The sequence below is a fragment of the Lagenorhynchus albirostris genome, chromosome 1 (genome assembly GCF_949774975.1).
Source record: "Lagenorhynchus albirostris chromosome 1, mLagAlb1.1, whole genome shotgun sequence".
NCBI lineage: Eukaryota > Metazoa > Chordata > Mammalia > Artiodactyla > Delphinidae > Lagenorhynchus > Lagenorhynchus albirostris.
This window is the reverse complement of record NC_083095.1, coordinates 42,608,017-42,896,374: the sequence shown is the minus strand read 5'-3', so window position 1 is coordinate 42,896,374 and position 288,358 is coordinate 42,608,017. Positions and strand designations below refer to the sequence as shown.

The 288,358-nt window shown below is 37.3% G+C and overlaps 5 protein-coding genes, 1 long non-coding RNA gene and 1 other non-coding gene across 10 annotated transcripts; 4 read left to right on the top strand and 3 right to left on the bottom strand.

The window, feature by feature from the left end:
• Positions 1–3,328: 3,328 nt before the first annotated feature.
• TRNAK-CUU (transfer RNA lysine (anticodon CUU)) lies at positions 3,329–3,401 on the bottom strand. Its single transcript has one exon. It is a non-coding gene; the product is annotated as a tRNA-Lys (tRNA).
• A 3,725-nt stretch (positions 3,402–7,126) lies between these two features.
• Positions 7,127–29,666, top strand: PSMA3 (proteasome 20S subunit alpha 3). The gene is made up of 11 exons (XM_060142041.1): positions 7,127–7,280; positions 9,839–9,921; positions 15,895–16,018; positions 18,695–18,796; positions 18,875–18,948; positions 20,965–21,037; positions 22,556–22,621; positions 25,582–25,628; positions 27,673–27,740; positions 29,060–29,124; positions 29,532–29,666. Exons 1-11 carry the CDS (start codon positions 7,260–7,262, stop codon positions 29,574–29,576), a joined length of 768 nt encoding a protein of 255 aa, XP_059998024.1. The 5' UTR covers positions 7,127–7,259; the 3' UTR covers positions 29,577–29,666.
• LOC132515692 (uncharacterized) lies at positions 13,431–46,159 on the bottom strand. Of its 4 annotated transcripts, XR_009539170.1 has the most exons (5): positions 45,995–46,159; positions 44,889–44,941; positions 35,324–35,386; positions 34,234–35,018; positions 30,835–31,727 (listed from the first exon to the last, which is right to left on the bottom strand). It is a non-coding gene; the product is annotated as an uncharacterized LOC132515692 (long non-coding RNA). The 4 variants fall into 4 exon arrangements; XR_009539171.1 differs by lacking the exons at positions 30,835–31,727; positions 34,234–35,018 and adding an exon at positions 13,431–13,761; XR_009539169.1 differs by lacking the exon at positions 34,234–35,018 and having other exon boundaries at positions 45,896–46,159.
• A 538-nt stretch (positions 46,160–46,697) lies between these two features.
• Positions 46,698–104,429, top strand: ARID4A (AT-rich interaction domain 4A). Its single transcript, XM_060142035.1, has 24 exons — positions 46,698–46,736; positions 47,822–47,878; positions 49,886–49,996; positions 52,055–52,120; positions 53,139–53,229; positions 61,352–61,431; positions 61,521–61,615; positions 62,864–62,996; positions 66,203–66,282; positions 67,911–67,987; positions 68,374–68,540; positions 78,888–78,960; positions 80,024–80,118; positions 80,272–80,369; positions 80,915–81,146; positions 84,053–84,303; positions 86,790–86,987; positions 89,642–89,726; positions 90,540–90,681; positions 92,677–93,813; positions 94,080–94,184; positions 97,682–97,888; positions 98,518–98,664; positions 102,671–104,429. The coding sequence occupies exons 2-24, from the start codon at positions 47,873–47,875 to the stop codon at positions 102,772–102,774; spliced, it is 3,780 nt and encodes a 1,259-aa protein (XP_059998018.1). The 5' UTR covers positions 46,698–46,736; positions 47,822–47,872; the 3' UTR covers positions 102,775–104,429.
• A 12,400-nt stretch (positions 104,430–116,829) lies between these two features.
• Positions 116,830–127,314, top strand: TOMM20L (translocase of outer mitochondrial membrane 20 like). Its single transcript, XM_060163878.1, is given in 5 exon segments — positions 116,830–116,951; positions 116,995–117,220; positions 122,960–123,038; positions 126,146–126,288; positions 127,261–127,314. Coding segments are annotated over 5 exon segments (624 nt in total).
• Positions 127,230–140,925, bottom strand: TIMM9 (translocase of inner mitochondrial membrane 9). The gene is made up of 5 exons (XM_060142027.1): positions 140,771–140,925; positions 138,377–138,465; positions 129,341–129,405; positions 128,895–128,990; positions 127,230–127,896 (listed from the first exon to the last, which is right to left on the bottom strand). The coding sequence occupies exons 3-5, from the start codon at positions 129,377–129,379 to the stop codon at positions 127,762–127,764; spliced, it is 270 nt and encodes an 89-aa protein (XP_059998010.1). The 5' UTR covers positions 129,380–129,405; positions 138,377–138,465; positions 140,771–140,925; the 3' UTR covers positions 127,230–127,761.
• A 1,009-nt stretch (positions 140,926–141,934) lies between these two features.
• KIAA0586 (KIAA0586 ortholog) lies at positions 141,935–247,907 on the top strand. The gene is made up of 31 exons (XM_060142018.1): positions 141,935–142,285; positions 143,187–143,257; positions 144,962–145,031; positions 145,965–146,034; positions 151,428–151,602; positions 152,334–152,555; positions 155,146–155,299; positions 156,548–156,715; positions 157,940–158,063; positions 161,988–162,120; positions 162,725–162,942; positions 163,347–163,419; positions 164,864–165,091; positions 166,065–166,239; positions 169,766–169,960; positions 171,427–171,614; positions 173,441–173,554; positions 175,096–175,176; positions 182,489–182,682; positions 184,237–184,355; positions 189,233–189,432; positions 193,252–193,411; positions 193,826–194,045; positions 194,630–194,883; positions 196,212–196,288; positions 200,981–201,115; positions 205,932–206,109; positions 214,720–214,874; positions 218,443–218,551; positions 239,789–239,854; positions 246,841–247,907. The coding sequence occupies exons 1-31, from the start codon at positions 142,030–142,032 to the stop codon at positions 246,990–246,992; spliced, it is 4,734 nt and encodes a 1,577-aa protein (XP_059998001.1). The 5' UTR covers positions 141,935–142,029; the 3' UTR covers positions 246,993–247,907.
• Positions 247,908–288,358: the final 40,451 nt, after the last annotated feature.

Genomic DNA, 288,358 nt, shown 5'->3' with positions numbered 1-288,358 from the left:
AACTTGAAAGCCATATTAAACCAGTGAATAAAACTATGAAAATTCAGTTTTACCATCCAGTTTCCCAATATATTCATTCCTAAAGTGAGACCCCTCTGCCCTCTGGGACTTACTGCCTTCCACAGCACCCTTTCCCCCAAGGTAGTGATCTCTCTCATAAGCACATTATCTGTAACCGAGGCACTTACAATTTCACCTTGTATTTGTTTCTATACAGGTTTTATCTTCCGTTCTGGAATACAAGTTCCATAAGAACAAAGCTCCATTTCTTAACTTTGAAACCCACCAGTGGGATGGCCAGGAATAGGTGTACTCATTGTCAGTCTTAAGGATTCAGTATTTTATTAACATTATCTCTTGTAGTAAACATAAAATTGTCTTTTGTAGAATTCGAATTATTTATTAGAAGATTTTCATTATTGAATAATACAAAATATAAGCTGAAATATAGCTTTATAGAAAGCTATAAAGCGGCAGACACCCAGTGGCTGAGGTTAAGGAATGGAGCCCTCTTTTAAGGGTTGAGTTGTATGCCCCAGAGAGAGATGTTGAAGTCCGAACTCCTAACACCTATGAATGTGGCCTTACTTGGAAGTAAAGTCTTTGCAGATGTAATCAAATTAAGATGGGGTTATTAGGGTGAGCCCTAATCAGGCACTATGACTGGTGTCCTCATACAAAAAGGAAAATGCCATGTGAGACAAACACAAGGAGAAAGGATGTAACAACAGAGGCAGAGATTGGAGTTAGGCACCTGCAAACAAAGGAACACCAAGGGTAGCTGATGACAGCAGAAAGCTAACAGAAAGAAGCAAAGAACAGATTCTTCAAGACAGCCTTTGAGAGCATGACTCTGCCTACACCTTGATTTCAAGCTTCTAGCCTCCAGAATTGTGAGACAATACATTTCTTTTAAGTAACTCAGTTTGGGGTACTTTGTTTATGGCAGCCCTAGGAAACTAATACACCCTTCTTAATTCACTAATTCAACGCATACTTACTGAACATCTGCCAGATACTAATTTAGGTGCTTGAGATACATTCGTGAGCGAAGACAAAGATCATGCCTTTGTGGACCAACATTCCAAGGGTGTGGGTGAAAGTGAAGAGAGGTAATAATAAAAGAAGATGATACCTTCTGTAGAAAAAATAGTGTAGGATAAAGTGGATGGTGGGGTAGTTGCCAATTAGGGTGATTGTGGTTGGGCTTATAGCAACTCAAAGACAAATTAGGCAAGTGTGACATAATAAGAAATATATATTTGGTGTCTGCCCCTAGTTTCTGACACAGAGCTCCTAAAATCCTTGTCAATTCCTGCGTGATGGGGGTGTTAGGAGCATCTTACACAGAGCTTCTAAATCCCTTGGAATTTCCTGGGTAATAGGAGTGTCTTGTTCTAATGAGGCAACTCTTGGAGGGCTCCTGGATGATTTCTGGATGAGGTCTGGTCGCCAGAAAGTCTAGGTCATGATTAGAAACAGAACTTGGAAATTGATCAATAACTGATCATGCCTGTGTGGTGAAGCCTCCATAAAAATCCTTAAAGTACAGGGTTCACAGAGCTTCCAGGATGGCGAACATATTCAGGGGCTGGGAGAGTGCCATGCCAAGGAGAGGACGTGGGAGTTCCATGCTCCTTCCCCATACCTTGCCCTCTGCATCTCTCCCATTGGCTGCTCCTGAGTTGTATCCTTTATAATAAACCAGGAATAAGTAAACTGTTTTCCGGAGTTCTGTGAGCCATTCTAGGAAATTAACAAACCTCAGGAGAGATTGTGAGAACCCCTGATTTATAGTGGGTTTGTCACAAGTGGGGAGGCCTGGACTTGGAATTGGCATCTCACAGAACCATTCACTTTAGACAAGTTGGTCCCTGTCCAACTCAAAACACCAAACATCATCCTCTCCTGCTAAATGAGTGACTTTACCAGTTCCAGCTTTATCCCTCCTTTAGTCTGCTTTCCCTATAGGTAAGATTTATTTAGATGATAGAATTGCCCTTGCTTTCTGAGAACACCCAATCCAAAAGGAACCCTCACTTCCTTAGACCCTCCGCTAAATTCCACAACTATAGCCCCAATCCTATAATAGGTTCTTTCTAACTCCCTCTTATTGAGACACCCCACAGGTCTCCCTCGTTGCAAGGGATTTTTTTTTTTTTTTTTTTTTTTTTTTTTTTTTTTTTTGGCTGAAGGGCATTGTCAGGTTTAAGAGATGGGAGGAGAGGAATGTGACCTTAGGCGACCGTGGGGTAACTTACCCCAAAGAGGAACAGAGAAATACTGTAGAACGGTAGCCTGCAGGGAAACTAGGTCAAAGTTTTCGTTTTCTTTTAAGATAGAGAATTAACAGCATGTTTGTACGTTGAAGGGAAAAACCGAGAGAGACAAATGGGTCGTTTAGCAGGAGAAAAGCTAGTGGGTAACACGCCGAGTACAGGAACTAGTGCTTCAGGTAGGAGCATGCGTCGTTCACCTGCTGGGTCGGGTGAGTGAGATCCTGGAACGTGCCTGGCCGTGGTGTGGACATTCTCTTCCTGATTACTTCAAAGTTCTCAGTGAAGAGGCGAAAAAGGCGGAAGTCCTGCCTCCCACAATATCTAATTGCCTATTCGAAATTTCACGTCTCAGTTCTTTTGTGCTTCTGTTTCAAAGAGCCTCCCCTCTACCGGAATATTAATTTCCCTAATACCTATCCAATTGTATGGTTAGATTCCAAATACAGTCCCACGAACAATGGGAGAAAACCTGATTGTGCCCTAGTTGTCTAGATCTCACAACAGAAGGAAACATTTCTCACTGTGTATTTCTCCACAAGACATTCCCCCACCTCCACCCCAGGACAAGCCCTATACTGAGAAGAAAAAAAGTAAAATAAACAAGAAAGGACTTTCTTCGAAGTCCTCCGACTCTCTAACTGCTTTTACATAGGATCGCTTGTTTTAGAAAAGCTGCCAATATTGAGGCTCATAATTTTGGTCCGATAGAATAAAACACTGCCCTCTATCAGCAATAATGCAGGTATGCACAGTAACACAGAAAATCAATTTCAACTTTAAACAGTGGCCTTTTCAGTTTCTTCTGTGCTTTACGGAGGAAGTAGGCGAGGGATCCGGGAGAAGAAGAAAAACTTGCGCTTTTAAGTGCGCAAGCAGTTTGAGAACTGTTTCGTTTGCAAACTGGTCTTTTTTCCGAAGATCTGGTTAATATTGACAGTACGTAAATTAATCCGGTTTAAAAAACAAACAAAACCGTTCTTAATTACAGTGCTGTGGAGAGACCTCAAAATATTCAAGGGAAATTAAGTGCTATAACAAAAGGTGTCTTGCGCCCAACGTGGGGCTCGAACCCACGACCCTGGGATTAAGAGTCCCATGCTCTACCGACTGAGCTAGCCGGGCACTTAGGGGCCAGGTTTCTTTTTTCTTCTCTTGAAGAATTCAATTACATTTGATTTTTTGTTTTCTTATAATTCTTTATTTACATTAAAAAATTTGTCATACTATAACCTCCAAATTCGTTTCTTAAATTCTTTGAAACAGTTCTTTAATTGTATTTAGATTTAATATTTTTTAGTGCGTGTGTATCCCAAAGGCACTGAAAACACGCGTTTCTCATTACAGAATCACTGAATCTCTTTTTCTGAAGTGTTTTAAAATATTTACTGCCCAATACGTTATCTTCTTTACATAAACACGTATCAAGACTGTTCACTTTCTATCAAATGGCATAATGGATTCCTACAATTTTGGGCGCGGCATTAGAAAACAAAGTTTTTAATGAAGTTAGTTACACACACGGAAGAAAAATGGAGCTTAGCTATTTTCCTTTAATAGGATCTAGTCAAGGAAAGTTAAATTGAGGAAGGGGATACTGGTTCAGTTAAAATAAGCCCTCTTTCCGGTAACTGCCTGACAATTGAAAGATAGGACCCTGACAGGTTGTCATTACCATCCATCTCAAGAGACAAGCTGAGAGGAAAGGATTGTAGAGACTGTGGGTCTTCTGGCAAAGAAAGTTACTTCTAGAAGAAAAGGAGAAGAACTGATTCTGACCAAATTATGACAAGCTGAGACAATGGAATAATCTTCTATGGAAATATATATATTCTGAGATACTAGTGAAGTTCTCTAGATAAGGAACTCTGCAGATTTCTGTGATGGGAGTGGTGTCTATCCTACTGCTCAGAACAGCAAGCTAAAGCCTAATTGTAAACCCGGGAGTAACAGAATCCTTAGGTTACTATTCCTGAAACCCTAAAGCACAGTATTTAGAAGTTAAACACATTGCGCATCACATTTCCGAGCTGCTTAATTAACACATAATAATAAGGTATGGCATAAAATATGTTTAGATTCCTCAAAGTGCACCTAGGATTTAAGTAGAATATTTAAAATTTCCAAGCTTGAAATATTAATGCAATTATTCACCAACAATTTTTTCCTGCAGTTGCAAATTCTGGCTTATTTTGACAATTTTATAACTTGGCAGAATGTAACTGGGAAGTGAATTTGTATTTATTTGCATTTTCAACACATTTATTAAGTACCTATCACGTGCAAAGCACTGTGTTATGTATTCTAATAGATGGAAGTATAAACCAGACTCTGATAACCAAAAATACCTTATCACCCTCTAAGAAAGACATGTAGATTACATACCGATTTTATATGCACTACTTCTAAAGTAATTTAAAGTAATTAAAACAAACACATCTATACTCACACCTTTTAAGTCTTCTAATGAATCAGGCAAACAATCACGAACCTTAGACCACAATTCAGTGTATTCTTCCAAGATACGAGATATATCAACAATCCAGTCCCCAAATAGGCAGTTCATCGAGTTCAGAAAGAGTTCCAAATTCATAATTATTAATCAATACACAGTAGGCATTAGACACTCAAATTGTGTTTATCACACACAAGCAGGAAAGTTAATTAAGAGTTTAACTGGATCCCTAAACAAGTTTGGAGTACTTGTAGTTTACCTTCAAGGTGAACCCTCCTAGGACTATACTCTTCAGCTTTCTTCAGCACTTTCTTGGCCTACCCTGGACTAACTCAGGACCCTTCATGAAAAAATTGCAACTAGAATATTTCAGTGAGGGTTAGGCAAATTAAATGGCTAGTCTTCCAAGTATATCCAAATCCTTTCTTTATCCATTTGTTCAAGAATAAAAACTAACCTTTAATTATAATGCTTCATTAGCAGAAATTAGCAATTGAATTTCCTCTTTCTCTCTCACTTTCTACATCTAATTTTTTAGTAAGCCCTACACTTCTAAAATCCATCCACGTATTTCCACCTCCACTGCCACCACTCTGCTCATTCTCCATTACTGCTTGCCCACCGGACTGCAATAGCTTTCCAACTAGTCTCTGTGCTTCTGTTCTTCCCTGTATTTATCATTCTTCACACAGAAGCAAGAGAGATCATTTCATAAATAAATTAGATCATATCATTCTGCTTAAAAAACTGCTGATGATCTCATGGTAGGAAGCCAATCATTAACTGTGGAAGGAATGACGGAATTAGAAAATCACCATTTGGCAACCATCATCATAATAATTGATTCAAATATGAATCATGGGATACTATAATTAGCGGGTGAAAGGTGAAGGAGTTGCAGGATATTTACATAGTTTCAAGGTGTTTCTTCACAAGATATTTATTAATTACAAAGGGCAAAATTGAAACTATAGTGGAGAAATCTTAAGTGATCAAAGTTAACATCATCTGTAGTGGAACAAACTGACATCATGTGCCTCCTAATATAAGATTCTAATATGAATACAAGGTTACTTTTGTGGCATTCCTGACAAAGAATGCATCACCCAAATCTAATCATGAAAAAAGTCATACAAACCTAAACTGCAGAATATTCTACAAAGTAAATGTTTTGTATTCTTCAAGTGTTAATGCCATGAAACCTAAAGAAATATTAAGAAACAATTTTCCAGATTAAAGACTAGAGACATGACAACTGAATGCAATGTGTGATCTTGGATTTTCTTTTGCTATGAAGGGCATTACTGAGAGATTTGCCAAAATCTAAATGAAGTCTGCAGATCAGAAAAAAGTATTGTTAATTTTCTAATTTTCATAGTTTTACTGTGGATATGTAAAATGATGTTCTTGATTTTGGGGAAATACACACTGAAGTGTTTAGCAGTTAAAAATGGCTTTCCAGGGGAAAGGTGGGGGGGAAATGGCTTTCCATTTAAAATCAGATTAAAATCCAAACCACTACAAGGTCTGATCCCACTTCCACCTCTCTGATTTCACTTCCTGTCACTCTCCCCCACTTAATCTCTATGACAGGCCACACTGATCTGACAGTTCCCATAACAAGCCAAGTTTATATTTCGATAACAACCCCAAGCTTCAGTTTAAATATCACCCATTCAGAAAGTCATTCCTTAAGTATCAATAATAGGTCTAAAGTTCAAACTTCCATTGTCTCTTTTTTTTTTTTAACCACAAGATGCAACTATTTGCCTATTTACTCTTTGTTGCCTATTTCTTGCCACTGAATATAAATGCCTTCTTCACCGTTTTATCAGCCAGCAGTATTTAACTGAGTACTTGGGACATAAAGAGCTCAACAAATAATAGTTAATCAGTCTTATCCTTAATTCTACTAAATAGAGTCACACTCAAAGAGTCCTAATGCTTCTGTAAAATTCCGACCTGAGCTTAAAGGTGATACCCTTAGACCGCACGTTCCTTCTTTTTTGTTAGAATAGGTGGATGAAGGGGATGCCATCAATATACTGGTTTAGAACAAGGCCGCCAAGGGTGGAGGGAAACCCTCTCCCCTACCGTTTTCTCTGGTCTTTGTAAGAGTATAAGAACATCTCTCTGCTTTGCTCTAAGAAAGAATTAGGCAGAGAAAGAGAGGGATAAAAGATAAATAATGATTCCTAGGAAAAGGAATGGCGCAGCTCCTCAAGCCACTCGAAAACTTAAAGTTTCTCAACGACCCTCAAGACCGAAACCTGACTGTCAGAAGTAAGCAGAATCCTACGTAACCCCACTTCTATTGCTTCTGCACATGCGCGTTGCACCCCACGCACATCCCCTTCCTTTTCCCACAATCCTCTGTTCCTGGGCTAAGGCCCCAGGAACGAGCCACAGAGAAGGCTATTGGTGGAAGGAACAGCCAATGAGAGAGCCTGTTACTCGTCTGCGTGCTGCAGCGTAGGGGGATCGCTTTAGATCCTGAAGACCTAGGCGTCCCCGTGGGTTTTAGCGCGATGAGCTCAATCGGCACCGGGGTGAGTTCGTTGTCTCTCGGCGTGATAGTCTACATAAGGATTAGCGTGGGAAGGGAACGCGGACGGACCGCGAGGGGTGCGCCGGCCCGGGGTGCGCTGGTACTTCCTGGAGGCAGGTGGGCCGCTTCCAGTTGCGCGGTGGACCGGGGGTCTTTCCGACGCTGATTGCTAGGCCCGCGTCTGCAGTGACCGTGGCTTGAAGCTTCTCAGCTCAGGTGTGGCGGGCTTGCCGCGCAGCAGTTAGATTTGGAGCCGCTTTGGGTTGCTGAGTCACTTTCTTTAGTCGCTTAGGGAAACCGAAAGTGAAAACTCGTGGGGCCTGAAATTGTGTGTGAGTGAAGGGTTTGGGCGACAGTTAGCCTCTTGAGAACCACTGAGGCAAGGCGGCTTGAGAGTCCAAGGGCAGAGACGCCGCTTTCCAAGGAACCCCTTTGCAGTACCTGGGGTGCTGCTGCCTCACGGGGATTCTCTGTCTTTCCTTCGAGTGTAGTGATGGACTGCTCTGTATGAGTCCCTGGAGCCTTCTCAGAACTGATAAGAAAAATAGTCTAAAAAGCGGAATCGGAAGAATTCTTTCCATTTTTCCTGTGTCTCAGCTTTTCCTGTACAAATTACTTAACAGCACTATGAGGTGTCAGTACCGTTAAGCGTTTAAATGGTTAGCTACAGACTTAACCGCTTCTGACTTTGAAGAGACAGTTCAGGATTTTGGAGTTGGATTTGTTAACTTTTTCGGCCTACTACTTTCCTTTGTCAAACGAACTGCATATATGCAATCTTCTGCTTACTCCTTTTATGTATTTCTCCATGTAGAAAATACAGTTTTTGTTTAGAAATATTTATTGGTGGTTTTCACTAGAGGCATTGAATGATGGGTTTCTCAGTTCATTTTATACTCCTACTGTGCACAAGACTTTTATACTCACCATTAGGCCCAAATACTGGTTTTCCGAGTTTGATAATACGCAACTTATACTTGGAATGGTTTAATCCATTCGGTTATGAGATGCTAAGATTGTCATATAGTTTTTGGATTAGTTGATGCTCAGTAATGCCTGTTGTAGCAAATTGACTTTGCAACTACATTAATATTACCCTAGATTAATAGTGTTCTAAAGGGTTCTACAAACCCTTTAAAAATATTTGATAGTATAACCAGGTGAGATATTTCGGTATTACAGTGGTAGAGTTAAGGATCTTCATTTAACAAATCAACAAACTGAGACCAGGAAGCACCACTGTTGAAGACTTATCTCCTGTCTTTACTTGTCCCAAGAACTCTGGATATGAAGACCTGTCTTCTTGACATTTCTCTCCACTTGATTAATAGCCATTTCAAATGGCATGTCCAAAGTAGATCTCTGGGTTTTCTTTTTCCCTTGCCATTTTGCATCTCCTACAATTTTCATTTCAGTGAATGGGCGAGTTCTAGTTGCGCAAATGAAAAATAATCTATGATGCACTTTTAATTTCTTTTTTACTCTACTCCTAGGGCCAATCCATTAGCAAGGTTTTTCTGATTGTACCCTCCAACGATAACACCTTCCATCTCTTTTTCTATAGTCTAAGACACTACCTTTGGAATACTTAACCTCTGCTTCCACTCTTGTTCCCTCTCTAATTAATTTTCCAGATGAACAAAGTTTTAAAAAAATTAGACATAACCTCTCCCCCTTTCCCCCTCAAACTCCAATGACTTTCTGTTGGATTTAGAATAGAAATGTAAACTTCCTACTCCAGCCTAAAAGACTTAACATAGTTTGGCCCTTATATGCCTCTGATATAGTTTACTCTTCTGTTTACCACTTATGGTGCTCAAGATACAGTGGCCTTATTTCTTTTTCTTATTGTGCTCAGCTTATTTCTACCCTAAGGTCTTTTATGCCAAATACCAGGACGCTCCTCCTCCATATCCTAAATGACTAATTACTTGTTATTAATTCTAGCTTAGCCTAAATAACTAAATATAATTGCCCCAACAATGCCTTACTTGATCAGGTAGTCTGTGGTAGTCCCTGAGACTATCACTTCACCCTGTCTTATTTTCATCATAGTACCTTTTCTGATTTACTGCTGTATCTTCAGCTCCTAGATTTGTTCATGGTCTGATTTTTGAAGATGAAGGACTTCTAGAATGAGTAGTCTTTGTATTTCCTTATAGTGACTAACATATAATAGATGCTTATTAAATGTCTGAATGCTAAATGATGTGTCCAAGGTCCCTCAGTTTCTTAGTGCCACAGCTATGAATTAAAATGCTCCAATGCTGTTTTTACTGTAGCAGTTTTTTCAGAAATGAGCCATGTCCTGTGTGGGAAAAGTTCTGACTTGATGCAGGACTTGTATCCATTGCTTTTCTAGCAGAAGTCTAAAGTGTATAACTTTGTCTTAGCTTCTGTTGCTGCTCTGACATGCTTCCCCTTTCTCTTTAAAGCAAAATCTGTGTTGAGATTTAACACACATTTCTGATGTGTAAGCCATTTAGGGGGGAAAAAAGTGTAAGGTTATTACTGCCAAAGATACATCATTATAAGCTTATTATTGCCTTTTCCTCCTAGTATGACCTGTCAGCCTCTACATTCTCTCCTGATGGAAGAGTTTTTCAAGTTGAGTATGCTATGAAGGCTGTGGAAAATAGTAGGTAAGAAACATTGTTTTACTTGAAATTACCATGTTTTAATCAGGTATTAAATGTCTTCTTTTCTATATTTTTGGTAATTAGGGTTTGTTATGTTACTTTGGCACAGAATAATATATGCCCTAAAATAATCTCAATTTATTAGTCATTTCCAGATCTCTCTTTAGGCCAGATCTTTCCATGTGCCTATATTTTCAGTTGACTCCAGAATTATCCACTTAGACATTCTGCCAAGTCTCAAATGAAGTGTATAAAACCAAATTCATCAACATCTTTGCTAGACCTTTATTCCTTTTTCAAATTCCTGATACATATCATTGTTTTCCTTGGACATTAGGATTGTGACTTTATCGTCTGATCTTTTATTTCCTTGTGTTTTAAATGTCCTGTGCAGCTGGTCACATGATCATCTCAGCAGGGATGTTTTTTATTTTTCTCTTCTGCTGCCATACTCCAAAATGTGTAGGATCACTAAGATATTTTCCCGTTGGACTTACTTCCTTCACTCTGTCTTTTTTTGTTTAGAGTAATTCACTAAAATGATTCCTTGCCACCACTGTAACATCTTAGTTGAATTACTGGCTTATTGACAAATTCTCTGAGTCTTATATTGAAGAATTTTTGCAATCAGTTATATGATCTTTTTTTTTAATTTTTTTTTTTTATACAGCAGTTTCTTATTAGTCATCCATTTTATATACATCAGTGTATACATGTCAATCCCAATCTCCCAATTCATCCCACCACCAACACCACCCCCCGCCGCTTTCCCCCCTTGGTGTCCATACGTTTGTTCTCTACATCTGTGTCTCATATATGATCATTTAAAAAAAAAATCATTTCTAATTGAACATAGTCTGCACAAACTGGTTTCATTTTTAATTTTTTTTAATAGAGTTTGTTTGTTTATTTATTTATGGCTGTGTTGGGTCTTTGTTGCTGCGCACAGGCTTTCTCTAGTTGTGGCGAGCGGGAGCAACTCTTCATTGCGGTGCCTGGGCTTCTCATTGCGGTGGCTTCTCTTGTTGCGGAGCACAGGCTCAGTAGTTGTGGTGCATGGGCTGAGTTGCTTAGTTGCTCTGCGGCATGTGGGATCTTCCTGTGCCAGGGCTCGAACCCGTGTCCCCTGCATTGGCAGGCAGATTCTTAACCACTGAGCCACCAAGGAAGCCCCTTTAATTTTTTTTTTATTGAGGTATAGTTAATTTACAATGTTGTGTTAGTTTCAAGTGTACAGCTCAGTGATTCAGTTTTTTATATATATATATATATATATATATATAAAAATAATTGTATTTTTGAATCTAAAGCAGCTTCGGGATGAAAAAAATTTTGTTCATGACATCTCATTCAGATCTCAAAAATTTTTTTTTAGGCCTACTAAACAAATGGTGTTGATGTTTGAGCTTGGTGTTTTCATTATAATGAAAACCTGTGTAGTAGGGAAATTTTTCCAGAATTTTAGAGAAGTCCACGTGTAGATGTAGTTTTTTCACTTTCTACTAGTATCTTCGATATTTGATTATGGAAGTTTCATGAGGGTAGAGACTGTAACTGGTCTTTGCATGGGCTAGCACATAGCCCTCAGTAGTTACTGAATAAATAAATGTTCATTTTTTGTTCCATTTTCTGGGTGGTAGAAAGAAGATATGTGGATTTCTAATGGTTTATGAAATAGTATTATAAAGTTTTTGAGCAAAAATATTTTTTAAGTCTTCTTACAGGATTTGTTAATGAAGCTAGTAGATTCTGTGTTTAAATGTATTATTATAGATATTGTTACTTACAAACTGTCAGTATCTGATAATATAATAGAAGTAAGGCTGTTAAGAATTTTAGGCTGCACTGTATTTGTCGTTGTGTACAAGGCCTGAAAGAGTTCAGAAGAGAGTCAAATTCAAGAAAAAAGTTGACAATAAAAAAATTTAAAAATTAAAAAAAAATGAAAGCAAATAAGTGTACTGGGGAAACTGGACAGCTACATGTAAAAGAGTGAAATTAAAACATTTTTTTCACACCAGACACAAAAATAAACTCAAAATGGATTAAAGACCTAAAAAAAAAAAAGAAAAAAATAAGTTGACACATTTTTTTTCCTGTTGGTTAAAGAAGATAGGCTCATAGGCCAAGGAGCTGGAGAAAGACTTGAGGAAGTCATTGTTTTTCTCTTCCTCCTTTGCATTCTTGCATTTTCATTGGTGTAAAAAACTGGTGGGAGATGTCTTGACTAAGAGAAAAACTGGAGATGCATTTTGAAGTCATCTGTAACCCAGAAAATTGAGACTAGCCTGTGAGGGTCTGGGTATCTTAGCAATTTGTTTTCTATAAAGTATTTCTAAATATGGTTTAAAACAGTTACATTTAAGCAAACTTGAAGAAATATAATTTTTTAAAATGGAAACATTAAAAATTAATGTATTTTTTTCTGCATAAAGAAAAATTACTAGGAAAGTTCCTCTTTTAAAGGGATCTGTGTAACTTGGTATGATGGAATACTGGATGAGGATCAGAAGATGTGAATTTTTCTCCTAGCTGCTGCCTAATGGTAATATTATATAGGTTTCCACTATTCAGTCCTCTGAATGTTACTTTTCTGTCTGTAAAATTGGGATGTGGACATCTAACCTAACTACTTCATATACCTTACCATAAGAATGAAATTTGAAAATGTTTGTTTTGTGGGCACAGAAAGTAGAAAATAGAAAAATTACATATGAATTTTCTCACGAGTCTGGCATATAAACTGATAGTTAGAAAACATTTAACCAAATAATTTGATATGATTATATTCTGCATTAAAAAGAGATAAATTCTTTTTTTTAAATTTTTTATTTATATTATTATTTTTTGGCTGTGCCTGTACAGCATGTCAGATTTTAGTTCTCCAGCCAGGGATCAAACCCATGCCCCCTACAATGGAAGCGTGGAGTCTTAACCACTGGACTGCCAAGGGAAGTCCTGGAGATAGAAATTCAATCTCGGGAATTTAGAAGGCAAATACTTTTGAGTACCTGTTACGTTAAGCATAGGAACTACCAAAACAAATAATTGACATATAAGTGAATACTTAAAAACATTTTATTAAAAAAAAAAAAAATATATATATATATATCATGATCAAAACTATTTTATAAAAGTATCCTTCTAGCAGGTAATATGCAAAAGGAAAAACGGGGTAAAATTATAATCGTTCCCTTTAGCCTCATTGAGGAGACAGGATATGAAAGGAAGATTGAGCAACATAACTGAAAGGCTAGATTGTTTGGAACAAAAATGTACACAAAATTTTGGCCTTAGGACCCCTTTATACCTGGAAAAAAAAATCACTGAGGACCTTGAAGAACATTTAATTATGTAGGTTGTAGGTTCTATCAATATTTAACATCACCCTGAAGAGCATTTATTTATGCAGGTTATTGGTTCATCAATATTTACCATATTAGAAATTGAAACTGAAAAATTAAAAATACTTATAAATTCATTTAAGTAACAGTAATAAACACAACTGCATGTTAACAAATAATTTAAATTAACATTTATTAAAATATTTGAGTAACATTAATAACATTTTTTTTTGCAGATGTTGGGGGTAGGAGTTTATTAATTTATTTATTTTTGCTGTGTTGGGTCTTCGTTTCTGTGCAAGGACTTAGTTGTGCCAAGGACTTAGTTGTGCCAAGCGGGGGCCACTCTTCATCACGGTGCGTGGGCCTCTCACTATCGCGGCCTCTCTTGTTGCGGAGCACAGGCTCCAGATGCGCAGGCTCAGTAGTTGTGGCTCACGGGCCTAGTTGCTCCGCGGCATGTGGGATCCTCCCAGACCAGGGCTCGAACCTGTGTCCCCTGCATTAGCAGGCAGATTCTCAACCACTGCGCCACCAGGGAAGCCCATTAATAACATTTTTAATGCAAATTACTTTTCCAAAACATAGAAAAAAATGTTGTGAGAAGAGTGGCATTGTTTTACATTTTTGTAAATCTCAATAATTAATTGAATCTTAATTAAAGAGAGTCTCATATCTCCTTCTGCTTCAGTATGTTGTTACTTTTGTTGGAGCTTGTGAAACAAATCAGGCTTCATGTTGTTTTATGATACTGTACCAAAACTGGACAAATGTTAGTTTCTTAAAGATTAGTTGCAGTGTGGAGTCAGAAAACATAACAATGAACTTTTTCTACTTTTACATTAAAATCTGTTGGGCTGTCTTACACTTTGCATGTTTTACCCGTCAACATTGTGAGTTGGTCATTTGGAAAATATTGGTTCACTGAGTTATAACAGAGCTTCCAAATTAGACATATTTCATTATAAACTATCAGAAACATCACACTTTTTTTTTTTTTTTTTTTTTTTTGCGGTACGAGGGCCTCTCACCGTTGTGGCCTCTCCTGCTGCGGAGCACAGGCTCCGGACGCGCAGGCTCAGCAGCCAGGGCCCACGGGCCCAGCCGCTCCAAGGCACGTGGGATCCACCCGGACCAGGGCACGAACCCGTGTCCCCTGCATCGGCAGGCGGACTCTCAACCACTGCGCCACCAGGGAAGCCCCTGTCTTTGTATTTTTATGAAAATAATTTTGACCTCACAAACCACACTTTTAGAACTTTTAGTTTAGAAAAAAGAATGTTTTAGGTTCTGAAAGGTGAGGAAGATGATGAGTTGGGATAATTGGGAATGGCTACCTGAGGCTATTCAAGTGACTTTGCAAAAGTTTGTGGAAATTTATTTAAATGGGCAGTGGTGAGGAGGAAGTGTATTCTAGTACCCAGGATAACCGCAATAAAGACAGAAAAGCAAAAATGAACATTAAGGTGTTTGAGGGGTGACAGTGAGGTTGAATTTGGTAGAGCACAAGACCTCTATAACAGGAAACTGAATTCGCTAGATGGGCTTTGCAGATTCTTGGGTAGTGCTGAAAGCTGGGCCAAGGAGTTTAAACTTGAAAAGATACCTGAAGTGTGGGGGAAGGAGTGTCTGCAATTCTTTACATATTTGTGCCTGTGGCTCAGCTCATTTTTCTGGTTGTTTCTCTTTGTTAAAAGAATTAGAAGATTAAAGTAATTCATGTATTTTCATCTTGAAATGGCAATGTGTAATTTCTCCACATTTTACTTCAGATTATTTTTTGATCTACTTTGTTTTAAACAGTTGTACAAAATGTTTATTCTTTTACACTTAAATAGTAAGCAACACATGATTATTGCAGAAAAAGCAAAAGAAAGAAAAAGAATTATAATCTTTCCACCGAGAATAGTCACTGGTAACTTTTTAGTTTGTATGTAGCCTGTCTTTTGTATGCATATTATGTACCATTTTTTTAAAATAATAAATTTTTTGGCTGCGTTGGGTTTTCGTTGCTGCATGCCGGCTTTCTCTAGTGTGGTCAGCGGGGGCTACTCTTTGTTGCGGTGCGCGGGCTTCTCATTGCCGTGGCTTCTATTTGTTGTGGAGCACGGGCTCTAGGCGCATGGGCTTCAGTAGTTGTGGCACACGGGCTCAGTAGTTGTGGCACACGGGCTTAGTTGCTCCGCGGCATGCAGGATCTTCCCTGCCCAGGACTCGAACCCATGTCCCCTCCATTGGCAGGCAGATTCTTAGCCACTGCTCCCCCAGGGAAGCCCTTACATACCAGTTTTAATTGCACATGACTTTAGTCGGCATTTGTTGTAAGATGGCTAATATATGCTAGACACTGTGCCATTTGGTACATATTTTGTTGGCATCTTTTTTCACTTATGTATTAATATCTTTCCATGTCATGATATGAGATTTTTTTGGTCACATGATTATTTATATGGATCTAATTCATCACATTTTAGACTGTCCTTTCTAGTTTTCAGATGTATTTATTTTAAAGACTTGATATGCTTTAAGAAACAAATTTGCCTGTTTTTGTGGTTTTTGTTTTTTAAACTTGGGTTTACAAAGTTTCTTTTATTTTCAGTTAAAAAAATTGATTTTCTTCTACTTGTTTCAGTACAGCTATTGGAATCAGATGTAAAGATGGCGTTGTCTTTGGGGTAGAAAAATTAGTCCTTTCTAAACTTTATGAAGAAGGTTCTAACAAACGACTTTTTAATGTTGATCGGCATGTCGGAATGGTAAGGTTACATTTAAAAATGTTCCTTTTTGCCTTGTCCAGTTTCTTGTGAAATAACTAACTGGAATATGTGAAAATGTGATTGTTAAGAACCCATTTAATACTTTAGCATTGAGGCAGAAACAGCAGAGAGCAGCTATAGAAGTAATCAGAAAGTTACTGGTTTGTGAACAGCTCACTGTCGAAAAGGAAGGTAGCATTCTTATTGTATAACCTGATTGGAGATAGATATGAAAAACCAAGTTGCCTTAAGAAAAGGGGGGGGGGAGGGGGTGAGAAGTATGGGTTAAAAAGAAATCTTGGCAGTATAGATCAATGAAGGTACATGCTTGAGAGGCAATGAATCTTTGGCTTTTTGTATCCTTTCTGGGGATCACTGTTACACTGAAGATGTTATCAGAAAGAGAAGACCTTTATAGTAAGGTGGAGCATCAGGAAAGGATGTCCGATGAAGGGAAAAGTGAACACATGCTTTCTAGTAGCTTCATAAGCATCACTGTATTTATTTCATGCAGCTGGTATCTTGAGTGACTGCTTTGCACAGTTGCAGGCCAAGACATAGATACATTACTCGTATATACTGAAGTCATCCTATATAGATGTCAGACTTTCTTCAGTAAGAGCAACAATCCAAAAAAAAAGAAAAGAAATGATTTTTAGCTTTGCTTACTGAAAAGTCAAGGAAGAAAAGAGAACACTGTGTGCTAGGTACTATGCTAGTTCTTTACATAAATTATCTCATTTAATCCTGACAACCCAGTACAAGTAATATTAATCCCATTTTTACAGATGAGAAAAAGACGCACAGGTGGTAAAGAAATATGCTGGGATTCATACTTGGGTCTGCATGGTCTGTGTGTTACTCTAGAGACCATTCTGCAGGGTGAGATCCTATAGGATCCACTCATTCTGCTGAAATACGAGTAGCTTTGTTATTTCTAAATGAGATGTGTTACAAACACAAAAAGGACTAGCAAAATATAGCCAGTAAACTATAAAGCTACAGATAAAATTTTTTTTTTTTTTTGCTTCAGATTTTTCTTTTTTTTGAACTTGTTTTCTCTCCTGAACAAATTTATTATTGCCAGTGAAACTGGTATGTTTTCTTGAAACTTGCCAGATTGTAACCTAGCTGGTATGAGGTAAGGAATCCCGCTTTCTTTCACTTAAAAAAACTTTAGATAGGTATATTTTGGAAAAAAATCATATATGCTTATAAGCACTTTAGTGATGGAAAGAATTTTATCATCCTAGAATTTTCACATTTGTCCCATTTGTTATTTAAAGCCAGGAAACTGATAGCATTCCTTATAGCTGGAAATTGGCAAAACATTAGACATTGAACAGGGTTGGAGAAAATGAAGGATTAATGTTCTGTCTCCAAGTGATTTGATAAATTTTTAGACTTCACAGTGGGTTTTATCCAAAGCAATGGAAGATTGTTTAAATGGTGAAAATTACTACCTGGGTATCCTTGTGGAAGTTATTCTAAACAGCAGTTTTCTAACCTGCAAAACTATGGTGGTAATAGTACCTACCTACCTTCATGTATAATTACGTAAAATGCTTATTAGCATGTAATGAATGATCAATAATATGTTAAGGATTTTCATCATTATTACTACTACTAGGTAGCAGTAGAAAAAAAGGCTATTAAAAATTTTGATAGTACTTAGTTTTAAATTCTGCAAATCTTCTGTGCCACTGGTTCCCAGTACCCATAAGTGTTTCAGTAGTTTTTTCTGTTTTCATGGCTTCCCTAGACCAAAAGAAATACCCAGTGGTTCTGTTTATTATATATGTAGGTCTAAACAACTAAGTGGTTGTGTCCTAAAAACTTAGTAGCTGTAAAAACAAAACAAAAACAAACTCACCACATACAGCAAAAGAAAAATATTTTTAAACAGTCACAGTTAATTAATGTGTACTGCACAACTTCTTAAACTTTGGAATTGGATTAGATGCCGCCCCCCACCTCCACCCCGTTTCCTGTTCTGCATTGTTTTTTGCACAGTACTTATTTTATATCATGGCAACCCAGCTTTTCAACGAGTGGATGGCAGTAAAAAGAATGTTGAATGATCTAATGTTGAAACCGTTAAGTACTTCAACATATGTTTCCCCCAAACTTAAAATGCCCCACAACTCTGAGTTCACTATAGTGCCCTGGGATGTCTCAGCACGTGGTTTAGTAATTTCAATTCTAAGCCACCAGATTTGTGGTTTGTCATGTTTTGGTTTGTCATTACAATTTATTAGTTAAGCTGAAAAAGGTATTTGAGGTTGTGCCTTTTAGGTGAAAACTTTTAATAGCTTTTTGAACACAGAATGGCTTTAAATAAAGGATCAGTTCTAACCAAAACAAATGGTTATATTCTTCTTTGTTGTTGTTTTGTTCTTTATAATGAAGTGGAGAATGGGGAGACATGGAGGTTTTTCTGAATGTGATCAATGGACAAAACAATGTAGTCACACTTGGGAAATTTCCAAATTGTAATCCCGTACTCAGGCATCAAAATGCCAGAATGCCTTGTAAAGAAAGACCTTTAAGCCAAACAGATTTATTCTAATAGTGATACTTGTTAAAAATATCAAATAAGCCTGTAATAATTACATACTTTCCTTGATTTGTGATAGGAATGTTATCTACTGAATTGGTACTTTTTTTTTCTTTCAGGCCGTAGCGGGTTTGTTGGCAGATGCTCGTTCTTTAGCAGACATTGCGAGAGAAGAGGCTTCCAACTTTAGATCTAACTTTGGATATAACATTCCACTAAAAGTAAGCTGATAACATGTTGAAGAGCCTTTGGAACAGAAAGAGAAGAGTATTAATAAGCTCTTCTGTTTTTCCCCACAGCATCTTGCAGACAGAGTGGCCATGTATGTACATGCCTATACACTCTACAGTGCTGTTAGACCTTTTGGCTGCAGGTATGAAATTTACTGAGATATTCAGTGATATCTGTACTGTAGGTATTTGTTTTCTCAGAATCTAATTAGCCTTTTATACCCTTAAAAAATGAAGTATCATCAAGAAGTATTAGGGCAGTGATTAAATAAAATGATGTACTTAAAAATAAAAACTGAAAAATGAAAGACTATGCAGATTTGGACAGGATAAAACACAGAATTCATAGTAATATTTTAATCTAATTATAATAAATTCTCTGGAGGAAGGTGGTCAAAAGGTATATAAACTTTTTTTAAAATTATTTTTGGCTGCGTTGGGTCTTCGTTGCTGTGCACGGGCTTTCTCTAGTTGCAGCGAGAGGGGGCTACTCTTCGTTGCAGTACACGGGCTTGTCATTGCGGTGGCTTGTCTTTGTCGTGGAGCACGGGCTCTAGGCATGTGGGCTTCAGTAGTTGCAGCGCATGGGCTCAGTAGTTGTGGCTCGCAGGCTCTAGAGCGCAGGCTCAGTAGTTGTGGTGCACGGGCTTAGTTGCTGCTCCGTGGCATGTGGGATCTTCCAGGACCAGCGCTCAAACCCATGTCCCCTGCACTGGCAGGCAGATTCCCAACCACTGCCCCACAAGGTAAGTCCCAAAAGGTATATAAACTTTTAAAGTACTAGGGATATAATGTACAACACGATGACTATAGTTAACACTGATGTGTGATACAAAGGAAAATTTTTAATATAGTAGATCCCTTAGAGTTCGTCACAAAAGGAGGAAGTTTTTTTTCTTTTAATTGTATCTATATGAGATGATGCATGTTAACCTATTGTGCTTATCATTTCACAGTGTATGTAAATCAGACCATCATGCTGTGCACCTTACATTTATATAACAACGTATGTCAATTATTTCCCAATAAAACTGGGGGAAAAAAGTATCTGGAACTAAACCCAAACATTTTCAGGAAATGGCGAACTGATTTTAAATATATTCCATGTTGTTACTATTTAGTAGCCAATTATACTGACACTTCAGTTTTCTCATTAGTTTCCATCTGATATACTTCAAGCAATAGGTCAGATGTTCTTAAATGGGATGTAGCTGTTACAGTATTCTGCACATGAAATGATAAGGCTGGTTTCTTTTCTACTTGTAATTTCAAAATATCAGTAATTCATATGATTTTTAATACCCTAATTTTAATTTGTTGAGCATAAAAAAAATGCATTGAACCAATTTTCCTGCAATTTTTATTGCAGGAAAATAAATGGAGGAATACCGGGGAATAGCCAGAAAAGAATGAAGGGTGGAACAAGAGTTTTAGGTAGTTTCAGCGTATTCACATCAGGAATTTTGTCCCCTTGGCTTTTTCATGTTTATTCCTTTAGCTGTTGGGCCCCCTTATTACTTGTCCATCTATCAGTACTCCTTTCTCTCCACTGCTGTCCTCTCAGGCAAGTTTCATCAGAAAGTTTAATACTAAACAAAGGCACATGAATTGTGAAAAGTTTTCAAGTATGTACTAGTTTTTATCCAAACTACATTATCAAAGTGTTTACTGTGAGTTATATGGGTATTAGTAAATGTTTGTCTTAGAAAGTACAATTGCATTTTTATCACAGTACTTTTTATTTTTTAAATTTTATTTATTATAAATTTATTTATTTTTGGCTGCATTGGGTCTTTGTTGCTGCGCACGGGCATTCTGTAGTTGCGGCGAGTGGGGGCTGCTCTGCGTTGCGGTTCGCGGGCTTCTTATTGTGATGGCTTCTCTTGTTGCAGAGCACGGGCTCTAGGCGCTTGGGCTTAAGTAGTTGTAGCTTGCGGGCTCTAGAGCGCAGGCTCAGTAGTTGTGGCACATGGGCTTAGTTGCTTAGTTGCTCCGCAGCATGTGGGATCTTCCTGGACCAGGGCTCGAACCTGGGTCCCCTGCATTGGCAGGCGGATTCTTAACCACTGTGCCACCAGAGAAGCCCTATCACTGTACTTTTTAATACTTTTCTGGTATTAAGAATCATGGTTTAAAATTACTAATTTACTTTTATGTAGTTTCATGTTAGGGTCTTACAGTGTGAATGATGGTGCACAACTCTACATGATTGATCCATCGGGTGTTTCATATGTGAGTAGTTTTGAATCATCTGAAATTCTATTTCTAGTTTAATGGTCTCTCATTAGCACTTAAATCATGTATTTGGATTATATGAGGTTTCTTTAATATTCTTTCAAGGAAGGTAACATTTTTTTCTTGTTTTAACATTAATGACAATAACCTATGGATGTGAGGCAGAGGAAGATCTGTGGCTTTTTTTTTTTGGTTTTCTGGCCGAGCCATGCCACATGCAGGATCTTAGTTCGCCCAGCAGGGATCGCCCCCTGCATTGGGAGTGTGGAGTCTTAACCACTGGACCATCAGGGAAGTCCCAGATTTGTGGCTTTAAATATGCTATTATAGAAACTGCATAGTGAAGATAAAATCTTGAATATGTGCTATTTCCTTTATTACTACAAATATTAGCAGTATCTTAAAAATGAATGTAAAAGTGAATGTAATGCCGTCCTTTTTTTTTTTTTTGCGGTACGCGGGCCTCTCACTGTTGTGGCCTCTCCCGCTGCGGAGCACAGGCTCCGGACGTGCAGGCCCAGCGGCCATGACTCACGGGCCCAGCCGCTCTGCGGCATGTGGGATCTTCCCGGACCGGGGCACGAACCCGTGTCCCCTGCATCGGCAGGCGGACTCTTCAACCACTGCGCCACCAGGGAAGCCCAATGCCATCCCTTTTAAAGTTTTGTTTTTGTTGTGTTTTTTTGGCTGTGCCACACGGCTTGTGGGATCTTAGTTTCCCACCCAAGGATCTAACCCAGGTCCATGGCAGTGAAAGCCTGTGTCCTAACCACTGCACCACCAGGGAGTTCCCCAATTCCCTTTTTAAAAAGGATTTCAAGTGGGATTTCTTGGACGTTTCTCTAATTACCTTTTCTTAAGTGTCTTCTGAGATTTTTATGGTTTTTTTAATACTCATTAAAAAAATGTTCTTTATGTTTTGTCATTATACACTGGTTACACAAGTAAAAAAACCTTTACAGTATAAATTAGGGGATTCCCTGGCTGTCCAGTGGTTAGGACTCCGTGCTCTCACTGCTGAGGCCCCAGGTTCAATCCCTGGTTGGGAAACTAAAATCCCACAAGTTGTGCTGGTGTGGCAAAAAAAAAAAAAAGTATATATTCACACACACATAATTCATATGTATATATTAAAAAAAGGCTTATTTAACTCTTAGGAATTATTTCTTTCTCTAAAATAACTTCCATTGTCAGAATGCTAAAATTTTTTCTATTCCTGTCCTCAGAAATGCTTCTAGTTCATGAAGTGTATATACATAATGAAATAATTTGTTTTTCTTTGGATATACTTCTTGAAAATAATACAGATTACTCTAGATTTAAGTTATTTTAATTTTTTTGAGTCCCTTGGTGGTCATTAAAATGTCTTTTGACTATATTTCTCCAGATGTGCTTTTGAATGTCATTTAACAACGTTTCATTAACCTTTAAATAAACAGTAGTCATTAATGACTTATGATAGTATATTAATTTAATAATACATATGTATTTTTCGTGTATGTTCTTTTTAAATAGGGTTATTGGGGCTGTGCCATTGGCAAAGCCAGACAAGCTGCAAAGACAGAAATCGAAAAGCTTCAGGTAATACATACATATTTACTGCTTGAAATTTTGCTATAGCATTATCCTCATGTGGTGAAATTTTATCACCACAAACTAAACCTTTTACTCCAAGTGTGGTTTGCCGTTTTGAGTAGAGCTTTCTGAAGCTGCTAGCTAGGTGGCTGAGTAGGAAAGCTGGTAGCATATTATCTGTAGAGTTGGGTCATGGATCCCTTTATGATTTTGGTGGCTGCTTAATCCAAAAAAAATACGAACAAATCTTCATATAATGTCACAAAATCCTTGAAGCCCATTCATGGAGCCCTGTGACCCTTAGGCTGAGAACTTTGCTCTTTTATTGTATCATTTCTTCCATCTGGAGAACAGCTTTTGTCTGTGGAAGTCTTACACATTAAGAGTCTGTGCTCCTTTGCTTCTCTTTCCTTTTTGTTCCTAGCTAAATAGGGCATGGGAACCCATCATCTATCTATTAGTGTGAAAAAGGTTTCTTAAAAATTTGCTGGCTTTCCTTTTAGCCATAAATTGATCAACTTTATATTGAAACAGTACCCACCAACTCTTCATTCCTTATCAGAAACTTCCCTAAAGACAGGTGTATGATTCATCAACATTTTGGTAAATTACAGTCAGAAAAAATTTTATATACATTTAAATATTAATGCTGTACTGGAGCCTTGCTCAACTAATTAACTTATTCAGCTTATTTAAGGCTAGGTCCTAGAAAACATTTTTTTAGTGCTTGGAATTTAATGGCAAGTTCTAGACGTATAAAAGCCTAATTTATGTTTGGTATTTTAGTATTGATAAAATTGACAAAAGGACTTTAGAGATCACTTAGTCCAAGTCCAGCCCTGGGTTAAACACACTGGCTAGAGTCATAGAATATTGCTTATGAACAATTCACAGACCTAATAACTCTTAGACCAGTGTTCTTTTCCATCATATACTCCCTGGTTTGTGCTAAGTTCCTGTCTTCTACTATCTTCTCTTTTGCTTTGATCTCTCCGTAGTATTATGTGGAAATTAGAAAATAGATTGTTTAGTACAATTGTTCTTTTGTCCTCTGTGGTTAAATCCTAGCAAGGAATGGGAATACTAACAAATCGTACTTAAGAATTGAGAACGATTACTTCTATTGAGGAACACGTACACTTAATGATGAAAACATATGCTCTAAATCAGAGGTTAGCAAACTGGCCTGCATTTTTTTTTTTTTAAAGTGAAGTATAGTTGATTTACAATGTTGTGCTGATTTCTGCTGTACAGCAAAGTGATTCAGTTATACAAATACATACATTCTTTTTTTATATTCTTTTCTATTATGGTTTATCATAGGATATTGAATATAGTTCCTTGTGCTGTACAGCAGAACCTTGTTTATCCATTCTGTATATAATAGTTACATCTGCCAACCCCAACCTCCCACTCCATCTCTCCCCCAGTCCCCTCCCCCTTGGCAACCACAGCTCTGTTCTCTGTGCCTGAGTCTGTTTTTGTTACATAGATAAGTTCATTTGTGTCATATTTTAGATTGCACATATAAGTGATGTCATATGGTTGTCTTTCTCTGACTTCACTTCGTATGATAATCTCTAGTTGCAATGCTTTTTAAAGTTTTATTGAAACCCAGCCATATTCAGTCTCTGGCTTTTGCCCTAGTACAACAGTGGAGTTTAGTTGGTGACGGGGACCAAACACCATATCCCAATAAGTCTAATTAAATATTTACTACTTGGCTCTTTACAAAAAGAGTTTGCCAACCCCTGCATTACTCTGGTCTGCTTTTCTGCTTGTGTTCTGTTTTACCAAGAATATAACTTTATGAAATAAACTTTACCAACATATATAAAAATATTTTTGACATTTTAGATGTATCTTTTCAAGTTTAAGTTTGTCTTTGTATGTTACAATTAATATACTAAATATAGAACTTAACATGTAAGGGCAAAAGTATGAATATTGGTATTTTCCTTTTCTTCACTCCCAGTTTCAACATGAAAAAAATTAATCATCAGAAAAGATACTGTACAACAAAATATCTCCATCTAGATTGAGTGAACAGTTGTTATTTTCCAATATTTTACCTATTTGTATAAGCTGGGTCATCAAGATTTCTAAATATAAAAAAATACCAAAAGTAAATAATAAGCCTAGATATACACCTCAAGTCTGGACTGCTGTATGACTATATTCATTATTTTTTGCCATTTTCCATCCTCCTCCACATATCCAGAATATGAACACTAGTTTGCTCTTTTTTTCTTTGTTTGTCAGTTGTGTTCAGAAACACATATACCTAAAAAAATTTTTGCATTGGTTACTTCCAGTACCTACAGTACAGCAGACTTTTCTGCTGGGCATTTAAGGGCTGTTTTTCTACCCTGATTTCCAAATGTTCACTTTTGCTTTGTGCTGTTCATTTATCTTCCTCAAAATCAAATCAGATCCAGCTAAGACCCCACTCAGATCTTGGTTCTTCAAAGCTTTCCCTGACATTTTGCATTTTTGTCTCAAACAGTTTCATGAGGGACAATTTATTTCACTCCTTCATCCCCCTCTAGAATATAGAAGGTATTCGTGGTTTGTTTACATTTTATTATCCTGAATTGGCTATAAAGAAGAAACGAAAAAACATTTCTTTGCTAATGTTTTAAATGTCAGGGTCTGCCTGTGAATAAATTCATAAAGGAATCTAGATTTTTATAAACTTTAATATTTTTCACAAAATTAGTGGTGCCCAAGGGTTGTCCAGAATATGTTTTGGCATAATCATTAAAAAACATTACACTGTAAATAAAAAACTTTGGTTTTGGTCTTTTTGTATTTCAGGTTATTTTCTTTGGTTTTATATCTGAGAATCTATCTCAAGAGCATGGGGTTACTGATAAAAGTTGTGGAAAGAACCTGGAAAGTTACACAAGTGGAAAGCGTTCTTCTTTGAATCATAACATAATGAATATATATTTTATTTTCTGTAGATGAAAGAAATGACCTGCTGTGATGTTGTTAAAGAAGTTGCAAAAATGTAAGTTGAAATTTTCCTTAGCATTGACAAAAATATTTCACTTGACCTTACCTTATACATTAACCCTGAGGCCGTTTTGTTTGGAAATAACTTGTTGCATAAGTTTTAGAAGGTGAATCCAACATTCTCAGAAGGCTCATTAAGGAGAATATCCAAGTGACAATGAATAGGATGGGGAAAAATAGCTTTTGACAAAATATACTCCTGTTCAGGTGACAGAATTCAAGAATAGGAGGATATAGTGAACCTCTAGGGACTTCATATGATAGCTCCCGACTTCTTAAATCTCAGAAGTCCCGATAATATTAACCTTAGCTTACAACTTTAAGGTCTACAGCTAAAGTTGTAACAAGATGAGAAGAGCAGTGTTTCAAAACATCTAGCAATAGCTGAAGAAAGCCCGAAGTAGTTCATATTACAGTAATAGTAAGCAACAACAAAGCCAGTAAAAGCTCAGTGAACATGCCTCGAAGCCCATGATTTTTTTTACATCAAAGAAGGCAGGCATTTGGTATTTCAAAAAATCTAATAAAATGCTGGTGTTGCAGCCAGCTTTTCAGAGTTAAAAGTAGTAAATGTAATATTCCAGAGAATTCACAGAGACTTCTAACTATTCCACATTAGAACTACATGAACATGGTCTAGTCAGCATTTTGTGCACGTGTCTCAGGTTTTACATCTAATAACACATGCAAGGGAAAAGTCTTGGAGGGCTCTATTATATAATAATAAATATACTATTTGAATGGTACCCTTAATCTCTATACTGATGGTTGTAGCAAAGTATTAAAATCACAAGTGTTTTATAGTTTTGTACTAATCGTCCACCACTCCTGCTACCCTCACTTCCCACCCCCCTTTACCATGAGACCCTTCCCCCCTTTCCAGTTGTGAAGAAGCAGAATCCATTCCATTCTATGACTGTCAGTTAATAACAACCTAGGGGACACTGGCAACTAACATATAATAGAACTAGTTAAAAAGTAATCCTTATTGAATTGCACAGCAGTTTAACATGATAACTCAATTTCCTTCACTGAGAAGTCTTCTGGAAATCAGTTCTTCCTGCACCTTTTATGTTTAAATATAACACTAGACTCTACTTTGTTCCGTGTAGGAAAGCCATCCCTTTATCATTTAATAAAATGGAGCACTATGCTTCTTTTACTTAGTTCTAGCAATTTTAAGGTGCTTTCTTAAAGCAAGGCTTTAGGAATACTCTCCAAATTACTTTTGTTACTTTGTTGTATAAGATGGTGGAAAGTATAAAATAAGAAAGTTTTGCTGATACTTTGTTTTTACTTCTACTTTAATATGTTGTGTGACAGTGCCTTCTTGCTGGCAGCAATTTGTCATGTACTGTTTGAAGGCCAGGTTAAGGGACATACCTTAAGGGGTTTAAAAATATTCCTGCCAAGAAGGTGCAGAACGAAGAGACCACTAATTGTAAACTAATGAATTAGTTTGTTTTTTAAAAAAATCAGTTAATGAATGGAAAAAAATATACTGAAAAGGCACACAGGGAATGATGGCCTTTTCCCATTTGAATATATGTTCCTTAGGAGGTATCTTTCAGGTATGTCTCTAAAAGAATGTATCAAGGGCTTCCCTGGTGGCTCAGTGGTTGAGAGTCCGCCTGCTGATGCAGGGGACATGGGTTCGAGCCCCGATCCGGGAATACCCCACATGCCGCGGAGCAGCTGGGCCCGTGAGCCATGGCCGCTGAGCCTGTGCGTCCGGAGCCTGTGCTCCACAACGGGAGAGGCCACAACAGTGAGAGGCCTGCATACAGCACAAAAAAAAAAAAAAGAATATAAAAATAAACAACTTGGGTTGTAAAGGTGTAAGGTATATTGAATCCTTTGTAGTGAGTGTTTAATTTTTTAATCAGTCCTAGTGTAATTTTCATAATAGACTGTATATAATGTGTGTATCATTTTATAGATACTTACATTAGGAATGGCTGTTCTAATTTGCTGAGCTGGGTGCATGAACTATGTATGTAGATGACCAAATGAATGTTAACGTCTTCTTTCTGTTCTAGAATTTACATAGTACATGATGAAGTTAAGGATAAAGCTTTTGAACTAGAGCTCAGCTGGGTTGGTGAAAGTAAGTTATTTTTCTACATTTATTTGCTCTCAGAGTCATCTGTACCAAACCTAATGTACTACTGGGTGCCTTATTTTTTCTTAAAAACAACAAAAAATTAGTAATGGTGTATACACATATAAGAGTACACAAATAACAAATGAATTGATAACTGTCACAACATGGATACATTCATGTAAATACTGCTTTGGTCAACAAGTAGACCAGCCCCCCAGATCACCCCTTAGGCTTCTCCCCAGAGGTAACCACTATCCTGAATCCTAACACCATAGTTCTTGGCCTGTTGTTGAATTTTATATAAATGGAATTAGACATTATGGATTCTTTTGTTCCTCATTTCTTTTCACAAAATTATATTTGTGTAAATCAGTTTTGTTACATACAGTAGTATTTTTGTTCATTTGGCTTGCTGTACAGTGTTCTGTTGTCTGAAAATAACACTTTATTCATCTCCTCTTCTGCTGTTACACCGTTAGGCACTTTCCAGTGTTTGTTTACTGTAAAATGAACAATGCAGCTGTGGACATCTTGTACATCTATTGTGGTACACATATGTAGTAGCATTTTAGAAATATATGTTAAGAGTGGAATTGCTGGGTCATGAAATAGGCACACATTCAACTGCAATATTGGCCACAATGTGTTCTGACCACTGGGTGCCCTTCTAATACAAACAGAGCCAGAACAAATTTAGGAGGTACTCTATTTTTGAAGGAAAAGCTCTGCTTAATAATTGACTAAAGCTGTGACTAGTTTATTTACTTTTTTTGAAACATTCATTGCATTTTTTTTTTTTTTTTGTGGTACGCGGGCCTCTCACTGTTGTGGCCTCTCCCGTTGTGGGGCACAGGCTCCGAACGCGCAGCCTCAGCAGCTATGGCTCACGGGCCCAGCCGCTCTGCGGCATGCGGGATCCTCCCGGACCTGGGCACAAACCCGTGTCCCCTGCATCGGCAGGTGGACTCTCAACCACTGCGCCACCAGGGAAGCCCCATTGCATATTTTCAAAAAGAATTACTGGGAAATCACCATTTTTCTTTCTAGCATGGCAACTGTAGGGCTTCAAGGACAGCTTTTAAAATCTAACCATGCTGTGAATGAATGCTCAGGACTTAATAGCATCAGGATAAATCTTAGCATAATGTATTCTTTATTATAAGAGCTAAATTTGGGCAGATTTAATATGTAGGGAAAACACACAAAGATGAGTTCAGAGAATCTGGTATTACACTTGTAGATTGGCTAGATTATATGGTATTTGCAAATCACAATTACAGTCCTTGTTTTTAATTCATTTAAATATATGGCTTAATTTACAGTAACTAACGGAAGACATGAAATTGTTCCAAAAGATATAAGGGAAGAGGCAGAGAAATATGCCAAGGTAAGCCACAGCATGAAAACGATTCTAGCTGAAGATATGGAGATACGTTGAATTTTATTAAATAACCCTTAAGAGTTGAGCTGAACTGAAGGATGAAAACTTTCTAGGTTATCCTCAATGGGGATAAAGTTGCCCTGGTTCCAAAAAAAATTTTTTTTGTGCTTGTGAAAATGGCAAAGTTTTTTCAGGACATTTAATGCTTTCATACTGTGTGTATCCTATCAAGAGTATAGTCATTGATTGTTACAGCAAGATGTACTTTAGTTACCCGTTTCTTTACCTGAATGTCTTATTCTAAACCAGTGTTCATTTTCACTTACAAAGAATTTTAATGACAAGTGCTTAATTAGATTCAGGCTGTTATAGCAATGCTAAAAATTGATTTTAAACACTTTTCTCTTTAACAGGAATCTTTGAAGGAAGAAGATGAATCAGATGATGATAACATGTAACATTTACTTCGTTTACTTCTATTTAACTATTTAGCCCTTTGGATTAATACATACCCACTGACAAACTTTCATTAAATCTTTGTCTTGTAACGACTGAAGTTTGGTTAATATCTGCTTGACAAAATTGGTGGGGGTAGCTGAGCACATATTTATTCAGCATTAGGATGCTGCTTTATGCCTGTTGTAAAATTCCTTGCTCTGGAATCAGATTAATTCAAAACTCCATTTCTTCACTCATCTATAACCTAAAGATCATATCCTGCTGGGCTGTTGTGTAAAAAGTACCTACCAACTTTGTAGGCAATTGATGCCACTGCCCAATTTTGTATTTAGTGAGATGATTGTCGGTCATCAGACACTGTTAATCTTTATTTTTTTTTACTTTGAGGAGTGGATTTAAAGATTCAGAAAGCCCCTATCCTGTCACTTAAAGAATTTCTTGATCTGTAAAGTTGAAATAAAAATACCCACATTTTATGCTTAAAAATAAATTAGAATGCATGTGGAAACAGAACTGATACTGAGTGGAAAAATGAGTACTGGAAGAAACAGTCTGAACTCAGGCCAAGCATGCCAGGCGTACACACACCCTTTATTGGCCTCATGCCAGTATCACTCCATTCAACTGTCATGCTTTCCTGAGGTCACTGAGTTTATTAGCAGCAGGGTGTTGCCGGACTTTGAGCATCTGTATAGTTTAAACAGCAAATCATTATACCAGAATACTTAACTACTATACAAACAACTCAAGAGCAGTATCTCATTACCATGGCTGCTTTTATGTAAAATTACCTGCTACATCTTACAACCCGTATATTTAACTCAGAATGACACCAGTGGCCTTGGGCAGACACCTAAACAACTTAAGCTGGATGGATAATAAGTTGAGTATCCCTAAGCCAGTCTGACCATTCTATACTTTTCCAACTTCCAAAGTATGAATGGCACATGAATCTTCTATTTTCATTGTACTGTGAGTACCTCTGTTCTTAAATTCACATTGGAATAGCTAATAATCCTCTTTAAAAAAACAGACAATGGTTCTCAAGAAACTTAAATCTGAGCAGCTAAGCCACCTCAAAAACATATATCAGATAGATCTAAAACTAAGCTTCTCAGCTATTAGAAAAGAAAAGCAATTGATTTTCATAAAACTATATAAAGGATTAATAAATAATCTAGGTTCAGCTGTAGGGGCACTTCATAACTGCACCACTGAGGCATGATTAGCCTCTGGGGGGAAAAAATGCCTGGCACATTTTACTTTGACAAGATAACAAATTTATTTTCAGCAAAGACTGAATACCTTATTACTGTAAACCTCGATACTGGTACCTAGGAAAGAAAATTACAAACGTTTTAAAGAATAAAGTTTTGGTTTAGAGATTACAAATAATATTGGGTTGGCCAAAGAAGTTTGTTCGGATTCTTCCATAACATCTCTTCTATTCCACATTATTGTACAGTATCCAATTTTCATTGCCCATCACAATTTGTTTTTAAAAACGGAATGTTTTCGTTACGTAAGTAGAGAATCGCAGTGCAGAAATATGGTCAAGGTTTCTTTCGCTTAACGTGGAACCCAAACATCAAAGCGATTAACATAACCAAGCTGGTGCGAATGATTTTCAACACCTGATTTGGAGATTTTGAGTGTGTCGGCTTATCTCCTGCGTGGTATAACGTTGATTGTTTTGAAATTTACGTCTCGATCTGACTGCTATCAACTTGAACTGGTCTCCCCGACTATGGAGCATCGTCCAGTCAGAAATCTCTACCACAAAACTTTGCAAACCACTTTTGACACGTTCAGTCACGGCACCTTTTCCATACGCTGCACGAATGTTTTGCCTTTTCAGTTGTGTTTTAACCTTTCTTGAATAAAGCATAATATGCTGCTGTTTTTTTCCTTCCATCTTCAATATTAAAATGGCTACACAAAAATTCACCAATTTTGATGCTTTTTTTAAAAAAGTACGCTGATATGACAGCTATCACAATACAATCTAACAAAATTGTTTCAAATGAAGTTAAAGACAACTAAGCACTACTAAAGCCATCTTATGGAAGAAACCGAATACATTCAGATAAAAAAGCACTTATCTGATAAGACTATCCCTTTGCTTTCATTTCTATCATTCTCAAAGGAACCTGAAAAATAAATGAGAAAAATAAAGTTGTAGGTCCTCAATGTTTAACTGATTGAAACATTAAAATACTCTTCAAATTAAGATTTGAAAAGCAAATTAAGGTTACAAATTAATATCTCGTTAAAAAAATCTATCAAAATGCTACTAAGAAATCAGAAGAAATCCACAAATGAAAAAAATGAAGTCTTAATGTAAAACAATTCTAATGCTGTTCCTCACCTTGGAAATGAAACCCAGGCGGAACCTTTTACTTTCTTGCGCTCTACCACATCCATATTGTATTTACTGTGCCTAGGCTATCTCTTAACTGGTCTTTCTGAAGGACTCCCACCACCTACAAAAGCAAGCCTTCTGAAATGATTGACAGATTTCTCCCTCTCAAAGCCCTTTACACGTTTCCCTCTTAATAGTTTTCAAACTATTTTTTTTTTAAAGGAACTCCGAAATATGAAATGAGTGCAGCCTACTCTTAACCCCAACCAGTAGAAGCTTTTGTTCCACCATTGACCATGTGTACATATCTATTACAGTGTTTACTATAGTAAAATTTACTATAATTATATAAATGTATTCCTCCTTCCCCACCCTCCCTTGGGAGTTGTTCAAGAAATCATTTTTGTATCTCTACTGGTGAGCACACAGTATGTAATCAAATGCTAAAGGTATGTATTTTTAAAACTAAAATAACTCATACTAGTTAACTACAGGGTGAGATATTCAATATATTTAAAAACACTGGTTCACTACTGTATTGATCAGAGGCTTCTAAATTAAGACAAACGTGGTTTAAAACGATTTGAACAGATCTGGAAAACCTAAGCTCAGGAAACATAAACTTTGGGGGAATCAATTCTTTTATACCATCATGATAATGGGATTTTTCTTGTTAAAAAAAGTTGGGGCTGCTTCTCTGTCACCAGTGTAACCACAATTTCAGAATAAGAAAACCAGCATCATAATTAAAACCAGGATAGTGGTTTATAAGCTAACGTAGGTTTCATACTGGCTTTGTCACTTAATAATTGTGTCACCTTGGGCAAGTTACTTATTCCCTCGTCTATAAAATGAGGATTATGTACCACTTTTAAAATGACATCAAAAACAGGAATACTTAGATATAAATTTAAATTTGTACAAGATTTTGTGTTGAAAATTATAAAATGTTGGTGAGAAAGTGAACTATATAAACAAACTGATCAGAAGACTCAGTATTGTCAGATCTCCTTAAACTGATTTATAGATTCAATGTAAAACCCAATCAAATTTGCAAGAGGGTTTTTTTTGGGGGGGGAGGGGTGTGTTTGTGGAAAGAAATCAACAAGCTATTTCTAAAATTTATTTGGGAAAAGAAATTAGAATAGCCAAAACAATTTCAAAAGAGAAAAAGTTACAAGGCCTATGCCATCTGATTTCAAGACTTACTATAAAATTAATGTAATATTATTAATGGAAAAGAATAGAGTCTAGAAATAGAAATATATGGTTAATTGACAAACGTGCAAAGGCAAATCAATGCACAAAGATAGTGTTTTTCCACAAATGGTGCTTGAACAACTGGACACCAAACACCAAACCATACCTTGTACCATATACAAAAATTAACTCAAAGTGATAAGTCAAAATGTACCTCAGGGCTTCCCTGGTGGCGCAGTGGTTGAGAGTCTGCCTGCCGATGCAGGGGACACGGGTTCGTGCCCTGGTCCAGAAAGATCCTACATGCCGCAGAGCGGCTGGGCCCGTGAGCCATGGCCGCTGAGCCTGCGCAGAGCCTGTGCTCCGCAACGGGAGAGGCCACAACAGTGAGAGGCCCGTGTACCGCCAAAAAAAACCCAAAAAAATAATGTACCTCAAAGTCTAAAACTTCTGGATGAAAACAGAAAACCTTTGTGACCCTGGTTTAAAAAAGAGCTCTCAGATACTACACCAAAAGCATGATACATAAATGAAAAAAACTGACAGTGAATTTCACCAAAATTAAAAGCTTCTGCTCTCCTTTAAGAGAATGAAAAAAACCTCTAGACAAAATATTTGCAAATCACATATTTGACAAAGGATATTTGTCCAGAATGTATAAAGAACTCTCAAAATTCAACAACCCAATATTTAAAAATGGGCAAAAGACTCAGATAATTCATATTACAAACAAAACTAATGTTCCTTCTTTAACCATCCTAACCCTGCAAGAGGTAATCACCATATTATGTATATCCTTCCAGCCAATAAATATTAATTCTTTCAAAGAGTAAATGCTAGTGTAATTATAAAGATGTTGAAGAGCAAGGGTACTCACACACCTTGAGTCTGTGTTTGAAGTGTATGATTTGGAATTTAATTTTGATTTTTACTATGTGGAACCATGAAGTGGAATTTTAGGAAAAAGTCATTTAAATAAGTTGAACTATATGATCCATATGGGATTTATTAAAACTTTTTAATTTTTTTAGGAAAAGCCAATAGGCTTCAAGATATAATATGGTAGAATCTGACATATAAAGATGATAACCTACCTTTAGTAGACCGATTGGTTTAAGAGTCAGCAGCAACCAAGTGATAGTAAAGATTCAATGCAAAAATTTAGATGTCTAAAATGGATCATACTGCCAGGAAAGATTAAAAAAAAATAATATGCAATTCTTTCCCCAGTGGGAAAAACAGACACATTTAAAAATCACTAGGAAAGTATATTAGAAATACATGGGGACTTCCCTGGTGGCACAGTGGTTAAGAATCTGCCTTTCAATGCAGGGGACGTGGGTTTGATCCCTGGTCAAGGAACTAGATCCCACATGCATGCTGCAACTAAGAGTTCACATGCCACAACTAAGGGGCCTGCTGGCCGCAACTAAGACCCGGCACAACCGAAATAATAAAATTTAAAAAAAAATACTATATTTCATATCCATTAAAAAAAAAGAAATACATGTTCATGTATTATTAAGTATACATAGCCTGTATGTATATACTGACCATAAATGTGTACTCTGAGAAGGGGGGAGCAGGGGAGGAGATAAATCCTGACAAGGAATTTTGGACAGTTCCCTGGATATCTGGTGCATTAGCGCTCCAATTCAGTGAACTGGATGAAAAACTAAGGATGACAATAATAGGAAAAAATCTGAGATGTCAATAATTGAAACAAAGTAAAAAAACATCCATATAAGAATATGAAGAACAGAATTTAGATGGGCGTGCACGTAAGTTGATAACTGTTTCTCCATCTTGTTCAGAGACCACCCGCATAAGAATTCTCCATGGATTTGAATTCACCAGATCTGAAGCGAGGCCCAGGAATCTGTATTTTGAACAAACAACTGATGTAATGCTTATGAATACACTAAAATTTGAGAATCACTGATTTGGACACAGCTTATTAAAATGAGAATACAGCAACAGAATGGTTATTAAAGGGTTTCAAGAAAAGAGATTTCTGATATATAGCAAAACGGAGGATGAAGCTGTAGGGCATGATGGGTACTTGGGAAAACTTTTTTCCATTGGATTTTTAAAGAAATACATGTCTCAGAAATAGGAGCACATAACTAGATGATAAAAAGAGAAGTATCTGATAGAAACTTTATAATAGATGGTTTCTAATACCTTATGATTCAGCATCAGTTCTCTCACCATTTCCAACATGAGGGTGGACAAAGAGCCAGGGAGCTGATAAAGAAGAAAATGCATATGAATTCAGAGATTAAAAAGCATCTTTTATATTTTACTGACAGGTCAAGAGAAAAAAAAATAGCTCCGACTTAAGACAGGCCAGGTCAATATGGCCAAAGAAAATTTTATATTAAGGGCTCAGTTCTGCCACTGCAAAAGAACCTTAACACAAGATTCCCTTACCAGCAATATCAAGGGATTCAGGTTTACACCGGAAGTATCTTCTACTGACACGTTCTACTAACACCTAATTCGAAGTTCATTTCATAGGATAAAAATAAGTGACAGATAATTCATTGTTTAGATAAATGTTGTATTTACTCACTATTTTACTAACAAAAGAGTAACATCATTTTACTGCAAACTTTCCCCCAAAGATATTCAATATTCACAAGGCAGCCCATTTCTATTCTAATCACCATTTGACCTTTCACCTGTCCCTACTGAAAATGGAGTAAATGTGGCTGAATGCAGTTCTTACATATTTCTAGAGGAAAGGTCTACCAGAAGTGAACACAGATAACAACACTTCCTTCAGAGGCAATACAATGATTCATTCACAAACTGAAACACGTCTGACAGGGAAAGTCTAAACGGCAAGCCACCAATGTTGGCAAGTCATACATTAGTAATTATTTCTGACAACTAAGTTTTTCCTTCCTTGTCGGCAACCCTGGCTTTCATGATATGAAGCCAAATGAAACTTTCTGACAGATGACTTCATGTGAAGACATGACGTGCCACCCCCATCCCTCAATCTAGATATTTGGACAGCTTCCAAAAAGAATTTCAGAAGAGATGCTTTAAACATGAAACTCAAGCTTGTCTACTCTAAATCCATTCTTTTCCCTACATGGAAATCTGACAAAACAGGAAGTACTTGGCAGGATGGAGAAGCAAGTCTTGCGGCTTAAGTATTTACTGGTAACAGACTAAGTTCTTCGTGACTGTGTAATAAAATGCAGAACTACAAATTTGAGAAGAAAACAGCAAAAACTTGCCTTGGTTACCAAGCTTCCCTTGGCAATTTAAAGGCCTTAAAAAGACAGTATATCACATGATACATAGAGGAATAAGAAACAGGAAGATGGCTTTTTTTTTTGTTATGGTACTTCATGTGAGAATCCCTCTCCCTACCCTGTCAGACCAAGATCTAAGCCACCAAAATTATACAAACACTGAAAGGAGTTTTGTGACTATATAAAAACTAAGAAACACAAAGATTCAAAACAAAACAAAACAAAGATTTCTGGTTTCTTTTGAGAGAACATACTTGGGGAAAATCTTTGGTCTACGTTTGCCGAAGGATCTGAGTATAAATACAGTATCCTAACTACAAATAAATACAAATATAAATATACACCCTTAAATGGGCTGTTAGGATTAGCAGAGTCAATAACACACTAGCAAACATACTAAGGAAAAAAGAATCCCTCCCCCATGACTCCTTCCAGCTGCCACCCCCAGCCCCAATTGAACTGTTGTTGAAACAACTAGAAGCATTTTCAGTTAAGAGTTAGTTTGTATCTTCACTTTTAAGCTATCACACTTAAGGGTACAGCAGTATATCAAAGTGCCCAGTGAATGTTAAAAACTACCAAACAAATGTAAAGCACTGTTATCTAGTCCATTTGCCTACCCCTCAAAAGCAGGTTCAGACCCACAGTAAGTCATAAAATCAATTCGTGGGTCACAACAGATTTTATAAAAAAGTGAACTACAGGACAAAATACTGGAGGGCACTGTACTTTCATCTGTGGTGTGTATGAGCAATACACACACATACACAGAATAGAAACTTCACTATAAAGAAATTAATCCACGACCTTCCTTAGCTATTATTTCAAATATCTGTTTTACTAGAACACTTGTTATATAAAACAGTGAGGTAGGTAAGGACATTAAAGCTTCTGTCAATTTGATAATAGCAGCAACTTCCTTAAGTGCTAAAATTATCAAGTCAGTGTCTGATACTTCTGATTTTCAGAAGTATCATTTAACCTTTCAGGGATACATAAATATTAGAAATATGCTTAGGAATTCTTATTAGAAAAATATGGTGCTGGATTAGAACCGTTAAGTATTAAGAGCTGTAAATACCTAGCCCCATGTCCCTTACACTTTAAAAGCAAACACTCATGTAGAGTAATGTATCCCAACCAATGAGAACAGGCTTATGCTCAGAACACAGAACACCTGGTCTTCAAATCCAGTGTTTCTACAGTAGGATCCTTACTGAAATCAACATCCCATTGAACTATTGTAAAAATTCTGAGCATTTTCGAGCTAAGAGTACATAACTGCTGCTTTAGCTCTAAAAATGCCTACTATGAGCCTGATTTTTTAACTTATCTCCCCATTTCCCAACATTTCCATTTCTTCTAAATCTAGAGGCATAGACCCCGTCAATCTTACAGTAACTAAAGATCAAGTAAGTGTCCTCATGAAATGTCTCACCCAGTTCCTATTTTCAGCCTACTCCTATTTTCATGCCTAGAGGCATTACGGTATTGTGAAAAGAAAAATGTATGTACAGAGTGAGATTATGGGTTCAATAACCAATCGAGCCACGTGGTTTGTAGATTCTGTTATTGGCAGATGTACCCTTAGTACTGGCCCAACTTTTCACAAATTTGGACCACTGAGGATGAGAAGATTGGTGGGCTGGCAGATCCGTGAAAAATCAGCTGTCAGAAGAAAAATCCCTCTGGTGGTTAATTAGACATACTAGACTTTATAAAACAATAGGAAATCATTCTAATGAAAATTCCTGACCCGTGGATAGTCCCCAGAGTGATCTACCCCCACTACACATTCTGGAATCTGACCCAATTCCTAAACCTCAAGCGATCTCTCATTTTAAGCAACTCATCAGGCAAGATGTTCCTCTTGTACAAAAACTGACAAAGCACATTTTCACTGGCATGCATTTGTCCATTAAATGTCACCTTTTAGCTTGCTATACCTTTTATAAACTGTCACTCCACAAATGAGTGCGTACTAAGTGCCAAGGCCTGTGACAGGTTCTAAACCTACAAAAGTGAATAAGGTGCAGTTCTCTGTCTGTAAGATGTCATAACTTAGTGAAGGACATATTAGTGGACAAAAAGCTAAAATGCAATACAGAAAGTGGTAGAAATCACATAAAAGGAAATATATGAAATTCATACGGACAGATTACCTATAGTTGCAGAGGTATCAAGGAAAGCATCACTTAAAAAGCAGCTTTTGAATATGTGGCAATAGGGCAACGATCCAGATGGTGGGAAAAATATGAATAAAAGCAAAGAACTGGGAAAATACAGAGCTTGTGCGGTGGAGCCATGATAGTTTTAGTGTGACTGCAGCAAATAATACCTGAAGAGAAGAAGTATGAAATAAGTTTGGAGAGAGGTCAATATGACCTTCAGGAAGGGAGAGGCAAAGAGTCTAGGTGCTTTATTTCTGTATATAAATATAACATTTCTTTAAAACTCTTGAATGACAGACATTATGAAACAGCACGATACATACTAACAACACTACATAATATCTGGAATCATTCTAAGCACTTTACGGATATTAATTCATTTAATACTAATCCTAACCAGGTCAGTTCTATTACTATCCCTTTTTTACAGATGAGGCAGAGATTAAATCTGCCCTAAACCACCCATCCCCACAAAAAGCCTGGCCACACCCACACATTCTAAAGCTGAAGTATCTTCTTTGCTATCCCTGAATAATTCCCTGGATATTCACTAAACTGTAGTCATCATTTCATGATGTTAAGTCAAATCACTACACGGTACACAAACTTATACACTACTATATGTTAATACCTCAATAAAACTGGAAGAAAAAAAGAATGAAAAACTAACCTTTCTTTAACTTAGTTCAGGAATCATCTGGTTTTCCTGCGTTTATTTTACTTAATAATCCACTTTAACTTTTCAAGTTAAAACCAGAAATAAGAAAACCCTAATAAAAGCCCCAAAAAGTCTAATGGAAGAATAGAATTAAAAGTCAGAATACAAGGAATTCCCTGGCAGTCCAGTGGTTAGTACTCCACGCTTTCACTGCCAAGGGCCTGGGTTCGAACCCTGGTCGGGGAACTAAGATCCCACGTGCCACGCCACGCAGCCACAAAAGTTGGAATACAGAAAACAGTATACAGTCCAGCATATGCCTTAATCCAATTAGGGACCTTATAGGCATTTTCACAAAAGTAAGAACAGATGCTTACTAGACATTTCAAGCTCTAACTAACATGTTTAAAACTGATTTCACTTTCCTTACCAACCAGCAGCCTTTCCTGACTTTCCAAACTGATTAATGGCACAATCTATTTCCCATTTTTTAAAATCTTGAGTTTTCTTTCTTTTTACCTCTATAATCAATTAGAAATCAAATGCTATCAACTCTTTTTTTCTCACAGTCTCTTGCTCACCTATCCTTCCTTACCCTCCCTCCAGGCCCTACTCACTCTAGTTTCACCTCATGCTGACATCACTGCAAGAGTATCTTAATTGTCTCCCCACCTCCAATTCCTGTGTCACTTCTTCAGTCATACTGGACACTATTTCCAAGTAATCGTTCAGGAATACATTTTGTCTATTCAAAAACCCTCAACACAAATAATGAAAATCAAAAGGGAAGTCTTTATGGAAAAATATCTGTAGCAAATTACTACTAAATATTATATAATAAGCTCAAAAAATTAAGGAATATCAAAACTCTAATATATAAATGGACAAAAGTCTTGAATAGACAACTTGTCTACTACTAAGAATCAGTAACTGAAATTATGGAAAGAGGTCCCACTTCACAAAAATATTACAGAGAAAAAGAGAGCTCAACATATTTTGTACCTAGTAACTTAGCAAAAGTTATAATTACAGGCTACCCAATGTTGGTAACTAAACTCACAGGGAAGGTAGTGTAAATTATAACTCTTTTGGAAAACAACATGGCAACATTTCAAAGAGTCATAAAAATGTTCATACAATGACCTTTTAAATCAATCCTAAAAGAACAGTGCAAAAAAACAGAAAATACTGTATGTACATAGATGATAATTACAGCACAATATTTAAGAACTAGAAAGAAACCTAAATGGTCCAGCAATAGGAAAATAAAGTCAGAGATAACAGAGTTTGATGGAATATTTTCAGACATTAAAATTACTGTGGAGGACTTCCCTGGTGGCGCAGTGGTTAAGAATCCGCCTGCCAATGCAGGGAACATGGGTTCAAGCTCTGGGCTGGGAAGATCCCACATGCCGTGGAGCAACTAAGCCCGTGCGCCACAACTGCGGAGCCTGCGCTCTAGAGCCCGCGAGCCACAACTACTGAAGCCCACGTGCCTAGAGCCCATGCTCCGCAACAAGAAAAGCCACTGCAATGAGAAGCCCGTGCACCACAACACTGAGTAGCCCCCGCTCGCCGCAACTAGAGAGCCCACGTACAGCAATGAAGACCGAATGCAGCCAAAAATAAATAAATAAATTGAAAAAAAAATTACTGTGGAGACCATGCAGTCACATTGAATGCCTATTACAACGTTAAGTAACAAAGAAAAATAAAAATTTCTCTGAGTCTAAAGAAAGAATATGCATACAGACAAGGAAAAAGAAAATTTTAAAAATCCAATGGTAGGGTGGGATTAGAAGTAAGTTTTTGTTTGTTTGTTTAATTCCATTTTGATTTGTAAAATTTGAAAACAAAACAAAAAATAACCTTCATTTTCTGCTCATATCCCACCTTTCAAGGCCCTCTGGAAGTTCCCAAACCTGTAAAAGACAAGCACTCTACATAATTCTGATGTGCAGCTAATTCTAGAAACCTCGACAAGCTGGCTTCACACAACTTTCCCAATGTAATCTTTAATCAGTCATCCTCTCCAAACTGGTTCACTTACTGTCCCAAACATAGCTTTTCTTATATATTGGGTTGGCCAAGAAGTTCCTTCAGTTTTAAGTAACTATAAAAGACACATTTTTCATTTTCACCAAGAATTTTATTGAATAATGTATTCACTAACCGAACAAACTTTTTGGCCAACCCAAATAACTGCATCCTTGCTCACAAGCTACATCCACTTAGAATGACTTCCTTTCTTCTAATTTTACATATTACATATCATTAACCTTGAAAAGCCTTCAATGATGGCTAAATAAATTTCTTTCTGTTCTGTATTATAAAACAATTTGTTTTTTAAAACAATTAGATCCAATTGTACACTGAACTTTGACAAATCTATTTTTCTCGTGTGCCATGATTTAAATCTTTAAAAAGTTAAACCAATCTAAATTGATGGAATCTTTTGAAATAACTATATTAACACCCACATGTTTAATTATGGTTTTCTTTTTATTGACAGTAAGCTTCTGAGGACAGATCCTAGTAGGAATGCCACTAGGTAATCTACCAAATCCTAAAATAATGCTCTTGTTTGCATTATATATGAAGGAAAACCAGTTATCTATGACTCCATGTGGCCATAAAATAAGCAGTGACATCTACTAGGGCAAAAGACCATACAGAGATTACAAAGGTTGCTTTGGTTGCAAATAAGCAAATTTAGTAACTTTCCAAAAAATAACAAAACCATTAGGAAAGCAGCTACATTCAACACAACAATCTGTTCTGCTTTTCAACATACACAGACAGTTACAGGAATAACTGTACAGTGGAACAAATTCTATCATTTTTAAAAAGAGATATACATGTAAAGGCAACATGGCCTATCTTGATTACTAAAGAATAGTTAAGTAAAACTGCATACCAGAATTACAATTTCAACAGAGAGCAGATCCAAGTCATTTAAAAACTGGAACACTTTCCCTCATTATTCCACAAAGCGAGGCGTCCTCTAGAAGACAAAGACTTTTTAAAGTTTTGAGTATGTTATATAGCCCACACACTCAGAACAGACTGTTTTGCTTCACTTCTAAACACTTTTCCTGATGAGATCTTTATATGTCAAGTATTTTACCATGGGTTAAAGAAAAAAAAAATCATGAAAATGTTCACAGTGTTCTGTGATTAAAAATCCAGAAATGGGAACCATATGAATGGGTAAAAAAAAAATTCATAGGGATGTTCTAATTTTGAGATTTCAGTCTAAGATACCATGATGGGAAGCTAATTTCATGCCCTCATTTGAATTCTTGACCAATAAATAAAACATTCTGCTTTCAAAATAGCTTTTTTTCATAAAAACATTATTAAAAATTTGACCATTTTGATTTTGTAGAAACATTATTCTACTAGTTTGGGCTCATTAAAATAGGTTACAAAAATCAATTTTATCAAAATTAATTTTCATTCATTTATTCCTAAGAGATGATTTGAGTGTTCAATTAATATTCATCTATAGTTGCCTTCCGCTAAGGTATCATAAAAGCTTTAAAAAAAAATTGAGGAAAAAAGTCAAGAATAACTATTCTCAATGAGTTCTCTAAACCTACATTATTATTAGCAATTAGAAATCAAGTCAGTTCTGGGACTTCCCTGGTGGAGCAGTTGTTTAAGAGTCTGCCTGCCAAGGCAGGGGACACGGGTTCAATCCCTGGTCTGAGGGGATCCCACATGCTGTGAAGCAACTGAGCCCGTGTTCCACAACTACTGAGCCTGTGCTCTGGAGCCCTCGTGCTACCACTACTGAAGCCCTTGAGCCTAGAGCCCACGCTCCGCAACAAGAGAAGCCACCGCAATGAGAAGCCCGCGCACTGCAATGAAGAGTGGCCCCTGCTCGCCGCAACTAGAAAGCCTGCGTGCAGCAACGAAGACCCAATGCAGCCAAAATTAAAAAAAAAAAAGTTTGCTCCCTTCAAAAAAAAAAAGAAAGAAATCAACTCAGTATTAAATCAAGTATTTGGAACATTAAAAAAAATTTCAAAGTTAAGACAGCATTTGTGGAATATCATGAATTTTCAGAAGAGAACTGCTGTTAAAGAAAACATGTTAGCTTACTTCACATATTTTGTATATGAAAGTACATAACGATTCATAAGAAACAGTGACAGAGCACATACCATGTATCAGGTAAGGAAACATAAGAGTGATTAAAACAGCAATTGCTACCCTCTGGGAATAAAGTCTCAAACTGGGGAAGAGCCAAACAAATGCAAAGTAAATGTGATGAGAGAGGCATGTAAAGGGTCCTATGACAGTACAAAAGCACCTTGAGAATGCACAGAAAGATGGAAAACTTTAAGCCAGGCTACAAGGAAACAATAGTTAAACTCAACTAACTCTACCATAAAAAACAATGTTTTTAGTTTCCTCTAAGTGTCACTTCTGCATAGCAAAATGTTTCACTGTACAAACGCCTAACTATTCTAGAGCAAAAAATAAATTAATTTTAAGAAATTACTCTTAAGGTCCAAAAAATTCTCAAGTTTATTTTACTATATGTGTGACTTGAAAGACTGATAATTTTACCTGAATAAACAGAGACCCAGGAGAAAAAGCTCAAAAATAAAGCTAAATTAAATTTTTAAAATGGGGGTTGGGGGGGAGGAGAGTAATAAAAGGAAAAAGGATAACAAAAAAAGAGCAAAAGCTTTCTGATGAAGCATGGTATAATCTCTTTGGCCTTGTATTTCCACTTATAGATATTTATTCTAGAGAAATAATCAGGCATGTGAGGGAATATCAAGATGCCTAGAAATTTTAGGCATAGATGTCAGTTCTCAGAGAAAATCTTTTGTAAAACATGCACAAGGATATTCAGACATATTACTGCCATTATAAAAATTAAGAGATCTGGTTACATAAAATACAGTACATCTATCCTACAGGACACTATGCAGCCATGAAAAACGTGCAGCATGTTCCCAATATTTTCCAAAAAGGAAAAAAACCTGAGTGACAAAATGAGCATGACTAGAATGATCTCTATTTTGTAAAACAGAACCAGCGAAAGAGAAACCCCTCTGAATAGCACATAGGTACAGTACAAACTGCAATCACCTTTTGGTGGTGGTGATACAAGAGATTTTGTTTTCTTCTTTTGGCTTTTTGGTAATTTCCAAATGCCCACTGACATACATTATTTGGATCAGATAATAACCGTTTTAAGTCAGGTAGTGGAATTATAGGTGATTACCCACCCGCTCCGACCCGGGAAGTTAAGTAGTATTTACATGTCCTATAATTTCCTTAAGAAAAAAAATTGCTTAACTTCTAAACTCTTACTGAAATATCTTTTCTACATGCCAAATTTTTAAATATTGAGTAAAAAATCATGAAAATGTCCACATTATTCCTTGATAAAAATATTAAGTACTTAAAAATCTAGAAATGGGACTAGCATGAATGGGTAAACAAATTCTTAAGTATGTCCTAATTTTGAGACTTCATTCTAAATTATCATATCAGGAAGCTAATCACAGACTCATTTGAACCCTTGACCAAACAAAGACTTTTCAACTACCATTCTTCCATCTTGCTATTTATGGCTCTACTTACTGGTCTCCCTAATTCTAAAGATTTTTACAGACATTAGAACTCACCTCAGTAATACTTCCGGATGTTTGTCACTTAACTGTCCTTTTCTTCAGACCAACTGCCAAAAAAACCCCAACAAATCATTAAATCACTCGATCATTTTCTAGTCTGGAGCCCCACCAATACAGCAATAGGGTTCAAAACAGAAGTATTATGAGGATAATTTTAAGCAGCTATTCAGATCAGTGTGACTAGGTCACTCAGCAGAAATACTAACATGCATTTCATTTTCTTAACAATTCTGAAAAAATCAGTTACGAATGAAAAATCGATGCAGCCTTAGTTAACATGTCCTCTTAACGAGTAAGTTTAGTCAACGTGGATTACCGTCGATATTTTACATTTTTTTAATTATTTCATTCTTTAAAACAACTTGCCAATCAATACTCTATTTCCACCATTTCAAATGTGGTTTTAACAGAACACAAGATCGTGCTAATGGAACGAGATCAATGGCTACCCTGAACAAAATCCTATCGGGGAGGCCCTTGTATTTTTATCTAAGGTGTGTCCCGTCCCTGCAAAACCACTGCTCGCTCCTTTCAAAAAGCAGCCTAAGCCTCGTGCAGCGTGGCACAGCTACTTGTCTAAGGCCAGAGCGGCAGCGTCTGTGCTAGCTAGGGAATTCCTCAGCACCCCAAGCCCAGCGTTTCCTTCATTTTCCTCACTGCTTAAACGCGCGACCAGCACGCGGAAACCCCTCCCCACGCAGGACCGGTTTGCCTCAGAACCCTGCCCTCTCTGTCTTAACTAAGGAGGAGCACACAGCCGGTGGCCTTGGTCGCAGAACGTGACAAGCTGCCGAAATCCACTTCCAAAGGGAGGAAGCACTGCTCTGAGAGGAGCGGCATCCCGAACATCTCTCACACTCCCGAGACGAGTCCAAAGGATCACCCCGGAGAAAAGAGACGTGCACGTCCCCTCCGCCTCTTTCTCTAGGGCCGCGAGAGAAGAAGCCTCGCCCCCTCTCAGCCCGCCCCCAGCTCCCCACCCAGCCGCAGGGAGAACTTACTCTGCTATGGCTGCCGAGTGGCCCCCTCACTTCCGGTGCCGGTGCCGCTAGAGCTGCGCCATCCCCCAGTCCACCGGACAACTACCGCTTCCAACTGACCTTTCTGACAGATCGCTACTCTTCCGATCTTCACTAGGTGCTGTCCTGAGGGAACGGTGGATGGTTGCCGCAGTTAAATGAATCCACGGGATAAAGATTCCGCTTTCGTCTCGCCAGAAACATAAAATACGGTAGACCTGCAGCCACCGCTGCCCACACAAAATGGCGCCGAGAAACTGGTTCAGCGCAGGCGCTTTGGAAAGACCCTGCCCCGCCCCCGTGCAAGTCCTGGCCACAGCTCCGGGTTCGGTTTCCATGGGACACCCCACCGCCAATCCTCGTGCCGAACTGCTCTTCCTGACCCCTCAATTGACCAATCAGTGCTCAGTTAAGTACATCCGGAGTCGTCTTTACCAATCATTTTTCAGGACTTGCTTACTCAATACCTGATTCTCCAGTAACGTTAGTCTTCGGAGGCAGCCAATCATAAGTGGCAGATGTCCTACCTGCTGTTTTTCGCACCAATCCGTGAAGTTTCAGAGCTACATCCAATGAGGACGGCAGGTAGCGAGCTCCAATCCGAAACTCTTCGGCGTCATGAGCAGCCAATAGGAGTTCGTGTAGAAGCGAGTCTGCTCAACAGCTTGTTATTTGGTGGATTGTGGCAGTAAATCGGGCGAGTGGGGAACGGGGCGCAGGAACTGCTGCCGCGGCCGGGAGTGGTGCTGCCCGGACTGGGGCCCACGGGGGTCAGTGGGGCGGAGGACTCGGGGGCTGACAGCGCGCACTTCACCGGCAGTTGGTAGGTGGGGAGAAGAGAAGCGAGGGATACTGAATGGAAGAAGCGGCACTAGCAGCTGGTGCTGCTGCCCGGGGTCCCGGTGCAGTTGGAAGCTTTGGAGGTGGGGAGGGGGATGCTTGGCAAGCGGGGCGGCGAGCGCAGGGGAAGGGGCAAGTCGTGGAGCAGCGGCAGCAACTGCGGGAACAGCCGCCGCAGCTGCCTCGTCGGCCGCTTCCCCGGGTTCCCCGGGAAAATGGCTGTGGGCTGGCCGCGCCGCTAAGTTTGCTTCCGCGAGGCGAGGAGCGGGCTGCTTGGGGCAGCCGGCCCCCAACTCCCCAGTGCGTCCTCCCCCGTGGAGTCCGTGGTTGGACCCGAGGGACTGGGGGCTGGTACTGCTCTGGGTTGTACAAAAAGTTGAGGCGGGCGCGGGGAGGAGGCGGCGGCTGCCGCTGTGCGGCTCCCCTCCCCTCCCACACCCTGTCCGGGCCACCTCCCCTCCTTCTCTCCGCCCCCCCCAGCCTTCTTCCCCTCGCGGGTCTTCCCTCCCTCGCGCGCCTCGGGGCTGAAGGCCACGGCCCCTGCCCCTTCGGGTGAAGAAGTGCTTCTCCTTTCTGATATGGTGCAGAGGAAAGGAAGGAGAGCAATGGCGCCGTGACACTCCGCTGCCGCCACCGCGGGCCCGGGGCGGGCGGAGGGGGCCGATCGGCGGAGGCGGGGCGCGGGCCGAAGTCGGGGTATCCGGGGGGCGGCTGAGCTCGGCGACCGCGCCTGTGGGGGGCCCGGGGAAGCCCAAACGGCGCCCTGCCCTTCTCCAGAGCGACCCGTCCTGGGGCTCTGAGTTGAGCATTCCGGGTCAAAGTGGCGAGCGAGGCGGGGGCGCGGTGGGCCGCTGGCGAACTCCGCGGCGGAACCCACTGCCCTTTGGCGCCCGTGGGGTTCTTGCCACCCCCTCGGCTCCTGCGTCCTGGCTGCCCTCGGAGGGGATCTTATCCCTTCCCTGGTGAGGGTTCTGCCCCTCCCCGCTGGCATTTGTTTACTTTCTTTCCCCGGGTCGCTCCCCTCGTTGACTGATTCTGTGCCTGTCTTTCCCCTCCCCTTGGTTCTAGCGACGGAGAAGATAGCTCGTTGAGCTGGAACCCCACAGATCACCAGTGAAAATGAAGGTAAGTAGAGTCGACGCTGCTCGGAACCTCGTGCCCTGGACACTGACTGTCGTGAGGCCAGTGCTATGGAATGTCATTTTTTTGCTACTCAAAATTGATTCGTCTGCTGAGCAGCGCTTTCTGAAAATGAGGACGTGTTGAATGGGTGAGAGATGATCATTGTGTCTAAATGCGGTCAGTTGGGCCCCTCTCCGAAGCAGTTAGCACTTTGGAAAGGCTGCTGCAGCCTTTCCATTGTTGTCCATTGGGCTAGTATTTTTAAACACTTCCTGTGTTGGCAGCGACCTTTGCAGAAGTAAAGCTTTTGTCCTGCTTTGGTTCTTTGGGGGATTTTTTGATTTTTTTTTTTTCTTCTCCAGTGCCAATGCGATTTTCTAAGGAAGGAATGTGTGGATTGTGTAAGGGAGATACCATTTTTTCTGGGGATAAAGTGAAATTTTGTGGGTAAAATATTTGAAGGTGAACTAAAACTAAGTATTATTATATATTATTATAACGAATAATACTTAATTTTAGTTCAGTAAATATTTTAAATGTATATCCAACCTAAAAAAAATTCTTCTGAAGACAACAAATATTGCAAACATCGTATGTGATGTTTAAAGGGAAAGGAAGGTATAACATCCTGCAGTTCCGTGGCATTGAATGTTTCAGGTCAGATATTTATTTGCAAAAAGTATTTCTTTTCAATTTGCGTTATTCGTAAATGCACTAACTTTAAACTTGATTCCTTACTCATTTACTCTTTCAGTGTATTAAGCTCTGAAATACAGGATTTTCCCAAACTTCCTCTTGCTTTCTTATCTCCTTGAAATGACAGTGTACCTTCTTTAATGTTAGTTGGGAAAACTTCATGAAAAATCATTTTCTACTTGAAAGTATTTCTCTAAAGTGTACACTGTAACCTTTGCACTTAGCATTGTTGAGTTGAGCTTTTATGAATACACTTAACTTTTGGAAAATATTCTTAAAATGACAGATTGAGATAGCAGTCATTCTGTTACTGTCAAGATTAAAATGAATGGTGGAGTGAAATTTCTCACATCTTTCCATGTATCATTCTGATCACGGACATTTGCTAAAAGTAGGTATTTCTTTGTGAAACTTTTTTTTTTTTAAATATACCAAGAAGATTAATATTGATAAACTAGGTACAGCTACTCTCAGTTCACATCTCTGCATTCATCAGTTAATTTAGATTTAAAGCTTTAAAATGCAGCTTTTAGCCAATGATTTTTCTAAATAATGCTCTCCTTATCAAAAGGGTTGGCTTCATTTATTATTTGTACAGTTATTATGTATCCAAAAACAGTTGCCTTTATGTAGCTATATTAATAAACATTTGGGCTTCCCTGGTGGTGCAGTGGTTGAGAGTCCGCCTGCCAATGCAGGGGACGCGGGTTCGTGCCCTGGTCTGGGAGAAGATCCCACATGCCGCGGAGCGGCTGGGCCTGTGAGCCATGGCCGCTGGGCCTGCGTGTCCAGAGCCTGTGCTCCGCAACGGGAGAGGCCAGAACAGTGAGAGGCCCGCGTACCGCAAACAAAACAAAACAAAACACATTTAATTATGTATTTGTTAGTGTTAATTTTAATAGCAATATTTCTTTTAATTTGAAAACAAAATTTCAGGAGGCCATAACTGACTAACTTAAAGTTTTATGAGACACTTAAAATAAATATACCTTTTTTGGATTTTTAAATTTTTTCATTTCTTAAATATATTATAAAATTGTTGAATCATTTTGTATCTGAATGAAAAAACATATTTCCTACTGATACTTTCTAGTTACAATTTAAATTGTTTTATGTTTTCGCGATATAGTTTATAAAGTAAAGGATTGCTAATAAAGTGTTTGCTTTAGGGATATTTTTCAAATTATCAATGGTACTAATAAGCAAATAATGTTAATGTTCTTATTACTTGAAATACAGAACCTTTTGATGGGACTTGGGGTTGGAGTAGGGGAAAATAGTAGTGACATTCATATTGTATGTTCCTTTCATCAGGCGGCGGATGAGCCTGCCTACCTGACAGTGGGAACTGATGTCAGTGCCAAGTACCGAGGTGCCTTCTGTGAGGCAAAGATTAAGACTGTGAAAAGGCTGGTAAAAGTTAAGGTAATTTTTTTTTTAATGGAACAGCTTTATTAACTCGATTGAAGAGAGTTAGGGATGGAATTCGGAGACTACAAATCAACATTTTATTTACTGAACTATTACTTCACTTCGTGAATCATTACTATGTGAAAGCACTGTTATATACAAAACTATAGGAAAAGCACATTAAGAATTGGGAAATAAAGAACTCAAGATGAGAAATTATTCCAAGTGCTTCCACGAAATACCATACTCATGATACTTCCCATCATTTGGATCTTTCCTGTTTGCGGTAGCATGCTTATTTAGGCTATAATCTATTTTCTCTCCTTTCATATTATTCAGGTAGTGATGATTTCAAGTGATTAGAAAAAACAATAGATTACTAAAAACAAAACAGTGGGAATTATCATTTCAAGACAGCGATAAAAATGACTTAAGAATTTTATCCTAAGATAATTTTAAGATGCTTTTGTGACCAGAAAAAAAGTTATTGATTGCTGTACAATATTTGGAAGTACAGAAAAGTACTGAAGGATTAAAAGCCATAGTTGACCTCAGAAATCCTACTATTATCATTTTGTGTTTACTCCTAGTAATTTTTCTATATAAATGCTTTTAATAATCTTAGTTACTTAGACTACAAAGGTAATCCATGCTTATTATAAACTTTTTAACATTGTGGAACTGTATAATGAAGTTCATGGAGGTCCTCTGTGATATTACTCTGAAGAGCCTTTATGTGTTCTACCAAATTTTGTGCTGTGCCTTTCAGTAACAGTGTTGATGTTATTATTATCATTGGATCATTCTGTACTTTCAGTTTTGCAATTTGCTTTTCACTTACATATGTGATCCTTTCCTACAAAAATTAAGCACCCTGGAAGGAGGAAATGTTTGCCTTGTTCTGTTCACAATACCTAGAGCAGTGCCTTATAAACAGGGGGCGCTCAGAATGTGTTGAATGAATAAGTGAACAGTGGACCCAGGACCAGCAGCATCAGTCTCACCTGAGAACTGGTTTAAAATGCAAATTCTCAGGCCCCCACCCCAGACAAACTGAGTCAGAAACACTGAGGATGGGGTCCTATGATTGTGTTATAACAAGCCCTTCAAGTGTTTCTGATGCATGTTGAAGTTTGAGAACCATTAAACTAGAGGAGTGTGATTTGTGTGGTAGACAAATAGATTTATCTATGATTATTATAAACTTTCTGTTTAAATTCCCATCTGCTGGTGAAACTTTTCTTCGAGTATTCTTAGGATATCATTTGACATTCATTTCTTCCTTGTTTCATATAGCCTTTTTACTATGTCAGCTATACAGGATTTCCTTACTAAATATTTACTTGGAATTCTTTGAGAATTTTAACTTTTTGTTAGTATTGTGGCTCTTTGTAGATTAATTTATTTAATTTAAAATCAATACAGTGATTGTCTGGGGAGGTCTTATACATAAATTACCTAGAATTTGAAGTTTCCCCTTATTTGGGTACATGCTTCCTTTCCGTCTCCCTCTCCCATTCTCCCTCTCTCTTAATAGAGCAGGTTACCTTATATATGTGGGAGGATCTGTAGTAGAAGGGAGCACTTATTTGTGACTGAATTGCATATCAGATTATTATTTAGGTTTACTTTATAGAGGACCAGAAGACTTCTGGTTTTAATTTGTTTACCTTGCATGTAGGCAATAAAGTTTGATGCTGTTTTTTTTTAAATATACTTGGCGACGGAACCTTTATGACTAGTTGATAAAAAGCAATGAAGGCAATTTTAAGGTTTTACAATAATCACTACAGATTATAAACCTTCTATAGTCAATTCAGCAAACATTTATTAAGTGCCTGTAGTATGTATTGACACTTGCTAACTGCTGGAGATATAGTGAGGAGGACTCCAGCCCTCAAGGAGCTCACAGTTAGTGAGAGAGACAATAAACGTAAATACAATGGAATAAGTATTATACCAGAGGTAACCCCAGGATGCTAAGAAAGTATAAAGACATTTTTGTTACAGTATTACCATAAATGTACTGTTTTAAAAGTAACATGCAAACTATTGTGCAAAAATGTTTTTTAGGTACTCCTGAAACAGGATAATACTACACAATTGGTGCAAGATGACCAAGTAAAGGGTCCTTTAAGAGTACGTATTTTGTACAGTTTATAATCTGAAATGATGAATCGTAAATTCATACAGTGATTTATTGGATTTTATATTTGTAGATACACTTTTAAAATGTTAAAAAATGTTAATCAGAAAACAAAATTACAAATAAGGTGTTGTAGAGTTAGTATAAATTACAATATTACAATGGCTGTATCCTTAGTTAAAGAATGTTAAACATCTTACAGAAGGATAATTTAATATATGTGGACATGAGTTTCAGCTACCTTTTGTTTTGAATTCTTGGACTGAATACTACATTTTGTTTTTCATATTGTTGCCACAGGTGTTTAGCTTGATAAGTGTAATATACCAGTATCATAAGTCTGAATCTTCTGTTTTTCTAACTTACCAAGTAAACTATGTTGACTTAATAGTTCAATTTAATGAATACCTACATTATGTTTTCCATCCATTTCTGGCCATTTATGTTATAAATCTTCATTATGTCAGAGTACCACTTCGGTTAATATCTGATATACAAAGGTCTGGAAGCTGAAAGAAGGTCAACTGGTCCATCCCTCTCTCTCCAGGTGAACCTTTATCTAAAAGGTCCCTTAAGTACAAATGCTGAATCCAATATTCAATATTTACATGAAAGAAAATTGAAGCTGTTTTTGCTGTCCTATGGTGTTTTGGTTCTTACATTCCACAATTTTCTTGAAGGCAGTATCATGTAGTAAAAAAAAGCTCTGAAATGAGACTTAAAAGACTGGGTTCTCATCCTGGACTCTTTGCAAATTATTCTCTCTTCCTAAACCACAATTTCCAACACGTAAAATAGGGGTAATAATAGCTATCTTACTTAAGCCTAAGCATTTTGAGACTTGAATTGCATGGTAAATGTATGAACACTATAAATGATAAAGATCTAAGCCAATGTAAGGTATAATTACCATAAATAGATACATTTTTTTAACCCAGGTCATATAGTTGGTACGAGTGATTTGGTTTGTTTGTTTAAATTTGGTGATGAAATTTCGATTTTTTGTTTTAGGTTGGAGCCATTGTTGAAACAAGGACATCTGATGGATCCTTTCAGGAAGCTGTTATCAGCAAGTTGACAGATGCTAGTTGGTATACTGTGGGTAGGTAGTTAGGTAATTTAATATAGAGGATTTAATTTGCGGGTTTCATATCTATCTCTCTGTTTTGTAAATTCATTGAATCATTACCTTGGCAGAGAAATATGTATTCTTTCCTGTCAATTTACTTGATATAGACAGCTAAAATTTTAATGACACCCTGATGGTAAAAAAAAAACCCAATTATCTCTTTATAGTAACTTGGCCACTTATGGCTATGTCATCCAAGAATGTACTTCTTTTTTAGGTTATCTTGATATTTCCCTTCAAGAAAGTTAAATTATATGGTTATTTTTCTTCCGTTAGAAAAGTCAATACAACTTAGTATTGTAAGTCATCAGACTTTTAAACTTTTTCTGGAATTACAATTAAAATTGCATAGTTGCAGTCTTTTATTGTATTGCTGCCTATTCTATATAAGGGTGCTATAGATATTGCCACAGAATTTACAGACTAAAAAAATTTGGGCCAGAGTAGATTCAAGCCTAGGTGATCATAGCTTAATTTTTGATTTTCAGTGCAGTCAGGACTCTCTTAGTAACATCTTTCACGAAAGATATATATGCTGCTAATGTGAATTCATTCTTAACATTTCATGCATAAGCTTATACTGGCTTTAAAAAACTTTACTGTAGTGAGTAGCAACAAGTGTCACAGTGCATGTAAATGAAAACCTAAATGTAGTACCTATATTGTTGCTGTCATTATGTTGATGAGAATAGCAATAATTAAGATTTCCAAGTCTCCTCTCATTACTTTCAGACTACACAGTCCTGTGGATAACATCCAATCGTTGGCTTTACACTGAACATCTATAGCATTATTTGGTTTTTACATTTATGTCTTGGTATAAAAGATATAATTATAGTGTTGTGGTTTCCTTGCAGAAGGTAAAGAAATGACCCTTTAGGTTTATTTTTAGTTTAGTTGATTTGTTGCTTTGGGTAAACATCATTCATCTGTAGTTGATGCTCAAAGCTGTGAAGAACACGCTTTGGTTGAAAATTGTACTTCCTGTGTCTTACTCTGTGGCTTCTATTAGTAGTAGCAATGTGCTGTATGTACCTAATATTTTCTAACCATTTTTATTCTTAGACCTCCTACAAGTTGGTGTTGGTTCACAATAGTGCTATTATTCTGAACTATACATATATACATATATATATATATATATATATATATTTTTTTTTTTTTTTTTTTTTTTTGCGGTACACGGGCCTCTCACTGTTGTGGTCTCTCCCGTTGCGGAGCACAGGCTCCGGACGCGCAGGCTCAGCTGCCATGGCTCACGGGCCCAGCCACTCCGCGGCATGTGGGATCTTCCCAGACCGGGGCACGAACCCCTGTCCCCTGCATCGGCAGGTGGACTCTCAACCACTGCGCCACCAGGGAAGCCCTGAACTATATATTTTTAGGAGGCTTAATTGTGACTGTTGATAGTTGTTAGAGATTTAAAAACTAAGCTTAAAATTAACTGTTAGATTTTAAGTGGATACAATTTTGCTATATTAAACAAAGCAGTGGTAAAAATTACAGGAGTTGATGTGTGCAGAGTCATGGGAAATAATATGATGCATGTTTGAATACTAACATGCATCCTGTTTGGTGCCCAATATCAAGGTTACATTCACAATACTTGTGAAGTTTTCCTGATGTAATGCTTACACTTCTGCAGCAGCAATACTTTTCAGGTTTTCACATTTTGGATTTTCTGCACCCCAGAATAATCCTTCATTTATGAATAGCAATCTCTGTCCTTTACCTGAATGGCACTTTAGTATTGATGAAAACTAGTTGCTACTTAGCATTCTCTGTGGTGATTTTCTTTGATAGACAATAACAGAAGAAATTGTATAATTCTTGTTCTCAAAGAGCTTAGAATCTTAATTGCATATGGTTCATATATTAAGCATTAGTGTACATAAGAATCACTTGGTGCTCATTTGAAAAAAAAAGGATTTGAGGACCCCAAATCTCTCTAATTTAGTAGGTCTGGGATGGCAACCCAAGAATCTTTTTTATAAGCACATTGGCTGAATCTAATGCAGTTAGTACACACTTAGAAAAACAGACCACATTTGTAGAAACAGAGACCAATTAGGGGAGAAGAATCCAAAATACTTAAAATTTTTGCATCTGTTTAATGAGAGACAGTGACCAAAAAATTTTAAGATGTTAAGAGGCACTATTCTCTTAAGTATTAAGAGTATTAACTATTAAGAGGCACTATTCTCTTAAGTATTAAGAGAATTAAGTATATTCTCTTATTCTCTTTATAGTACTCTGCTATAAAGAATGGTTACGTATTGAAGGATGTAGGCCACATAAAGAATGATCCTTATTAAAAGATGGCAAAATAAAATGTGTGATCTCTCACAGGACACGAACTTTCTATAATTTTCTTTAATTGAGTGACTACTTAATTGCTCTTTTCTGGATTTTTTCTTGATTTCTAATTCCTAGCAAAGTGTTATATAGGTAGAATCAGAAAGTATTCAAAGTATTGTTAATGGTCTTGATGTTTTTTGATTTTAAAAGAACTTGAAATTATGTCAGGCTCTTAAAAATGAAACAAAAGGGGATACCATACTGCTGATTTGGATTAAATAGGAGTTATAATTATCAGTGATCAAAAGTTATCTGAGAAACTGTTATTAACTCCTTATATAATATAGGTATTAATTTTTCATATTATAGCTGAATGATCAATTTTGAAAAAGATTATGGATCTAATATAACTCAATTAAAAAAAATCTAATAATACCTTGCCCTCCAGTGTTGAACAACAAATAGCACCAGTTCATGGATTTTTATGTTTTTTGAGACTTTGAAATATTTCCCCTTCCTATCATAAAACAATGCTTCCTAGTAGCTTATTCATTTGGCAGTTCTTTTCCTTGCATTAAAGATAAGGAATCTGTAATGTATGGAAGTATATTGTTATCTGTCCAGCCATTCAGAAGATACCAAAATTGGGATTAGAATTCATATCTCCACTTGAATGTTGCCTTTAATTCCTGACAAATATAACTGTCAGTAAGACATTCTAAAACTGTTCTTCTTTTGCTTTGTTAGAATATAAAAATAACACATGGTATTTGAAAAATAAGAAAAATGTAAAGGAGAAAGTTGCTTTTAATTTAAATAATTTATATATAAATGTACATAAACACATACATCATATATCAAGTTTAACACTAAAATATTTTCGATCATTGATATATTGTGACAAATGCTTTTTAAGTTTCTGGATTTTTTTCATACCTTCTTATTATTTTGCACATCAGTTTGATCAGATCTCATGGAAATTCTAAGTTAAAGGAGTAGAGGAGGGTTACATTAACCTGGTGAATGGACTGACTTTTGTAGAATGTACTGTAGGCTTATAAGGCTTTTAATTTGATTAGAACTGCTTATGACAAATGTTGTTATACCCAGAATCAACCACAAAATGTTTTCAAAGCCAAATGGTTATTCCCCTGACTAGAAAATCATTCATTAAGAAAAAAAGTACTAAGTAACAAATCTATTTAGTCCTGTGATAGGCTTTAACCCATTGTTTAAATAGCCTTCTGTAAGACTTAACATCTCATGATATTTTGTTAACATAATTATACATTTGAATGTTAATTTCTTAAATTTCCAGATTCCTGAAGTTTTTGATCTTAGCTGCTGAGGGGCTTCTATAGTTATCACAGATGATTTTATGAGCAACAGAACTATTGGTTTTACCTAGGGTATGCATATATTTTTAATTTTAAAGTTTTTACTGTATCACGTGAAATGTTTTGTTAATTGTTACCGATATAAGCAGATATAACAATAATACTTATTTTCACCAAGTCAGAATTCTTTTTTTTGTCTGTTTTTTGTTTATTAAGATAAAGTTTGAGGGTTTTAAAAAAATTAATTTTTATTATTGAAATATAGTTGATTTACAGTATTGTGTTAATTTCTGCTGTATAGCAAAGTGATTCAGTTAGACACATGTATACATTCTTTTTAATATTCTTTTCTATTATGGTTTATCGCAGGATATTGAATATAGTTCCCTGTTCTATACAGTAGGACCTTGTTGTTTATCAAGTTAGAATTCTTAAACTCTCTTCCCAGTGTTCATTTTATGCCTCTGTTTCTTACCTGTTTGTTAATTCATTTTGATCCCCCCTTAACTAAATTGTAGCTCATAGATGAACCTTCTAATTCTCAATTTCTTTATCCATAAAAGGAAGATAGTGATTCCGACCCTGTAGAGGCTGCTGTGAGGATTAGGGCATAGTAGAAGCTTAATAAGTAATAGCCAATTATATCTTCGGATAGATAAAGTTAATTTACTGTTGTTATTATCTTATTATTCTCCAGCATCTAACAGTGCTATGATAACAGGTAAATCTTTTGTATTTAGTAGTTAGATTAGATCCCTTTTACTTTTGCTTCTTTGAATTCTAACAGTTTAGGGTCAGGCTTTGTTTCCATTAGCATTATTTTGTCTAGTATGATTAATGTTATAGAGAGAATCTTAGCTTTGTCATTGTCCTCAAATTAGGTTTTAGAATTTATATGTAATATACTAACAGATACAACTTTTGTAGTATCTGCTCTCTTGCACTCAGTGAATGATCTATTCAAATGCCATTTTTGGCAAGTATAAGACATTTCATATCTTATAATTACTAAATCCTTATACTCTGACTTTTTTTCTCTTGGCGTGCTGTAGTATACACCTTGAACCAAAAATAAGCTTAATATACTATACACACACCAGTTAATTATTTCACTCTTATCAAAATGCTGGAGTCAGTGTTCAATGCCTTCAAATTATGTGTTCTTTAAGATGATATTTCTAACATGGAAGTTATAGAGGAAACTTCTTGTTTTTGGCCGCACCGCGTGGCGTGTGAGATCTTAGTTCCCTAACCTGGGATTGAGCCTAGGCTCTTGACAGTTAGAGTGCAGAGTCCTAACCACTGGACTGCCAGGGAATTCCCTAGAGGAAACTTTTTTTTTTCTTGCATTATGCGGGCCTCTCACTGTTGTGGCCTCTCCCATTGCGGAGCACAGGCTCCGGACGCGCAGGCTCAGCGGCCATGGCTCACGGGCCTAGCCGCTCCGCGGCATGTGGGATCTTCCCGAACTGGGGCACGAACCCGTGTCCCCTGCACCGGCAGGCGGACTCACACTGCGCCACCAGGGAAGCCTGAGGAAACTTTTTTTTAATAAATTTATTTAATTTATTTATTTTTGGCTGCGTTGGGTCTTCCTTGCAGTGTGCGGGCTTCTCATTGTGGTGGCTTCTCTTGTTGCGGAGCACGGGCTCTAGGTGCGCGGGTTTCAGTAGTTGTGGCTTGTGGGCTCTAGAGCACAGGCTCAGTAGTTGTGGTGCGTGGGCTTAGTTGCTGCGCGGCATGCGGGATCTTCCCAGCCCAGGGCTCAATTCAGTGTCCCCTGCACTGGCAGGCGGATTCTTAACCACTGTGCCACCAGGGAAGCCCTAGATGGAACTTCTTAATGATTTTGATAATCAGGGATGTCATGATTAAATAGGTCCACTATGTTGTCAAGTTTTCTGTTTGTCTTTCAGAAAATCTTGAGAAGTTATATGGCTCAACAAACTTGTATAAAGTACTCAAATACATACCTTTGTATAGTTTTATGAATTAAAAAAATTCTTAAAAATATTTTTTAAGAGAAACAGAGAAAATTCTGTTTCTCTTTGTTCACTTGAAGTTGGAAGGGGTTTGGTTCCTGTGAAAAAATGTAAAAGGCTTATTTGTACCACAATTGACTTTGGTCCTTACCTTATTTCTAACCATGGTAAAATTGTGTTGAAGTGAGATTAATTTTTTCCTTCAAAAATCTGATATATTTTCAAGGTGAATATTTTAAAAAAACAAGAACTCAGAATGTTAAATTGTTGAAATTTCTCATCAGAGCATTTTGATTTGGGGCTGCCATTGATTAATAATAAAACCTTGTGGAAAAGATTTTGTTGCGTAAATTTGATATTAGTGATGTGTCTTATAGTCTCATTTTCCTTTCTCACATCTCCACCACTTAAATGTGGTGTAGTGTATATGTGCGTGTCCAGTGTCACCGTCTTTGCTATTGTAGGCATTAAGGGAAATTGGAACTTTTAAGTTTTATTCTTTAGCATACTTATGGACATTAATAATAACATGAAAAATTATTTTAAGTTTGGTATGATAATTTCATGATTTTGAATTTTTCAAAGAGCAGTGGTTTATCAGACTCGATGACACCATATAAATCATAATTGTGATACAAATGTTTAAAGCAGTGTTAATCAAGTGTAGATTGGTGATGTAATTGTTGGAGGATGTTGTGTTTTATCCTGTCATTGTGTCTGCAGGTGGTCATTAATTTCTGCATCATTGACAGTGTATAACACAGATGATTTTGCGGAATTATTATGGTTCTTTAAATATGTGCACCAGGAGCTTTTAATATTCTCTGCATTGTCTCCTGCATGTAAGAGAATCTAAACTAGGTGTCTTTAGTCTAAGAGAAGGAACTGACTGAGGTGGATAAATATTGAAGAAGTTGAGTACTCTTACATAGTTAAGTTTCTACCGTGAAAAAAGTTTATGATTCAAAGGCAAAGTTTTTGCTAATAAAGCAGCCCTTTTAAAAAAAATTCAGGATTGTAATTATATAGGTAACAAGGTAAAGATTTTAAGATATTAAATCAAGATAATGTAGAATTTTCCTTTCTTAACATTAATATATTCTGTTAAATTGGAAAAATATTAAAAAATTGAAAAACATGTAGAATTATAAAAATTAGGATTAAATCTTAAAATAATAATCACTTTTGTTTATGTATGCTTTCCTGTGTATGTGCTTTTTCCATAATATATATAAACATTTGTTGATGTGTATATGCATTTTAAGTATCAGAGGTAAGGATTCTGTCTTCTTGTATTTTATTTTTTCAAAATGCTGGGCATCAGGTATCTTCTGAGAAAATTTTCTTTGTGAATATTAGATGGTAAAATCAGAGTACCTTTCTAGAAAATTAAACCTTAAGGAGGGTGGGAGGGAGGGAGACGCAAGAGGGAAGAGATATGGGAACATATGTATATGTATAACTGATTCACTTTGTTATAAAGCAGAAACTAACACACCATTGTAAAGCAATTATACCCCAATAAAGATGTTAAAAAAAACCCTATAAAATTATCAAAATAATATATATAGCTAGATATATGAAGAGCATTGGTGGTAAATTGTTAAATTCCTTGCCCCCATTTTCTTGAAATATTTACACAGTTTCCAAGTAGTATTTCTTTTAAATGTAGTAGAAATAAAAACTTGAGAAAGCTTCTGTGCAATTATGACTTATTTTTTAGAATTAAAAAAATTCTCTTTCTGGTGTTTAAACTTTTATTTCTAAACTTCTTGCATCCTCCTCTAGCAAAAGAAACAAGTTGAATCTTATGACTTTAGAATTTGGCAGCCAGTACTTCTGTTGTATTAGGTTATCATGCAAATAAGTAGAAGCAGTAGAATGAACCAACAGCATTACAAGCAGTCAGGCAGTTTCTGGACATTAGAGATACTCCATTGATAACTGTTGCGAAAAAACCCATAATACTTCTTTTTTTTTTTTTTCTGTACGCGGGCCTCTTAGCGCTGTGGCCTCCCCCGTTGCGGAGCACAGGCTCCGGACGCGCAGGCTCAGCAGCCATGGCTCACGGGCCCAGCCGCTCCGCGGCATGTGGGATCTTCCTGGACCAGGGCACGAACCCGCGCCCCCTGCATCAGCAGGCGGACTCCCAACCACTGCGCACCAGGGAAACCCCTACTTCTTTTTTTTAAACCAGGTTTTTGCTCGTTCTTCTAAAATTAAAGGTAATTTAATATCTGTGCTTTGACTAGGTTGCTCATGGTTTAAGAAGGTCATTCTGTAGTGATAGAGATTGAAAAAGTGAATGGAGACACTTAAGCAGTTTGGGGCAGCCATTAACCTGTGTTTGGTATCTATAGAATGAAAAATGTGTGTAAATTTTAAAAGGTTTTGAAGCGTAACTAACAATGGTTCTTAAGCCCCAGGTAAATAGCAATAAGTGTGCATAAATTCTCTGATATTTTCTGCCTATTGCAGTGTTTGATGATGGTGATGAGAGAACATTGAGACGTACCTCACTATGCTTAAAAGGAGAGAGACATTTTGCTGAGAGTGAGGTAGGGTAACATGGATGGACTTTTTAAATTGAACAACAGCTACTAATGTAGAAGCAAAAAGTGATTTAATTTGTCTGTTTCTTATCCAGACTCTTGACCAGCTTCCATTAACAAATCCAGAGCATTTTGGAACTCCAGTAATTGCAAAGAAGACGAACAGAGGAAGGAGGTCCTCTCTGCCTGTGTGAGTGTTTTCATGTACAGTAACATTACAATTATCACGACATTAAATAAGTGGTTTTTCTACGGTGGTGAAATTTGTTTGGGTGGCCTTTCCACAGCATCTTGTATCCTTGTTTTAGACATTTTACCCTGAGTAGACTTTGTTCTTAATTCTTGGACAAAGTAATAGGAATAATGATCTCAACCCCTTTTTAAAAAAGGCTATTTTTGTTTTGAGTTACTTTGCCAAATTCCTTAATTGATAGGATTATTTTGCTATGTTATGTGCGTATATGTGTTTTCTTAGCCTTCTTATTTCAAAAACATTTCAAGTTTAAAAATTGTAAGAATAATACAATAAACTTTCATATACTCATCATCCAGATTCACTAAATTATTAAAACTTTTTGACACATTTGCTTTATCATTTCCTGTCTTTATATACATATATTATAATTATTTTTTATTTAATAATAATTTTAACTGGCTGAACCATTTAAGAGGAAGTTGCAAGCATCATGACTTCTTACCCCTAAATAGTTTATGTAAGAACAGGGACATTCTCTTACATAATCGAAGTATGGTTATCAAATTCAGAATAGATAACATTGATAGAATGCTATTATCTGACAATATATAATACATATTTCAGATTTTGCCAGTTGTCCCAATAATAGCCTTTATACCATCGCCTGATTCCAGGATTCAATCCAAGATCATGCATTGCATTTAGTTTACGTGGTTCTTAAGTCTCCTTTAATCTAGAAAAGTTCCTCAGCCTTTTTTTGTCTTTTCATGACAGTGACATTTTTGAAGAGTACAGGCCAATTGTTTTGTAGATTTTTCCTCATTGTGGCCTTGTCTGATTGTTTAGTTATCCAGATAGGTTATCTAAAATAAACCTCCTGATGTGTTTGGTGAGATCTTTTCCTAACATGTTGGAGAATTAGAGTTATATTATCTGGAACCTGGCATACATAAAAAGTGGAAGGGCAATCTCTTAAACTGTATTTGGCACAGTGAATGCTTCCTGGTGATATAGGTTTTCTGTCCCAGCCAGTGGTTGGCATGAGAGTCTAAGTCCAGGTCCTCACTGATCTAGTGAAATGGACTCAGAGTTACCATGGACAGCGCAGGACTACCTCTTTAGGGCTAGGGAAGTATCCATTTCTTCAATTCCGACTTGAATGAAGAGGCTACTACCCTGGCGTAATGACTGTATCAAAAATGGTTGATGTTAAGATCATGATAAAGTTATTCTAACTTTTAGTAACGAAGATGAAAAAGAAGACGAAAGTAGTGAAGAGGAAGATGAAGATAAGCGACGTCTCAATGATGAATTATTAGGAAAAGTTGTAAGTGTGGTATCTACATCTGAGAAGAGTGAATGGTATCCTGCTTTGGTAAGTATGGTTTCTTTGCAGAGTTAATTAACCATTTAAAGTATTTGTTTAACATGGATTTTAGGAAAGCATTTAAAATATTTTGAGAGTGTTACACAAATTTAGTTTGGACTTTATTGGAAAATTGAGTAGTCCTACTCAGGTCCCACGTTCTTTACTGTCTTCTTTTGTTATTTCCTTTCTTTAATTCTCTGTAACCAAGTATTTATTGAGATCTTTCAGTTTTTCCTTCAAAATGTGTCCAGTGGTCTGTGTTTACTCTGTTCCCATCACCTTTTTCACCTGATGTATAGTACCTACCACCAGCTTCTGTTAACTTGATGCCTGAATGCTTTCTTTACTAAATTCAGACTTATTTTCTAGAAGTAACTTTTATAGAGAAATTTTAAAACATTGATTTAATCATGATAGTCCCATTCTCAAAAAAAAAAAAAACAAAACCGGCACTGACTCTGCCTAGTGAATCAATTCTGCATTTTTAGATGGGTATCTGTGGTCATCCTTAGCTCTTAGTTTCTCATTTTCAGTGTAAGCTGTCTACTTAGGCTGTTTCTTAACTGCTCCCTATGTAAGACACTTCACTCCTCCAGTCCTTTACCCCTTAAATCAATTAGTATTTACTAAGGATTTGCAGTGACTTCAGCTTTGCTCTAAGCTCCTTAAGAAAAGAAAGAGGTATGAGACATAACACATTGCCCTCAAGGAGTTTACTATACACATCTCAAAGACTGTGTAGTAGTTAAATATTATACAGTAATTTAAAAAACTTTTGGTGCAGACACTGGAATAGGACAAAGAGTTTTAGGGAAAGGAAGGGTATACCTAAGCTTTAGAAATGGCAAATCTTGGGTAGGTTGGTAGAGAAAACTAACCTTTGCTTACTTGGGAAAGGAATGAGAAGGTATGGGCAAGAGAATTACTTCACAAGAGGAATCAATAGTACTTGGTAATACCTATCTCCCCTTTCTCTTCTTCCTACTCCTCTCTTAAATATGTCTTAAGGCTCAGCTCAGGTCCTACCTTTCCTGCAGATTCTCCGCTAACCACTTTAACATAAGTATGCCCCTTCTTCTCTGAGTTTTGATATCACTTATATCTCTAATAATAATTTTGGCACAAAATACCTCCCAAATTAGGTTAGCCTCCTTTAAAGAACTGAGGCCTTTTTTTTTTTTTAGGTTTCTATGTGCATGTAAATACATTACTCAATTCCTATGTAGTAGATTTACTTCACATAGGAAAAGTCTGAAAATCCTTTGAACCTTTCAGTTGTGTAGGCCAACAAGTAAATGGGTTTGGATTCAGAATACTCAGGTCATAATTTGTCAAGAGATTAAAAAAAAAAAAACTTTTATTTACTCAACAGGTTTATCATTTCCCAGGTAATAAAATAAAAGATGAGTAAGAGTCAATGTAAGAATCAATCTTACATTTGATGATTTTAGTGTACTGCAGAGATTAATCCAAGTAACTGTAATATAAAATAGTATACATTCAATATTAGGACTTCTTGTCCTGAGACCTTGCATTTATTTGAAGGAAATCCAAAAAGAAAAAAAATAAAAAGCCTTCATGAAGCTTTTGAGCTGAGCCTTGAAGGATTTAAAGTTAGTTAGCAGAGCTTCACTAGAGAACTTTCTTAGAAGAAACAGAATAAGTAATAGGAAAGAAGGGGGTTTGTTCATGAAACTGTTTGCTCTGGGAACTCATTTTGGCTAAATATTAGATGTGAATGGGGCATAATAGGAAAGAAGACTGGGAAATAATTTGGATTGAGGGCAGAAGGGTCTTTAAAATTTCATCTAAAGAATCTGGACATAGTTCTGCATAGAATTTTGCAGAAGAGTGACATTATTTGAGCTGCATATTTAGGAATGTTAATGACTCAGTGGTATGGTGGATGGATTGTTGTTGAAAGGAGTGGAGGTGATAGGAATCAATTTGGAGGCCATTAGAATGGTTCACAGGTGAGGTAATTAAGCCTTGGGTTCTGTCTACTCATCCTTTAAGACTTACCTTTAGCCTTTGCTGCCACACATTTTCCCTTCCCAGGTCTGGTTAAATCTTCCTCCTAGGTGTTTTTATTGATATTTTATCTTATGCCTAGTTGGTATCACTGTACTTAGCCTTCGTTATGTTTTTTTTGTATATCTTTTTGTATTTACCCTTCCATTTCAGTGTTAGCTCCTTGAGGGCAGACACAACTATATTATTAGTCTAGTAATTATCAGCACCTAACAAACAAAAAAACATTTAATACCATCTGATGTTAAAACAGCTGATACAACTGCCAAGAATTTTTGATTGTCTGGACATAACACTGTTTAATATGATAGTCATGAGCCATGTGTGGCTATTTAAGTTTAAATTGTAACTTAATTAATATTAAATAGAATTAAAAATTCAGTCTCTCAGTTGAACTGGCCACATTTCAGGTGCTCAGCCCCATGTGATTCATTGCTGCTATATTGGTCAGTGCCGACAGAGAACATTTCCATCATTGCCTAAAGTTCTGTGGTTGGTGCTCGATTACCACAGAGGGGCTAATGTTGAGCAGGTACAGTTCAGCAATTTATTAGTAGTCTTTAATGTTTTTTAAATATTAAATTCTATAAAGAATATACAGAGATTGGTTAGTTACAAATGTTAAGACATTTGTTATTTTTAAAAGTTAAGAAATTTAAAAGTTCTTCATTCAGATTTTCTCTGACTTGTTTAAATACTAAAAATTGTACATGCCTTGGTAAGAATGGGAACTTAGGTGCTTATTTTAACCAAATACCCAGATTTCAAAATTGATCCTGATTTAAGTGCATTTAAAAAAAATAATAATATGGCATGTCTTCATCATAGATCATACATTTTGTTTTTTGGACAGTAAATGAGTTGTTATTATTTGGCTTAGAATAAATCCTAATATTTTTAAAGTGGTCACATTATGGTTTATATTTCATTAATTATTCATTTTATTATCTAATGACTGTGTATATTAAATATCTAGAAAGCCAATATGCTAAAGAAAAATTATAAGGCAATCTTTTGTAAGTAAATTTATTATGGTATGGAAGCTGTTGACAATGAACGTATTTCTTGTCAAATATAATCATTTCAAGAAGTTAGGGGATCCAGAATTGTTATTTTAAAAAATATATTCTTTCTTTGAGTAGGGAACGTAGTAATCAATCTGCTTTTATTTTATATTTCAGGTAGTATCTCCCAGTTGTAATGATGATATCACAGTGAAAAAAGACCAATGTTTAATTCGGTCATTTATCGATTCTAAATTGTGAGTAATGAATCACTTAATAGTGTTACATTGGGAGAAAAAAATGGAAATCAAGACTTTATTTTTTAAAATTTAATCATTTCATGAACTGAGAAGTTGTTACCTAATATGTTTTGACTTCTTTGTAATGTAGGTTATTTAAAAAAAAGTTTTTTTTAATAAATTTATTTTATTTTTGGCTGCCTTGGGTCTTCAGTTGCTGTGCGTGGGCTTTCTCCAGTTGCGGCGAGTGGGGGCTACTCATCATTGTGGTGCGCGGGCTTCTCACTGCGGTGGCTTCTCTCGTTGCGGAGCACAGTCTTTAGGCACACAGGCTTCAGTAGTTGCAGCACGCGAGCTCAGTAGCTGTGGCTCGCGGGCTCTAGAGTGCAGGCTCAGTTGCTGTGGCGCATGGGCTTAGTTGCTCCGTGGCATGTGGGATCTTCCCCGACCAGGGCTCGAACCCGTGTCCCCTGCATTGGCAGGCAGATTCTTAACCACTGCACCACCAGGGAAATCCCTAAAATTTTTATATAAAAACTGAACAACAGTATTTGAGAATAATATTTAAAAAGTTTTAAAATAAAGCATAGTATTGATTTTCTTTTTAATTGTAAGAATTCTTTTTTTAATTTATTTTATTTATTTATTTTTGGCTGCGTTGGGTCTTCATTGCTGCGTGCGGGCTTTCTCTAGTTGTGGCGAGCAGGGGCTACTCTTCTTTGCGGTGCTCGGGCTTCTCATTGCGGTTGCTTCTTTTGTTGTGGAGCAAGAGCTCTAGGCGTGCAGACTTCCAGCAGTTGTGGTTTACGGGCTGTAGAGACCAGCCTCAGTTGTTGTGGCGCATGGGCTTAATTGCTCCACGGCATGTGGGATCTTCCCGGACCAGGGCTGGAACCTGTGTCCCCTGCATTGGCAGGCAGATTTTTGACCACTGAGCCATCAGGGAAGCCCTAATTGTAAGAATTCTTTATTTTTATTATGTGTACTATTTCATATTATAAAACATGAAATTTACTTTTAATAGAATTTATATTACTAGAATAATTATTTTGACTTTTTTCTGATTAAATGTCAGATTTTGAACTCCAGTAAAAATTAATTTAAAAAAAGGTCAGAGTTTTAGAAACCTTCCTTCACTTCAACTTTGCTTTGTTTCCAAAAAATGTAAAATTATGTATTCATTGAGTTGTGATTCTCCGTGAAAAATTTGATACCATAATATATCTTACAATGATAAAAGTATTTTAATGTTACCATCTATTAAATTTTTCATACTGAACTGAATAGTAAATTTGAGAAATATGAAAGATCAAAATAGACACTATAAGGAAAATACCATGCTGATATAAATAAACTACCCCATATTGTAGGTAAGACGGTTGCATAAATTGAAATATTACAAATGTGAGGCTCTCAAATTAGTGTGCTTTGAGTATGTGAATCTTTAGAATTAAGATATTAACTTTGCCTATATTACCTCTTGCCCTTTATTAAGGATTAGGATATACATGGTCTTTTTAAAACAATTTATAAGTAAAATAATTTTGATTTTGAGATTTATATTTTCTGTGTGTTAACATGACTCTTTAAGTGATAATTCTTATTTAGTAATGGTTTCCCTCCTATTTATTTTTCTCTATAATTAGTTATTCTATAGCAAGAAAGGATATCAAGGAAGTAGACATTCTCAGTCTACCTGAATCTGAGCTCTCTGCTAAACCAGGTAAAATAAGGATGAATCAATTCATTATTTCATGATGTGACTCTAAATGGCAAATTTAGTGGCAAAAGCAAGACTGAATATTTTCTGGTGCCATTTTAACTGTTTAGAGTTGGTATCCACTCTTCTTTAATGCCTTTTTTTAATATCTAGATAAAGTATTTGACCTTAATTCTTTGTATGTTTTATCACTAACATTTCTGACAGTATTCCCTAGAGAAAAATAAACATTAATATAATATTATAACTTATATGTTCAAATTTACTGTATCATTTTAGAAATGACAGCTGAATTTGAATCCAGATCTTCTGACTCTGAATGTCATGGCTTTGTATTATTCTGTGGTGCTAATTCCATAACAACTGCTGAAGTACATTTTTACTTTTAGGGCTGCAGAAAGCAAGCATCTTCTTAAAAACTAGAGTTGTTCCTGATAATTGGAAAATGGATATAAGTGAAATCCTTGAGTCATCCAGTAGTGATGATGAAGTTGCCCCAGCTGAAGAAAATGATGAGGAGAAGGAAAAGGAGGCCAAAAAGGAAGAAGAAGAAATGGTAGGTGAAATTTCATGTTTGTAACATATGAAAACATTTCAATACTCTAAAAATAATACCTTCATATATTTTCCCTGTGTTTAGATTCTTTATATTATTTGTTGCTGTCTTTTTCTAGCTCAGCTTTATTTGGGGAAGGGGGAGCTTTCTGGCTTTTAGCTTAGTGGGCAAATCAGAACTAATTTTTAGTGGGTAAGAGATTACAAAGAAGAACTTTTCAGGTTAAATGAGCAGCAAGTGCAGACTTTTTTTTTTAATAACATCTTTTCCAAATAACCAAGGAGGAAGGAAATGTAACTTTTAGGTATATTACATGTGTTAACTCATTTAAATTATTTCCAGATGGAGTAACTGTTATTATTCTACTTTAGAGAGAAAAGAGAGGGTCAGAAAGATTAAATAACTTTCCAAAGACGACACAGCTCAAATGTGGAGAGCAGGGATTTGAACATGGGTCTGGTCTGTCTTAACTTTGAAATTTCACCTCTTTCAGACATTTCACAGTATCTCAAGGATAATGAGGATTTAAAAAATCCTATCTAAATGGAAGAATATTTCATTTGGCAGGTGGATAAATCATAGAAAAGATTTAGATTGTATTTTATAGGTGCTAATGGTTTTCTTTGTAATATCACTGTGTTGTTAAGAATGTATATGTAATTGTAGGAAATCATTCATGAAGTACCACATAATTGCTTTCATGAATATTGCTGTCTATTTTTTCAGCAGTGTTTTGTCAAGTGGGATAAACTGTCCAGTATAGTTTTGGTTGTTATGAGGTAAAGGGGCTTCGGGGCAGACAAAGAGAATGAGTTTACTGAAAAAGACCTATTTGAGCATGAAAAATATTTGCTTGGAAAATGTGGAATGTTTGTTTCTGTTTTACATACACAAATAAGAATTTTTGAAACAAAATGAGTGTACTTGTATGTGATATAGGGCATAGGGTGTTTCTTCCCTTTTACTTCCCCTGCAGTATTTGGCTTTTTGCACTCTGAAATCAGAATGGCGGTTCATACTTACAGGCTGCCTACAGAGTTGCCATAGTAACGGGCTGTTGGTTTTAAGTGAGCATGCTCGGAAAGACAGGAAGGTTTTGCAGAGGCTTGGCGGGTTGCCAATGGAGGTTTGCCAGATGCTTTGAAATGGGCTGTCTTTCTTTTCCTTTCATGTAATGTCTGATTTTTATGTGGAAGAGAATGTAAGTAGTGCTGTATAACCCTGCGGATGCTATGCCCTAAGAGGAAAAGCAAATATTGCAAGTCAGACTGAAAAATGTTCAGATACTGTACTGATTAAGTAGAAGGGGAATCTAACCATTTTACATGTGAAAGAAAATGCAGCATATAGGTAAGATTTTTTTTATATATTACCATTTTGATTGCCAGAAATGAGGTTAAATAAGAATTTTAGCTATTGATGATTTGGCTGATATGGTAGGACTCGTAACCAAGCGTAATTGTTTCATGTAAAAGAGACAGTAGGAGTCTATTTTTAGAATATCAGAGGATGAAGGCTATTTTTCTGAAACATAAGATAGAGTTTGAAATGAAAATGACAGTTTGGAAAAATTTTGGGATTTAAAGTCTAAATATTAAATGTGATTTTTGTATTTTATCTGTATTTATTTATAGATTATATGTTTTCAGGGTAAATAGGCCACATTTTCAGGGTGTGAACTGTTGGAGTCTGGTTTTGCTTTTTTTTTTTTTTTTTTTGAATTAACATTGAAACATTGAAGTTAGGATCTTATATTGCCAAATACTGAAATACATAGTCTCTTTATTTTTGCTAATACTTTTGATTTGTATCCCTTTCAAAATGCATTTTCCCTGATCCCCACCCCCCCAAAAAACCTGAAATTTTAAACAAAGAGGGTTAAAAAGGCTGAGTAGTAAGGGTGGAGAGTATGGCTGTAAAATAGTAAGTAGTAAATAGTGGTCTTATTATAGCTATTAATTTTGTAAAAGTCATAATGTTTTGTTTAAGCTGTGAGTAAATGTTAGTAAAAAAGAATGAAGAGCAGAGGCAAGCTCTGTTACCTATTGTTTGCAGGTAGTAAGTAAAAAAATTTAAAAAGGTAAGGACCTTTGTAAGGATAGTATCTTCTTAAAATGTATTACTTAAATTATGAACTGTTAAAATGAAGTGAACCAAGATGCCTTTCATCTACTAAAGAAAGAAAAGCACAATCGCAAAATGTAGTCATTGATTATATGATTATTTAAAACTATTTTTCAGATATTCATTTTCATGCATCTACTTCATTGAATTACCTAATAGAAACTAATTTCCTCTTTTTCTCTGGCTGTACAAGTAGATTTTCTTTAGTGAGATTGGGTTGCTTTAGAAAAAAAAAAATCAGCTGCATTTCTTGCTCTTGGATTTAAGATTTAGATGCTGAATCATTCTAACCTGTCTTGGACAGTAATTTTTTAAAATTTGATATATTGTAAAACTGAAAAGCAGTTTAATCTATATTTAGCAAAGGAAAAAAATGGATATGGTATAAAATGAATTAAAATCTGATAAGCCAGGGCCTACCTGGCTTAGTCATTACAGGCCTTTACTATATAAGTGAGGCTAAGCTGTTATATTTACATTACAGATCATATTCTTCCCAAAATGTAATTATGCTATGCTTTCCATGAGGATTTAATGTTGCTTGACAATGATCAAAAAGATCTTTTATAATATTCTGTAAACCACTGTAACAGTACTTCAGCCAGCCATTTGGTGTTTGTAAATTTTATGCAGTAGAATCATACAAGTGTTAGATACTTCTGCAGTACTAATGGGCAGTGCACATTGTTTTTATATTTGATACTTTGAGTACCCTAACATAGCCTTAATCAGGAGATTTGAGACTTACTGTGGAGGAGCATCTTTTATACTTAATATTATTTTGAATTCCTAAGCATTGGTAGTTCAGGATTTGAGTACAAGAAATATATTTCATACTATTACTGGGTAGGAAGAGACTTGAGAGTCTGACAGGAAGTAGGTCCTACCTATATTGATGACTCTACATTTTAAGTCATTGATAATTATATTGAAAAAGGTTCTGGAGAATATTTTTGTGGGTATTACTTAAATGTCTTTTGTTAGGACATTTTTATATTAGAAAAGATATTACTGAATTTCCTTTTGAGCTTTGAAATTGATTGAAAAGTTCATGTAAACATAAACAATGATGTCAGGTATTCATTTACTCCTGACTTATATTCACTTTGGATGAATGTAGGAGAGTTGTCTAAGGGTAAAATAAATAGGTGAATGTTTAGAAGACTGAATATCAGGTGGGAATTTGACTAGTCTTAGTTCTTTTATCCTTTTGGTTTGCTATAGGTAGGCTTATATGTTGGGCCCTTTCAAAAATCTCTAATTTCATATTTAGTAATGAAAATTAGAATTTAGTGAATTTTTATAAGAAATGCTCTTTTTTTAAAAAATTTTTTGGCCTCTCCTGTTGTGGAGCACAGGCTCCGGACGCGCAGGCTCAGCGGCCATGGCTCATGGGCCCAGCCGCTCCGCGGCATGCGGGATCTTCCCGAACTGGAGCACGAGCCCGTGTCCCCTGCATCGGCAGGCAGACTCTCAACCACTGCACCACCAGGGAAGCCCAAGAAATGCTCTTTTTTGTTTAGAAGTATTGACACCCATTTCTCCAGTCGTTGAACTTCTAGGGATCACTGTTAAATTTAATTCTAGGATTACATTCTCCTATTATAAAAATCATAAGTGCTTGAACTTTTTTTTTTTTTTTTTTTTTTTTTTTTGCGGTATGCGGGCCTCTCACTGTTGTGGCCTCTCCCGCCGCGGAGCACAGGCTCCGGACGCGCAGGCCCAGCGGCCATGGCTCACGGGCCCAGCCGCTGCGCGGCACGCGGGATCCTCCCGGACCAGGGCACGAACCTGCGTCCTCTGCAAAGGCAGGCGGACTCCCAACCACCGCGCCACCAGGGAAGCCCAGTGCTTGAACTTTTTAATTCATCGAAATGTGAGGTTTTTTTTTTAATGTTTAAATCAAGTGTTTTTTGTGTATTTATGCCTTTTTGTAGATCAACCATAAAGGCATTTGTTAGTAATCTTTCAAGATCACTTTGGGTATAAACCTATAGTAAATGCTTGATAACTCAGGAAAATCCTGTTAAGTCAATAAAATTTACAGAAAAATTTAAAGGCAATATTAATATTTTAGGTATATCTAATAACTCCAGCTGCCAATCAGGTGTTTCTAAGCAGACCCTATAAAGCCAACCTTCAATGAATAATTGAGACTTTAGCTTGCATTCAAATGTAATAACTTACCTGCTAAGGTCTTAAAATGTAGCCTGTTAAATAAGCAAGAAATAATGTCCTAATGTCTTTAGCAAAGCCTTTCTTCACAGTGTTAGCATAAGACTCTAACCAAATTAGGATCACCTCATCAGATTAATGAGGATTGCACATTTGTACACACAAATACACCTACATTTTAATGTACTTATAGAAAAAGGTATTTTATAGTTGTGTTAGTAAGACTGATTTTAAAACCTTAGATTTGATAGCATGTGAACCACAGCTTGATGACTGGAAATAAGATATATGTACCTTTTAAAATGGGGGGGGAATTACTAATTTGTTACAGGCAGGTTGTTTGTAAACTGTTCTGTGAAATTATAAAACAGTGTCTTACCACATAATGAATATATTAGGCATGACATGTGGTTTCTGAAATTTTCTGTTTAAGTGTACACAACAGAGAAGAATGGTACCACTCTAAATTTTATGATGAACAAATTTCATTGGGCCTTCGATACTATTGGTCGGTTCTCAGTTTCTATAATCTAATCATTATCTCCTCCATTAAGCCAGCAACGCTAACCCCACTCCACTCACTTTGGAAAGAAACTAGGAGCTTCAAATTGGGAGCCAGCTCTAAACCCCACCTGCCTGCTCTCCTTCCCTTAATGTACAATTGATAGTATGTTGTCCTCTTCTGTAAGATGAGTCCATCTTTTTAGGCTCTGGATCTCATTCCCTTCTTTCTTGTCTTAGACTGTGAAGTATCTCTTTTCTTTCCAGCATCTTTAATCTATTCCTTTGTGTTGTAACCTTCTTACCAGCTTTTAAAAACATGCTTACATCTCTTCCAACCTTCTAGCAACCTGTCCAGATTCCTTCCACCAACCCCTCCACCTTATGGCCAGATTGCTCAGAGGTATATACACCGTTCTATTTCCTGACACTACCACCCTGCCCCCCGTTCACTCTTAATTCACTGTAGTGCATCTTGTACTTCCACCACACCTAAAACAACTGAACTAAGGTCACCAGTGACCTCCAACAAAGTTTTGTGTTAAGTCCAACAAATTTTTGTCATGATTTCATTTGACTCCTTAGTAGGCATTCAGCATCTTTGACATGCCTACCTTCTTAAATCACCTGACATACATGACATTGCATTTTTTTCTGGTTTACTTCGTAACTAAATGATGTAATGACTCCAAATTTATATGTGCATCAAAGATGTCTCTTTCTTAACTCCAGACATTTATATTAAAATTCCAATGAGGATTTCTTCATATTTTGTAAGTCCTCAAACTCTGTATGTGCAAGACTGCACTCATCTTTTCCCCCAAACCTGTCCTTAACCTGTTTGTTCCTAATTCACTTGAATAGAAGCACCATCCACCCAATTACTCAAGCTAGATAAATGGAAGTCGCCTTAATCCTCTCACTCTTGCCTCCCTATCCAATGAGACATCAGATCCTGTCTCTTCTACTTACTTTATAGCTCTCAAATTTGCCCACTTCCTTCAGTTCCTACTCTCTGTCACCTTAGTTCAAGCCACTCTTCTCTTTCACCTAGCTAGACTGGTGCAGTAGCAACTTGTTCTTTCCATGTCCATGCTTTCCCTACTCCAGTCTGTTCCTCTGTACTGCATCGAAGTAGGTTTTTTAAAACTAGAAATATAAAAATGAGATTCCTCTTGGAATAAATTAATTTTGGGGCACAAAAATAAAAATAAATACCAGTCATTGACAATAAAACTGACTAAAATCAGCATGTCTTTAACTTCATGGAATTTATTGAGCACTTATAACATGTTGAAACTTTGAGGACAACAAACATGAATAACCTAAACTAAAAAAAAATCTCAGCATTAACACCTCTCTCTCACTCTCCCATGCTCTCTTTTCTCTCTGCTTCAGGGGGAGGGGTCATCTTTCCATCATCAGGTGGCAAGACTAATTCAGGCATTGATCCTCTCTTTGTGGACTGTGACAGTAGCTCCCCTTTCCCTTCCAATCCATCAAACTCAGAGAACTTTTAAAAATACAAATCTGACCTAATTCCTCTCTAGCTCTCTCAAACCTCACATCTACCCAGAGTGTCCAGTTCTGATTCTCTAACATATCATTACAAAGTCCTTTCCTAATCACAGCCTGCCTTTGCAAGCCTCATGTTTATGCTGTTTGCTCTTGTTCCCGGGCTGTATGCTCTTCACATTCGGAGGCTTTCCCTACTATTACCACCATCACCGCAGCCCCAGCAGAACCATTCATCCCCTCACCTTGCTCCTGTATTCTTTTATGTATTTTACAACACTTAACCACATTTTGTCGAATTGGCTGGTTTTACATTTCCACACCTCCTGCCAGACTTGAGGGCCAAAAGTTTTCTGATTTGAATTGCAATACTTTTGCAAAAGTCTGTGATTCATGGTAACTATCAAAAATGCTTGAGCTGTATTTGAAGACATAGTGTCCAAAGTCAGAAAATACATAATCTAGTAGTAGATAGATATACAACTACTATAATACTAGGAAGTTATACTCCTGCTAACTAAAATTGTAAGTTTCTTAAAATTATGATCATATTCATGCCTCTTCTATATTCTTAGCCCCCTTCCCTGCCCTGGCATTTTACTGGGTGCATAGTTACTCTTCACATCCTTGACTAAACGAAGGGAAGAAGGCTCATCAGCAGTCTAGTGGGCTCCACCTCCCATTATTATAGCCCTATCCCACTTCAGAACCCTTGAGGGATGGAAAACCCTCTTGGCTCCCAACCGGGAGAGAGACCCTGCAGGTATTGTGATAGCAAGCGCCGCCCCCATACAAAAGTCATAAAGGCAGAGTCTTTGGAGTAGTTGGAGGCATTTTCTACCATGTGCAATTTTACTCTAAGGTGACTAACAAGACAGCTGTTTTTTTTAAAAAAATGATTGTGAAGAATTACTTATTGTAAGAGATTAAGCAGTTTTGAGTTTTGCAAAGACCATCAGGTAAATTTAAAACTTTGTTTATAGCATCATCTTTTTTTTTTTACTCGAAATACATTTCCTTTCAAGCAGGCAGTTGTTTTTAAGTAGAATTCTTTATTCATTTATATCTTGTTTTTACACATGATAACTGCATTCTGAACTTAAAGTTTTATGGCCATAGTTTATCATGGTACTTAAAACACTCTTGACATCCACTAACTTTTAATTCCAATGAATTTAAACTAATTTTTATCTATAAAACTATATTCTTAATCATTAAGAATTTATCAAATGTTTGGTAAAACCTTAATAAATACCTTATTTGCAATTGATGGGTTCATTTTGTTTACTTGCTTTTGGAAGAAACTTTGATTTCAAACCAGTGCTTTTTAAAAACAATTGCTTTTACATATACTGGATACAACAGTCTTCTTTGAATTCTGTAAGATCATAAATACTAAAAATGAGGTGTTAGTCTGAGGAGAGGCTGTTGTGATTACGAGGGACAGGCAAAGCATAGACCCAGTGTGGTATAAGTTGTTTTTGTTTTTTTCCCCATACCAGAAGTCCTTAAAATTAGTATCTGAAATGATTCTTAGGCTACCAGATTACTCTTTTCTTGAGTTAACTCATTGGCAGTTGTTTTCACAACCTTGTAAAAGCAAAATTTTTTAATGCAGTTGGGAAAAAATTGCCATGTCTTGATCTGAGTATTTAGTAAAGACCTCTATTAACTCTGTAGTGATTATTAAGTCTGTATGTATATTGCTGACTATTAAGTCTGTATATTGCTTTTTTTTTTTTTTTTTTTTTTTTTGCGGTACGCGGGCCTCTCACTGTTGTGGCCTCTCCCATTGCGGAGCACAGGCTCCGGACACGCAGGCTCAGCGGCCATGGCTCACGGGCCCAGCCGATCCACGGCATGTGGGATCTTCTGGAACTGGGGCACGAACCCGTGTCCCCTGCATCGGCAGGCGGACTCTCAACCACTGCGCCACCAGGGAAGCCCGTATATTGCTAATTTTTGAGGCTTACTAGAACTTCGACTTAAGTTTCTTAAATTTTGTTAAACTGAAAGTACTCCGAGGCTGTAAGTCATTTTTTTTTAAGAAGATATTGGGGGTAGGAGTTTATTAATTAATTAATTAATTTTTGCCATGTTGGGTCTTCATTTCTGTGCGAGGGCTTTCTCTAGTTGTGGCAAGCGGTGGCCACTCTTTATCGCGGCGCGCGGGCCTCTCACTATCATGGCCTCTCTTGTTGCGGAGCACAGGCTCCAGACACGCAGGCTCAGTAGTTGTGGCTCATGGGCCTAGTTGCTCTGCGGCATGTGGGATCCTCCCAGACCAGGGCTTAAACCCGTGTCACCTGCATTAGCAGGCAGATTCTCAACCACTGAGCCACCAGGGAAGCCCTGTAAGTCATTCTTAATGAATGTACTGAAAGAAAAAAAAGACTGTACTGAGGGAAGGACTTTTCTGTTGATTGCCTCATGCTTTTTATGTTATATATTTTAATCGACCTTGATTGCCTCATGTTTTTTTAATGTATTTTAATTAACTACATGTTTATTGATCTTGGCTATATTATTAGCTGTTAAAAACTTAAAAAAATTTTTTTGCTCTCTGGATTTGTGAGCACTCAATATTTATTGCTTGACAGTTGCCTTTGCTTTGAATATGGCTTTGAAAGACAAAAGTCTGAATTCTTGTTTTGGATCATGGAAAAATAGTACTCTGGGGCTTTCCTGGTGGCACAGTGGTTAAGAATCCGCCTGCCAATGCAGGGGACATGGGTTCGAGCCCTGGTCCGGGAAGATCCCACATGCCGCGGAGCAGCTAAGCCTGTGTGCCACAACTACTTAGCCTGCACTCTAGAGCCCACGAGCCACAACTACTGAGCCCATGGGCCACAGCTATTGAAGTCCGCGCACCTAGAGCCCATGCTCCGCAACGAGAGGCCACCGCAGTGAGAAGCCCGCGCCCCGTAATGAAGAGCAGCCCCTGCTCGCTGCAACTAGAGAAAGCCCACGGGCAGCAACGAAGACCCAATGCAGCCAAAAATAAATAAATAAATAAATCTATTAAAAAAAAAAAAGTAGTGCTCTGAAATTAAATTATGATAATTTATATGAAAGAAATATATCAGTGTTTTCTTTGTTTCTCCATAGTATTGTTAAACTTCAAGAATTTTCCCAAATATTAATTTATAAGTAGTCTATCAGAAAAGGAAATATTAAAACCCCAAATCCATTTGTTTGCATAAGAAGAAATCATTAGGTTTATATAATTAGTAAAATGTAACACACACATAGGTATTTGTAGGAATAGTTGTTTCTGTATGAATGTTTCCATTAATTTTTTTTTCCATAGAACTAGATTGTAGTTATGTATATAGTTTCCTTCCTTAAGAAATAATTTTCATTGTTCTATTTTAAGGGGTTGCAAAGTCAACTACAGAGGCCCTGCAAGAAAGGCAAATGAGAAAAGCAGGCTACTGTGATACAAGAGGGGCTGGTAGAGTCTGGGACAAAATAAAATTTATATGGCTCATTTACATGCATTTAAATTTCTTTAAAACATTGTGCTATCCAAACAAAAAACCTTTGCCATGCGACTTCGCAGCCTCTGGTTTATATTCATTCAACAGTAACAAAATTTTAATATTAATATGTGGATTATTTTAAAATAATAAATACATTTGTGATTATTATGCTTATCTATCAGTATATTCCTATGGGCCACATGATATTTTGAGGATTTTTAAAAAAACACTAGATGAGGTGAAAACATTCTCACCCCATTCCTAAACCTTTTCCTCATGGTTAATCTTAGTCCCCACAGTGATAATTAACAGGAAGCTTCAAGTGATAAATGGGGCGAAGAGTAGAGATTGTATATCTTGACAGTCGCATCAAACCAGCTCTATCAAAATATGAATTAAAGTATGGCGTTGTAGGATTTTGAGAAAAATTCATATTTTCTGGCTTCATTAAAATTTTATCCCCTTACCTTGGGTTCCCAAAACAAAAAACAAAGAAGACAGTGTATCTCCTATTCATTGTTCTGTATATTTATATAGTTTATCTTTACAGCCTGAGGAAGAACCTGATCCTGAAGAGAGGGACAGCTTCCTTCAACAGCTTTATAAGTTTATGGAAGACAGAGGTATTTTCATGCTTATTATTTAAAAGCAGACATTTCTGGGAATTCCCTGGCAGTCCAGTGATTAGGACTCAGCGTTTTCACTGCTGAGGGCCCAGGTTCAGCCCCTGGTCTGGGAACTAGTGCGGCATGGCCAAAAAAAAAAAAAAGTAGACATTTCTTTTACTGTTTTATATTCTAGGTTTATGTATTATTTTTGTTCAAATCCTGGTACAGGGATTTGGATTTCAAGCCTAAGAATCAGTTATAGCTGATAATAATAAGTATTGGGAATACAGACAACTGCTAATATCTAGTTTGAGTACAAATGTAGAGGAAAAGTAGTTTTGGTGTAGTTAAATTTTATCTTCTTGAGACTTATGAAACCAGAAAATATTATAATAATATTTGAGTAATAGAAAGTGAACAATCATAATGTAAATCTACATACCCATTAGTTACTAATGGCGTTTTTGTGGCAAGTAAACTAGTCTGATCCTTGGTCTCAACAAATTAAACATAATAGCCCCTATCTAAACGGAGTAGGATTTCTAATAAAGTTAAAAGAAATAGAAGCTTTATAAATCATCATACTTACTGGCATTATATAAGTCCTGGAAATCCTCAGATAAAGGATTCTACTGGCCTTCAACAGTGGCCTTCTACTGGCCTTCAACAGTGATCCTTCAGATGACTGCCACCCGTCTTAACGTTTGTGTTGAAGCATTCAAAATGGAACCATGGCCTAAAATGTGCCCTTTCCATTGTATGTTTTCTTGCCCAGGCTTCTTGAACCAGCAACATCATTGGCTACACCTTGCAGGCCCAAGGTTTGATTTAGTTTTATCCAATTCAGTGGCAGTTAGAGAGGTTATTTTATTAGTTGTGGCAGTAAAACTAAAGATCACCACAATACTGTGTAAAGAAGATAGAGAATATTTTGTGTTGTCTTATATAATTTGAGGTTCTTTAAATATATGCCTCTGATTAGTGATATTTGGGAAATTAGAAATTGATAAGCTTTGTTTTCAACTTAGTATTTTCCGTTGGAATTAACATGGTATTTCTGCTCTCTGATATTTAAAAGGTACTCCAATCAACAAACCACCTGTATTGGGCTATAAAGATCTCAATCTCTTCAAACTTTTCAGACTGGTTTATCATCAAGGTGGATGTGACAAGGTAAGTAAGACTGTAATGCAAAGTTAAATTGTCTAATGTTGCACTATAATATGTACTTTAGGTAATAAGCACATTTTCTTAATGAACATACAGTATTAGTGTAAAGATTATTTCCCTTTGCAAACATTAACAAATAAAAACTTAATTTTCCAGATTGATAGTGGTGCTGTATGGAAGCAAATTTATATGGACCTTGGCATTCCTATTTTGAATTCAGCTGCTTCCTACAATGTAAAAACTGCTTATAGAAAGTAAGTAGTATAGTTTATTCATCAAAGAATACATATTTACAAGGAGTATTTTCCACTTAATTTGTTAACAGTTAAATAAGAACACATCAGTCGAAGAACATTAAAGTCAGAGAAAGTATATAAAAAGGTTTCAGTTAATAAATACTGTGATTGAAAGTTATTTCAGTGTACCAAGTCAGCTTTACTCCATTTTTCATGTTCTGATATTCTTTTCAAAATCACAGATACAGGCAGTGTTTATAGTCTGAAATTACGATACATGTTATAGAGTTGTACCTTTTGTGGTGAACAGCCTTCACATCAAAACTATGATAGCTGTGTTCACTTATCACAAGCTCAGATTTTTCAGGAAAGAAATTTTATTTTCTGATCAATATTTTTGTCTGTTTGCCTATATAAAACACCAATAAATCAGTAACAGAAAAAATACTTTGTAAAAAAAAAGGCTTGAGTTTTACTTTTCAAAAAACATGTGTGTGTTTAATATAGTATTCAAGTTAAATGTAAAGACTAAGATTTCTTAAAATGAAATATTGTTTGTTTAGGTATCTCTATGGTTTTGAGGAGTACTGCCGTTCTGCAAATATTCAGTTCAGAACTATTCACCACCATGAACCAAAAGTAAAAGAGGAAAAAAAAGACTTAGAAGAATCCATGGAAGAGGCTCCAAAAGTAGATCAAGAAATGCCTTTAGCAGAAGTGAAGAGTGAACCTGAGGAAAATATTGATTCAAACAGTGAAAGTGAAAGAGAAGAAACAGAATTAAAATCTCCAAGGGTAGGTAGTTAAGACTAGTTTTATCTAGTTCGTTTTTAGCATTATTTTAACCTTTTTATTATGGGCATTTTCAGATATACACAAAAAGACTCCTATGAACCTAGTTTATTTTCCAGTATTTGGTTGTGCTTCAGCCAGGCTAGCCTAGCTCCCTTTCTCTAAATATACCACATATTATTTCTTCTACCTGAAAAAACATTCCTCCTCTTGTTCTGTTTATGTTTGTTCAAGTCATTCTCATCTGGGGTCAGTCTCAAATATTCACTTCCGTCAAGTCTTTTGCTAAAGTGTCACCTCACTGAAGCCTATCCTGGTCACCTTACCTAAAATTGTAACCTACCTCCTCTCTTTGGCACTGGCAATCCCTCTAACGTTGCTGTTTCTATCTGTAATTTACTTACTTGTTCAGTTTACTATTTATTGTTTCTTTTACCCCACTCTGGACTAGTATCACACTCCACAAGGGCAGGGATTAGTGTTTATTCCATTAATTGAGAGATCCCAGGCATCTAGAATAGTGCCTGGCACATAGTAAGGACTTATTAAATAGTTGTTGAGTGAATGAATCTCCTCTTTATAATACCTGTGCCCTCAGCCAGGTGGGATCTTTTCTTTCTCTTGACTTCACAACACACTGTACAGCTCTTGTGGCAGTTTTTCATGCTCTGCCTTGTTTCCTAGTCATGTGCACACTGGTTTTATGTTCTAACTCTACTCTTCCTCTCCATTAGTATATAACTCAAATCAGGAATTGTCCCTCACTATTTTGATCTTTGTCTGATGATGTCTACACAGTAGGATTTATCAAATTTTAGAAGTAGAAAGAAAATATAATCACACTGTCAAAGAAGTTCACTTATTGTAATGCATCTTATTTTTCAGTGAAATTGTATTTAAAAGAAAAGGTGAAATCATCTTCTCTTTTATTTGCTCAGAAACCATTTTTTAAAACTGTCCATTTTATCATCTAGTAAATGGAATCTTCTAGTGAATTTCATGAAACATCCAAAGTGGTTTGTTTCTTTTCTTTCTTTAATTTTTAAAAATTGTGGTAAATACACATAACATAAAATTTATCATCTTCACCGTTTTTACATGTGCAGTTCAGTGGCATTAACTACATTCACATTGTTGTACAACCATCACCACCATCCATCCCCAGAACTTTTTTCATCTTGCAAAACTGAAACTGTACCTGTTAAACAGTAACTCCTCATTCCTCTCTTCCCCAACCTCTGGCAACCACCCTTCTACTTTCTATGAATTTGACTACTCTAGGTACTTCATATAAGTGGAATTATGTAGTATTTGTCCTTTTGTGACTGGTTTATTTCACTCTGTCCTTTTGTGACTGGTTTACTTCACTCTGCATAAGGTCTTCAAGGTTCATCCATGTATGCATTAGAATTTCCTTCCTTTTTTTTTTTTTTTTTTTTGCGGTACGCGGGCCTCTCACTGTTGTGGCCTCTCCCGTTGCGGAGCACAGGCTCCGGATGCACAGGCTCAGCGGCCATGGCTCACGGGCCTAGCCGCTCCGCGTCATGTGGGATTCTCTGGACCGGGGCACAAACCCATGTCCCCTGCATCGGCAGGCGGACTCTCAACCACTGCACCACCAGGGAAGCCCTTCCTTCCTTTTTAAGACTGAATAATATCCCTTGTATGTATTGTGGACATACGTCCTTGTCATTACATAAAGACCCTCCTCATCTTTATGTAAAGCATCTGCAGAGTACTGCGTAGTATGGATGTTTCATAAATTTACCTTCCTCAAGATTTTGTCCAATTTTTTATGATTATAAAAAGTGATGCAATAAATATGCTTGTAAAAATGTCCTCCCCATTTATCTAAATGTAGAGGTTTGTAAAAATGTCCTCCTCATTTATCTGAATACAGAGGCCAGACTTCTAAAAATGGGATTTCTGGAATAAAGGTATAAGTTACACAAACCTAAATTTTGATGGATAACAGATGCTTTCATTCATTTACCTACAAATATTTAAAGAGCACCTACCATGTGCCAGGCACTGTCTAGATCTGAGGTTACAGAAGTGAATAAGACAGAGACCCTGCCCTCATGGAACTTACATTTAAGTTCTTTTTTTTTTTTTCCCGACCTTTGATGTTTAAATAGCACATAGTCGGCAACTAGGTAAAACATTTGTTATACTGAGATATTGTTAAGTATTCTGGTGCTCCCAAAGTTCTTGGCTCTTTTTTTATCCTCACTTTATTCCAAGTAGAGGGGAATTCTGCCAGTGTATAGAGGTTGACTGGAAGGAGATAATGAAATGGCTCAACAGTTTCTTGGTCATTTGAGCATGCAGCAAGAGACTGGATAAAAGCTGCTGGGCGTATAACAAGTTACTGCTGGCCTAGTGAGCTCTCCAGATACTCATTCAAAGAAATGAGCTCACTTTTTGGCCATTGATACAGTTCAGTCCTTTTAAAATGTAATCACACTGAAACACAGTGATATGTTAATTTTATCGTAGTAAACAGTAGAATTAGAGATGACAGAACTTCTGAAAACTTAAGGGACTGATTTATTATTATTAACTTACATCATTGACACTTAGATAATTCTTTAAAAAATTTTATTATAGTCAGGAAATATTAAAAGTGAGATAATAGAGTGAACACAGGAGAAAATTTTTATTTTTTATGTAGTATGTAGCCAGGGATCATAGTACACTTGGACATAATTAAGTAATTTACATGGGTTATTCTTTTCCTTTTGAGAGGAAGAGAAAAGTGTTCAGGAGTTGATGGGTTATCAGTGTCATGCCTCAAGCTAGAGAGAAGATGAGTCATTGCTGTGAAGGTTTAAGGAAAAGATGCATTTTTCTATGTTTTTTTGCCCTTTGTAGTGATAGTTACTTTAAAGCTTTTATCCCCCTATTAGGGACGAAGGCGAATTGCTCGAGATGCAAATTCTATTAAAAAGGAAATTGAAGAAGAGAAAACAGAAGACAAATTAAAAGATAATGATACAGAAAATAAGGATGAAGATGATGACTATGAAACTGCAGAGAAAAAAGAAAATGAGTTACTACTGGGGAGAAAAAATACACCAAAGCAAAAGGAGAAGAAAATTAAAAAGCAGGAGGATTCTGACAAAGACTCAGAGGAAGAGGAAGAGAAGAGCCAAGAGAGGTACATTATCTTATATTTGTTCTCCAGAAGCACCTGTCTGGGGTACAGCAGCGCTCTGTTCCTGCTTAGAGATTCAGGTTTGAGGGAATGTTTTCTTATTGGGACTTCCATTCCTCTTGTCTAATGAAGGTGAGACACATTGTGAAGATGATGTGTATCGCCTTTCGGAATTGGAGAATATACTGGTCGCACCATTTTAATAGCACTTGTGCCCTAAACAGTGGCCTCAAAGAAGGCTGCGCCACCCAGTCAAAAGAAAGGTCCTGCAGTTGACAGCAGGGAAGGGAGCTGGAGAAAAATGGAGGAAGTGGACAAGAGGAAACAGCGACAGCAAAAATTCCATTTTAAAAAAGGTACAATTTGGGAAAGCTAACAAACACATGGGTGCACAGTACTAGCAGATGTTTCTGTGTGTTAGCTTTATCTAAGAACATTTTTCTTTTTCAAGTTATTGTATTAGAGTAAGTGGCATGCACCCCTGATTCTAGTTTGGAAAGTACATTCTTGCCCCACATCACAACAATTAAATTTCGGCCTTTTAATGTTCATCCTGTTTGCTGTTGAATGAAAACTGTTTTTTGTTTTTTCTCATGTATCACACACGTATGGACTGAATTGACTTAAAAATAACCAATGATTAGGCAGTCTAGCTAGATCACGGTAATGTCCAACTATGTTCAGTTGGCCATTTCTTTGTTGTCAAATGGATTTACTAATTTTTAGACACTACTAAAAAATGAATTTTAATTCAGCAACAGCAGCATAACACACTTACTTGTATAGAAGCTCTCCTCCATAGTTATTTTTTGATTATCATCTGATGCTAAATTTTCTAGAAATGTGAGTTACTAAGCAAAATTGGGAACAGTGGCCTGCTGCCTCCGACTAGTGGCTGACACCCATCTGAAAATTAACCGTTGAGAAAATTAGTGGAAAAATAGTAATGATTGGTGAGCGGGAGGTAATTTTATGATTCAGTACAAATAGGTGCAGGAGCTTTCACAATTACACGTGAATTAGGTTAGTGAATAAAGCAGGTTCTGTCGTGAAATAGGATTAGGATTAGGGAAAGTGGGAGGAAGTAATTGGAGTTAAGTATAATGATGTGAGTATAGTATTTGAAGTATTTGGACAATAAATTTAAGCAAAGATAAACCACCTAAAACGTAAGGCCTAATTACAGTTTGAAGATGTGTTAAAAATAAGCATCAAAATGTGTATATTTTATAGTAATGCATCAAACTTGTAATACACATATATACACATACACACTATGTGGTGGTTTGAAAAGCCTTTATAATTAATTGATATGTAAATGGAATATTTATTTTAGAGACAGAAAATTTCAGACTTGAATATGAAGAATGGTATTTCCTTTTACTAAATAAAAATTGAATATACAAACATAGTCTGTATTCTCATTCAGTAGCAGGAATTATGGAAATAGGAAACTTTTTTATTTATAGAGACTTCTGTCTTAAGTAGTTTCTCATGGTGTTTTGAAATTACCTTATCAGGATATAATTGGAAGATGCCCTTGGAAAGAAAACATTCCCACTGCTAATGGGTTATCAAAGCTTCTTCATGTCGGGTCCCCCAGTGGTCCCTAAAATAATGCCCTATGTTTATGACAGAACACAGTACCTCCTTTTAAGCTTTTTAAAACTCTTGTGACACTAGTGTGATCTTTGATGCAAATCTTTTCTGAATCCTTGCCAGGCTAATAAAGAATGTTTTATTTATAAAAATATGAAAAATATTGTTGGACCTCCCTATGTGAATCTCCTTTATATCTGATTATCAAAACAAAGAAGAACTGATGGGAGATGCGTAAAAACAAATAGGAATCAACATTAGATATGCAAAGTTTTGTTCTCCTGGTGCTATGCCACAGTTATAACAAGTGGCCTAATACTCAAGTATCGTTTCTTTGTTAGGGTGGGGAAACCTTTAAAATAGAAACTATCAATAATTTAAAAGATAGAGTTACTAAGGTAGTTAGCCCTTGTTCATTATTTTGCCCACCAAAAAACTAGTCTTGGTTAAGAACCGTTCTGAATTGAGCAGAAAGTAGTAGTAAAGTAGACTTAAAAGGCATTTTAGTTGCAGGAAGTTAAAAACTATCTTTAGGTCATTTTCACCTGGAAGGTGGCACTTGAGTATGAATCCTAAAGACTTTTTCAAAGCATGTTGTCCTTATTTTGCTTTATCAAAAGTGACTTATTTGACTCCACATCATCATTAACTGTGATTATTGATTGGCCTTTAAGAAGTATGGATTTCCTTTTGGTACAGTGCACCTTTACATAGTAAATAAAGTCCTTAGTAAGTAGTCTGTAAAAATCTTCTCCTTCTCCTCCTTCTTCTCCTCCTCCACTGACATGAATTAGGTTATGACTCTTCTACATGTTGGATTCTTTTAGCGTATATTATTTTGTTTTCCATTAAGTTATTAGTAGCATTATCAATGTTATAACTTACTGCAGGGAAGAAACCGAAAGCAAATGTGACTCTGAAGGGGAGGAAGATGAGGAAGACACAGAACCTTGCCTAACAGGAACCAAAGTGAAAGTAAAATATGGACGAGGGAAAACGCAGAAAATCTATGAAGCCAGTATTAAAGGCACTGAAATTGATGATGGAGAAGTTTTATACTTGGTACATTACTATGGATGGAATGTCAGGTAAGCAAGAAATTATTTTCTTTTTTTGAAATTTCTTTCATTGGGTCAGAAAGATCAATTTAATGTTTTAAAGAAGTAAAGCAAATAGTATATATGTATTTACAAAGCACACCTTGTATCTGAATTTTCCAAGACTCCTGTCATTCCCACTGTTTTACTAGCTATGTCAATACTTCCAGCCAAAGGTCACCAGGATCACATCTGTAGTTGAACAAGTTGGATTTATTACTCATTTTCAGTGAGGGAGAACACACAGCTTGGAGAACCACGTGGCACTTCAGTTAGAGGGTGGATCTGTGAAAGCTTACAGTACCACCTTGGGGAAAAGCAATACCCCAGGATTCTGTGGAAACATCCTGTAGGGAGCCAGGCCCATGGCGCCCAACAGTGCAAGTGGTTTTGTTTGTTTGTTTATTAAATTTATCAGAAATCAAACCTGTATCAAGCACTGTAACAATTCTGAATTGGTTAATTAATAAAAAAAGAATATTAGATAGGACTTAGATCTGAGCTTCTGTTAGGTGATTTTGGGGTGGGTTTAAGGAAATGCGGCTTTGCTCTAGACTGGATGCTGTCAAGAAGTGGGGGGTAATTCTGTAATTGGTTATCTTAATCTTATCTATAAGGAGAGAAGACTAGAGCAAGGTTAATGCTATAATTGGTAAAGCAGCAGCAGTCAGGAAAAAAAAGGATGCTCGGTCATTTTTGTGGCTTGGAAAATGTTCCTGCTTTTTTCTGGGTTGAGACACAACTAGGGAGTGGTCTTGTTTTTGTCTTGATCCATTATGGTCACGGAACAGACCTGTCTGATGTTGATGTTCTGTGAAATTGTTCACATTCAACATGAGAACAACACGCCCAAGCTGTGAGGGCCAGAACAGCTCCGTAGCAACAGCAAGGCCCAGCTAATAGTACCAGGCTAGTTCCTGAATGGCAGGGACTACTTTTCTCTTTCTCCTTTAGAAAGTCTTGTGTGTTCAGTATCTCTGCTTGCCCTGTAGTTGCTTTGAGCCAGAGTGCTCCAAAATTTCCCTACATACTCAGTGTGTGCCCTGTTATGCCTCAATTCCCTCATCTGAATTGGGGAAGACAGAGTACCTACTTTACAGGGATTCTGTGAGAAGCAGTGCTAATATCTACATTAACATGCAAAGTTAATATAATTAGTGCCTAATATAGTTAGTAAGTGCTCAATAAACATTAACTTTGCTTTAGTGAGGGGGAGTTTGGTTTCTGTCCTCTCACGTCATTTTAAGAGTATGGTTTTAACGAATAGCGTATAAAACTTGAAAATTTCTTTTCTCTTTTCTCAAACCAGCCCTTGTGCCCTTCACATTTCTGCCAACACTAAAAACAAACATTTTCGTCCATCTCCCAGTTGTTTTGTATGTATGTACTGAATTTGGGAAGAAAGACCGCACTTACCAACCTCGAGTCCCTGCTTTGCAGTTGCAGACCATTGTAGCCTTTTTTCCTCAGATTCTATTTAGTTCACATCCATCTACTTTTATTTACCATCAGTGTGTCTTTTCTGCTTTCCAGAATTTCCCCCTTCTGTCATCCTTCTGTCTCATTTTTTTAATGTTTTACTGTATGACTCTGCTTCACAGTCATTTTATTACATGCTCATGTTCTTCCTAACTGGTTACCTAACTGGAATTCACATGGTTATGGGTTTTCATTGACCTTCCATACTGCTAGATATTGGGTTAATGCAGGAGAAGATCATTTTTAAACCATAGTATAGGTAGTCATGGTACTGTGTCAGCTGAACTTGCGCATATTGGAACAGTGTCCTTCTTTTGCGTGACTTCACGGTAATTCGGTAACAAAGTGAGGGTATGGTTGCCATCATCATGGTGCAGTTCAAAGCAAGGACTGCCTGTAGTTTTTTTGCTTAAATGTTCAGATTTTAGATTCTGGTTGAGCTCTATAAATACCTATATATTCATATAATATGAAAGTTGTTATTTAGTTCCAGGAAGTTTAATTCCTTATTTGCCCCTGATTAGTAACTTGGACTGCCTATGTTAAAATTTAGAAGTGATGTCAATATTTTGGGAAAGGGGAAATGAGTTGTTCTCAACTTGAGCTAAACAGAATAAATGTAGGTAAAGGAAATATCTATAAAAAATTTCAGTCTTAGAGGTGATACAATTCAGAATAAAATTTTATTAGAAATACTGGAGGCTAGAGAGAGTTCTGAGAGGAAAAGAGTTGAAAAGGCCTTCATAAAATAATCTGGAACTGAGCATATTACAAACTTGAATTTACCTGACTTGTTTTGCATTATTCGATCAATAGAATGAATTCCAGTGCAGAATCACTTATTTCATTAAGCTCAGATGTGTGGGAGTTGTGGAAAAGAAGGCAGTTCAAACAATCTTGAATCTAGTTAGAGTTTGCCTACCCTGCTATCCCTGTAAGCCTGTTTTCCCTGAGAAATTCTCTTGCCTTGCCCTGTTGGGGGCAGGTACATAAAACACCTAGTAGAGTACTTGGCACACGTTACCAGCAAACTAGCATCCGTGCCCTTCGCATTTCTGCCAACGCTAGAACCAAATTCTTTAGCCTACCTCACTGTTGTTTTTATTTGGTGAGTACCTTTCAAATAAGGTATTCTTGTGAATTTTTAATATATTCTTTATTTTAAGGTATGATGAATGGGTGAAGGCTGACAGGATAATCTGGCCGTTGGACAAAGGTGGACCAAAGAAAAAACAGAAGAAAAAAGCTAAAGTATGTACATAGGTGCCATATCCTTTATGATAGGTACAGGAATTATTCATATTATATTTTCTGTAAACGTTGTTTTCTCATTGTATAATCATCTTGAGTCTTTCAAAGTAATTGTGATTTTCTCTTCTACAACACAGAAGCTTAAAAAGTAAAAAATGTAAACACATTACCACGCTGTTTCAGGAAAGGTGAAAACCAGCGACCCCTAGGGCACAGACTTCAAACACAAAGGCCTATGAGGTTCTCTAGAAAAGGGGTGTAAAGTAGGACTGAGAGTGACAAAGGAGAGGTCAAGTTCCTCATCTAGAGAGAATGGAACTAACTACTCTGCTGTGGGATGCAGACCCAGGGTTGCCAGATTTTAGGATTTTTCAAGACAACTGTATTTTTTAAAATGTGAAATCTAATTTTTAAATGCTGGAAGCTGATACTAAATTTTAAGACATACGTTGGCCAGTTGTACCCTCATGCACGCCCACAATTTTCAGCCTTTGCTGTAGAGATGATGACGTATCTTTCTTTTCCTCAGGGAATAGTAAGAAACAAGGGGGAGAGCTGAGTAGTGTATAGCTCTCTAATGTACTGACTCTGACCTTCACAATATAATTGCAGTGTTACAAGTTGAAGTTGTAGAACATCGTATTCACATAAGTACAAAAATATTTTAGAAAACGATTTAATTTTAATTTTTCCATAACTACAGATGAGGAGTTGACATAACAAACCTTTTTGAGTTATAGTTTTCCTTGGAGAAGTAGACTGTTCATTTTTCATAGGCTGGTGCTTCTCATACATTTTGTTGTTGTTACCCAGAACAAAGAAGACAGTGAAAAGGATGAAAAGAGGGATGAGGAGAGGCAGAAGTCAAAACGGGGACGACCTCCTTTAAAATCTACTCTTTCATCAAACATGCCATATGGTTTGTCTAAGACTCCAAACAGCGACGGAAAATCAGGTACCAGAAGTGCTCACATCAATATGCCAGACAGCTCACCTCTGTCAAATGGAATGGAAGGTGCTGAATTCTGAGAATCACTGGTTTTTTAAAAATCAGTAATAAAAATAATAAAACTTCAGTTTTGCGAGAGATTCATAGAAAGTCATCTAGGTTTTTTTTTTTTTTTAAGGAATCAATTTTATTTATTTATTTTTGGTTGTGTTGGATCTTTGTTGCTGTGCGCGGGCTTTCTCTCGTTGCGGCAAGCGGAGGCTACTCTTCGTTGCGGTGCGCGGGTTCTCATTGCCGTGGCTTCTCTTGTTGCGGAGCACGGGCTCTAGGCATCTGGGCTTCAGTAGTTGTGGCTCGCGGGCTCTAGAGCGCAGGCTCAATAGTTGTGGTGCACGGGCTTAGTTGCTTCCCTGCATGTGGGATCTTCCCGGACCAGGGATCGAACCTGTGTCCCCTGCCTCGGCAGGCGGATTCTTAACCACTGCACCACCAGAAAAGTCCCTAGGCTTTTACTATATGATTTAAACTACAAAATTTGATTTGAAGAAAATGTTTATTTTTCTGTATCATGTTTATTTAAAATTTAGTGTTCTACTTAATTAGGAATAACTTTTCTTATTAATACCGTATAGGAATATTCTTTTTAAAAATTGTTTATTTATTTTTGGCTGCATTGGGACTTCGTTGCTGTGCGCAGGCTTTCTCTAGTTGTGGCGAGCGGGGTCTACTCTTGGTTGCGGTCTACTCTTCGTTACAGTGCGCGGGCTTCTCATTGCGGTGGCGGTGGCTTCTCTTGTTGTGGAGCACGGGCTCTAGGTGCGCGGGCTTCAGTAGTTGTGGCACGTGGGCTTAGTTGCTCCGTGGCATGTGGGATCTTCCCGGACCAGGGCTCGAACCCGTGTCCCCTGCATTGGCAGGCGGATTCTTAACCACTGCACCACCAGGGAATCCCCCCTAGGAATATTCTATTTTAACAGAGGGTGCGTTGACAAGCCATGCGTCCTCCTGTGTGCTGCACTGTCCTACAAAGCATGTGCCAGTGTCTCCTGTAATCTATTGCTGTTCACCTAGGATCTTTCAATAAAGTTGTGACTGTGTTGTTCAAAGACAGGACAAACTAATGTGGTAGAGGCATGTTTTGTGATGAATATAGGTGAACATATTTTATTCTGATTTTACCGTTTTTCCCACTTTTCTACCTTTGTATATTTTTCCATGTAATTTAAGAAATGTTAAATTTAGAAAAACGTTCATATAAAAATTTCCCTCCCTTGAAGAAAAAAGCTTTTCTGAACCACAGGATTGCCGAGTCCACCATGTGGAGAAAACGGCATCTTTCCTCCTCTTTACTGCCATCTGCTGGAAGGTTGTCAAAATACACAAATGCAAGACGTCCACAAAGTGGAAGATGCCCTCTTAGAGATGCATGCCCATGTGCAATGTATAGTCTACAGAACTGTACATGGTCTTGCTAAACTACTTCATAAAAGTAAAAAACTACTTTTAAAAAAAATTTATTTTGTTTATATTTATTTTTGGCTGCGTTGGGTCTTCGTTGCTGCGCGCGGGCTGTCTCTAGTTGTGGTGAGCGGGGGCTACTCTTCATTTTGCTGCGTGGGCTTCTCATTGTGGTGGCTTCTCTTGTTGCGGAGCACAGGCTCTAGGTGCGCGGGCTTCAGTAGTTGCGGCGTGCGGGCTCAGTAGTTGTGGCGTGTGGGCTCTAGAGCACAGGCTCAGTAGTTGTGGTGCACAGGCTTAGTTGCTCTGCGGCATGTGGGATCTTTCCGGACCAGGGCTTGAACCCGTGTCCTCTGCATTGGCAGGCGGATTCTTAACCATTGTGTCACCAGGGAAGTCCTGATTTATTTTACATAAGAAATTTCTACAAGGAGGTATTCAGAGGTACTTGATAAAGAGTTTTGTCTTTGGCAGAATTTTTATTATAAAATTGCATTGGTAATTAAGATAGAAACCTTTGTAATACAGTATTTCCTCTTGCAGACTCCTGTTCATCTGATAGTGAAACAGAAGACCTTTTAGAAAAGAATTTGATGAATGAAGAACTTTCTCCTGATATTAAAGAAGAATTAGAAAAAAATGAAAGTTTAAGTGATGATAAACTAGATGAAGAAAATCCAAAGATTGCTGCACATATATTAAGAGAAAATGATAGGACTCAAATGCAGCCTTTAGAAACCTTGAAGTTAGAAGTTGGAGAGAATGAACAAATAGTACAGATTTTTGGAAATAAAGTGGAACAAGTAGAAGAAGTTAAGAAAGAGGCAGAAAAATCTCCTAAAGGAAAGGGAAGACGAAGCAAGACAAAAGATCTTTCTTTAGAAATTATAAAGATTTCATCATTTAGCCAGGATGAAGCAGGAACTGAACCTCATATAGAAGCTCAGAGTATAGAATTTTCTTCATTAGACAATAAAAACTTTTCTTCTGCTACAGAAGATGAAATTGACCAGTGTGCAAAAGAAAAAAAGTTGAAACGGAAAATACTGGGACAGTCATCACCAGAGAAAAAAGTAAGAATGGAGAATGGAATGGAAATGACAAATAGTATTTCTCAAGAAAGGACCAGTGATTGTGTTGCATCTGACGGAATGAAAAACTTAAATTTTGAACAACACTTTGAAATAGAAAATGAAGGAATGCCATCATTAATAGCAGAGCCAAACCAGTGCATTCAAGAATTGACTAAAGAAAAATTTGATAGTCCAGCTGAAGAAACTGTAAATACTCCGCTAAAAGAAGAAGAGGATGCAATGCCTCTGATTGGGCCGGAAACCTTGGTTTGCCATGAAGTAGATTTGGACGATTTGGATGAAAAGGATAAGACCAGTACTGAGGATGTAGTAGTTGAAAGCTCTGAATCTAACTCTCTTGTTTCTATTCCACCTGCCCTACCTCCTGCAGTACAGCATAACTTTTCAGTGGCTTCACCACTTACTCTCAGCCAAGATGAGTCTCGAAGTATAAAAAGTGAGAGTGACGTAACCATTGAGGTCGATAGTATTGCTGAAGAATCTCAAGAAGGTCTCTGTGAGAGGGAATCAGCAAATGGATTTGAAGCCAGCGTTGCCTCTGGTACCTGTAGTATAATTGTTCAAGAAAGAGAGAGCAGAGAGAAGGGTAAGGACTTCCTAGGGAGAAAATCAACCGTTATATTAAAACCAAAAACTAGTGAGCCAAGAGTTTTAGGAACTAATGATCTGTTAAGTACCCTCCCTCCCTCCTTCCCTCCTTCCTTGCTTCCTTCCTTCTTTCCTCTCTCCCTCCCTCCCCTCCTTTTTTTTCTTTTTAACATACACGTGGAAATTTGTGTAGAGTAAATAGGTGAATGAATGTTCTTGCTCTTGATTTTTTTTTTTCTAAATCTCTCTTTTCACTTATTTCAGGTCAGAAAAGGCCAAGTGATGGAACTAGTGGATTATTGGCCAAAAAGCAGAAGCGAACCCCAAAGCGAACAAGTGCTGTAGCCAAAAATGAAAAGAATGGAGCAGGTTGGTACTTTTCAATGCTGGCTTTAGTATGGTGTTAGTACTTTCAGCAGTTTGTTGGCTTGATCATTTGTGTCAGCTTAAAACTCAGTTTGGTTTATTATGTTCTGAAAAGCAGCAATTTTTCCATTAGTTTTTAATCTGAAGGTGCTTGTCAATTTTATTTAGAGCTGGGATAGCTGTGGTTATTTTTTATGCTTATTTCATTTGTATTTCTTATGTAAAGCAGTTTAATATTAGAGGAATACATTTGGGAATCTTGAACAAAAGAAAAATAACATTTGCTCTGGTAATAAAAGCAGATTAAGTTTACATTTCTGAATGGAATGGTCTCCTTTCATCTAGAAAAACTGACTTTTAAATAGTAACACAGTAAGTTTGAAATACGGGGAAATAAAATTCTTACTAAAACAAACAGGAAAATTAGTAAACCAGTAAGAATAGATTACATGAAAAACAGATTTCTGTACAATAAGGAGTAAAATTAAGTTGTAGAATATAGTAAATAGAAATAAACATGGTTGATTTTAAATTAAAATTTTACCTCCAAAGCATGCCTTCATACAAGTCTGAAAGGGAAATTCTAGATTACAGTAGATACATATTTCAAGGAAGGTGCATATAAGTTATTTAAGATAAAAGGCATTTCAAAGAAAAACCTTTGAGCCATATTTCAAGTCCTCAATAACCAGGTATGGCTAGTGGCTGGACAAGACAGGTCTAGAGTATAGAGAAAGAGTGATGGGAGATGAGACTAGAAAGACAGCAGGAATTACAAAGGGAAAATGAGAACTTTACAGTGGCTGAGCTGGGCAGACATCACCTTAGTCAAATGAAGTGAACACCACCAGTAATGGGACAAAGTGAAATGTACCACCTGACAGGACGCAATAAGAAGAACATAGCTGCACATCTGTAATATTCCTGTCAAAGGTATATAACCTGACTCTAATCATGAGGACCCATCAACAAATTCAAACTGAAGGATGTTCTATAAAATGACTGGCCTGTGATTTTAAAAATTGTCAAGGTTATGAAAGTCAAAGAAAGAGGAACCATTCCAGATTAAAGGAGACTTATGAGGTGTGATAATGAAATGCAGTATATAATTCTCACCTGGATCCTATTGCTGTAAAGAACATTATCGGGTCAAGTAGAGATACTTGTGTGGGATCTGAGGATTAGATGATAGTAATATATCTGTGTTAATTTCCTGATTCTGATGGTTGTATTATGGTTCTTTAGGAGTGTGGTGGTTTTTAAAACATATCCACAAATGTGTTGATATGTTTCCCTTCAAGAGGCAAAGCCTAATCCCTTCCTCTTGAGTGTGGGCTGAATTTAGTGACTCACTTCTAACAAAGTGGACGTGATGGAGTATGTCTTCAGAGAATAGGTCATAAAAGGCACCGCAAATTCCTTCCTGCTCTCCCTTGGATCACTTGCTCTGGGGGAAGTTAGCTGCCATGGTGTGAGGTCACTCAAGCAGTGTATGGAGAGGCCCACGTGGTGAGGAACTGAGCATATCCTGCCAACAGCCAGCAAGGAACTGAGGCCTCCCAAAACTCACTAACAGCCATGTGAGTGAGCCATCTTGGAGCATATCCTCCAGCTCCAGTCAAGTCTTCAGAGACCAGAATCTTGGCTAAAAGCTTGACTGCAACCTCACAAGATTCCCTGAGCTGGACCACACAGCCAAGCTGTTCCCAGATTCCAACCCTCTGAAACCGTGTGAGATACTAAACATTTGTAGTTTTAAACTGCTAAGTTTTGGGCTAATTTGAAGATAACTAATACAGGGAGAATATTCTTATTTGTAAGAAGAGAACACTAAAGTATTCAAATATGGCAGGGCAACTTATCCTCAAATGGCAGAAAAACATTCTTTGGTAATTGTTCTTCTCTTTTTTGTAAGTTTGAAGATTGTTTCAAAATAAAAAGTTGAAAAGATTAAAAAGGAAAAAAAAAGGAGATGATCAGTTTTTCTTTTTGGAAAGAATCTTTGGCTTAACTAAGGCAGTGAAAGAAGGAATGAATTAAGAGAATCGGGACATAAAATCACTAGTACTCAATTATTATTAGTTAGATATGAGGAACTGGTTAACTGACATATAGCATATAGGAGTAGCAGCAGGCTGTTGGAAGAGTAATTTAGGGAATGTTGCTTTTAGAGATACCACGTATTAGGAAAATAAGGCTCTGGAGCTTCGAAGAAAGTCTGTTTTTAGAAGATAGTTGTTGAAGGATTACAAGATGATAAAGCTGCTATGGGAGAGTTGTAAAATGAGAAGAAAAAGAACCAGAAGTGGAATTATGTGGCATATCCCTTTAAATGGGCCAGGAATAGCAGAGTAGAAGCAGATTAGAGATAAATGAAAATCAGTAAACACTAGTTGGTTTGAATAAGAAAGACGTTTCAAATGCAATAGAATATTCAAGTAGGATTAAAATATATTCATTGAATTTGGTGAATAGTAAGTGTTTGGGACCCTAACAAGAGCATGGGAAGGAGACATGATTAGAAAGTATGGAAATAAGAAAGACAAAGAATTTCTCTTTCATGAAATTTGACCCTAAAGAGAAGGAAAGAGGTGCCAGCTAAAGGGGGAGGCTTTCCTCTCCTTCCCTCCCTCTCTCTCTAAGGGTAGGAAAGCTTTAGGCATGGAAAAAGATGCTTAAAGAAGCATCTGGAAAAAGAAGAAAGATAAAATGACATTGGGATATTTCAGAGGAGCTGGGAATAAATGGTTTCAAGAGTATAGCTGAAGAGATTAGTTTGCCCAGAATTAACAGTCTCCTCTTTTTGAGGCCCAAAAAGGGAGATAAGGACAGATACAGTAGGGGAGGGGCTGGGAAAGTGAGTGTGTAACCCTCAACTTTGCCTTTTCAGTAGAAGGGAAGGTTGGCTGTTGAGAGTGAATAGGATGGAAGTAGGGTGTAGACTTTGGAAAAAAGCAGAAAAAGTTGAGAGAAAATTCTAATTTGTTATTAAGTGAAAACCAAAAGCATCTTTAAATACACATTTGGTGAGGAGGGATGTAGACTTGCAAACAAATATCTGACACATTTTATATATTATACATATGTTAAAAGTTGGATGTGTATTTTATGCTTGTTCATGTGTAGTTTGGGTTGGTCCCCTTTTGGGTTGTTTTTATGTTTTGTTTTAAACATAAGTGGGGCAATACTGTGCTTATTGTTTTTTAACTTTATCATTTCACAATGTATTTTGGATATTTTGCCATTTTTGTTCTTAGGAACTCTAGCTTATTCTTTTTAACAACTTTAGCACAGTATTCAATAATACTGATATATAATTCTTAGCCATTTCCCTTTTGGTGGGTATTTAGGTTACTTCCATCTTTTTATTGTTATAAAAGTTGGCACATTTGTGCATTTATTTCTTTAGGATACCGAAAAGTGTAATTACTGGGTCCGTTGCATTCTAATATTTGAGATTTTTATCATTTATAACCTGAGTCAACTTTTTCTTATTATAGGACAAAGCAGTGATAGTGAAGATCTTCCTGTCCTAGACAATTCAAGTAAATGTACCCCAGTAAAGCATCTTAGTGTATCTAAGCCACAGAAGCTTGCACGATCTCCTGCAAGAATATCCCCTCACATCAAAGATGGTGAAAAAGATAAACAGAAAGAAAAACATCCGAATTCATCTCCTCGGACATATAAGTGGAGTTTTCAACTCAGTAAGAAACTTACAGAAAACTTGAATGTATATTACAAAGTGGTATATATTTTGAAATGTCAAAATAAGGAATAATGATTAGCAAATTCATTTATTTACGTATCCTAAATGTTGTCTTATTAATAATCACTACTTATTATCTTAAATACAAATCTGTGTCTTTTTATAATACTAACTTGATAAATATTGATTGGAGAAAGCTCTCCAGTTATGGAATGAGACATGTATGATTTATATAAATTGATGAAACTTAAACACCCTTTCTTGTACTGACAATTGGAAATAACTAATAAATGAGGAAAACATCAATACAAAGACACTATTTGGATAAATAACTACAATTATAGATCAGAGTTGCTGAATGTTGATGTTTCCTTGTGCTTTTCTGATTATTTCAGTAATACATCATTAAGTAATACATGTTTAGTGGAATATTTGGGATATATATAGAAATCTTATTCATGAATTTAATTAAGGCCTTCCATTTTTATAGAGCCTTATTTAGTGTACTGTTAGGTTTTAATAAACTAAAGCGTTTGTTGATTTATGAATTGGACTTTTGATAGAACTGCCATCATTTTTTCTCATAGAATTATTTTTAAATCCAGATTAACTTTTTTTCCCTTTTAGATGAATTAGATAACATGAACAGTACGGAGAGAATCTCTTTTCTCCAAGAAAAACTACAGGAAATCAGAAAGTATTACATGTCTTTGAAGTCTGAAGTTGCAACCATAGATAGGAGGAGAAAAAGATTAAAAAAGAAAGACAGAGAAGGTAATTTGATTATAATTTTTCTTCCCCCTGTTTTTCAAATATATGTCCTATCGTTTTAGAAGATTTAGGTTTGCCACTTTTTAATATAGTATATACTTATTGTTATCTTTAGATTCCTAGTGTTTTCTTCTTTGTTGCTATTGTTGAAGTGAATCAACAACTGAATCCGAATGAGACTCTTGAAAGAGACTATGAACTGTTTTACAAAATATGTGATTTTACTAAATGTGGTGGGTTCTTAAGAAGAGCTTACTCCCTCTGAATTTCTCTCACTGCTCAACAAACATTTATTGGCTGCCTATTAACAGGCACTATATTTTTCATTATGGGTTCATCAAAATGAAGAGGGATATGGCTTATCCTCTAGGAGGATATGCTCTTGTTGGGATCATAAGTCATTTCCTAAGCAACTACTATATAAGATAGTTCAGCTTTACAACATTAATGCACACATACCATATGCCAGGCCCTCTTTCAGGTGGGGGAAGTACAGAGATGAATGAGATACAGACCTCGATCTCAAAGTCTTAACATCTAGTGGAACTGTATGTTGAGGGCCCTGAGAGTGATATTAACAAGAACAGGAGTTGGTGGAAGAAGAGATGACTTCGGAATAATCACGAGGAGAGAAAAGCATCTGAACTAAACCTTAAAAATGTATAGCATTGACTTCTAGTTAAACATTGACATCTCATATCTACCCCAAGCCCAGGCCTCACTAAAATAATAGTAAAGAAAATTAAAAGCCCTATACCCACAAGGACGAGAGAATGGGACAGCAGACTGACTACGGTAGACAAGAAATGTCAGCAGCATATCTTTAGGAAGCTGAGAAGCAGATGGACTGTAACTGTCCTAGCAGATGACAGAATGCTAAACACCTAAGCTTGTTTATCCTTCTAGTGGGACAAAACAATGAGAAGCAAGCTACTTCACACTACATCACCCCAGAAGAGCTCTGAGGACAGTGTGAGGTGTGAGGATGAAAATTGGAGATGGTTTGAAAAAGGAAGGAGAAATTGGATCCTTTCATCCCACCCTCTGAAGCAAACTACCTTTTCCCCTAACTCCAGCAGAAAATAGGAGATTAAGTTATTGGAGGCTGAGAGGGAGCAACAGGCTTATAGAAAGACCCAGGGACACCAGCCATAGCTGAAGGTGAGGGTTAGGTGCTAAACCAAAAATAAGGAGCTTGAGTGAAAGTTTCCAGTACTAAATGATGAGACTTCTGTCCCTTTTCCAACCAACGATCTCATCTTCTTGTCTCTCTGAAAGCTGGTAACCAAGCTTATGCTCATTCCTGGAAGGAGATTGAAAGATTCCTCTGGAGAAACTGCCCAAGGGAAGTGATCTAACATAGATACCAGCATTTGGAGGTTCCTGAACCAAAAAGCAAAATCCTTACAAATCACTATGTGTGCACTGCCCAACATTTAAAAGCCCGGCGGCCTCATGTATAGCCTCCAGTTAGCTTTTTAATGCTCCCCCTTAAATATGGAAGCCACAAGACCAGATGTTTGAGGAAAGCCTTTACATAAAGACAGAAACCAAAATATTCAATAGAAAAAAGTAACTTGGACAATGTGCCATATAAAAACAACAAACTAATATCCAGAGTTACAGGAAAGATATTGCCATCTTGAAACAAGAATATGATACTATCAATGAATTCATCTCTTAAAAATTAAAAATATATTTGGAATAAAAAATAAATAAATAGAAGGGTAAGATAGCAAGGCTAAAGAAATCCCAGTAAAATATCAAAAAGATAATAGGAGAGAATAACTAAGAGAAATATAGGATCTGGCTGGGACATCCAACTTCTGAATCATAGGATTTCTAGAAAGAGAACACTGAATAAACATAGGAGGAAGTTGTGATCAAAGAAATAAGAAAAACTTCCAGAACTGAAGGAGTTGGGTTAGAAAATTGAAAGGACTCCCTGCGACCTCTATAAAGAATGGAGGAAAAAAATCACACCAAAGCACATTATGAAATTTCAGAACCCTGTGGATAGAGGTAAGGTTCCAAAAGCTTACCATATAAAGGTATATACAAAAAACTGGGTCTCAGAACAGCATCAGATTTCTCACGTCAGATTTCTCAATGGTGACATTAAAAACTAGAAGCCAAGCTATTAAGATAACGTGACATCCAGCAAACAAGGAATCCCAGGTAGGAAAACAGTAAGGAAAATCTCAAGGTGATGGCACATGGAAGCCCTAGAATGATCACTACATAACAGGCCTACAAAGCAACTATTTCAGGAATAGGATGGAACAGGAGGGGAGGGCTCTAAGAGGGATGTCCCTTTAAGAAAAAAACCAGTAAATTATCTGATAGGCTTGCCCATCTTGAGAGAAGTTTTCTATCTATGGCAGAGAGTTAGGGGATGAATTATTAATAAAATGGCCTGTGTCATATGTGGTCTTGAATCTACTCCAAGTCCAGCAGTTTTCAATTCCTGGAAATGTGATGGAGCAAAAGGAAAGAGATCGACCTTCCATGTTTGTCCTTTTCTTCTTTTTCTTTTCTTTTTTTTTTTTTGCAGTACGCAGGCCTCTCACTGTTGTGGCCTCTCCCGTTGCGGAGCACAGGCTCCGGATGCGCAGGCTCAGTGGCCATGGCTCACGGGCCTAGCCGCTACGCGGCATGTGGGATCTTCCCAGACTGGGGCACGAACCCGTGTCCCTTGCATCGGCAGGCGGACTCTCAACCACTGCGCCACCAGGGAAGCCCCTGTCCTTTTCTTTAAAAACTGTAAATAGCAAGAAGTCTTTACAGCATTTTTAAACACAGAAACAAGAACAAATTAACAAATTGAGCTTTTCTTCAGAGAACCTTCAATGGCTTTGAGTTTCCTAAAGGTCATATAAGTTCAGACAACTAAAAAGATGATTTTCTTATAGTCTTCTTCCCTTTTTTGTTTTCTTAATTTTTTATGTGTGAAGTGAGTTATTAAAGTGAAACATTGAGTGACTTCTAGCACACATATTAGAATTTGTAGTAATGAGTTACATGTCATTTTGGCAGTACACACATTGAGGAATGTATACTTAAACAAAAATTAAGACTTTAAGTAAAATAGGAATAATTGGGCAAACATGAGCAGGAGATAGGAGGGCCCTGCAAAGAAAAAAGTAAAAACTAAAAAATGACAGAGCACCTGATGTATAGAGTAATGATCTTTAATCCAAGCTCCATGCTCCTGGAGAGTTTTGTTAAAGTCATTTGAAGACTTTTTGTAATCACTCACCCACATTTCCATCCTGATCCCATGATTCTGATACCTGACTTAGATTACTGCTTCTTGCTTATGAGAGTTTTGTGTCCATCGGGTATATTGGGACAGGATAAAGATAGGAAGCCAATGGTTAGCTGGTTAAAAGAAATTCTCTAGGATAAGTGAATTCTTTTATGGTCCTATAACCCAGAGATAAAGCAGGAATTTGCTATAGTGAAAATTTATCTCAGGTTGATCTCGTTTCTGATTTGGGACAAGGTGAGTTTCTTTCAGGGATGTTTCAAGTAGGGATTTAAGATTTTTTTTGATTTTTTTTTTTGCGGTACGCGGGCCTCTCACTGTTGTGGCCTCTCCCGTTGCGGAGCACAGGCTCCGGACACGCAGGCTCACGGACCCAGCCGCTCCGCGGCATGTGGGATCTTCCCGGACCGGGGCACGAACCCGTGTCCCCTGCATCGGCAGGCGGACTCTCAACCACTGCGCCACCAGGGAAGCCTGGGATTTAAGATTTTATATCTCTTTAGTCTTTACATTTTCTGGTTCCTTTTTTTGAACTGAGTTACTTAAGTGATGAGAGACTGATTCCACTCAATTGAACCAAACAAAATTTTTGCTGACAAAATGTTGTTATTCCTTCATGCACCATTTAAGAGGACTATAATTGAAGTGAATAATGTTAAGAAATTTATTTTTGATTTGCCGGTGGCTGGGTATCTTTGTGTGATAGTTGTCAGGTCTAATGTAGCTTCTTTGATCCTACAGTGTCTCATGCAGGAGCCTCCATGTCATCTGCTTCATCAGACACTGGAATGAGTCCCTCCTCATCATCTCCCCCACAGAACGTACTTGCTGTAGAATGCAGGTGATAAATGTTTTCTCTGCCATCCCAGCAGTTTGCTGCCAAGGACATAAATCCCAAATCCCTGAAATACAACCACAGAAAGCACTCAACTGGTTTGACATTGCTAAGTATATCCTGTACACTTTTCCAGGCTGGATTGTATCTATTCCCTTCTCTTTTCTTTTTTTTTCTGTTGCAAGAAAAATAAGCTGATTAATAACTGAAGTTTAGGCAGCCTGCCATATTTGTCATAATTTTTAATTTTTTTTTTCGTTTTTTTGTGAAGATAGAAAAAGGGCACTTAGCAAATTTGAATTTGTATAATAAAGCTTTCAGGTGTTATAGAAATCATAGACAAGCAAGTGCACATGATAAACATCAAAATATCCAGCTAAATAGTTACTGCTGCACTTTCACTGAGATGTATTTGAACACTTGGTGAGTAGGGGGTTTATGTTGTGATTTTTTATTGTTGTTGTTTTCTTTTCTTTTTTTTTTTTTTTTTTGTGGAAGCACTTGCTATTTAGAACTGCCAAAGTATATGTTCAGCAGTGTGCCCAGGTTTAAGGTGTAAATGGGACAAAATAAATTGTGAAAGGAAGTGTAGTTGACTGAAAACTACAGTTGTAATAAGTCTTCCACTTTTTATAGGATTTTTGAGCACACAATTATGCAAATATTTTAATGTTTATTAATGTTTACAGTGGAATTGTGAATAAGTTTTCAGTGGACTATCTTATCCCTTGACAAAAATATTTTGTCTTTTTTCTATGTAATTTCAGAGTTTTTATTTTGTTACAAAAAGACAAAAATGAAATATATAACAACAATGAAGTTATTTAACAAGATTTCTAAAGCTGAAAATTTTGTGTAAAATAAGGTATTATCTTGCAACTTGTTAAATATATTTATTCAGACATTGGATGTTGTATTTTTATGTATTTTTTAAAATATTAATAAAATTGAAAAAAAGAAAATTCTAGGTTAATTCACTCTTCGAATGACAATAGCTCTCAGCTGTCCCTTTTACAGGAGGTTGCATCCAGCGGCTTTGCCTGTACTGAAGGGAGTCTGTCTCAGTCCTTCAAACAGTGTAGAACTATAAATGGGCATCTGGATCATTAAAGTATGTCCTTGTTTAGAAACTTTGGCAGTCCTAGTACTTAAACTGTTTTGAGGATCAAATTTTTGGTTGCCCTTAAGATATTTTGTCACAGTTTTTATGTTTGCTATACTGCCGAATAAATTTATATCTCCCAAAGTTGAGATGCAACAACTAAGTAAAGCAATTATGTATGCTTTGTTTGTGAATTGTTTCACAGACTGATACATTTTGTAAATAATTCTTCCAAAACCATGTATTTAAAGCAGTTTTGCCATATACATTATGTAAAAAGGTGATTTTTTAAAATCAGTTTTTAAATTCATGTTTGTACATTGAAAGGGTTTTTTTTTAAACCTTCTTTCCTGTGTTTAATATGCGTAGAGTAATAACCTAGATGCTCTAGACTGTATATCAGGATCTGATTTACAAGAACAGAGTCAGAGCCAAACACTAGTGATGGCATAGCATTAATGAAATCATTGTTTCTTAATTTCATTTTACCACATTGTGAACTTGTGATTCAGATTCCTTCCATTTTCGCAGAGAATTAAAAACAAAAAAGTACTCTTGTAAAATGCACTTTTCTGTCTTTTCTTTGCAAAGCAGAAGTATTTCAATGTAAAATAAAAATGGAGCTCAGTGGGCAGTATTAATAAAGGCCATGTTTTAAACATAGGCTTTATATTTTTAGTTTTCATTTAAGTGATTGTTTTTTTCCCCTAAGTGCCAATAACTCACAGTTGGAAAACCAGACTTCATAAAACAAAGCATATTCAATATATTCTTCAGTCTCTACAATTAAATATTTCTAGTACTTAATTATAAAAATTTTAAAAGTGTGTCATTCAAATACAGTTGGAACTAGGAGGCAACTTTAGATTCATACATTAGATATTTTAATGATGTATCAGCTTGAATATTGTCCTTTCTAATCAATATAAATCTGGTGATGATGTACTGGGATCTTGCTACAGAGAGTAAAATTATAAATTCATTGAATGGGTATATGGACACTTAAAATCCTTTTATTTTGGGGGGCTGGAAAAGATTATGAAAGTTACTGAAATTTGTAAGAGTATTGACTAGGTATTAAATTCAAATATTGACCATATTTTGAGATTAGCTAAATTTTGAGTAGATAGCTCTTGCATATGACTAAAAAAATAAAAATATACTCTTTAGTATCTAAAATGGAAGGTGTTATCTATAAAGTCAAGTTATTTGAATATTATGGAGATTTCTGTTTTAATATTCCATGTGTGCTTTTATTATTGTTTATGTTAAATTTCTAGTTTTCCTGCCTTTCACTAAGAAGGATGTTCGTATCTAGCACATATATGCTATGTCTTCTACGAAATTGCTTTTAATTGGAAATCTTTATGCATCATGCTGTTACTTTGCTTCTATACCTTTCTTATACGCCCTGTAGTATAACATAGCTATCAACATTGTGAAAGCATTTGAAGCTATATTCAACCACACGTTTTAGAATTCAGTCATCAAAAATTTATGAATTTTTGATCATAAAAATTTATTGGGTATCTTTGATGTGCCAGGCATTGTGCTAAGGCTCAGGAGACCTAACAGTGAACATGACAGAAAAAAGTCCCTGTATTTGTGGACTGCATAACCTAAAGAGTTATATGTTAAACAATTATCCTATGTAATTCTTTTTTTAATTAATTAATTAATTTTTGGCTGCATTGGGTCTCCATTGCTGCGTGTGGGCTTTCTCTAGTTGCGGTAAGCAGGGGCTACTCTTTGTTGCCATGCATAGGCTTCTCGTGGTGGCTTCTCTTGTTGTGAAGCATGGGCTCTAGGGGCACGGGCTTCAGTAGTTGTGGCGTGCAGGCTCAGTAGTTGTGGCTCACGGGCTCTAGAGCGCAGGCTCAGTAGTTGTGGCACACGGGCTTAGTTGTTCTGCGGCACATGGGATCTTCCTGGACCAGGGCTCGAACCCGTGCCCCCTGTATTGGCAGGCGGTTTCTTAACCACTGCGCCACCAGGGAATCCCCCATGTAATTCTGAACTGCAGGTGTGATTAGCATATGAAGTTATGGTGTGCCACGAGAAAACGATACAGAGCCCAACTAGTTTGAAGGCAAAGATGGTCGGCGAAGACTTTGCAGAGAAAGCAACAGTAAAACTGGGCCCCAGTGGGGATTATAAATTGGTTAGACAAATGGGAGGAGCGATATGGTGAGTAAAATGCTCAGGCACATTGAGGAGGAGAAATTGGTGGTAAGAGAACAGACCTGAGGCAGAAGAAGCAGGAGCCAGGTAAAGCAGAGTTATTCAGGCATTGCCTAAATCTTATACCTGCCGACCTCGGCCTCTTGCTCCTTCTGTCCCCCCCACCCCATCCCTACTTATCCAGAGCCATTTCAAGAGCCACTTTTCCGGGAAGCTTTTGCTGACTTCTTACCACCCCCCCAGAACATCACACTCTTTTATGCTCTGATAGCATTTTCAATCTGTATTATTTTACTTGACAACTCACCTTGTATTGAATATATTGCATTTACTTATGCCTGTGTCTTTCTACCCGACTAGATGTTTAGTTCCCTAAGTACTACTCAGTCACAGGGGTATCCCACAAAGTGCCTGGTCCGGCATCTAACGTATAGTAAGATGGTCAAAAGCTATGTTTACTTAAATTGAGAAAAATTACTTTTGAATTGCCATTGTATTTTTACCAGTGATCCTTATGCACAAAGTCAGACATTTAAAAGTTGTCTTTGGTGTTCTTTTCATAAAGTAATTTAAAAGTATCATTTGAAAAATGTAAAACTTGTTTAACAGTCTAATCCCCAACTTAAAATATTCTTAAGCTGATGAGTTCTTTTCCCTCCTCTCCTTGTTTCTTCTTCCCTTCCCTCTTCCATTACTGTCATGCAGATAAAGACAGACTTTTGTTCCATTACAGGAAGACTACAGTATGTGATAGCATTCATCATTAGTGAGGGTTGAATGACTCTTAAAATGGAGTTTGCACTAATAGGGAATTTCTAACAAATACATACCTGGTGTTTTCAGCATATAAATATTTTTTTAGTCCTTCACATTTACTAACAAAATCAAATGTTGTTTTCCATGTTGAGAAGGACAACAAAACCTTTTTATTCATAGAGACCCATTATATCTTTTTAAACAGAATAAGAAGGGCAGTGTTTATAATTTTGGAATTTGTAGTTAACATAATTATGAAGCCATCTTCATTTTGTAATCTATACCATGCAAAATTCATTTTTAAAAGTTCTACTTTTGAAAAACTTAAGGAACTTCCATGTAAATACAATAAATGATTACTCTTCACAGGTAATTGGATTTCTTCTCAAGGCTAAATTACATTAAACAAGACAATCTGATTCAAGAGTCTCACCAGTTTAGGGTTGCCAGATTTAGCAAATAAAAATACAGGATACCCAGTTAAATTTGAATTTTAGTCAAACAACAAATAATTTTTTAGTATAAGTATGTCTCATGTAAAAATTGTTATTTATCTGAAATTCAAATTTAACTGGGCATCCTATATTTTATCTGCAAATCCCACAACTAGTTCCTTTACTGTTATATTCCAGTACATGTTATCCTCTAGAGAACCTTGGTCTCTGATGGAGGATAATAAACTGCTGAAGTTTCCCTTGGTTTCCAACGATGAATGGTCCTGGGAAGTCCGTAAGTGATTTCTAGAATTAACCATTTCTGTGATGCAGTCATTATCTCCGCAGTTGGCCCTATAATAGCTAAGCTTTAACAAGATAGTTGTGAACACAGATTTTACTGGTAGTGTTCCTTTGATGGGGCACCTTTCCCACCAGTTGCTAACTGCTCTCAGAAATTCTCTTTGATCCTTATCCAAACCTACTCTTAAATAAAAACCTAAACTAAATCTGACTGCATTAAAATTAAAAACTTCTCTATGACAAGACATTTAATAATTATGAATAGAGCCACTGTAAATATTCATTTCTCCGGTAAACACCTAGGAGTAACTTTTGTATGACCGTACCATTTTGCATCCCCACCAGCAACACACACGAGTTCCAGCTGCACTATGTCCTTGTCAGCACTGGATATTGTCAGATGTTTTTGTTTTTTAGCAGTTCTAATAGTTGTGATATTTAGAAGGGTCAAGTGATTTGCCCATGTTCAAACAGTTAGCTAAGTTATAAATGACTGCTTATAAATCCTACTGAGCAGAATCCCAGACCCTGTAAGTTCTCCTTAACCATACCAAGTGTTGGGGAGGATGCAGAAGAAGTAGAACTCTCTTACGCAGCTGGTGAGAATACAAAATGGTACAAATACTTTGGAAAATTTTTGGCAATTTGTTAAAAATTTAAACAATATGACCTAGCCATTCCACTCCTAGATATTTAGCCAAGAGAAATGAAAGCATGTCCACATAAAGCAACTTTATTAATAACAAATGCTTAAAACAATCCAAATGCCCATCCACTGGTGAATAGATTAATAAATTATTGCATATCCATACAGTGGAATACAACTCAGCAGTAAAAAGGAACAGATGATCCAGGCAACAAATTCGATGAATCTCAAAATAATTATGCTGAGTGAAGCCAGTCAAAACAGAGTACACACTTCGACTGCATTTATATAAAATTATAGAAAATACACATTAGAGTGACAGCAAGTCATTGGGTTCTTGGAAAGTTGGTGGGGGTCGTGGCGTGGGTGGCCTGGGAGGGAGAGATTACACAGGGGCCAAGGAAACATCTGGGGGTCACAGTTGTGTTCATTATTTTGGTTGTTGTGATAATGGTTTCATGGGTGTACACATATGTGAAAATTAATGAAAGTGTATACTTTAAATGTGTGCAGATTGAATGTAAAGGAAAACAATCTTCTAAATCAAAAAAGCATAGGGAACATGCAAACCCAAAGTCACTGTGGTTGGCTAGTACAAAACTCAAGTTTAATCAAGTCAGTGATTTTTTTTTAGCCTGGGGAAAGCAAGGAGAAATTTGTGCTTTTTCCCCACCTACATATGTTATGACCCTTTTGAGGCTCCTTCATCTGACCAGAAATCTTAAGATCTTCCTGCTAACGTAGGTAAAATAGACCCAGTATATTATTTTTCAGTGTTGAGTATAAATAGAAATCCTATTTTTCATAATTTACTGAAGCTAATTTATGTAACCTTTTCCTCTGATTTGTGAACATTTCTCAAATATCTTTTTGAAACACTGATGCTATTAAATTGAATATTTTACTGTAACTTTGAGTAGTCACTCTTGAATTAGATTTTATGTGACCTTCATTTCTTTTTTTTTCTTTTTTTTTTTTTTTGCGGTACGCGGGCCTCTCACTGTTGTGGCCTCTCCCGCTGCGGAGCACAGGCTCCGGACGCGCAGGCTCAGCGGCCACGGCTCACGGGCCCAGCCGCTCCGCGGCACGTGGGATCTTCCCGGACCGGGGCACGAACCCGCGTCCCCTGCATCGGCAGGCAGACTCTCAACCACTGCGCCACCAGAGAAGCCCGACCTTCATTTCTTGTTACTAGAGTTTATACTGTTTCATCCTGTTTAAGTGGCTAGTTTAATATCCCAAGATTCCTGCCTTATAGTTTTATTATACTTTCTCTGATTCACTGTGTCCTCAGCCTCCATCTGTTTTCTTCATTGTTTCAAGGTTCCTTCTCTCCTCAGTGCCAGTCACCTGCCTCACCTCCCTTTAGCCTTCTCTTGGAACACATCCTCAAGCATTTAACCTGGCCTCTGGCAATTTTGCTGATTTGTATCTTACTAGCCCTAAATAATTGACCTAAGAGATAAGGAAATGGTTAATGTCTAAAAGAGAGTAATAATATTAAAAGGACTTTACATGCAGAAATCAATGGGTTTTTTTTTCATTCATTGGATCAGTAGAGTGCTTTCATACCATGTACTGCTCTGGTAGAGTAGGATTTTAGCAAAATGGACTCAATTTGCCAATAATAGACTTCAAAAATAAAGAACTATCTTTAAAATTGATAAGCCTCTAGCCAGGCTGATTAGGAAAGGAAATAGAGAAGACACAAATTACCAATGTCAGGAATGAGAAAGGTGGCATCACTGCAGATTGTATCTATAGCTATTATAGGGATAATAAAGGAATAATATGAACATCTCTATGCTAATAAATTCAACAACTCAGATGAAATAGAAAAATTCATTGAAAGACACAAATTTCCTAAATTTACTCAAGAATATATAACCTGATTAACCCTATATCTGTTATCAAATGGAATTAATATTAAAAAACCTTCCCACAAAGTAAAGGTCCAGCTTCACCATGAATTCTACTAAACATTTAAGGAATACATAATACTAATACTAATTTAAGGAAGACATAATACTAATTCATCAAACTCTTCCAAAAAATTGAAGATGAAGGAATTCACTCTATGAGGCCAGCTTTACTCTGACACCAAAACCAGATATTGCTAGGAAGGAAAACTAAAGACCAATATCCTTAATGAATATGTATGCAAAAACTCTAAACAAAATTTTAGCAAATAAAATCCAACAACATATTAAATGGATAATACAACATGGGCCAAGTAGGGTTTATCTCAGGAATGTAGGGTTGGTTTGATATTCAAAAATCAATATAATTCAGCTTATTAACAAATTAAAAAAGAAAAACCATCAGATGCAGAAAAGGCATTTGACAAAACCCAACATCCGTTCCTGAAAAAAAAGCTCAACAAACTGGGAATAGAAGGCAACTTCCTCAACCCGATAAAGGACATCTATGAAAAACCTACAGTTAACATCATACTTGATCATGAAAGACTGCATTATTTTCTCCGAGATTAGGACTACGACAGGGAGAGCTACTCTCACTACTGCTATTTAACACTGTATTGGAGGTTCTAAAGCATTCAAGAAAAAAGAAATCAGAGGCATTCAAACTTGTGAGTTTAGCAAGAATGTAGGATGCAAGATTATAAAAATCAATTGTATTTCTATGTACTAGCACTAAATAATCAGAAATTGAAATTTTAAAAATATCATTTACAATAGCATAAAAACATGTTACAATGAATCTGACAAAGGATGGAAAGACCTAAACTGAAAACTACAAAGAATTGCTGAGATAAAATAGAGACAATCTGGGCTTCCCTGGTGGCGCAGTGGTTGAGAGTCCACCTGCCGATGCAGGGGACACGGGTTCGTGCCCTGGTCCGGAAAGATCCCACATGCTGCAGAGCGGCTAGGCCCGTGAGCCATGGCTGCTGAGCCTGCGCGTCCGGAGCCTGTGCTCCGCAACGGGAGAGGCCACAACAGTGAGAGGCCCACGTACCGCAAAAAATAATAATAATAAAATTTTTTAAAAATAGAGACAATCTATGAGGACATGTACCTTGTTCATGGGTCATAAAACCTAATATTGTTAGGAATTTTTTTGCTTCTCAAATTTAATGTAATCCCAATCAAAACACCAGGAGGCTTTTTTGTAGAAATTGATAAGCTAATTACTAAATTCATGTGGAAATGAAAAAGACCTAGAATAGCCAAATCATCTCGAATAAGAGCTAAGTTGGAGATCTAATGCTACCTGATTTCAAAAATTATTATAAAGCTATAGTAATCAAAATGTTGTTTTGGAACAAAACAGGGAGTCCAGACCCATAGAACAGAATAGAGAGTCTGGACTCATGGAACAGAAAAGAGAGTCCAGAAATAAGCCTCCCATGTATGGACAATTGATTTTTCATAAAGGTGCAAAGACAATATAATGAAGAAAGGACGGTGTTTTTAAAGAAATGGTGCTGGAACAATTGGACATCCATATGCAGAAAAAATGAACTTGGAGCCATACCTCACACCATATACAAAAACTCAGAATGGATTACAAAACCTAAAACCATAACACTTTAAAAAAGAAATCAGGAGAAAATCTTTGCGACCTTGTGCGTAACTGGGTTAGGTAAAGAATTCTCAGATACAACACCAAAAGCACAATCCATAAAGGAATAATTTGATAAATTTGACTTCATTAAATTTTAAAACTTTGGCTCTTGTAAAGACATTGTTAAAAGAATAAAAAGACAAGAAACAAATTGGGAGAAAATATTTGCAAAGCATTTATCAGATAAGGGACTTGTATCCAGACTATGTAAAGAACTCTAAAAACTCAACAGTAGAGAGCAAACAATGCAATTAAAAAAAAAAAAGACTAAATATTTGAACACACACTCCTCCAAGGAAGATACATGAATGTCAAAGAAGTACATACAAATGGTGTTCATCAAGAGAATGAGAAGGCAAGCTATAGACTGGAGAAAATATTTGCAAAAGACATACTTGATAAAGGACTATGTCTTAGTCTGTTTGGACTACTATAACAAAAATATCATAAACTGGGTGGCTTAAAAACAAATAACTTATTTCCTATAGTTCCAGAGGCTAGGGATTCTAAGGTCAAGGTGCCAGCATGGTCCAGTGAGGGCCTTTTGGAGTAGAAAGGGATGGGTTGTTCTGTGGGGCCTCTTTTATAACGGCACTAATCCCAATCTTTAGAGCTCCATCCTCATGACCTAATCACCTCCCAAAAGCCCCACCTCCTAATATCATCATTAGGAATTAGGATTTTAACATAAGAATTTTGGGTGGACACAAACGTTCAAGTCATAGCAGACTTATCCAAAATAAACAAAGAACTCTTAAAACTGAACAAGAAGAAAATGAACAACCAGATTTGAAAACGTGCCGAGGCCCTTAACAGACACAATCATCGAAGAAAATAAACAGATGGCAAATAAGCACATGAAAAGATGCTCCACATTATATGTCATCATGGAAATGCAAATTAAAATAATGAGATATATGACTACACATCTAATTAGAATGCAAAAATTCAAAACACTGACAATGCCAAGTGTTGACAAGAATGTGGAACAAGAACTCTCATTCATTGCTGGTGGGAATGCAAAATGGTACAGCCACTTTGGAAGACAGTTTGGCAGTTTCTTACAAAGCTAAACATACTCCTACATATGATCCAGCAATCCTGCTCCTTAGTATATACTGAAATGGGTTGAAAACATGTGCACACAAAAACCTGCCCAGATGTTAATAGCAGCTTTATTTATAATTGCCGAAACTTGGAGGCTTCCAAGTCCTTTAGTAGGTGAATGAATGAACTGTGGTACATCCAGACAATGGAGTATCATTAAGCACTAACAGAAATGTGCTATCAAGCCATGAAAAGACTTGGAAAAGGCTAAGTACTATATGGTTCTAAGTATATGACATTCTGTAAAAGGCAAAACTATGGAGACAGTAAAAAAAATTAATGCTTGCCAGGGGTTAGGGAGAGAGAGGGATGAACAGGTGGAGTGAAGAGGGTTTTAGGGCAGTGAAACTATTCTGCATAATACTATAAGGATGGATACATGTTATTATACCTTTGTCAAATCATTATACATTTGTACAACACCAAGGGTGAACTGTAATGTAAACTGTAGACTTTGGGTGATAATGATGTGCACGTAGGTTCATTGATTATAACTAATGTGCCACTCTAATGTGGGAGGGAGGAGTTTGTGCTTGTGTGGGTTCAGGGGGTATATGGGAACCCTCTGTACTTTTCAATCAATTTTCCTGTGAGTCTAAAACTTCTCTAAAAAAATAGTCTATTTTTAAAAAGTGTTCAATATCATTAGGCATTAGGGAAATACAAGATAAAACCACAGTGAGAATCCACTACCTGCCTATTATGTTAAAATTTAAAAAGGTCGACCATACCAACTGTTGGCAACAATACGGAGGAACTGGAACTCTTCATACACTGGTGTAGCCATTTTGGAAAAATGTTTGGCAGTTTCTTAAAAAATTAAACAGACTCCTACCATATGATCCAGCCATTTCACCTTTAGGTATTCTTAAGAGAACAGGAAAGATATGTCATATAAAGACTTGTATACAATTGCTTGTAGCAGCTTTGTTTTGTTTTCTTAATCCTTTTAATTTTATTTTTGTAAACGCTAGTCTTTTTTTTTTTTTCTCTCTTTTTAAATTTTGGCCATACCGCACAGCTTGCAGGATCTCAGTTCCCTGACCAGAGATTAAACCTGGGCCACGACAGTGAAAGCCCGGAATCCTAACCACTAGACAACCAGGGAACTCCCTCAGCTTTATCTGTAATAGCCCAAAACTGGAAATAATCCAAATGTCCATCAACAGATGAATGGTTAAACAAATTGTAGTATATCCATAAAATCAAAACTATTTACCAATAAAAATGAACTACTGATAAAACAACATGGATAATCATTATGCTGATTGAAAGAAGCCAGACAATAAAACAGTACACATTGTATGATTCCATTTAGAGTCGATTCTGGAGAAACATGGGTTTAAACTGCGTGGGTCCACTTACACATATTTTTCTCAATAGTAAATGCTATAGTACTACACAATCTGAGGTTGGTTGAATCTGAGGATGTGAAACTACGCATACAGAGGGCAGACTGTAAGTTATACAATTTTTGACTGCGCAGAGAATTGGCACTCCTAACCCCCACACTTTGTTCAAGGGTCAACTGTATATAATAATCTAGAAAATGCAAACTATAGTGACAAAGCAGAGGATGGTGGGGGAGGCAGGGAAGGATAAGCGGAAGAACAGATTAAAAAAAGGGGCCAAGGAGACTTTTGGGGATGATGGATATGATTATTATTTCGATTTTGGTGATGGTTCAATGGATGTATACATATGTCGAAATGCATCAAATTGTACATTTTATTTTTTTAATATTTATTTGGCTGCGCTGGGTCTTAGTTGCAGCACGTGGGATCTTCAGTTGCGGCATGTGGGATCTTTAGTTGTGGCTTGTGAACTCTTAGTTGTAGCATGTGGGATCTAGTTACTGGACCAGGGATCGAACCCAGGCCCCCTGCATTGGGAGTGCAGAGTCTTAGCCACTGGACCACCAGGGAAGTCCCAAATTGTGCACTTTAAATATAGGGAATTTACTGTATACCAATTATAACCTCAATAACGCTGTTGAAAAGAAAGAGAGCGATCATCCATCATAGAACAATTATTAATGCTATCTCAATTTTGAAAAAGCTTTACTGGAATTCTTTTTTTTTTTTGACTGCATTGGGTCTTCATTGCTGCGTGCAGGCTTTCTCCCTAGTTGTGGTGAGCAGGGGCTACTCTTCCTTGCCGTGCACAGGTTTCTCATTGTGGTGGCTTTTCTTGTTGCGGAGCACAGGCTCTAGGCGCGCACAGGCTTCAGTAGTTGCAGCACGAGGGCTCAGTAGTTGTGGCTCATGGCTCTAGAGTGCAGGCTCAGTAGTTGTGGTGCATGGGCTTAGTTGCTCCATGGCATGTGGGAATCTTCCCAGACCAGGGCTTGAACCCGTGTCCCCTGCATTGGCAGGTGGATTCTTAACCACTGTGCCACCAGGGAAGTCCCTACTGGAATTCTCATCACCAAATTAGCAAGAGTGGTATCTATATTTGAGAAGAAAAATCTACCCTTACCTTAGAAACTTGCTTGAAAATTTTTCAATTACTTTATGGCATGGTCTCCGTGGCAATTTCAACTTCAGTGAGCTGTTTATTTCTATTTGCCTTAATAGTTCTCCTACCTTTACATGTCACTGTTTACTTTGTCCCTGAACACCCTGCTAGTCTCCACAGTTTCCCTGGCGCCACCCCTCTCCATGTACCACAAGGATTAACTATGAGCTCAGTGGAAGTGAAGGATGGGAAGTGGGGGACAGGTAGAGTAGTTTTATTAGAAGACAAGAGCAGTCAGCCTAGAAAAAGATCGTTTGGAGCTGGACTAAACCCATCACCAGGATTCTGAGCTAAAAACCACTCCCAGATCACCAGTAACACTGGAGGCTGATTCTACCCTATGTTCTGTTTGTGTTTATAATCAGGTTTTGACAATAGCCCAAACTCCCAAATAGAAGATTGAGTTATAGGAAGAAACACACAGTATTCAAGAAAACAATTACATGCATGTAACTTACACCGGCTAACTTTTGAATAGTGAGGCCATGGGCTGCTTCTCAGCCCCAGTGGAAGTCACAGCAGAGATGATCATTTTGCTATGCACATGGTAGTAATATCAGGAAATCATAAGTAGCAATTGGATAACCAATCAAACAAAAAAGAAGGTCCTTACCTAGCTTATGCCTTCTCTTTGGCTTTGTATAAAGTCAAAACTCTGATATTTGGAATAAAGTCTTACTTCCTTTCTGCTATGTCTGCTGAATAAGGCAAGTATTAGAAAAGCATCTAGGCTAGTAAATGTCATGGGTTTCTTGGAGTTGCTTTTCGTCTGGGACCTTTGGCTGTCAGGCCCGGCCCAGACCAGCAGATTAACGTTTTTTTCTAGGCTAAATTATTATTGTTGTTACTATTATTATTACTTCAACATGCCTCCTACCTCCTGCTATCGAGCTAAGGTGGTTGGGGACTTTGGACTGCTGGGTTCTTGCAGGTGACAAAGCATACCAGGTTGGGGAATACGGACTAGTGTCCAGGTGCTCGGTGGGCAGTACTGTGAACTAGGAGATGACCAGAGTTACGACTCAAAGTTGCAGTTGAGGGAACACAGGCCTAAGAAGGATCACTACCTCAGCTAACCAGATTCCCAACATACTGTGATTTGCCGTAATGGGCGTCTTAGGCAGAGGGACTGGGGCGCGTTTGGGTAAGGGGTTCGGAATTTGGAGTACTACCGACCTGGGTTCGAACAGAGCTCTCCTACTCGGTGGTTGTGAGACTCCCACACGCCTCCTCTAGGACCCTGGGTTTCCTACTCTATCCGCCGGCCGAGGTGCGAGGCGTCGACGCTCAGCTCTTCACGCCCGCGGCCCGGCGCACAGGAAGCCCCGAGGCTGGGAGGGGCGCCGCGCCGACGCCCCCTGCCGGCCGGCCGGGTTCCCCGCGCTGGCGGGCCCGCGCCCAACGCTCGACTCGTGGGACGCCTGCGGCCGGATGCTCTACGTCCGCACAGTTCTCTGCCTCCTGGCGGCCCTGGCGGCCTGTGGCGCCGTCGCCTTCCTCGGCTACTGCGTCTACTTCGACCGGAAGCGGCGTGGCGACCCCAAGGCGGGAAAGTGAGTGCGACGGCGGCGGACGTGCGGCGGGCCGGGCTGGGAGGGCGGCGGACGCGCTGACCGGGCCGGTGGCGGAGGGGCTGACTGGGCCCACGGAGCGAGGCTGGGCCGCGGGCGCCGCCGCCGCCGCCGAAAGGCCCGCGGGACGGAAGGCGGGGTGGGGACGGCCCCCTACAAGCACGTGCCACGTTTTGTTTGCAGAAAGAAGAGCCCAGCAGCAAAAGGCTGAGGGACGGGGCGCCCAGGGGAAGTACTTTAGCGACGCCGAGGTGGCGTTACAGTGAGGAACCTCCCGCCGATGCAGATCGCGGCTCGGCCTCAGGGTCCCAGGCCGCTTCCTGAGCAGCCGTTTCCCAGCACCGCTCTCTGCCTGCCCTCACCCCGTTTCCGCTCAACTTAGGTTTAGTTTTTATTGTCCGCTACGAAAGGAAAGGAACGAAGGAAGAACCATTTGGGGTCGTGAAAAGGCAGCTATACAGTAAACGTGGTAGGAAAAGGCGCTACGTTTAGTTTATAAAAAAGAAAGAGAAGCCTTTGCCCTTGCTGAGCAGCACCAGACACTTAGAAACCCACGCCGGGCCTTGGCCGGGTGACAGTGATGCACCGCCCACTCCTGTCCTACTGGGCCTTTCTTCTTGCTCAAAAGCAGAACATATCTTCTTTTTCTCCAAAATGGAATTTGATTAGTTATTTTTAAAGATAATCACAATCATCTTAGCGATCGGTCCAACTTAACTCACATCATCTCTCAAACAGAGGGTTCTTAGGTCCTTCTATGAATTTTCATTCATTCAGTCGGTTGAGCACCTCCTACGTGTGAGGCGTTGTTCTAGTGTGGCAGAGGTTAGCAATGTGGGTGGGGAGGGAAGACTATCCCCCACGTAACAGGAGCACAGAGGAGGTAGAGGATCACTTTCAGGGCAGGGTTATCATGGAGGTGTTCTACTGATCTACTGCTCCTTTAACCTTAGTGGCTTAAAACATCTTATTTTGCTCCTGAATCTGCAATCTGAGTAGGGCTGGGTGGGAATCACACCTTTCTGCTCCGCTCAGCTTCAGCCAGGTTGACCCCAGGGCTAGGTGCTGGGTCATCTGAAGGCTCGCTCCCTCACACGTTGGGCAGTTAATGCTGCTGGCCACTTAGCTGGGTCTATTGCACAGAACACCTGCACATATCCTCTCCATGTGGCATGGTCTTCCTCGCAGTATGGTTGATGGGTCCCACCGGGCAAGCAAGTGTGTGGTATATTTGTGTGTGCGTGTGTGTGTGTTGATACACACAGTTGACCCTTGAACAACACAGTGGTTGGGGCAACGACCCTTCCCTCAGTCAAAAATCTGAAAATAACTTTACAGTTGGCCCTGCATATCGGTGGTTCCAAATCTGAGAATTCAACCAACAGCAATTCAACTGTAGTGCCTATTTATTGGAAAAAATCCGTGTATATGTGGATCTGGACAGTTAAAATCCATATTGTTCAAGGTCAACTGTATTTATACATATATTTGTGAGAGAGAACATGTGGGCGCGTGCCAGGTTGCCACTTCTACCGCATTGAGGCCCACTCAGTTTCAAGGGGAGAGGCAATAGCCTCTAGCTCTGGGAATATTGCTGTGGCTGTTTTTGGAACATGCAGTTCTTCACAGAAGACTTTGGAAAAGAGGTGGCATCAAATGAGTGTGGAAGGATGTGTTAAATTTGGGTCCTGGTTTCAGGGGAGACAGCATTCAGGATGAAGGGAACTGAATGTACATAAAGGTGCAAAATGGGGGATCTGCCAGGCCTATTCAGTAAATCAGTTTGACAGAGGAGTCCCAGTGGGGGATAGTGGGAGGTGAGGTTGGAGAGCTAAGTAGGGGCCACATCGGAGAAGGCTTTGAAGGCCAGGTTAAGGAATTCACATTCAATGGGGGAATTACTGAAGATTTCTGAGCAGGAATTTTTTTAAAAAGGAGGAAAGCAAAAAACTTTTTAGGTTACATCAGGCAGGAGTATGCTAGATAGAGTGGAGGAAAAGAAAGTTATTGCAGTAGTACAGGTGAGAGGTAATCAAAATCCTGAACTGCGGTGGTATCAGTGGCAACCGGTGATGAGAGATGTGAGATAAATTTTCCAGAAAGAACAGATAATTCTTGCTGTCTGATGAAAGGGTCATGGAGAGCAGAAGTCAGAGATTTCTGAGGTTTGAAGATGGAGTCTCTTAGAGAAAAAGGTGCAATTGACAGAGTTAAGAAAGCAGGACAGGGAGTATCCATGGCTGGGCATGAGAGAGATGCTTTCCCTGGGGCAGAGCCTGGGTCAGCTCCATGTCCCTCTCCTTCATTGCCCTTATCCATGGTTGAAGTTACACCATTTGTTTGTGTGATTATTTGATTAATGCTTTCTATTTATTAGAATCAGCTCCATAAGGGCAGACCTTGTCTGTGTTTTTACTCTCCATTGGCTCTCCAGTGCCTAGAACAGTGTCCAGTACATTGTAGGTGCCCAGCAAATATTTGTTGAATATTGTTTATTGTAGGCAGAGAGAAACAGCTTGTGCAGAGGCACAGACTACGAAATTGCAATATTTAAAGTGTTGTGGCCAGAGAGATAGCTGAGTGGTAGTTTGGTGTCTTATTGTGGAGGGCTTTGAATGCCAAACCAGAAAGTTTTGATATTTTTCTGTCATGGCAGATAACCAGTGACGGTGATTTTATTTCAGAGAATGGATGCAATTTTTTTTTTTGGAGTATGGGATGGAGGAGGGAAGTCAAAGGCAGAAACATCAGTGGCAGTCTAGGTGGGAAATGATGAAGATATGGATTATTTCAAATGAAGAAGAGGCAGAAGCAGGATTTTTCAAATGTTCTTTTATATAATCCTCATAACCACTCTGTTCTTCTAGGTTTTTTTTTTTTTTTTTTTTTTTTTGCGTTACGCGGTCCTCTCACTGTTGTGGCCTCTTCTGTTGCGGAGCACAGGCTCTGGACGCGCAGGCCCAGCGGCCATGGCTCACGGGCCCAGCAGCTCCGCGGCATGTGGGATCTTTCCGGACCGGGGCACGAACCCGTGTCCCCTGCATTGGCAGGCAGACTCTCAACCACTGCGCCACCAGGGAAGCCCTGTTCTTCTAGTTTTATAGATGAATAAACTAAGGCACAGAGAGATGTCTCTTCCTACTTCCAGGATCTCGCTTCCTCCTCACCCCAGGCCCTTTTTGTTTCCCAAAGTATGGTCTGTGGTCAGTCTGCATTAGATTTACCTGGGGCATTTGTCAAAATGTAGATTATTTGACTCAAGCACCAGCCATTCTGATTTAGGAGGTCAGGGGTAGCCCAATGGTTATGGGGGCAGTGATGCTCAGACTTCAGAATTTATAAGAATCTTCTGAGGAGCTCATTAAAAATGCACATTCCTGGACTCTACTTAGACTGATTTGCTAGGTCTGGGTGGAGCCCAAGAAAACTGCAGTTTTAATAGCTCGTTCAGCCCATCCTTTGTGAAACAGTGCTCTCAGATTCTGCATAATCCCTTATCTCCCTGGAAGCTCCTTCCCTTCTCCATAAGTGACCTCAGATGTACTGCTCTAGACCTGGGGCCCCAAATTTTGCCTGCCTGCCAGACTCTGTAGCCTAGATGATCTGTTGGCACCTCAGCTTTGTGTGTTCAGAAGTATATTCATCATCTCATCCCTTGCCACTGTTCCTCCTCCTCTGTTTCCTTGTGATGCTTCTGATAGCCCTCGGCTCCCTGCTGTGACCCAACTCATCTTGCTTAAAATATCAACCTCATCTTCCACAATCAATCCCCTTATTTTTCTGTTCTCTATCTCATACCCTATTCCCTTTCTATTTCCATTGCTCCTGTACTACCTCAGGCTTTTATCACCTTTTACCCAGGATACTGTAATAATTTCTTAACTGTCTCACTGCCTCTTTTCTTATGCTCTCAGAGTAAATTCCTTCTAAACCGCAGCTGTGCATATGTAACACTTTGCAGTAGCTCCCTACTCTGCAGATGAAAGACGAACGCTCTCAGCTTGGCACCAAGGACTTGGCACCATGGGTGCCTTCTGTATTGACAGCCTTATTTTCCTAAGGATTAGAAATAATACATGGAAAGTTTTCAGTCCCTAGCTGGCCTTCAGTAATTGGTAATTATTATTGTTGTTGCTCCATTCACCCTATCATAATCCAGCTACATAAGCTCACTTGATATTTTTCCCTGCAGTTTGGCATCACTTGTACTTTCTTCATCAGACTTTCACTGAGCTTCTCCACATCTCAAATGCTATCTTTTCTGAGAAACTTACCCTGATCTTCCAACCAGATGGAATGTACTATGAGCCCCAGAGACATTGGACTTTGTTGTTAATGTGTTATTGATATCAAGCATACTTGTCTTTTCTCTTGGTTAGACTCTGGACTCCATGGGGATGGGCACAGGAGTCTTGATCTCCTTCCCCTTCCAGCTCTCCTTAGAGGGTCCTGCTCTTGGCTCACTAAGTATCTGATGAATGAAACCTGTGGTTGTTACTGATCATCAGCATGTTTGCTGATAAAAGCTTAGAATATGATCTCATCTGCAGGTTTATACCATTTAAAAAAGAGAATTCTTGGGGAAAATAAACAGAAAAACTCTCTGAATATAAAAGACTGAAGCTGAAGTGACTGGCAGTGGAGTTGATACTTTGGGCTAGGGATTGCCCACTTTAGCTTTAAAGACTAGTCCTTGGCATGGTACCAGTGATGATGCCATCCTGTGAACCTCGTCACCTTCATGAACCAGCCTGCAGCAAACCACAGCATCCTTCTGAATATCACCAGCTGCCCGGCCAGCCCCCGCCATGCCCTTTGCTAAATCAACAAGCACGGTTAATACCCTAGGCAAGAAAATAGGTTTGCAACATACAAAGAAAACTACCTTTGTTATAGTTGATTACAGTGTGATTTCTCCTTTGTGTACTTAGCAAGCTGGGTAAAATATGAAGTTATTACAAACACCTCAACCAAACTTGAATATGCCATTTTTTTCATTTGTTTGTTTTAGGAGGGAGCTTCAACTTTTTTTTTTTGAATTATAACATGAGCTAAATTTAAGAAATTACCCTAGTCTTCTGACTTTATTTCTCAGAGTTGTTAGATCTAAATGACAATATAACTCATGAAAGTATATTGAAAAGTACAAGAGCTGATATAAAATGGTAATCAGGGTTCCAGGTGTCAAGGGATTAGAGAAGCTGAAGAATAAAACTGGCCAGGCTGCAGCCTGGCAGACGCTGGATGTGCTGGTTTAACAAGGTACCATCTAGGAAGGCCATCAAATGTGCATGGTGACAATTCACAGCCATCGCCTGCCGTATATATATATATATATATATATATATATATATATATATATATATATATATTTTTTTTTTTTATTTTTTGGCGCCTGAAATTATAACTCCATTTTAAGAAATTGTCTTAAATATAAAGAACAACTGCATTTGTCATGCTTGGATTTAGAGACTAGATTCAAGATGTGCTTTTTTTTGAGTTTTTTTTGTGGCACGCAGGCCTCTCACTGTTGTGGCCTCTCCCGTTGTGGAGCACAGGCTCCGGACGCGCAGGCTCAGCGGCCACGTCCACGGGCCCAGCCGCCCCGCGGCATGTGGGATCTTCCCGGACCGGGGCACGAACCCGCGTCCCCTGCATCGGCAGGCAGACTTCCAACCACTGCGCCACCAGAGAAGCCCAAAATGTGCTTTTAAAATAAAAGTTAAGGGACTTCCCTGTGGTCCCTGGTGGGGTAAGACTCTGTGTTCCCAATGCAGGGGGCCCGGGTTCGATCCCTGATCGGGGAACTAGATCCCACATGCATGCTGCAACTAAGAGTTTGCAGGCCACAACTAAGGAGCCCGCCTGCCACAAGTAACACCCAGTGCAACAAAATAAATAAATAAATAAATAAAAGTTAAATAATTTTGATGAGTAACCATATACCTTACATTCGTTACTTATTGTTAAATATTCTGTGACTCTTTTAGTTGTGGGATCCAGCAAAGAATGAAAAATTACAACTTTTTCTGCAAGAAGTACGAATGGGAGAACTTTGGTTATCCAGAGGTAAGAATGTAAACATTCTTTTGTAAGCAGTTATTTATGATAATTTATATTTGAGAAATATTTATGGATTGGTATTTGTATGTCAGATAACTTAACTAACTAGACGTGTTAACCAACTTGCTTCAGTTTAAGAGAAACTGTCCCAGCATTTTCACTTTATTACAGTTACAGCTCCACGATGTTACAGTTAGTGTTAGTTTTGGTTGCAGTCTTGGAAGTGGGCAGATGGAGAAGCAAAGCCAAATACAAGAACACCTTATTTACTGTCAGATAAAATTCTAAGTAAATGGGTTTTCCAAATGACTAAATGTTGTATGAATCAAAACTTAAAAAATTTTTAACTGCTTAAGGATACTCCCTGGATATAGGGGCAATTAAAATACAAAGAACCTTTCAGCTTTAACATTTTTTGAGCTGGGATAGTATAAATATGGAGAGGAAAATTATGAGTTATAAGTTAAAAGAAAAATAACAATTATTTTATTACATTTTATTTTTACTTACTTTATGTTTAAGAGCTATCATGTAATAGTTTAGATTTAGAGGTGAATGTTACAAATATTGAGATGATGAAAACAAAAATTGCAAACTTGAGTTTTTAAATTTTTCTCTCTCAAAGGTGATTAACATTATTTCTATGAACCCCTAAATTAATTAGCACTTTTAGGGTTATATACTTCTACTATATTTTACTTCTGAAATTCTCATCTTGGTTGCTTATTCTTTAAATCCCCCACCAAACCCAAAACCAATTACATAAGAATCTCTGGGGTGGGACCCAGGCATCAGAATTTTCTTTTCTTTTTTTTAATTGAAGTATAGTTGGTTTACAGTGTTGTGTTACTTTCAGGTGTACAGCAAAGTGATTCAGTTTTACATATATTTATCTATGTCTGTTCTTTTTCAGATTCTTTTCCCTTATAGATTATACAAGATATTGATTATAGTTCCCTGTGCTATACAGTAGGTCCTTGTTGGTTATCTATTTTGTATTTAGTAGTGTGTATATGTTAATCCCAAACTCCTAATTTATCCATCCCCTTCTCCCCTTTGGTTACCATAAGTTTGTCTTCTCTGAGTCTATTTCTGTTTTGTAAATAAGTTCATTTCTGTCATTTTTTTAGATTCCATATATTAGTGATATCATATGATATTTGTCTTTCTCTGACTTAACTTCACTTAGTATGATAATTTCTAGGTCCATCCATGTTGCTGCAAATGGCATTATTTCATTTTTTTTTTTTTTTTTTTTTTTTTTTGCTGTACGCGGGCCTCTCACTGTTGTGGCCTCTCCCGTTGTGGAGCACAGGCTCCGGACGTGCAGGCTCAGCAGCCATGGCTCACGGGCCCAGCCACTCCGCAGCATGTGGTATCTTCCCGGTCTGGGGCACGCACCCTGCATTGGCAGGCGGACTCTCAACCACTGCGCCATTCTTTTTTATGGCTGATAATATTCCAATGCATGTATGTACCACATCTTTTTTATCCATTCCTCTGTCGACGGACATTTAGGTTGCTTCCATGTCTTGGCTATTGTAAACATTGCTTCAGTGAACATTGGGGTGCATGTATCTTTTAGAATTATAGTTTTCTCCAGATACATAGGTGTCAGTATTCTTTAAACCTCCCTAGGTTATTACAGTACACTGGTTGAGAACCAGTGTTCTAATGCAATAATTTTTCACCCAGTTTTCTGTAATCTCAGTTTTCTCTACTCCCTCCTGCCACCACCCCATTTTTACTACTTTGCTGCCAGGTAGTTCTGTAGCCGTCTCAGTTGTGTTTATGTCTATATAACCAGAGGGACCATAGAGCCAAAAGTTTTAAGAGAAATTTCTGATTAGCTGATTTGATTGGATTTATTGGTTGGTTGATCTAATTAACCAAACTGATTATTGTTTTTAGGTTACATTAGCTCCATCAACTTGAGAGGCACTATTATATCTTTTTCTTTCTTTAAAAGGTTTGATACAAAGTGTTTATTTCCTACTTAGTTATATTAAATATGCCAAAATGTCAACTTCTGTTATTACATAACACCTGAAGAGAGGCAGCACACTATAGTCTCAAGGTTCAGAAAATTAGGTTCTGTTACTAATTCTGGCATTAATTAGCTTTGAAACCTTAAATTATTTCACTGATCTTTGCCTGTTTCCTAAAACGAGGTAGTGAGACTAAGTGATTACATGTTTTAACTTAAAGAGAGACTCTATCATTAATTTCCACTATTCACAAATTTTCATTCTTAGTTACTTTACAGCCAATCATCCTAAAACTCATTTTAAAACCACCTAGAAATCAAAGTTCATAAATCTCTTCTCCTCCCCTGGATATGTAATTCATGTTACACTAAATCTTGTTTCAGCTCGTTGATAATACAATCTATGTTTTAAAAGTCTTATTTAGCTAGAACATCAAGATGTTTCACCTGTAATACTTCATCAATCACATATGTAGAGTTAAAGATAACTCGTATCAGTAATGGCAAACCCCAGCCTTTTAAAAGAACTCAGTACCTCCCTCTTGCATACCCAAATAGCAGAACGTGAACATTTCCAATTCAAGAGTGCACTTTTAAATAGTAATTTGGGTCAGAAAGTTATTTAATTGGCAGCTCAACATTTTCCCCTTTATACTTTTTACTCTTTTTGTGGCTTGTTCAAATAGTCTTTATTTATTTTTTAACATTTATTTGTTTGGTTGCATCGGGTCTTAGTTGCGGCATGTGGGATCTTTTGTTGCGGCATGCGGGATCTTTCGTTGTGGCATGGGGGCTCTTCGTCGCGGCGGGTGGGCTTCTCTCTAGTTCTGTTGCACGGGCTCCAGAGCACGCGGGCTCAGTAGTTGCAGTGCGTGGGCTCCAGAGCACGTGGGTTTAGTTGCCCCACAGCATGTGAGATCTTAGTTTCCTGACCAGGGACTGAACCCGCGTCCCCTGCATTGGAAGGCGGATTCTTAACCATTGGACCACGAGGGAAGTCCCCTAAATAGTCTTTAGTTTGATGTGTTTTTTTTAGTTTCAATGCATGGTGCTTTCTTGGTAATTTGTAGAATGTATATTTTGAAGAACTTTAAAATTCTGCTCTAATCTTATAAATCTGTTTCAGGGGAGCATTGAATGGGGCTTGAACATCTCAGCAATGCCCTTTTGGTGTGTGGGCAACCACAGGAACTTCTGAAAGTTTTCAAACACACACTTCCTCCCAAGGTATTTGAGATGCTATTGTGCAAAATTCCCCTCATTTGCCAGGTAAGCACATACTTAATTATCTTTGTGAAATGAACACTGTAAATAACCATGTTAGGCTTAATTACGTAGAAACAGTGAAGTACTGATATGTGTGTGAATGGCCCAAAGTTTTAAATGAGTAAGATCTCTGAATTTTTGTTTGCTTTTCTTGTCTTCAGATGAAACAAGCTTATTCTTTCATGTTCCTTTGACCATAATGAATTGTATATTTTGTTGAGTATTATACGTTTCAACATTTCAACTTTAAAGTTAACATTGTTAACACTGTTTATCTTTGTACTTTCAAAGACATCACAATTATTGACTGACTGCAATGTCAACAGAGGTCTATAAGTTAAATGGTATTGTTAATTAAATCACCTAATGGCTTAAAAATTAGATATAATACAGAAAACTGTAAATTATCAAAGCAGAATAATACTTCTACTTTCCAATAATATGACAAAACATAGAAATCACTTTGGTAAATTTAAACATATAGGCTAGTTAGTGTTCTCTTGAGTACAAGTTTATATTGGTAAATGTAAGCAGACTAATACCTATTAATAAATTGGCTCATGAATGGATATCATTTGATACCAAACTGCTGGGTGTACTTATGCATCAACTAGAGTTTCCTGCAGTGTTTGGATTTGTTTTAGGATTCATTTAGCTCTAAGACACTACTTTAACTTTGGTTTACTTTTTATTACATTGATCACATGCAGTAGCTGAGAGTACACTGTATATTGTTGGTCTGACTTGGAATCATTCATGTTGGCTTCTCAGCTTTTGAATAAAACACAAAGCAACATAGTCTCCACTAAAGCACAATAATCAGTTCTTAAACATTTTGCAAGCTAGTCTCAGATGGGATGTTTCCTGAAGGTACATGAAAATGTCGCTAGGATAAGAATGTGTAGTGCCCACCCTGACACAAGAAGGGAGGCAAGAAAAGGATCGTGCATTAAATTGATTTTATGTATTTACCAGCAATTTGAGGCAGACATGAATGAACAGGAATACTTGGAGGATGATCTTGATTGAAAAACATTTCAGTGTATCCACAATCCAGTCAGAATGCTATGGTGCTATATAGTATAAACTGCTCAGTGATATTTCCATTTATTTTCCTTTTAGTAATAAAATTTTTTTTCTATCTCATACATGATTGAACACGTATTTTGCTTTAAAATTAACAGTCATAATTGAAGAAACCATGGTTTATTTCTCTAATCAAGTGACCAAGCTGCTGAATCTTAAGGCCTCAACAAGTGTTGCATCTTATTATTTTCATTGAGCAATAAGACCTATTTTGATTATTCTGGTAAACAGCAATTTTGTTTCCCCAGTGGTTTCCGTTTGCCAAACAGTCATGACAGATGGTTTAACATGGTGGCTACTGCTTTCATGGGATTCTGTCAGGTGAATCCTCATTTCCAGTGCAACAGTTGTTGGCAATCTTTCATCAAAAGTCCATGCATTAGGACTTCTCTATCGTGGTTGGCCAAGGAGTCCTGCTTTGGCAGCCAGGGCTTCATTCTGCTGAATATGATATTCCTGAAATCTCATAGATATTCGTTGAGTCATTTTTAAATATTTCTGTAAGCAATGCTCTGAACAGGTGGTCTAGAAATAAAAAGATCCAAGAGTCAATACAAAAATATTAATTAAAAGAAATTGCATCTATTCTAAAAAAATAACCAGTGGGTACTTTTCTTTTCTTTGAATATATCTGAGAATTAAATGGTATTAATGAGTAGCAAGTGATCATAGCTTTCAATTGTTAATACTTTCATCCATTTACAAAAATTAATATATACTGAATGCTTACCAGTTTGGAGGTACTAAAAACAATGGTAAGTCAGTCCCTGCCTTCTGGACTAGATTTTCTGCAGGTGTGTTTCAATATTAACTGAAATCCCACATTCCCATCTCTTATTCTGATTGTTAAAATGTAGGCCCAGTATCAGGTTTGTTCTTTTTAATGAGAAACTCCATTCACAACATTTGTAATTTTCAACTTTTTACTTTTTAATAAGACTATTGTACTTAGCATCTCTCAAACTTCGTCTTTATTTAACAAACACTTATTGATTGCTGGTTATATGTTAAGTTCTTGGCATGAATATTTATCAACATATTCCTCTGGAGGAATTTTATGTCTCTTTTAGCCAATATATAAATGTTTTGAAGAGGATATTAAAAGTTAAGACTTCTAATAGGGTTAGGCAATATGAGCCACCAAATTCAAACTCTACTTTTTCCAAAATTAACCTGAGTTTTCAAGGTCAGATAGGAAAGCCATGTCAAGCTTCTCTAGCCTGGCCATCTTGACTGAAAGCTAACTATTAAGAATCTTTGCTTTGGAACAATGTATTCAGCAAGTCCCAGGCATCTTCTCTAAAAAAGTCTGCCGTAGTTCAGTGTGGCTGTGATATTAAATTTGGCATCGTTAAACCCAGTGCCACGAGTCTGGCTGCTTCAAGTTCCTCTGAACAATGGAACATATAAAAGGTAGCCTAAATTCCTGTAATAACTAGGAACAAGCAAAATGCTTAGGGGGATCCCATTTATATTGTTTATGATGAACTTAGAGAATTTTTAGTGGGCAACACTTTTCATACCTCTTCAGGTTTTACTTCTCTTGTTGTGAAGTCTTTAACACAGTCCAAAAAGCAGGTTTCTGTAAGTTTATTGTAGGTTCCAAGAAATTCCTTAAACTACAAACAAATCAGAAGGTTCTTTAATATTTGGTTTTTAAAACAAAGATGTTTTAAATACTGATGTATTTAGGCAAAATACCCTGTAATACTTGAAATCAAAGGTTCTTTTGCTACCTTAAATGGGTATAATATGATCTACAAAATATAGTCAGATTTTCTAGTTGAATATTTATTATTTCCTGGATTATCTTTCAAATTATCTGAAAAATGAATATGCTTCATATCATTTAACATCCATCTGTGGAAATGAAATATAAATATTTTGTGAGATCACTGACTGACATGGTTATATCCAGTAGTGCCTTAATTTTTTGCAAAATCCTTTTTCCTTAATTATAATACCTTACCTGTTTTATCTGATCAGATTCTGGTATTTGTGCAGCCATATTCTTTTGGTATGTTTATTAGTCACCTGATTTAAAAGTAAAAAGTTTGTCAGTTTGTATACAAATTTCTGTAGGCTAGTTGAAGGTAATCAAAACAAGCACAGATTTTGAAATAGCACTGAAACGAGTCTACCTGAAATTACTGTTCATATTTTATAAATTTCTGATTATGTAATTATATGCCCCCCCCCACAATCTCCCAGGTCATTAATAAGAACCTTACAGTTTAGAACTCGATTTTCTTAATGCTAGCTATGAGAACCAAAGGCCCTATCTACATCTCCATTTTTTAGACAGTTTGCTCTGTTACCTTGCAAAGCTACGTATTAAAGTCCCATGCGTAGTACGGTTTTATGGGAAAGAGCTCTCTGGTGTCTTCCTATAAGTACTTAAGTTAACTATCCCCCTGGTTCCTAATACAACTTAGATCTGTGCTACTAAAGATCCTTTTACTATCTCTATGTAAATGCAAAGGTTCTATTAATTAACAAACACCATCCACTTATTAATCAACAACACTCATGAAAGAGAGTTCTAAAAGACTCTAAGAGAAAGTTACAGGAGTTGTACATTCTACAGTTCAAAAAGGGTAATCACAGAGACTTACCAGAAACTTCTGAACATATGACACTTTTGATCTAACTTGGGGGCAACAGAGAAGTGAAGATAAGGAAGTCAAAGAGTGTTTCTGAATTACTGGGATTTTCACATATCCTAAATGGAGGACCCAGGATCAGTTAATTATGATGTAAGAGTGTATCACGTTATTTACTTATTCTATCCTGGCTAGTTCTAAAACAGATGAAATCTCATAAACTGGATGTGTATGTCATTCTTACTAGCTCATCAATTGTTATTTAAAGTGGCTGTGAAAAGCACGAAATTTTCATGAAGCTCACATGGAGATTAAGTAGGAAATTCAAGCTTAGGGCAGAGTGTATGCTACTATCGTGAAAGAAAATTCTCATTTTGATTAACAAATACAATCAATGGTAATTCCACTCCAGCATTCCCAACCATGTATAAAACTTTACCCCTTTTGCATTTATTCTTCCCTCCTCTTTTGTCCTTATCCTGTGTGTTCATAAGTATTACTGCCATTTTTAAAAAGTTATTTTTTCCACATGCAAGGGAAAGCACCAGTTCTTTTCTATTTGCTATCCTAGTCTCATTCCAAAATTCTGACTGTCTATACTTCAGGGAATCTCTGGTTTAGTAGTAACAGTTATAAACTATCTTTTCTATTAAAATTCTTCGATATCTGCTACAAACAATGCAGTAGAGGTTTCAGATTAGCCCAACATGCAGGCAACTAGTGTTCCATAAACACCTAAAAAGTTACCAAGAACGCTCTTTATTCCTATTTTACTTCACAGCTTTATAAATAATATATATATTTTAACCACATAAACTACCTGAAAAATACCAGGAATTAACTGAAGGTCACAATTTTTCAGGTATTGCTGTGACTATTATCATTGATATGTCCCAGGTAAGATACTTCCATTATATTTACTCTTTGCTCACTTAAGTCATGAAACACTGATTCCACACCCTCCAACTACGGAACTGCATAGAAATACAAACCTAATTATTCCATTATTTTCTAATATCAACTTCAAACTTATTTACAGTTTGAGATCTCAGCAGTTACTATTTTGCTAGATAGATATGGGTAGATATTCATTCAGTAAACATTTATTTAATGTACCAAGTACTGTGCTAGTTATGAAACCAGCCATGCTTCTGAGGTAAGATGCATCTTTATAGCTGCTATAAAATTTTATCACTAACCAGCCAAGAAACAGAGAATCCTGTAAGTATATCATACAGTGAGGTTTAGGATTTGTGCTTCTGGGAAGGTGGGGTAGATGTGCTTTTCCCTATTCTTCTCACTAAGTACAACTAAAACCCCTGGACATTACACATAAAACAAACATAAGACTAAAAAGTAGAGAGGAGAAAGTATATTAGCTAGGGCCCTTGGGACCCGAGAAACATCACAGTAGTGAATTCTCTCCCTTGTCTGGGGTCTCATATATCACAAACTTGGAGCTGAAAAAGCTGGCCATCTGCAAATAGCCAGTTGGAGTAGTCAAAAAGCCCCTCTGTACCCCCAGCCAAAAGTCTGCCTTCTCTAGCCAAAAGGCTAGGAAAGGGGAAGCCTGCCTATAAAACAGAAATCTTTTAAACAATAACTGCTGTACTCCAGGCCAACACAGAAAAAACTTTGGTTCTCATCCCCACCCACATCAGCATAAGCCAGATAGACTTCCACCCTCACTAGGTTGTAACGAGACACTCCAACTCCCACACCAGAATAGTGTCAGAGAAGGGTGATTAGGGAGCAGGGACTTTAATTCTTGCTGGACATTAATAAGGACCCCTCCCCCAAGTGTCAGTGGAAACTGCATGGGGAGCCTAGACTTCCACCTCTGTTGTCAGTGATGAAGTACCTTTCTCCCTTCCCTCTCGGGTGGTATCAAAGGAGGCCTAGTTGAGATTCAGGACCTACATACTGCCCCATGGTAATCAGGCCACATGCCCTCCTGTGGTGTCAGTGGAGGCCACGTGGGGAGTAGTAATGAGGCACTCCAGTCCTCAGCCAGGGAGACACCAATGAAGGCCTAGTAGAGATCCGTAACTCCTACGCTCACCCAGCAGAAATGAGGAACATCACCCCCACCCCCTGGCGCGCGCACGCGCGCGTGCGCACACACACACACACCACCCACCCTCTCTAGTGACAGAGTGAGGAACTTGGACTTCTACTCTCACCTGGCAGTAATAAGGTGCCCCCACCCCATGAAGCAGTGTCAAAAGCAGTCAGCTAGAGAAGGTTTAAACAAGATCTAGAGTCTCATAACACAAGATGCAAAATGTCTAGGTTACAAAAAAACAGAAACAAACAAAACTCATTCCAAGAACTAAGATCTTAAGGAAAAAAAGATGTCAAACACTGAGATGAGAGATGTTAGAACTATCTGACAAAGATCTTAAAATAGCTATTACAAAAAATGTTTCAATGAATAATTAAGAATGTCTGAAACAAATTAAAAAAATATAAAACTCAGCAAAGAAATATAAGATATCAAGAACCAAATGGAAATTTTAAGAAGTGAAAAATAGAAAAAAACAAAAGAAGCTCAACAGACAGAATCAACAGCAGATCGGAGGGGATAGAAAAAGGAACCTGTGAAGGAAGGAGGAAGATACAAAATAGAATTATCCAATATGAATAACAGAAAAATAGAATAAAAAAAATGACAGGGTACCAGGAATCTGTGTGACTGTGACAAAAGAACTGACATTTGTTTTATTAGAGTCCTGGAAGAAGAGAAAGAGGGCAGGGCTGTTAAAGTACTAAAATAATGGCTGAAAACTTCCCAAATGTGGCAAAAGAAGAGAAGCTTACACATTCAAGAACTGAATTGCATTCCAAAAAGCGTAAACACAAAGAAATCCACATCAAGATACATCACAGTCAAACATTTAAAAACTAAAGACAAAAAATTTAGTCTTGCAAGATGTCGCTTGCAAGAGAAAAGCGACATCTTCTATGGGGAAAAACAATTAGGATAATAGCAGATTTCTCATCAGTCAACCCAGAAACCTGTATCTAGCAAAAATATCCTTCAGGAATGAAGGTGAAATTAAGACATTCTCAAATGAAGGAAAACTAATCCTTTTCAGGCAGGTCTGCTGGCACCAAATTCTTAAAGTTCTGAGCAGAAAAAAACTGATAAAAGGAGACTTGGAACATCAAGGAGGAACAACACAGTAATAAAAATAGGAACAGGTACAGTACCCTTTCCTTTTCTTCTCGAGTTTCCTAAATTATATTTGACAGTTGAAGCAAAAATTATAAAACTGTCTAACATGGTTCTAAATGTATATTTTAAATGGGGAGGGTAAAGGGAGGTAAGGTTTTCTCACTTCACTGAAACTGGTAATATGCTGACACCATTAGACTGTGATAAGCTAGAGCAACCACTAAAAAAGAACATAAGGAGATACACTCAAAAACATTATAGATTAATCAAAATAAATTACAAAAATAATCCACAGGAAGGCAAGAAAAGAGAAACAAAACCAGAACAAACAGAAAATAAAAAATAAAATAGCACATTTAAGCCTTAATAAACAATTACATTAAATATAAGTAGTCTAAAGAATCAAAAGACAGATTGGGGGCTTCCCTGGTGGCGCAGTGGTTGAGAGTCCGCCTGCTGATGCAGGGGATGCGGGTTCGTGGCCCGGTCCGGGAAGATCCCACATGCCGTGGAAGATCCCACATCCCACATGGCCATGAGCCATGGCCGCTGAGCCTGCGCGTCTGGAGCCTGTGCTCCACAACGGGAGAGGCCACAACAGTGACAGGCCCGCGTACCGGAAAAAAAAAAAAAAAAGACAGATTGGCAGAGTGCATTAAAGAAATGACCAAGTATATGTTGTCTATAAGAAACTAACTTCAAATACAGTGATACAGACAGAGTGAATACAAAAGGATGGAAAATGATTTATCATGCAAGCATTAATACAAAGAAAATAGTGGACATATTAACATCAGATTAAGTAGACTTCACAGCAAAGGAATTTAACAGAGACACAAAAGGACATTAAGGGTCAATCCACCAAGAAGACATAGTACTCCTAAATGTGTGTGCCCCAAGCAACAGAACTACAAAATATGTAGAGAGAACTGAAAGGAGAAAAAGACAAGTATAGTTTCAGACTTAAACATCCCTCTCCCAATTGATAGAACAATTGATAGAACAACTCAACAGAAAATCCACGAGGATACAGAAAAACTCAACAACATTAACCAAAAGGATACAATCTACATTTATAGAACATTTCACCCAATACACAGAATACACATTTTTTTATTAAGTGCCCATGGAACACATACCAAGATAAACCATATCCGGGGCCACAAAGTAGCCTTAATAAATTTAAAAGAATTGAAATCATACAGAGTCTGTTTTTAGACCACAATGGAATCAAACTAGAAACCAGTAACAGATAACAGGAAAATCTCTTAACATCTGGAAAATAAATAACACTTCTAAATAATCCATGAATCAAAGAGGAAGTCTCAAGGAACTTTTTAAAAAAGTCACTGGACTGAATGAAACTGAAAATACAGCATATTAAAATTTGTGTGACACAGCTAGATCAAGTGCCAAGAGGAAAATTTTATAGTACTACATGCATACATTAAAGAGGAAATGCCTCAAGTCAACTTTTTTTTTCTTTTTACCTCAAGAACCTAGAAAAAGAGAAAAATAAACCCACAAAGCATGTAGAAGGAAGAAAATAATAACAGAAATCAACCAAAATGAAAACAGAAAAGCAACAGACAAAAATCAGTGAAATAAAGAGCTGGTTCTTTGAAAAGACTATAACAGACAAACCTCTAGCAAGACTAACAAAGAAAAAAAGTCACATATTATCATTATCAGGAATAAAACAAGGTATAGTACCATAGACCCTGCAGATATCAAAAGGATAACAGAACTATGAACAACTCTATATACATAAATCTAACAACTTACTCATGAATTTACTATTATCCTGATATCAAAACCAGATAAAGAAGATACATACAAGAAAACTACAGAAAACTACCTTCATAAAATAGACATAAAAATCCTTAACAAAATAATAGCAAACATAGTTCAGTAATATATATTAAAAAAATACACACCTCTAATAAGTAGGGTTTATTCTAGAGATGTAAGGCTAATTCAATATTTATAAATCAATAAATGTGATCCACCATATTAATAGATGAAAAAATAAGTCATGATCATATCAATTGATGCAGAAAAAGCATTTGACAAAGTCAGTACCCATTCATGTTAAAAACTGAAAATTAGGAAGACAGGGGAACTTCTTCAACTTGGTAATGTACACCTACAAAAAAATCCTACACCCTGTACTACATAGTTAATGGTGAAAGACTGAACACTTTCCCCTAAGATAGTGAGCAAAGCCAGATGTCTGCCCTTACTACTCTTAATATATTGCTGGAAGTTCTACCCAGTGCAGTAACTCAAGAAAAAGAAATAAGACATATAAATTGTAAAGGAAGAAAATAAAACTGTCCCTCTTTGAAGATGACATGATTGTGAACATAGAAAATCCCAAAGAATCTACAAAGAAACCCTAGAACAAGATAGTTCAGCAAGTCAGCAAGATCACAGTATACAAGATAAACATGGCAAAAATCAGTTGTAAAAACTGTAATTTTCCGTGTTACTGAAATTAAAAATACAATACCATTTATAATCACTCAAAAAAAAAAGATTTATGGGTAAATCTAACAAGGCATGTACAGGTAAATCTAACAAGGCATGCTGAAAACTACAAAATGCTGATGAAAGAAATTAAAGACTTAAATAAATGGAAAGACACATTGTGTTCGTGGATTGTAAAACTCAGCATAGTAATGATGTAAATTTCCCCAAAACTGATATACAGGCTTAATGCAATTCCTATCAAGGTCGAGTAACATTTATTATAAATATAGACAAGATTACTTTTAAATTTATATGGAAAGCAAATGGACTTGAACAAATTCAAAAAAAGACTAATAAAGTGGGAGGAATCAGTCTACCTGATTTCAAGACTTATTACATAGCTACAGTAATCAATATTGTGTGATTTTGGTGGAAAAGCCGACACATAGATCCATGAAACAGGATAGAGAACCCAGAAATAATAACACAAATATGCCCAATTGATTTTTGGTAAAGATGCAAAACCAGTTAAGTGAAGATAGCCTTTACAACAAGTGGTGCTGGTACAACTGTACATCCATAGGCAAAAAATTTAACCTCAAAGTAAGTCTTTCACTTTATACAAAAATTATCTCAAAATGGATCTGGGACTTAAATATAGAATATAAAACCCATTAAAACTTTTAGAAAAATAGGAGAAAATCTTCGGGCTTTAGGGCAAAGAATTCTTAGACTTCACATGAAAAGCAAACTACATATATGATAAAGAACGAATAACTAGACAATATAAAGAAGTCTGCAAACTCTATAGTAAAAACACAAATAATCCAATTAGAAAATGGGCAAAAGACACCTCACCAAAAAGATATAGATGGCGAACAGGCACATGAAAAGATACTCAACATTGTTAGCCGTTAGGGAAACAAATTAAAACCACGATATATAGCATTACACACCTGTCAGAATGGCTGAATTAAAAAAATATAGTGGCACCACCAAATGCTGGTGAAAATGAGGAAAAACTGGATCACTCAGATATTCCCTAGTGGTAATGTGAAATCATATAGCTACTGTGGTAAACGGTTTGGCACTATGTTAAAAACCTACATGTACAACTATCATATCACGCAGCAATTGCATTCCTGGGCATTTTTCACAGAAAAATGAAAACTTATGTTCCCACAAAAACCTGTACATGAATGTTTATATACACTTTATTCATAACAGTCAAAAACTGGAAGCAATCCAGATGTTCTTCAACAGGTGAATGATTAAACAAACCGGTACACCCACACCATAGAATACTACTCAGCAATAAGGAATGAGGTACTGATACACACAACAGCCTGGATGAAACTCTAGAGGATTATGCTGAGTGAAAAGCCAATCCCACAAGGTTATATACTATATGATTCCATTTATATAACATTCTTGTAATGACAAAGTTACAGAAATGGGGAACTTAGTAGTGGTTGCCAGGGGTCGAGGAGGGGGTAGGGGAGGAGGAAAGTAGGTGTTACTATAAAAAGGCAACATGAGACTTTTGAAATGGAAATGTCCTGTACTTTGACTGTAACAACATCAATATCCTGGCTGTGATATTGTACTACAGTTTTGTAAGATGTTACCATTGTGGAAAGCTAGGTAAATGACACAAGGGAGCTCTATTTTTTCTTACAACTGCATGTGAATCTACAATAATCTCAAAAAGTTTGAGGTTGCCCAGCTTTCTAATCCCTGCCAAAGAACAAGGTACAGTGTGCATTGTGGTAAATGTTAGCAAATGTTCAGAACTAGAGTTCTTTTGGCTTCCTACTCAGAAAACAGCCTGAAAAGATCCAAGAACTGGTAAGATAACTTTTGTGGTTAGGTGTTAAAAGAAAACTTTGTGGGAACTTAAAAAAAAAACAACAAAACAAGAGCAATAAAACAGGAATTAAAGGAACCTGGTTCACCAGCAGGCCTCTAGCTGAAAGCACAAAAGGTTATCCAAAGACCTGTTCATGTTTGCTAATTATAATGCCAAAATCAGCTTCTTTTTCCTGTTCCTATCCTAGTATTTCTTCAGGTTAAAATTCACATATAATATGACTTTTTCAAGCAGAGGTCAGAGAGGCAGAAAGTATGAAATCTTTAAATGTTGTGTAACACTGCTGACTCTACCTCACTTCCCTCTTGGTATACAACTCATAGTGACAAATGATGATTGTTATTGGGAAGTCTTTGAAGAGATATAGATGAGGAGCACCCCCAAATGTTGTTTGTATGAATTTTCTTGATATTGTCTTTTTTTTTAAACCTAAGTGAAGGCAGTTGTTCCTAGAAAATACTGGAGACGGTTGAGTGAATAGATGATTTTCAAATTTACTTGCTAGTTTGTGTCTTCTGAGTCTTCCAGCATTCTATCTTGCAGTTATTTAATCATTAGTTATGTTGACTGACAAAGTCCAACAGCCATACAAACCACCTGATAGTGAGAAGCGGTAGAAGCAATGTGGCTGCCCTTTTATTAGGTCCTAATTACCAGATATTACAAGCAAATGTTTCTTACTGTAGAGGCAAATATCCAATCAGGGGATACCTTCTGGTTATATCCCTGAAACCTGAAGAGGGAGGGAAGGGATAGAGAGTTCTAGCATTTCTGGTTTGGGCCTTAGGAATGATTACAGCAATGCTAAGTAATTTTTGTGTCAAACAAAATGTATCATAAAACCAGGGAACTTAAGAGAATCGTTAGTCATCAAGCTCAAACCTTTTCTGATGCATGAGTTTCCTTTCTGTTCTGGAAAAGTCGTTGTCCAACCTTTGCTTGAATGTCTCCAGTGAGGCCTGATTTCTCACCTGAAAAATGAGGGGATTACAGTATGACTGCTGAGGCCCCTTCAAACTCTAAGTCTGTTTGATGAAATCTAAACTTCTGCTGGCTAAGTCATTTTTTGAAAAGCCTTTTCCTTTTCAATAAGTGAAATTAGTTTCCTCAATCTGTTCTGAGGTTACAGTTATTTAGCATATGTGTTATTATGTATTAAAAAATACTTAATATCCTGTTTTGCCATGTAATATGTATGTTCAGGTGAACACACAAGGACAAACAATTCCCAGAAATTTCTGAGTATTAAAAAAAAATAAACTAATCAGGATGTGGTGGGAAGATACCCTCTATTTAGTCTTTAGAATCATATGCAGATTTCTACCAGGTCTGGAGCCAAATTTCTAATTCTGTTCAAACTTAGTTTACAATAACTGATTCTTCTGATGTCCTTGGCCACTATCACTATAACTGATCCTGGCCGCAGCATGGCTGGTACTGGTAATTGGTAATCTTGTGATTCAGGCAAGGATCATGAATGGATGATAAAACTACTGGGTGATAGGTTGGGGAACAGGATATATGCATTGCATCAAAGCATCTCCACAGGTTACTTATCACAAAAAGAAAACTGTCCCTTTACATTGGGAAGATCTGCCAGTCACTACCTTAACCGGTGTGGTACCACCTATGTGCTATTCTTGCCAAAAATGTTTTATGTGATTGATTATGAGGGAATAATTAGGAACAGCCACAATTTGGGACTATGTGTAAGATGACTAGACTGGTCTTTTCTAAAAAAGTCATAAAGAAAAGGAGTAGAAAGGGCTGTTCTAGAATATGACTAAAGAATTAAGATAACTGAACAGTTGTGAACTTTGGAACTCAAAACCATTTTTGAGTTTTAAAAATAAAGACTTTTTGGGATAATTGGAGAAATCTGAATATGTTATCTTAGGTGTGATAGTCATATTGTGGCTATGTAACAGTATGTTCTTAAGGAGATACATGCTGAAGAAATAAGGGTTAAAGGTCATGATGTCTGCAACTTGTAAGTGGTTCAGCAAAAAAAACCTGTATATCTCTCTGTATATGTATATATAGAGATATGAGAGTGGGAAAGAGAAAGCAAATAAGTAAAAGTGTTAACAACAAACAAATGAAAGAACAATCCTGTGAGCCATGCTTTTTGTTCCCGGGCTATCTGTTCTTTATTTGATAGGTCAGATGTCTAAACTGATCTGAACTAACTTGCTAGATTGACATAAAATAGGACTCTACCACATGTCCCTTTACTTTAGATCATTTGCAGCAGCTTTACGAAATTGTGCCTGATTAACTGGCAACCCTAACTTAATCAGAGCAAAACATTCTTTTGAAAGATCACTGCATACTCCTTTTGGGTTTAAAGGATGGCTTCAAGGCCTTAAAGGATGAGCCTATGAGCACTGGACTAGATGGGGGCAAGATTACTTGGGTTTTAATCCCAGCTCTGATTGAAGAGTTGTAAGATCCAAAACAAGTCACATTTTTAATGAGTTTCTACACCTACGAGCACACCTTAGAGGGGAAAGGTCACTTTTTCTTTTACATCTAAGTTTCACCTAGAAAATAAGGGAGATAAATCATCTCAAAAGTCTCTTACAGCTCTGACACTGTCATTATATCTTTTAATTTACATAAATTATAAAACAAATTGTGAACAGATACTACCTAAAAGCCTGGTAATGAAGGAAATGTAACTGAAATACAGAAACTCATCAAGATTTAAAAGGTTCTCTAAAGCTGAGCCCTTAAGGTCTCTTTTAATTCTAGGATTTCTTCTATCAAAGTAGACAGCTGAGATGTAAAGATAAATAAAAATTTGTTATTTAACCTTTACATCAGATTACATTTTTTGCTTTGATTAATCTTTTAGTAATGCGTAAAGGGAAACGTTTAAGTAATGCATCCTCGAAAATCAGCAAATCAGATAAGGTGTGTTGGCCCTGGTCTTCTGTCTAGAGAGAATTTTTCAGTTAAAGGAGGGTTCAGCTCAAGGTCACAGGGTGGATGCCTTACAGTCTAACTCACTGTCCCAAAACAAGACCCCGACTCTCCAAACTTGGGTTGAAGGTGGCTCAGAGCCTCGTATTCGACCCTCGCCACAGTGATGACACTGTTCCGAGGCAGGTCCCAAACCCGCTCTGGGGACGCGCTGCCCGGCTCCGCAGCCCCCGCATAGCACCAGGTAACCGCGGCGGCCTCCTTCAGAGACCCTGCCACCTTTCCCGAGCGTAGCTTGCAGCCCCCCGCCTGGAAACCCGGGATTCTGTGGACAGAGAAAAGAGACCATACTTAAGGACAGACTCTCGCATCCGACACCAGTAGGAGGCTGCGGGGCTCCGCTGCCAGTCGAGTCTGGGGGCGGAGGATCTGGGTCAGGGCCGGCGCCGCAGCCGCTGGATGAAGGAGAACACGTGGGAATGGCGATGTCAAATAGCTCTTATACCCTACTTCACCGATTCGTTATAACGCCGGAAACTCTAGAGGAAAAAGCCGATATCATAAACGAATTTTAAAATGCCTTGAAAATTGATTTTTTGATTGTCTGCTTAGATAAAGCTATTTCTGACTTTCTCTTCAATATCAACACGAATCTGTCGAAACTTTTTGTAAAACTAATTTACTTAATCTCGCGTCCCTAACGGTCTGCGGGAGCTACCCTGTAAACAGTCCCTAATAAACAAGATTGGTATTGTCATCTACGTTGGGAGCTCTTCAGGTCTTGGATGAAACTCCCGAGTGTTATTCAATGTTTTAAGCCTTGTGGGGCAATGTACTGCTTTTAATAAAACAAAAAATTCACACCCGTTTTAAGCCTTTTATGTTGGGAGTTTGTTTCCACACGGAGAGGGATGGAAGAGCACCGGAGAGCGTTTAGCTTTTTGGTTGGACGATTTCATGGCGCGCATGCGTGTTGTGTCTGAAGGGCGGGTTTAAAGGGAAGTAGGTGTTGACCCGCGGCTAACTGAAGCTGTTGTCAGCTTAGACCCGTGACTCCGCTGTTGCCGAGGGTTCGGAAGACGCAGAGGGGTGAATTTAGGTGTCTGATGGTTGCTTCTGGAGGGGTGTGTAAGACTCTTTGGCTGAAGAAAGCTATTAAGCTTCTTATGTGGGTGATTTTGAAAAAAATAGCATTTCGGTTTTACCTGCTTGACTCCCTCGTCTCAAATTTTAACTCCGCCTCCACATCTGGTTGGTTTTGCACTGCCATCTCTCCGGTTGGGGAGTGCTCTGTTATTGTTATTATTGCTTATGCGGTCATTCTCTTGTCATCCTCACTTTCAGATTCATTGGCATGGTGCATTAATAGACTGAGTGGGATTAATGGGTAAATATGTTCTAGTCGTCTCTAATCCTGGATTAAATACCATATTGAAATTTCTAGCTTTGTGCATAGTCTCTGTAGACGTTTTATTTAAAAGTTGATGACTGCATGTTTCAAAATCACTTGAAATTCACGTTTTCTTTATCATACTCCCACTTTATTTCTTCTCCCCTACCCCTGCCCCCCTGAAATCCTCAAAGCGGTGAAAATTTTGTTCTGAAGTTTTATGGACCCAGAAGAAAATTCTGTTCATAATTGTGGGACTACTTTTGTTACCAGTAATATGAAAGGCTCTGAGTTTAGCCCGGAAAAGAAAAAAAAGGTTAAAATACCAGCGAGGAGACTTCGTGAGGTAATTTCTCCAAATCAGGGAGATAATTCGCCTTTGCTGAAAGATGAGTTGTGCCGTGTTCCTCCAGCGTTGTCTGCAAATAGACGTCTTCCTGTTAGAACTGGGAAGAGCTTGAATGGAACGTTATGTGGTATGTGATTCCGAATAGTTTCAACCAGTTTTCACTTCTGTAAATCTTTAGTCTTTATTTTCATTTCGTTTTTTGTGTTTCAAAATTTAGAGGACTTTTGATGATTAAATTCCTAAATATATGTCTAGTTTGTACAGGCGTTTGAAAAATGACCCCTTTTCCTGGGAAAATGGCCAGGTACCCACAGTCTACATCGAATAATACTGAATAGATAGAATGAATAAAACATTTTGTATTTTGTTTTTTCTTTGCGTGTTTTTGGCACACTGTTCTTGTCCACAACTGTGATGGACACACTCAACTAGTGTGATGTGCTTACTTTTCACCAGTAGTGCTGGCTTTTTACCTTCTGTTTGGATAGTAGAAAAGCACAATTTCTGCATTTTGATGGCTTCCATGTCCCAATTCACTTGTCTGGAGCTCCCTGAAAGTGAAGATAGCATACGTTTTACCCACTTCACTGGTAATCAAATTAATGAATATAAGCGCAAAAAACAAAAGAATAAATAAAGCAGCTTTTATAGTGCTGCTTTTGAGGGGTACAGCATAACATAGGCCTGCTGTTAAATCAGGCTTTTATATCATGTGCATGTTTTATTCCTGACAAATGATTGTACCCATTGTTTGTCCAAATCCAATAGTGTAATGATATATTTTATAACATTTTATACTTATCTCATTTGATTGTCAGTTCTGAGCCCTTATTTTCCAAAATATCAGATGTAAAAACCTTCATCAGGATATATTTAAGTACATTTTAAGATTTTTGCATGAAGAGTGGCTTCCAATTTAATTAATTGCATTAATATGGAGTTTATAGTTCTTGAATTATATTTGTACAGTTTCAAAAGGTAACATCCTGATTTAAAAATCACTAAAATTGATTCCTTTATTTTGTTAGGTTCATCAGACTTAACTTCTGCCAGAAATTATCAGCAGCCTCCATTAGAAAATCCCACTGTGTCAGAAAGTGTAAGCAAAAGAATTCTTAATTATGCTCATGTTAAAATTTTAAGTATTGGCAAATAATGCTTTTTAAAATTTTGTTTGATTAGCAACAGACCTTGTTTTTATTTAAATTGCATTTACCAAAGAAATGTTTTTACAAACTGTAAGGTAAAGGTAAAGCAGCTGTAACAACATAATAAAAATAAAGTGAGGTGTAAATTATATATCATTCAAACTATTCTGAAGCCTTTTGTGTACTTTATTTTTCTTTTTTTTTGCGGTACGCGGGCCTGTCACCGCTGCGGTCTCTCCCGCCGCGGAGCACAGGCTCCGGACGCGCAGGCTCAGCGGCCATGGCTCATGGGCCCAGCCGCTTCGCGGCATGTGGGATCTTCCCGGACCGGGGCACAAACCCGTGTCCCCTGCATCGGCAGGCGGACTCTCAACCACTGCGCCACGAGGCGCCTTTCCTAGGGACTTTTAATGGGTTCACAGAATTTCAGTGTATGTATGTACCAAAGTTTATTTGTTCATATTCCTGTCATTTGACATTAAGGTTTTTTCCCCCGTTTTTTATAATATAAACAAGCAGGTGATGAACATTCTGGTATATATCCTAGCTCATTTCCTTGTATTAATTTCTAGGTGTAAAATTATTAGATAAAAGATTATGCACGTTTTTTTGCAATGTTTCTAAATTGCCTCCAGAAAAACTGTATCAATATATATTCTCCAGCAAGGTCATGAGTAAGAATTAGTGGGGTTAGTTCTCCCCGTCTTTATTTATACGAAGCATTAAAATTAAACCAAAAAAACCCGTGCCATTTTGATAGGTGAAAAAGGCATCTCATTGCTTTATTTTCTATTTCTTTTATTATTAGTGGAGGGGAAATTTTTTTCATTTATATTGCCACCTGTATTTACTCTTTTGTGAATTACATATTTATGTGCTGTGCTTTTTCTAACGGATTTGTGGGAGTTCTTTACATTAATTTCCCAGATACATTCTACTGTATTGTTAGCCTCATTGGCTATTTTTAGGAAGTTAACACCTGTTATCAGCAGATAGCTTGGATCAGTTTTCTTTTATGATTTTCTCTTTTCCCTTTAATGATTTAGCAGGGAAAAAAAATGTGTGTGTAAGGAAGATGAAGCAATGTTGACTGAACCTAGTACTTAAAAAGTCATGGTGTCTTGGCACTGAATAGAATCTTAGAAACGAAGTCTAGGGTTACACATGTGAGCAGAAAGCTATTTGCCAGTAGATGTCACTTATATAGTGAAGTCTTCTGAGACCACATTATAACTTAGTGACAAAGAATACTGTGATTAATTTGTGATATTGTGCCATGCGTTGACCATCCTTACGAACTTCATTTGATTCACAGTGAATCACATTTTCACATTTAACTATAGCCACTGAGATGTTACATAAGTTGCTCTGCTGAGAGTACCAAATCAGGATTTGAATCTGAATTTCAAGGTCACAGTTGCTTGCTTGTTCACTTACCCATTCGTTCACTTGATGACAGCTCATTACTCATTCAACAAATCTTTGAGTAGCTTCAAGGGACCTCAGCATTATGGTGGTGCTGGGAATTAAGCATATAAAACACACAGTCCTGTCCTCCCAGGGCACAGTAGTCACATGGCTAGTAAATGGTAATTGATAAATAATAAATCATAAAGTTTATTTAGCCTTTCATTTCTTCCTTTCATATCTTAAAGGATTTTTCTAAAGATGTTGCAGTGCAAGTGTTGCCTTTGGATAAAACAGAAGAGAACAACAGACAAAAAGGTAAAAGGATAGATTTGATTTTTTTTGGTAAAACATACATAACATAAAATTTACCATCTTTACCATTTTTAAGTGTACAGTTCTGTAGCATTAGGTATATTCATATTGTGCAGCCATCACCACCGTCCATCTCCAGAACTTTTCATCTTCCCCAACTGAAACTCTGTACTCATCAAATACTAACTGTATTCCCCCTCCCACCATTCTACTTTCTGTCTCTATAAATTCCACTATACCTCATATATATGGAATCATACAGTTTTTGTCCTTTGGTGACTGACTTATTTCACTTAGCATGTCTTCATGGTTCATTTATGTTGTAACGTGTAAGAATTTCCTTGGTAAGGATAGAATTTTATATTTTTAGACATTGATTTTTCTTTTCAGATATTCATTAAACAGCCTTACAGTTTTTTCTTATTATTTTCATTTTTAATTAGTTTTTCCTTCCAAATTAAGCTACTAATGGAATCTCTAAAGTCCAGAAAATGGTTTATAACAGTAAGGATACTTTTATTATTGCCAACAAATTGCATAGGTTTGGTATTTGATACCTGTTTATACATGCTGAATTCAAGTTTTATATAGTCTTTGGTAAGATAATAGATTAAAATATGCATTGAAAAAATTTATTTAATGACAGTTAAAAAGTAGTTGGTTTTATTTTCATCTAAGCAGTTTTATTGTTAGAGTTTGAACAAATGTCTCTAATTTGGCCCCAGGAGTTTTTACACAATTTTTTTCCTACAGTCTAGGGTTATAACTATTATTACTCAGTCATTTAATGTGTTCCTTACCTTTTTAAATTGAAAGGTCATATTGCTGAATCCCCAAACATTTTTTTTAGTTAAAAAAGTTTTTCTTTGAGTAGCTTATCAAAATTTAATAAATTTTCAGGAATCTAAAGTATATTTTTGTGTTTTGATTTTGCAGCAAATGACATCTTTATTTCTCAGTACACTATGGGACAGAAAGATGCTCTAAGAGCAGTTTTAAAACAAAAGTAAGTTTCATTTACAGAAAATAGGTGGGCCATTTCTTGTGTTTCTATATGGTTCTCTAAAATCAGCTTTATTTATACTTTGCACCTAGGAAAAAGTTTTTTTTTTTCCAATGTGTGAAATATATATATGTGATAATATGTATAAAGCATTTTTCATGGTGCTGGGCATGTGTAAAATACTCAGTGGCTGTTAATTATTATTATTATTATTGAAGATGTATTGTTCTAAGCACTTTATGTGCATTAACTCATTGAATTCTCTCAAAATCCAATGAAATAGATTCCATTACTATCCCAATTTTACAGGATCCCCATTTTATAGGTAAGGAAACTGAGGTAGAGAGGGATTGATTTTCCCAAAGTCATTTAGCAAGTATTCACTGGGCTGGGATTCAAACCCAGGTAGTCTGTCTTTAGAGTCCTCTCTTAGTCACCTCACTATACTGCTTATAGCAGTAGTCAAGTAGTTCCAAATATATAATACTTACTACTTACTATCAAAGGACATTTAGACTTTTTCTGGTTAAGATTTGAGAAAGGGACAAGCTTAGCATCTGGATGGAGTGAAGGGGAATGTGGCTACTACTCTATTCAAATGCTTCCTCCCAACTTTATCTTTAATGCCAGTGAAATACAGAACCAACCCTGACAACAGCACCATGCTAAACATGAAAGAATATATCACTGGAGGAATTTTTTTTTTTTTATCATTAGTGACGGTGGAATGAGATACATATTCTTAGGCTAAATGTATTCTACTCCTAAACCAGAGCAGCCTGGGACGCCCCTTAGAAAATAGGAAAAATGTTTACTTACTTTTGAACTCTTATTCAAAAAGGAAATTTTAGATTACTTCTATAAGTGGAAAGTTGGTATTTCTAATAATACAATGAAAATAAGTATATAACTATTAAGATAAAGTTTATTCTTTTTCACCTATAGTTATCCATGGTATACATATTATACTCTGGGAAACACTAACGAAATAAATATTACCTCCAAACTACAAGGGTGTGATCTGAGCCAGCCAGAGTTTCACAACTGGTTGTTTTGCTTAATGGTGCTTTTCCCTTTTACATTTGATCAGCCTCCAGTTCCCAATATGTGATATGGTGGTTAGGAGGAGAATTTGGATGGTAAATTGCATTCTGGGATTTGTAAATATATAAGAAAAGGCAAAAGTAAGGGCATGAGGGAGTAGTGCAGTCTCCCAAATTCTATACTTGAACTAAAAATTGCAGACTACATCTGACTCATTTGGAGAGAAAGTGATTACCATTTCCATCCAGCTGACCCCAGGTGGAAGTGGCTGCTTGCAACCGTAATGGGGACTTTATCAACTTGCCTTCAAGTCAGAACTCTCCGATCTGAGAGGGAGAAGTTGTTTATATACAAGTGGACAGTGAGAGGTAACTGTGAACACTATGCCTCTTATCTGTTCACAGTAGATCTCTCCCCATTTCAGGATGGATGCACAGAATTTTTTTAAAAAAGCAAAAAACAAAAAAACTAGGAAGGGCCTCTGAGAAGGTCATTGCAATGTAGAGAATAATAATTGAGTCAGAAATATAAAATGACTCTCATACTGGGTTAAGAGAGATTTTGCTGTAGTTAGTGTCACTTGAATTTTTTTTTTTTTTTTGAGAATGGTGGATGGAATTTGGCAAAGTGATTCTAAAATTTACTTGGAAGACACACAAATTGAGAATATATACACATACTGTTAAGAATACATACATCTAGAATGCACACAGTTGAGAATAGCTAATTTTGGAGAAACAGAAATGGAATGATGGAAAATCTGCCCTATTTGCTACTATAATATGCTGTAAAGCTGTGATAAAAGGTAATCAGCTGGAGCCTTTGAGGAATGAAGAGTCTGTCCAGAGTGTCTAGAACAAGGGTAGAATGTCCTTACATGTGGCTGGAGAGGTAAGCAAGGGGTGAGGTTATAAACTACTTAAAAGAAGTTTGGACTTAAAGAGAAACAGCAAATCATTTAAAAGTTTTAAAGTGTGATATATTTTTCTTAAAAGGCTCACTCAGGTAGTTATGAAAAAATGGATTGGAAGAGGACTGGACTGGAGTCCAGGAAACCAGTTGACTATGAATTTTTCAGGAATCTTTTAAAGAGATGAATTAGATTGGTCCTGAGTACATTGGGGAATGGTGGAATGTGAGGGTGGGAATCATGCTGGGCTGTAGAGGAGTACACAGGTTTGGAAGATGATCTGGAGATAGAATTGACAGGAATTGCTGCTTAGATGTGAGAGTGAGGAAGGAGCTAAGGATGGATCCTAGATTTTTAGCTTGTATAAATGCATAGTCAGTAGTAGTATTCATTAAGAAATGGAAGCCTTGGGGGAATAAATTTCATTTTAGACGTAAGCAGGGGTTTGAGGTACCTATGAGACATCCAGGTGAAAAATGTCTGATAGGAAATTGAATATAAAGGTCAAATTTACAAAAGGGGTCTAAGCTAGAAATCCATAAGTCATCTGTATGTAGATAGTAGTCTAAGCTCTGGAAGTGACTGAAGTGACTCGGTGGGAGTGTGAGAGTGAAAAGAGATGGCATAGGGTAGGGCTCTGAGAAAACCAAACCTTTAAGAGATGTGCAAAGAAAGCAATGTGGCTTCTAAATGTTACTCAGAAAGTTTATCCAGAGGTGTAAGAGAGTATGGTCTTAACAAAACCAAGGGAAATGAGGTTCTAAGTTTGATAGCTGCTCAGAGGTAAAGAAAGATAAGGACTGAAAAGTGTCCATTGAATTGAGCAAGACGAGGTATTAATGGCCTTGGTAAGAGCAGTTTCAGTGTAGCATTGGGATAGATGCCAGATTCAGAGGATTTAGGAATAAAGAGATTTAGGAATAAAGAAGTCTTCTAGAAAAAGACTAGAAGGAAACAGTTTCTTCTGAATGGGAGAGTTATGTGCATTTTTTCTAGTTCTTTACACTTAGAAGCTCATTGGCTACATTGAGCATTTATTAATTTGATAATTGGAAAAAATAAAATTTTAAAGCCTATAAAGAAGTTGATGTCTAGCCTTATAATGTTATTTTTCTTGTTGGTCAATTTAATGTATTAAAGTAGAATGAAAGATCTTTTTTTTTTTTTTTTTTTGCAGTACGCGGGCCTCTCACTGTTGTGGCCTCTCCCGTTGCGGAGCACAGGCTCCGGACGTGCAGCCTCAGCAGCCATGACTCACGGGCCCAGCCGCTCCGCGGCATGCGGGATCTTCCCGGACCGGGGCACGAGCCCACGTCCCCTGCATCGTCAGGCGGACTCTCAACCACTGTGCCACCACGGAAGCCCTGAATGAAAGATCTTAAAGGGTAAATCACATTCAGACTTCAGACAGAAATTCTAAAAGATACAGATTATCTGAATTACATTTTCTTAGTACACCACTCAGTCAGCTAAATATATATTGAGCACCTACTATGTGCTCTTTCTTAGTTGCTGTTTGGTATAAAAGAAGTCCCCGGCCCCCCACCCCAGGTTGCTTAGGGCTTGGCTGGGGAGAGAATAGGTAGATATGTGGAGGAATGCATGATTAGAGCTGTGAGAGGAAACATTCAATACATTGTTAAACTGTTCTGTACAGACATTTAAACCATAGGATGGCTGACTGTCAAGCCTCAGTTGTGTGGTATAGGAAGTAAATACAAAAGTAATTAATGAATGGAAAGATCAAGAGGAAATGTTATGAGAGCAGGCTTATTGAAAAAGGTAAGGCTTTTGTTGTATCTTTAGAAGGATAGAGTAAGTTAGGTGAAGAAGGTTGAGAGAGTGAGAAAAAGCATGGAGTCAGCTGTGGGAGTGGCATGCCGTAGTCAGTGAGAGCAGTGTGACTCAGGAAGAGGTGGTTTTGGGAGGAAAAGTGCAGTATGTATAGGGCAGGGCCAGAGGATGGAGTGTGTGGAAGGCCAAACAGGAAAGTAGCCTAATCAGTTGTCTATAAGGAATGATTTTAGATTTTTTGAATGGTGGGAAAATGTGTGTGGAGAGTTTTTAAGCAATTAGAAACGGGAAGAATGAAATAGTTGGCCAGAGATGATGGTTTGTACTAGAGCAGAAGTCTGAAGGGAGAAGTGCTGTTTGAGAGAGAAAGCTTGGTGTTATGGGACGATCTCTGGGAACTGGTCCTAACTCAGCTACTTACTAGTTCTGTGACGTGATCAAGTAAATCCCGTTACCTCTATGGACCTCAGTTTCTTGATGTGAAAATTAGGAAAGATGGGCTACTGGGTTCCCCCTACCTCCATAATTCCATGACACTAGTCCTGCAATTGTGATGAAATAATTGACAAAACCTGATGACTCAGTTGGGCATGAGAAGGTAAACGAGGATAGAGAAGTTAACTTCAAAATTTTGAGAATGAGAGAAAAATGATGCTCTTAATAGAGATGAGGCAACATCAATGAGGAGTAAGTTTAAGAGCTCTGTGGCCTTCTTCAAAAATCAAAGGATGGGGGTCTTCCCTGGTGGCTCAGTGGTTGAGAGTCTGCCTGCCGATGCAGGGGACACGGGTTCGTGCCCCAGTCCGCGAAGATCCCACATGCCGCGGAGCGACTGGGCCCGTGAGCCATGGCCGCTGAGCCTGCGCGTCCGGAGCCTGTGCTCCGCAACGGGAGAGGCCGCAACAGTGAGAGGCCCGCGTACCGCAAAAAAAATAAAAGGAAAAATCAAAGGGTGGAAATTCAGCAGCTGGAGATGGAGCTCATTCCTGTTGATTTTACTTAGACTTACCTTAGGGAGTCTTCAGTTTTGTCAGTGTTTTCTTTCATTGATTTCTTTTAGGCCAAATACAGCACAAAATTGACCAGTCTTTTTTTTTTTTTTTTAGGTGTTTAGTTAAATGCCTTACTGTGAATATGTATCTATTTTCTGGACTCATTTTTAATCCAGACTGCTTAGTAGTGTATTTTGTGCCCATTTTAATAAACTAGGTGACATTTATTAAATCTAAATGAGTTAGAATTTAAAAAATTCTTTTCAGCGGTTTTAACGATCCCTCTTGGGTTGTCTTACTTTGGGAGTAAAACTTGATACCTAAATTCTTAGAGCCTTTTCTGCATGTTATAAATTTGTACTTCTTGACTATAAATCATTGTAATTGTGCCCATGTCTTTTCCACATGCATAAGTCGTATTTTCTGAAATATCAGTGCCTTCAAGGAATTACCTTTTTATTTCCTTAGTGTGTAGTGACCTGAGCCTTAATAGATTTCATTAACCAAATGACTAATAAGATGCTGATAGTGAAAAATAGGGATTTAAATTAAAAAAATCAAGAAAACTCACCTGCAGCAGATTACCACTTGTAGGTATTTCTTCTAATGGTTCAGTAGAGGTTACTGAATAGATTTTATTCCTTTTTTATTTACAGAGCTCAAAGCATGCCTGTCTTTAAGGAGGTAAAGGTACAGCTTTTAGAAGATGCCAGCGCAGAAAAGGACCCTATTATTCAGGAGAGTAGAACTTCACCCAGTGGAATTGATTCAGCTGCAACTGTGGCTGCAGCAACTGCTGCCGCCATTGCAACAGCAGCTCCACTGATAAAAGTATATCTGTTTCTTCCCAGATAGTCATTACTACTTTGTAAAATGTAAAAATGTTTATTAGAAACTGATTCTGTAATTGTTGTGTCCAGCCATTGGCTAGGGATATTGCTGTCTGTAGTTGTGAATTATTTCTCAGAAGTTGTGAGATTTATCTCTCATCCCTGTGTTAGTTCTAGAAAATCCTGGACTTTCTTAGTTTTAGCACTGCAAAATATCATCTTGGGAACCCCTCAGTCCTGGGTACCTGGGATGTTTGGTCATCCTTATTTTAGAGCTAGAAGGGACCATACAGACCATCTATGCCAAACCCCTCAGTTTGTAAATGGGAAAAATGAGAAACAGGTCAGAGTCAGCAATAAGGTCTTAGAGCCAATAGGGGGAGAGCCAAGACTGCTGACCTAACTCAGCCTCAGATTAGTGAAGTATCGAAAGCTACTTTGTTTTGCTATTTCCTTCTTTTTAATTTCCATTTAAGTATTTTTAATTTCCATTAAGTATTTAATTTCCACTTAAGAAATAAAAATTGTATGTGACAAATTTGTTATTTTTTATGAGAGAAAAGATCTACTTAAGGATAACTATCTTCTGCCTTTTATTTCTGTGATTCTAAAAATAAAGGCATAAAATCATCAGAAATTTGGTTTGATAATTTCTCAATACCAATCACTTTATATAATCTTTCTAGTAATTGAGCATATTTTTGATATCTTTGGATATTTTTACTGTTTTAGGTGCAGAGTGAGTTGGAATCAAAGGTCAATACTGTTACAGAATTACTCAATAAGTTACAGGAGACTGATAAACAGCTACAACGCGTTACAGAGCAGCAGACAACCATTCAGAATAACCATGAGAAACTACACTGCCGTGATCATGGAAAGCAAATGAATGTGTTTATGGAGCAGTACATTAGGCATCTTGAAAAACTGCAGCAACAACAAATAGATATTCAGGTAATAAAGGGATTACACATTCCATGACCTTTTATCATGTGGATCTCTAAGCTAATATTCATTGATTATTGTAATAGCTCAGGAGATTGTAACAGTTTTAGTTCTTAAATAATGATTTGCTTTTGTTCAGAATTCTTTTCCTCTATGGGGTAACTCTGCATGTTCTAGTTCAGACGTCTAGCTCTGTGAGACCTCTCCTTATAGTTGGCTTTTCCTTCTTTTGTGGTATTTCTGTTGACGGTGTTTTTAAAGGGCATTTATTGCATTGCAGTTTTTTGTTTACATCAGTGGCTCTTAGCCTGGGAATGTGCATCAGACTCACTTGGAGAGCTTTATAAATATACACGTGCTTGTACCTCTCAGAAAGTCTGAGACAGCAGGTCTCAGATGGGGTCTGGGAATCCTTGAAAGCTCTCTAATGATTCCGTTGCGCACCCTTGGATGAGAACCACCTAGTATACTTATTTGCTTCTACATTTACTTAATTAAAAAGAATGAATATTCTTATGCCTTTTGAATATGAGGCACTGGGCTATTATAAAAAGGAGAATTATCCTCACAGAGAGCTGATAGTATAGTTTCTTATTTATTTTGGAATTTCTTAAGTCCTGGGATATTACCCAGCACTCAGGTACTCAGTATACTTTCTTTTTGAATGAGTGAATGACCAGCATCGTAAATGCATTGGGTTTTTAAAAATAAATTTATTTATTTTATTTATTTATTTTTGGCTGTGTTGGGTCTTCGTTGCTGGGCGCGGGCTTTCTCTAGTTGCGGCGAGCTGGGGCTACTCTCCGTTGCGGTGCACGGGCTTCTCATTGCAGTGGCTTCTCTTGTTGCGGAGCACAGCCTCTAGGCACGTGGGCTTCAGTAGTTGTGGCACGTGGGCTCAGTAGTTGTGGCACGCGGGCTCTAGATCTCAGACTCAGTAGTTGTGGCGCATGGGCTTAGTTGCTCCATGGCATGTGGGATCTTCCTGGACCAGGGCTCAAACCCGTGTCCCCTGCATTTGCACATTTGCAGGCAGATTCTTTTTTTTTTTTTTTTTTTTTTTTTTCGGTACACGGGCCTCTCACTGTTGTGGCCTCTCCCATTGCAGAGCACAGGCTCCGGACGCGCAGGCCCAGCGGCCATGGCTCACGGGCCCAGCCGCTCCACGGCTTGCGGGATCCTCCCGCACCGGGGCACGAACCCGTGTCCCCTGCATCGGCAGGTGGACTCTCAACCACTGCACCACCAGGGAAGCCCCTGCAGGCAGATTCGTAACCACTGCGCCACCAAGGAAGCCCTGCATTGGTTTTAATTTACTTTTTTTCCCTACTTAGTATGCAGTTTACAAACTTTTAAAAATAAAATTAAAATATAACATTCAGAAGAATATATAAAAATAAGCTTATCATAGCTCAATATAAGATCACAGAGTGAACGCTAATGTCCTATTACTTTCAAGACTTCCTAATAGAGCTTGTCTTGAAATTTTCATGGGATTAAGATATTATTTTTATTGGAATGATTATGGGCATATAAAATAAAGTTTTACTAAGTACTCCATACATTGCTAAAATTGAGTATGCAGCATGTCATCTGGAGAGGCTAGGAGTGGGCCTATCAGAGTGCTGGTCCCCAGTCTACAGGTAACTTTGCTTCTCTGAGCCTTGATTTCTTTACCTAGAAAATATTTTTGGTTCAGGATAGAATGAGATGACACATTTGAAAAGCACATTGAGTTTTTTTAAGGTAGTTCTAGGTGCCTGCCATTCATTTATCCTTCCATAAATAAACGCATAATTTATTAACTTTCTGATTTTGGAAGAATGGAATCTTTGCTAATTCAGACATCTTATTTATAAAGCCTATAACTACAGAGAAAATTGAACTTTCAGTGAGTATTTTAGTAGTTCAGTTAAGGCTTAATGAAATGAAATTCTTTTTGAAGAGTGATCTCAACACACTTTTAAGAATTCTGTAAAACTATAAATCTTTTCGGTTTTTCTTTGTCTAGCATAAAACTCTTTTAAAATCCGTTTTATTAGTTAAGATACTTACACATTTCAGATGTTTTAATAGTGTTAAAACTGTGTTGTCACTATAGTTTCCATTTATACGTAAATGCATAAATTACTGCTGCTACTATGCGCGGCTACTATTTTATTTGAGTGCTTTCTGTCAATGGTTTTTAAACCTTTAATTAAAATAAAATCTTACCATCCAGGATATAAAAGATGAGATGTTTTGGTTTTAAATTCTCTGGTTTAAGTAGAGGTCTAGGGCTAGGGTCCCTTCTTCCTGGTCCTCTCCTACCCTGCTTCAGTGTCTCTTGAGCCATCTCTGAGGTGAAAAGGAAGAAACGGAGGTTTAGAATAAATTAAATGATCAGGGCCACACTGCAGAGCCAGACTTAACCCAAGTGCTATTATATGCTTCCAGTGGCATTGCTGCTGCAGTAGATAGTTGCATGTAATGTATGTATTTTCATTGTTTATTAAATCTAATAGATTGTTTTCAAGTCTTCTAATAAATTCAAAGTATTTTGTCATCTAACTCTTTCAAATGATACTTGAAATTAACAAAGTAATTTTATGTTTTCTAGACTCACTTCATTAGTGCTGCACTCAAGACTAGTAGTTTTCAGCCCGTTACTGTGCCCCCTTCTAGAGCAGTGGAAAAGTATTCTGTAAAACCAGACCATTTGAATTTTGGTAGCAGTAATCTATCTTCAAATAACACCTTTGCTTCCAAACAAGGTAAAAATATGTAGTTTTCTATGAATAAAAAATGCCAGCTATGAATGTTCTTTGCAGTATATAAGCTGAAAACTTACTTACAAGGTTGTGAGAGACTCTTTGTTTTATAAAATTAGGTTTTGTTTTTTTTTAGGTCAGGTAAGTTTTAGATTATTTTGAAACTTGTTCAGTCAAGTTATGGATCATGTTCTACTTGATGGTCTTAATTAATAACTTTCATAAATTGTCAGAAGCACTTCTATATAAATTTAGAAAAATTTTACTTATCTAGCATCAAAAATGCTTGTCATCAATTCACCAATTTTCTGACAAACTGGATATTTGCTGTTTTCTTGATTCTGTCAGGGGAGAAACCATCTGAGTACAATTAGAAACTATTTCTAAATATTTTCAAAGAGTTAGTAATGCAAGTCTATTTTAATGGAATTTTAAAAATCTCTTTATAAAAACAAAGGAATACATAGCTTATTTGTGTTAATCCTTTGGAATTTAAACTATATCAATAAATGTATCTCCAAATTATTGATATTTGAATAATGAACTAATGAAAATCAAGGGCCTATCCCTTTAATGATATACAGATCCATGGAGTACAATATTCCCGACATTTGATTTGTTAGAACATTGTTGGATTACAGACATGTTAAAGGTTCCTTATACTTGCAAGGTGCTTTACGTTTCCCCCAAATGAGTGGGTCTTACAAAACTTTTGTGAAGTGATGTGAATCAGTTTTTAAGTTGTAAAGGGAGGAAGATGAAGCCCAGAAAGGTTATGACTGCCTGCTCAAGGTCACCTGGCTTGAGAGTGAAAGTGTCAGAGCTACAGCTGGAACTCAGGTTTCCACGCTCACCGTTCATAGTTGTCTAATGTATTTTGTACTCTAAAGTGGGATCTCTCTAGATCAAAGTATATAAAAATTTTAAGACTTGCTATACTTAGCACCAGATGGTCTTACCAGTTTTCATTGCCACGAGCAGTGTCTGGCTATGCCATTTTTCACCACAACTTGAATAGCACTGAATATTGTCATATTTTTTTCTTATTTATTAGGTATAAGTATAAAGTGTTTATAGTTTGTATTCTTCTGATTCTAGTGAGGATGAACTTATTTCTATATATTTGTTAATAATTTGAGTATCCTATATAATTTTTGTTTTATTTTTAAAATATGGGGAAGAGTAATATTACAATTTAAACGTTTTTAAAAAGTAAGTTAAATTTATTATTTTCTTTATTTTCTATTGAAGCACCTTCAATAGAGGTTGAAGATACCAATTTTGATAAACAGAAATCTCCTTTGGAGACACCAGCACCCCGCAGATTTGCTCCTGTACCTGTTTCAAAGGATGATAAAATATCAAAGAGGGAAAATCCTACGGATAAAAAAGAAAATATGGAGATATCACATCATACAGGTAATAAAGCAATTATAATTAGCACCCACTACTTTTATTAGACCCATCTCAAATTAGGAACAGATTTCCACACTCATGATTTATAATTCTCTAATGTGCCTTGTAGTAACTGAAGTAGGATCTCTATTTTTAATATTTGTATTTAAATGATACTTTCTGGGCAAATCAAGCTTCTTTAGGTTCTTTGTAGAAGGAGTTGGAGATATACCTTTATAATTATTCTGACTATCTTCAACATGTTATTACTTAAACCTTTAATGAAAAAAATTTGTTATTAATAAATAAAAAATAATGCTTTATAGAAGGTAAGGTTGATTATCATGTTTACTTATATTGTTTTTAAGTGTGACTTTAAATACTAAAACTCAGAGAATTTTAACATTTATTATTGTGTTCAATTGGAAAAAGTGCTAATAACCTTTATAAGTGACAGGAAATAATAATTTGTTATAGACACTTAAAATATAGCCTTTCTAGTAAAAGTAAGTAAAAATGTTAAATATAAGCTTTCATTTTTGGAGTCATTTAAATGCATTCCAGTCTTGTCTTGGACACATTTAAAGAATCTTAAGGAATTTAAAAGATAATAAAATCTTTAATTAATAAACTAACCTCACCAAAAAAAAAAAAAGTTTGTTATGTAGTCTCATTAAAGATGAGGCTAAAAGGAGGATTCAACCAATAGTTGTTGTGAAGAAATAGTTAAATCTCCCTTTCACTGTTTATAAAAATAGTTACAGGGCTTCCCTGGTGGCGCAGCGGTTGAGAGTCCACCTGCCGATGCAGGGGACACGGGTTCGTGCCCCGGTCCGGGAGGATCCCACATGCCGCGGAGCGGCTGGGCCCATAGGCCATGGCCGCTGAGCCTGTGCGTCTGGAGCCTGTGCTCCGCAGCGGGAGGGGCCACAGCAGTGAGAGGCCTGCGTACCGCAAAAAAAAAAAAAAAAAAATAGTTACAGTTTACTGGGCTTTGTGATGATGTTACTTCTCGTTCAAATTCCTTTTTTCTGTGATGGAAATAAATTCAGGCCTAAAATTGTACCAGTATAGTTTCCTTGAGTTATAAATATTTAGTTTTATTGATGAATGTATGTGTAGTCTACATTGTAAATTGAGTAGGTCATCACCACATGAAACTAATTTAGTACAAATATATGTGAGATAGTATATAAAAGAGAAATGAATTAGTACTTGAAAAATGATATTGTATTTCTTCTATTGTAGAAAATGTAGGACTATTGGAACAAATTTTGAATAGCTATGATTCTTTGACAAGAATAAGTGAATCTTCAGACAAAAACTTACTAACTAGATCAAAAATAGGATGGAATCCTGAGAGGAGAAACAGGTAAAAACAAGAGATTGGAATAAAAGCTACATTGAAAAGAGCTTTGTTTATATTTTTAAAATTTCTTTAGAAATTTTAGTGAATTTAAAACATTGCTTTTAAAAATTGTCTTAGATTTAGTTACTATTTTCTTCTGCTAATAGATCTTTCCTCTTTTCTATAATATAATTATGAATACATCTAATTTTCTCAAACTGTGGATTATTTACTATTCATTTCTGATGAAATGATATCTGGGATTTGCTTCAATAATAATCCATTGCAGGGGCTTCCCTGGTGGCACAGTGGTTAAGAATCCACCTGCCAACACAGGGGACATGGGTTCGAGCCCTGGTCCGGGAAGGTCCCACTTGCCGTGGAGCAACTAAGCCCGTGCACCACAACTACTGAGTCTGCGCTCTAGAACCTGCAAGTCACAACTACTGAAGCCTGAGCACCTAGAGCCCGTGCTCTGCAACAAGAGAAGCCACCACAATGAGAAGCCGGTCCACCGCAACGAAGAGTAGCCCCTGCTCACCCCAACTGGAGAAAGCCCGCATACAGCAACGAAGACCCAACACAGCCAAAAATAAAAAAATAAAAATAAAATAAATTAATTTAAAAAAATCCATTGCAAGGTGGGGAAAACTGGGTTGGAAGTATAAATGAAATGAGAATAGCCATAAGTTAGTTATTTTTGTAGTTGAATAAAGGTATATAGAGGTCATTATACTATTCTTTCTACTTTTGTGTATGTTTGAAACTTTACATTATAAAGAGTTTTTAAAAAGTCAAGTAAATCTAAGCCACTATAATTTTTTTTGAATGTCATGAAAACTACAGTAATAAAAACTAAACGTGTCACATTTTGCATAATCTCATAAGAAGACATTACAATTTTAGTCCATTACATTTAATGTAATTACTGATAAAGTAAGATTTATGTCTGTCATGTTGTTATATGTTTTTTTATATCTTAGGTGTTTTTTTATTCCACTATTCCTCCATAATGTCTTTTTTTTTATTAAATAGATATATTCTAGTATAAGATTTTCATTCCCTTGTTGCTTCTTTTACTATATTTTTTGAGTTATTTTCTCAGTGGTTGCCCTAGGAATTACAATTAACATCTTAATTTAAAATGATCTAGTTAGGATTAATACCAATTTAATTTCTATAGGATTCAAAAACTTTGCTCTGATATAGATTGATTCCCTCCCCCTTTCTTTCTGCTATTATTGTCATACAAATTATGTCTTCTTGCATTATAAGTTTGTCTATACAGCTTGATAATTATTGCTTTATGCAGTTGTCTTTTAAATCCGATAGAAGAAAAGAGTTATAAACAAAAATAATTTAATACTGTCTTTTATATTTACCTATGTAGTTAACTTTTACCAGTACTCTTTGTTTCTTCACATGGATTTGAGTTAGTTTGTGGTGTCCTTTTATTTCACTTTGAGGGACTCTTTTTAGTATTTACTGTAGAGTAGGTCTGCTGGTGATGAATTCTCTCAGTTTTGTTTATCTAGGAATGTCTTAATTTCTACCTTTGAAGGGTAGTTTTGCCAGGTGTAGAATTTTTGGTTGACACTCTTTTTCTTTTAGTGCTGTGAATATGTCATCTCACTGCCTTCTAGACCTCATGATTTCTGATGAGAAGTAAGCTGTTAATCTTCCTGAGGAAACTGTATATAATTAGTTATTTTTCTCTTGCTGCTTTCAGGATTCTCCCTGTGTCTTAGGCTTTTGACAATTTGACTATGATGTAGCTAAGTGTGGCTCTCTTTGAGTTTATCCTCCTTAGATTTTGTTGATCTTCTTGGATGAGTGGATTAATACTCATTAAATTGGGGAAGTTTTTGGCCGTTATTTCTTTACACAGTTAAATAGTGCACATGACCTTTTTTTTCTCTCCAAGGGCTATGTTGTATGCTTGATGATGTTCCACAGGTCTCTGAGACTTTTAATTTTTTTCATTCTTTTTTTCTTCTGTTCCTCAAACTGGATAATTTCAATTAATCTATCTTTAAATTTGCTGATTCTTTCTTTTGCCAATTTGAATATGCTGTTTAGCCCATCTAGTGAATGTTACATTTCAGTTATTGTATTTTTCAACTCTCAGAATTTCTATTTTTTTAAAAATAGTTTTTATCTTTATTGATATTCTTTGGTGAGACTTCATTCTTTTAGGTTTCTTTTTGGCCGTGTCGTGCAGCTTGCAGGATCTTAGTTCCCTGAGCAGGGGTTGAACCCAGGCCCTCGGCAGTGAAAGCACGGAGTCCTAACCAGTGGACCACCAGGGAGTTCCTGAGACTTCATTCTTATACTTTCTTTTAATTGTAGTAGCTCATTTATGTTCTTTTTCTAGTAAGTCCAATATTTGGGCTTCCTCAAGGACAGTTTCTACTGACTATGCTTTTTCCTGTGTCTGAGTTATACTTTCCCGTTTCTTTGTGTCTCACAACATTTTTGTTGAAAATTAGACATTTTAATGTGCCAGTTCTGGAAATCAGATTCTTCCAACAACTGCCGCCCCCAGCCAGCGTTTGTTGGTATTGCTGATTGTTGTTGTTCATGTTGTTGCTGTTTGTTAAGTGATTTTCCTGGACTAATTCTGTAATTTTAATTCTTTATCATGTGTAGCAAGTCTCTATTTGGTTAGCTAAGTCTGCTAATGATTGGAAGGAGATTTCCTTATCTGCTTTGAATGAATAAGTCTCCCTGTCTTTGCAAGGGGCTGTGTGTGTGTGTGTGTGTGTGTGTGTGTGTGTGTGTGTGTATCTACATGTTGGGGCATACCTTCAGTGCTCCAGCAGTTTATAAGTCTGTCTTAACCTTAACTTCCTACTCGCACAGAGCCCACGATCAGTCAGATGTGAAAGATTAGGCCCTTTTTAGGTCATTCTTTTGCATGCACATAGCCCTGTACGTGCACATGACCTTCTAGATCCCCAGTAATGTGTTGGAGCTTTTCAGAACTCCACCATGGACATCTCATTCCCCAAATTTTTGGTTTATTGTTTACCCTCTTGTTTGCCTCAACTGGCATGACCCCCTCAGGCAGCTAAGATGTTGAACAATTGGCACTGTTTTCGAAGAATGACCTGGGGATGGGATTTCTCACTGAGATAAGTCTGAGTCAGGTCTAAGGAGAAACCCTGAGAAGGGACTTTTTGAGGGGCTCCAAACTCGTTCTGACTTTTTAGTGGTTGTGAGGCTGTTGGTTTTCTTTTTTTAAAAAATGTTCTATTTATTTATTTATTTTGGCTGTGCTGGGTCTTAATTGTGGCACGTGGGATCTTTCTTGCGGCCTTTTTAGTTACTGCATGCAGGCTTCTTAGTTGCAGCATGCAGACTTCTTAGCTGTGGCATACATGTGGGATTGAACCCGGGCCCCCTGCATTGGGAACATGGAGTCTTACCCACTGGACCACCAGGGAATTCCCGAGTCTGTTGATGTTCAAAGCTACCACAGAGTTGGGGAAAGGGCTCTGGGAATAGGGCAAGTTAAAAATGCCATAGAGCTTGCTGTTCTTGTCAGCCATTTTCTTACTTAAATATTCCTTGGGTTGTTGCAAGCTTTTGTTTAATTTCCAGCATTCTGCAAAAGCTGATTTGACCATTTTTGCTAGTGTTCTCTTTACTCTTAACAGGAGTAGATTTTTAGAGATTCTTACTCCACCATTCCAGAAGTGCTTTTGCACGTTAGCTTTTTCCTGCTCTTTTTCTACTATTCCTAAACCAGTCTGGCCAGAGTAATCTTGTTTCTTGTAATTTTTGGTGTTTCATATGTTTAATCACATAACTGATTAATTCTGTTGTACAATTTTAATAAGACTCATTTAGAATTCATATAACTAAGGATGTATCAAAGATTTATATAATCAACTGTTTACTGAACTTATGACAATTTAGAAAACTTTAATTTTAAATCTTTTACAGCATTGACCCTCTATCCACTCAGAAATTTCCTTCCTATGAAGAACTAGGAACAGCTAAAGTGACTGTGCAGAAGTCTGATGATATTCTTCATGATCTTGGCCAAAAGAGGAACGAAACAAATGGCATACTCCAGGTAAGGTGGGAGCAAGATACTAAAATTAATGATTAGTAAAGGTAAAAATTACGAAGAAATAAAGTTATCAAGACAGAAAGCAAGAGGAAGGATGAAGACAAAGCATGGAAAGACATGTCAGCCCAGCCTGTTCCCCTTACAAAACTTTTCCAAAAGCCCTCATCAAGTGATTTCTACTTACTGCTCCTTGGCTAAGACTGAGCCACATGGCAACCTGTAGCTCTCCAGCTTCTGTTGGAGAGGAAGGAAGGCGGAAGGGAACTGTGAATGGCCCTCGTTTATCCAGTTCACATTGTCTGCTCTGCCTACCTAGAGCCAACTTGCTCTTATTTTGTTTTAGCTTTCTTCACCAGATAGAGCTTTTGTTGGCCACCGAACTGCTGTGGGCTTCCCAGCCCCATTTCACTGAACATTCACATTAGTGCTTCTAAATGGAAAGAAACTTTAGTTGCCAAGTATTCTTTTATAGCTCTTCAATTTGACAAATTGATTCCTTAGACTGTATTGGCATAGTATATGTCCCAAACTATAGTAATAGCTCTTATTTGGATTAAAATATTAATATGTTTTACATATTAACATTCTTGCCTTTTTATCTTTTAAGCCAAAAGAATCTCAGATTGTGTCAGGGGTTGCTGGTCTTCCACAGAATTCCATTAAGCTTCAAATAACCAATACGAGATCCATATTGAAAGATGCTGAGAAGATTTTGAGAGGAGTACAAAACAATAAAAAAGTACTTGAAGAAAACCTGGAAGCTATTATTCGTGCAAAGGATGGAGCTGCCATGTATTCATTCATCAATGCTCTATCTAGCAACAGGTAGGACAGGATGTTGGCATCCCAAGGTTTTTTATGAAACTGCCAGTTTACAGGCTCTCATATTTTTTTTTCTAAGTGCTTCATTTTGTTTTAGTGTGTTTTAATGTTTAGAAAATGTTCTTCATTGCCTTTGACATGTGGACTTATTATAAAGTTGGAATTTGGATATGTACATGTTGCTATTATTTTTCACAGATGTTAATTTTCCCTGTTTTTTTCTCTCCTTGGTACATTTCTTCTGGGATCTACATGTGCTTTTCAAACATTCGATGAAACTAATAACATTGGTTTTTCATTTTCAGATGAAGGATATTGGGCTACACAATAGATTCAAAACTAGGTAAGAGATCTATTCTTAGGACCTTTAATGTTAATTTAAGAAAATTCTTTTTTCTGTTTTGTAGAGAGGTGTCAGAGAAGATTCGGATCAGAAAGGCAGTAGATAACTGGATTAAAACTATTTCTGCAGAAATTCAAGTAGGTATTGGAAAAAAAAAGAATTAATTGAATTCTTAGGAGATAACATTTATTACAAGTATCATACATATTCTCAAAATATTCCTTTTAAGTCCACTGATAATTCTTAATTTCACTCTCTCACCCTTTATACTTACTTAGTAATAAGTTTCATTTTACTTAACATGTGCTTTGTCTCATAAATTATATTATGGCTGTTAACTGAAAAATTGTGGATAATAACTAAAATATGAGTGATTTGAAAGAAAATTTAGCACAAGCATTTAGAAAAGAAAGAAATATACTTACAAAAAAAGGATCCTTTAAAAAAAAAGACAGCAGATTTAGAAGCATTGGCTTACCAAAGTAAAAACATCAAAGTTACTTAAAAGGAAAATACTCCACAAGATTTTTAAGGTTACTAAGTTTAGAGAAGTCAGTTTCAGCTGGAAAAACTGCCACTTTCTCACCTCCACAAAGCTCATGGTGTATCTTCAGACATTAGCATTGCAAAAATCCATGACAGTTGTTTTTATCAAGGGGTCAGTAATTTAAAGGAAATTCTTAAAATTCTATGTATTTGAAGAAGCAAAACTAGACAGGGTAACTCATTTTTACCTTGGGATGCAAAGTGTTTTTTCCTGACTGTAAGATGTGTGTATCTACGTACTCACAGTGGTAGAAGATGAAGTGTTAGTTTTTTTGGTTTGGGGGATTTATTTTTGTTTCTTTCTTGTTTTTTGTTTTTGGGGGGTTTTTTGGCCTCACTATGTAGCTTGTGGGATCGAACCTGGGCCCTCAGCAGTGAAAGCACAGAGTCTGAACCACTGGACCGCCAGGGGATTCCCTAATATACACTTTTAAACACTGTTGTTTTAAGAATATATATCTTTAATGTGGTTATAAAGAATTTATATTAACTGCTATGTAATGCGCCAGAAAAAAAGTGAGCTAAGCGTCAGAAGACTTGGAGTTCATATCTGGTTCTGCAGACGACTAGCAATATATGTCACTCTATAACTGTGGATTTCATGCAAAATATGCTTGTTTAAACCGACAAGTAACTTTAATTTATAAATAAATCTCAGCGTTTTATTACAAAATTGTCTACTTTATGGAAACTTAATTTTTAATTTAATTTTTGGAACAGTTACTATATTCATATGGTTTAAACATCAAGAAGTGTAAAAAGCTTTATAATGAAAAGTTGCCCTCTTATCCCTGAACATCATCTACTATTTCTCATTCCCTCTGCTCCATAAAACACCAGTCTTTTAAATTTTTCGTTTATTCTAAAAAGAATTTTTATTCATATGTAAACCAATATCATTTACTTATAAAGCCTTTAAAACTGCTATTTATATATATATTTCTATAGCAGCAGAAAATGAATTCTAGTACTTTTGATGTGAAAGCATTACTACTTGGATAGATTTTAAGTAATTTTAATTTTGGTTATGTTAAGGATGAACTGGCAAGAAAAGATTATGAACAAAAGAGATTTGATCAGAAGAACCAAAGGACCAAGAGAGTTCAGAACATGAGTAAAGATATTGAAACCAACACACAAGACAAAACGGTAAACAACTCTGTAATTCCAAGAAAACATTCTCAAAAACAAAAAGTGGAGCAAATAAGAAATCCACCTACAAGGAGCATGCCTGCTTCAAGCTTACAGAAAGAGAGAAAAGAGGTAAGATCCTAATCTGGTTTTGTGATGTAAATGTTGCATTATAATTGATCATTTTTTAAAGACATAAATAATGAAATGACTGTGAAAATGTTTTAAAAATATGAATGACTATACAAATGTAAAACCATCTTTAAACTATTGATATTTACAGTTTTGGATATCCATAATGTAGAAATCACTGCACAAAGTACACAGTTCCTTTTTTCTGACATCTCACACTTATAATCACAGTATTTCAGTTATAGCAGGTATATCTAGAGATCATCTAGTCCAAAAATTAGATCCTCTAGTTCATGGTATTCAAAATTGTATTTCATCTTTGTATGTTGTATATGTGTGTGTGTGTGTGTGTGTGTGTGTGTATAAATTTTAGTTTGTTTATTTTTCAGTTTAACAAATGTCTGTTTAGTGCCTAGTGATTGGGAGGCATGGAACTAGATCCTAGAGGGAATTTTTTGGCTGTCCTAACTAAGCTGTAACTTTGTTAATGCCAAACATGGATTGTTGGGCAGATTCATAAAGCATCTGATTAATTCAGTACTTAGTACTTAATAGATGCTCAATAAATGCTACCTTTCTGTGGCATTTAGATTGTGATTGAAGGTGAGATCAGGAATGCAGGAAATTATTTAAAGACTTGATTTATGTTATTTTACTGTACTTGACAGTTATTACTTTCATATGTAAAATGTATTTAAGTTTACTTTTTGGTGCTGATAATATGCTTAGTAGTGTAAGAACCTTCATGTTTTTTGGGTGGATGATTTTTGTATTTAATTTTTATGCTTTGGAAAACTTTACAACTGTAGTTTGAGAACTATCTCCAGAATTTAAGAGCCATTCAACATAGAGGACTTTCCTGACCTGATCATTCTTAATATAGTACTTAAGCTGGCAAAAGGTGTTTTTAGAAAAATGAGATAAGTGTTTGATGACTATTTTGCTGGTGAGTTGAATAACTTTGTGTACTTAGGGGTTTTTGAAAGCAACCACAGTGGTACAAGACAAGGATTATATGTTACAAATCTATGGAAAACCAGTTTACCAGGGTCATCGCAGCACTCTTAAAAAAGGACCATATCTCAGATTTAATTCTCCATCTCCTAAGTCCAGACCACAGAGACCAAAAGTAATAGAACAAGTTAAAGGTAAGGAACCTCATTTTTTGGTGATAAAACTCATTTTTTGTGGTATCGGTTTAATATGTAAAGTTTAATTTTTGCTTTTTATTACTTATAAATACTGTTCAAATTATGTAATGCTTAGGGATGGAAACATTTCCTTTTAGGAAAGTAGGGAAAAATAGACCAGATTCAAGATAGGATCAGTGGGGAAAAAATAGGATTAGATGGTATCTTCAGATAAAGCATGATAAAATTTATGAGATGATGACTTTTAAGCAATTTAAATTATAATCTAGGGAACGTAGACATTTCCTTGCAAAACTTACTCCATCACATTCTTTTTTTTTTTTTTTTCCCTTTCTTTTTGCGGTACGTGGGCCTCTCACTGCTGTGGCCTCTCCTGTTGCGGGGCACAGGCTCCAGATGCGCAGGCCCAGCGGCCATGGCTCACGGGCCCAGCCGCTCTGTGGCATGTGGGATCCTCCCGGACAGGGGCACAAACCCGCGTCCCCTGCATTGGCAGGCGGACTCTCAACCACTGTGCCACCAGGGAAGCCCCATCACATTCTTTATGAACAGAAAAATAAGCCATATGCTGTACATTATCATAAAAGTGCTTATGGGTACTTTTGTAGTTTGGTTTGTCCTCAAAGAGCCTTAGTTAGCAAAGGGGGAAATTTTTTGTTACTTTTGTACACAACTAAAAATATCTTTATTTATCACTATATGTTTTGACTCACACCTACCATTTCACTAGTATATTTAAATATAACTCTTAGTTAAATATTGAGTCCGTTGACTTTGGTTACATTTTGAAGTTTCTCAACTTGTGCTTTAGCAGTGTGTAAGGCACTTTGACAACATGCCGTCACTCATGGATCCCAACTCATTTTCCTTTCTGATCCTTTCTGGAAGTTGGAGCTGTGGCAGTTGCTTTATTTTTCCTTCCTTTCCTTTCCAAAAGTTAGTTGATCATATAGGGTGTCAGTTTATCTAGAAATCCTATAGATTTTATTTTACTAGGCTTGTGGATGATATTTACCCTAATGTTTCCTTGTTTCTTAGACCTTGCTATTGACTTATATTTGGGGTTTGGTAAGCCTTTGCCAAAAAATAAGTTAAGGTTTTAAAATACTTTTAAATCCAAAAATCACTTTATGAAGTAACCCTTTTAATGGTAGAAGTGATTGAGAACCTATGGACCCAGGCTCCTCCTTGGGCCTTGGTGCCTGTTATTCCCTCTGCCTGGAGAGCTTTTCCCTCAGACCCTTGCATGGCTCACTCAGTTCTTTCAATCTCTGCTCATAGCTGTTAGCTCCTCAGAGAGGTCTATGTTGACCATCCTATCCAAAATGTTATCATCTAGCCCTCTCTATTCCCTTGCTCTGCCTGTTGTTCCTCATAGCACTTTTCACCATCTGACATTATACTTTTATTTGTTTATCAATTTTTTTCCTTACTAGAGTGTAAGCTACATGAATACAGTTGGTTTATTCAGTACTTGTAGTCCCTGTGTCTGGAATGATGCCAAACACATTTTAAATGCTGAAAAAATATATTTTAAATAAACATTCAAGGGGCTTCCCTGGTGGTGCAGTGGTTAAGAATCCACCTGCCAGTGCAGGGGACATGGGTTCAAACCCTTGTCCGGGAAGATCCCACGTGCCGCGGAGCAACTAAGCAACTAAGCCCGTGTACATCTGACTTTGATATTGTTTCTAAAAAATCTTAAAATACATTTTTTAAATCTTTAAAAGCATTAAAAGTGCTTACTATGATGTTACTATTAGACACTATCTACATTCACTTCCCCCTCTGCCTTTAAGTTTCTGAGTGTTAGCAGTGAGAGAAGTTACTGCTAGGCACCTTTCAGATTCTATATAGCACCTACAGTACAAACATGGAAGCAGCGGTATCAGTCCCACTGCAGAGATCCCCTCCATTGAAGAACCATTTGTTTGTAGCAAGTAAATTAAATGGCAGTCTTCTCTGAGGTGGTTGCCTGGAAGCCCAGAATGCAAACTAATCTATTGTATTACAGTAAGAAATAAGCAACAGCATCCCTTTCAGACTAAACAAAACTGGGTGGAAACAGAAAAAGAAAAAGAAAACCTACCTTAGGTCTAGCTAGGGTTCAATTAAAAAGTTTTTTACAAATACCTTTTATGTGTCCATTATTATTATACTAGGTATTGTGAAGGCCACAAAGAGTAAGACATTGTCTTAATCCTCTTAAACTGGAGGACTTCCCTGGTGGCACAGTGGTTAAGAATCCGCCTGCCAACGCAGGGGGACATGAGTTCGATCCCTAGTCCAGGAAGATCCCACATGCCATGGAGCAACTAAGCCCATGCACCACAACTACTGAGCCCGTGTGCTGCAACTACTGAAGCCCGTGCACCTAGAGCCCATGCTCCACAACAAGAGAAGCCACTGCAATGAGAAGCCCATGCACCATGACGAAGAGTAGCCTCCGCTCACCACAACTAGAGAAAGCCCACACGCAGCAACAAAGACCCAATGCAGCCAAAAATAAATAAATAAATTTATCAAAAATAAATAAACATTCAAGAAAAATATTCCTTCAATTGAATGAATGAATACTTGAGAACATGATGAAAAAAATATATAGATGTGGTACTAAAATTTTTCTTCCTCGGATCATAAAACTATATTTAAAAGTCTAGATTTATAAAACTACTCTTACATTAAAAGTAAAAATGTAGAAATGTCAGGTATTTATTTATCAATAGAGGAGATTTTAGTTTCTTTTCCTTTACACTTTTAGTTTTCTTCACTTTTCTCAGGTTCCACAGAAATTTATGTTCTTCTCCAGAGAGACAGATAATCAGAAAAACTTCTAATTATTTAAGAATTCAGGATTTAATATCTATATAGGTTTACTAAATAGTGATTAAAAATGTATAATGTTATTAACTTCTGCAAGGTTTTAATAAGTATAGAATTTGATTATCTGTACATAATTTCAAAGGATAAAGCCTGGTTATACAGAATAATGAGAGGATGAAAAAATTTTCAATTCCAAAAATGATGATTAACTTTCTTAAACTCATAGGAAAAAATGTAACAAGTTAAATAATACGTTCTGAATATTCTTTTGAATCTTTATTCAACATTTTATTCTAGTTATTGTATCTTTTCTATCATAGTAGCTGCACAAGTTGTTACATTTATTCAGAGGTTGAAAAACCATGACCTGCAGGTCAGCTGCCTGTTTTTATAAATAAAGCTCTATTGGAACATAGCTATACTCATTCATTTAAGTATTGTCTATGAGTGCTTTCATGCTACAACAGCAGGGTTGAGATGTTGCCACTGAGACCACACGGCCAATGAGGCTAAAATATTTACTATCTGACCAATTAAGAAAAAGTTTGCCAACCCCTGGTTTACTTATATTTTGGGGCCCTGTAACCTTATTATATAGAATGAGATCTTTCTGTGAAGAAGGGTTGCTATATTTGTAGATGACTGCATAGTAGATGTTCAAACAATATTTTAAAATATCTGCCATTGGTCATTATTATAGGCACTAAAGTGAAGTCAATAAGAACACAAACTGACTTTTATGCAACAAAACCTACAAAGACAGATTCTAAACTGCAACATACCATAACTACACTGTCTCCTGGTGAGCAGCAGTATTTGTTCAGCCCAAGCCGGGAAATGCCTACTTTTTCAGGTACACTGGAAGGTCATCTAATTCCTATGGCAGTTCTTTTAGGTAAGACGCAACAAAATATATGGGGTAAATTTTAGAATTCTAATCAGCAATAGCAGAAATTACAAAGTGATACTGACATAGCAGTCACCTACCTTTTCCTTTATGTGTTGTTTGTATTTGTGAGTAGGGCCTCAGAATGTGTCTTACTTGTGTAGTAGCAGTCTCTGAAATGATGCTATATTTTCACTTACAGGAAACATTCTTTTGGTATTTTATAATATATTTCTGTAGATGAAATGAAATTAAAATAATGTTTAGACATGTCATAGATATTCATAATAATTAAAGAACTTGAGGATTTTGATTGGTTTAATATCATCATATCTTAGGAGAAAGTACTTTGAATTACCTTCTATATACTTTTGCACTAGGCCGTGATAAGTAAAAATTATGTAGTTGTGTGTTCTAAGCTAATAGTTTGTTATTAACTTATTTGAGGCCTCTCAGGTCCATCATTGTAAAAGTTGAGCAAATAATTTTTGTTCTCACACTAGCTCTTCAAATTTTGATAGCTATTTTTTTCTTTAAATATCACTGCGATTCTTAATTTTGGTGAATTATTTAAATGTGAATATTTTTCAACATAAGAGAATTTTTTATTTTTGATATTATGTGTTAATGGCATGTCAACTTGGTAGCTGTCTGTTCAAACATGTCTTCTACTAAAATAATAGCTGATACTTATAAAGTCCTTACTGTGTGCCAGGGACAGATCTAAGCACTTTATATATATTAACTTATTTAATCCACTGTATAAAATGCATGGTAATGTACCAATGTTATAAATGAAGAAACTGAGGCACAGAAGAGTTCAGTAATTTGTCAAAGGCCACATAGCTAGAGTGGAGCCAAGAGTCAAACCCAGGCAGTGTGACTTTAGAGTCTGTGTTTTTAATGAATGCACTGCACTGTCCCTCTTTACTTTGAAATTTAGGAAACAAGTGGAACTTTTGAAGTGAAAGGTAACAAAATTTTGACAGCTATGATAGTTAGCAGATAGTTGGCCTACGTGCTCTTTATTGGTAGTCAAACACTAGTATTTTGTTGTCGGTTTTATTTCTGTCTGTTGCTGCCCTATGAAGATTTGAGAATAAAAATAATACAACACAATGCAATACACTTTAGTTTTGGCTTTGCCACTTACTGTCATAACCTTTGGCAAATTAAGTTATGTCTCTAAACCTCTGCTCCCTCAAATGTAAAATGTGGATAATATTAATATTCCATAGGCTTATTTAAATTAGATAGTGTATGTGAACTGTTTAGTACATATGAGCACCTAATGTTAGTCGCTGCTAAAAGGATGACATGGTGAGTATGATGGCAGTGGTGATGATAGAGGAAAAGGTGATTGCAGATAGTGCTTTCCTTTCCTGTGAGAATTTAGGCATAAAGATCTAGGTTTTATATTAGAATTTCTCTTTACTTCTGAAATGGTTGACTTCTTTTCCCCCCAAATTTTTTAGGACAAACCCAAAGTAATAGTGATTCCATGCCACCTGCTGGAGTAATTGTAAACAAGCCACACCCTGTAACAGTGACTACTTCTATTCCACCATCATCTCGAAAAACAGAAACTGGAGTAAAGAAACCTAACATAGCAGTTGTAGGAATGAAGTCAGAAAAAAGGGATCCTCCTCAGCTTACTGTGCAGGTATTCAGTGTGCATGAACAGAAAAATTTAAGGAAAAAAATATTTGGCTTAACTTTAGTACTTAAAATCTATTATATTGCTTCATGAAAACTGTGCTTTCATGATGGGTCTTTCCTTCTTTAAAACTATGATATTAATGTGATATCGCTATCCTTGTTCTACATGATTTAAGCTACCTTTTCTAAGCTGATAACTCATATCCAGTTGACTTGATGATATTCCAAAGGGAACAATTCAATAGTATATAATAATTAATTTTAAAAAGGCTTAATGTGTTTGTCTTATATAATTAATACTTTAATTTTATACAAACATATATAAGAGGACTTGAATGAATGGAGAGAGAACTTATAATGTGAAGCTTAAATATTCAAGATGACAATTCTTCCTAAGTTAATGTATAATTTAAGTGAAATTGTATAAAAAAATAAAAGCCATAATTTTTTTAAAACTTGAACTTTAGGATCATTTTGACATTTGAAAGAACAAAGGTTTAGAAAAGTTAAAGTGTTTTGATACTGGTCCTATTTCAGAAATAGCCTTGGTTATTTAAAAAGACTGTAATATGTGATAGATAGTTCATTAGTCAGTGGGAAATAAGATTATTTTAAATGAAATAATGTATGTTATAATTAGTTAGCAGTGTGGAAAGTAGATCGGTTTTAGACTCTAAACTTTTACTGTGTATCAAGTGAGTTCCAAATAGGCAACAGGCTAAAGTATAACTACAAGATATAAAAACATAGACGAATTAGAAGATAATTGCGTGTAGTCCTTATCAAAAATGAAGTTAAGTCTGGATATAGAGGAAAAATCTTAGTTATGATAGAAAATAGATTTGAAAAAAAAAAAAAGAAAATAGATTTGAATCTATAAAATCTAAAACTTGTATATGTAAAAGATTCCTAAATGAAAAGGAAAAACAACATACAGTGAGAACATATGAAAGGAATATGACAGAAAGTTTTAATTTTTAAATATAAAAATCTCCATAAATTAATAAGAAAACATAAGAGCAAATCCAGAAATATTCAAAGAACATGTATAAGACTCTACAGAAGAGGAAGTTATAAGTAATCAAATTGAGTAATTTAAATCTTGCTAGTTACCAAGGTAATGCAGATTAAAATAACAATAATATACCTCCATTTAAAAACTGTTCTTGCTGAAACACTTCTGTTATCTAATTTGGGTGAAGGTTGGATAAAACAATTAATTATGTTTTTGATGATGGAAATAGAGCTCTTCATTGCATTTGGGCAGTAATTACCAAGTATCTTAAATATTTATGCTTTTTGGCTCAAGAAGTTAGCCTAATATCTGGCTATCTAGCATAATGAAATAATTCAAAGTTCAGGGAAAAAACCCCTATGTATATATGACGTTTTTTGGAGTGATATATATCTATCTATCTAATAGTGAATATCCTAAATGTTTACCAACAGGAAATGATTAAATAAGGCATGTATTTTCTTGAAATACTATACAGTCATTTAAAATACTATTATGAAGTCTATATGGAAGTATAGTAAGGTGTTTATGACCTAATTACAATGGAAAATCAGGAATGAAACTGTTTTAGATTTTAGCTATGCATAAGTGGATAGTAAAAACATAAAGGGAATAGTGAAAATGATGTTGTCTTAAGATAATAGGATTCTTTGTGTTTCCCTTTTATTTTCCAAATTTTGTAAAACACGCTTTCATAATTTAAATGTTATCCATTGACTTTGCAATAAAAAGTTAAATATGTTATTGATACATAGATTCACAAATATTTGAGTCAAAATGATGAACTGAAAACTGGATGTTGTATTCTGTTTTAGATATTACCCAATGTAGATATTGACAGCATTTCAAATGGTAGTGCTGATGTTGGTCTATCTCCGTCTTGTCCCAAAGAAGCATCTCCTCCTCCTCCTCTGAAAACCTGGATACAGGTATGTTCAGAAATGTATTCTATATCTTTGAGCAATGTCTGACTATGGATTTTTAACTAATGTTATTCCATGCAAAGTCTTCCATTATAATCTATTTTAATAATATTCGTTTTAAGGAAAAGATTCAAAACAAATGTGAAATTGCCTTTTTTTTAAATTAATCAATTTATTTTTGGTTGCGTGGGTCTTTGTTGCTGCGCGTGGGCTTTCTCTAGTTCCATCGAGTGGGGCCTACTCTTCATTGCGGTGCGTAGGCTTCTCATTGCAGTGGCTTCTCTTGTTGCAGAGTGCGGGCTCTAGGCTTCAATAGTTGTGGCACGTGGGGTCAGTAGTTGTGGCACGCAGGCTCTAGAGCGCAGGCTCAGTAGTTGTGGTGCACGGGCTTAGTTGCTACACAGCATGTGGGATCTTCCCTGACCAGGGATCGAACTGTTGTCCCCTGCACTGGCAGGCAGATTCTTAACCACTGCTCCACCAGGGAAGTCCCTGAAGTTGCTTATGAACTTGAAAAAGAAAGTTTGTTTAATATCCTTACATTTATAAATGTTCTGAAAATGATAATCCTTAGTGTAACTATTTGGTAGCTTAAGTTGTAAGACTCATATGTGAAGAAAGAATTTCTGTCTCTTTGGAGAAGAATCTTGATTTAAATGGGAATTAAATTATAGTTTTCCTGAATGTGAATTTTATAGTGACAATTGGAGTTTATGTTTTGGGATGTTACTTTGTCGTCATACTATTGACACGATGCAAAAATATGCATTTCTTTCTAATATTTATTTGCTGCTTGTGATTGAATGACAAAATTATGACTTTACTACACAGCAAAATAGCACTGTAACATTTCCCCAGGTTTCCTCTATTGTAAGCAAACTTGTTCACTGAGGATACAGTTTTAAGGAGAGGAAGAACATCACTTTTTCACAATCAGAAATAGTAAAATAGAACTGGCCCTGAATGGCTCTTGTGCCTAATTTTATTTTTCATCAGTAATTTTTTTAACCAGAAGTTTATTAAAACATATATGATTACAAATAATTTTTTGGACTCTTCATCATTCTGCTCTCAGGAATTGTCTATTGTGGTTTTTGGTGACTAGATTATATATAGTGAGGCCTAGAGGCTAAATTTGTAAAATAATTATTTTGTTTGTCCTTCTAAATTATTTGATTCTGTATCTGTCTTTTTGTGAGTTTGTATATGTGTAAACTTATATATCTATACATACAAACACATTTCTTTATCTTAATTCTAGGAGAGAAATCACAATTATATCATCTTGATCAATTGACTTAAGTTGCATTGTTGGTGGAGTCCTTGATAGAAAAACTGATACCTAGTTTTTTATAGCTATTGAAATGATAACTTGGAGACTAGCTTGGATTTCATTTACTAGTTAAATCAAGTCTGAGCGGGATATCAAAATAAAAAATAGGGGCATGTAATTATAAGCTTATGCTATGGTATTATGATAAATTAAATTAGGTATAAATTAAAAAGACATTAAACACTACCAAAACTTTCTGAAAATGCTTTCTTAGACTCCAGAATTTATGAAGGCAGATGAAGAAGAGGTGAAGTTTCCAGGAACTAACTTCGATGAAGTAATCGATATCATACAGGTAACAAAGCTTATTAGCAATCATGTGAATTTATTTTTCTACTAGCATTTTTTTACGTGATTTGATTATCTTTTCTTTTTAAAGACTTTATTATTTTTAGAGCAGTTTAGGTTCACAGCAAAATTGAGAGGAATGTACAGAAATTTTCTATATGTTCCCTACCCCCACACATGCATGGTCTCCCCCATTATCAACATACCCCAACAATTTTGACTTGTTAAAAACTGACACTTCATAATCACTCAAAGTCCATGGATGACCTTAGGGTTCACTCTTTTTTTTTTTTTTTGGCGGTACGCGGGCCTCTCAGTGCTGTGGCCTCTCCCATTGCGGAGCACAGGCTCCGGATGTGCAGGCTCAGCGGCCATGGCTCACGGGCCCAGCTGCTCCGCGGCATGTGGGATCTTCCTGGACCAGGGCACGAACCCGTGTCCCCTGCATCGGCAGGCGGACTCTCAACCACTGTGCCACCAGGGAAGCCCGGGTTCACTCTTTATGTTGTACATTCTATGGATTTGGAAAAATGTGTTCATCATTATGCTATTATACAGAGTATTTTCTCTGCCCTAAAATCCTCTGTGTTCTGACTATTCATCTGTCCCCCCTACCCACCCCAGTCCCTGGCAACCACTGATCTTCTTACTGTCTTCATAGTTTTGTCTTTTCCAGAATGCAGTCTACTTGGAGTCATACAGTATGCAGCTTTCTCAGATTGGCTTCTTTCACTTAGTAAAATGCACTTAAGTTTCTTCCATATCTTTTCATGGCTTGATAGCTCATTTCTTTTTAGCACTGAATAATATTCCATTGTCTGGATGGACCACAGTTTATTTATCCATTCACCTGCTAAACCACATTTTGGTTGTTTACAAGTTTTGGTAATTATGAATAAAGCTGCTATAAAAATCTGAGGGAATTCCCTGGTGGTCCAGTGGTTAGGATACCGTGCTTTCACTGCCAGGAGCCCGGGTTCAGTCCCTGGTCAGAGAAGTAAGATCCCGCAAGCCATGCTGTGCAGCCAAAAAACCCCAAACAAACGAATACAAAACAAAACCAAACATCTGATTTTTTCTGTGGACATAAGTTTTTAACTCCTTTGAGTAAATATCAAGGAGCACAATTGCTGACTTATATGGTAAAAGTATTTTCAGATTTGTAAGAAACCGCTGAACTGTCTTCCAAAGTTGCTGTACCATTTTGCATTCTCACCAGCAGTGAATGATAGTTCCTGCTGTTTCATATCCTTGCCAGCATTTGGTGTTGTCAGCATTCCAGATTTTGGCCATACTAATAGGTGTGTAATGGTATCTTATTGTTGTTTTAATCTACATTTCTCTACCTCAACATAATAAAGGCCCTATATAAGCCCACAGCAAGCATCATTCTCAACAGTGAAAAACTGAAAGCATTTCCTCTAAGATCAGGAACAAGACAAAGATACCCACTCTCTCCAGTTTTATTCAACATAGTTTTGGAAGTCCTAGCCATGGCAGTCAGAGAAGAAAAAGAAGTAAAAGGAGCCAAATTGGAAAAGAAGAAGTAAAACTGTTTGCAGATGACATGATACTATCCATAAAAATCCTAAAGATGCTACCAGAAAACTACTAGAGGGACTTCCCTGGTGACGCAGTGGTTGAGAATCCGCTTGCCAATGCAGGGGACACGGGTTTGAGCCCTGGTTCGGGAAGATCCCAAATGCCATGGAGCAACGAAGCCCATGTGCCACAACTACTGAGCCTGCACTCTAGAGCCCACGAGCCACAACTACTGAGCCCATGTGACACAACTACTGAAGCCTGTGCGCCTAGAGCCTGTGCTCTGCAACAAGAGAAGCCACCGCAATGAGAAGCCCACACACTGCAATGAAGAGTAGCCCCCACTTGCCGCAACTAGAAAAAGCCTGCATGCAGCAACAAAGACCCAATGCAGCCAAAAATAAATAATAAATAAACTAATTAATTAAAAAAAAGAAAACTACTAGAGCTCATCAATGAATTTGATAAAGTTGAAGGGTACAAAATTAATACACAGAAATCTCTTGCATTCCTATACACTAACAACAAAAGATCAGAAAGAGCAATTAAGGAAACAATCTCATTTACCAGTGCATCAGAAAGAATGAAATACCTAGGAATAAACCTACTTAGGAGGCAAAAGACCTGTACTCAGAAAGCTGTAAGATGCTGATGAAAGAAATCAAAGATGAGACAAACAGATGGAGAGATATACCATGTTCTTGAATTGGAAGAATCAATATTGTTAAAATGACTATACTACCCAAAGTAATCTACAGATTCAGTGCAATCCCTATCAAATTACCAATACCATTTTTCACAGAATTAAAACAAAAAATTTTACAGTTTGTATGGAAACACAAAAGACCCCGAATAGCAAAGCAACCTTGAGAAAGAAAAACGGAGCTGGAGGAATCAGGCTCCCTGACTTCAGACTATACTATAAAGCTATAGTCATCAAAACAGTGTTGTACTGGCACAAAAACAGAAATATAGCTCAATGGAACAGGATAGAAAGCCCAGAGATAAACCCACACACCTGTGGTTACCTAATCTATGACAAAGGAGTCAAGAACATACAGTGGAGAAAAGACAGTCTCTTCAATAAGTGGTGCTGTGAAAACTAGACAGCTACATGTAAAAGAATGAAATTAGAACGCTCCCTAACACCATACACAAAAATAAACTCAAAATGGGTCAAAGACCTAAATGTAAGACCAGGGACTATAAAAATCTTAGAGGAAAACACAGAATGCTCTCTGACATAAATCACAGCAAGATCATTTTTGATCCCCCTCCTAGAGTAATGAAAATAAAAACAAAAATAAACAAATGGGACCTAATGAAACTTAAAAGCTTTTGCACAGCGAAGGAAACCATAAACAAAATGAAAAGACAACCCACAGAGTGGGAGAAAGTATTTGCAAATGAAGTGACTGACAAGGGATTAATCTCCAAAATGTACATATAACTCATGCAGCTCAATATCAAAAAAACAAACAATCAAAAAATCGGTGGAAGATCTAAATAGATACTTCTCCAAAGAAGACATACAGATGGCCAACAGGCACATGAAAAGATGCTCAATGTCACTAATTATTAGAGAAATGCAAATCAAAACTACAATGAGGTATCACCTCACACTGGTCAGAATGACCATCATCAAAAAATCTACAAACAATAAATGCTGGAGAGGGTGTGGAGAAAAGGGAGCCGTCCTACAGTGTTGGTGGGAATGTAAATTGGTACAGCTACTATGAAGAACATTATGGAGTTTCCTTAAAAAGCTGAAAATAGAGCTACCATATGATCCAGTAATCTCACTCCTGGGCATATATCCAGAGAAAACCACAATTCAAAAAGATACATGTACCCCCGTGTTCACTGCAGCACTATTTACAATAACCGGGACACGGAAGTTACCTAAATGTCCATCAATGGAGGAATGGATAAAGAAGATGTAGTACATTTATACAATGGAATATTACTCAGTCATAAAAAAGAACAAAATAATGCCATTTGCAGCAACACAGGTGGACCTAGAGATTCTCATACTGAGTGAAATCAGACAAAGACAAATATCGTATGATATTGCTTATATGCGGAATCTAAAAAAATGATACAAATGAACCTATTTACAAAACAGAGATAGAGTCACAGATGTAGAAAAGAAACTTATGGTTACCAAGGGGGAAAAGAGGGGGGAGGGATAAATGGGGAGATTGGGATTAACATATACACACTCTATATATAAAATAGATAAGTAATAAGAACCAACTGTATAGCACAGGGAACCCTACTCAATACTCTGTAATGACCTGTATGGAAATAGAATCTAAAAAAGAGTGGATATATGTATATGTATAACTGATTCACTTTGCTGTACAGCAGAAACTAGCACAACATGGGAAATCAACTATACTCGAATAAAAATTAATCAAAAAATTCACATTTTGCTGATATATGATGTGGAGCATCTTTTCAAATGCTTGTTTGCCATCGTTATATCACCTTTGGTGAGGTGTCCATTAAGGTCTTTGGCCCATTTTGAAAATTGGGTTGTTTTCTTATTATTGAGTTTTAAGAGGGTTTTTTGGTATATTTTGGATAACAGTTTTTATCAGAATGTGTCTTTTGCAAATATTTTCTCCCAGTCTGTAGCTTATCTTCTAATTCTCTTGACATTTGTTTTCACAGAGCAAAAGTTTTTAATTTGAATGAAGTCCAGCTTATCAATTAGTTCTTTCATGGGTTGTCCCTTTGGTCTTAAATTTAAAAAGTCATTGCCATACCCACAGTCATCTATGTTTTCTCCTATGTTATCTCTAGGAGTTTTATAGTTTAGCATTTTACATTTAGGTCTGTAATCCTTTTTTTTTTTTTTTTGCCATACGTGGGCCTCTCACTGTTGTGGCCTCTCCCGTTGTGGAGCACAGGCTCCGGATGCACAGGCTCAGTGGCCATAGCTCACGGGCCCAGCTGCTCCGCGGCATGTGGGATCTTCCTGGGGCACGAACTCGTGTCCCCTGCATCGGCAGGCAGACTCGCAACCACTGCGCTGCCAGGGAAGCCCTGTAATCCATTTTGAGTTAATTTTTGTGAAGGGTGTAATCTCTGTGTCTAAATTTTTTTTTTTTGCCTGTGAATGTCCATTTGTTCCAGCACCATTTGTTGAAAAGATTATCTTTGCTCCATTGTATTGCCTTTGCTCCTTTGCCAAAGATCAGTTGACTATATTTATGTGGCTCTATTTCTGGGTTCTTTGTTGTGTTCCATTGATTTATTTGTCTGTTCTTTCACCAGTACCTCACTGTCTTGATTATTGTTAAGTCTTCAAGTTGGATAGTGTCCGTCCTCCAACTTTGTACTTCTCCTTCAATATCATATTAGCTATTCTGGGTCTTTTGCCTCTCCATATATCTTTTAGAGTAAGTTTGTTGATATCTCCACAATAACTTGTTGGGATTTTTATTGGAATTACATTGACCGTATAGATCAATTTGGGAAGAACTGTCGTATTAACGTTATTGAGTCTTCCTGTCCATGAACGTGGAATATCTCTCCACTTATCTTGTTCTTGATTTCATTCATTAGAATTACGTAGTTGTCCTCATATAGATCTTGTACGTGTTTTGTTAGATTTATACCTAAGTATTTCATTGGGGGGGGGGGTGCTAATGTAAATGGCATTGTGTTTTTAATTTCAAATTCTGCTTGTTCATTGTTCGCATATAGGAAAGTGATGGACTTTTGTATGTGAACCTTGTATCCTACAAACTTGTCATAATTGCTAATTAATTCCAGGAGTCTTTTTGTTGATTTTTTCAGCTTTTCTACATAGACCATCATGTCATGTGCAAAGATAGACGATCATGTCATGTGCAAAGATAGTTTTATTTCTTCCTTCTCAATCTGTATACCTTTAATTTTCTTTTCTTGTCTAATTATATTAGCAAGGACTTCTAGTACAATGTTGAAAAGGAGTGGTGAGAGGGAACATCCTTGCCTTGTTTCTGATGGTTGAATATCTTTTGACCATCAGTATTATGTAACAGAGCTTTGAGAAACTTCCTTTTACTTTGCAGTTAAATATATTTTTATTTTAAAATTGTAAGGTTGTTATTCTGTAGTACAGTATTATCTTCTATATCACCTAGCTACCTCCATGAAACTTAATGATTGTTAGCTGTTTCCCACCTGCATGTCCTCTCTCCTGCTTCCTACTTCCTTCTTCCTTTTTGTTTCCTTTGGTTTCCCTCTCTCCAGTCTGTCCTTTCTTCATTCTATTACACTTGTCTGTTTTCATTTCTGGATTATTGGCAAGTTTGCCAGTTAGTTCATATTGAGGAAAAAAGTTGTGAGGGGTCTAAAATCCAAGGGAAGAGCCCATATAGCAGGAAGAGATATAGAAATGATAGAAATGGTTAAATAGAAGGAGGGAAAAAGTAGCTGGAAGTAAAATATAAAGGACGGGAGAAAAGATCATAGAACATAGAGACTACTTAAATAATGATGTGTCAGTGAACTTTAAAGAAGACATTTGTTCATATTTCTTAGACTTTCAGAACCAAGACTAGTTTTGTCAATCGTAAAATAAAATCCTATTTTAAACATTAAGAGATATGCCCTACATTAATGTTACTTGCTTACCAGTGTGTCTTCTCATGTGAGCTTGACATGAATGTTTTGAAGGTAAGAATATAGCAAAGACATTAGGCAACTGTTCAATATATAAGTGAAAGGAACATTGTAGAAATAGCAAAGAATTTGGACTTCAAAGACAAGTGTTTCTATCCTTGCTCTGCCACTTAATAGCTGTGGACTTCATTTTTCAATGGGACAATATTATTGAGTTATATTTTTTAAAGAGCCCTAACTTTTTTTGAGATACATATTGCATTATTTACAGATAAAATGATATGGTATCTGTGGTTTACTTCAAAATGGTGTGCAAAGGGGAAAGTGGATGGGGGAAGTATAGATGACACAGAGTTCGTTATGAGTTGATAATTGTTAAAGCTGGGGAACAGGTAAGTGGGATTCTTATTATTTATATGTAACAGATATAGTGCATGAGCACTATTTTGTTCACTTTTAAACATGTATATTTTTCATAATAAAAAGTTTAAAAATTCCAGAAGTAACTCTTTTGATCATGATGTGATGGTACAAATAATGTGTAAGATGACCTAACTGCATATTTAACTGTAAATTATATGTTCTGTAAGGGTGAGCAGTAATATTTGGAAGTGTTAGTTTTACTATGATAATAAATTTATAGAGGGAAATGTTAATAATGTTTTATGTAGGAATAACCAAGTTTTCTAGTTTGTTTTATGATTGTTTAAAATAAATATATATATTTTAAAATATTTATTTATTTATTTGGCTGCGCCAGGTCTTAGTTGTGGTACGTGGGACCTTCGTTGTGATGTGTGGGATCTTTTAGTTGTGGCATGCAGGATTTTTAGTTGCGGCATGTGGGATCTAGTTCCCTGACCAGGGTTGAAACCCAGGCCCCCTGCACTGGGAGTATGGAGTCTTAGCCGCTGGACCACCAGGGAAGTCCCTGAATATTGGGCTTTAAAAACACAATATAATTGTGTAATTAAGTTTCTTCAATGTGATTTATATGACAAGTGTGTATACTATAAATAATGTGATATCACCAATTAGAAAATGCTATTGATTAATTTAGAAGTGTTGGTTAATTCACCTACCTAAGTTATCTCTACTTAGCACTCAGTAAGTGTTGAATAGATACATGAATATAATAGTTTTGTTTTTATTATTACCAGGAAGAGGGAAAATGTGATGAAATTCTGGAATACTCTGAACCAATTCTGGAGTTTAACAGAAGTGTTAAAGTTGTTTCTACAAAATATAATGGCCCTCCGTTTCCACCAGTTGCTTCTACTTTTCAGCCCACTACTGATGTTCTGGATGAAGTAATTCAGAGAAAAGAAACATTGGAAAATAACTTAATTCAATGGTGAGTTTACAGTGGTGTTGGGATGAACAGAATTATAGTAGCAAGTATAAATAGAACGTATGAAATTTTGGTTGAAAATCTTCCTTGTCTCCTTTTGTTTATTAAATTTTTCCTTTGCTGTAGTCACTGGACACTATCTGACATGAGGCTGAGGGTTTAACTAACTGTTGCAAGTATTGTTTCTGTCCTTGAATATTTGTACTGAGGCAGTCTATTATGACAAAAGAGGCTATTGCTGAGTAACAAAGCATTAAAAATGTACAAGTTCTTTAATCCAGTGGTTTATTAACAGAAATTTATCCTAAGGAAATAATCAGTTCTGCTACTAGGCCATAGAATACTTAGCACTTATAGTGCTTACTACAAACAAGGCACTGTTTTGTTTGTTACTTATATAAACTCATAAACTCTACTTTTATACCTATATTTACCTGTGGGAAACCTTAAAGAAGTTATGGAATAAACTAAACAACTGAATATTCATACAGTTATCAAGACTGGGTTTAGAAAAATACTTAATGATGTAGAAAGATATTAATAACACTGGTGCATAAATGAAGCAGGATACTAATGATGCAACCACAGTTTAGAAGAGCTCACTCAAAAATAAACGTGCGTGGGAAAAATATTGAAAAATAATACCAAATTGTTAACTAACTTTGTTTATTCTTGAATCTGGGATTGTGAGTGAGCCTTTTTTTTTTTTAACTTTTATGTGTTCTCTGATTTTTACAATGAACATCTATTACTTGTATAATAATAATTAAGAAGGCTGTTAGCTTCGCTAAAGAAATGTACAAAAAAAGCAGTCTCTTATTGGGCTTCCCTTCCTTTTCTTCTCCTACTTCCCTTCCTAAAAATGACCTTGAAAGTAAATTTTCTTTCCGTTTTTAGAGGAAAACTACCTGTGTTGCAGTCTATATATTTATTTCCTTGAAGAGAGGGCAGCTGGACTCCTTTTCTAGCTTTGATCTTGTGGGGTTTTATATGTGCTTTCAGAGTAGGGAACCCAACATTTTAGGTGCATGATATGCCAGGTAATCATTGACCTAAACCTTATTTTGAATTTACGAGGGCTGTTAAAGTTTTCATTAGACTGATCAGAAAGATTTTAATTTGATAAACTGTCTCCCACACAGAGATTCGGTTTGTTTTTCTAGGAGATATATTTGAAGTTATTCTTCTTTCCAGATTCAACTTTCAGAATGACTGCTTTCACATTTAAATGTTTGTGTCCATGGATACCAGTTAGTTTTTTTAATTTATTTTTTTATTTTTGCGGTACGCGGGCCTCTCACTGTTGTGGCCTCTCCCGTTGTGGAGCACAGGCTCCGGACGCGCAGGCTCAGTGGCCATGGCTCACGGGCCCAGCTGCTCCGCGGCACATGGGATCTTCCCGGACGGGGACACGAACCCGTGTCCCCTGCATTGGCAGGCGGACTCTCAACCACTGCGCCACCAGGGAAGCCCGGTACCAGTTATTTTTAAGGGTGTTATTTCTAACCATCTATACATTTCAACTAAATTTAGGAATCCTTAACTTTTTTCCCCCAGGGTAGAACAAGAAATAATGTCAAGAATGATCTCTGGGCTTCTTCCAGTCCAACAGCAGGCCACAGCTGACATCAGTGTCTCAGTCAGTGAGGCCAGTGAGCCATTGACTTCTGACATTGGTAAGTGAAATGGAATCTTTCAGCTTTTTTTGTTATTATAAGACAAAACCTTCAGGTTGTTGTGAATTTATATATTCTAGAGGTCACATAGTCCTTGGTTGACAAAAGATAAAAGTCCTCTTCTTTTCAATGTCACTTCCCAGTTTTCTGTAGTGGAAGTTATTTCTCCCTCACTCCCTTATTACATACTGCAGCATTCAGATTATGCTGTCAGCGTCCATCCCTCCTACCTCCAATCTCTCCATTCTTTCCCATAGCACTTTGTGTGTGTTTGTTTGTGTATCTTTTTTTTTTTTTTGAAGTACGCGGCCCTCTCACTGTTGTAGCGTCTCCCGTTGCGGAGCACAGGCTCCGGACACGCAGGCTCAGCGGCCATGGCTCACGGGCCCAGCCGCTCCGCGGCATGTGGGAAGTTCCCGAACCGGGGCACGAACCCGTGTCCTCTGCATCAGCAGGCAGACTCTTAACCACTGCACCACCAGGGAGGCCCCTGTGTCTGTGTACCTTTGTTATAGTAACCATCAAACTGTATTATGATTGGCTTGCATATCTCTCTCACTCACTAGACTATAAATTACTCACAAGTAAGCGTGATTCTCCTTTAGTGCCTAGCCCTTGACTGACACCTAAGAAGAGTTTAAGTATTTCCTGAATGGATAGAGCCTCTTTCTTTAGGGAGCCCACACCATTCACCTCTTCTTCCTCCTTCCTCTTCCTCTTCTCTCCCTCCTTCTTCCTCCTTTTCATCCTCCTCTCCTTCCCTCTTCTTCCCCCTCTTTCTCCATTAGCTTTTTGAGGCATAATTTACTTGCCGTAAAATTCACGAATTCTAAGTGTACCGTTTGACAAGTTTTGTTAAACAAACACAGCCACATGTTAGCCACACAGTCATGTTATAGAAAAACATTTCCATCATCCCCAACAGTCCCCTCATGCCACTTTACAGTCAATCCCTAACCCCCTCCCATGCCTACTACACCTAACAACCACTGATCTACTTTCGATCATTGAATTTTGCCTTTTCTAGAATTTCATACTTATGTAATCATACAGTATTTAGTCTTTTGTGTCTGGTTTCTTTTATTTAGCATAATGCTTTGACAGTCATGTTGTTGCATATAGTAATAAATATTACACTCCATGTATGTACCATAATTTGTTAATCCAGTTACCCGTTGATGGACATTTGTAGTCTTAGTTTTTGACTATTATAAATACAGCTGTGCTATGTATATTTGCAAACTAATCTTTTACATACATCTTTTAATTTCTCTTGGTCATATGGTAAGTAGATATCTAACTTTATAGGAAACCGCTAAATGTTTCCAAAGTGGCTGTTCTATTTTGCATTCCAACCAGCAGTGAATGAGAGTTCCAGCTGCTCCACATCCTTACTAATGCTTGTTGTCAATGTTTTTAATTATAGCCATTCACTAAGCATGTGGAGATATCTCATCGTGGGTTTTGTTTGCATTTCCCCAGTAACTAATGATGTTGTACAGTTTTTCTTGTGCTTATTTGTCATTTGTATATTTACTTTGATGAAGTATCTTTAAAACTCTTTTGCTCAGTTTTTAACTGGGGTCTATGTCTTACTATTATCGAGTTCTTTATTCTGGATACAAGTCCTTTATTGCATATGTTTTGCAATGTGTTATCCTAGTTTTTATCTTACCTTTTGCTTTCTCAGCATTGTCTTTTGAAGACCAGAGATTAATTTTGATGAAGTTTAATTGATCAATTTTTCTTTTATAGCTTGTGATTTTTGGGGTATACTGTTTAAGAAATCTTTGCCCAACATCATTAAGATTTTCTCCTGTGTTTTCTTATAGAAGCCTTATAGTTTTAGATTATAAATTTAGGTCTATGGTGTGTTTTGAGTTAATTTTTATATGTAGAGTGAAGTAAAGATCAAGATTTTTTTTGTGTGTATGGATATCCAATTTTTCTAGCGTTATTTGTTGAAAAGATTATCCTTCCTCCTACTGAATTGCCTTGACACCTTTGTTGGAAATCATCTGGCTATTATATATGTTTGGATCTGTTTCTGGACTTGCTGTTTGGTCCCATTGATCTACAAGTCTGTCTTTACATCAACACTGTGCTTCTTGATTATTGTAACTTAAAAATAAGTCTTGAAATTGGATGGTATAAGTTCTCCAGCTTTCTAGCTCTTTTTTTTTTTAACATTCCTATATATCGTTACCTCTATTTTTTTTCCACTTCTTTCCAGTCCAGAATAACCTCCTCTTCCTCCTTCTTAAACTACCCCTTAACTGCCTAAATCCTAGACATTAGAGTCTGTATTTACTGCTTTGCTTTCTCATTTCTCACTTTCTTTTTAGTTTTTATGAGCTGGCTTTCTTCTTCTCGTTAATGAAATTCCTCTCTTACAGCATTTGGTTCTCAGAGATAACCTTTTTTCAAATCCTTATTCTCCTAGAAGGCTCTAGTATGGGCATTGTTGACTACCTCTAATTATTAAAATGTTCTACTGGTTTTGGTTTCTTAGAATTCATTCTATTGTTCTTCCCCTTATCTTTTTAATTTCTTTAAGACCTCATTTCCTCATCTTTTTTCTACTTGAATAAAAAATTTCGCCCAAGCTTCTGTCCCCTGCCCTCTTTCTTTTCTGTTTTTCTAGTCTCTTCTTGGCGATAGTTATCCCGTGTCAGTTGATGACCCCTAAGCTACACATTTAGGCTGTAAACTTGCAGTTTTGCCTGTTGATGAATATTTTACTTGATGCTCCACTGGCATACCAAACTTGGTGTGTCCAGAATGCATCTCATTTTTCTAACCAACCTTATTCCTCCTTTGTTGCTCTTTCTGTTAATGATACCACTATTTTCTAAGTGCCCAGTTTCCAAAGCCTTGGAATATCACTTGTTCTACTTTGTTTTCTTTGGTCTTCCTCAGTCCACACCCAGCCACGTCCAATGTCCTGGCTCCATGCAATTTATTCTTATATTTGATTAATTCTTCCTATTTAGTATAACTCAAATGCCTCTTCCACTGCTACTATCCCAGGTTTTCTTTCATCTTCTCATTTTTTAAAGGAAGGAATAAAATGACCAACAAAGTTATGAGGAAATTTTTTTTACTTAAGATTAGTGCTTCTTTAATGATAAAATCATTTTGTCATGTTAGAAGATACTTTTTCAGAAGAAGACATCTAGGAATACAAATCCAAAAGAAAACCAAAACCAGTTCATCCAAATAATTGCTCTGAGACTATTTCAGAATCTGTTGAAAAAGGAACAGATGGAAAATACCAAGTGAAACTGGAATAAAAAAGAACTGGAAGCTAAAGAGAAGGCAAAGGACCATGAAATATGCCTTGGAGAAACAGATAGTCGGACTTCTGTAGCTTTTGGTCAAAATTCTTGTTGTGGAGATGGTATTCAGCAGTCCCAAGACAAGGAGACCAGTCCAGGAAAACAAACAAGTGTCTCCAAAGATTTGTCCGGTTTATGATGGATACTGTCCAAACTGCCAGATGCTTTCTTCATTGCTAGGTCATACACCTCGATGGCATATTTTGGAGTGCTTGGACTCTCCACCAGTCTCTCCTGCTAGCGCAAATCAGGGCTAGTGATAGTCCTCTTAGCAGTCCTTCACATGGGTCGGGTGGTGGTTTCAGTGAGACTAATTCAGGCTTTGTAGCCTTAAGGAAAGATGGTCTAATATAGAGGGTATTTAGATCCTGTTCCCTTTTCTTTAAAAGCATGTGTGTTTGCTTTTGTTTTGCCTATGTCTGGGTAGGGCTTTTGGGTTTTATAACAGAGATATTCTGATTTTTGGTCATGCCAAAACAATGAATTATGGGAACTAAAAATGGAGATGTGTTGATATATACTGTTGAATATAAATTTGGGATTGTGATAGTCTTTGCTATGGAGCTCCAGAGTAAATTGCTATTACTTATCTCTCAACAAGTGATCCCAAGACACCTGTACCTACCTGTTAGGGAATTCTCTGTAATGCTGCCATAGTTGTACTAATTAAGGAGTACTCTTTGGAGAGGTCATGTCTCCATCAAGTTTTATAGATCACTGTTTACATGTTTTCCACACAGTGCTTTAGAAATATAACCACTTTAAGCCTAATAAAGTCTGTTTAGGAAGTTTTACTGAATTTCATGTACATTCACACAAGTAAAAAGTACAACCCATTTGGAAAATTAATATACCTGTAGAGCTGCTGACATCAAGCACCTAAACTACTCTAAAAGTCTGAGGAGGATTAGCCTGTAATGTTAGTAACTGAAGTATCTGAAACTAGACGGAAGTAAGATTTGTCTTCATATTTATGAAGAAGCTGCCATTTCTCTAAAATCCCCCCACAGTCATTGTGTCCCTGTGTTTTGCCAAGATCTATCACAGTGTTTCCTGGTGCCCTACTCTTGGAAATGTGGATTGTTTTCAGATGAAAACATTTAATGTGGATACAAATCTTTTTTTTTTTTTACGGGGGTGGGGCGTGCTGAGCGGCATGCAGGATCTTAGTTCCCTGACCAGGGATTAAACCCGTGCCCCCTGCAGTGGGAGCATGGAATCTTAACCACTGCACCACCAGAGAAGTCCCTGCAAATCCTTTTTATCACTAAATGTTGTAGTGGTAGGGAAGAGGCCATATAAGTAAATTTTCATCTGGATGTTTTCCTCCCCTTTTTAGTTTGTTTAGAGAGGATGTTCATTATGTGAGTTACCATCTTATTCTCTGTCACAATAAGTAGATTTTGTATTTTCATCTTATTCCTCCTCACACCATCTCATCATACACATATGTTCACATCTCTAAAATTTTAAGAATTAACGCTTAGAATGCAAGCATGTTTCCTGCACACTTACCCTGAAATTCTTTCATTTTTTTAGTGGAAGGAACCAGCAGTGGTGCCCTCCAGCTTTTTGTTGATGCCGGTGTTCCTGTGAATTCAGACATTATTAGGCATTTTGTGAATGAAGCTCTTGCTGAAACCATTGCCATCTTGCTGGGTGACAGAGAAGCAAAGAAGCCAGGTCCTGTTGTTACAAGTGTTTCTGGGGATGTTTCAATAAGCAAAACACACTTGCTGGTAAGTGTGACTTTCCTTCATGACTTGGAGTCCTGGGGAATTTTTGATACCTTTGTTAAAGAACAGTAAAATGGACAGATTTTAAATTGGGTCATAAGACCATAGTTTGTGGTGGAGATTGGTTTCTTGTGGCTTTGATTACAATAACAGTTCCTCCAGCAGTTTATTTTAAAAACTTTAAAATCTATAGAAAGTTGAAAGTATGATACAATGAACATCTGTGTAAGCTTTACCTACATTTACCAGCTGATAACATTTCGACACATTTTCTTTATCTGTCTTTATATGTTGTTTATTATATATGCTTTAAAACTCATTTGAAAGTTGCAGATATCATGACCCTTCTAAAAGCATCAGTAGTATCTCCTAAGAACAAGATTCTTTATTACATAATCAAAATACCATTATTATGCTCTCCATTTTTAACATGGATCTGTTAATACTATATAATATAGAGTCTATATTTGAATTTCCCCTGTTGTTCCAAGAATATCCTTATAGCTAATTCTTTTAAAATTCAAGATATAGCTAAAAATCACATGTACTGCTTTTGGTTCTTATGTAAAGTGATATTTTTAATCTTTAAAAGAAAGTATATTTCAGACATTTTTGTCATTGTTTGTTTAATCAGCCTTTCTATGTTAAATAGAGTTTCTAATTTATTATAGCAACATGAAATTATACAAAACCACTACCAGTGGAGGGTGGGAGGAGCAATATAGGGGTGGGGCAGTGGAAAGTGCAAACCATTGGCTGTAAGATAGGCTCAAGGATGTACTGTACAACACAGGGAGTAGAGCCAATATTTTGTAATAAATGTAAATGGAATGTAACCTTTAAAAACTGTATGAAAATTTTAAAAAACTAAAAAGAAAAAGAAATTATACAAAACCAGAATGTACTCTGTATTACCAACTGTTTAAAACTTAATGGTCAATTCTGATCCTGTTGATCATAAAAACATCATTTTATATAGGTGAAACATTTAAACTGACTCATCTGAGGTATAAACATAAAGTTACATATTTGAATTCTATGGAGGTTGGTGTAATGTAATTGGTGTAGTGTGATTAGTGTGCCAGAGATTTGGTACATACTTTTGTTCTGTGCTTTATTTATTAGCTCATTAGTAATGCATGCCAATATCAGAATTGTGGTTATCTTTATGCTAATTAACTTTGGTTTGTCTTCTGCCCATATATTTCGGATATTTTCATAAGGGTGATTTAATGAGAAAATACAGAAAAATCAGTATAAATAGGAAATAAATGTAATTGTTGAGAGCATGGACTCTGGAGTTGGGAAGTTCTGAATATGAACCCTCAGCTCTGTTACTTTAGTCTTGTCTGTATACTAGAGATAAAATACTCAGAGTTTAAATGATGACGGCTTTACCAAAATCTGCTTTCCAAATATTAAGGAGGCCAAGTTCCCCTCCCCCATTGCCATATTGTTCCTTATCTTCAGAATTGCCATGGCTTTTTTTGGCCTTTTCATCCTTGATATATGTTTTAAAATTAATTTTCAAGTTCTGTAAAATATTTTGTTGGGATTTTGGGGGGAATTAATTCAATTTTGATTGGTTTAATTTGAGGAGAATTGACATCTTTATGATACTGTATCTTGTGAGCCATCATAGAAGATTTTGTGGAAGATTCAATAAGATGGTATATGAAAGAGCTTAATCTAGGGCCTGGAACTTGGTAAATACTCAGTAACTCATTGTTTATCATTATTACCCATTACCAAGACTAGTAGGATACCTTTAAATCCTCTCATGATGATGAGTCAGTAGCATTATATTTGAAAACAGCTGTCTTAGGCTATAGGTTTATGCAGTCAAGAAGAATAAAACATAGTATATTTCTGTCACTTAAAAAACAAAGCTAAGAATATGCTAATAATTAAGCAATGCTATAGAATTTCTGATTTGCTTCATAATTTTTAAATTGTGTATCTCTTTGCAACTCATAATACAGAATAAAGGCCAGTCACCCCACTATAAAAATATGTTTTAGAAAGAGAAAAAAAGGACAAATAGAAAAATGCGGAAAAGACATGTCCAGACAGTTCACACACAAAAAGGAAATACAAATGGCCCACATACATACAAAAAGATGGTCAGTCTCACTGATAGTGAGAAAAAAAAAATCGTTGAATCCATTTTTACTGATCAAATTGGTAACACTCTAAAAGTTTGGTTAACACCATGGTTCAGCAAATCTTTGGGAATTGGGAATTCTCATACCTTCTGGTGTTATTGCATTGATAAAATAATATAACCGTGTAGAGGGAAATTTGGTAATATGTATTCAAATTAAGAATGCAATTAGCCCTTTAACCAAGCAGTCTCACTTCTGGGAATTTATTCTATAGAAAATCTATACACATATGAAATGACTTAAGTCTCAAAAAACTAAAAATAGAATTACCATATGACCCAGCAATCCCACTGCTGGGTATATATCAAAAAAACCCAGACACTAATTTGAAAAGATACATGCACCCCAATGTTCATAGCAGCGTTACTTACAATTGCCAGGTTATAGGAGCAACCTAAGTGTCCATCAGCAGATGAATGGATAAAGAAGATGTGGTGTGTACACACACACACACACACACACACACACACACACACACACACACACACAATGGAACACTACTGAGCCATAAAAAAGAACGAAATTTTGCCATTTGCAGCAACATGGATGGACCTAGAGATTATCTAAGGCAGACAGAGAAAGACTAATATCATACAATAGCATTTATATGTGGATTCTAAAAAAATGATACAAATGAACTTATTTACCAAACAGAAAGACTCACAAACATAGAAAATAAACTTATGGTTACCTAGGAGAGGTAGGGAAGGGATAAATTAGGAGTTTGGGATTAACAAATTAGTAGTTTATACAAGCTACTATATATAAAATAGATGAACAACAAGGACCTACTGTATAGCACAGAGAACTATATTCAATATCTTGTGATAACCTATAGTGGAAAAGAATCTGAAAAAGAATATATATATTCAGTTATATATAACTGAATCACTTTGCTGTACACCTGAAACTAACACAACATTGTAAATCAACTATACTTCAATAAAAAAAATTTTAAAGTAGGAATATAGCCAATATTTTATAATAACTGTAAACATAGTGTAACCTTTAAAAATTGTATAAAAAATTTTAAAAATAGATTATTCTGGACATAAAAAATGACAAGATTATATTTGATAATTCTGAGGAAAGGAACTAAGTAGATAGGACATGGATAGGAAAGGAGACTTAATTTTCACCATCATCCTTTTGAAGTTTGAATCGTTTGAATTACCTGTTTAACAAATTGATTTTAAAATGTGTGCTTTTTTCTTCCCCAGGACTTTCCATCTCTACATTGTCTTCCTTTTATCCCTCCTACTTTTTCTTATCCTTCCATTGCTTTTTATAAGCTTTGTTCTTTTGTACTGAAAGGGGGTTTCTGATAATCTTGTCAATTAGTTAAAATGCTCTCTTTCTGTTACATGGTCTACCCAGTTTGTGTTTGGGTTTGATCTTCAGCTGTCTGTTTAATCTTCCTCTCTGTATTAGATAAGGGGACCTAATTCAGAGGCAGAGCTGTTTCAGTTGCTGGAGGCTTTCTGTAGTCCGGTCTTGAAACTAATAGCTAGAAGTTCGAGAGCTAGGATACAGAGGACTCCATTTTTACCCCCCATCCATTTAAATTTTAAGTAACTCTGAATGAGATGATTTTATTTTTCAAATTACCCTTATTTGGGGATTGTAAGCACCACTTATCTTGTTTTATTTATTTTAGGCAAGAGTGTGTACCCCAGTGGCTACCCCACAGCCAACTCCTCCTCTCTCACCTTCATCACCTCCTGAGGAGCGTGTGTTGGTAAAAACTCCAGATTCTTCTCCCTGTGTTTCAGATCATGATGTAGCTTTTCCCATGAAAGAAATATTTGCTGAAGAAGGTAGAAACCTTATTTCTATAACTCAGTTTTAATTTTAGCAACTATTAAATAAAATATCATGGTTTGTTTTATAAGAGTCTTTATAGATTAGTATACACATACCTGTTGCTTACTAGGTTCTAGTAAGTCATTTTTTCTTACAAGGAAGCTAAGGGGTTGGTTACCACTTTTTAAAGAATATAATCTAGTAGACATTTAGACTATTTTAAGTTCATGGTGATGTTGAAAGTGATGTCTTTTCAAGGTTATTTTTTGTACTTTACTAAATTAATTTGGAGCTTTTCCCATTAATGGCCATCATTATTATTATTAATTCTTGTTGCCATTATTTGTATGCCAAAATGTTAAACAATATATCTTGCCTTCCTGTGGAATTCTTATTGACTTTTTTTTGCTTTTACAAAAAACCTTTAGGAAATAATATGCCTCCCATCACACTTGTTAATACTCCAACTGTTACCCCTGCAACTACACCTCCTCCCGCAGCAGCTCTTACCCCAACTTTGTCAGAGACTTCTATTGATAAATTGAAGATGTCAAGCCCAGAGCTTCCCAAGCCATGGAGTAATGGAGACCTGCCACTGGAAGAAGAGAATCCCAACTCTCTTCAAAAAGAACTTCACCCGAGAGCTATGTAAATGACAGTATATTCATTTTTAGTAACTATACATTTCATCTTATGTTGACTTAGGTGACCCATTGAAAACATCAGAAATGATAAATGAAGGTTGATAAACCACAAGCTAATCTATACTTTAGTAGGAAGAAGTTTCATAAATTTTATGTTTTTAAAATTTTTACCAGATTTATTTATACTTTCAGTTCTCTTCTTTTAAAACAAAATTTTGGGGGAAACAGATTAAAATAAAGATAACTATAATATTGTTAATAAAATAGAAGAAGATTTTTCCCCAGTGTGAATCTTCATTTACTATGATCAGTTAACTTTTATATTACCATATATCCCTATGTAGATTTATTTTAGAGATGGTAGAACTTTCAAGATGGTCTGTGATTAAAGCACGAAGATGATTTTGGAAAAATAAATCTTGTTGGTTAATTATAGTAGTGCAGATTATAGAAATATATAGATATATCTATATATTGATATAGAAATGTCTAAAGGAGACATAGTACTTTTGAATCTATTTTTTATATAAAAATTAATATAGGCCTTCACCGATGTAATACATTCAAACTATGTCTCTTTCTTCTTAGTGTAATGTCTGTGGCCAAGGATGAAGAACCTGAGAGCATGGACTTCCCTGCTCAGCCTGCACCTCCAGAGCCAGTTCCCCTTATGCTGCTTCCTGCTGGCACCAAGGCCCCTTCCCCCATACAGATGTCAAGTTCAGATTCATCAACAGTGGAGAGTACCTTGAGCGTTACTGCCACTGAAACTGAAACCTTAGATAGACCCATCTCTGAAGGAGAGATTTTATTTAATTGTGGTCAAAAAGTAGCTCATAAGAGTAAGTTAATTTTGCATCAATTGATTTCACTGGTTAGCTTATGATAATTCCTAAGTAATGCTTTTCTGTTTAAAGTGTTTTTACTTAATTTTCAAGATGTAACAGGGTATAGTAGAAAGAACATGGACTCCGCAAGTTAACTTTTCTACACCTTAACCTCAGAATGTAAAATCTCCCTCATAAATCCCACCCTCCAGAAATAATATCACTGTTGAAAGTTTGGGGTATACCCTTCCAGTCTTTTTTTTTTCTATGCATATATAGACACCTAAATACATTTGTATGTATATATATTTTTACCTTTTAAGTAGGGTCATATTATACATATTGTTCTGAAATCTGAATTCTTTAACCTTAAATATGTTATAGACATTTTTCTATATTAATACATATAGCCCTACCTCTTTTTTTTAGTGGCTGGGTAGTCTGCTAAAACAGTGCCATAGTGGTGGGCATTTAGATTGTTTTCAGTGTTTTCATACTATACATAACTCTCCACTGACCATCCTTGCACATATATTTATTTATCTTTGTGAACTTCCATAACTGATAACTTCCTTAGAATACATGCCTAGAAGTGGAATTGCTGAGTCAGAGTATGCACCTTTAAAATAGCAATATATAGGGAATTCCCTGGCGGTCCAGTGGTTAGGGCTGCATGCGCTCACTGCCAGGGGCCTGGGTTCAGTCCCTGTTTGGGGAACTAAAAAATCCCACAAGCCACACAGCGTGGCCAAAAAAATAAAATTAAATAGCAATACATTACCAACATGCTCTCCAGAAAGGTGAATCAGTTTTTAATTTTAATCAGTTATTAATTATATCAGTAGTATATAGGAGTGCCTCTTTTTAATTTCATGGTTACAGTTGATGTTTAATAGCTCTTTTTAATTTCTGACAAGCTGGTAAGTGAAACAAAAATCTCATCTTTGTTATAAAATGTGCTTTTCTTTTTTTGCGGTACGCGGGCCTCTCACTGTTGTGGCCTCTCCCGTTGCGGAGCACAGGCTCCGGACTCGCAGGCTCAGTGGCCATGGCTCACGGGCCCAGCCGCTCTGCGGCATGTGGAATCCTCCCGGACCGGGACACAAACCTGCGTCCCCTGCATCGGCAGGTGGACTCCCAACAACTGCGCCACCAGGGAAGCCCCTAAAATGTGCTTTTCAAAGAGCTAGTGAGATTGAATAGCTTGTGAACTATGATTTATGAACTTTGCCAGTATTTTTATTGTGTAAGCTTTAAGTGTAATATTCTATGACTTCATGGTGAGATTATTTACTAAATTTATATTTCTTCTTTTTTCCAAATTTTTGCATTTTAATTTCTAGTTTTAGGAGATGAAGGACTGTATCTGACAAACCTAAATGATAGCTTATCCAGTACTCTGCATGATGCCCTCGAAATGGTAAGAAGTGATTGACTCCACATTGAATTCTGAGATGAAGAATATCTTGATGAACTTGTTGCTACTGATCAGGGTTTTTTCTCACATATTTGAGTTATAGTCATAAAATTTAATAAAATATCCATGAAGGAATTTAAGGTTTCTTACACCTGTCATTATCATATTTACACATTTCATTATCATAATTGTGAGAATGAATAGAAAATTGTTGTTAACCCCTGTGGCTCCAGTAGTTGAAAAACGCAGTTAATGTAATTAGGTAATGAAAATCTAACTCAAGGCACATTGTCACCTGGATATGTTGCCTTTACAGTGTTTCAGGCAGGACCTTAGCTGTGGAAACCAACTCTCTTATAATACGTTTGTAATTTTTCCCTAATCGTGATTATAATTCTTTATGCTAAAAAATGATTGAATTTAGTGGCTTTAAAAAAAAATACTGGGAATTACCTGGTGGTCCAGTGGGTAAGACTCCGTGCTCCCAATACAGGGGGCCCGGGTTTGATCCCTGGGGAACTGTGGGGTCAGGGAACTAGATCCCACATGCATGCTGCAACTAAGAGTCCGCCTACTGCAACTAAGAAGTCCACATGCCGCAACTAAGAAGTCCACCTGCCGCAACTAAGACCTGGTGCAGCTAAAATAAATAAATAAGCAAAGATTTTAAAAAATAATAAAAAAAATACTGAAATAGGACCCAAGGGTACTAACTCTCCTAGTTATTATCTAGCTTTATGGAAGGAAAATTCGCATTTAAAAAAATATATATCTTAACATATATATCAACATGTATAATATATATAAAAATACCATACAGAAATGATAATAGGGATTTTCTTTTGAAAATTATTAAGGAAAAGAAATCTTTACTTTTTATGTTTTCAAACAACCTAAGCAAGTAAGGGTAGTTGTGCTCAACTTTCATCTCCATTCATCCATAGCCTTTGCTAAGCATTGCTATTATTGTTGCTCTTTAAAAAAAAAACTGATAATTTTTGACATATGTATATATCTGTAAAGCCATTACCACAGTTAATGTAATGAACATATTCATCATCCATCACTCCCAAATCTCTCCTCAGGCCCTTTTGTAATTCCTCCTTCTCATCTCTCATCATTCCTCTCATTCTCTATACCTCTTCCAGTAACCACTGATCTACTTTCTGTAACTATAGATTAGTTTGCATTTCTAGATGTATATAAATGGAATCACGTGGCATGTATTCTTTTTTTTTGTCTGATTGTTTTAACTCAGCATAATTATTTTGAGATTTATCTGTGTTATACTTTGTATCATAGATCATTCCTTATTATTGCTGAGCAGTGCTCTGTTGTATGGATGTGCCACAGTTTGCCTATTCACCTGTTGATGGACGTTTGGGTTCATTTCCAGTTGGGGGCTATTACACATAAAGCTGCTATGAAGACTTGTGTACAAGTCTTTGTATTGACATATGCCTTCATTTCTCTCTGGCAAGTATCTAGGGGTGGAATGGATGGATAATATGGTAGTTATATCTTAATCTTTGAGAAAAGCTGTTTAGGGCTTCCCTGGTGGCTCCGTGGTTAAGAATCCGCCCGCCAATGCAGGGGACACGGGTTTGAGCCCTGGTCCGGGAAGATCCCACATGCCGTGGAGCAACTAAGCCCATGTGCCACAATTACTGAGCCTGTGCTCTGGAGCCCTTGAGCCACAACTACTGAAGCCCGTGTGCCTAGAGCCCGTGCTCTGCAACAAGAGAAGCCACCGCAACAAGAAGCCCACGCACCGCAATGAAGAGTAGCCCCCCCCCACTGCAACTAGAGAAAGCCTATGAGCAGCAATGAAGACCCAATGCAGCCAAAAATAAATAAATTAAATAAAAAAAAGAAAAGCTGTTTAATTTGATCTGCCAAAATTTTGCATAGACTTTTTCCTTCTATGTTTTATATTACTATAAATATTTTGGAGCTTTGCTCAGGACACGGTTAAGTACTTAGAGACAGTTTTACCCTTTTGAGTCTTGCTTTTAAGATTTGTTAGGCAGTACCAGAACAGTACTCAATCTAGGGCTATTTATCCCCCGCTATGGAGAGAAGACACTTCTATGTACTCCACCCAGTGCCTCATTAATGAGGTTTTCCAGCCTGGCTAGTGGGAACAACCATTATCCAAGCCCTGTGTGAGCATCAGGCAGTGTTATATCCAGTCCCTTCTCAGGTGCTCATTCCTCCAGCTTCATGTAATTGTCTCCAAAGCATCTGCTGAGTAGTACTCAGCTTAATACTCAAAGGGGATCTTCTGCAGATTTCCAGAGTTTTCTCCCTCTGCAGCTTTCACTTTTCTAGCCGTCCGTCTTATGAACTCTAGCTGTCTTGGCCTCCCTGGAGTTACATCTCCATCTTCTTAGCTTAGGCTCCTGTGCCACAGCCTGGGAACTCACAGATGGTAAGCTGGAGCAGTCATAGGATTCTTCTGACTTGTTTTTCATTTCTCAGGGATCACTGTCTTTTGTTACTTGATGTTCCATGTCTTGAAATGCAGTTTTTCACATACTTTGTCCCTTTTTCAGTTGTTTCAAGGGGGTGGGTGTATCTGGTCCTTATTACTCCACCTTGACTGGAAGTTTTAGAAGTCTAGTTGCATTTTTATATTTCCATTTGTATCATTACATAGGATCATGATGAAAAAAGAAAGAGATTGGTGTACTTTTGAAACAACATGCCCTTCTATCCCCTTACAATCATAATGCTAGAAATTTCTTATTTTTTCTTTCTTTTTGGCCATGCCACGCACTTGCGGGATCTCAGTTCCATGACCAGGGATTGAACCTGGGCCACAGCAATGAATGCCCAGAATCCTAACCACTAGGCCACCAGGGAACTCCCTAGAAATTTCTTTAAAGCAGCCTATTCAAGTGATGTAAACTAGGATTGTATATTAAATTCACCAGTGGAGCTTTTAGAAATATGCATCCTGCCCCCACCCTCTGATATGTTGATTCGGTAGGTCATGAGTGTTATATGGTATGCATGCATGTATGTGGGCGGTTAGAAGCCTAAACCTGTATATTTTTAAAAAGCATCCCAAAAGATGATGCTCATTCTTCGTTAAAAATAGTAACTACTCATTTTACTTTGCGTTCAATGAGTTAAATCACTTGTTTGTGTCACATAGCTGTATAGTGATAGATCCACAACTCTTTTTATATGGATACATGATAATTTGCCTTTCATCTTAAGCTATCAACTTAAGCTAAAAACTGTAAATTTTGAGTTCTAATAGGAGCTATATGAATCCTAAAGCTTGAGTTGCAAGCAGCTGGGTGTGTGTGTCCGGTGTTTGTCAAGTCCAACAAACAAAAAGCAAAAGATGCCATGTAGCATCTTTACACTATTAAAGACACAATAGGGTAAAGATGCCAAATCTGGAGATTCATATATTCAAGTAATAAAATGTGTTAAAACAATTTGCTTTACTATATGTAGGAGTATGAAATAATTAATGAAGGAGAGTTTTGATAAGATTTTAATAGCAGTTACTTTTTAAACAGTAATTATTTATTACAAGTAATTGAGTCTGTTCTGAAGAGAGTGGAAATCACTTTTATAAAATAATATGGGGGGGAAGCATTATTTTCAGAGGAGCATTACACTAACATTTGGCTTACTTAATATGTCATTAGGGCATTTTTATCCATTCTTAGAACTTTATCATGGTGCCAAAGCACATTTAAGTTTGTTTAAATAGCTGAACTGAACCAGGACTAAATTATAACATCTTTCTTTTTTTACATTTGAAACTAAACTTTAATTTTGATATTTTTACTAAGCCTAAATCAGATATGCTACAAATTCATGATAAAATCACATGCAGAAGTACAATCTTGAAAAAGACTAACTTTGCAGTTATGTACCAGTAGGTATTTATCTGTGTACACCTGGGGGATAAAGACTTGTACTCCAGAGTTAAACTTTATTTCATTAAATGTAAGACACTTAAGTAAAAAAAAATACTATTAATGGAGTTTAAAATCATGCTAATCCTTGTATTTACAAGGGAATCCAGTTTTCTGACTCTGTGGCCCACACTGTCCTTCATTTTCGGGACTGGTCTATTTTGAGGCACCAAGTCTAAGCTGGGTCTTCCAACTAGGGCTTTCAGTACCTGCTCCCTAGCGAGTACTGGAGGTCAGCGCAAAGGCAAATGGACAATCAAAGGTCTATAGGTGCCTCAGCGTATTTCTGCAGTTTTTCATTTCTGCCTGTGGTCCAGGTTGCACCACTGCTACAGTGCTTTGCCCCCATTGCCACACTGGGGGCGCAGCTTTGTGTGTTGCATCAACATGAAGCAGGAAACCGTGTGAGCCAAAAACTTGATGACACTGTATAAAACGTTTATGAATCATTGTAACTCAATCACATGGGACAAAGTGTCCAACTTTCATATGATTTTATAGTAAATCTCTAGTTTAAATGTAACCCAATTATTTTATACTGTTATTTACATTTGAGGCAAAAATAAAGGGTTTTTAGTATAGTCGAACGGAAGTGAGATCTAAATGATAATAAAGAGTCCATCTTCTTTCTGTAAAGTGCTAATATGACCATGTTCATGACGACTATTAAGTTTTATTAATCATAAATTATGAAAAATGTAATTGATGCATTGATTTTTGTTTTTTTATTGTATTGTCTTTATATTTTACTTAGGAAGATGATCCTCCCAGCGAAGGACAAGTGATTAGGATGCCCCATAAAGAAATTCATGCTGGTGCAATTCTTTCTCTTCTTGCTAAACAAAACCAGGAATCGTTAGTTTCACAGCAAATGGTCTATCATTCAGAGGTATTTTTTAACCTTAATTTTTTTTTCTGTTAGATCTAAATACAGGAAAAAGATAACAAAAATATTCCTACTTTTAGTTAAAGCACTCTAATACTTCAGCTTACTCAGGGATCAGCCTTGCAGTAACTTTAACCTAGAACCGTAGTTATGAGTTTTACAGCTGAAAGGAATTTAGGCCATCTGTTCCAACTCTCTTATTCTACAGATGAAAAAAGCTGAAGCCCTTTCAAATGATTTGTGAGGATCGTTCATTCATTCTTTCTTTCTTTCTGCAACCATTTACTGAGTATCTACTATATGCCAGACACAACCTCCGAAAAGGTACAAAGATGAATGAGGCAGGGTCCCTACCTTTAAGCAGCTTACAGTCCTGTAGGGAGAAAAGAGCTTAAACAATTACTGTACCATGCAGTAACTGATCAAATAGCTGGAGAAGTAGATTGAACAATATGATCGTAAAGAACCTTGTAGGCCATGGTAAGGCTTGGACACTATGGAGCCCCTTAAGATATTTTTGGGCAAGGGAGTCACAGGCTAAGATATTTAGGAAGACATATGGAGCCGTGGACAAGTGAGGGAAAGATAGAGGTTTGTCAGAACACCACTGGAGTAGTCCAGAATGAGAACATGAACAAAGGCAGTTAAGTAGAAATGGAAAGGAGAGAGATTTAAATATGAGTACTGATTGGCAGTAATTGGTCACTGGTTAAGGGAAGTTGTGGTTGTGTAGCTGTTGGCTTAGAAAAGCAGAGAGAAGAGTGCTAAGTATTGTGGGAAGGGTAATGAATTTGATTTGAAACATTAAGTTTAAGGTGCTTAAGGAAATTCCAGGTGGAAATGTACAATGTTGTTGCTCAGGCTGGTTAATGATAGAGGTGGGACTAGGATTCTTGATTCTATTTAGTATTCTTTCTATTGTATTTGGTTGTCTTTGCTTGAACAGGTGTGAAACTGGCTTTAGATGAGCTGAAGATCTGAAGACTATACAGAATCCAAGGAGATGGCTGGCTTTATTTTCTATTAATTTTTATCTTAAAAATTTTAATTCTTAGGAAAGGTAGAAGAAAAAAGATATGGAACTTAGTAATGGAAAAAATGGAAATTTAACTTACTCCTTCTTATTGAAAAATGACTAAATTTTCTGCAACTTTACTTAGCTATTGACCAAAAATTGATTTCACTGGAAAGATACTAGTTGTGATTGCTGTTGCTAAACTCAAGAAAGTACTCTCATAGCTGTAGAAACCATGCTGCTTAGTATAGAAACCAGTAGGCTGAGAGAGAAAGAGGAGAGAGAAAATGAGACAAACAAATGGCACAAAAAATAGTAGAAATGTCAGTGTAGTTTAAAAGTTCCACTAACTAATCCCTCTTTCCTTCATTTTGGAAATCAGTAATATTGGTTCGTTTATTAATTCGATGCTCAGACTTTTCCATCTTTTTAATGCTGGGAAATTTCTCTCACTACTTTTTCAATTTTTTTCTTCCTCTCATTTTTCCCCCCTCTGGCTAGAACTATTATTTCCAGATATTAACACTTCTGCTTCTGTTTGTTTTATCTCTTAGACTTTCTATGTCTTCATTCTTTCCTACTCTCTTCTGGGAGAGTTCTTCAATCTGATCTGCCAACCCCTAAGTTGTTCTTTAGCCTACTATTTATCTGATTTATTATATTTTTCATATCTGATAGTCTTACTTGGTTCTTTTTTTAATGATTTTTTGTTTCACATTGTTAATATCTTTCTTTATTCCTTGTGTGTATGTATGTATGATTAATGTTTTTCACTTTTTTTTTAAAACACTAATTGATTCCTTGAGTATCTGTTTCTTTTTTTCTTTTTTTAACATCTTTACTGGAGTATAATTACTTTACAATGATGTGTTAGTTTCTGCTTTATAAGAGTATCTGTTTCTTTTGGTATATGAACTCATGTTCCGGGGCCGGGGTGGGTGGGGTGGTGGCGGTGGGAATAAGCTATTCTGTGGGAAATCGTATTGCGTAAGGACAAAAACCAGGCCATAGTCTGTTCCTGTGAATATAAGAAGAGAGGAGGAGATGAGCCCCAGGGATGGGCGTCTCAGGCAGCACAGAACCACTATTGATCGTGGCCACTGCTGTTTGCTGGTACTCTACCGTTTAGTGTTTCTGATGGTTGTTGTGTCTTTAAAACCCTTAGGAAGAAGTTTCTTTGGGAAGTTTTGTATTCCTGTCCTGGGGTGAAAAAGGGAGAGAGTGAAGGAATGAACAGTCATGGGTTCCTGGTCAGATGTCACCTATAACTTTTTACCCCGGCTGGGCCTTCATGCTCCCTGATGTTACTCTGGGGTACTAGTATCTGCAGCCCAGATTGTTGCCAAGATCTTTATGGTTAAGGGACAAGCAGTGGTGATCTAACGTTAATGAAGGAAAAAGGGAATGACAGCAGCACTTTGTACCAATCTTTCTTCTCACTAAACCTCCTCTAGCGACCCTCCTCCTCAGGATGCAGCCCCTTTCTCCCCATACACACCAAGTCAAGCTAGTCGTCAGTCTTTCTTAGTGGTTTTTCACAACTTTTACTTAGTTCTCAGAATCCTGGTTTCTTCCCACGTATGTAGTTACTACAACATTGTTTTGGGGACAGGGAGCTGGCAGCCTTTGTTAGTGTGCCATCTTGGCCAGACCAGAAGCCCAGAAGTTGGAAGTTTATCCTTTCCAGATCTTTTTCTAAGCATCTAAGCATTTGCATATGTGTGGTTGTGTATGTTTGTGTGTGGTCATGTGTGGATAATTTTGAGGTATGTGTATGTGTTTTTCTGCCATCTGATTCTTAAAATTTAACTATAAATCCTAAAGATCCACCATATCCTTTTTATCTACCATGTAGTATACCCTAGTTTAATTATTCCACTGTTGAAGGATTTTTAGATTGGTTCCAATTTTTTTTCTCTCCAAACTGTAATAAGAATAAAATCCTTTTTACATTATGAGGAATTGCCTTTCTATAGAAGATGAGGGGTGGAATTACTCAAAAGGCACGAGCATTTATAATTTAAACAGACACTAATAAATTGCTTTTCAACTATATGAGATTCCTTTCCAACACCACATATGATATATATATATATATATTTTTTTTTTTTTTTTGCGGTACGCAGGCCTTTCATTGTTGTGGCCTCTCCCGCTGCGGAGCACAGGCTCCGGATGCGCAGGCTCAGCGGCCATGGCTCACGGGCCCAGCTGCTCCGCGGCACGTGGGATCTTCCTGGACCGGGGCACGAACCCGTGTCCCCTGCATTGGCAGGTGGACTCTCAACCACTGCGCCACCAGGGAAGCCCACATATGATATTTTTAATTTTAAATTTTTGCCAGTCTGATTAACAGCGACATTTAGTGTGTTATCCTACATTTACAGAACTATCAAACATTTGTTTTGTTTGTAATAAGAACTAGTAGTAATGATACATTTGTAAGTTAAAATATTGCTTTGGTAAGAAAATAGTAACCATTCTTTGTGCTTAAACAACTCTTTGCCCAGAGGGAGCATCAGGTCAGTGAGAGTAGTCTGATGACAAAACTGCAATTTGTACATTTATGTGGATGGGCCAGGTGTACTACTAGAGATCATAGGTAGCCTAACTTAGAATTGACATGAGTCTGAGCTTTGAGTATAATATTAAAATGATAACGGCTTATGAGTACAAGAGCATTTTGTGAATAGGGAAGCTAAATCTTCATTAGGGTCATAGAGTATTAAGGTGTTAAGTAGTTCAGCAGTTACAAGTACCTTAAAAAATTGGTTCACAACAGAGAAGGTACTATATATTGCACAACATTTATATGGTAGTGGCAGAGTAAAATAGGCACTGTGAAATATTTCTAATTAATTTCTAGGGAAAATGTATCTGCTGTCATTCTAAACTTTGCCCAAGAATCTCCAAGGGTTTTATATTAATTGCAAAACAATCTTTTTCTTTTTAAAGAGTGTTGAGCAACTGTTATTCTTAAAGAAAAGTCAGATTACAGGATAAGGGGAGCTACAAATCTGTAGAGGATAATTAGGGCAAATTGTAGAAAATCTTGAATGATGAGCTAAACAGATTTTATTTTGTAATCAACAGAGTCATCAAAGATGTTTCAGCAGTGATTTCTTCATATATTCTAGGAAAAAAAACTCTACTTGGTTGAAATTAAACTCCTTTTAATAAAAAACATGAGAACTCTCATATACTGGAATTTTTATTCAGTTCTTGATTAGTAAACTCATTTATTAGAATATCTCCAAGTCACAAGATGCGCTAGTGATTAGGGCATATTATTTTTAATACCCAAAGAAAATAGAATTCATCATTTTTTTAGTTTTTATTTATTTTGTATATTTGATAAACATATTCATACTTTTTGTACATTTTCATCAGTTGTTTTATTATAAAGTTCACACTAACAACTTTAGCCAATTTTCATTCATAAAGAACAAGAGGTGAATTTTCTATTCTTCTAATTAAGCTGTATGAACAATGTATAATGTGTGACAGCATTTAGTGTTTTAAATAATAACATTTTTCCGGTGTGTTTTATTGTTGTCTAATTTGGAGGTTGAAGAAAACAGATAATGGGTATTTAACTTCATAAGAAATAAGATATGGAGAACAAAGCCTGCACTTAGATATCTTATTAAACTAACTTTCCTGTAGCGTGTATGTGGCATAATAAGGACTTCCTAAAATAGCTTTCAAGCAGTCATGTGGTCTGCATCATGGTACATTTGACAAATATTTCTTGTTTTGACTTGATTTTAATGTAATGTTTGTAACAATGGTTTCTACTTTTTACAGGACTTGGAAAACAGTGTAGGTGAACTTAGTGAAGGACAAAGGCCCAGGCTGACAGCAGCAGCAGAGAACATCTTAATGGGACATTCCACCTATATGCAGCAGCCTGTAACTAACGCAGAGTCTTCAGATCAAAGATGTGCTCCTAAGCCATTATCTCAGCAGTGTGACACAGTTACAGGTATACACCAAAATATTGCTTCTTGATGTATTGTCTGTTAGAATATTCACTTCGAATCCTATCATACTTTTTTGGTTACTGTTTCCATGTTGAATGCTGTATTTTGTATTATAATCTACAGTAGTGTTCCTGCTCTGAATTAAGAAAAGCATAACTATTTTCAGGTAGGGGCTTACAAAATTTCCTTATTAAATGGGGTATTCATAATTGAAAAGTTTGATAATGACTTTTTCTATGGTATTTATAGCAGTATTTCCCCAAAGTGTTGGTACGTGAATCACTGGATGGGGCATGAGATAATTTTGGTAATATGCATGTGTCCACCTAAAAATTTTTAATAGTGATGTATTTATTTTAATATATACTGGAAAAATATAACCAGCACATCAAAACTGTGACATAACAGATCTTGTGTAGGACAATGTTAAATTAGGTAGTACTGTAGAAGTTCAGTCTTCTGACTCAGTGCTCAGTGTACTCAGGATTGTTTTGGAATTTTATTAACTAAACTTTCTGCTGTAACACTCTGGGAATAAGAGTAGAATAGAGAATACCAATTTCTAGCATATGTAGTTGATTTTCATTATCTATAGTACTTATGTCCTATAGAGTCACCAGAAACATTGAATTAGCAAATACTGAGCCACTGCTTCTAGGGGAAATACAAGGTTAGGTTCCTGTGAGCCTCTGATTATCACATTTTTGACAGTTGATCAATACATAGCTTTGTTTTATGTGTGTTTCTATTTAAGGACACTTATTTAATATATATTGTTGATTCATTAACATTGAATCTCACGGCCAACAGCACTTAACTCATTCCTGAATGAAACTTATCTAACACATATATTTTTTCTGTAAGGCCCATCGCAGCCTTCTTGCACTTAGGTACACTAGAGAGCACTTCTGCACTATGTTTGGGGGCAATTTTAAACACCCACAAAATCACCAACAAAGCATTCAAAAATGTGAAAAATGTGTCACTAAATAGGGAACAAGAACACTTGTTCACAGTGTAAGAGCTGATAAGAAAGCAGAGCAGCACCGTGTTCAGCCTCATCTGCTGAAGTGTGTGTAGGGTGATTCAGGTTTCTGCTGCTGTACACATGTCCACAAATGACTGCGAACGTGCTGTGAGTATTGATTTCAAATAAATTTCATCAGATAGGTGTATTTGCAGAAATGGAATCTTCAAATTAATGAGGATCAGCTATATTCTCATTTATTGATTTTCTCATGCCCATTGCTGCATTCTCTTAAATGAAAAGAACTTCTGGAGGTATGCAGATTTGCCAGAAGTTAGAAGAGGAGATGCTGGAAGTTAGAAAAACATTGGCACAAAGTATGAGCGAATACCTTATCATTCATATCTGAGAGACATTCAAGACTGTATTTTCTATGGGAATGAATGTAAATTAATATTTGAATTATTTATTTTATGCACATAGTAAGAGTATTAATTTTTTTACATTTTTAAATATTAGTATTCAAAGTGGCATTAAAATATGACTTCTATATTTGTATCCAGCTAACAGTGCAGAGTGCAATTAAATAGAATTGACACTAGATGGCTCTCGCAGATCACTTGAGAGCTGCTTGGTACTTGGCGAACAAAGGTACTTGTTAAATTGTTACAGAAAATAAAAATAAATAAATAATAAATGTTATAGAATAAAATCCATGAGGATATATCCTGTTTAGCCCCTCCTTATACCCTGGTATCACCTAGCAGATTACTTATAGTACAGTTCATTTTTAATTGTAGGCACACTATAGATATTTATTTAATTTAATTGGGAAAAATAATAAGTAATGTGGCGTAAGATTGAGCATATAGATGGGTCAGTATGACAGAGTGGCTAAGAGTTTGAGCTTTTGGAGTTTCAGAAATCAGTTTGAATTCCAGCTCTGTATTTTTGGGCAAGTAACAATCTTTCTGAGCCCAAGTTTCTTCATCTATCAAGTGGGGATAATATTAATGTATTAGTTACCTATTGCTATGTAACAAATTACCCCAAAATTTAGCAGATGAAGACAGCAAACATTATCTCACACATTTCTGAAAGTTATGAATCTGGGAGTAGCTTAGCTGCATGGTTCTCAGGATCTCTCATGAAGGTGTAGTCAAGCTGTTGGCTAGAGCTGCAGTCATATGAGGGCTTCAGCTAGGGTTGGAGGATCTATTTTCCAAGCTCACTCACATGGCTGCTGGCAAGATGCCTCAGTTCCTCATTACTGGAACCTTTCTATAGAGCTGTCATGACATGGCAGCTGGCTTTTCCCAGAGTGGATGATCTGAGAGAAAGTGAACAACCAAGATGGAAACCACGATGTCTTTTATAACCTAGTCTCAGAAGTGACATGCCATTACTTCTGCCACATTCTGTTGATAACACAGACCAATCCTGGAATAATATTGTAGGGGACTACAGAAAGGTGTGAATACCAGGACCCAGATGTTAGGGGACCATCGTGGAGGCTGCTTATTGCAAACAATATCTACCTCCTCAGGTTATTAGGGGTGGGTAGTAGGTGACAATGCACATAAAGTAGTTAGCACTGTGCTTGGCACATGGTAACTGTTACTATCTTTAATAATGCTTGGAGAATGTAAAAATATCAATACCTTCTCAAATGTATTTAATGGAACCAGAAACTATCCACAGTTGCTTAAAAGGAAGGTGCCTGTAGAGAGCTAGTTTGTTCCTCTTGCTTTAAGTATTTTGTTACATTATGTTTACTGTAGAAGAATGAGTCCCAGTGTATCACTATTTCTGCTGCTGGCTAATCTCATGCCTTTCATGTTGATTTTTAGTAACTTAGTTTACAGAGGCTCAGCTATTCTTACCTTGCCTGTCCCCACCCCTGCTCATTTTCAGAAAGCATCCTATTTGCAACCTATAGTCCCCTATCACTGTTTCTAATTCTGAGGCTTTCACATTGGGTTGAGTAACAAAAAGATGCTAAATAAGGTTTGAAGAGTTGTCTCGAGAACCCTAAAGTGTAAACTGGTATTTTGAACAAACTGTGAGGACTCTGGGACTTACTACCAATTATAGCTCTTCATTTACTCAGAAAACTTGTATTGAGTACCTACTGTGTACTCGGTACCAATATATTAGTACAATATTAGGGTCTTGAGATGCAGAGGTAATAGACATGTGCTCTCGAGGAAGTTTACAAACTCGTGTAGAAGAATATGAGACAGCAATTTTAATATTGTGTGATTAATGCACAACACAGACTGCTTTGGGAGCGCAGAGGAGGAACAGCCCACACATGGGAGCTCAGAGAAGGTTTCCCACAAGAGCCAATGTGAAACTGAATCTTAGAGAAATCAGCCAGATGATGAAGTGTGAGAAGCACATTCCAGTTTATTCATTTACTTATTCAGAAAATATTTTTTGAGTGCTTGCTCTGCTCTAAGCATAGTCTAGGTGGTAGGAATATAAAACCTGGTAAGGCCTTATCCATAATGAATTTTTTCTGTAGTAGAGGTAGTAGAGAGAAGGCAAAAACATGCAATAAATTACTGTAGTTATTGTGAAGCAGTCTGTATGGGATGGGAGTACAGGTCAGTTGTAACTGGGGAGGGCAATCAAGAAAGACTTCATGTGTGAGGAGCTAACTTGAAATGAGTTCTCAATGATGAATAGATGTTTGCTGTGTAGTAAGTGTAAGAGAAACCTCCAAGGTAGAATATGCAATGAGACAAGGGGATAAAGTAAAAAAAAACCAAAACAGTGAAACTTAAGCGGGGAAATGTAAGTACTTTATCAGTGAATTAGACTTTAGGATGCAATGGGATTGGAACAGTAGCAGAAAGCAGGTGGATATAGATAATAATATCAAGTGGTTTTTCGATTTACTCTAAGACAGTAGAGATTCGTTTGTGTGCAAAACAGAAAGTAATTCCAATCTTACTTTATATTTATGCCCATGGAAAATTCAGTCTTGAATTTCTGTCAATTCTGAATGTTTTGTGATATTCACAGATCCATTAAAGATTGTATGTAAATGAGTGACATGATCATATTTGCCTTTTATTTAGCAAGATCATGTGAGGTGCAGTGTGTTGGATAGATTGCAGAGGATTAAGACTGGAGGCAAGGAGCCTCTGGCTTAGACAGTTATTAAAGTAAACCTGGTGAGACATTATTCAGCAGCGAAGAAATATGAAAAGGGAGACTTGAGAGACATTTGAGGAGGAGAGTGGACAAGACTTAGTTGAATATGAGAGGTGCAAAAGAAGGGAGGGTCTAAGGTGACTCCAGGTTTTTGGCTAGAATGATTGGGTAGATGGTATTTCCATTCACTGAGGGAGGGAGGGATTCTGGAGGAAAGACAGAATTAGGAGGAAATAAGAATGAGTGGGGTTTCATCTATGTGGAATTTGAGGTACCTTTGGGTTTCATACAAATGGCATAATTTATTAGACAGGCAAGAACCAAAGCTGCTGCTGGCACTGGCAATTCAAGCAGACTTAGTCTTCTCTGAAAGTCTACCATGGTTGCTTTTTCAAAGCAGTAAGATTCTAGAAAAGTAAAATTAGGGATTTTAAATTATGGTTAATTAAATTTGTCTTGAATGGAATAATACTTTAAGTGTCTCTCTTACAAAGGGCTAACTAGCGTACATTACACTCAATGAGCATACTTTTTAGAAGTGACACATCAAGTTCAACATTGTTGTGATTGCTGTCATGGAATCCTTTCCTGATCCCTTATCACTGGGTTAGGTACCGTAAAATATGCTCTCTGTGTAGTCCTCTAATGTCGCCTGCCTAATGTTGCTCTTATCACACTGATTTGTAATCTCACTTGAAAATGGAGACTTTATCTTGTCCACTATCATAGCCCTGTCATCTAGCAGAGTATGTAGCATAGTCAGTAAATATAGGTTAAGTGACAGGGTGTCATATGAGCTGAAAGCTATTATGCACTTTTAAAGCTTTTGGGAGATGTTTGATTATACACTTTCTTTGTTTCTATATTTAATTTTTTTCTTCTTTTTCACAATCTACCTTGTGTCCTTTTTTTTTTTTTTTTTTGCGGTACGCAGGCCTCTCACTGTTGTGGCCTCTCCCGTTGCGGAGTACAGGCTCCGGACACGCAGGCTCAGCGCCCATGGCTCACGGGCCCAGCCGCTCTGCGGCATGTGGGATCTTCCCGGACTGGGGCACAAACCTGTGTCCCCTGCATCGGCAGGCGGACTCTCAACCACTGCGCCACCAGGGAAGCCCCCTTGTGTCCTTTTCAATTAACTTTTTTCTTTACACCCATACATCAGCCACATATCATTTTACATAAAAATAAAATACGATACGATTATATCATATATTACTTTAAGTTATAGAATTTTTTTGAGTGCTCTTCATCTACCCCTCCTCCTCACATTTTCTCCTGTCCCACTTTATGCCTTAACTCGTGTTAAGATTCTGGTATGTAACCTTCCTGGTTTTTTCCCTTATGCATATATAATAATTATATACACACACACATACAGTATACATGATAGGTACATACGATGTGTGTGTATTTGTTATTATTTTACAAGTTGAAATTGTGTCATGCACACTCACCTGCATTTTGTTTTCACCCAGTAAACCCTGCAGAAATTACTCAAGGCCAAGTAGTAGTGCTTAAATTCATCTTTTTATTGACTTTTTATCCACTTTTAGTATGGATTTCCGATAATGTATTCAATCATTGCTCTGTTGATGAATATTTACTTTATTATCATTTCGCCCCTACTATAAACAGTGCTAAAGTAAATATTCACACATGTGTATCCTAACATATTGCTGCATTTTATATTTAGGGAATAGTTTCCCAGAAGTAGTTACTGGGCCCAGGGGAAAATATATTTAAAAATAAAATAGATATACCAAGTTGCTGTCTTAAAATTTTAAACTAATTTATTTTTATTAGTAATATATTACAACCTTCCCTCTATATCCCTTCCAGAAATTGTGTTTACTACTATTTTTATTTTTGTCAGTTAAAGTATAAAGATATGGCTGACTACTGCTGAGTTTATGTTTGTTGGCTATTTGTATTTGCTCTTCTGTGAATTACCTACTTAAGTTTTTCCCCCATCTGTTAGGTTCTAAGTTTTTCTTGTAACTTTGTAAGAACTATTTCTGTATTTTAGATATTTTCTATCATCTGTATTGCAAATGTCTTTTCCCAAATTTGTACTTTGTTCATTGACATTATTTATATTCTTTTCCATATAATTTAAAAAATTTTATAGAATTATTTACATCGTTTATACTTCCTGTGTTTTCATCACATGGTTAGGTTTCCCCCAATACAAGCTTATACCTGTAGTCTCAGATTCTTTTTGCAAGTTCATTATTTAGTATATATTTATATTTAAGTCTATCTGGAATTTATTTTTGCAAGTGGTGTAAGGTAGAAGTTCAATTTGATTTTCTTCCAGATAAGTAGTCAGTTGTGCCAATTATCATGTATCTTTTTCCTACTGAATTAAAATATCAACCAATTTGTATATTAAATTCTCATAGATCTAGGAATTTTTTTTTCTCGATTCTTTATTCTAAGTATTCTAGATTCCTTAGGATCTAAAACACATTGGAATACTGTGTCTTTATGGTACATTCTGTTATCTGATAGGACAAGTTTACTTTTTAAAATAAATTTTCCTGGGGCTTCCCTGGTGGCTCAGTGGTTGAGAGTCCGCCTGCCGATGCAGGGGACATGGGTTCGTGCCCCGGTCCGGGAGGATCCCACATGCCGCGGAGCGGCTGGGCCCGTGAGCCATGGCCGCTGAGCCTGCGCATCCGGAGCCGGTGCTCCGCAATGGGAGAGGCCATAACACTGAGAGGCCCGTGTACCACAAAAAAAAAAAAAAAAAATGTCCTGCTTTTCTTGACAATTCTCAGGCATTTATCCTTCCATATAAACTCTAAAATTATGTTTTTCAATTAAAAATCACCCTGATTGGAATTGTGCTAATTTATGTATTAATATTGGAAGAATTGACATTTTTATATGTATGTATAAAAATACATTTTATGTATTTTACTATTTGTCCAGATCTTGTTTTGTGCTCTTCAATAAGATTTCATAATTTTCTTCATTTTCTTCTTCTATACCTTTCTTAATTATTTTACAGTTCTGGTCACTATAGTAAAAGATTATTTTTCTATTTCTAAGTGCATATTGCATAATATAGAGAGAAACCAATGACTTTTGTATATTTTTTTAGTATCCAGTCATAGTACCAAATTGTCTTATTACATCTAATAAAATTATTTTTCCTCACTAGGGACTCCAGGGCTTTCTAGGTATATAATCATATATAATCAGTACAAAAAGTTTTTATGTATGTATGAATTCTTTTATCTTAATTCATTTGCCAGTCTTAAGAAAATGTAGGAAAAGTGACATAGGAATAGAAAAAGCCATATCAGAATATAAAAAGGCCAATGTGAGGCTTGGAACAATGGTTGCTCTAAATGATGCATGTTATTACAATTATTTAAATTAATCTTATAAATAAAATGAGAATAAAACAGGTAATAATTTTGAGAAATTGTTTTGTGTAGATCAAATTCTGAAAAGGTAAAACTTAAAAGTCAGTGTATGTATTCTGCTTTATGTAAAACCCACCTAAAAATATAGATTAACATAAAAAAACCAGAGAGTGCTTATTTGCTAAACCTAAGAAATTGTCAACATACTGCTTTTAAATAGAAAATACCTGTGGGGTCTTTAAAATGTCATTTCATTTAAAACAATTTATGTATAGTGCTTCAGGTCTATTTCTACTGATTAAAATGAGACTGCATTGTGCTATATTTAAAAGGTGACCATTAATTAGGAAAAACAATTTTCTTAGAAATAATTTAGCAAGAATGTGAAATAAGGAACAGTGACTAGGAGTTGAAAGATGAGGATTTTAGTTCCTTTTCACCTCTTAGCTCTGATATTTTGACAGTTAACTTCCCTGAGCCTTACAGTGAAAGACAGTTATAAAACTATCGGATCCTCCTGCCTTACAGAATGATTGTGAGGTTCAAGTTAAATGAGATATTATATGTGAAAGTGCTTGGAGTATAAAATGTAATGTAAATGTACAGTGATATTAGTAGATAAATATTTATCTCTGCTCTTATTGTCTTCTTTTTATTGATTTCATTGAGATGCCATTTGGTTGAGGAAAAGAGGAGCTTGATCTTTTGAAGAAAAATACCAGAACAGAACTAAGCAATACCAACATTTTCTAGTCAGGAAATTGCCCCTTGATTTAAGATTACATTTTAGATGGAAAGTATTCTATTGACTCTTATTGATAAAAAAAGTAATCTGGAGTGTTAGGAGTTGGTGTGTAGGAGTGAGTGTTGGGTGTGGACTGCGTGAACGGCTTGCTGATTGGAACCTTAGAATAGTCCATAGATTTGTTTGAACATAGGTACTTTTTGCATTCTCTATGAGCTTTGGATTTAATTGCAGTGAAGGCTTGGTGACACGTATTTTCTGTTGAAGTACTTCTAATTCAGCAGGTAAGAAATATTGGTAATTTTAGCCAATTTTTCTTTTTCTAAGAAATAATTTAACTTTTTGTTTACATACTTGATAACAGATGATATTTATGAAGATTTATGTGCTAGTCATGGTCCAATGAGTTTGGGAGAATTGGAGTTGCAGCCAGATCCTCAGCTTGCCCTTCCCACAAAACTTCTGACAACACAAGAAGATGATGTTAAATTATCAGTAGCAGCTGAAGATTTTCCTCAGGTACCCAATTAATAGCACTTGTACTTTACTTAAATCAGAATGGTAACAATATTGCCTTAGCATAGAACACTGTCAAGAGCACAGTCTTTGGAGTCAGACAGCCTCAAATCATGCCTCCTTTTTTCACTAACTCAAGCCTGGCTATAGATCTTAGCTCATCCAATCTCTAGCTGTGACCTTGAATACATACTTAGCCTTTTCCTAAGCCTTAATTTCCTCATCTTTAAATTAAAGATTAAAATAATGTATGTAAAAATGCCTATTACCAAGTTAGATAGCTATTATCATTTACACCTCTATATTCCCCTGCAATATCTAGTTTAGTAGTTTGTGCATAATAGGTACTCAATAAAAATTTATTCTTTTAAAATTTGTGAAGTGTGTTACCGTGAAAGTATGAGATATTTCATACTGAGTTAAGCCAATGACCCATGCAATCTTGTGTACTGAAAAAATAGGATAATTACTCTCCAAGGTGTAAAAAAAAATGCTCATGTTAAATTAAATACAGTTTTTTAATCTGTGTAATCTCACTGTAGATCAATTTATTCAATAAATAGTCATCATGGTATGGTATTGTGTTGCATTGCATGGTGTTGAGGGTGAAAGCCAAAAGTATATAAAATAAAGATTGCTTATGGAACACACTATTATGTAGGGTTCAGTATTAATAACCTGTGACCAAGCAAAGATCAGGAAAAAACTAGTCATGAATAAATATCTGTTAATTAATTCTGTAATAAAAGAAAAATTGTTTGTGACCTTGGGTTAGGCAAAAATGACACCAATAACACTATCCATGAAAGAAAAAAAATTAATAAACTGGTCTTATCAAAAACAAGAATATCTGCTCTTCAAAACACACTGTTAAAAGAATGAAAAGACAAGCTACAGATCGGGAGAAGATATTTGCAAATCACTTATCTGGTAACAGGCTTATATGCAGGATATATAAGGAACTCACAGAATACGATGTTAAGAAAACAAACAATCCAATTAAAAAATGGATAAAATCTTTGGACAGATACCTTACCCAAAGAAGATATACTGATGGCAAGTGAGCACATAAAAAGATTCTCAACATCGGTAATCGTTAGGGAAATGCTAATTAAAACCACAAGGAAATACTACTACACAGGCATTAGAACATCTCAAATTAAAAAGACTAACATGCCAAGTTTTGGCGAGGGTGTGGAGCACTTAAACTCTCATATGCTGCTGGCTGGGAATGTAAAATGATTCAACCACTTTGGAAAAGAGTTTGGCAATTTCTTTAAAAAGTATTGATAAAATGTACACCTACCATATGACCCAGACATTTCACTCCTAGGTATTTATTTACCCAAGAGAAACTACCACATATGTCTAAGCAAAGGCTTGCACATGAATGTTCATAGCAACTTTATTGGTAGTAGCCCCAAACTGGAAACAACATAAATATTCATCAATTGCTGAATGTACAAGTTGTGGCATATCTATAAGATGGAATACTACTTAGCAATAAAAAGCTGCGGATGGACTTCCCTGGTGGCACAGTGGTTAAGAGTCTGCCTGCTAATGTAGGGGACACGGGTTCGAGCCCTGGTCCGGGAAGATCCCACATGCCATGGAGCAACTAAGCCCGTGCACCACAACTACTGAGCCTGTGCTCTAGAGCCCACGAGCCACAACTACTGAGCCCGTGTGCCACAACTACTGAAGCCCGCACACCTAGAGCCAGTGCTCCGCAACAAGAGAAGCCACTGCAATGAGAAGCCCATGCACCACAACGAAGAGTAGCCCCTGCTCGACACAACTAGAGAAAGCCCACACACAGTGGCAAAGACCCAACACAGCCAAAAATAAATAAATAAATTTATTAAAAAAGAAAAAAGCCATGGACTACTGATACATACAGTGACATGGACGATTCTCACAAAAGTTGTGTTGAGGGGAAAAAGCCAGAACCCCCACTCCCCCAAAATAGTGCATACCTTACGATTCCACTTACATGACATTCTAGAAAATGCAAACTAATCTATAGTTATAGGAGGGAATTCAGGTTATTTTGAGCTTGGTGGATATGTTCATCGTATTATCTTGACTGTGATGATGGCTTCATGGGTATATACATATGTCAAAACTTAACAAATGATAACACTTTAAATACATGCAGATTATTGTCTATCAGTTATACCTCAATAAAGATATTCTAAAAAATAAAAGAAAGATTGCTCTCCTTTAATTATTGGCCTGTTTTAAAATAAAACTGCAAGGTGTTACCAGAAGAACGGCTTCAAAAAAATTCATTTGTTAGATTTCTTTTATTAACAGAGAAATATGGCTAGTACTAATACTAGCACACACTTGTTTATAGGGCTTACTCTGCCAGAGGCTGTTCTAAGTTCATTATGTATTAACTCATTTGATCCTTTTAACAACCTACTGAGGTAGTTATTATTATTATCATCCCCATTTGATGAATGAGAAAATAGAGGTATTGGGGGGTTAAGTAACTTAACCCAAGGTCAAAGCTACATAATGACTTAGCCAAATTTGAACATGAGCAGTTTAGCTCCACAATACTCAGCTCTTAATCCCTGTGGTTAAGGAAGGGAGGAAGTAGGAAGGTTCTAAATTGAAGCAGCACAAAAGAGTCATAGTACCCATCTTAGAAATACACACCAAAATAATATTTCCTTCAGGGAAGAAACCTATATGACTAATGGCTCTAAACTTAGAAGACCAGAGGTGAGGCTAGTTGTTATTATTGCAGACTAAAGCTACTCATTTTTATCTGTAGATAAATAAGTACCTGCCAGAACTGGAGTGGTTACATTTGAGTCCATGTGGACAGGTGTTTCAGATTCTCCTCTGCTTGTATCTGTTGTTAAGAGTTCAGAGATACCTTTTTAGGTTCCTGTCAAATTATATCTGACAGTTGTTTTCAGAGACTCATTCATAATTAGGCTCATAAAACAGGAAAGGGGAGAAAGAAAATGGCTAAAGTCATCCCAATTTGTAATGTGTGATTGTGAAGGAATTTGTGACTACTGTAAATTTCAAATTTCGTTAGGTGGTAGTAAGGAAGAGAGATGATGGGGCTTATGGTAGAGTGTACTTTTCTTGAATGGCAAAGGAGGGTAACAATACCTACTCAACACTTGGGAGAATTCAGTGATGTTATTATATATAAAAGCTCTTTGAAAATTGCAGTACATTATGCAGATTTTCATTTTATGCAAAAATGGTTATATGGAAGTGCTTACAGTCAAATTAAGTTTTTATCCTGTCTAAATCCATCATGTATGTATCTAGAATAGTTGGTTTATAAGTAGCTCTGAATTCTCTAGGAAAAATAGAAATGATTTGAATATCTGAAATCTGTGTATATTACCCGAATCTTTTGAAAGATTTTATTTGCAATATCTTTTCTTTAGTAATATGTACTCCATCACCCATTTGGTAGTTAGAAAGCATGCATGATATCCAAATTTTATATAATAAACACCTAAATAATTTAATTGCTCAGATCTTTTTAAAGTAACTTAAAAAATAATATTATGACTTCATGTCTTAAATTCTTCAGTACCAACAAAAACAAGACCAAGATGTTAAGCAAGTTGAACACAAGCCAGTTCAAAGTCGTTTAATACGTGTAAGAAATAAATGTGATATTTCACTTTCACAGCAACAAGGTAAGATTTGTTTCCTTGTAATAATATAAGAGTTTGATATATGTTGTGAATTGAACACATATATAATGAGAATTCTTTTATATAAGTTTTATTCTTATTCTCTAGGAGTTTTTTTTGTTTTCTTTGATTTAGCCCTTTGGGATAAAGAATCTGGTATTGTATTTGAGTATATTTGTTAGTTCTCTTTACCAATAAACACTATTTCTAATGGATTTTAAAAACTCTTAGGTAGTATTTTTATTTTAATCTTACCTTTTGGTTCTTGTACAATTGAATGTCAGTGTCTTTTTATCTATGTATAAGTCTGTATCTGTATCATAGTTGTCTGTTTTAAATTATAATATAAAGGCAATGGTTATGGTTGTTAAGGAGCTTTGTAAAGGCTATTTATGTTGTGTGGCGATTTGATCAACAGGTACAAGTTAGAAAACAAAGAACTCATGTTAGATGCTGTCATATGAATGAACTTTTCTGTACTGCTTGATTACCAAAATTGTGTGGCTAAATGATTCTGCAGTCAGCATCCCGGCATTTGATGTTGTCTTTGTGTTTCTGCAAAGCTGTTGGCCTTGTGCTTAGTTTGCCTTCTTGCTTCTTTGTCATTTAAATTTTATATAACCTAAATTCTGAAATTTGGCAGTAGAAATTAAGATGTCTTCTGTTTAAAAACTTTCTGTCTACAGTCCAGGTAGAAGTATTAGGAGTATTTTGAGCAGTGGAATGTTTCTCTTCACTTTTGTAATTGTGTTTTTTTAATCTCATATATTGAATGCCAATATAATTACAAATGTAACTGTTGGGCAGTTTGGGGAGGACCTAAATGAGGAAGTGCTTAAGATTATGTTATATGAGGTTTAGGTTTTTACTTTTCTGCTTGTTTTCTGTTCCTTTCTTGCTCCAGCTTTTCAGAACTTTCCCCTCCTGACCACTTTTTAAAACCTAACAGTGGTATAGTAGTGTTAGTGTTATATCTTAAAATCCTGTGGAAAATTACCTGTAACACTTTCCTCATTGTGTTTAAAAATTAATCATGACAGTATATAGATATAAGCAAATGAATATTTCTAAGATAATATCAGGACTGACTTGATGTCCTTCTACTGAATTCTGTTACTATTCATGATGAATGACTGTATATTTAATTTAGTTTTTTTTTTAAATTATAATTTCTTAAAATTATAAATGAATTTTGTCTCCTTGGAGGATGTTGTGTGATCATTTTTCTCACCTGATAGGAAAATATCTTTGGTAAGATTTTAAGGGTAAATACCTCTCTTTAGGAAAGTGGCATTGTTTTCAGTTTCACATATATGAATGTCTGACCACAAGATGGCAATATTTAAATTTTTGTTGACTTACAACGTCATTAAATAATAGTGTGCAGTTAACATTTAATGTCAGTAAAAATCATAATAAAAATAAAAGAAACCAATGTGTTAGCTAGTAGGAGGAAGTTTTATTTAGAAAGAATCTAGAACAGTTGGATTTAATATGTGTAAAAATTATTTTCATTTAATTTTACATGCAATACAGAAGCTAGGAGAGCCGCAGGCCTATGTCAGTTTTAACCAAGATAAATAAATACCCAGTGGGCTATAGATAAAACATTTTAAATAGGAGCCAAGTGTTTCACTCTATAATTGATACATATCTCCATACTAAATATTTTTTGAATGAATACAATACCCTTGGCAAATATAGTCAGTTATGACTTTTTCCCCTATAAATTTTGTGGATTTAATTTTTTTCTCTGATGAAGCTCTGATACACTGCCAAATGTTTCAAAGAATAAGAGAGTCAGAGTGCCAAAATAATCCTCTAGGGCTTTCACAACTTTGAGTGACCTTGAAGGAATTCAATCCTATCATATACAAAGGGCTTGAAGATAATGAAGGAAATTCACCTTATCACAAGGGAATCAAAACCACATCTTTTCTGGAAGATAAATGCTTCTAAGAATACTTGAAGCCCAAATTATGGCTGTTTCAGGAAGAAGTATTATGTATTTCACTTTGAAATGCATAGTAGTTTAATATATGTATATAAAGAAATCAAGCCGTTTACTAGCAGTAGCAGTAGTTTAGTGATCATCCATTAAAAATTGACTGAAGGTATGGTAGGACATAGGTTCTAGCACTATGCTTCTGGGAGATCTTTAAAGTACTTGTCTCCTTCCTCTCCGCTTGATTATTACTTTCAGATTTTAATACAAAAGAGAGAAATTGAATTGAATTCTGAAAGATAATATCTGTTTCTTTTGGTGTTTAATTCATTGGGTATATTTTTGAGCACATGATACCACTTATCTGATTCTAAGTCCTGATTAATGTGTCTAACAGTTTTATAGTGAAAGCAACTTTTTAAGTAATTTAGTAAGTCAATAAAATTTTTTTCCCTTTCACTGTGCAGTTAACTTTCTTCAGTACAAATGAGAGACTAGTTTTCAATCCATTTATTTGTTATGAACCCAGGAACAATTAAATTCTATAAAGTGATGTATTAAAATAGCTCACTTTTAAAAATATTTTTCTTCTTTAGTTTTTCTCTTAAAATTTTAAGAACCGCATAATAAAGAATAATTAGAAAGTCAAATAGGCTATTCTATAATCAATGGGGGAAAATTAGAACATATGTTGTATGGTTAAATGCTAGGACAGATTAGTTGTCAACGTTGTTTGAAAACCACAGCATTCTTCAGTTTTCTTATTTGTAGATGAAATATGTTGCTCAGAAAATATGTATCAAAGTGCTAAAAGTAATTACTAATGTAATTGCACTAATTTATCAAAAGCAGGTTATATTTTTGTGGGAAATCACAATAGGTTTTTTTTGACATTATGTCCTGAGTTTAATTCCTAGCCATCGTAGCACCTTTTATACCTTAACATACAGTGATGTGACTTTAGATATGTGAGAATTAGGAAATTCAAAGCTTATATATATTTAGAAGCCATTTCTAACCGTATGTGCAAATGAAAATTTTTGCCTTTGTATTTGAAATATAACTAAATTATAATAGCTCAAAATTACAATTGATTTTAGTAATTTTAAAATCACAGTTAAAAGTTTTTTAAATTGATTTTTTTTCTCATAAAGTATGACAGTGATTTAAAAGCCATGTGTGTAGATCTCTGATAGGGAAGGGATGGGGCACAGAGTAATAAATCTGCCCAAAGTCCATGAATCCAAAGGTGTAATCTGAATAAATGTGTCTTTCACAAATCCATGCTATTATTGATTAATAAAATAGAAATTCACTTTAAAATGTTGCTGAATGTGGGCGTTCTGTTTCCACCTAGGAGGAGGAAAGTGGAGAGTGTCTCTTCTCCTAACTGTAATAAAATGTCAGATAAACTCTAAAATCATAACATTTCTTGAACCCATCAGAGGGCTTATGATGTACAGCAACTAAGTAGCCTGACGTCCACGGAAAGACAGACTCCTCCCGAGATATGAGACACAAGAACCCTGTCACTGTGCCAGAGCACAGTTACAGGAAGAGATACCAGGCACCATACAAACAGATAAGATGTATTTGACTAGACTTTTCTTTAATTTATTGCTAAAGGCCAAGCATAGAGCCATTGGTAGCTACTGATACAAAAGTGGTTGTATAGAGCCATTGGTAGCTACTGATACAAAAGTGGTTCACTCTCACTTGCAGTCCCTTCTCCACAGACCTCTAGAAACAGAAAGATTAGGAGACCGGAGAGATTCTTCTTCACTGGTGCAGGCCTGGAAGAGGAGAGTGGCCGCCACTGCCAGAAGGACTGAATTCTTTCCAGCATAACCCTGACACCAAAACCAGGCAAAGACATTACAGGAAAAGAAGATTATAAACCAATATCTCTCATGAACATAGACAGAAAATTCTTCTACAAAATATTACCAAATTGAATTGAAACTTCTTATTCTTCAAAATTCAGCTGCATTTTCCTGAGTCCTTACTGAACCTCCAATTGAAAATGGCTTATTCATCCTTAACCCCACCCTCCAGATCTTTGGTGCCCGGAACATAATCATAATCTTAACAATAGTTTCCATTTACTGAAGCCTTGCTAGGCACTTTATGCTATCTCATTTATTCCTCATAATACCATGCCACGCAGGTAGTGTGGCATTTATACGAGAAAGGGTAAGATTCATGAAGGTTAACTAATTTTCCCAACGCACACAGTTTAGCAAATGAAGGTGTGGAATTCAAGCCCATATCTACTTGAGGGCAAAGCTGATGCTCTTTTCCTTGTTTTATACCATTTTATTGAGTAAGCACTTAATAAATATTTGTGTGACTTAACAGTTTGTGGCAAGAGCTGCCTTTACCATCGCTGTATTCTCCAGACTGATTATTTAAAGTTTCAGAGAAAGTGATATATGGGATAGTTTTGTGGTTTATTTATTAAGATAGGTTTTCCTATTTATTTAATAGACCTTGTTTCCCAACATAGCACTGTGCTTAAATACAGTGCTTAAATACAGTCAATGTGTTCATTGAATTGAATTTGATAATTCATTCCATCATTTGCTTTTGACACCAAACAACGTTTAATGCTGTTATTTAGTAAAAAGGTACAAGGAAGAAGAAAAGGTGAAAAATGAGAATAGTTCCTTATAATCATTTTTCAGTTGAAACTTTTGAATGTAGACATGGTACAGACAGCCACGGTGGAATAATGTAAAGTCAGTTTTACTTTTCTAAAAGATTTTGTGATTTCTTTTGTAGTATAAAAATTGTTCGTTCTTTGAGGACATATTAGTTAAGCAAGGGGAAGGGGCAACCAAGCATATGCTAAAGGGTAGAGAAAGTTAAATCGGGTTACATGTTAGTCAGTGGGCAGTATTTTTTAACTCTAAATGAAAGAGAAATAGTGTGAGCATTCATTCACTCATTCTTTTCTTTAAATTGAGATATCGTAAAATTTTCCCTTTTATAGTGTACAGTTCAGTGATTTTTAATATTTTTAAAAAGTTATGGAAATTCCAGAAAATTTTCTTTGCTCTAAAAAGAAATCACATATTCATTAGTATTCATTCTCTATTCTCCCCTCCCCCCAGTTCCTGTCAACTGCTAGTCTACTTTCTATGTCTATGGATTGACCTATTTAGCACATTTTATGTAAATGGAATCATACAATATGTGGTTTTTGTGTCTAGCTTCTTCAACTTAACATGTTTTCAGGATTCATTCATGTAGCAGATGTCATTACTTCATTCCTGTTTATGGCTCAATAATGTTCCATTGTACATTTATTTTTAGGTCAGTGTTTTTAGCATCCTTTTTGTGTAAAGGACTGTAGAAGGTGCTTTGGAGCTAGAGAGATGGACAAAACATCTGCTCTCAAGGGATATGAAGAAGAAAGGGGGGCTTCCCTGGTGGCGCAGTGGTTGAGAGTCCGCCTGCCGGTGCAGGGGATGCAGGTTCGTGCCCCGGTCTGGGAGGATCCCATATGCCGCGGAGCAGCTGGGCCCGTGAGCCATGGCCGCTGAGCCTGCGCATCCGGAGCCTGTGCTCCGCAGCGGGAGAGGCCACAACAGTGAGAGGCCCGCGTACCAGAAAAAAAAAAAAAAAGAAGAAGAATAAAGGGGGTAGTTTGAGAAGAATAATTTCTTTAAAACACTGAGTCTCAGAAATAATTTGTTAGAATACTATGAAATTCAAAAAGACAAACATCTTTAGGTAATCATACTGTCAAATTGTCACTTTTTTCTTATAGTGCTGAAAAAATAAACACATGGCAGCAAGTGTGTTAGGTCAACTTGCTGATTGTCTTTATGTATATACATTTCTTATATTTTCTGAATGGATGGAGGTGGGAGCATAAACCATATGAGGAAAGACACTCTTCTGGCACATTAATGAATTTTTATCATAGATTATTATTTCAACTGTTTGTTCCTACAAGAAAGGATTTACACCTTTGATTTAAAAAATAGAAATATATACACACACACACACATATATATATATATATATATATATATATATAAAATCTAGGAGATAAATGTGCTTAACTAAGGCTATTCCCTAAAAATAAGCAAAATGCAAAGAGGATTGATAGGGAAAATCTATTTGAAAAGACACTGAAAATTATTCAAGGATTTCCATAACATTTTCGCTTGTTGGTGCTAAAGTGATTTCTTTTTCTATGTAAGAGTATTTTAATTGTGGAAATTATTTAATTTTCTTATTGTTGTAGAATTATTTATACACTGTGTATGGAGCATGTAGATTTTTCTCAAGTCTTTGATATTAAACCTGTCTCACCAAATACATATACCAGGATTGTTCTGAAGACTCACCAGTATTCCAGAAACCTCTGCAACCCTTTCATTGCTCTTAGCCAGATTTCCTGAAACCTGACTTTAAAGTTTTTATGCTATTTTTTTTAGAAACCAAATTGATGTAAAACATGATTTAAACTCTTCATTAAACTTAGTAGCCTTTTTATTCAACAGCCACTGAGCAAAATTTAACCTTCCAAAATAATCACAGAGGTAAGTGTAGATTTGATAATATCTTTATATTTTAATATCAATGAAATACTGAACTAGGAGTAAGAAGATCAGATGCTACCACTAATTAGAATTATGACTTTTGGTTCTGTTGAACTGGGGATGATGCCCCTGCTCCCAAGAACCAAAGGTCATAATTCTGATTAGTGGTAGCATCTGATCTTACTCCTAGTGTAGTAGTATTTCTATCATACTACACTGCCCTCCTCCAAGTAAAACTAACAACATTGACAAGTTAGTGTATTACAGATGCTTTTCTTCCAATCAACAGAATAATCATTTAAATTTTTTGTGATTTTAGTTTTATATAAATAAAATACAAATTAGATAGACTATTTCAACCACAATAACAATGGATTATTCTACTAACCCAGCTCTACCCTAAATAAAAGAGAAGCTGGATTATTTCAATTCAGAATGAATTAGAACAGAGAAGTAATATTTTTATACTTGTAGGATGCACTACTCCTGGATTGTTTGTTAGTCTCTAATACATTGTCTCTCAAACTTTGACTTAAGAATCTCTTGCATTTCTAATTTAAAATGCAGATCCCTGGCTTTACTGTGAGACTCTGATCGGTTGCCTGAGGTGGGGCCTGGGAATCTGAGTGTTAAACTAGCACCCCTGGTCATTCTGATGCAGAAGAAGAAGGACCACCCTTTGTGAAACATTGCTTAATGACTCCAGATGTTCATGCTGATGTCTGTTCTACTGTAGAATTTGAAGCACTACAGCATACAGCTTGTACTCTGGAGTCAGATTGCCTGGGTTCAAATCCTAACTCTGCTAGCTATTCACTAGCTGGTGACCTTGGGCAAGATACTTAACCTTTCTGTGCTTTTTTCATCTGTAATATGGTATCTCTTCCAGAAGGTTGATATCCTAGTGGAAGACAGGTAGTAGTGCACTTAGAATAGGACTTGACACATATTAAGAGCTGTGAAAATATTAGCTATTATTAGCGTGACTGTCTCCAGGACACCTCTCCTTTTTTGAATACCATGTTGTAATCAGCTCTTCTTTAACAGATAGTCGTTGAATCTATATTGGTTCTGAGCTTTAAGGACATTGGTGAGAAAATGCTAGAGATGGTACATGTTCCATATAGTGTTAGGGAGATAAAGTGACTTTCAACAAATTTTTTTACTCTTCAGTGCATATATTTAAGATAATTTATATTTATTAAACCTTGAGGACTTAAGGACATGGGGAGGGGGAAGGGTAAGCTGTGACAAATTGAGAGAGTGACATTGACATATATACACTACCAAATGTAAAATAGATAGCTAGTGGGAAGCAGCCGCATAGCACAGGGAGATCAGCTTGGTGCTTTGTGACCACCTAGAGGAGTGGGATAGGGAGGGTGGGAGGGAGACGTAAGAGAGAGGGGATATGGGGATATAAGTATATGTATAGCTGATTCACTTTGTTATACAGCAGAAACTAACAACAATGTAAAGCAATTATACTCCAATAAAGATGTTAAAAAAACAAAACAAAAACAAACAAACGAACAACACCTAGAATTCTTTTACAAAATTTTTAAATTGATTTGCATGTTGGAAAATTAAATATAGTGAAGCTTATTAACCAGGATGATTTCCAATCTATAATCCTATCTACTGGCAAGTGACTGTTTTGGTGAATTGCGTTCTGTCAGCAGTTCTCTCATTTTTTAATCCAAGAGAGAAACTGATAACTCAAGAGCTCAGTAATCATTTATGAGCTGTTGCATCCTGATTAAAAGTAAGGATTAAAATTAGGGGCAGTATTGGGTACACATAAAGGTATTAAAATGATTAAATTTCTTAGGGAAAAAACCCTGTAACTCTAATGGCAAAAGGCGATATAATTTCACTGTCATTCCTAGGAACCTTCCTCATGTGTTCTTGAAAAACATTTTTCACCGTTTTATTGTACTTACATATTTTATTTTATTAAATTAATACTTTATTTAAAGTTTCTTATCCATAATAATTTTGCTTTTTACCACTATTATCACTATTATTATTGATGTTATATAGAATAAGATTTTATTTATATAAAATGCCCTCAATTTTTGCCTTTGGGCTCAGCCTTTTCCCTATCCCCACTCCAAACAAAGTTCTAACATCATCTGGGTAGGCTTAATACTACTAGCTTTATTACAGAATCATTAAAACATTTTTTTAAGTGGGAAAAATCTCCCAAGATCATCTTTTGCTACAAAAAACAAATAACATTGGTGAAGTAAAAGGCATATTTTTAACCATGTAATTCATATGTAAACATGTAATTCAGGCCTAATGGCAGCTTTTGAAGACATGTTCTACCAAAGCAAACCTGTAGTGATTTAGAAGTGAAGTACAAATGAGAATCATAGACATTGTTTAGAGATGGGAGAGACAAATTAAAATTTAAGCTTAGGACTATGAAGTCTTCTAGGCAAGTTTTATTGATTTTGAACAGTGTTTATGATGTCTTTAAGAAGAAGAGATTCCAAGGGAATTGTCTTTAAACAGTTCTCATTGCTGGTCTAGGGAGAATTCAAGTTATTGACTCTCTTATTTCCCTTTTGTACATAGAGTGATCTCCTTTAAGGAATAGAAGAGATGAAGACCTGGACTTATATGATGTCATTCAGAAGTAGTAGGGTACTAATTAGCTGGAACTAAGTTCTCTAAGATGGCTTTTTTTTTTTTTTTTTTTTTTTTTTTTTGCCGTACGTGGGCCTCTCACTGTTGTGGCCTCTCCCGTTGCGGAGCACAGGCTCTGGATGCGCAGGCTCAGCGGCCATGGCTCACGGGCCCAGCCGCTCTGCGGCATGTGGGATCTTCCTGGACCGGGGCATGACCCTGTGTCCCCTGCATCGTCAGGCGGACTCTCAACCACTGTGCCACCAGGGAAGCCCTCAATTCTCTTTTAATATATGCTTTTGTTTTTCTAAATTCTACTCTTTCAAATGTGTTTCAAAAGTTCTACTCTTTCATTTATAACTACTCTAGCTTCAACTTCTTATGGCTTTACATTAATCCTTGCATTTTTTTCCCCTTTTGGGTTGAAGAAAGAGCTGTGCTTTTTAAAACCTCCTTAAAGGTAACTCTTCCACCTGCAGCCTTGATCCCATCTCATTTCTACTCTTGACAAAGGGAGAGGGAGAAAGATATAATCCTGAGAGAAGGAAAGAGTGCAGAGAAAGGAAGGGAGGGAATAGGAAGAAGGGAAAAGGTGGGGTTACATGAGATAGTAGAGGAGAAAGGGAAGGGGGAGAAGGGGAAAGAGCAGGGGTGCAGGGGAATGAGGTTGGAATAAGCAGGATCATTCATTCTTATCTACAGAATGAGGGCTGGGCTTGATGATTCTTCAGGTCAGTTGTGGCCATTCACATTTCATAATTCTATTTCTTCTCAACCCTCATCCTACTACACTTACCAGGATCTCCTAAGCTCCCCTCCGCCATGCCTTTCTCAGTGTCTTCACTTGGAACTGTACCCTCCCTTGCCCTCTTTCACCATCTTTCCATCCTAGAAACAAACATTCTTGGTCCACTTTGTGTCCCTGAAGGGCCCGTAGTATTTGGTATATACATCACTTTTAGCCCTTGCATCATACCTTGTAGGATTATTTTCTTATAGCCTCTCCTTCTCTAAAAAGTAAATTTCTTAGAGACAATGGCCTTGTTTCATTCATCTCTGCACCACCTGCTCTCTAGCACAGCACCCTAAATGGTAGGTTCCCAGTAAATGTTTATTGGATCAAATGTATTAGGTAGTCTTATTCTCCCATCTAGTGCAAGGGCCTTGTTAACAGTTTTCTTCCTTTTTCTATTCATTCTTGAGTAGTTGCTATGTGCTGGGTGCTGTTCCAAACCTTGGGGATACTGTGGTGAACATACTAGTTGAAATCCTTGCTTTCACAGAGCTTACATACTTGTGTACATCATAGAAAAAAGTAAATTAATTTACAGCAATTTCAGATGATGTTAAGTGTTGTGAAAAAACATAAAAGGTTTACAGAAGAATGCCAGGTGTCAACGGGCAAATGTGGAGTGACTACTAATGTTGGAAAGTCAGCATTTTGTAACCATCCTAGTAAAGATTAGATGGGGCAGAGGTCATCAATGAATGCTAAATGTAGAGGGAAATTTTAATAAAGAGCAGGATATTTGCATGGTCTTAAAGTATCTCCTCATAGATTGGTTCATTTAGTATAAAGGGAAAACATAGGACAGTACCCAGAATCGATGATCAAAATTAGTATCGCCATAGAGGAACAAATGAATACTGTATGCCTCCGGATGGGATATCTGAGTACATAACCTGAATGTAGTTACAGGGAAATATCACACCAATCTAAAACATGGGGAAGAAGTTAACAATTGTGAATCTGGGTAAGTGAAAAAAGGTGTTCTTTATACTATTCTTGTAATTTTTCTCTTAAGTATGAAATTCTTTCCAAATAAAAAGCAAAACATTTTTAAAAGGTATTGCTTTATTTATTTTAAAAATAATGTCTATGTCAATTTGTATTAATATTTCTACTAGTATCAATTTAAAAAAACATAAAGCAGGGATGAATAGTGAAGGAAGCAAAGTAAGTGGTTTGTTCCTTTAGATCATGTGGTTAGGGAAGTCCTCTCTGTAGGAATGGCATTTCCATATAGAATGAAGGGAAGGAGAAAACTTGCAGACATTTGGGGAAGAGTATTTCATCTAGAAAAAGTAGGAAGAATGAAGGTTTTAAGGTGGGAATGAACTTGTTGTGCCCAAGGAACAGCAAGAAGGCCAGTGTGGCTGGAGGGGAGTGTGCAAGGGAGCTGTGGTAGGAAATGAGATAGGAGATGTAGGCAGATCCTGTCGAGCCCTGCAGACTCTGGGAAGGAATTTGGATTTCATTCTGAGTGTGATGAAAAGCCTATGGAGGATTTGAGCTGGGGAATGACAAACTCTAATTTACATTTTTAAAAGGTTCCCCCTGGCTTCTAGGTGGAGAACAGACCATAGGGAGACAGTCATGGAAGCAGGGAGATCAACTGGAAGACCGTTGCAGTATTACACATGAGAGGTGATGGTGGCTTGTGCCCTAGTGGAGGTGTCACAGTGGTCAGGTTCAGGCTGTGTACTGATGGCATATACCTGATAAAGCTGAGGAATAACATTATTTCAAAAATTACTTATTAAAGCAGATTCGATGTGGAATGTAATTGAAAGCAGAGTCAAGGATTAATTACTCCTAGATTTCTGGTCTGAAACTTACTGGGCAAATGATAGTGCCATTTATTAAGATTAGGAAGACTGAGGAAGGGTGTGTTCACGTGTTCAGCCTCAGTTTTTAGGGTGGGAAGAGTCAATGAAAATAATCTGGATAGTGCAGCAAATGCAAATTGGGAAACCTGAGTTGTGTCTCAAGTACTACAGTAATTTTCACAGTTCCACAGATACATGTCTTCTCTTTTAAGAAACCAATGTGTTTATTATGAAAGTACGAAACAAAACAGTTTACTTAATTATAAAATATGTTCAAATACGTACATGAAAAATGCTCTTATTTTCAGAGTTTCTTTGATGGGCTCCTTATTCATCACCTAAGAATAGTGATTACAAATATAAGGCTTTCTTGGGGTGTGTGTGGTTTTTTTCCCCTAAATATTTACTTATTTATTTATTTGGCTGTGCCGCGTTTTAGTTGCAGCATGTGGACTCTTAGTTGTGGCATGCAGGATCGAGTTCCCTGACCAGGGATCAAACCCGGGCCCCCTGCATTGGAAGTGCGGAGTCTTAACTGCCGGACCACCAGGGAAGTCCCTTGGGTGTGTTTTTAAATTAGTAGTAAATGCAGAGGCCCAGGTTGTGCTGGGATTTCCAATGGAAAAAGATGCAGTTACCTGTGAATCATTTTGAGCTAGAATGCTATTTACTATCTTTTAAAATAGCAGAACAAACAGCTCTGTTGTGGAATATATACATACAAAGTCTTTAAGTGAAATGTTATTGCCAAAAATTATCTTAGAATCTAATTGTTAATCTCTGTTATATTGTCAACTTAAGATGGACAGGAACTTTTTAGTGTGATGAGACTCAGGTAGTAAGGTTATGGAGAACACTGGCACTTTTTTCCTGTGAATATAATTGCAATAATACTGTCCCATCTAATAAAGTCAGAAAAAAATCACGTAGGTAGAAGTGTAGTTCCGAAAGTCTGTGATTACTGCCTTTGTGTTATTCTGCCTACGTTAAAACAAATCAGACTTAGGAAGTCATGGAAATATTATGTTGGCTATTTTCTAATTACTGTGTCAGCCTGATAAATCATTTTCTAAATTTGCCAATTTCTTGAAATAGCTTAACCTATGTTCATAACACTTTACAGGAAGCAGCATAAAATTTCTATGCCGCCATATATTTCTCTTGGTGTCACAAAAATATATATTGTATAAATGAAATGTTTTTCTTTGGCAAAAAGCCCTGTACACCAAACTACAGTTAATGAATACAAGAATTAGAAAGCAAAACTTCGTTTAGTCTGAGGAAAAACAATTCTTTAAACTGTAACCACATGGCCGTTTCTTGTTTGCATCAACTCTGGGTGACTGTTATTGTCTTCTGTGAATTCTCTGGGGCAGGGGCTTGACTTTGTTGAATGAGCCAATTGTTTTCCTTTGTGTTGCCCATCTAGTAAGTTCCCATCTGGTTTGTATCAGACTGTTTTCACAGCCAACAACTGCTGCCTTCTCTATATCCTGACACTTCAGGGCCCCATGCTATCAAAGCATGCTGCGATGGCCTTGCTGGCAGGGCCCATACAGCTGTGCCTCACAGCTTGGAACTATTACCCAGAGTAATGGTAACATAGAACTTGGACTGGCCCTTATTCCCCTTGGTGTCGTGTGTACACTGAGCAGAAATTCCCCCTTGCCTGCCTGCCCCCTCACCCCGAAACTTACTAGTCAACAGAAAGTCTTTAAAGCTCTAATTTTAGGATATGGAATAGTGTTGTTCTTATTTTCTAGTGGCTTCCTGTATTTGAAAGCTCATTTTTCATTCTTTCATTCTTTTTCAAAAGTTACCAGGTCTGGCCTTGAGGGACATGAACTGGTCACTATGTCACATTTAATTTTTGTTTCCAAATTTAGTTAGGAATGACTGGATATGGCAAAATCCACTGTAAAGACTACACAAATAATACACTGTATTTTTAGCTATAGTCACAGGCCAGAACTTGAGAGAGGTTTTCATATTAGAATTTCCATCTCAGAAAATGGATTTTCTGTGTGTAAATTATAGAAGCTCTTAGATTCAAACGGTTAAGTAACTATATTAGGGACCTACTTTGCCTTCAGCTTTGTTAGCTATCAAATATCATTTATAAGAATGTGGTAATAGTGACGTTCTATAACAGTCTGTGGCCTCACGTAATTAAAGTTATATGAATTACTATTGAGTAAGAGTTATAGTTGAGTTTAAATGTAGTTATGATATCATTGCTTTATAGACATAAACTGAAGCAGCAAGGATTTTTTTTGTATCCAAAATAAGGAATTAAGTGGCTTTTACAGGATGTTTTAATATTTTTTTAAATATTTATTTATTTGGTTGCACCGGGTCTTAGTTGCGGCAGGCAGGCTCCTTAGTTGTGGCTTGCCAGCTCCTTAGTTGTGGCATGTGAACTCTTAGCTGCGGCATACATGTGGGATCTAGTTCCCTGACCAGGGATTGAACCCGGGCCCCCTGCATTGGGAGCGCAGAGTCTTATCCCCTGCACCACCAGGGAAGTCCCAGAATGTATTAATATTTTAGAAATGCTTTTAGAAATGCCTTCAAGATTAGTTAAACTGAGATTGGTTTGTGCTTTCAAGTAAATTGAGTAGGTGATTGTTGTGAACATCAAGCATCCTAAGTAGTAAGTCAAACTAGACTTGTGAGAGTCAAACTAAAGCAACAGCGACAAAAGCAAAAACTCACCTTCTGCTTCTGAATAATTTCAGCTTACAGGTTTTTCAAGATTTTAAGAAAAGAAATAGGAAGGAATTTGTCTTTAGTCAGCAGTGTGGCCTGCTGCTGATGTTAACTTGATGTGAAAGCCTACCTAGTACTGTTAGTTATTTGGCATTTTCATTCATTGGAAAAGCAGTTTAAAACTATATGGGAATCATCTTTTGTGTGTGTGTGTGTGATACACGGGCCTCTCACTGTTGTGGCCTCTCCCACTGACGAGCACAGGCTCCGGACACGCAGGCTCAGCGGCCATGGCTCACGGGCTTAGCCGCTCCACAGCATGTGGGCACGAGCCCTTGTCCCCTGCATCGGCAGGCGGACTCCCAACCACTGCGCCACCAGGGAAGCCCCTAAGGGAATCATCTTTTAATTGATGAAACTAACCTATTGGGTTTTTTTTCAACCTCAAGTTTTTCTGGAAGTATAATATACATACAGAAAAGTACACATAAGTGTACAGCTGAAAGAATTTTCAAAAACTGAGCACACTTGTAAAACCCATACGTAGCTCAAGAAACAGAATATTGCCAGCACCCCCAAAGCCCCTCACTTTCCCTTTCAGACACAGCTTCCACCTCCGAAAGGATAACCACTATTCTCACTTCTAGCAGCATAGATTAGTTCTCTTGTTTTTGTACTTTAAATAAATGAAATCATACAGAATGTATGGCTTCTTTCACAAGGCAAACCTATTGTAATTTTTAAGATTCTTTTAGTTTTCAAACCATTATGGCATGTTTTTATAAAGGATTATCTGAGAGGAATTTGTTTTAGTAGCTGTGTCATAGGCTGTTCAACCAACAGGAAGCACCCTGTAGATAAAGTTGTCTACTAAAACATCGTCTCTCCGTTCTCAACCACATTTTAATGCTGGAATGTCTCTCTAGACATTCCTGCCCCTGAAAGGCAGGAACTCTCTTTGTCATTACACTACACAGCAATACATTCAAGCACTTAAATGGTTTTTAATGAGCCTTAATAATTGAGTGTACATTATTCAAATAAATCATGTCTGCATTCAGGTTAGGTGGGTCATCTATTTTCTGAATTACCAATCAGTTTCCTGGCATTTGAATATAAGCTTTTATGCTGCCAAGATACTATTTCTGAAAATCCTATTATTGACAAGAGTTGTATACCTATTAGATATGCAGCCAATGAGTAACTTATTTGTTTCAAAAGTGTTAACTTCTTCTATATATATTTAACTACTTTAATAATATTCCCTTTTTTGTTCCTTCAGTGAACTCAAATTAGTATAAAAGCACCAGCTATTCTGAATGTTACTAATTTTAGATTTCTCCTTATTAGATTTGTTTCAAATTCTGGATGTCACTCATTTAAAAACTCTTGTTTTTGGGTTAAAAAAATTCATGTTTTGGAGGCCTTCATCTTTATATCCTTGTTTTGCAGTTAACAGTCCTGTAGTACTACATGGTTTTCTTAAATACATAAAGAATTTGTTTAAAACAATAATATAATGATTTACAGCTTTAAGTATTGCTATACTAGTGATTCTTACTAAAGATAGTATTACAGAGCAGAAGATAAATTTTCAACCAAAAATAAAAATTTTTTAAATACAAGAGTAGAACATAAAGCCCAGATTCCTATCCTTTTAAATACCACTTTTTGAAATACAACATGGTTACTTTCAAATTGGCACCATATAGCTACAAGATTTTGAATGACCATTTAAAATAAGTTAAAGTACTGAAATACGGTGAGTGTTTGGAAGAAGCATAGTGTACAAGTGGTACAATCCCGGTACCGTTGGTGTGGCCTCATTTAAAGCTTTTTCAGCAGTATCCCTGCTTTCCCACCTTGGATTCTATTTCCAAATCTAAGATCATTTGTTTTTATTTTGTGGTACTTTTAAACATTTAAATAAAGGTTAACACATTTGCCTTTTGTGATAAAGGTAAAAGGCTAAATTATATTCATAGGTAATTTATGACTCAATTTTTAGTCAATATTATCCACTCAGAATTTCCACAGAAATGTTAATAGAAATTTATAGATAAAATATTTAGAAATTTTCTCTTCTCATTCTTTCACTTAAATACCAATGAGTATTATGTTTGCTCAATTTTGAACAGCAGGATGAGGAAGTGTAAGAACCAACAAACTTGATAAGCAGTTTTCAAAGCACATTGGCCATGGTGGAAGTTGTGTTTGCTACCTTAATCCTCACCTGCAGAGCACAGTATTCACACTTCCAGTAAACCCTGTCACCAGCAAGTGACAATTATGAGGCAGCTACAGGAAAAAATGAGAATAGTCAACTTTGATATTGACATGGTGGCCTTTTTTTTTTTTTTTAACCATTAGGAGAAATCATTGTAGAGATAAAGATTCTCCCCCAGTTTTGGTACAGGAGAGTTTTGTTTATGATTATAGTAACAGCAATGACAATATGTAATAGCTTCCATTTATGTTTACTTCCTTTATGTGATGTACTCTGCTAAGATCCTTAATCAGTCCAATTAGGTAGGTAATAGTCGTCTCATTTCATATTTGAGGAACCTGAGACTCAGAGAGGTTACATATTTTGCCCAAGGTTACACAGCTAATAAATGATAGAGCTAGGAGTCACACCAAGTCCAATTCTGAAATCAAAGGCTATGCTCTTCAACATACTATATATTTCCTTCCTTGACAATTTTTAAAAAGTAGAACAGATAATTTCTGATTATTTTTACAGGTCTCAATATCTGAAGATACATCTTGGTAGAAGAGTATGAAAATGTTGGGTGGTGGGGAAAGAACTGTTTACTATGGGTTTTTAGTTCCTACTACTAATTTGTGACATTGATTTCTTTGTCAGTGAAACTTCCTGAATCACGATTTCCTTATTAGTAAGGATAAGATCATCTCTGAGATCCCTTATAGTTCTACTGCTGTAATATGTGATCTTAAACCAAAAGTCTCCCTGTCAAAATATATTTTGAAAAGATTGCCTTAATGAGATCAATTTTTTTGTCAATTGGGAAAAGTTAGAAAATAATCATAGGTTAAATAATAATACAACTACCATTTATTGAGTGCCTCTGTAGGCACTGCTCTAAGTTATTTATATATATCGTTCCGGTTAATGATCATAAGAAACCTATGAGCTAGAAGAGGAAATACAAGCACAAAGTGGTGATACTTCAGGGAGTGTGGTATTTCTCCCAGGTCTCACAGTGGTTGGCACTGTGATTTGCATTCAGGTAGCTTAAATTCTAAGTCTGTGCTTTTAGCCTTGAGCTTACAGCTGTCTCTCTAATAAGAGTGTCTGGTTGTTATTTACTTGCCAAAAAATTTTTTTATCTTGCATACCACAGTATAGAAAGAACAGAAAAAAAGCAATTTTTTCTAGAAAATGATCTATAAAAGATCATAGAGTATTATATCCATTCCATATAAAGTTTTCAGAAACATTGGTCAGCTGGATATTTCTTGAACAATTATATACAAAGAACTGAAGTAGGCATCTTAGGGAAAATGAAGAAAGATAATGGAGGGAACCATTTATTTTCTTGTCCTTTAAGGAAATCTGGCATTGCAGTAATTTTACTTCAGCCTATGAAGTGGTTTATTGGAGACATTCCTTTAAAAAAAATAACAGATTTTGTATGTTATTTTAATTTAGACAGTTTTACTAATAATTTAACTTTTTGTTGGCTGTAAAGAGATGACTAACATTTACTTGGTTTGGACTAATGAAATAGTTGTTATTTTTTTTAGTTAAAATTCATTTTTTAATAAAGCAAAAATAAGCTGCTTTTGAAAGTTTCAAGAAAATGTTTTTATTAAGCAAAGGACCTGAATATTAGAGAAAACATTCTCCATTTTTTATTGAAAAAAAATGGAGTGTATAAAATTCCCATTTAGTTATTATGAATTTAGAAGAGTGTTCCATTGTAGCAGCAACTCCCTCTGGGGGATACATCCCCATTGGAGTGTGAGCCTGTCAGAATAGAAGGGAGCCCTTGTTGGTTTGAGAAAGCCCCAGAAGTGATTCAGACTTTCACTTCTCCTACCCCAACCCTCTGTTGAAAATCACTGGTTTGAAAAAGGTATCACAGCTCTTTTTTCCAAAGTATCTGGGTACACTATTTAGCACCTTCTTTATTAACTTTTTATTTTTATTTTTTCCTTTGGCTGCATTGGGTCTTCGTTGCCGCACGCACACTTTCTCTAGTTGTGGTGAGCGGGAGCTACTCTTTGTTGTGGTGTGCAGGCTTCTCATTGCGGTGGCTTCTCTTGTTGCAGAGCACAGGCTCTAGGTGCACGGGATTCAGTAGTTGCAGCACTCAGGCTCAGTAGTTGCAGCACACGGGCCCTAGAGCATGTGAACTTCAGTAGTTGCTGTGCATGGGCTTAGTAGTTGTGGCTTGCGGGCTCTAGAGCGCAGGCTCAGTAGTTGTGGTGCACGGGCTTAGTTGCTCCATGGCATGTGGGATCTTCCCGGACCCGGGATTGAACTCGTGTCCCCTGCATTGGCAGGTGGATTCTTTAACCACTGTGCCACCGGGGAAGTCCTCCAGTTAAGGAGGATTGAGACAAAATGTCTTACTCTTTGTGGCCTTCACAGCACCTAGTATAATAATGATGGACACATAAAAGGTATTTAAAAAAATTTTTTTAATTGAACCCTAGCTAGACCTAAGGTAGGTTTTCTTTTTCTTAGTTTCCACCCAATTTTGTTTAGTCTGAAAGGGATGCTGTTGCTTATTTCTTACTATAATACAATAGATTGGTTTGAATTCTGGGCTTCCAGGCAACCACCTCAGAGAAGACTGCTGTTTAATTTACTTGCTACAAACAAATGGTTCTTCAGTGGAGGGGGCCTCTGCGGTGGTACTGATACCTCTGCTTCCATGTTTGTACTGTAGGTGCTATATAGAATCTGTAAGGTGCCTAGCAGTGACTTCTCTCACTGCTAACACTCAGAAACTTAAAGGCAGAGGGGGAAGTGAATGTAGATAGTGTCTAATAGTAACATCATAGTAAGCACTTTTAATGCTTTTAAAGATTTAAAAAATGTATTTAAAGATTTTTTTTTTAGAAACTATCAAAATCAGATGCTCAATTTGGGTCAATTTTCAGATTATCAGTGTATAAGTAATTTGTATTCGCCTACAAATTTACCCTTATAAAATTATATTTTCTTCTAAAACTATACTTTTTAAGCTTTAATTTTTCTTCATTGATCTGTATTGCCTTTAAGTTTTTTATTGAAGTATAGTTGACATACAATATTATATGTTACAGGTGTATAATATAGTGATTTACAATTTTTAAAGGTAATACTGTATTTATAGTTATAAAATATTGGCTATATTCCTTGTGTTGTAAAATATACCATTGTAGCTTATTTTATACATAATAGTTTGTACCTCAGCAGATGAATGGATAAAAAAGATGTGGTGTGTACACACACACACACACACACACACACACACACACACACACACACACACAGAGTGGAATACTACTCAGCCATAAAAAAGAATGAAATTTTGCCATTTGCAACCACATGGATGGACTTGGAGGGCATTATGCTAAGTGAAATAGGTCAGACAGAGAAAGACAAATACTGTATGATATGACTTATATGTGGAGTCTAAAAAATACAACAAACTTGTGAATATAACAAAAAAGAAACAGACTCACAGATACAGAGAACAAACTGGTGGTTACCATTGGGGAGAGGGGAGGGGCAATATAGGTGTAAGGGATTAAGAGGTACAAACTGTTATGCATTTAATTTTTTAACATTTCAATATGTGTTTCCTACAGCGTAACTACAGTAGTTTAACATGAATGTTTGTCACCAGTGGGAATATATTGCTTGGCTTAGTGAACTATGTAATGCTTAAAATCACTTTCATTTAATTATCTTCTTTTAAATCCACCTGAAATTTTCGTGAAATAAAGGAAGTTTGAGAGATTACTGATTTTTATCTTAGAGAAAATCAGAAAATACTGATTATACCATACTGTAAATTTTTCCTGAATCATTCTGAATAACAGTGGTTATTAACAGTAACTGACTATATTTCAGAGCAGAGGTTAACAGCATGCCATCAACTGGGGCATATGCCTTAGGCACCCAGTATATCTTTTTGGCCTGAGAACTATATGTACCACAGGTTTCTCTCTTCAGTTATTTAACTTTTCTCGGCTTTATAATTCTCTAGCTATAAAAAGAGTTTTTCCCCAGCCTATTTCATCTTAATATTAAAATTTGGCTTTGGTTTAACAGGGTAGTGTTCTTCTGTGCTCCCTGACAACTTTACTGGTTTTTTCACATGGATTGTGTTGGGCAATATGCCCCAGGCTGGCCTAGGGAGAAGGGAAATTCTAAACTTTTTTTTATAATGATTAAATCCTTAAGTAAGAGAATCTGTGAAAACTTTTAGCCCTGGAAGAAATGGCCCATGAGTTTCTCTTATTAAATACAAATAATTAGCAAATTCTTTCTTGATCCTTAGTTTCCCCCTTTCCCTAATCTTCGATGCATAAAGATAATCATCTATTAGGTAAAGTATTATTCTATTGGCGGTCATTAAAATTCAGCTGTTTAACTTCCTTCTTTATATTAAGGCCACAAGGTCAGGCTTCTGTTTGCCTGGTTTTATGAAAGTAACTGTGGGAGTGCATTTGGTTTGTGGGTTTTTTTTTTTTTTTAATAGCAGGAATGAATCATGATTATTTCTATGCTTAACTGATTTTCTTATGAAAAAAAATTTTTAACTGTAGCTTCACCAGGTGATATGGATCAGACACAAATTGAGCCCAATCTGTACCTAGCATCCGTATTTACAGGTAAGATTTTTTACTTTAAAAGTTCCAGATTTTTTTCATTTCCTTCTTTCTTTCTCTCATAATAATCAACACAGTAGAGAAAATAATTCCAATTTTTTATTCTTTTAAAATATCTATAAACTTACCCCAGGTATAGAACTCCCTTCATGCACTAAACTCAACTCTCCAAAAGTTAGGAGACAAAAAAAAATCTATCATTTCCTTTTGGAAAGTTTATAAAATGTTGAATTAAAAGGCTGCAGGTGTGGTATTCAGAGCACTGAGGCTAGTACTCGAGATAATTCCATCTGGGGGAGGTTATTTGTTGGGACAGGACACTGTTTGAACTTTGAAGTCAGTTTTAAACAAAGTGAAGCAGCTGGAACCTGGCATAAGAAGAAACAAATCTTTCACGTTTTTAGAGAAAAAAAGATTTGGACTTGTTTTTACAGGTGCCAATACATTTATTCTTCCTATAGGAACTGCTGTATTTTTATCTTAAATTATAAATTTTAAAATAAGCATTTGTCAACTCACTTAAAAAACAGAAGCAATAGTAAACTTAAAAAATGTAATAGGGTGTTTATTTCTAAAACACATTTTGGGATGAGATTATAGTAACATTTTAAATCACTCTTTTAAACATGAAAGTAAGGAAAGAAATGTTTAATACTAACTAATTCTGTAAAGCGGAGGCAAATCTCATTTTACATACTATATACTTAACATCAAATGACCAGGCATCTTCTTCATCAAGGCTTGTAGTATTTGTTCTCAAGCACTGAAGCTATGATGTTGCAAAATCTGTAGGGCTGGGTTAAGTATGTGAGGAGAATTGAATACAGCAGGAGAGTTTAGCAGCTGCTTAAACAAGGAATTTAAGCAAGAGTAGATGAACCCACGGTGGACAGGAAAAAATGCTTCAAGAACTCAGTAAAACACAGCTGAAATACTGTAACATTTTCATAGACATCTGGGAAGCAACTGTTTTGCTGGAACTCAGGGTTGATTTTAAAGACTGGATGAGTCTAAGCAAGCTGGTAGCCGTAAGGAACCACAGACTCTCTAGGTAGAAACAAATCAGTTTGGTTCAGCAATCATTTTAAGGCCCAGTGTGTACCTAGCATTATGCTACAACTTTGTAGAATGCAGACGTAAACAAGATAAAGTTGTTGTCCTCATGGGGCACATTTAACAGGAGCAACAGACCCACAAGCAAATAACAGTAATACAAGAGATAAGGTCACAGATACTTAGTGTGTACCTACTGTACTAGTCACTCGGAAGACAATGAGTGTAAGTTGCAGTCCATGCTCTTAAGGAATATATTGTCCAGTGGATGTGACAGACACATAAATAATTACAGTGCAGTCTCCTGTGTGCTGCAGTAACATTGCCTTCAGAGAATAAGGCATCCGCAGTTAACAGGAGAGGAACCCCTGTATTTCACCACTACGGCTGGGAAAACAACTCAGAGTGTAATTCATCTGCACATGTTCTTGAGTATTTAGGGTCTGCAGACCCCTTAGAGACATTGATAGCTATGACTACCTGCCTCCTTTCCAAACTGTACTTATATGAAAATAATTTGCATATGGTTTCAGGGTATTCACAAATAGATCCTGGGTCACCCATCCATGGACTCTGGATTCAGATCCTTCGGGTACTTGATTAAAGATTATTACCTTTGTTTCCTTTTTAATTTTATTTTTAAATGTGCAGTGTATAAGAAACTCATCTTGATCTGCATGTAGAAATACCCAAATCCAGGCAATTTAAAGTCACTATACTATCTATTCGTCGACTCATAGAAGAATCCCATAAGTTTATGTGGCTTATGCCATGTGCAGTTACTGAATCTGAGTGAGGAGTGTGCAGTGCTGCATTCTTCTGTGAAGTTACTGAGGAATTTTTTACTTCTTTTCTCTGCTTGTCTCCTGTTGTTTTAGGAGAGAATACTTTGTTTGGATTCCTCTCAGTTTGCAAATAACAGAGACATAATAATGTGTTACCAACTGTTTGAAGATTAGAGTCAGAATCTAAAACCTGCTGATGAAATGGATTATCTAAACCTAAAAAGCTTTTAGAAAGTTTTGTATATGTATTTTTAAAAATACACATGTGATATACAGGCAAATTCTTAAATGGACATAAAAAATCTCGTATTATTATTTTATTACTTAGAATAAATTAGTTTTAGATTTTCTGTTCCTTAGTCTTACAATCAAAGAATAGAAAACAAAATTTCTTTATGAATTTTAAATATTTTTAAAGCAAAAAAATTGAATTTCAAATGCCTAAAGAGTTTTACAAATACGACTTAGGATGCTTCAAATACATGGTCTCGCTCAGTGACATCTCCTGCTTAAATGCATGCCAGGTTAAATGACGTACTGCCTACCCACAGAATCAAGGAATAATCTCCCTTTTTTAAAAACAAATCTGAAAACAGCTGTTGAAACAATTACATCATAGAGTAATGACATGACTGTGGAAAGTTAAAAAGTCAAACTTTGAAAGCATCAAACTACATTTAATATAGGTAGAAAATTTATGTTTGCTTTAATGATGATTTATTAAGATATTATGTCTTTTCTTTAAAAACAAATTAAACTCTGTGAGGACCATAACTGCATATGAATGTGACTCTTTTTGCCTGTTAACAGTGATGCTTTTGAAAAACGTTTCCAGTCTAAAAAGTTCTCTTTTAAAGCTCTAAAACTGTGACTGTTTAGCTTGTGTAAATGAGCACTTCAAAAAAACCTTTCCAAAATGTACATTAGCAAACACCTTTAGATAAGGTGATGTATTTTATTGATATAACTCATTGATTAAAACTCAGTTACTAGGGCTTCCCTGGTGGCGCAGTGGTTGAGAGTCCGCCTGCTGATGCAGGGGACACGGGTTCGTGCCCCGGTCTGGGAAGATCCCACATGCCGCAGAGCGGCTAGGCCCGTGAGCCATGGCCGCTGAGCCTGTGCGTCCGGAGCCTGTGCTCCGCAACGGGAGAGGCCACAACAGTGAGGGGCCCACGTACTGCAAAAAAAAAACAACCAAAAAAAACTCAGTTACTAGAGTTAAAAGTAGCCTAATTATTTGGAGGCCTTCTAAAGCTGTGGGGTTTTTTTTCTTAGTGTATTTCAGTGACACATTCTTATCCCTCTCTCCTAAGTCGACTGCCTTTTGCAGCCCACTCTGAGGGTCATTGCCTCTTAGGATAATTTCTTTCCAGTTCCATAAAAGTAAGTGCTAATCTGTTTTAAGTGCTTTTGATTTGCCAGCACTATTCAAAACACTTTATATGCATTATCCCATTTAATCCGCATAAAACCCTCTGAGGTAGGTACTCTTACCTTTATTTTGTAGATGAGGAAATGAGGGTTTAGAGAAGTTATGTAACTTTCCAAAAGTCCCTTATCACTCATTCTCCCTCATACCCCTTACCTATTTTTCATTATAGCACTCATCACTGCCTGACATAATATATGTTTGTTTCCTTACTTGTTTGTCATTTGCCCTTCACATCCAGCTGGGATATGATGTCAGTGAGATTAGAGCCTTTGTTTTCTTCACTGCCGAAATCTCCAGAGTCTAGAACAGTGCCTGGCACATAGGTGCTCAGTTGATATTTATTGAGTTAACAAATGGATGAGCCTAGCCCTGCCCTATTATGGAATCCATGCTCTGTTCCTCCCCCTTCCTCTTTTACTCCTTCCCACATGAAAACCTCACACTGACAGTCTTGATGGGACCATTCCCAGGTGACTGAACAATAGATCTCATTTGGACCCCAGACTTGACTGATCATAAAGGGACTTGTGCTTGAAACTTCATCACTGCTCCTCTCCTTAGCTGCCCCTACCATTACATACCACTACTAAAATGGAATTTCCCTCAACAAGCTTTAAAAGTACTAATTTGTTATGTGGATAATTAAGGTATTTGGTATCAGGCAAAAAGCAATGAGTTGTAGTCTCAGCTCTACCAATTACGAATTAGGTGAATTATACTAGACTCTTTTGAAAACCTTGTGTGACTCGTACCTTGTGTGACTCTTCATTCTTGGGTCTCTTCCTACTTATCTAACACTTCCCTTTTGTGTTCCTCTATTTTCTCTTTATTCACCTTTCTTTGTCCTTCTCTTATTTCTGTCATCATTTATTTTGTTGTCCTCTTTTTCTTCATTGCCTTCCACATCTTTTAAGTCCTATCTCACCTGCTACTTCCACCTAATTTAAACCAAGTATTCCTCTACATGTTTATCTCCACTACTAGGTTTTAAGCTTCTTGAAGTTGAGGACTATTTCTTTTTCACCTGTGTATCATCTTCTCAACACCATCTTAGCTCCACACATACAGTAGGCTTGTATAGATGTTTAGTTAGTGAGCATGTGCTTTCGGAAAAGCCCACTCTGACATCTCTGTGCCTCAGTTAACTTTACCTTGTCTGCCTCCCAGAATTACTGTTAGGATGAGATAATATGATGGGCAAAAGATCTTTGCAAAATTTTAATTGCTGTATAAATCTAAGGCAGTAACTATAAGAAATAGCATAACTTTACAATAATTGAATTTAATATGTTCCTTGAGACTTGGAAACTTCTTCAAGGTCCAAAATAAAAAATAGTTATAGCTCTTGTTATATCACTGAACAATTTAATCAGTAATTTAATGTGCAGAGTAGAAAATAAAGGCACATGTAAAGCAGTTTTGTGAAACTGGATAACAAAGAAAAGAAGAATATCTGGCATCAGTGTAGTTTTTGACAGATATGTAAGTAATGCAAGGAATGGAATTTTTCTTAATCGGGGGAAGATAACATTTAATTTTACAAGTTGAAAATTAATTTTGCTCTCAAGCCTTAGTTATAGCCTGTATTGGTTTTTACTTTATTGACGAGGTAAGCTCTGATCTTGGATACTTCTCTTGGTTATTTTGTATATTCTGCATCACGGCTTTGTAAAATGTCAGAATATTTAAACAATGCTTATGTCCTATGAAGGTTTTTTTTTTTTTTTTGTGGTACGCGGGCCTCTCACTGTTGTGGCCTCTCCTGTTGCGGAGCACAGGCTCTGGACGCGCAGGCTCAGCGGCCATGGCTCACGGGCCCAGCCCCTCCGTGGCACGTGGGATCTTCCCAGACCGGGGCACGCACCCGTGTCCCCTGCATCGGCAGGCGGACTCTCAACCACTGCGCCACCAGGGAAGCCCCTATGAAGATTTTTTAAAAGAAGTTCTTATTGTTTCTTTTTTTAATTTATTTCTTTTTTAAATTTATTTTTATTTTTGGCTGTGTTGGGTCTTTGTTGCTGCGCTCAGACTTTCTCTAGTTGCAGCAAGCGGGGGCTACTCTTTGTTGTGGTGTGCTGGCTTCTCAGTGCGGTGGCTTCTCTTGTTGCAGAGCACGGGCTCTAGGTGCGCGGGCTTCAGCAGTTGTGGCTTGCGGGCTCTAGAGCACAGATTCAGTAGTTGTGGCGCATGGGCTTAGTTGCTCCATGACACGTGGGATCTTCCCGGACCAGGGCTTGAACCCGCGTCCCCTGAATTGGCAGGCGGATTCTTAACGGCTGCCCCACCAGGGAAGTCCCTTGAATGTTTATTTAATATATATTTTTTCAGCATTTAAAATGTGTTTGGTATCATTCCAGACACAGAGACTACAAGTACTGAATAAACCATAAGTTTATAAACAATGTTTCTTAATTTTAGTTTTTATCATATCCTGACAGAGCTAAATTTCAACAAGTCTTTTCCTATTTAAAATATTTGTTCTATTTAAATTGATATAATAATTGCTTTCTTCTTAAAGGATTATGCTGTTGCATTATAGTTTGTAGTACTGCTATAATTATACGAAATCTTATTTCCTTTTCCTCTTTTATTAAAAATAAATTGATACAAGTAACAAAAAGGAACGGTATATTAAAATAGTGTTTGTTAGACTTCCTAATATGAAAGGAATTTTTCTTTTACAAGTATTTTGATCATCTTGAACAGCTGTGATTGAGTCATCATTGAATCTCCAAAACTGACTACTTTTACTGTGGTCCCTATAAAAACTTGATGGAAAACTTCACTTTATTACTGTGGCAACTATTTTAAAAGTATAAAGGAGTTTTAGAAAAATTACTATGACTCTTGACTCAGAGATGTCTTTAAGATTATTTAGGATAATTTACTTTTAAGATGCTTATTATTATGTATATATGGTAAGTACATGAAATTTGAAATGAGGATTTTTGTGGTCTTAAATAGTACCAAGTTGGCATTCTTTATGCTCTTAGGCAATGTGCTTTTTAAACTTAGAGGAGTGAATTAGGGTATATGCAGATAGATATATATATGTAGTCAACTCTGGGTTTTTTTAAACATATTAATGAATTCTTCATTTCAAACTGCCTCCCTGACTTGGTCTTACCTAGCATTTATCATCTGTACCACAGCTTTGGGCACTTGTATACCATCTTAGTCTATTCAGGCTACTATAACAAAATGCTATAGACTGAGTGGCTTTTAAACAACAGAAATTTATTTCTCACAGTCTGGAGGCTGGGCATCCAGAATCAAGGTACCTCTTCCTGATTCCTGTGTCCTCACATGGTCGAAGGACTAGCATGGTCGAAGGGGCTAGCAAACTCTCTGGGGCCTCTTTCATAAAGGCACTACTCTCATTCATGAGGGCTCCATCCTCATGATCTAAGCACCTCCCAAAGGCCACACTTCTTAATACCACCACACTAGGCATTAGGATTTCAACATATGAATTTTGGGGAGACATAAACATTCAGATCATAACATATACTTCTAAAATGTTGTTTCTTAATTGTTCAGGGGTGGAAGTGGAAAGGAGGGTGTATTTTACCTCTGTGACAAGTTCTGAGCACCTTGAGAAAAGAAATTATCACAAATGCAATCCTTTTTTGATCCCCAGTATTATTTAGGAAAATTTAAGGCATGTAAATACCCGGGTACACTTGTTTAGCTGAAGGAGTTTCTCCTTTTTACAGGTGGTAAAGCAGTTCCACTCTTCACTTTGCAGACATCACCTGCCAAGATGTCCATGACACCAGCCTCAGTGAACCTGGAGGACCGCTCTCAGTCTCTGAGCATCAGCACTGTCCAGGGGGACACAGAGTCCTCGGGAACAGATACCTTCTGAATGTAAAGTGAGAGCCAGTACAGTATTTGTGCTGCTGGTTTTGAGGTCATTTTTCTCTGGCATAAAACTATCTCTCAGACCCTTTTGGTCCTTCAACATATTCAGAAAAACAATTTTTAATTTTTTATTAAAATGAAAAGTGTAATTTGGGTATTTAGGTGACATTTTAAAATAAAATAATTTAAATGGATATCATCATGAGTCTTTGTTATTTCTTAGAATCCTGAGGCAGCGTAGAATAGTGGAAAGGGCATAACTTTTGACATCTAAAAATTTATTCTACAGATATAATTATCTGTACTTAGTTATGAAATTAAGTTGCTCAAGGTTATTCTGTTTCTCTTTTATATATACATTCATTTGTATTATTTTTTAGATTACACATATAATTGGTGTCATACAGTATTTGTCTTGTCTCGCTTATTTCATTAAGCATAATAATCTCTAGGTCTGTCCACGTTACTGCAAATGACAATGTTTCTTTTTTTTTATGGCGGAGTAATATTCCATTATATATATATATATATATACCACATATCTGAGGTATATTGTTAAAGTGAAAAAGGCCATGTGCAATATAGTGTATGAATTATGCTACCATCATTTAAGATGAAGTGGGAGGAATCCAAATATATGGCATGTATATACACATATGCTTACATACACATATTTGCTTATGTATCCATTAAATATCTTTGGAAGGATAGACAAAAAACAGCTAACTTGGTCTCCAAGGGGGGAGATTGAGTGGCTAGGTGATAGGTTGAGTGACAGGAGTTAGGTATGACTGTATTTACTGTGGATTTTTATATACCTTACATGTACACCTTATAAATCTTTATAGTGTATAAACCTCTGAAATGTGATTGGATTAACTTTAAAAGTGTAAATACATAAAATTAAAAGAAAATAAAACATGGCTTTGTAATCAGACACATGTATGTTCTAATTCCAGTTTCTTCACCTTGGTCTGTGATGGGGCAAATAAACCCCTCCTTCACAGCTGCCTGGGTAAATGGGTTTAATACCTGGTTTGCAGGATACTGGGGATTATCAGTTGTGTTGGGGGTAGCACCCACCATGGTGCCTGGCACCACATAAGTGCTCAATTAATGGTGGATGTCATTATCTTGAGGGGTTTAATAAGCATCCTACACTGGACAGTAAGCATATAAGAAGAAGGGCAGCTTAGCATTAGCAAAGACATTTATCTCTCTGAAAAATTTTTTCTGTGACAACTAAAATTCAAACACAGTAACTATAGTCATCCTTGACTTTTCTCAGCATTTTTCTGGTGAGTCTCAGCCCTGGCTGTACAGTAGAACCTCTGGGAGCTTTAAAAATGCCTGGTTTCCATATCCAGGGATTCTGATTTAATTGATCAGAGTGGGACCCAGGCATTGGTATGAAAAAAGGAAAAAGACCTTCCCAGATGATTTTAATGTGCACTCAAGGTTGAGAATTACTGAAGAGCAATTTAGAATTCCTTAAACTTCTAGTAGGACCCATTGTTGGGGAAACTTAGAGTCTGAGTGTTTTTTCTCACTGAAGATAGAAGATTCAAGAACCTGTGGAAACTCAGAAATGTGTCCACACATGTTTCTTCTTATGTCACAGCTCCTCAAGCTTCACACAGGTATTTGGTTACTGAAATGCTCTAGGTTTCACTTTAGAACCTATTTTTCTTTGCTATGGCCTTTTAGCCATGTCTGCTTGTAATAGTTCCCATTAAACAAGAACAAGAAAAATGCTGTTCTGTGGATCATAATTTGGTTTTGATGTTCACTTACAAGTCTCTGATAAACGAAAGCTGCCGAAATGTTTCTAAGTGCTGCTTCGTTCTAAACATTACCCACCCCCCGCCCCAGTTTCTGGTTTTCAGGACTTTTTCTGGTTGGGAAAGATGTTTCTTAAGTTTAGCAAAAGCATTTTAAATGATTTTAATTATTGTGATTAAAATATGTTTATTCCACCTGCGTCTTTTTTCTTTAATTGAAGTATAGTTGATTTACAAAGTTGTGTTAGTTTCAAGCGTAGACGAAAGTGATTCAGTTATACTATATATATAGTTTATATATGTACTTTATATTCTTTTTCAGATTATTTTCCATTATAGGTTATTATAAGATATTGAATGTAGTTCTGTGTGCTATATAGTAGGTCCTTGTTGCTTACCTATTTTATATATAGTAGTGTGTATCTGTTAATCCCAAACTCCTAATTTGTCCCTTCCCCACTCACTTTCCCTGTCAGTAACCATAAGTTTGTTTTCTATGTCTTTGAGTCTATTTCTGTTTTGTAAATAAGTTCATTTTGTATCATTTTTTTTAGATTTCACATATAAATGATATCATTTTGTCTTTGTCTGACTTATTTCACTTAGTATGATAATCTCTAGGTCCATCCATGTTGCTGCAGATGTCAATATTTCATCCTTTTTATGGCTGGGTAATATTCCATTGTATATACCACACCTTCTTTATCCATTCATCTGTCGATGGACATTTAGGTTACTTCCTTGTCTTGGCTATTGCAAATAGTGCTGCTATGAACATTGGGATGCATGTATCTTTCGAATTAGAGTTTTCATCTTTTCCAGATACATGTCTGGGAGTTGGATTGCTGGATCATATGGTAACTCTATTTTTAGTTTTTTAAGGAACCTCCATGCTGTTCTCCATAGTGGCTGCACCAATTTACATTCCCACTAACAATGTAGGATGTTTCCCTTTTCTCTACACCCTCTCCGGCATTTATTATTTGTAGACATTTTGATGATGGCCATTCTGACCAGTGTGAGGTGATACCTCATTGTAGTTTTGATTTGCATTTCTCTAGTAATTAGCGATGTTGAGCATCTTTTCATGTGCCTATTAGCCATCTGTATGTCTTCTTTGGAGAAATGTCTATTTAGGTCTCCGCCTATTTTTTGATTGGGTTTTTGTTTGTTTGTTTGTTTGTTTTTGCGATATGTGGGCCTCTCACTGTTGTGGCCTCTCCCATTGCGGAGGACAGGCTCCGGATGCGCAGGATCGACGGCCATGGCTCACGGGCCAAGCCGCTCCGTGGCATGTGGGATCTTCCCGGACCGGGGCACGAACCCGTGTCCCCTGCATCGGCAGGCGGACTCTCAACCACTGTGCCACCAGGGAAGCCCTGTTTGTTTTCCTGATATTGAGCTGCATGAGTTGTTTGTATATTTTGGAAATTAATCCCTTGTTGCTTGCATTGTTTGCAAATATTTTCTCCTATTCTGTAGGTTGTCTTTTCATTTTGTTTATGGTTTACTTTGCTGTGCAAAGTCTTTTAAGTATAATTAGGTCACATTTCTTTATTTTTGTTTCAATTCCATTATTTTAGGAGATGGATTCAAAAAGATGTTGCTGCAATTTGTGTCAAAGAATGTTCTGCCTATGTTTTCTGCTAGGAGTTTTATAGTATCCAGTCTTACATTTAGGTCTTTAATCCATTTTGAGTTTATTTTTGTGTATGGTGTTAGAGAATGTTTTAATTTCACTCATTTACATGCAACTGTCCAATTTTCCTCAGCACCACTTATTGGAGAAACTATCTTTTCTCCATTGTATATTCTTGCCTCCTTTGTCATAGATTAATTGACTATAGGCGCATAGGCTTTCTTTCCTGTTCCATTGATTTATGTGTCTGTTTTTGTGCCAGCACCATACTGTTTTGATTACTGCAGCTTTGTAGTATAGTCTGAAGACAAGGAGTATGATTCCTCCAGCTCCATTCTTCTTTCTTAAGATTGTTTTGGCTATTCAGGGTCTTTTGTGTTTCCATACAAATTAAAAATTTTTTCTTTTATTTCTGCGAAGAACTAAAGAAAAGAACTAGGTATTTTATTCTTTTTGATGTGATGGTAAATGAGATTGTTTCCTTAATTTCTCTTTCTGATATTTTGTTGTTAGTGTATAGGAATGCAACAGATTTCTATATGTTAATTTTGTATCCTGAAACTTTACCAAATTCATCGATGAGCTCTAGTAGTTTTCTGGTGGCATCTTTAGGATTTTCTGTGTATAATATCATGTCATCTGCAAACAGTGACAGTTTTATTTCTTCCTTTCCAATTTGGATTTCTTTTTCTTCTCTGATTGCTGTGGCTAGGACTTCCAAAACTATGTTGAATGAAAATGACAAGAGTGAGCATTCTTGTCTTGTTCCTGATCTTAGAAGGAATGCTTTCAGCTTTTTACCATTGAGTATGATGTTAACTGTGGGTTTGTCATATATGGCCTTTATTATGTTGAGTTATATTCCCTCTATGCCCACTTTCTTGAGTTTTTATCATAAATGGATGTTGAATTTTATCAAAAGCTTTTTCTGCATCTATTGAGATGATCATATGGCTTTTATCCTTCAGTTTGTTAATTGATGTATCACGTTGATTGATTTGCAGATATTGAAAAATATTTGCATCCCTGGGATTAAATCCCATTTGATCATGGCACATGATCCTTTTAATGTATTGTTGGATTCAGTTTGCTAGTATTTTGTTGAGGATTTTTGCAGACAAGTTCATCAGTGATATTGGCCTGTAATTTTCTTTTTTTGTGATATCTTTGTCTGGTTTTGATATCAGGGTGTTGGTGGTCTCATAGAATGAGTTCAGAAGTGTTCCTTTCTCTATAATTATTTGGAACAGTTTCAGAAGGATAGGTGTTTACTCTTTTCTAAATGTTTGGTAGAAATTACCCTTGAAGCCATCTTGTCCTGGACTTTTGTTTGTTGGGAGTTTTTAAATTAGTGATTCAATTTCAGTACTGGTAATTGGTCTGTTCATATTTTCTGTTTCTTCCTGGTTCAGTTTTGGGAGATTGTACTTTTCTAAGAATTTGTTCATTTCTTCTAGGTTGCCCATTTTATCGGTGTATAGTTGCTTGTAGTAGCCTCTTACGGTCCTTTGTGTTTCTGTGGTGTCAGCTGTAACTTCTTTTTCATTTCTAATTTTATTGATTTGGGCCCTCTCCCTTTTTTTCTTGATGAGTCTGTCTAAAGATTTAGCAATTTTGTTTATGTTTTCAAAGAACCAGCTTTTAGTTTCATTGATCTTTTCTACGGGCTTTTTAGTCTCTATTTCATTTATTTCTGCTCTGATCTTTATTATTTCTTTCGTTCTACTAATTTTGAGTTTTGTTTGTTTTTCATTCTCTAGTTCCTTTAGTGTAAGGTTAGGTTGATATTTTTCTTGTTTCCTGAGGTAATCTTATATCGCTATAAACTTCCTTCTTAGAACTGCTTTTTAGCAAAAGCATTTTTTATTTAAAGGTGTTGGTAGTTTTTTCACCCTAATCAGAAAACCTGCCTTTTCTAGTTTAAGATAGAAGTATAATCTTTGATTTATTCCACTTTGTATGTACTTGAGCTTTTCTTAAAAGAAAAAAAAAGTTTAGTATCTTTTCATCAGTATTTTGTTTGTTTATAGGATTATTTCTGGCCAAGTTTCCATCTGTATATATTCTGCCAAGCACCTCAAACTTCTTGGAGTAAAATTATGTAAGTAAAAGTAAATGGCTTAAAAAAAATTTTTTTTTAAAGTAAATGGTAATTTTGATGTTACAAGCTTTAAAACGTTCATTTTATTTTTAATTTTATAATTTCCATCTTCCAGCATGAACTGTTTAAAAGACATGCTGTTAATAAGTAGACTCTATCAAGATCAAGGCTGTTACTATTGTTGGGCTTACATGCCAGGGTAACAGGTATTTTAAATGTTTCGTTGGTTTAAATCCTAAAATAAATTTGCTTTTTGTGCATTTTAATAGAATCTTGAAAAAATGTTTTTATTTTCAAAAGATGATTACATCAGTATATTTCTTATCACTTGCATATTTCTGATCTCTTAATTTTTCTTTTAAAATATTAAACATATATTTAAAAGTTTTTCTATTAAAAGCTCAACATTTTTCTAAAAAATAAATAAAATAGCATTTCTTAGTTTGTGGTGGATTACTGCCCCTGATCCAAGAATAATTCTGTAGTTGAAACATTTTTGAAACAACTTTTAAAAAATGTCCTGAAGCCATCATTTCCTTATAGATGAGTAACTTGAACTTCTGTGATGTTGCTAAGAAGAAACCCACTGAAATATTCTTTTCTACTATACATCTATATATATACCTGTTTAACAAAAATTAACTCTGAAGGCTGTTGGACACACAGTGCGGTGTGGATACTTACGGCCCAGTCTGGGTAGCCATCTCAGGATTCGTCATTCTCGCCCTTTGGTCATCTGCCTCTCCTGGGGAATGAAGGTTGACCAAGGAATTGTCTCTTCCTAGTATGGGATCACCATTTGGTCACCTAACATCAGTTACACAGCAGTTTTAAAAACTCTCTTACAGATGCATTGGAAAAAATGAATATTATAATGAGAAATCCCATCATTACAGTTCAGAAAATTTCAGGAGGCCAGTTTTTTACTTGACCTAGCCCATGCCAGGAGAATAGATTCCAAGTCTCAGACTGTCAAACCTTTGAGAGTAATCAGCCTGTGTCTGTACTTTTTAAAAAATTAATTAATTTATTTTTGGCTGTGTTGGGTCTTAGTTGCGGCATGCGGGATCTCTGTTGCAGCATGCGGGATCTTTCGTTGGCGGCATGCGAGCTCTTCATTGTGGTGTGCGGACTTCTCTCTAGTTGTGGTGCACAGGCTCCAGAGCACATGGGATCCGTAGTTTTGTGGCACGTGGGCTCTCTAGTTGTGGCCTGCAGGCTTAGTTGTCCCGTGGCCATGTGGGATCTTAGTTCCCCGACCAGGGATCGAACCTGTGTCTCCTGCATTAGAAGGCGGATTCTTTACCACTGGACCACCAGGGAAGTTCCTGTGTCTGTACTTTTTAAAGGTATTATTTCTTCCTGTACTGAAGTGTTTACCTAGAAACAATCGGAAATATTAGCTAGAGTGCAGATGTCCCCCTGGTGAGGCCAATAAATATTGTAAAGCTATGTGATGGAAAGCAAACAAATCAAACCTCTCTTGCTGGATTATTATAGTGTGAATGGTCTCATTTAATAGTTTCAACCAAAGTAAGGGATAAATTACTGACACATCTCTTAAATTCAGGGACCCCTAACCTAGGTAAAAACCCTCAAGCAAATCAATAGACTCCTCTAAACTTCTGGGAGGTCGCTTCTATGAGACCTCTGAAGAGACCCAGATAGTGAGACTGAACAGGATTTAAAATCTTGAAGGGAACTGGTAAGAAGTCCCAGGAATAGTTCTTGGTATGCATAGAGGTCACAGATAAAGAACAGGCCTGGCGCTGCACAATTGATATGATCTATATGTAAAGAGTTGAAAGTGTATGTCTTTTTCGCTGAATCATTATGACAAACAGTGATAAGGATTTCAGTCGACACTTTGTAGCCTGCTTTTCCTGAATGAAGATATATTTTTCTTTTCTATTTTTCACGAGATCTTGCATTAGGAATAAGTATCAAGTGAGGAGGTATTTCTACCATGGGGATAGTTTAATGGGATTTCTTGGTAAGCTTGGTAAGTATTTTTATTTCCTCTTTGCATGGGTTATGAAAGTACCATAGACACTCAGGATTATTTTAAAAGGTGATTGGGTTGATTTTTCTCTCTGGATAAAATATTGGCTGTGTGTAATTCTATATAATTATAACAACCAGCCTGAATGTCTGGGTTGGGAGATAATCATTGTAAGTATAAAGGAGATGTTCAGATCATACTCTTGACGGGCTGTTTGCTAGTGTTAAGCAGAAGTATTCCTAATATTTGAGTGACCCCTGGAGTTGGAAATGGGTAACAGGCCCAGCAAGAGGTCAGGTTAGTAGATGAGGAAACATTCTTAGAAACAAAGTGAGGAAGTAATATATTTTGTTTCAGAAAAGGGAAGGGAAAATGAAGAAAAGTAGAGTCATAGAAAACACAGAGAAGGAAATCAGTAGTCCATAGGGACATATTAACAATCTTACAAGGAAGGCAGTAGGTTTGATTGGATATAATAAAGTTCTAGTTTTGTTTCATTGTCTTGGGTGGAATTTGCACTTCTGAAGTTGTCTGCTTGATCAGAAAGGTCTCCGATAACCTGTTTGTGCCTTGAAGCCATCTGCTTCTGGAGGCTTCTTTGGTTAGCCTCAACTTGCAGTCTGTCATGGGAGTGAACGTCCATTGGTCTGAGTTGGAAGTTCCTTTTCATTATGACATATTACACCCTGGGTAGACTTCTGTAGCTGTTGTCAAGAGGACCTGAAATGGCTCCTTTCAGTAATTTAAAGCATTTTTGCATCTATATCACTTAGTATTTTCTGCAAAACAAACCACCCCCAGACTAGGTGGGTTAAAACAACCATTTATTTATTCATGATTCTGTGGAGCAATTTGGCTGGGATCAGCTGGGGTAGCTTTGCTCTGCTCGGCTCCTCATGGTGTTGTCTGGCCTTATACACGCATTATAGTCCGCTGATAGTTGATGGTCTCATTCATACATCTGGCGGTTGCTGGCTGTTGGCAGGGCAACGGATGTAACTGGGCCCATCATCTAGCAGGCTAGCCTGAGCTCATTCACGTGATATTGGTTGAGAGTTCCTAAGAGCAGCAAGAGAGGGCAAACTCCAATGTGCGAGCAGTTTTCAAACCTCTGCTTGGGTCATGTTGTTAATGCCTTGTTGGCCAAAGCAAGTCATTTCCAAGCCCAGACTCAAAGAATAGAGAAATAGTCTCCATCTCCTTATGGAAAGATCTGCAGTCACATACAAAGAAGCATGCATATGGGATGGGAAGAATTTGTGGCCATTTTTGCAATTAAACACACACTGATATCTTTTCTGGTGAACCTGGTCACTGAGCTAGGAGTCATACAAAGATGTAGATGATGTCTCTTTTGGAAAGGTGGCTTGTGCATGTTGAGCATAAGACAGTACACTAGATTGACTTCTTACAGTATTCAGCTAGATCTGCATGCAACAAAATAGAGTGATTGGTGGCATTTTTCCCAATCACATAGGACATCCTGTAATGATGTCCTATGGAAAACAATCTGTATGAGCTCTGAGGAGGTGATCATGTGGCCGTTAACAATACTGACAAAACATTAGACTAAGGCAGATTAAGGATTTTTGATATTTTAGGAGTCAGCAAATTTTCTCAGTGAAGGGCCAGATAGTAAATTTTATATCGGCTTTGAAGGCCAAATATAATCTCTGTCACATATTCCATATTCTCGTCCTCCTCCTTTTTTTTTTTTAAACAAAATTTTAAAATACGTAAGAAACACTTTTTTAGCTTGTGGACCGTATGAAGAGTCTGTAGGCCAGATTTGTCCCATGGGCTGTAGTTTGCCAACCCCTGATTGGGACAGTTTTATCTTAAGTGTCTCATTTATTCTTTCTACCTTTCCTGCATGGGGAGTACAGTTTTTATGTTAGGAGAGAAACCCTGCAGAGTTCCTATATGATTGTTACAGTGAAATGAATTCCACAGTCACTGGGTAGGAAAGTAGGCATTCCCCATGCTAGGAACACAAAGTCTAACAACTGTAACATCTGTAGCTTCTCATCAAGGAATGGGTTTTTCCATCCTGAAAACTTACAGACTACTGATAGTAAATATAGCCTAGAGACCTGGGTAGTTGTATAAAATCGGTTACTAAATGTTCAAAGGGCCTTGAGAAGGAGTTTCTGTATTTTGTCTTGACCCTCTCGGGTTTACCTGGGTTATGTTAGCACAGGTAAGATGTAATTTTACCACTTCCTAGTCAAATTTTGAAAATTTTTCCATTATTTATCTACTGTGGAACTTGATTTGTTCCTGATGTAGAAAATCATGGGAAATTTAATTAGCATCCACTGGTTGGATCGTGGTACTCCTGAGCAGTTGTCAGGAGATTCTCAGAACCCATCTTTATGGAGAAAATGTCCCTGTAATTGCCAATATTGTTTTTCAGAAGTTTGGGTTGACTGTTATGAGCCAATTGTAGCGAGTCTAAATTGAGCCAGTTTTCCTTCCAAGTTTGGTGGGGATACATGTCCATTTGGTAGAACTCATAGTTGGGGTAATAAAAGCTGCTTGTTAGAATGTGAGTTAGCAAGGGCATTCATTGGTTTCTGGAAGAAGGTGTTGTCTATGAGTATCTCCCTTAACTGACAGGTGTTTTTCAATATCGAATAGCTTTTAGTGAATCATTAATATCTTTACCATTTTCATTAAGGTATCTTAAGAAACCAAAATCCCCTTTTTTTCCCATAGCATCCCAAAGTTATGAACAATTCCAAAGTCATATATATCTGTTTAATGTTTACCATTTGCCAGAGTGCAAGTCAGAGAAATCAGTTCATTCACATGGGCAGATTGAACATTAGGCAAAATGGAGCACTTTGGTAGCTGCATGTTCAGTGGTGGCAGTGTATCCTGCTCAGGAAGTGCCTTTATCCTTTCTAAGATAAGAGCCATCTACAAACAGACTTAAATTAGAATTGACTAAAATTTGACCTGGGCATTCTTATGTATATAGTTTTTGCTTTTTCCTGAAGTATATAATTTACACAGAAAATTGCTCATCCTGAAGAGCTCAGTGAATTTTCACACGTGTATACATACCTGTGTAACTACCTCCCAGCTGGAAATAGAACATTTCCTAGCACTTCAGAAGGTTCCTTTGTGCCCCCTTCCCAGTTAAAACATACCCCTTCTTGTCCAGAGGTAACCACCTTTCTGACTTCTACCACCATCAGTTAGTTTTGCTTGTTCTTGAATTTCGTGTAAGTGGAATCATACAGTGGATAGTCATTTCCTTTTGTCTGCTTTTGTGCAGTATAATGTCTCTGCGTTCATCAATAGTTTGTTATATTTATTGTCATTCCATTGTATATATATTCCACAATTAATTTATTTATTCTCCTTTTGACGGACACTTGAGCTATTGCTACTCTTAATTCTGAACAAAGCTGCTATGAATATTATTGTATTCTGGTGGACAGATGCACTAATTTCTCTTGGGTATTTTTCTAGGTAATAGGGTAAGCAGATGTTTATATTTAGTAGGATTTAGGCATTCTTAATCCCCGAGATATCATTAAACAGTCATGGATTCCTCTTCATCTAGAAGGGGAAGTGAGTGGTGGAATTAAAATGTGAATGACGTTAAGCTGCGATACGTGAAGTGCACAGTGAAGAATTTCCTAAGCCGTACAGCAGCTGACAGAGAAAAGCTGAGTGTTGCCTCTAAGTATCAGGGATTGCACAGCACATGGAATGCAGAGTTAGTGCAGAAGTAAGCGCTCATCAGCCTAGAGCAGAAGCTTTGATCAATTAGATGCTGCTGCCCTCATACGCGGGCAGGGAGGGTGGGTTGTGACTCCAGATCAAAAGAGTTGTTCAGATAGGCAACAGACTTCTGGGGTGAACCTCTCTACTAAATTAACACACCTAGCGCTCGCTTCGGCAGCACATATGCTAAATTAACACACCTATTAGGCAACCTTGTCTTCCCTGAACGATTAGAAGGGTTTGGCACAATTAGGGACATGCAAAGTACAGAGTTGCTGTGGGGAGCTTCTACCTTAGGAAGGGTTCTGGATTCATGTTTTAGTACTCTTGTTTGGGCAATCCTGAATATCCTCTCAGTTGTTTTTGAGTTTAGGCGCTTGAATATAATGGAATAGTTTTTATTTTGGAGGAGGACAGAGAGTGTCTGCCTATAGACAGATCATGACCAAAATTAAGTAGTTTCATATTTTATAGTTAGTTTGTAGTTACAAGTTTTCAATTATGTAGACCAGAATTACATAGAATTGTAACTTTTCTCTAGACGCTTTATGTCCTTTTTCAGTCAATTTTATTAAGAGATATTTGAAGCCTTCCTGTGAACAACTCGGATCAGGAGAACACAGCAATAAATTATCTACCTGTTGTATTAGAGTGGATTCTCATGGGAAAATGGAATCATTAAGGTCATTTACTTGGACACTGAGAAAAATATGAGGGTGATTCCATAAGTCCTCAAGCCCCATGATATTTGCACATGTCCTCAAGCCCCTCAAGTCCTCAAGCAAGAAAGCAACCAATTCTTCTTAACTACTGGTTGCTAAAGAATGCTGCACATATATCCACTGCCATAAAATAATTACTTGTGGAGGGAATGGAGAACAAGGTAGTATTTGGGTAGGAATATGATGAATCTAAGAATCATAATTCTTTTGATTTCTCTGAGGTCTTAAATCAGTAGCATTTCCCATTAGATTTATTAATTAGCAATGTGAGCATTGCAAGGACTGGTGCAGCAGAATTAACCCATGTTCTTAAAAAATGGCTTTGAATACGAGATCCTTCAGGTTTGAGTAAGTCTTGGGTAATTTAGGCAGGTGTTTATAAGGATAGATCTGAATCTTAATAGGGTCAGTATTAATAAGCATAGCCCTTAGCCTTTGGATATGGTTCTTATTCCTAAGCTATGGCCCTTCTAGGATTTCAGTGGAATGTTCAAATTGTTTACCGGGCTCCTCTCAATTGGAGGGACTCTGTCTTTCCAGTATTAGGCAACTGTTGACATCTCTACTCAGCTCTTTCATACTTCCAGCTGTTGCTCTCCACTGGATCCTTGGATTTTCACCCAGCACATGTCAGGAGTCAGCTAAGGATTTGAGAGTTTGTATGAAAATATTGCAACCCCCATCTGTGGCTCTCTTCTTTATGGACTTTCCCTGACCAATATTCAGCCTTTCTGAGAGCCCTGAACAATGGTCCTGACTTCCAAGCCCAGCAAAACTGCCCCTTTGCTTGAGTGTATCCTCCACACGTTGGGAAGTACCCCAGATAAATGTGGATCTCAACAAGTGTGTTTTCCTTCTTTCAAGGTATGAATGTTCTCTTGTTCCTGCCTGTTTTTGGTTCCTCTTCAGTGCCTTCAAATGACTGGTTTTTATATTTTGTCCAGAGTTTGTAATTGTTACTGGCAGGAGGCTTAGTCTGTTATAAATACTTTACCATTACTAGAAACTAGAATAGGAGCAGCAGTAAAATGGTGAGTGAGAGGTAGCCAGACCTTCTCCTTCCTTCTGTCTCCCCTCTCTGCCATCAATCTTTCCACCACTGACCCTCACCTAGAAAGGCCCTGGACCTCAGTAAGAAGAAAGGAACAGAATAGGCTATTGGCATGAAGGGGTGGCTCAAGAATTTGGGGAAGAAAGATGATCTCCCTCTGCAAGTAAGTCTCCTCTCATCAATGATATCCTGAAAACACTAGAGTGGTTCCAAATCTGGCTCTGCACAGTTTAAAAACCAAGATGCACAGGCCCCACTCCATACCCACCAAATCAACAGCAGGTGGAAGGGCCAGGTGATTCTGATGGTTAGTCAGAATTGGGAATCATTACCAGAAGAGGCAGGACTCAGATGTCTCTTGAATGAACGAGTGAATGAATGCATATGCACAACGGGCGATGGTGAGGTCATTCCCACAAGTTAAAACTGCCTGCTCTTCCAAGCCCTGGTCTCCAGTATACTGAGTTGTTGAGGGCTTGTCCGAGTGCTGTGGAAAGTAGCAGCCAGAGTGTGTTTTGACAGTGATATATGATGCCTTGCTTCACGGGAAATAGTTCAGGAACAGCCAGGAAGTCTGAAGTCCACTGAGAATGTGTTAAATGTGAGGTGTCCTGTTAGGTTTCTCAGTCTCTCAACAGTCTTGAAATTTGTTTGTCCTTGTTCCAGTTTATATGCTCCTGAAAAAGGCCTTTTGTCTGTCACTTAAAGATATCCTTAACTCAGGAAACAAACCTCACTTATCTTTAGAAGTGTTTTACTTGGATCAAAAAGCAGCTGAATACAAATGCTTTATGATGCCTGAAAAACAACACCCAGAGGCACAGCTCTAAAGCGACTTTGAAATCCTCCCCTTTTAATACGAACCTTTCTCCTTCGGGAGGATAATTTTTTGAGAGGTAATAATCTGGTTCTTGGTATCAACCCAAGACCCTCTTGCTATTAATTGTTGTAAACAAAGATCTTGCTTGTAAGATGAACATACATCAAGTTTCAGGGACTTTAAGCTTCCCAATAAGAAAAGGGACGATTTGCAATGAATTAATAGCCTCATTCTGTGACCACATTGGAGGACTTTGGTTTAGGGCAGGCAGACCATCCACCAAAGGGCTTACTTGGGGGTAAAAAGATGTGGTTCCCATCCTCCAAGTGCTAAAGATGGTATAAGTTGTCCCCTAATAGATTTCTAGAAGGTACATTGTTATGTCTTCACTTTTACTGCAAGTTTATTGCAGTAACACTAATCAATGCGTGTGTGTATTTGTGTTGTGATTTTTCTCTTCTGAAACACAATCAATAAACCAGTTTTGTTTTTAGTTGGTTCTCTTTTTTCTTGCTGCACATTCACATCTGGATTTTCTCTTTTGGAGTGTAACTTCCTGTGAAGCAGCAATGATGATTTTAAAGAAAAAATGAATATAACGCCTAGCATAAAGTCGTAGTCCTTTAATATACAAAAGTTTTTTGATACTTATTAATGATAATCATATGCACCATTTGGGCGCCTTGTGAAATCATGGACTATGAAAGCAGAGCTCGAATTGTACTTCTTTGCCACCTATTTTTCCAATAGAAAAGACAACTAGGTAAAAGAGAGTATCTATTTAGAAACTTTATCAACATATTTTCTTTTTTTTTAATTGAAGTATAATTGATTTACAGTGTTTCGGGTGTACAGCAAAGTGATTCAGTTATATATATATATATATATATATATATATATATATATTCTTTTCCAGATTCTTTTTCATTATTGATTATTACAAGATACTAAGTATAGTTCCATGTGCTGTACAGTAGGTCCTTGTTGTTTATCTATTTTATATAACATACTTTCTTTTTCATGTTAGAGTTTTCTAAAGTTTTTGCCCAGCATTATTGTTTTATTTGATTTAATCATCCACATGGAATAGAGTATTAATTAGAAGGAAGAGAAGTGGAAAAGAATTAAAATGTGTTTTGGGCAACCAAAGAATTTAAAATGTATACTTTAAACTCAAATTGCATTGATCCTTTTCATATCTATTTGGACATAAAGTTTATGAAGGGGCCCCTAAATTCCTTGTTTTTATGGGATTCTTCCTTAATCTTCTCCCCTTTTTTCCTTTCTCCCTTAGAATGCTAAATATCCTCCTTCTATGGAGACTAAATTAGGTGCATCTTGAATTCATTTCTTAGAACATAAGAAGTCTTTCTCTTCCCCATAAGCTGTCAGTACCATTTATATTTTAAATGAAAGGCAACCCTTTTCCTGAAGGAGGAACTCCAACTTTCTTTAGGGATTATCTAAACAATGTCACGTGTCCTCTTTTCTCTGCTCCATCTTCACATGAGAAAGCATAAATCATGTAACCCAACAAATAAACACAACTGACATGTTATTTCTTTTTCTATAGAGACATCAGCTCTTTAATCTCCTATTTCTTGTGAGCAGGCCTACTTTGGAGGACTGAAATCCTAATGTATACACAATGGTATTCTGTAAGTAAGAAGGGAAACTCTAATGGAACAGTATGTTAGAGAAATTTAATGTAACATGACTACATGAATACCTCTTGCTGTTTTGCTTCTCTCATCCCGTTTGGCTATAAAAACCAGAAAGCATTCCTGCAGAAAGGAAAAGAACAGCTAACTAAGAAAGTCTAACCGTGAAGGGCTGGCAGTGCTCAGTGCCAAGAACCTGAGACTTTCTTTCAAGCATGATGTTTCATTGTTAAGGTTTTATAAGAAGTTAGCTTTAACCTATTAAGAAAAGGGTGATTTAGAAATAGGGGGAAAAGGAACAATTTTCCCCCATTCATTCTTCTCTAGTATAAACAAGGTATGAGGCTAATGCTTTCTTGGCATAACGTGAAGCTCTGAACTAACAAAAGAGTGCAATTAAAGCTCACCTGGCCTCAGAGGTCCTCTTTCCATAAAAGTTAAACTCTAATGATTGGCACTCAGTGGCCAAGATTGGCTCAGGATATTGGCAGCATATTTAATTGATACAGAGCAGTTCTACCAAAATAAAAGTCATTAAACCAACTGGAGGAAGCTTAAGAGAGGAGCAGCAGGGAGATCCTCTTTACATATTTTTTTTAAGGGTGAGCCCTGTGGATGGGGTCTGCTGGTGCGAATGTTTGGTTTGTGAGCCTCTCAAGGCAATCCAGGGGTATCTTTAGGAGGCTGCTTCAGAAAGACCAACAACGTGAATCTTGTTCCCAAAGAAAATGGGTTGTGCTGTGATTTTTTTTAAATTTATTTTATTGAAGTATAGTTGATTTACAATGTTGTGTTAGTTTCTGGTGTACGGCAAAGTGATTCAGTTATACATATATATTCTTCTATACATTCTTTTCCATTATGGTTTATTACAGGATATTAAATATTGTTCCCTGTGCTATACAGTAGGACCTTGTTGTTTATCCATCCTATATATAATAGTTTGCATCTGCTAATCCCAAACTCCCAATCCCCCCTCCCCCACCCCCTCCCCCTTGGCAACCATAAGTCTGTTCCCCTATGTCTATGAGTCTGTTTCCTATGTCTATGAGTCTGTTTCTGTTTCATAGATAAGTTCATTTGTGTCATATTTTAGATTCCGCATATAAGAGATATCATATGGTATTTGTCTTTCTGTTTCTGACTTACTTCACTTAGTATGATAATCTCTAGGTCCATCCATGTTGCTGCAAATGGGCATTATTTCATTCTTTTTATGGCTGAGTAGTATTCCATTGTATATATCTACCACATCTTCTTTATCCATTCATCTGTCAATGGACATTTAGGTTGGTTCCATGTCTTGGCTATTGTAAATAGTGCTACTATGAACATGGGGGTGCATGTATCTTTTTGAATTATAGTTTTGTCTGGATATAAGCCCAGGAGTGGGATTGCTGGGTCATATGGCAACTCTATTTATAGTTTTTGAGGAACCTCCATACTGTTTTCCACAGTGGCTGCACCACTTCACATTGCCACCAACAGTGTAGGAGGGTTCCCTTTTCTCCACACCCTCTCCAATATCTATTGTTTGTAGACTTTTTAATGATGGTCGTTCTGACCCATGTGAGATAATACCTCATTGTAGTTTTGATTTGCATTTCTCTAATAATTAGTGATGTTGAGCATCTTTTCATGTGCCTCTTGTCCATCTGTGTGTCTTCTTTGGAGAAATGTCTGTTTAGGTCTTCTGCCCATTTTTTGATTGGGTTGCTTGTTTTTTTGTTATTGAGTTGTATGAGCTTTTTGTATATTTTGGAAATTAAGCCCTTGTTGGTTGCATCATTTGTAAATATTTTCTCCCAATCTGTAAGTTGTCTTTTCATTTTGTTTATGGTTTCCTTTGCTGTGCAAAAGCTTATAAGTTTAATTAGGTACCATTTGTTTATTTTTGCTTTTATTTCTATTGCCTTGGGAGACTGACCTAAGAAAACATTGGTACGATTTATGTCAGAGAATGTTTTGCCTTTGTTCTCTTTTAGGAGTTTTATGGTGTCATGTCTTATATTTGTCTTTAAGCCACTTTGAGTTTATTTTTGTGTTTGGTGTATTTTAACTTCATTAGTTTACATGTGGCTGTCTAACTTTCCCAACACCACTTGCTGAAGAGATTGTCTTTTCTCCATTGTATATTCTTGCCTCCTTTGTCGAAGATTAATTGACCATAGGTATGTGGGTTTATTTCTGGCCTCTGTATTCTGTTCCATTGAGTCATATGTCTGATTTTGTGCCAATACCACACTGTTTTGGTTACTGTAGCTTTGTAGTATTGTCTGAAGTCTGGGAGGGTTATGCCTTTTATCTTGTTTGCTTTGGTCCAAGTGATTCCCAACTTTCAACCAATAGGGAGCAGGCAGTGGAGCAAGGCATTCTGGGACTCAGGTTTGGTCTGGTAGCTGCACTGATAGCATCTAGGAGAGCCAAGTTGCTTTGTGTGGAATAAATGAATCCCCTGTAACAAGCAGATAAAATGAACTCTTCTTCCCAATCCAAGGCTAGATAATGGGTGGTAAGTATGCCTCCATTCTACAGTGAGGTACTAGGCCCTCATGGAGGACCGGCAAAGGGAGTGGTGATAACCTGACCCCAACGCTCACCTCAAAGATAGAAAAGGCTGATGCTAGATATTAGAGAGAACTTAGGCAGTTGGGTGTGTTTTCCCCCCAAGCAATATATCACCTGAGCCACAGTAGCCTGTAATGTATGGCTTTAATATATTACCAAGGGAAAATGTTCCAGTGTGGGTGGTGGTGAGTTTGATGGGGCCCAGCACGGGAAGCTTCAAGGAGACCACTTGGAAACCTTGTTGTGTCCTGGGAGTTTGAGGAACTCCCTGGACTATTGTCTCAGGAATGTAAAAGTGAGATGCTGTGGCTATTACCCTGATGCAGCAGAGAGAGCGAGAGCAACTGCGATGTATCAGGAACTAGCTACACTTCTCACCAAGGGGGAGGGGGAAAGTCCAGGGATATGTGAGTGGTTTTCTTCTTGGACCAGAAGTAGGCAATGTGGGAGAGAGCCCTGCTGGAGGCATTTTGCATCTTCCCAGAAGGATGAACTAGAGGGGTGATGTGACCCCATTCAGGGTTGGACAATGGAATTCCCTGGGGCTGAGAGGAAGAAAGAAAAACAACCAGCCAGAGGGAAATGCATTACACACGTGAAGAGAATTATAGTCTAATGTTCCCACTGTGATCTCTGAAGAACTCAGAAATGCACCACAAGAAAGGTGGTCAGCTTGAACCATTCACCCAATTTAGGGAGCATCAGCTTAAGATAGCTATAGAGCAAGAGGAGATCCACCCCAGGTGATATTGGTGTCAGTCAAGTAAGATCTTTTATGCTGCTGTCCCCTCCCCCTCCCCCATTCTACAACCTTTCAGGAGGCTGGGCATCCTAGTGAGTTGGGGAGAGCAGAAGTGGGAGAAACAGAAAAAGAAATAGAGAGGAATCTTCCCCACTGCAGGTCTTCCTGCTGCAGAGCCCTGGTCTTTGAGAGGGGAGAAGGTTTGACTTTAAATGCAGTTCAGAATTCTCACAGTAACACTGGGCATTTCGATTTTTGTGATTTTTTTTGTCATTGTCAGTGATCAGAGGATTTTTTGTTAACTAGGAATGAGTGGATAGCTGTGAGTCCTTGTATTACTTGTAATTTTACTTATTATCTAAGAATTAATAGTAATATAATAATTAATCATGCTATTATGCTATTATCATGTAAGAGTGAGTGGATAAGCTGTGGGCCCACATGAGGTGTCATCTGGGGGTCAAGGAACAATGAGCCTCAGACAGTGAACTTGAATGGGACTTGAACAGGAAAAGAGGTATGTTCTGGTTGACCAGCGCATGAGTCAGTTCTGCTCAATCAACATGCCAGGCAGAATTAGGAAATTACTTTATAAAAGAAGATGTTTCCCATCCCTCTTCCTCACCCTGACATAGATATTTTATGCTCCTGAAGTGCATTTTGGGTAAATAAACAATCAAATAAATGGTTTCTGGAGCAGCTAAAAACGTCATTAGAGAATTTAGTGTTCATGAAAATGAAGGGGAATACACAGCCTCTTCAAGGTTCACAGACTATGTTAAATGTTACTTTGTCCAGGATGCAGGTATGTTTCATAGCGATCATCCTCCCAGTGGGTAAGAATCCGGAAATAAAAATTAATAGGACCATTTTTATGCAGTAGGAGAGACATTATGTGTAGAGCTATTGGTGGCAGGCACATGGCCACTTTAATAAAGTCTCACTTTAAACATCCACCAACACTTGATGAGATCACTTGTAGGTTTTTTTTAATGGTGTGTTAAGTTCTAAAATATCCAGTTGGTAATCTGTTTCTGAAGTAGGGCTCTTCAGAGCACGACAAGGTAATCAGTTCAGAATAGCAAAACTCTGCTGGCTAGTGCAGCTCTCTGAGGTCAGGTGGAACATCGGCTCTTGAAGAATGTAAACTGGTGAAATAAATTGTAGAGAAAGATAAACTTGTTCATGCAGGAGGAGGAAGGAGACTAACAAAGCTGCTCAACTCTTGAAAAGCATCATTTCTCAATGCGGTCTATGGAGTCTTTGGAAGGAAATGGTGATTAGCACAAAGGCTGCAGGGTGTCTGATAATTAACGTTTTATTTAGGTTCTTATTTGATTAATGTCTGCTCATCCACTTAGCTTCCTGAGAGCAAGAACTCCTTGTCTCTCAGATTTAAAATGCTGCCCAGGCCTACAATCATTTGGCCTCTTTTCTTTCTTTTTCTTTCATTGTCAAGGGTATTTCCCTGGGAAGGACATCATCTACTGTCTCTCTCATCAACAACTCCCTCTACTAGGCCACACACGCTGCCCACCTTCGCGTGTCTCTCTCAGGGCTTGCGGGTGGGGGTAGTGGAGGGGTGTGCAGGCGAGGGGCTCCTGCACACACAGGCCTGCGGCAGCTTGGATACACTCGGGAGACACTGGCCCTTTGCGGCAAATCCAGAAGTGGTAACTGACCTCTAGTGAATATCCCTTTTATTTTGGTTGGTCAGTTTTTCTGGTAGAACATACTTCAAATTGCAGAGAAATGTAAGCCTTCTTACACTGTATCAGGGCGGCTTGGTACAGTGAGAAAATAAAATGCAAAAAAGCGCCAGGGTTTACTCTTTATCCTGGGGCCCCTTCTTCTTCATGTCAGCACTGACAACTCTGTCAGGCTACTCTCCATTTCAAGAATAGTAAACAGACTGTGTGTGTGTGTGTGTGTGTGTGTGTGTGTGTGTGTGTGTGTGCGCGCGCGTGTGTGTGTGTGTGTGTGTGTGTGTGTGTGTGTGTGTGTGTGTTAAGCAGGGTATAGACCATAAGGAGATAGTAGGAGATATTGTTCACAGAGGAGAAACAGAGCATGTACCCTTAACCCTGTTCTTCATCCGATGTCCGTGGGTCCCCATTCTATAACTTCCTTCATCAGAGTTTGCTTTTTAGGATCTTTGTATTTATAAACTATCCCTCCAACAAGCGATGTTAAACTGTTTTTAAAAAGTGAATGACTTCTGGTTTTATATTTTGGTTGTTGTGTTTGGCAACTAAACGGGAAATTCAGGGCAGGCCTCTCTCCTCAGAATGTATAACTAGGGGACTGGGCTTTCTTCCTTCAGGGAGACTCATGGTAGAGAGACGTTTTAACAATTGTTCATCTTAAAATGCACCTTAAAAATTTCAAGTAACTTGTACACACACACACACACACACACACACACAAACACATTAATTTTACCAATGGGAAGGCAGATTTAAAGCGAAACTAGTGAGATCTTCTCATTCCTTCCAGAATGTGGTCCAAGATGAATACATTAAGTTTAGAGCTTGGGATTTACCTAATGGTTTTCAGAAGCCAACTCCATAGCTTTGATTAATGCTGCCTCATAATACCAATAATGTTGTACCCCAGTAAATCATTGGAACATTTTCCCTTGGTAATATATTAAAGCCATACATTACAGGCTACTGTGGCTCAGGTGATATATTGCTTGGGGGGAAAACACACCCAACTGCCTAAAGTCCGTGTTGTACACACTTGGGTGGAATTAAGCCCAGCTACCTTTTCATGGAATCTGTTTGCAGCATTGAGTGTGTTCAGAGAACTTTTGTTTCCTGCCCCCCCGCCCCTGTGCCCGACATTGAAGACATGCTCCTCAAATTTGCATTGGTTTTTTGTTTCAAAGGACCAAAACTCTGCTCAAGTGCAGATGCATGTGAAAAATGTTGAACCAGTTAAAAGTATGGATTTTATAGTCCTCAAAATTGGTGGGTTTGAATTACAGCTGTTTCATTCAATGGGCTACGTGGTCTTGAGTGAGTTAGTCATTTAGACTTTCTATGAAATGGGGAGTGTGTGTGTGCGTGTGTGTGTGTGTGTGTGTGTGTGTGTGTGTGTGTGTGCTGTCTACCTTGCAATGTCACCAAGAGGATGAGCTGAGATCCTGAGTGTAAGTGGACAGTCCAGTGCTGGGCACCTAGTCATTGAGCGGTAGCTAGTTTTGAATGTTCTAGCAGGGACCTCCTGACCAGCATTTCTATACCCTACTTGGAGCCTTCCCACAACAACTGCTTTATACTGAGCTGCTTTGAGTGACTAGTTTTATACAGGAGTTAAGGTTAATGATCCAGGTAATGGCCTTCCATTTGGAAATGGTATGGCAGAGTTGCAGGGCAGTGCGAAGTACCCTGTCCAGCAGGCTCCATCCTCCCTAGACTACCCTCCTTGCCAGGCAATAATGACCAGCTTAGCTCTGCGATCTGCGCACAGCGTGGACAGGATCTCAGGGAGAGTGGAAGTAGTGGCCATCCTAGTTCTTGTCCTGTGTTTTGGCTTTTGGTGCTAGAGGTAAAAGAAAAAAAATGAAACTGAAGAGACAGCTTTTTTCACCAAGTTCAGGTAAAATAATTTGGTTTCAAGCATCTCAGATAATCTCTGCTAAACTTTGCTCGCAGCTGAGGCTGCACTGGTCTGATCTCACAATCAGCAAAACCCACAGTTACCTTTTAAAAAATGCCCCACTTGTGTTGTTATAGAAATCTGCCTATGCCTCATGTGAACAACTTGTGGGGGGAAATCGTATTTATTGTACATGAAACATATCGATAATAACACAAATAAGGAATTCTTCTATAATTTCACCTGCCTGACACAGCTACCACTTTCATTTTCCTAGAATCCTCTCCAAGCTTTACCCTATGCATACATAATTTTATATAATTACATTATTGCATAATTAAAATCATTAATTTAGATTAATTTTATTAGATAAGTAATATATAAATATATATGTGCTGTAAAAATGTAAAACTAGAATTCTATAGAGCTAACAGGGAAAGTCTTTATTACCTCTCTCCAACCAGTTTTTGTTTTGTTATAATTTTGGGGTTTTTTTCAAAAAGGACATCATCTACAAGTGTTGTCTGTGACTTCCTTTTATTCACTTAATATATCTTAGAAATTTCCTTGTTGGTACCTAGGCCAACTGTTACAGCCTTCCTTTTGTATTTAACATTTTTATAAACTTTTCTTCACGTTGCCAAATATTTTCAGAATTCTCATTATGAACAATGAGTGTGAGTGGAATTGAGACCCACATGGCTTATTTCTGGGACATGAAACAATCTAGCCACAAAAGCCTTTTCCCCAGATGAGCAGTGTTTATTCGATACTTAGTTGGTTGGTGAATCATAGAATGGCTCACTGGGAAGGCAGTGAGCCTATTCCCATTTTACAGATGAGGCAACTGAAACCCTTCCCCACGTTTTCCTGAATGGAACGCAGCACATCTGAGGATGAGGACCATGTGCTAAGAAAGGGCCTGGGTCCCTTACGACTTCTTTGAGCAGTTCTGTCAGCTCTGGGTTGCCTGCCTCTGGACTTCGTATTACATGAGAGAAATAACCAGCTACTTGGTTTAGTCGCTATAGCAGGGTTTCTATCACATGCAGCCCAACACTTTCCTAACTGATACAGCTGTGTTCTCTCATTTGTTTATCCACTTACCATTTATTGATTTTGGTCATGTGCCCACAATGTACAGATTATGCACATAAGAATAATAGTTAGCATTTATAGAACACTTACCATGGACAATGCTTGTGTCATGACTTTCCCATGTCTTCTCATTTAGTATTCACAATAACACTCTAAAGTAGATATTATTTTGCTATTTTTACAAATGAAGAAACAAACTCAGAGAGATGAAATAACCCACTCAACAGCACTCATCTAGTAAGCTCCAAGCCTCTCATTTAACTGCAAGAAACTGCACCCCATTTATCCTTTAGGGAATAGGGACCCAACAGAATTTTTTGAGAAGCCAAGCCATATGATTAAATAAATCTTTACACTGTGAAGTATGTATGGTTATTCCCATTTTCAAACGAGATCCAGAGAGATCAAATGACTTCAATGCAATTAATTCAGGTTGACAAGCATCCACTGGGCACTGGGTTCTGGAGACTTTCTCAGGTGCTTGAGGCTACACAGCCAGATGAGGCAAAGCCTGGCTGAAGTGAACACTGCAAGGGAGGCAAGACTTTTCTGGAATTAAAGCAGTTGCAGAAGTTGTGCTTTCTCCGGCTGGCATCAATTACTGACTTTCTGTCAGCAGAATATTCCAGATGGGCTGGTTTCTATAAAATCCCTAGGGAGAATCCCAGGGCTTAGGTTCTGGGGGAAAGGAAGGGAGGAAATTGGCAAAGGAGACTGTTTGAAAGGGCCGTTTTTCAGTCTTCTCAAATCAGGTACAAAATAATGAACTTTCACAGAACACTTTCTGTTTGTTAATTGTTCATTTCTCCCAGGCACAGAGAGGAGAGTGAGAGAAAGGCAACCTTTGCCATGTGATTGGACTCAGATCTGTTTACCAGATCAAAGCCCGTGGGTAATGGAAACTTCAGAGGGGGAGAGGGTGGGCCCGGGGAGCAGTGCCCGCAGCAGCTACTTAGCTGAGTGCATCATTCTGTACGCTCTGGAGCCTGAACTGCATGGCTTGGAAATGCTAGCTCTCTTCAGACTTGTCACAGGAGGGTTCTGGGGCGCTGGAAGTGCTCAGGGATGCTGGATGCTAGGAATGTTTATAGAGTGAAGCTGCTGGATCACGTTCCTCTCCTATTCTGTAGACATCTCTTGTTTCTTAAGGGAAAAGCAACAAGTTCTTGGTTCCCCTAACGTGTGTGTAGCTAATTTTGAAACTATTAACATTTCCTGATGATAAGCTTTTTTTTTTTTTTTTTTTAATAGCCAGCAGAAATGTATTTCTTCTAGTTCTGGAGGCTGGAAGTCTAAGATCAGGGTGCCGGCATAGTCAGGTAAGGTCCCTCTCCTGGTTGCAGAGTTCTCGTATCCTCACATGGTGGAAGGGGATGATAAACTTTCTGAAGGGCTCTCTGTATATCTAATGTCTTCCAGGGAAATATGGAACCTGCACTGTTATGGACTGCATAATTCGTATGTTGAATCCTAATCCCCCCGGGGATGGTATTAGGAAATAGTGGGATTTTGGGGAGGTGATCAGGGTTAGATTAGGACATGAAGTGGGGACCTTGTGATGGGATTAGAGCCCTTATAAAAAGAGGAGACAAGGAATCTCTGACTAAACCATACACTGTAATAGTTTTACTGAGAGCCATTTATAATTTAAAAAATTAACTATAAATGTAGAGCAAAAGGGAAGGAAGGATGTACCACAAACTGATATCCTGGTCATCTCCAACGAGGGAAGCGTGGTGGGAAGAGGGCCAGGAAGACTTTTACTTTAAATGTATTGTTTGGATTTTTCTTATAATGAGTCTGTACTAATGTGTTACTTCTATAATTAAAATATTTTTTTCTAAAAAGAAAAAATTCTTTACACAATACTTATTAAGAGTGGTTCTTGCATTTAGTTATTTTCAAACTACGAGGATTCTTATTAATCCTTTAAAAGAACAACTCAGCATAATGCCAGGTCTTGAAGAGTAATGTTTTTAAATGACAAGATAGTTTAGGATTAGAATTCCCTTATAAATTGGAGGTTGTTTGCACTAGGAATGGACGGATAATACTTTGCAAACAGCGGTTGAATGATTTGTGATTGCTAAGTGCCCAGAGGATGAGCAGTCCCCAGTGCATGCTTGGTACTGTTATTAATGTATCTTTCATCTTTTGTGCACTCTGCAAATGTTAACTGGTTCACTCTCAAGAGTGATATGAATAAATTCTTACTGCAGTTGTAACCTGAGGTATAGGGAGAGGTCAAGGGGATTTTTTTACTATAATTTTTATGAGGGTTGATTTAACAGTGGATGGAATAGTCAGGGTCTGGGAGACAAGACTTCTGTTTAATCACCAGCAGGATGACCTTTATGTTTTATGTCCAGGGTCTCTGCCTCTGGGCCACATTTGGGACACAGGCATCACTGGTGAGGCTGGGGGTCCCTGTGCCTGGGGTCCTGCCTCCTTGGGCCCACCATTGGTAAACTGTTTTAAAACACCCTTTCCCTTTCAACTTGAGGTTTTTACTTTCTGTTAACTTTCTCTGTTTCCTCTGAAAACCTGAGAAAGGTACTGTGGCAGCTGTGTTACTTCTAGGTATAGTAACTTGTGGCAAAAATGACCCTTCGCGGTGAATTGTATCTGCCCTGGGAGAACTAAGAACCTGAGGGGAAGCATAGCTTTGGGCTTACCTGAAAGCAGTGACTCTTGAAACTGGGCAAGTCCCTTGAGGGCACTGGGCAGCTATGCCTGTGGAAGATATTGGCTCCTGTACAGCACGAGGGTCTAGACGGGGGCGGGGATCCCACACCTACCTCATGTGGTCTCATTCTCTTGTACTGGAACCCTGGGAAGCCGAAGAAAAGAGCCCGTGATGGCTATGTGGATTGCTGCATGGCTCACTCCTGGGGAAAAGGAACACTGCTGCTGCCCTGCTGGCAGGATTTCCTGTCTTATAGATCCCGAATCCAAGTGTGGTTGACTGTGGTCTTATGCACGTGGATACTGAGTTGAGTCTAAGAAGCTGCCTGTCCGGGTAGGTTTTTCAGATCCACTCTGCAGCCATTTCCTGAGGTCTCGTGCCTCTCAGGGGGTTGTTAGGCATCCAGGCCAGGGCCACTTCAACTTCCTGTAAAATCCACTGACCTCTCCCCTTCTCAGACCTCTTTGGGAACCTCTTATTCTGAATCTCCCCTTGAAGCCTTTTTGATATTCCCATTTTCCTTCCTACTCTTAACACTATCTCTTTGGCAAGTATAGTCCTTTAAATAAGACTGGAAGAGCCATTGCTTTCAATCATCTTTGCCTTCTGCCCTGCAAATATTGCTAAGAAAAGGAAATACAAAAGACCACCTGTTAGGAATGGTGGGCAGGTGATGGAAAATAAAACTCTAATATGTGAAAAAGTCATGCTACCACACCTGTTAATATTAATAATAAAAACTCTTTCTATTATATAGGGCTTGGTTATTTGCAAAGGGTTTCCACAGCCAGTGTCTCATTTCAGCCTGACAATATTATAAGGGAAGCAGGCAGTGGCAAGCCCTGGGAAGGAAGAGGGAAGACTTGCTTTGTAACATTTGCCTATTTGCATGGTGTAAATGCTCACACCGTGGCCAGTTCCAAACTACCAATGACTTAACAAGTCTGAAATTTTGGATATTTAACAATCAGCTTGGGAGAGTTGATGCAGTCTGGCTCCAGGATACCACTGGAGTCCAGACACATATCATCACCCTAATTTAAACGTGAGCAAAGCAAAGCTCAGAATTTTTGTCCAGGGTCACAGAGATAGTAAGAAGCAAAGCTAGGAACTTGAACTCACGTCTGCTATTCTGTTCCTTTTTCTTGCTGAATCCAGTCTGTCCTTCATGGTGTTGGAATAGTAAAAAACTGAGTCTATTTACCACCTGTGAGAAATACTTAAAAATCCCTTCAAATGTCTGCTTTATCATCAGTCTTACTTCCCTCCCTCACCAACCCCCTGTAAGGAAAGATTCTCTCAGTGTGCAGAATCCTACCCCTCCCCACTTATCTGGAACCACACTCCAGCAACTGATTCCTCTGTCTTACATCTTTGAATCATCTCTTCCTCCCTCTTCCCTCACCTATAACTCCTTTTGCAATTTCTCTAATCCAAGACTGATGCCCTGCCTCTGACTTGCTCACCATCTACTTCTGATGATCATGCTTCTTTTTTTTTTTAATAAATTTATTTATTTATTTTTGGCTGCGTTGGGTCTTCGTTGCTGCGTGCGAGCTTTCTCCAGTTGTGTCGAGCGAGGGCTACTCTTCTTTGTGGTGCGCAGGCTTCTCATTGCGGTGGCTTCTCCTGTTGCGGAGCACGGGCTCCAGGTGCTCAGGCCTCAGCGGTTGTGGTGCGTGGGCTCAGTAGTTGTGGCTCGCAGGCTCCAGAGCGCAGGCTCAGTAGTTGTGGTGCAAGGGCCTAATTGCTCCGCGGCATGTGGGATCTTCCCAGACCAGGGCTCGAACTCGTGTCCCCTGCATTGGCAGGTGGATTCTTAACCACTGCGCCACCAGGGAAGTCCCTGATGATCATGCTTCTTGACAAAGTCAGACTTATTTCAGCACATCCACTCCTGCCTTAGGTCACTGTCATTTGACTTGCACCCCCAAAGTACCCAAATCTCCCCTGCCAAGGCCAAGTCCCCGCTTTATCTCAGTTGTTCTCTAGTTTATCCTTCTTTTGCACTTGATACTCTAACGATATTCTCAAAACGCATTTCTCACTTGGTTTTCCTGCTTGGTCAGGCTCCACGGTTTCTCATTACATCGTTCTGAGTGATCCTCCTCTTGGGAAAGGGAGCCTCATGAGCATCTGGACAGAGCCTGGAGCTGATGCTTGATTATTCAGTCACTGACTCTGGCACCCTCTCTCTTCCATTTCTCTCTACTGTTTACATCCAACCTGACACTTGGCGGAGCTACCTGGCTGCCTTTGGAACCATCACATTTATTTCACCTTATCTGCCCCATGGCTCTGTGAAGATGATGCACCCACTAGACAGCATGTATCCAGATGGTATATGAAAGGAATACAGCAGAATAGCCTGTGTTTCTAGGAGAGATCCAGAATAGGGAGACCTGATGGAACTGGCCCCTTGACCCACGCCTCTGAGTCTTATGGTCCCTGACTTTACTATTCTCATATACTTCTCTTGAGTCCTTTAGATTTCCACAGTTTAGCCTGTTGGAAAGAATGTAGACTTTGAGGTGAGAAGGATCTGGACCTGAATTCTGGTTCTGTCACTTACTAGCACTGTGGCTTTGGGCATGCCCTGTAACCCTTCTAAGTCTGCGTTGTCATCTGAAAAAGGTAAGAAAGACCCTGTTTGTAAGGAGAATGTGAGCTGTGAATAGCATATGAAAAGGGTCTAGCATGGCTGTCCCTCAACAAATGACAGGTCATTATCACTGTCCTTCTAACCAGGTTTGTGTTTGGTGTCTCCCCACAGACTCTCTCAGTCCTGGCCACTCACCCCTTCTGGCTTGATCCACTTTGCTTCTATCTGGAGCACCTGTCCCACAGATGGCATTCCTATCCAGACCCTGGCCTTTGTCTCTTTGACCTCTACTTTATTCCCAAATTGAAGACATATAGGAAAGAAGTTTTCACTCTATTTTAGCCCAGCTAGCTTTGCCAATTTCCTAGGTTCTCCTTTGCCTGGTTTATGACATAGTAGGGCCACATTTTGGTGTGGAATTTCTAAATAATTTAATGTAAACTGGAATGCTTTTTAGGTGAGGTTTAATATGTGTGCAGGTCTACATTTGTCCAAGTTGGCTGGCTGTTTCTTTGATTGTTTATTTGTCCTTTGAGATCTGTGAAAAACGATCACTTCTTGGTTTGGAAAGAAATGCCTATCTCTTTTGTGCTCCAAACCAGTGAGTTTCTGAAAGCTGATTATGTTTAGCTCAAAGAATATTTTTGTATTGTTTTGTTTAAAAACACATTTCCCAATGCTGAGTACTGAAAAGACACTTTCTCACTAACTTCTGTTTGGGGGATTAATTAACAAATATGGAATTTCTGCCCTAAATATGATATCATCTGTAGTTTTGCTTGTTTGTACATTTGTTTATACTTGTACCCTACTTATGACTAGAAAATTGTGAAGATACTTAAATCAGATAATTATCATGTATTTCTGAAAGGATTGAAAAGATTAAAAATCTTTTAAATTATTATTTGAAGAATAACATATACTCAAATTCAGTCTAGAATCCTTAAGATATAACACTATTAGCATAACCTTTTAGATGACTTTTTGTGCGTGTACTAGCAAATGTATGTGTGAAAAAATATATATGTATGTGTATGTATACGTGCTTGTGTGTGTGTGTATTCACATAATGCTTTGCAACTTGCTTTTCTCACTTACAATGGACTGTTCTTTCTTTCTTTTTTTAATTTTATTTTAGTTTTTGTTGTTTGTTTTGTTATTTCTTTCTGTATCTGTAAAAATTTTGGCTTCTTTATTTTTTAATCATATGTATGATAATGCTATTAAACAGAGGTACAGTTTTAAGTCAACTCATCATTCTCATTCCTTACAACCACAGAACTTCTGGTTCTTATAAGATTTAACTGAATAGTACCTAATTTTTTAAATAGACAGCTCTTCCTACCTGATAATTTATGAATAAATAATTCATTAGTAACTGGGGACTACCACAAACCTAGATTTCCTAGGAAAGAGGGGGCTTATTGAATTAGGAGGATTTGTATACCTAAGCAGAAACAGCATGACATAGAAGAGAAAACACTGCACTACAAGCCAAAGATCTTTGGTTCTAGTTCTGATTTTTTTCTGTTGAACAAAGCACAAGTATCACTGGGCTTCAGTAGTGTCATTAAGATGAGGATATTAATATCTACCTGCTTAACTCAAAAGGTTCTTGTGAGGGTTCATAAGATAAAATATATGTAAGCACTTTAAAATCTATCATTTTTGCTAATAAGTGTTATTTAATGATTTCAGTGAGTTTGAGCAATTGAGAATAAGTTGGTAGCTTACACTAATGTAGAGATCTCTAATTATACCAGGTCTGGGAGATTTGATGGGCACAAATTCTTTGCTATATCTTCTATTGGGAGGTGATGTCTACTTCTCTTCACCTTGAATTTTGACCCATAGAATGCAGCAGAAGTAGTGTTCTTTGACTCCCAAGGCTAGATCATAAGAAGCCTTATAGCTTATGCCTTGGTCTCCTGGAACATTTACTCTAGGTGAATCCAACCAGCATGTAAAAGAAGGACCAAGTAATCTGAAATCACCATGCTGTGAGGAAGCCTAAGCTATTAGCCACAATGGAGAGGGCATGAAGAGAGAGACACCTGTCCAGTCCCAGCTGTTCCAGCCTTCCCAACTTGGGTTCCAGACATGTGAATGAAGAAGCCGTCTTGTATATTCCAGCATTAGCAGACATGACATGGTGAAGAGCCATCTTGGATATTCTAATACGTATACAAAGTACGTATACTCAGTATATACAAAAAATTCTTATAACTCAATGATAATAAGACAAAGGGTCAAATTTCTCTCTGCCAACCCCCTTGAGACTAGGGTGCAGACACTTGGTCACTTAGCAATCAGATGCATCTTCTCAAGTCGTTAAATCCTGAACTGGTGATGTGAACATACAGAACCATTTAAAGTTCATGCTGGTGGCATCCAGAGTCCAGAGGCTGGTGACTGTGGCTGCAGAGCCAGCAGAGGTATCCTCAGAATCTGTTCCAGTGATGATGTGGCTTTGACTTTGGGTCCTACTGGCCACCTTGAGTTCTGGCCATTTTCCTAGGCTGATTCTCCAGCCTTCTAAATTATCCTGTGAGTCACCAGATACCTTTCCAATAAGTTCCTTTTCTGAGGTCAGTTTCTATAGTTCATAATCAAGAACTCTCACTAATTCAACAGAAAAACCTTCTTGGGATATCAGTGAGAGAAGATCATATATGCAGCTTCCTTCCCAACTCAGCAATCTGTCTTTTTATAGGAACTTTCCTAATATTCTTTTTGTGTTATCTAACCAAAGGACTGGAATGCAAAGTCTCTGTAGGTATCAGCCTGTCTGTAGGAATTTTTTCCATTTAGTGTTGTTGAGTTTTTCTCACCTTGGAAAATTAAAAGAGAAGCCATTCTGACACTTTCGGTGTTCAAGTTTAAAGTACATTTTGTCTCAGAATGTAAAAAAAACCTCAAAAAACCTTGTTTTGGTCAAATCCATCTGGCCAGAAGAGTGTCTTGCTTTATTAATTTTTCCCATGTTCCCAGAATAAGATGCAGCAATTGAACATCGGTTCAGGCTCCCTCACAACTCTGACTGAATTTTAAAAAGAAATAAGTCGGGCTTCCCTGGTGGTGCAGTGGTTAAGAATCTGCCTGCCAATGCAGGGGACACTGGTTTGATCCCTGGTCCGGGAAGATCCCACATGCCATGGAGCAACTAAGCCCGCGCACCGCAACTACTAAGCCTGCATTCTAGAGCCCGTGAGCCACAACTACTGAGCCCACATGCCACAACTACTGAAGCCTGTGCGCCTAGAGCCTGTGCTCCGCAAGAAGAGAAGCCACTGCGAAGCCTGCGCACTACAATGAAGAGTAGCCCCTGCTCACCACAACAGAGAAAGCCTGCGTGCAGCAACGAAGACCCAATGCAGCCAAAAATAAATAAATTTATAAAAAAACCAAACCAGAAAAAAAAAAAACACTTAAAAAAAGAAAAAGAAGTCAATGAGAAATAAGCTTTCTGCTTTAAAGGTGAAGTCTCAGAGAAGAGGAATGAGTGAAAAGTTAGAAGAGGGGGCTATAACAGGGGTGGAGAGAAGATAGGGACACTAAAAAGATACGAACTCTGGACACAGACCCAGGCTGCCTCTGTTACCATCACGTTCATATTCTTCAGGTAGTGCCCTGAGACCCAGCTCTACTGCTCCAAACCGCCCAGGAACCGGTGAGAGGCAGGTGGCCAGCTCAGTTAGTCATGGTCCGGGAGCCCTAAATGATATGCTTTCATCACGCCCTCCCAGAAGGAGGAGTGCCCAGACCACAAAGTCTCCAAGCTCGCCCCAGAGAAGGGAGAATAGTGAATGGGCACTGGCTGTGGCTCCCTTTGGGTACAACACCCAAAGTTGCCTCCTTAACTTCTCTCTAATAAAAATCATCATGTAGGGACTTCTTTGGTGGTCCGGTGGGTAAGACTCTGCGCTTCCAATGCAGGGGGCCCGGGTTCGATTCCTGGTCAGGGAACTAGATCCCACATGCATGCCGCAAATAAGAGTCCGCATGTCGCAACTAAGGCCCGGCACAGCCAAAATAAAGAAATAATAAATATTTTAAAAAAGAAGTAACATTAAAAAAATCATCATGTTATATCTAATATATATTTTAAAACATGGGAAACATACACATAAGGGAAGAAGCACAGTGATAAAATGGAGACCCTCAATCCCACTACCTAAATTAAGAACTAGATAGTACAAGTATGAATATTTACCCTTTCCTTTCTTTTTAAAATTCCTAAAGTGGAGTTCTTAATTCTGTCAAAACACATACATAGACTAACAGACTATAAATAAACCATAAACCAGCATCCTTGATAGGTGGATATCCAGTCTTTAATTACATACTTCCCATGACAGGGTATTCACTGCCTCATAATGCAAGTTACTCTGTTATTGAGCAACCCCCTTTTAGAAGAGTCTTCCTTATTTTGAACTGAAATCTGCATCCTGTAACTTCCATCCATTTTAAAAGGTAGAATTTTAGTTTTCCTTCAAGTAAAAGGGAGTAGGCAGTCCAGAGCTGGTACTTTTCTGCTCTGCTATTTTTAGTGCACGGTTTCATGGTTCAAGATGGCCACTGAGTTCAAACCACCATCAGAGTTCCAGACAGAAAACCCAAAAAGGGAGAGAGGGTGCATGCCAACAACCTTTCTTCCTTTTAAGAAGATTTTCTGTAAATCGTAGTCAACAATGCTCGCTTACCTGTCATTGGACAGAGCTAAGTCACGGGGCCATCCTTGGCTATAAGGCAAACTGGGAAATGTAGTCTTTTAGCTAGAACATTACCATCCTAAATAAAAGTAGGTTTCTGACACCAAGAAAGAAGAGGAGAATGGATATAAGACAGGCAACTTGCAGTCCCCACTACACGAGTGAATCAAGCAGTAAGCAGTGCAGAGTGTATAGACATAGTGTAGAGTCAGTGTTCTCCAGAGAAAAGAACCAATAGGATTCATTTTAAGGAATTGGCCCATTTGACTGTGGAAGAGGACAAGTCTGAAATCTGCACGGAGGCCCAGCTGGAGATCCAGGGAGGAGCTGATGTTGCAGCTTGAGTCCAAAGGCAGTCTGCTGGCAGAATCCTTTTTTCTTGGGGGACCTCAGTCTCTTCTCCTAAGGCTTCATCTAATTGAATGAGACCCACCCACATTATGGAGGCTTGTCTGCCTTACTCAAAGTCTACTGGCTTAAATGTTAATCACATCTAAAAAATGCCTTGACAGCAACCTCTAGACTGATGTTTGACTGAGTGCCATGACCCAGCGAGACTGATACACAAAGTCAGCCATTACACATGGTCACAGATACAAGCAGATATCAAGCAGGCTGCTCTGTGCCTTTGTTTCTAATGGATTGAAGTGGATGTGAAGTTCAGTGGATCGCCAGCCCTGGAGGAACTTGCCAGGTCAGAAGAGCCCAGAGCCTTGGCTTGTTGCCTTTTGCATCTTTTCAGGCTCGGGGGTGGGAGGAATGCTTTGACACTCTGGGGTCACCTTGTCACCAGGGATTGGAGTCTCTGTGTTAGTCACAAAACGTAGTTACTTCCATGTTTTATTTCTTACTGAGTCCTAAGGCCTAAGCTCACTTTCAGCGCTACAGGCCTAGTTGGGGCCCACTGAGAGTCACGAGTGGGTTCTGTCAGCTCTCTCACCTAGAACTCTCCCAGCATGGGGCTCAGCACAGGCCAGGGCTCAACAAAGCTCTACAAAGACCTCATTCTCATTCCTTACAAATATCTGATTGTCACTCTCATGTCTTCTCATAAGTATTTCTTCTCCTACACATACCTGGTTTCGGTCTTAGCACTTTGTAACCCTAAATGTACATTGTCGTGTTGGTGGGTGCGGGGTGGTGGTGATGGGGGCATGGGAAATGGGATGGATTAGCGCATTTGCTCATTGTAACAGATGTTGGTGCACAATGTAGCTAAATGCAGACTTTAAACAGTGGCATTTTGCGTTTAAGTTGAATAATAAAAGCAGTTTGCTTATATGCACTTAAATAACTCTTGATAGAGGAAAGAAATCCTGTGTTCACGGGGGGCATTTCTTCTGTGGGTGTGCAGCTCCCTTCCATTTCTGATCCGATGAGGCCTGATCTGGTGACAGCTCAGTTTGCAGACAACACAACTGGAGAAAAGCCAGGTCAGAGGAAAGGAGTGGGGAGGGTGGACTTGTATTTATTATTTGGTGATACTCTGTAGCTAAATGGTAGCTTTACTATGCTTTCCCCCAAATCTTCCAGGTATGAAGTCCAGGTAGAGTCGATGGGATAGAGGTAGAAAGAGATCACTATGATGTACTTGCAATTATGTCTGGTGACTTCTCCTTGCATTCTTACATAAGCCAGATAAGTATGTCTTTATTAATGGAGAGGGGTAGTGGCAAGGGGTGGGATGGAGGAATGCATTTCACAACTTTATATATATATATGTCTTCAATTTGAAACTTCTCTTGGTTTCCATAGCCCAGCTGCAGAAGGCCACCCAATTAGTTAAAAAGAAAAAAGGTTTGAGATCATGGCTGGGTTACTTCATGTGGACTAAAATAGAGGAAATGGCTACAATTGCTTTGCCAGGGATGTCCAACCCTGCATTAGACTAAAAAGGCATCTTACAGCATCGGACAACTTAAAAAGATGTAATAAGGGAACTGCCTACTTTGCACATCTGTTAAGAACATCTGGCTCTGGCCTGAGCCCTGGTAACTTTGACAGTTAGTTGGTGGCCCACAGATTGAAAAAGAGACAAACCCTCAACCTGTCAGCCTCGTCTGTGGAATTTCCTGGTGGCATAACTACCAAGCTCAAGGGCGAAAAGCAGCTGGGGCATTTGTGCAGCTGCCCACATTGCCTGTGCTGAGCTTGCTTCCTGACGGCGGATTTAAAAGAGAGGGGCTTTTGAAGACTCAGGTGCTGGCCTCAGAAAGCAGTACCTCTGCACCCTGCCCCAGAGGGCCCTTCACCATGAGCATCTTGGGGGGCGTCTAGGAGGCTTCATCCCTCAATTACTGCTCTCTTTCTTTTGTGGTACTGGGTTGTTGACGAGATGTGCCCTGTGGCAGGTTGCATTTTCCAAAGATGGTTGTGACGACATCCCTCATCCCACGTGCTCGTCTGCAGTGCTACTGTCAAGAGGCAGAGGCTTCTGTCCCTGCCCTTGAATGGAACCGGCCGCAGTGACATGCTTGCATCCAATAATGTGGCATGGAGGTGGTGACTTCTGAGGTTAGGCCAGGAAAGCCATGCAGCTTCCTCCAGGTTTTCTCACAAGACTTGCTTTCTGGACATCCCTCCTGAGGTGCTCTATCTCAGAGCTGGTCGCCATGCTGTGGGAAACCCAAGTCACATGGAAAGGCCACACACGTGTGCTCCTGTTGACAGTGCCAGTGGAGGCTGGCCTTTGAGTCATTTCAGCCTTGGTACCAGACATGTGAGTAATGAAGCCTCCAGATGAGTCCAGCTCCCACATGGGTTTTGTAGCTGAGGCCCCAGGCATCACGAAACGGAGACAATTCATCCCTGCTCTGCCCTGTCCTAATTCCTTGACCCACAGCATCTGTGAGCACAATAAAATGGCTGTTTTAGTCCACCAGGTTTGGGGTGGTTTGTTACACAGCAAAGATAATCAAGCATGTCCATAAGAGACACTTTTGGAGGAATCTGAATGCTGTTAATCAGCACATGCCATTCTCTCTACTTCCATCCCCCTGCCCCACCCCAGGATCCTTCTAGGTGTGCCCAGCACCATATTACACAATGTGCACTTTGTAAGAGACGTACAGGGCTACCGCTTGCCCCTCCTCTGTAGGTACTGGAGAAAGATGCCCATTCCTCTGGGACAGTGCAGTCCTGCCCCACAGCACACAGCCTCGCAGGCGAAGTGCAGGCTCCTTTCATCCCCCTCCTGAACCTGGTCAGATATCTTCGGCAGCTTACACACTGCACAGTTGTACACAGCGGCCCTGGAGAAGTGTAAAAGTAAGTCTCTCCTTAAGGAATTTACATTCTTATTGATGCAAAATATGTGTACTTTATAATAGGAAAGTGTCAAATGCTAAATCATGTGCTAACACTGATTTTAGAAAGAGTTTTGTAAAAATAAGAAAAAACATGGAGTTGTAGAAAAAGCACTGAACTTTTAAATAGGAGCTCTGGGTAGAAGAGCTGGGCGTGAGTCGTGTTCTGCTGCGGACTGGCATCGCCTTGCTTGGTGCCTGGGTTCTTTGAACTGTGGTGTCTTTCACCTGGGGAGTAAGAAGTTGCTCTAATTGGTGACGGTCAAACATTCCCACTGAGATATCCTTATGGCAGCGTGGGGTTTGAGGGTGTGGCAGTCAGAATTGGCTGCCCAAAGCTGGATTCAAAAACTGTACGCACATTTTATTTATTCATAAGCCGCAGTTTTCAGGGGGAAAAAAATTCACCTGAGTTGAAAAGTCTTCCCCAACCACCATATTTAAAATAACACAGCTAGGGCTTCCCTGGTGGCGCAGTGGTTGAGAGTCCGCCTGCTGATGCAGGGGACACGGGTTTGTGCCCTGGTCCGGGAAGATCCCACATGCCGCGGAGCGGCTGGGCCCGTGAGCCATGGCCGCTGAGCCTGCGCGTCCGGAGCCTGTGCTCCGCAACGGGAGAGGCCCCAACAGTGAGAGGCCCGCGTACGGCAAAAAAAAAAACACAAAAAACAACACAGCTCCTTCGCCCCTACCATTCTCTCTCTGTAGTGGATTAGAGATGGCCACAAGTTCTTTGATCCTCCTCCTGTGGAGAGACAGGGTCTCTGTCCACTTACATGTAGGCGGGTTCGGCGGTTGCTTTGAGCAACAGAGTATGGCAGATGTGGTGCTGGGACAGTTTCCAGGCCCAGGCCTTAGGAGACTGGCAGTTTCCACTTCCTGCCTCTTAGAACAGTTTCTCTGGGAGTCCTGGATTTGATTACCTGAGACCTCCCTGCTGAAGTGGCGATGTATAGGCACTTCAATCAACAGTTCCAGCTGAGCCCAGGCTTCTGGGCATCCGCCTGGAGGCCCCAGACACATGAGCGAGGCCATCTTGGACCCTCAAGACTAGTCCATCTGCCAGCTGCTGTCACTGACTAGAAGGACTCCCCATCTGAGCCCTGTGGGAATGTCGGGCCCACAAAATTATGCGATATTATAGAACAGTTCTTATTCCAAACCACTAAGTCTTTCTTTAAAAAAAGATTTATTTATTATTTATTTTACTTATTTTTGGCTGAGTCGGGTCTTAGTTGCGGCACGCGGGATCTTTGTTGAGGCATGCGGGATGTTTCTCTGCGTTGTGGCTTGTGGGTTTTCTCTCTCTAGTTGTAGCACACGGGGTCCAGGGTGTGTGGGCTCTGTAGTTGTGGTGCGCGGGCTCCAGGGCACATGGGCTCTGTAGTTTGCGGCACGTGGGCTCTCTCATTGAGGCGTGTGAGCTCAGTAGTTGAGGCGCCGCTGGCCTAGTTGCCCCGCGGCATGTGAGATCTTAGTTCCCTGACTGGGGATCGAACCCACGTCTCCTGCATTATAAGGCAGATTCTTTACCACTGGACCACCAGGGAAGTCCCCCAAACCACTAAATTTTGAGGTGGTTTGTTCCACAGCAATAGGTAAGTGGAACACCAACCCTCAACTGGCTTTATTTTCTTCACTGCCAGTGGTGTCCTGGATCTGGCTCATACTGGCTCGTGAGAGCAGGTGGTTAAATTTTCAGGAATTCTGTGAGCCAGTTATTAAACAAAGCCATTATTAAAAATTAAATAATTCGACTTACAATGAAATGAATTATATTAAAAACAAGAGTAATATATCCTCAAAACTCATAACTTCCTAGTTCTTTTACTATGTGTTACTCTCATCTGTGCTTTGAGGTTGTTTATGTCCCTTGTGTCTGTAGGTGGTGGGACTACTCTGCAAGAGTGCATTACAGCTCATCTCCTCCCAGCTTCATGGTCAGGGATATCACACTGGGAGCTTGAAAGTGACTGTGGTGAAGGTATTTACACCATGGAAATCATCGAATGCCTTCTGGAAAGCTGGTCATTAAATATGTTACCAGACACCATTACCACTGGTCACTGCACTTATAACCAGCTGATACATTAGGTATTTACTGAGTATTTCCTTATCGTTTTCCCCGTCAGTGGAATGTAAGCATGAGGAGCTTTGTCTTTTTTGTTCACTGTCGTCTCCCCAGAATCTAGGAAAGTATCAAGCACAGAGGAGGTGTTCAATAAATATTTTTGCATGAGAACATTCTGCTCTGTAACATATGTGTAGTGAAATTCATAGGTCGTTTGCCACATCCTCTTCTCTGGACTACTGGCTTCATCCTCAGCAGCTGTGAGACTTTGCCGTGCTGGCCACAGATACATGGTTCAAGCTGAACCAGTAAGCATCCCTAAACTACACATTTGGAGTTAAGTGAGGGAACCCAAGATGATAGTGGGTGTGTGACGAGGACGGAGTGAGAGCACAAGCCAGCAATTGGAGTGGCTGGTACTTTGAAACTTGCAAGCTTGCAAGCTATTGGTGCCCATTTCCTGTTCATCATGGGGACTGAGTAGCAAAGAAAGCTCTTCTTCCAAGAAGATGAAGTCATTTCTCAGAGTGATCCAGTTATGAGTGTCAGCCACTCCTGAGGCCTCATGTATTCTTGACCTTGGGGTCTCCCTGTATCCTTGATTTCTGTTACTTGTAACCCCAAATGTCCTAACAAACACAACCTCCATGATTGTTTTAATATAATCTTTTAAATTACTTATCATTAGGGGGGAAAAAAAGAAAACAGCAGTGGGCCTCTATGGTTCCCTTTGGTAATTTTGGAAGGATGAGTCATGTTTAGTCTATACAATCTGAAAACACATATGTGAGGTTTGGCTCCCAGCAATTTGTCTCCTCTTCTAAGAGTCACAATATGTTGAAAATTAGGTTAAAATATAATTGTGGGTTGAAATAGCAACTTGTTTCATCAGTTTACAATGTGTGTTAGGGCCATGACTAAGGAAAAGATACTAGGAATTGACATGTGTGCAGGTCCACATTGGAGGGAGTTTCACTTAACTATTTCTTATTATATGGTCAGTTTTGGGGAGAAGGAAAGTATGATTTGAGACAGTCTCTTTTACTATGTCAAAGAAATCCTGGTCAAAGGACTCTTTCATGAACAAAGAGGATTCACGATGTTTATCTTGCCACTTACCCTGAAATTTTTATCACGGGTAAATGAACTGAAGATTTTCTATGACTTGTATTCCTCGCAATCAACACGTTATGGCTTTTCAGATTTCATTTTCCTCACAACAGCCTTCCTCTGTGCAGGGAACACGTTTGCAATCTGGCCTTCCACTTGACCATGGGGAGTGGTTAGTCTCGACGTTTGCAAGTAAGCCCACTTTGGGAGACACTTTCATGGTTAGGTTGAATACTGAATTAACTCACCCTATCTGGGTTTTTCCTCTGTGTTTTGATGGTATTTTTTTTTCTTCATGAGGAAACGAAACAGATCAATTCTGAATTTGTATTCTGGTGATACCTCTTCTTGGTTATGCCAGCCTATGTTTGCAATAGGAGGGTTTTCAAAGCTACTTCGCATTTCATCACCATTCTGTCTAAACTGACTAGTACCCAAACTATTGTCTTGTTGTTGTTGCCTATTTGTTAGATTATTTAAATTTATATTTCATACCTCACTGAAGTCAGAGAAAAAAGAAGAGCGCTTTGAGTTGAGCCCCTGCTGGTGAGTTCAGGGGCAGCACCCCTTTGCCCAGGCCACCTGCCCAGCCCTTTTTTTCTCCTTTGACTTAAAACAGATTTGGCTGCAACAAAGGGAATGGATTTTTCTTCGCACAAGCTGTACCTTTCAGCGTCATTCTGAAACCCACTCGAAGGAAGCTTTGAGCTACTCCTCACTTACTTTATTTGCTTTTCCTTGTGCTGTTGTGAGTCAAGACTCCTCTTTTTAGTTGCCAAAAGCTCTGCTGCTTTTCCTTCGAAATCTACACAATTATTTTAAAATATTTCAAAATACTTTTTTTTTTTTTTTTTTTTTGCGCTATGCAGGCCTCTCACTGTTGTGGCCTCTCCCTTTGCGGAGCACAGGCTCCAGATGTGCAGGCTCAGCGGCCATGACTCATGGACCCAGCCGCTCCACGGCATGTGGGATCTTCCCGGACCGGGGCACGAACCTGTGTCCCCTGCATCGGCAGGCGGACTCTCAACCACTGCACCACCAGGGAAGCCCTTTTTTTAAAATTTATTTATTTATTTTTTGTATGCATTGGGTCTTTGTTGCTGCACGCGGGTTTCTCTATTTGCGACGAGTGGGGGCTGCTCTTAGTTGCGGCGCACAGGCTTCTTACTGCGGTGGCTTCTCTTGTTGTGGAACATGGGCTCTAGGTACACGGGCTTCAGTAGTTGTGGCACTGAGGCTCAGTAGTTGTGGCACTGAGGCTCAGTAGTTGTGGCACTCAGGCTCAGTAGTTGTAGCTCACGGGCTTAGTTGCTCCGCAGCATGTGGGATCTTCCCGGACCAGGGATTGAACCCATGTC

What these genes read in the sequence shown, in the direction of transcription:
- ARID4A (XM_060142035.1), top strand. An exon ending in TACTATGGATGGAATGTCAG is followed by an intron (nt 86,988 to 89,641) that starts GTAAGCAAGAAA and finishes CTTTATTTTAAG; the next exon opens with GTATGATGAATGGGTGAAGG. An exon ending in AAGAGAGAGCAGAGAGAAGG is followed by an intron (nt 93,814 to 94,079) that starts GTAAGGACTTCC and finishes CACTTATTTCAG; the next exon opens with GTCAGAAAAGGCCAAGTGAT.
- KIAA0586 (XM_060142018.1), top strand. Translation starts at nt 142,030, where the DNA reads ATGGACCCAGAAGAAAATTCTGTTCATAATTGTGGGACTACTTTTGTT. An exon ending in AGAGAACAACAGACAAAAAG is followed by an intron (nt 145,032 to 145,964) that starts GTAAAAGGATAG and finishes TTGATTTTGCAG; the next exon opens with CAAATGACATCTTTATTTCT. An exon ending in AATCCTGAGAGGAGAAACAG is followed by an intron (nt 158,064 to 161,987) that starts GTAAAAACAAGA and finishes AATCTTTTACAG; the next exon opens with CATTGACCCTCTATCCACTC.
- TIMM9 (XM_060142027.1), bottom strand. Translation starts at nt 129,379, where the DNA reads ATGGCTGCACAAATACCAGAATCTGATCAGATAAAACAG. An exon ending in AATCTGATCAGATAAAACAG is followed by an intron (nt 128,991 to 129,340) that starts GTAAGGTATTAT and finishes ATTTGTTTGTAG; the next exon opens with TTTAAGGAATTTCTTGGAAC. An exon ending in GAGAAGTAAAACCTGAAGAG is followed by an intron (nt 127,897 to 128,894) that starts GTATGAAAAGTG and finishes TTTTATTTCTAG; the next exon opens with ACCACCTGTTCAGAGCATTG.
- PSMA3 (XM_060142041.1), top strand. Translation starts at nt 7,260, where the DNA reads ATGAGCTCAATCGGCACCGGG. An exon ending in AAGGCTGTGGAAAATAGTAG is followed by an intron (nt 9,922 to 15,894) that starts GTAAGAAACATT and finishes TACTTGTTTCAG; the next exon opens with TACAGCTATTGGAATCAGAT. An exon ending in GTTAAAGAAGTTGCAAAAAT is followed by an intron (nt 25,629 to 27,672) that starts GTAAGTTGAAAT and finishes TTTCTGTTCTAG; the next exon opens with AATTTACATAGTACATGATG.